At 39.5% G+C, this 234,768-nt stretch overlaps 4 protein-coding genes and 1 non-coding gene across 14 annotated transcripts; 3 read left to right on the forward strand and 2 right to left on the reverse strand.

The window, feature by feature from the left end:
* Positions 1-65,769: 65,769 nt before the first annotated feature.
* Positions 65,770-161,115, reverse strand: FTCDNL1 (formiminotransferase cyclodeaminase N-terminal like). 9 transcript variants are annotated; one of them, XM_069577934.1, is made up of 8 exons: positions 160,940-161,115; positions 156,593-156,661; positions 110,445-110,631; positions 106,137-106,263; positions 103,368-103,463; positions 101,528-101,680; positions 76,640-76,825; positions 65,770-67,108 (listed from the first exon to the last, which is right to left on the reverse strand). In XM_069577934.1, the coding sequence occupies exons 3-8, from the start codon at positions 110,475-110,477 to the stop codon at positions 66,672-66,674; spliced, it is 1,032 nt and encodes a 343-aa protein (XP_069434035.1). In that variant the 5' UTR covers positions 110,478-110,631; positions 156,593-156,661; positions 160,940-161,115; the 3' UTR covers positions 65,770-66,671. The 9 variants fall into 9 exon arrangements, with proteins under 9 accessions (XP_069434035.1, XP_069434043.1, XP_069434040.1 ...); XM_069577942.1 differs by lacking the exon at positions 110,445-110,631 and having other exon boundaries at positions 106,137-106,260; XM_069577939.1 differs by lacking the exon at positions 110,445-110,631.
* Positions 97,153-97,224, forward strand: TRNAW-CCA (transfer RNA tryptophan (anticodon CCA)). The gene has a single exon. It is a non-coding gene; the product is annotated as a tRNA-Trp (tRNA).
* A 126-nt stretch (positions 161,116-161,241) lies between the features above and the next one.
* On the forward strand, positions 161,242-176,222 carry C2H2orf69 (chromosome 2 C2orf69 homolog). Its single transcript, XM_069577943.1, has 2 exons — positions 161,242-161,729; positions 173,219-176,222. Exons 1-2 carry the CDS (start codon positions 161,385-161,387, stop codon positions 174,038-174,040), a joined length of 1,167 nt encoding a protein of 388 aa, XP_069434044.1. The 5' UTR covers positions 161,242-161,384; the 3' UTR covers positions 174,041-176,222.
* Positions 176,223-177,368: 1,146 nt separating this feature from the next.
* On the reverse strand, positions 177,369-200,339 carry TYW5 (tRNA-yW synthesizing protein 5). Its single transcript, XM_069577944.1, has 8 exons — positions 199,688-200,339; positions 194,525-194,679; positions 190,023-190,092; positions 187,427-187,471; positions 186,682-186,819; positions 183,638-183,725; positions 183,124-183,240; positions 177,369-181,092 (listed from the first exon to the last, which is right to left on the reverse strand). Exons 1-8 carry the CDS (start codon positions 199,763-199,765, stop codon positions 180,836-180,838), a joined length of 948 nt encoding a protein of 315 aa, XP_069434045.1. The 5' UTR covers positions 199,766-200,339; the 3' UTR covers positions 177,369-180,835.
* MAIP1 (matrix AAA peptidase interacting protein 1) lies at positions 199,847-212,840 on the forward strand. 2 transcript variants are annotated; one of them, XM_069577946.1, is made up of 5 exons: positions 199,847-200,534; positions 206,656-206,727; positions 207,141-207,267; positions 208,751-208,898; positions 210,633-212,840. In XM_069577946.1, exons 1-5 carry the CDS (start codon positions 200,085-200,087, stop codon positions 210,709-210,711), a joined length of 876 nt encoding a protein of 291 aa, XP_069434047.1. In that variant the 5' UTR covers positions 199,847-200,084; the 3' UTR covers positions 210,712-212,840. The 2 variants fall into 2 exon arrangements, 1 of the variants encoding a protein (XP_069434047.1); XR_011254641.1 differs by having other exon boundaries at positions 199,856-200,534; positions 208,797-208,898.
* Positions 212,841-234,768: the final 21,928 nt, after the last annotated feature.

Below are 234,768 nucleotides of genomic sequence, written 5' to 3' on the forward strand. Positions count from 1 at the left end.
AAAAAACAAGGGTGGAATCTTCTCACTACCCTGTTCATAGACTGGGGGACTCAGGGATCTCATAACTATGCCCTGAAGGTTAGATAAGCAGCAATTTACAAACTGAATCTATATTGTGCTGTACCCACTTCCTTAGCTGTGGTTAATTAAAAATTTAAACACATACGCAACTGAAAAAAAAATTTCCCAGTATTTCTTAAAAAAAAAAAAAAAAAAAAACAGTTTCAACACTTAACAGTAGTAAAAATTTCCAATCAGGCTTTGGAAAATCTCTGCAAAAGACATTCCCACATAGTTGAAACTGTGAAATCCATCATATAGAACATGATATCTGAGTAAAAGACTCTAGTTTTACTACCAGCCCCACAAGTGACATCACAGGCAGCCTGCCTGAGCACTTTAATGCTCTCTACCTCTATTTCACATTTCGGAAAGAGCAGCTGTTCTAAAGAAATATTGTGAGGATTCGCATCCTAGATGCCCGGAGTGAAAGAGGACATCACTGGGCACCTGGTCCAAGCATCCATCCAGTGCCTGTTTCCCTGTCATCACTTCCTTGATAAGAAGACTGCCTTCCAAAATACTCAGTCTGCTTCCAGGTGCTAAGGATCTCATTATTATTCAGCTTAGTATAGTTGAATCATACCGCAGTAAGCATTTGCTAAAAACATCACTTTTAGGAATTCCCTGCGGTTCAGTGGTTAGGACTCAGTGCTTTCACTGCCAGAGCCTGGGTTCAGTCCCTGGTCGGGGAACTAGGATCCCGCAAGCTGCGTGGCATGGCCAAAAATAAAAAATAAAAGCACCATTGTTACTCTGTCACACTGCTTTTTTGTGACAGTGACATGAAAAAGAAAAATCAGCATGGCAAAGTGAAGAGAGGACAGACTCTCAAAGTCAGACGAATCTGGCCTTGAACTCAGGTCTACCATTTATGTGACCTGGGGCAAGTCACTTAATGTCTTTAAGCTTCCAAAGTTATTGTAATGTGTATTTTAGGGACCACAAATGGTGAAATATACAGTGACACATAACTCCTGTACATAGGACTTAGTTAATAATTAACTTGGCTGTTTTGCTATTACTACATTTATCATTGTCAGTCTTATAGTCACTCTGGGAACTGGCCCAGCTTCGCCACTCACCAACTATGTGACCTTGAGTAAGGTTCTTAATTCTTCTGTGCCTCCGTTTCCCCATCGGTAAATGAGGAGTGATGGTAATAAATCACAAGTTTGCTGAGAAGGTTAAATGCGTAAAACAATATAAAACACTTTGAACTTAACTTTAGTGATTGTGTTATATAAATGTCAGCTTCTGTAACTATCAGTCAAACTAAAAATTATTAGGAAAGCTCTCAGCTATAAGGTAAAATGAAGATCATGAATGGGGATATTTTGGAACAGTGCCTAAAAGAAAACCTCTTTTATTTGTCCTTTATAGTTAATTTGCTTCTCTAAATATGCTTTTCATTTTGATAATGTTAAGTGTTCTCAACATGAAGCAGTAAGTAGCACAGGGAACAGGAGACAATCTGGGGTTTAAAGTGGGCAGATGGGAGTCTAATATGTTTAAAGTTCTCAGAAATATTTTAAATAAAATCATAGAAAATGTACAGTTGAGAATCTTCTCTTATCTTATTCCCAATGCTAGCTGAGCTGAAAAGCTCAGAAGAAAGCATGGTTGACAGAGCATGGCAATAGGAGCCTGGTTTCTTTAGGGCTTGGGCCAGGTCTTTCCACCAACCAGCTGGCTGACTTACATTGTATCACTTAACATCTCTGAGCTTCAATTTCCTTATGCAAAGTGAGAGGCTTAATTAGAAGATCTCTAAAATGCCTGGGATTTCTCAGCTTAAGACTCCATGTGATCCTGCTCAGATACGCATTAGCAGGCAAACAGTCCTGCCTAGTTTTAGGGATAACTTTCCAAGGTGACTTATTTCATATCCTACTAAGTAATCTCAAGATGTTAGAGTGCTGTTTGTTTGTTTGTGCTGCTGCTGCTAAGTTGCTAGAGTTGTGTTCAACTCTGTGGGACCCCATAGGCGGCAGCCCACCAGACTCCCCCGTCCCTGGGGTTCTCCAGGCAAGAGTACTGGAGTGGGTTGCCATTTCCTTCTCCAAAGCAGGAAAGTGAAAAGTGAAAGTGAAGTTGCTCAGTCATGTCCGACCCTTCGTGACCCCATGGACTGCAGCCCACCAAGCTCCTCCATCCATGGGATTCTCCAGGCAAGAGTACTGGAGTGGGGTGCCATCACCTTCTCCTTGTTTGTAGAAACCTATAAATGCAATGGTACTGTATCAGTCACAGTAGGTCAGGTTATGCTATGATAACAAATAATGCCAAATACCTCAGTAGCTTTCAATAACTCAGTTTCGTTTTTACTAACACTATATGTCAGCTGTTGCCCTGCTCCACATCTTCATTTCAGGACCTAGGCCGAAGAAGCAGCCTCTATCTGGCAGTTACTGTTCTTCTGGAGAAGGTGGCTCTTAAAACTACGGCATGTAAATTATACACATCACTTCTACCTATATTTTATTGGCTAAAGCAAATCACATGGTTTCTCCTGACTTCAGCAAAGAGGGTATGAGTAATTCATCCACCTGTGGGGAAAAAAAACACAGTTGGTGGAGAAAATAGAGTATTTGGTGAACACCAATACAATCTATGACAGAGGTCAATGGAGAATTTATCTCCTGAATTGGAAAATTACCTGTCCCTAAAAGGAAGGAAAAAGAACTCTCTTTGTTGAAGTATTTGGAACCCAAGAACATAAAGGTAAGGACACTTACTTCTAGGAAAACTACTAGTGGAGGAAGCAGTTGTCTTTTTTGCTACTTTGTGAGAAAAATAAATGCCAAACAAATACGGGGGCGGGCGGAAATAAGGAATAGGTGCCGATAGGGATGCGGAGAGAGAAGAGGAGCTGGGGAAACCCAGTCTTGGAGAGACGACACCATTTTCTGCAGCTCCAGGCGGCTCCAGCTAATGACTGCGCGCAAGCAGAGTGTGAGTGCTAAGGGTGCCAGCAAGTACATAAAAGGCAGAGCAAGAAGGAGCAACATGTTTTGCTGCCATTTCCAGGAAAGGGATGGTGTCCCCAGCAGCCTCCCACAGTAGATGACCAGAAAAAAAAGCAAACACAAATCACACTCATTGAAACTCCGAGTCGTGACTACTGTTTCATAGCACATCCTCCCTCAAATCCTGGCTGCGCACCAGCCCAGCCACTTGAAGCCGCGCTGGCAGCATGCTCTCTCTCTTGGCACTGGGTACACATGGCAGCTGGATGGCTTGTAGTCAGTGCAGTTTTGCAGCTGGTGGTGGTAGCAATTGGCAAAAACTAGCTGTCCAGATGGGCATTAAATTTTCTTTAATGTTTATAATATGTCAAAAGAGAATAATCCTATGTCAAAGTGGCTTACAAGAACTTTGTCTCAGGAGCTTACAGAAATTCCTTTATGACAAGATGGAGGTTGCTTTATTTCGACTACATATGTGAGTCCTATTCCCTTAAATTAGATCCAGGCGCTCCTCCACAATGGAATCTCCTTTAGCTAAGAAGGGCTTTGGTCGGGGGGAGGGGGCTCTCCAACCTATTCTCTTTCTCAGGTTTTCCACAATTCATTGATCATTAGCCAACATGTAGCAGTACAGTCACAGGATTTGAACTGAGGGTCCAAAAGGAAAATAATGTTTGATTCTGGAATTGTTATGTTCCTCAGAGGAACATAACATCCAGGTAATGTTATAAAATTAGGAATAAAATAATAACTGTTGTATAGAAAAAAAAAAGCACGGGGCAAAACATTTTCAGATACATAAAACAGGCAAGGAATGAATATCTGAAACATGTATTTTAAAATCACTATAAATCAGTGAGAAAAACAAAGCAACAGCGACCGGTTTTTAAAATATGCTTATGGTATAGTATGCATCTCATAGAAGAGAAGATTACGATGACTTGTACATTATGCAATGATGATCGGCCTCATTAGTTTTGTGATCAGGGAAGAAAAGCAAGATACCATTCTCACCAAACGCACGGAGAACAAACTAAAGACTGTTTACATCAGAGGTAGTGAGCTTGTGAGTCAAGGTGTACCCTCGTACCACACACACTGCTGGGGAAAACAGCCACAAAGCTGCTGCTGGGGGGAACAGCCACAAAGCAGTGTGACCACTTTGGAGGATAAATTCTCAGTATCCATAAAAGGTCAATGCAAAAGGCCTATCACTCAGAAAATCCTTCTTCACCTCTACTTCCTTCTCCCACCCTCATGCAAGAACATTCACAAGCATGCACAGGAAGGTTATGCATTGATATTCATGACAGCAGTACAACTCAAAGGATGGTCCTTGAGCCACCAGCCTCAGAGTTCCCTGAGAATGCTTACATTAGCATGTCTGACGCTTGTTAAAAATGGGACCGTTATTCTATCCCGGAACTTCTGAATCAGAGTATGTGGGGGTGGGGCCAGGAATCTGTTGTAACAAGCCCCTCTGGTGATTCTGACATCTATGAAGCTTTGAGCAGTACTGTGTCATAGCATCGTTTGTAATGGTGGAAAAATGGAAACAATCTAAGCTCTCATCATACCGGCTTATTTATATTTTAGAAAATCAGCCAGCAGTTTAAAAGAATGAGGTTGATACATGCTGATCTGGAAAAATATCCAAGATAGACAATATTGTAGAATCAGATGCAATGTATATTAGTATTTATGTTTTTTAAAAGCTATAGAACAATATGTATGTGTGTGTGTATATATATATATATATACATACATACATTGTATGTATACATGTAAACATTCAGCAAAGTGTCCATGTACATATCAATTGATAACAGTGGTTATTCTGGAAAGGGTTTGGGATTGGAACAGCAGTCAAGAAAGACTTTAGTTTTGGGGGAACTACATTCACTATATTATTATAACCTACAGTGGAAAAGAATCTAAAAAAGAATATGTACAAACACACACATATATATAGGTATAACTGAATTACTTTGCTGTATCTGAAACTAACACAGCATTCAGTTCAGTTCAGCTCAGTCGCTCAGTCGTGTCCGACTCTTTGCGACCCCATGAATCGCAGCACGCCAGGCTTCCCTGTCCATCACCAACTCCCAGAGTTCACTCAGACTCACATCCATCGAGTCAGTGATGCCATCCAGCCATCTCATCCTCAGTCGTCCCCTTCTCCTCCTGCCCCCAATCCCTCCCAGCATCAGAGTCTTTTCCAGTGAGTCAACTCTTCGCATGAGGTGGCCAAAATGCTGGAGTTTCAGCTTTAGCATCATTCCTTCCAAAGAAATCCCAGGGCTGATCTCCTTCAGAATGGACTAGTTGGATCTCCTTGCAGTCCAAGGGACTCTCAAGAGTCTTCTCCAACACCACAGTTGAAAAGCATCAATTCTTTGGTTCTCAGCCTTCTTCACAGTCCAACTCTCACATCCATACACGACCACTGGAAAAACCATAGCCTTGACTAGACGGACCTTAGTCGGCAAAGTAGTGTCTCTGCTTTTGAATATGCTGTCTAGGTTGGTCATAACTTTTCTTCCAATACAACATTGTAAATCAACTATATTTCGATGAAAAAATTTTAGAAAGACTAACCTTTTGTCATTTGATTTTTTTGTAAGAGTTTATATGTGAATGATTTGTAAAACTATACTTCTAGCTGGAGATCTGGGTTCTAGACCCAACCTGGGCACCGTCTAGTTGCATCATCTTGTGCACATGTCAGCTTCCTCAGGCTTCAGCTTCCTAAACTGCCAAACCAAGACCAGTCAAGTCCAAAGTCATTTTATCCAGCTTTATCTTGCTACAATTTTTGTCAGAGTCATCTGAATATGAAAATTAGGTTGCACAATATATTTGACCAAAAAAATAAAGGGAAGCATGCATACCTATGTCCCTTGAGGAATGAGTTAATAATTGCTTCCACATGTCATCTTAAGACTAATAACTTACATGAGACTTTCTGTGTTTAACTGTCACTCTTGGCTATATGAAGCTTTTTAGTTTTAAAATTAAAGTCTAGAGACTTGATAAAACAAATTGCTCCTTTAATTTTTCCAAGGGCTGGGTATAAGTGAATCTTTAGGACCTTGATTTTAATAGCATCAGTGTGTGAAAAGACATAATGACTAAAATAAATAATACATCCTAGCAGAAGGTATCAGCTCAGGCAATAATCATGCATGTGATGATCATATAATTACTTTGGACACAAAGACGGTGTTAGATTGAAAATCTGCAATGATGGTGCCATGTTTCCATTCAATAAAAGAAAACTAGACACTTCTTTTCTATTTCTTCAATTTTTCATTTGTCGTTGTGGTTCAGTCGTTCAGTGGGGTACATCTCTTTGCGACCCCATGGACTGCAGCATGACAGGCTTCCCTGCCCCTCACCATCTCTCAGAGTTTGCTCAAACTCATGTCCACTGAGTTGGTGATTTCATCCAACCATCCCATCCTATGTTGTCCCCTTCTCCTCCTGCCTTCAGTCTTACCGAGCATCAGGGTCTTTTACAAGGAGTCAGTTCTTCCCATCAGGTGGCCAAAGTACTGGAGCTTCAGCTTCAACATCAGTCCTTCCAATGAATATTCAGGATTGATTTCTTTAGGATTGAGTGGTTTGATCTCCTTGCAGTCCAAGGGACTCTCAAGAGTCTTCTCCAACACCACAGTTCAAAAGCATCAATTCTTCGGTGCTCAGCTTTCTTTATGGTCCAACTCATACATCCATACATGACTACTGGAAAAACCATAGGTTTGACTATGCAGACTTTTGTTGGCAAAGTAATGTCTCTACTTTTTAATATGCTGTCTAAGTTTGTCATAGCTTTACTTCCAAGGAGTAAGTTTCTTTTAATTTCATGGCTACAGTCACCATCTGCAGTGATTTTGGAGCCCAAGAAAATCAAGTTTCTCACTGTTTCCATTGTTTCCCCATCCATTTGCCATGAAGTGATGCGACTGTATGCCATGATCTTAGTTTTTTGAATGTTGAGTTTTAAGGCAGCTTTCACTTTCATCAAGATGCTCTTTAGTTCCTCTTTGCTTTCTGCCATAAGCGTAATGTTATCTGCATAACTGAGGTTATTGATATTCTCCCGGTAATCTTGATTCCAGCTTGTGCTTCATCCAGCCCAGCATTTCACATGATGTACTCTGCATATAAGTTAAATAAGCAGGATGACAATATACAGCCTTGATGTACTCCTTTATTAATTTGGAGCCACTCCATTATTCTATGTCGGTTCTAACGGTTGCTTCTTGACATGCATACAAGTTTCTCAGGAGGCAGGTAAAGTGATCTGGTGTTCCCATCTCTTGAAGAATTTCCACAGTTTGGTGTGATCCACACAGTCAAAGGCTTTAACATAGTCAATGAAGCAGATGTTTTTCTAGAATTCTCTTGCTTTTTCTATGATCTGGTGGATGTCGGCAATTTGATCTCTGGTTCCTCTGCCTTTTCTAAAGCCATTCAGAACATCTGGAAGTTCTCAATTCACATACTGTTGAAGACTGGCTTGGAAAATTTTGAGCATTACTTTGCTAGTGTGTGAGATGAGTGCAATTGTGCAGTAGTTTGTGAGATGAGTGCAATTGTGCAGTAGTTTGAACATTCTTTGGCATTATCCTTCTTTGGGATTGGAATGAAAACTGACCTTTTCCAGTCCTGTGGCCACTGCTGAGTTTTCCAAATTTTCTGGCATATTGAGTGCAGCACTTTCACAGCATCATCTTTCAGGATTTGAAGTAAGTCAGCTGGAATTCCATCACTTCCACTAGCTTTGTTTGTAGTGGTGCTTCCTAAGGCCCAGTTCACTTCACACTCCAGGATGTCTGACTCTAGATGAGTGATCACACCATCGTGGGGATCTGGGTCATGAAGATCTTTTTTGTATAGTTCTTCTGTGTATTCTTGCCACCTCTTCTTAATATCTTCTGCTTCTGTTAGGTCCATACCATTTCTGCCCTTTATTGTGCCCATCTTTGCATGAAATGTTCCCTTGGTATCTCTAACTTTCTTGAAGAGATCTCTAATCTTTCCCATTCTATTGTTTTCCTCTATTTCTTTGCACTGATCACTTTCTTTCTTATCTCTCCTTTCTCTTCTTTAGAATTCTGCATTCAAATGGGTATATCTTTCCTTTTCTCCTTTGCCTTTCACTTCTCTTCTTTTCTCAGCTATTTGTAAGGCCTCCTCAGACAACCATTTTGCCTTTTTGCATTGGATGGTTTTGAGCACTGCCTCTTATACAATGTTAAGAACCTCTGTCCATAGTTCTTCAGGCACTCTGTCTCTCAGATCTAATTCCTTGAATCTATTTGTCACTTCCACTGTGACAATTGTAAGGGATTTGACTTAGTTAATATCTGAATTCCTTAGTGGTTTTCCCTATTTTCTTCAATTAATGTCTGAATTTTGCAATAAGGAGTTCATGATCTGAGCCACAGTCAGCTCCTTGTCTTGTTTTTGCTGACTGTATAGAGCTTCTCCGTCTTCAGCTGCAAAGAATATAATCAACCTCATTTTGGTATTGACCATCTGGTGATGTCCACGTGTAGAGTCTTCTCTTGTGTTGTTGGAAGTGGGTATTTGCTAAGACGAGTGCATTCTCTTGGCAAGACTCTGTTAGTATTTGCCCTGCTTCATTTTGTATTCCAGGGCTAAACTTGCCTGTTACACTAGGTATCTCTTGATTTCCTACTTTTGCATTCCAGTCCTCTATGATGAAAAGGATATCTTTTTTTTTGTTGTTAGTTCTATTAGATCTTGTAGGTCTTCATAGAACCGTTCAACTTTCCTTTCTTCAGCATTAGTGGTTGGGGCATAGACTTGGATTACCGTGATATTGAATGGTTTGCCTTGGAAACAAAGAGAGGTCATTCTATCATTTTTGAGATCGCACTGAAATACTGCATTTTGGACTCTTTTGTTGACTATGAGGGCTACTCCATTTCTTCTGCTTCTACTCCATTACTACCACTGTTGGATTCTTGCCCACAGTAGTGGACATAATGATCATCTGAATTAAATTCACCCATTCCAGTCCATTTTAGTTCACTGATTCCTAAAATGTCGATGTGACTCTTTCCATCTCTTGTTTGACCACTTTTAATTTACCTTGATTCATGGACCTAAATTTTTTATATATAATCTTAAACAATTAAGAAAGAGAAGTAGCTTGTATCATGTATGAATCTAGATTTTCACTAAGATATAGGGAAATCTGAATAAACCAGAATTCCCATGGGGACAGATATAAGAATCTTGGTTAAATAAAAATTTAAAAGAAAACCAAATTTATACTAAAAAGCAAAAAATAAGGCAAATTAATCAATTTGCCCCCAAAGTTCAATCAATTCTGCCCCCTATCCTAAGAGAAAGTCCTGCTTTCTTTCTTTTTTTTCTTTTTTCCTGATCAAACGCAGTATTTAAACATAGAAGTGAACTGGAAAGAAAGTTAGAGACCATTAACAACCCCATTATTTTATAACCAATTAATGCTAAATTTGAGACTAGAATCCAGCCTTTCTGTCTTTTAGTCCCAGGCTTCTTTCTGAGTGTTAATAGAAGAAACACAAATTACTTTAGCACCATGTATACCAGTGGATGAGTTAGCCCAATTTTATAAAGAAATTATTTTTGAAAGTACGGTTAAATGCCTTTCATTATATATCATTAAATTGAATTTAAAGAAGATTTATGGGGGAAGCCTTTCTAAAATGTAAATAAAGTGCACCTTTTATTGCTGCTGTTCAGTTGCTAAGTTGAGTTCAACTCTTTGCAATCCCATGGCCTGCAGCATACCAGGCCTCCCTGTGCTCCACTATCTCCTGGAGTTTGCTCAAGTTCATGTCCATTGAGTTGGTGATACTATCCAACCATCTTATCCTCAGTCGCCCGCTTCTTCTGCTTTCAATCTTTTCCAGCTGCTTTCAATCATTAGAAAGGTCTTTTCTAATAAGTCAACTCTTTGCATCAGGTAGCCAATGTATTGTAGCTTCAGCTTCAGCATCAGTCCTTCCAATGAATATTCAGGGTTGATTTCCTTTAGAATTGACTGGTTTAACCTCCTTGCTGTCCAAGGGAACTCTCAAGAGTCTTCTCCAGCACCACAGTTCGAAAGCATCAATTCTTCAGCACTCAGTCTTTTTTTTTAATAGTCCAACTCACACATTATACCTTTTATTAGAATTTAGCAATTCTGGATATGCAGCCATTTCTACTAATCTTTTTTTTTTTTTAAGAAAGAAATGATAAAAATGGGTTGGTTATTTTCCATGTGCCATCCGAGATCCATTCTCCAGCTTTCCCTGCCCTGCTCTGGCCCTTGGAAGCTAACCTCCACATTGGTATCCTTGCCTCCAGCCTTCTGCTGAGTTCATACACTAGGAAATAAGGCAGAAATTAGAGTTTGGAGGAGACAGTGGGGTTGGGGCATATCCTTCTGCAGCCAGTCTCCATTCCTACCCTGCATCCTCACTGTCTTGTCAGCACTGGTGAGCTGACAAACCCCCTCCCATGGCTTTGAGCTATCTCCAGTCACAGTGGTCCCTGAGTCCCTTGCCACCTTTCATTGGAGTCCTTGACCCAGTCTTAAATCTCTGAAATTAGTCCCTTTACAAAACCCTTTTTGGTTAATCCCATAAGTATACTATCAATTTCTTGCAAGGACTCTTAACTGCTTACTGCTCAAAGCCATCAAAATCCTGTAGGTATCTGTGAATACTGGTATAAAGCCAGTAACTGGTAAATGAAGTCACAAGCCATCCTGGAACAAATCCCGGCCAGGGCCAGACCACGTCCTGCACAACTGAAGTCTGCACAGCTGAATGCTCTGCCCCACTGTTGGGAGAAGCCACCTGCCATAAACCTGAGCATCATGTGAGTTCCCGCTGGGTGTGCTGAGAGTGCAAGGCCCTGACCTCTCTTTACCTGGGTAGTTGGATGAGATGATATCTCTCTCCAGGACAAAAAGCAGTCTTGGTTACCACTTGCTATAAACAAAGCAGGTTGGACACAAACTCACTTAACATGGAGCATCATCCTGGCCCATTGATGTTGCCCTCGTGGATCTCCAGGAGCAAAGGGAACAGACACAAACACAGTGCTTCTGCTGCTTGCTGTGCTGAGTCTGGTCCAGAACTCTCAATGTCTTCTTCATCCATGACACAGGTACAGGCTAACTTATTTGCTTGTGTATGTGGGGTGAAATCTCAGATTCCGACACCTTCATCATCTTCCTCTAGCCACCCTGGCCTCTTCCTACATCAGGCACACAGCTGACCTCTGTTTTTTGGATCTTGCACTTTCTCTTCCCTTCATGTGGAATGCTTGGTCCCGAGATCTTCCTGTAGCTGATTCCAGCTGTTCTCAAGCCTCAGATCACCGTGTATCACCTCCTCAGAGAGGCCTTCCATCACCATCCCAATCAGGAGTCACTCTCCTCCATCTCATTATTTTATTTTCATCTTAAATTTTTTTTTACTATTTCACATTATCTCTCAGTTGTTTTTTTAATGCTTCTTTCGCCCCACTAAAATGTAAGCTCTAGGATGAGTCTTTGGGGTCTTATTCTCTTATCTCCCTATAACTCAGAATAGCTCCTGGTCCAGTGAAGTAGCACAAATGGATATCTGATGAATAAATGAATAACCAAATGAATGAATGAGCTTTTTCAACTCTACCTTTTAGTTTGTGATATATGCTCTTTGAATTTCAGGTGCCTCATCTGTACAATAAAAGTGAAGCAATAATCTGTCCTGTGGAAGTGAAAGTCACTCAGTCATGTCCAGCTCTTTGCGACCCCATGAACTATTTAGTCCATGGAAATGTCCAGGCCAGAATACTGGAGTGGGTAGCCTTTCTCTTCTTCAGCAGATCTTCCCAACCCAGGGATCAAACCCAGGTCTTCCACATTGCAAGTGAATTCTTTCCCAGCTGAGCCACCAGAGAAACCCAAGAATACTGAAGTGGGTAGGCTATCCCTTCTCCAGTGGATCTTCCCAATCCAGGAATCAAACCGTGGTCTCCTGCATTGCAGGCAGATTCTTTACCAACTGAGCTATCAGGGAAGCATATTGTATTTTTATGATATATTTTTATATTGTTTTATAATATATATTTTAATATACTGTATAACTATATTAAATATAATTATAAATTTGATGTTGTTACATTTATTATGTAACAATAAAAGATACTATTTTGAAACTGTATAATATCATTCCTGTAAAATGCAAGGTTAAGTTCTGAAAGTACGCATTTGGAGCCAATCTTAATATTTTCTGCTTTGTAATAATATCATTTAGAGAGGTCACATAATAGTCACTGGATGCATGTCTGATGCATGTCAACTCAAAAAAGGGGTGTTAGGAACATTAAAGAGTGAGAGGCATTTCTCAACACATCTATTCCTAAGTAATAACACATCAGCAACTTCTAACTAAACAGCACTGCTAAGGATCTATCCAGTTCTACGTCACCACAATTATGTAGACCTCATGCAGAGATGACAATACTCAAGTGACTTTCAGGGCTTCACCCTCACTAATTAGGTAGATTCCACCATCCCTACAGAAAAACCAGGCTTGCTGCTGGGTGCTCCAGCTGGGGTTTGGAATGTTCACACTCTCCTCTCCTCCAGCATGACTTGGCTTGCAGTTTGTATTGAATTTTGCAGAGCCTATTGGGATGTTGGTGATTTGCATCCTTATGTTACAAAATAAGACTGATACAATATTACAAGGTGGGAGAGGACTGGGAGGATCCCTGCTCTTTTTATCAGAAGATTCACAGATTTTTACAAAAGAAATAATGGTGCCTTCCTTGGCCTCATTCCAGCTCCTTCCTTATCTTTCCCCAACCCCCAGCTCGTTCACTTCTACTCCGTACTTATTTTTGGTGACCTTACTCAAGGATGCGGCAACCTGTAGTTTTGAACAGAGACCATTCTATAGGAAAGAACCTCATGCAATACTGAGTAGTAATTAGAAAAATCCCAAAATTTCTGACTTTATTTTCTTGGGCTCAAAAAGCACTGTGGAGAGTGACTGCAGCCACGAAATTAAAATAGACTTGCTCCTTTGGAAGAAAAGCTATGACAAACCTAGACAGCATATTAAAAAGCAGAGACATTACGTTGCCAGCAAAGTCCTGTATAGTCAAAGCTATGGCTTTTCCAGTAGTCATGTGTGGATGTGTGAGCTGGACCATAAAGAAGGCTGAGCACTGAAGAATTGATGCTTTTGAAGTGTGGTATTAGAGAAGGCTCTTGAGAGTCCCTTGGACTGCAAGGAGATCAAACCAGTCAGTCCTAAAGGAGATCAGTCCTGAATATCCACTGAAGGACTGATGCTGAAGCTGAAACGCCAGTACTCTGGCCACCTGATACAAAGAGCTGACTCATTGGAAAAGACCCTGATGCTGAGAAAGATAGAAGGCAGGAGAAGACAGGGATGACAGAGGATGAGATGGTTGGATGGCATCACTGACCCAATCGACATGAATTTGAGCAAGCTCTGGGAGATGGTGAAGGACAGGGAAGCCTGGAGTGATGCAGTCCATGGGGTTGCAAAGAGTTGGACATGACTGAGCGACTGAACAACAACAAAACTTCTGATACCAGTGACGTCATGAAAACAAGGTTTTATTCCAGACTAGAGGAAACTCCTCAAAAATTTGAAGTAAATTATGTTTAAGAGAATTTTCTCATGTGAAATGACAAAGTTGGAGTATTTATTATAAATATATATATATATGCCAGCGCACACACTACACGCCAGGCAATGTCCAGTAGGATCGGCACTGCAAAAACACCGCTAAATTACTAAAACATTACTTTGTTTAATCCTCACATTACTTTGTTTAATCCTTATTTAGAATAAGAATAAAAAGAGTGTTTGAGGCAAGCACTCTTTTTATTCTTATTCTATGGATGAAAAAGTTGAGGCAGGGGTAAGTTAAGTGAACTCCCCTCATACTGTATGTATGTGTGCATGCTAAGTTGCTTCAGTCATGTCTGTCTCTGTGTGACCCTGTGGGCAGTAGTTCACCAGGCTCCTCTGTCCATGTCATTCTCCAGGCAAGAATCCTGGAGTAGGTTGCCATGCCCTCCTCCAGAGGATCTTCCTGACCCAGTACTCGAACCCCACATCTCTTCTGCCTCTTGCATTGGCAGGCAGGTTCTTTACCACTTGCTCCACCTGGGAAGGCCTCTTCTACTATGCTAATTCTCATGATTCTTTTCTCTCCAGGACCTAATTTCCAGTGTGTTCTAATGTGTCTAATATTCATATGATAGATTGTTTGGCCAGAATAAGCCATCTTATTCAGGAGAGGCATTCTATTCCCTTTTGGAATTCAGAGGTATTGAAATCTACCTCTCTCCAGGGCTCAGAGAAGACAGCCTGCCATTTATCTTACATAGTAAGCAGAACTTACTATGGATGCCTTAAAGGAAGGGTCTTCAGCGGACCCAGGCATAAGAACCCTAGAGTCCAGATGTGCCTTCTGTTGTGACAGCTCAGCCCTGGACACACAGTTCTGGTGACACTCTCTTGGGTCATCTAAGTATCCTGTGTCGTCTCAGACCATCTAAGTGGGTGGTCTGAGGCGCAACAGTATTCCTCCGTGTCTGTCATAGTTAAAAAGCTCACACCTTGAACCCGAATATATCTAGGTCTTATTTCTCCCGTTTCAACACCCAGATCAGCAAGACTCAGTCCCACAATATTCAATGGTAAAAAGCAGTAAATAGTAACATGAGTGATAAACAGGCAGAGCACAGAGGATTTTTATAAGAGTTAAGCAACTCTGAATAATATGTATAATACCATAAGGGTAGATACATGACCTCACATACTGTCCAAACCCATATGATATATAGCAACAAGAGTAAATCCTAATGTAAAGTACGGACTCTGGGTGATAATGTTACGTGCATGTGGGTGAACTGTCACAAATGTACCATTCTGGTGGGGGATGCTTCAAGTTAAGGAGGCTATGGGTATGCTGGGGCAGAAGGTATATGGAAACTCTGTGCTTTCCACTCAATTTTGCTGTGAAACTAAAACTTCTCTTAAAAAACAAAATTTAGAATAACATGAGTTTTACTTCAGTCTCTTGAAAAGCAGACAAAAAGGAAATCCCATCCTGGAACCACGCCCACGTGGCACCTCTTTTCTGCGTTCCCTGAGACTTCAGTGGCTGCGGTTATGGTTATCCTGCCTTGCTCTTGGTTCTTTCTCATTCTCGATTCCTTCCCATTTGCTTTGCTTCCTGCTTACAGTTTCACACACATAAGCATGCACACACCAGCTTCCCCACCCCACACACGGCAGCCATAGTAGACCTTTTCCCATATGAGTTAAGTTCACTTCCCGTTTTGTCATTCTCCTCCTGCCCTTACCCTCATCAGTTGACAAGGTGCAGACTACCTACCAGGGCCTACACAGAACCCTCTATACATTGTCCAGTAGCTGAAAATACTGTTAATGCAGTAAGGTAGTATTATAAATGCAAATTTTAAATTGCAAGAAGTACAAAATTATGCAATTTTTAAACAGCACAATTTAAACATTAAGAGCTTTATGCACAAATTCTGAAATGTGTTATTTCCCATAAATAAAGCTTTGTGCAGATGACTTAAAGCTGACAAGCTACATAAACTGTAAACAGAATTTAGTCATTGCCATGGCCTTACAGCATTACCCTATGAACAGAAACCCCTGCCATAGTTCATTTGTTATGAACTATGGCCCTGAACTCAGGCAGATTAGAACTCCATGAGGGTGTCAGAGTGTATCTTTTGACTGAATGAGAAGCATTCTTGTTGTACTTTAATAATTTGGCCACTGCTATATGATTTAGGTAAATAAGTAGATAACCACAACATACTAAATTGAGGCTTAGTATGGAATTCAATATTTCATTTTCTACTTACAATGCTAAGCATTTTCCAAAGAAATATAATGTATTCATGCATAAAACAGTGCTTTTTCAGCATATGCAGCCCTGAACTTAAGCATCCACTTGATGGTTAATGATACATCTGCTAAGTGTGCAGATTGTAAAGAAAGTACTTTCTATTGTTCAATAATCTGCCCTATTTAATTGCTCTATTATTGAATAAAAATCCCTAAAGAATTTTCACTTCCAGCAACGGTTTCTGACTTTCTTTTGGTGTCTAGACAATAATGATTTACTGAAATGTGTGGGGAACAACATAAGAAAAGTTCTTAAAATATTAATATTTAATATTTGCAGTTATTAGAGTGGGGGGAGGGGAGAAGAGACAAAGCAATATTACAGGTTGCTACTAAGTTTCCAGATCAGAATAGATTTGGTATAAATATTGAAAAATTTTAATGATCCCAAAATCTCAATGTAAAATAGAAGAGATGAGTGGTGTAAGAGCTTGCCCCTCCAAAAGGAGAAGGTCGGAATGGCTGGGCACGGTGAGCATTCTCACAGAAGCCAGGAAATGCCCATAAGTGTTCCCTGGCTCTTTCACACTTCTCCCCCAGACTGCTGCAGCAGTCCGTGGTGGTCCTGCACTCAAGGAACACTGCTCAGTGGCCACACGTATGCAGTTTCCTTCCTGACTTCCAAAACGTTCAGTGGTGAGTTCTCCACCATTGCTCTTGCTTTCCACTTGTATATCCGTGAGTGCTCAGGGTCTGCCACTCTGCCAGTGTCTCCTATTTGCTTTTCTAGATCCACTCTTCACCCTTTCCCACCTCTGCCCCAGGAGGCTGACCTTCACCAATCTTCAGCTGAATTTAGCCAGGAACAGGCTCCAGAAGGATTCTGAAGGCAGGAGGAGGAAGAGATTTGGGTATCTCTCCCTGCTCCCAACAGCTCCTGCTGGCAGAGTTGCAATGGGCCAGCTGTCATCAGCCCTTCTCCTGAAGGCTTCCCTTCTTCTCAGACATGCAAGCCCTGTTATGATGACCACTCCAATCTCTTGCTTCTCTAGACATAGGGTAGCAATGGCTCCTCTCTTTCGCTAGCCCAGGGCATCATCTCCAGTCATTTACCTAAGCCTCGGCCACACCTGTGTAAATGTCCTTTTATTAAACTCTTCTCAATTACCCAGTTTGATCGAGTCATGTATTTCCTTCCAGGAACATGACTCACCCTCAAACCAGGAATGACCTATTTTTAGCCCTTCTCCACCTCCCCAATCCTACCCATCCTATAAAGCTCAGCTCCCATTTTGGTTCAAATCCCACTCTTTATTTATGCACTCTACATCAATATCTGAAGTGCTCTAGACTTTTCAACCACAGCACACAGTGTGTCACCTGTTTCAGTCTCTTTTTATTGTCTCCTCAGCATCACCAGCACAGCTGTAATATTCTTGGCTTACATCCTAACAACTCAGTACTGTTGGCTGAGTATTAGGCTCTCAGTAAGTCTTTTCTTGGGCTGTAGAGGTCATTCCTTCCTTTGAAGGGGAGCATGTTCATCTGAAATCTTCAGAGCATGTCACAGGATCATAGCTAGAGTAGAAAGGAACTAGGGAGACTCTTTGGCCCAGTCTCCCCATTGTGTTGATGAGAAAACTGAGGCTCAGAAAGGTGACCTAACAGTCCAACATTTCAGTCAGGAGGTGGCAAAGCCAGAGGGGGGCCCAAAGCAAGAATTTTTTCATTATTCTTTGCCACTCTGATACTTAGTGTCTCTGCGTCTTATTACCAAAAATCGCACCTCTTCATACCTGAATGGAGAAGGCAATGGCACCCCACTCCAGTACTCTTGCCTGGAAAATCCCATGGATGGAAGAGCCTGGTAGGCTGCAGTCCACGGGGTCCCTAAGAGTCGGACACGACTGAGCAACTTCACTTTCACTTTTCATTTTCATGCATTGGAGAAGGAAATGGCAACCCACTCCAGTGTTCTTGCCTGGAGAACCCTAGGGACGGGGGAGCCTGGTGGGCTGCCGTCTATGGGGTCGCACAGAGTCAGACACGACTGAAGCAACTTAACAGCAGCAGCAACACACCTGAATACTTCGTTATTCCTTCCCTTTCAAAGACATTCAAAGACAGCATACATTTGTTCCTCCTAGTTAAACACCATTTCTTGAGTCCCCAGAGCTGTTACCTATTTGTGCATTATCCCCTGCCCTGACCACTTTAAAAATTCACCACCCAAAAGCTGGGTTCTACTCTTGCCCGCATATCTGGGAAGGGTAGAATAGAGCCCTTTTGCTCTTTACTTTAATATTCTCAGATAAATTCAGGACAGCACAGAGAGATTCTGGCCATTGTCTGCAGCTTCACTCACAGCTACATGCTGAATAGGAAAGGGATCAACTACCCACATTTAAAATATTCATAATTACAGACTCTGTCCTCTAAGGAGCACCTGGCTGCCTGTGGACGTGCACCCGCACGCACACACACACACATACACACACACACACACACACACAGCACTGCATGGGGTCGGAAGCTCTTACTCTGTCCTGGAATCCAGGCCCTTTAAGGTGGAACGCTGGAGTTCTGAGCTTTCAGATCAAATGCCAAGCTCCTGGGGCTTCCTCTCAGTGCTCTGACAGCTGCCTTGGGGACCCCTGGACATGCAGGGGTGAATTTATTCTCTGGGCTTCCCTGATGGCTTAGATGGTAAAGAATCCTCCTGCAATGCAGGAGACAGGGATTTATCCCTGGGTTGGGAAGATCCCCTGGAGAAGGAAATGGCAACCCACTCCAGTATTCTTGCCTGGAGAATCCCACGGACAGAGGAGTCTGACGAGCTATAGTACATGAAGTCAGAGAGCTGGACATGACTGAGAGACTAACTGATGGAGAATGGCAAGTGTGTGCTTCAATCACTGAAGTTTAACAGGACTCAAATCTCAAGATGGGCGCTTCATGACACCACTCTGCTTAGTCACCCCCCAATCAGCTTCAGAATAGCAAAAGCGGTGAAGATGGCAGGCTGTGGCCCATGTCATGACCTGGAACATCGCGGCGGGATCTCCATGGATTGCCACCCCTCCCGTGTCAGACACGTCACTTAGTGCTATGCTTCTATTACCTTAAAGGAGGCTCCACATAAAAATGTCAGCAGCTTCCAGTTGACTCATGGAATTGAGAACCATGCATTAGCTGCTGATTTAAATTAATTTTGCTTCTTGAACCATGAAAAACAGTTCTTTGAACAAGAATTCATGATAAATACACATGTGTAAAAGGCCTTTAATCATAATTATTTTAAATACATAAAACACGATTTAAGCCTCTCAGCCTCATTAATTTCCTATGGTATAAAAGAACAAAAACAACCGGTAAATGAAAAAACTATAAGTCATAATTTAAGTGTGTTATGCATGGTCATTTAGCTCATTGAATGAAAAGATTCTTTGTAAACTCTGGGCCATGAAACATTTCTGTATTACCCAATGATGGAAGCAATGATTTTCCTTTTGATAGAGAACTAATTTTTTTTTTATCATTTAGCTCTTAAAAGAATGTCACCAACAATTAAAACAGCCAGAATTAGAATAACGAAATTATCTTGTAACACCCTGGATGTCCTCTGTTGGAGTACTTATCTCTTGTCTTACCTGCAGAGTACTAAAGAGCAAGGGTCTCACGGTGTGGCACGTACTTAGTAAATGTCAACTGTTCTGACTCTGGGCTAGGCAGTGTGCTCTGTATTGACACAAGGGGACCCAAATCCTCCCCCACAACCCTATTGTCTGAATAATGGTATGGTCTGTCTTCCATTCTCTGCAGCACACCTGTCTTCCCAAAGATCTCCAATATATCTCCCACTTCTGGTCATTCAATCTGATTGGCTCAGTGGTAAAGGAACCATCTGTCAATGCAGGAGACATGGGTTCAATCCCTGAATTGGGAAGATCTGGAGAATAAAATAGCAACCCACGCTAGTATTCCTGCTTGGGAAATCCCATGAAATAAGAAGCCGGTGGGTTACAGTCCTTAGGGTCACAAATAGTCAGACACAGCTGAGCGACTAAACAACACCATCAGTATAGTGAGCTAATATGATGTTCTTCAGGACATCCAGATGACCCAGGTCCCTTTAGACTACAGTAAGTCCCCTACACACAATGAGTTCTGTTCTGAGAGACCATTCATAAGTCCAATTTGTTCACAAGTCCGAAAAGTTAGCCTAGCTACCCAACTAACACAATTGGCTAGATAGTGCTGCTGCTGCTTAGAAAGTCAGGTCTGATTCTTTTCTATCTACATGGACTATACCTTGCCAGGTTTCCCTGTCCGTGAGATCTCCCAGGCAAGAATACCGGAGTGGGCTGCCATTCCTTCTCCAGGGCATCTTCCTGACCCAGGGATCGAACCCACATCTCCTTCTTGGCAGGAGGATTCTTTGCCACTGTTCTACCTGGAAAACCCAGGCTACACAGTACTGTACTGGAATAGGTTTAGAGCACTTTTCACACAAATGATACATTAAAACAAATGCAAACAATAAAGAAAACATTTTTAATCCTACAGTACCTTGAAAAGTACAGAAGCATAACAGCAATACAGGGGCTAGCATCTACTGAACAGGCAAGGAGAATTCACTGGAGGAGGAATCAGGGGTGGGAGATGGTAGAGTCGAAGGATCATCAGCAGTAGAAGACAGAGGGCAAGCTGCAGTTCCACTCATGCCTGACACTGACGGAATGTACATTCACATATTTGAAGCTTCGCAACTCGGAGGTTCGTATGGAGGACACTTACTATATATTGTGATGGAGGGTGGGACTGTGAACATAGCCTTGATGTGAGACCTTAATGCACACTGTTGTCTGTTCCTCCTGAATGTAAACAGCTTTTGCTTCCCCTTCCTGACAGAGATGGAACAGAACACACGAGCCAAACCTATGACCGCACACCACGTAGTGACTATTGTCGCATCAGTCTGCTAGGGAAAAGACCAACCTGGCTCAGTAACTGCATTTGGGGCTATTACCTGGCTGAGTTTGGAGAAGTCCACTGTCATCCTCTAAGGGACTTAGTTGCAAGCTCTCCATAACCAACGCTTCTCAGCAGCATGGAAACTGAGTGACTTGATTCTGAACCAACCACAGAGTCCTTTATATCCCCATGTTGAAGATAAGAAAACTGAGACAGAATAAAATTCATTTTCCCATAGACATCCAGCCCTTGGGTAATTGAAGTCCAATTATTTGAACGCAGGTGTATATAGTTCTAAATCCCATAGTCCTTCCACTAAGCCATAACTTCTGAAACAGTGCAGCAATGTCTCTGGTTGTTCTCCTACCAATTCTGGGAGAATCTCAGCTTTGCTCACATTCTTCCCAAAGAGTTGCTGGCTGGGGTGGTGGGGGCGGAGAGATTGGAGGTGGTGTCTGCACAGCAGGCAGCTATAGACACCAGTCTTCCTTTTCTGCTCCAGGTAGCCATGCTCATGTCTCCGGTTGCTGCCTGTAATGACAGCACTGAGTAAAATCTCCCCAACCTCCGCTTCTCCCCTACTTCCCATAGCCTACTTTAGAAAAGACAGAAAAGAACTGAAGCAGGAAACGGGGGCAGGAAAGAAGGAAGAGAAAGCAAATGAAACTAATATGCCTTGAGAACCTAATAAGTACCAGGCTCAGTACTAATCTCTTTAGTCTGTTTCCTGATTTGCCTCTTACAACAACCCAATGAAATAAGGATAGCTTCCAGCTTATAAAGAAACCAAGGCTCAGAATAGATTATTACAATAGCAGTTTAGCTTTCCAAGTGGCCATGACTCCTTGGAATTGTGCTATAATGTAGCAAAGTCAGAAGCTAGTCTTGCCCAAAGTACCTTAGATTTTAGGGCTCTATCTGTCACAGACGAGAGCAAAGGTACAAATGTCTGTCACCTAGCTCCAATGCCTATGTCACAAAACATCTCACAATAGACTTCTCAGTTTTAACTATGCTCCTCTACTGCTCACACATTGTCAGCCCCATCATTCTACCAGCCTAGTTCCCATGACAAATGGTAGGGACACTACCTGCTATCCAATGACATATAATCCTGAGCACTGGACGTTTCCCATGCAAGTATGGGGTTTAATTAAACATTTTGGCCTCATAAACATCACTTTGGTCTCTCTCTGTGTTTCACATTATCAAAACTGCACACAACTCAAGAGTCAACTGGGCAAGGTAAGGATAGGAAATAAAAACAAAATATTCTGCCATGAAAGATGTTATGGACACTCTTGTAGATACAAGGTGAACCTCACCCACTATTTGGTTCAGATAGACTTAAAATGTCACACACACTAAAAGTATATGGAAAAAAATTATTACTCACTGTATTAGTCAAAGTTCTCCAGGAAACAGAACCAATAGGATAGACGTGTGTGTGTGTGGGTGTGGTGTATGTGTGTGTGTGTGTAGAGACAGAGATTTATTTTAAGGATCACACAGTTGTGGAATCTGGCAAGTCCAAAATCTGCAAGGTGGGCTGTCAGCCTGGATACCCAGGGAAGAGCTGATACTACGGTTGAAAGTGAAGGTGGGTTGTGGCAGAATTTCATCTTCTTTAAGAGAAGTCAGTCTTTTTCTGTTAAGACCTTCAACTGATTGGATGATGCCAACCCACATATGGACGGTAACCTGCTTTACTCAAAGTCTACTGATTTAAATGTTAATCTCATTTTTAAAAATACCTTCACAGAAACATCTTTAATAATGTTTGACAGAATATCTGGTTACTGTGACCTAGCCATATTGATGAAAAAAAAAAAAAAAGACCATAATACTCACATGATTAGGCTTTCTGGGAAGAGCAGGCTGCTCCAAAACTGGCTCAAGAGAAAAGGGACTGGCTAGGAGTTTTTACTGTAGTGTGTGTGAGGTCAGGGTGAGGGTTCCCAGACACTGGCAGGGGTTTGCATGTTTTGAACTTCCCTCTAGTACCAAAGCATCTAGACTTTCTTATTATGGATGTCTATCTGTGCGGTACAATGGGGGAGGAGGAGGATTGAGTCTCTTCAAAGATGTCAGCAACCACAGATCATAAAATGGGGTCAGACTCCGTTACAAACGGGTATTCAGATTTTAGTCAGTTTAATGGATAAGAAAATAAAATGAGGGACTTTGCCTGGTAGTCCCGTGGCTAAGACTTCACCTTCCAATGCAGGGGATGTGGGTTTGATCCTTGGTTGGGGAACTAAGGTCTCACAGCTTGCAGTCAAAAGACCAAAACATAGAACAGGCAATACTGTAACAAGTTCAATAAAAACTTTAAAAATAGTTCACATTTTTAAAAAATCTTTGAAAAAAAATGATAGAACTAGTGAGCCAGGAAGAAGAAATATTAACCAGAGTAAGTATAAATGCTATTAAATTAAAACTGCAGACAGGAAGTCCACCTGAAGTCATCACCATGCACAATGGACAGTGACCCAGGACATCACAGCCAGCAACGGGAATGTGGCCAGCCGCTACATTTCTAGGTTGAAAGAGGAGTTAGGCTTTATTTCCTAACAAATGAATGATTCTTGTCTCTCCATATTGACAGCACATTTGAAGAAGTTACTACCTAAAAGCCAGTATGTTTCTAGGTGGGGAGGAATAAAAAAAATCAGGAACATAGTAGAAATGCAGAAAAACAGAGACACTCTCCATCCAGTGAGATTACTCAGAAAGTTCCCAGACAGTACAACTTTTCAGAGAACCTTTTTGCACTGCATGCTACTAAGAATGAAATGCCAGTGTCAAAATTCAGCGCCACTCCACTCAGCATATCTAAGGGCACCTGAAAGCACTTTAGGTCCTTTTAAGCCATCACGAGACTTTAATTCCTCCTTCCAGGGAGTTGGGAGGGTGGTGAAATCAACAAGCCTATAAATTAAGTCATGAGTCTTATTTTCCCAGCAAAGCAAGTTCAGAATGTACCATATAATTCTCCAAGCTTGACATATCTCCATTAAAGGGGATGCCCACTGAGTGTGGGATTACAAAAAGAAATTACAGATTTCCTAATAAATGCCTCAAACTGCCAAGAAAATCTGGTTCTCAGGATATTTTTTTTCCTTTGTGGCTGAAAGTAAACATGTTCATTGCTTTATAGTTTCCTGAAATGATGACATTCTAGTGTAATTGCAAATTCCTATGACAGGCAAACAATTTCTACTGACTCCAGTGATCTGCGAAGGGCATTTATAATGGCTCAGGGAAGCCTCTATCGCTGGATACAAGGATCAAGTGATCATCACAAGGACTTTCTGTGCCAAGAAGGAGCACTTGGTCATGTACATTTCCATCAGATTACAACTGAAACTTTCGCTCAGTCTCAAAAGGCACCTCTCCAAGTTCACGAGTGCAAAGATAGGCTGCAAAACAAAGATTTCACCCAGAACTGCTATCCTTTAGGAAAGAGAAAGCCAACCGAAATATCTCCTGCTATTTGCAAATCATAGTTGCACAGAGAGTGAATATTTTTGTAAGTTGGCTAAATCATGTGAGCAAAAGACTTTATTAATGTTTGTTCAGTAAAATTTCAAGACTCAAACTATAAAGCTGAAGCGAAACATATTCTAGAAGAGTTATTTGGTATGCCAAGGAATCTAAACTTCCCAGATTTACTGGAAAATATAAGTGTTCTTGCCAATGATCTAGGCCTGGTGTAATCATTTCATAGAGAAAATCCATCCATTGCCCACATCCGCACTCATATTTCCAATCTCTGTGTCTCCTTGGACCAAACAGATGTTGGAACCCACGGGCTCTGCTACGTGTTAGTGGAACAACTGCCCAAACACATGCAGCACCTTCCAGAGATGATCCCTCTCCTCCCTTAGCAGGTCTAGCCCTTCTCTAGCCAAGTTATATTGTAAGTCACTGTGTCATTGGTGTGTAGACAGGTGGGATTTTCCAGGTGGCGTCAGCAGTAAAGAACCTGCCTGCCAACAAGGGAGACATAAGAGATGCAGTTTTGATCCCTGGGTCAGGAAGATCTCCTGGAGGAGGGCATGGCAACCTACTCCAGTATTCCTGCTGGGAAAAATCCCATGGACAGAGGAGCCTGGCAGGCTATGGTGTATGGTGTTGCAAAGAGTTGGACATGACTAAGGTGATAACCATGCCACTGTTTGGCAGTGAGGACCCCCATCCCTGCCATCAGATGGAGTACCAATAGCCCCTGGCATACAGTTTGGGTGCAGTTCATAAACTTACCTAGTGGTGAGCAGGGACTCACTATGTGAAGACTGGAATGCACTGGTGGAGGAATACTGCAGGCATCTGAGAGTAGGAATTATGAGGACTTTGGAATCAGAGTGCTGAGATGGTTGGATGGCATCACCAACTCAGTGGACATGAGATTGGGTAAACTCTGGGAGCTGATGATGGACAGGGAAGCCTAGAGTGCTGCAGTCCATGGGGTTGCAAAGAGTCAGACACTACTGAGCGACTGAACTGAACTGAAGGTGATAACACACACAGCCTGTAGGCAGGTAGGGTAACATTCTGAGCGAAGTGCTAAAAGGAAGACTTTGCAAACAAGGAAGGATCTTGTTTGACAGGAAGGAGTATGCAGACTCCTGCAGACCTAAAGAGTTTAGATAAATCTAGGGATTCAAGATTTTCAAAGGCATTGTCCCACCTGTCCCCATCTCAAGTTTCAGTGTTCCACTCTTTCCCAATAGGGACCCTAAACTCAGTGTAGCCAAACTCTCAAGGTTGAGAATTAAATCTGTGTTGATGCTCCACTGCCCTTATAATTAGCCTTTTCTGCCTTTCAAAGACTGGAGATGAGAAAATCATTATATGCTACCAAGTAGGCCCACTTGGTGAGAAACTACCCTCAAACTTGCCTTGCTGTATCAATGGTTCTCAGCAACAGCAGTCTGATTTCAAAGTCCTCATAATTCCTACTCTCAGATGCCTGTGATATTCCTCCACCAGCGCATTCCAGTCTACATATATTGAGTTCCTGCTCACCACTGGGTAAGTTTATGAACTGCACCCAAACGACATGCAAGGGCTATTGGTGCATCCCTGATGGCAGGGATGGGGGTCCTCACTGCCAACCAGTGGCATGTGTTCTTGTTGTTCAGTTGCTAAGTCATGTCTGACTCTTTACGACCCCATGGACAGCAACACACCAGGCTTCACTGTCCTTTATCTTCCTGAGCTTGCTCAAACTCATGTCCATTGAATCGATGATGCCATACAGTCATCTCATCCTCTGTCGCCCCTCTTTTCTCTTGCCCTCAATCCTTCCCAGCATCAGTGGTTTTTTTCAATGAGTCAGCACTTTCCATCAGATGGCCAAAGTATTGGAGTTTCAGCTTCAGCATCAGTCCTTCCAAGGAATATTCAGGATTGACTTCTTTTAGCAGCATGTGATTCAGCTCCAAAATCCCTGTTGTAGATTGTACTGCTTGGGAAAGAAACTCGGAGACTCTGGGATTTGCCTGCTAGAAGAGGTTTACTGAGGATACTTAATGGGGGTGAAGGGAGCAACATTAGATAGAGGAAATTTAAAGGCAATGCAGCTGCAGTAGAGGCCTCAGCCAATCCTTCGGGAGCCATTGGAGCTGGGAAGCCCTCTCAGAGTTGCTGAGATTGAGACAAGGAGGTTGGGGCTCTGTACAGTTGTGATGGAGGATCCTTCCAGGGAGGAAGTGTGACTTGAGCAAGGCATCTCTCTTTGTCTGGGGCAATTCCTGGAAGGAATTCATCTGTGATCAGCAGCCAGCTGTGCCAGCAGCTGGCAACAGACGGCTTCTAGAAAGCAGGATCTGAGTTGTGCAAAACAGCATCTACACCATCACTAAAGAAGGACTTGGAGCCAGAGAATAGTTAGGACAAGCAACCAATTAACTATAAATGCTAGAGAAATTTGATATTCATCTGAACAAAAATAAGAATATTTAATGCTATTCATCGGAAGCTAAAAATTAGGATTTCCCAACTTGCCAACATCCACTGGATCCTCGAAAAAGCAAGAGATTTCCAAAAACATCTACTTCTGCTTTATTGACTACACCAAAGCCTTTGACTGTGTGGATCACAAAAAACTGTGGAAAATTCTGAAAGAGATGGGAATACCAGACCACCTGACCTGCCTCTTGAGAAATCTGTATGCAGGTCAAGAAGCAGCAGTTAGAACTGGACATGGAACAGCACACTAGTTTGAAATAGGGAAAGAAGTACGTCAAGGCTGTATATTGTCACCCTGCCTATTTAACTTATATGCAGAGTACATCATGCGAAATGTCAGGTTGGATGAAGCACAAGCTGGAATCAAGATTGCCAGGAGAAACATCAATAACCTCAGACATACATATGACACTACTCTTATGGGAGAAAGCAAAGAGGAACTAAAGAGCCTCTTGATGAAAGTGAAAGAAGAGAGTGAAAAAGCTGGCTTAAAACTCAACATTCAAAAAGCTAAGATCAGGGCATCCAGTCCCGTCACTTCATGGCAAACAGATGGGGAAACAATGGAAACAGTGAGAGACTTTATTTTCCTGGGCTCCAAAATCACTGCAGATGGTGAAATTAAAAGACGCTTGCTCCTTGGAAGAAAAGCTATAACCAACTTAGACAGCATGCTAAAAAACAGAGACATTACTTTGCCAACAAAGGTCCAACAAATATAGTCAAGTCTACGGTTTTTCCAGTAGTCATGTATGGATGTGAGAACTGGACTATAAAGAAAACTGAGTGTCAAAGAATTGATGCTTTTGAACTGTGGTGTTGGAGAAGACTCTTGAGAGTCTCTTGGACTGCAAGGAGATCCAACCAGTCAATCCTAAAGGAAATCAGTCCTGAATATTCATTGGAAGGACTCATGCTGAAGCTGAAGCTCCAATACTTTGGCCACCTGTTGCAAAAAACTGACTCAAGGGAAAAGACCCTGATGCTGGGAAAGACTGAAGGCAGGAGAAGGGGACAACAGAGGATGAGATGGTTGGATGACTCGATGGACATGAGTTTGAATAAGCTCCAGGAGTTGGTGATGGACAGGGAAGCCTGGCATGCTGCAGCCCATGGGGTCACAAAGAGTTGGACATGACTGAGCAACTGAACCGAACTTAACTATATGGTGAAGTGGCAAGATTTATTGCTAACCACTGCTTGTTCTTTCATCTTCCCTAACTTGACATAGGGAAGTTGACTTGTGTTGGATGGCATCATCGACTCAATGCACATGAATCTGAGCAAACTCTGAGAGATAGTGAAGGACAGGGAAGCCTGGTGTGCTGCAGTGCACGGGGTTGCAAAGAGTCGGACACAACTGAGTGACTGAACAGCAATAAACGTGACTTATCTATCCTGCTTCACTCACTGGTTAGAGCATATTCTTAAGTATTTTCACAGATCTTAAATAGGAATGATCTGAATTGTTATATATCATATATATAACACTTTTCCTTCTATAAGGGTCTCTGAAACCTTACAGATTCTTAAATTATAGTGCTTTTTACTCATCAGCCATAGATATTATTTCAAATTACATCTTTATAGAGTTTTAGCAGCAGTTCACAAGACTGGATTTCATGCTGCTTAGCCACCAAAAAGAAATGGGCTTTGCAAGTGGGTGCTAGTGGTAAAGAACCCACCTGCCAATGCAGAAGGTGTAAGCGACCCAGGTTCAATCCGTGGGTCAGGAAGATCCCCTGTAGAAGGGAACGGCAACCCACTCCAGTATTCTTGCTTGGAGAATCCCATGGACAGAGGAGCCTGGTGGGCTACGGTCCATAGGGTTGCAAAGAGTCAGACACAACTGTAGCGACATAGGACACATACATTCACCAGAAGAACAGTAATGTTGTTCTAAAGAATTTTGCGTCATACCCCTGATTATGAGGTAGTGTAATGACCACACACCATTGTCACAATCCTTGTTTGGGACAATGGGCTGCCTCCAGAATCGTTTATAGTATATAATGGGGGTGGGGGAGGGGTCTCCAGAACTTTAAAAGAGGGTTACACTTAGCCCAGGTCCCAGCTGCCACATCAGTTGATTAATTTTATTTTTGGCTCTTAAGGTATTGACATATACTCCCACCTAGCCCTAAAGACCTTTAAACTTGATGGAATCCCACTTCCTTCCATATTTTTTTTTATTAGACAGTGGCACAATTACCTCAGATATTAAAATGATGTCTAACGGGATTTAAGATATCCTATGCTCACCCAAGTCCACAGTCACAGTTTCTAAGATGATTCTTCCTATGACACCTATTTAATATACATATACCCACACTTCATCGATTTCAAGATGCATATCTTTTATACTTCACTGTCTCTGAAATCAGAACATGTCCTCAAAATGCTGCCATTCAGGGGTCAGTCTTGAGAGAATATCATCACTTGCACATTTAATCTTCTATTGCTGCTAGACAAATCCACAAACTTAGTGCCTTAAAACAGTACAATTTTATTATCTTACCACTCTGGGGTAAGAAACTTGAAATGGGTCTCGGTGGGCTACATTCAGGGTGTTGGCAGGGCTTGCATTCCTTTAGGGAGGCTCTGGGGGAAGCTCCTGGCCTTTCCCAGTCTTGAGAGACAACCCTGTTTCCTTGGCTCATGGCCTTCTTTCTCCACCTTCAAGGCCGGTGATGGTGGGTCAAGTTCTCATATTGCACACCCTCCAGCAGCAATAGAAGACTAAAGATATGTATCTATTTTGCCTCCCTCTTTTGCATTTAAGGATCTTTGTGATTAAGTTGGACACACACGATAATCAAGGATAATCTCAGTATTTTTAAGGTTGGCAGATTGGCAAGCTTATTCCTTCTGCAACCCTGATTCACTTTTGCCATGTAATCTATTCACAACTTCCAGAGATTAGGATACAGATATCTTTGGGGGCCATTCTTCTCCCTACCATATGCATTTTTTAAATTGCTATGTAGTTGACATAGGGGCTTCCCCAGTGGCTCAGTGGTAAAGAAGCCGCCTGTCAATGCAGGAGACTTGGGTTTGATCCCCAGGTGGGCAAGATCCCCTGGAGGAGGAAATGACAACCCACTCCAGTATTCTTGCCTGGGAAATTCCATGAACAGAGGAACCTGTTGGACTACAGTCCATAGCATTGCAAATAGTAGGACGCAACTGAGCATGCACACATGCATATGCTCACATAATAGTTTAGCCTCAGATGTCCAACACGATGATTCACTATTTACCACATGTGTGTTTATCAAGACTCGTAAACTGGTCCCAGAGGTTTGGGAGGAAATCTCAGAGACAAGGGTGAAGCATTCTTTTAAAATATTTTGCATCTTAGTATCATAGAGGTTATTTTGTGATAAAAACATATATGACTATCAATCACTATGAATTTAAAGTGACTCAGAAATCCAGTCTCTGAATGGGAAAGGAGTTTGGGGAATACTTCATCTAACTTATTCCACTTACACGTTCAATTTTATCTGTGCAAGAGTAATATTTATATGATTAAAAATCTGTGTCTATCATAGCCAGTGAACTAAGTCAGATAGGGAAAGACAAATATCATATGATAGCACTTATGTGTAGAATTTAAAAACTGATACAAATGAACTTATTTACAAAACAGAAACAAACTCACAGACAGAAAAGAAACTAATGATTACCAAAGAGGACAGTGAAGGGAGGGTCAGGGGAGAGAGAAATTGGGAATTTTGGATTAACAGATACATGCTGCTGCTGCTGCTGCTGCTAAATCGCTTCAGTCGTGTCCGACTCTGTGCAACCCCACAGACAGCAGCCCACCAGGCTCCACCGTCCCTGGGATTCTCCAGGCAAGAACACTGGAGTGGGTTGCTATTTCCTTCTCCAATGCATGAAAGTGAAAAGTGAAAGTAAAGTCGCTCAGTTGTTTCCGACTCTTAGTGACCCCATGGACTGCATGCTATTATATACAAAATGGATAAATAACAAGGATTTACTATATACCACAGAGAACTATATTCAGCATCTTATAATAACCTATAATGGAAAAGAATCTGGCAAAGAATATATATATATATGTATATGTATAACTGAACCACTTCGCTGTATGCCTAAAACTAACATAGTACTGCAAACCAACTATACCACAATTTAAAAAATATATATGTCTAAAGAAGTCTAAAAGCAATCTTGAAGTACAAGATTCTAAGTGCTAAGAAGCATTGAGTCACTGAGCTATCCAACTGGCAGAAATTTTTCTTTCTTAATGGTAAAAAGTAAATAATGACAAAACCTAAAGTCAATGGATCTTAGATTGACTAAAACAAGTACTTATTCAGATAGCCAATTTCAATATTTCCCTATTTAAATAAAAGTAAAAATTATATGAATACATATGTTTTCCAAGGACATAACTATGTTTTGTATCCCTGTGGTGATACTGCCATTACCACTAAGTGTAAAATTGAAATTGTAAGCATTGTGTATTTTTATTCCATGCAAGGAATTTGATTTCTCCATTAGAGAATAATAGCCAAAGCATTATGAATAGGTAATGAGAACAGGAGTGCTGAGGGAAGGGAAAGACAGGAATTCAAGGGAAAAAGGACTTTTTTAAAGTAGAAATTTTAACAGGACATACTCTATGATCATAACATAATAATATTAAAAGTAAAAAATAAAAGGATGAACAAAATCATCTGAGCAACTTGGAAACCTAAAAATATTCTTTTATATTAGCCCCAAAAATGAAGTAAAAAGAGAAATTAAGATACAGCAAGATCTTTGCAGAGGAAAATTTATGGCCTTAAATTATTTGTTTTTATAGATAAAAGGCTAAAAGTTAAAGAATTAAGTGCTCCCTCTCAAAAAACTGGGAAAATAATGACAAAATACACCTAAAGAAACTAGGAGGCAAGAATCAATAATAACAAGAGATAAAAGCAATGAAATAGAACACAAAAGAAATGGAAAGGATAGATACATCATAAACAGTTCATCTTTGAAAAAAATCTATAAAGTCATTTAAAAAAATACTCAACAGCCAGATAGAGATAAAAGTGAAACAGGATGCATTTTAACTACACATATAAAAGAGATTAAAAATTATAAGAATACTATATATAACTTTATAGCAAACAATCTGAAAACCTAGAGGAAATGGATGATTTCCTAACTGAATATAAATCACCTAAAATCAACCTAAAAAGTAAAAACATGATGATTACCACAGTAAGAGCTATTATTTTGAAAAGTCAACAGGGCAATACGGTTTTATCCCATCTTTCAACAATTAGAATTGCAAAAACACTTAAATTATTTCGGACTCTAGCCAAAGATGGAAAGCTCTTGTACTTTTCTTAAGCATAACCTTAATATCGAAACCTATTAAAGATGGCAACACAAAAAAGAAAACAAATAGGCCCACTTCACTATAAATATAGGTAAGATTCTAAACATAATATTAGCAAAAATATAACCAATGTGTCAAAGGCATAGTTAATATAACTAAGGTTTATTTATGGAATGGAAAGTGTTTAATGGTAGAAAATCTATCACATAATTCCTTATATCTACACATTTAAGAAAAAAATCATTGAAAATATTAATAAATGACAAAATGTTATTTGATATGATTCAGCAGTCATCTCCAATTACAAACACTCTAAGAATAATTGCAATAGAAGAAAACAACCTACAGGCGGGTAATTAACTAAAAATCAAGAGGATGTATTATCTTAAATGGGAAAGCATTGCCAAGTATCTTAATTAAGAACTTAGCAGATATGCTCAGTATCTTCATTATTATTTAATTCTGTCTTGGGGATTTTTGAAGAAAATAAAACATCTGGCATAAAAATAAGAAAACAAGACACAAAACTATGTATTTTCTGTTGCTAATATGAATGCATGACCAGGAAGCCTATGAGAAATGCAAGTTTAAAAAAATCTTTAGAATTAACAAAATTAGCAAGAAAGCTGGATATATGGTAAATATCAGCATCTTTTCTCCATTTAGGTCCCTAGAAATGATAAATATTATATTTATAGTAGCAACAATAAAATACTTAGATAAATTTTCCAAGAAAGACAGAGGACCTCTTTGAAGAGGACTGTAACCCCCTGAAAGATGTCAAATAAGGTCTGGCTGGTAGAAGGACATACCAGGTTCTTGACTGAGAAGACTTTACTTGATTTACAATTTTTTTCAAATGTAATGCCATTCCAATTGGAATTTCAACAGGGTTTTGTTTTAGGGAGGTAGGAAAAGAATTAGATAGTTTCATTTTTGGAAAGGGGTATGTAAAAAGAATTTTAAACTTGTATATAGCATAAAACATGTGAAAAGCAAGAAAGAAACAATAGATATAAAAAACATATTTGCATCAGAGATGATATATAAAGGGGTACATTTGTATAATAACATACCTGGGCTTCCCAGGTGGTGCAGTGCTAAAGGATCTGCCTACCAGTGCAGGAGATGCAAGAGACGCAGGTTCCGCCCCTGGGTCAGAGAGATCCCCTGGAGTAGGAAGTGGCAACCTGCTCCAGTATTCTTGCCTGGAAAATTACATGGACAGAGGAGACTGGACGGCTACAGTCCATGGGGTCACATAGAACTGGACACGACTGAGTGACTGAGCACATACACACACACACACACACACACACATACACATTTGTAATATGGGGCTTCCCCAGTGGCTCAGCGGTAAAGTCTGCCTGCCAATGCAGAAGACGTGGGTTCAACCTCTGGGTCAGGAAGATCCTCTGGAGAAGGAAACAGCAACCCACTCCAGTATGCTTGCCTGGAAAATCCCACAGACAGAAGGGCCTGTCAGGCTACAGTCAGTCCATGGGGTCCCAAAAGAGTCAGACAGGACCTCGTGACTGAGCAACAAGGTGTCTGTAATATAGAAAGAGACCTCACAATCTGATTTTTTTTAAAGGTAGACTCTAATAATAGGTGAGGATATGAATAGGTTATTCTTAAATAGACACAAATTTTCAATAAATATATTCTTTAAACTCATCCAAATTTTCAACCAACAAATTCACTTATAGTCAGGAAGATGCAAATTAAAGCAACAAAAAAATTTTGTTTTACACTTATCAGAGTAGTAAAAACTAAAGAGAATTATAACACTTATTGCTGGTAGTTATAAGACTTATTGCTGGTAGGGACATGGGGAAAAGATACTCCCAAATATTGCTAGGTACAAATGTAATGTATTACTGTCCTTTTGGGAAAGTAACATGTAACTTTTATGCAAAATTTAAAATATATAATATGCTCCTTGACCCTACAATTCCAACTTCTTAGAATCTATCCCGTAGAAATCAAAACACCACCGGTGAGGACGATTGTATAATGATGCTTATTGAAGTTTACTCATAGCAGAAAAGTAGAAATGAAGTAGCTAAATAAGTGTGGCTCATTCTCAACATGGAATATTAAGTAGCCATTAAAAGGAATAAATAGGAACTACTATATATCAATTAATTTTGGTGGATTTCCACAAAATAATGTTTTATATTTGTAAATGTATATATAGGCCTGTATATAATTGTATGAAAACAGAGGGGAAAAAATATGGAAGGATAATTACCATTTGTTAACACAGTCTACTGGGATGGGGAAGGAAGAAGAGAAGAGAAATGCGGGAACCCGGAAAAAGAGAAAGAGAAAAAGGAGATTTTTACTTTAAGAGTACGAGCACAATCAAATTATGTATTTATGAAAAGTTTAAACCTATGTGCATGTATACAAAAAAATTTTTTTTGAATAGGGAAATCTAAATGTTATCTATTGGATTGTGATTGAAAAAACACGAAAGTGAATTAAGACTCAGGGGAAGGACAACACCATAAAGCACTACAGTTTAGTCACTATGGCAACCTGCAAAGTATTTTTGCAGAGCTGTTCTCACAGCTCCCACATGTACAATCAAAACAAATATGCTAAACATTAAAATTTAAAGAGAATTGGTCATTTTATTTGTTGTATTAACACATTTAATAGTGTCATTGTACATAATGTGAAATTTATGTTAAATCCATATAATATTATATAGTCAAGGCCATATATTTTTGTTTATTTATGACTGTGGTTTCCAAAGGATGGATAGTACAAAGAAAAAATTCTAATGCTATAATACAAGGTGATGAGAGAGGCTACATGCAAATATAAGGTGTCCTTTTCAAACATATACACATGAAGGTATGCATATATACATATTTGCATACACTGTGTTGTTCAGTCACTAAGTCATGTCCGACTCTTTGTGACCCCATAGACTGTAGCAGGCCAGGCTTCCCTGTCCTATACCATGTTATACCATATTTGTATATGTTATCAGATTTTTAAAAATCGCATCGCTTATGTGAGTTCATTTCCATAGTGGTACTAAAAGAATTAACTATATTATCCCCTTAAGAAGATAAAATTGCAGATGAATAATGCAGAATGCTTTCCATTATGAATTTTATCTTTTTTCTCCTTATAATTTTATGTACTTGCCTGCTAATACAGGAGAGGTAAGAGACACAGGTTCAGTCCCTGGGTCAAGAAGATCCCCTGGAGGAGGAAACAGCAACCCATCCCAGTATTCTTGCCTAGAGGATCCTGCGGACAGAGGAACCTGGTGGGCTACAGCCCATAGGGCCGCAGAGTCGGACACGAGTGAAGCAACTTAGCACACATATTACCCTCTTTATAAGATAAAATTGTAGCTGAATAATGCAGAGTGTTTCCATTATGAATTTTGTATTTTTTCTCTTTATAATTTTATGTATAAAAATAATTCACTGTGAATTTTGTTAAAAAGAAAAAACACAAAAACCCAAAAATGATGGAAGATAAATTTTGGAGAAAGTTAAAACTTTTCTATTGTACTTAGTTTTCACAAGTATGAAGTCCCGAAGCAATTGCACAACAGAGTTTCACAAAATAGTAGGCCTTTCATTAAATTTAGAAATAATTGTTACTAGATAATTAAAGAACATGGAAGAATGTTTCTCATCAGAGATATCACTTCTATCAGTGAAATCTTGGTATTTCTCCTGTTGAATATCCCTGCTCTGTTCTTCAAATTTTACCTCTCTTTCAAGAAGCCTGCCCAGACTCCTCTAGCAGCATAGGATATTTTACTCTTACCATCTGCTCTTACCTACTGATGCTATATTAAGTGGCTGGCATATTCTACTCCCTGCTTGGCTGTGAGCTCCTTGAGGGCAAAAACCAAGGCCTGGGACATTCTAGACCTGCAGTGGTGACTGCATAGATGCATACAAACAGCCCATTTAGGTATCACTTATTTCCCATTTCTGTACTCTTATTTACGGTGTATCATTCTTTAAATATTCTCACCCTTCTCAGTAATTTGTGTCTCCTAAAAAACTGAATGTATTTCCCTTTGATGATTTCTTATTTCTACAGACCATTTATGCCCAGCATAGAGATTTATCTCCTTCTTATGTCCATGCACTGCTTCAAATTGCTCTCTAATTACTCCATATGTTCATACTTCGTATCCAAAGCTAGATCCTAGACAGAAACCATGGGGACTGCTTTTTAAATTTTCAAATATCCTAGTACCAAGCACAAGTAATTTAATCATTAATTATGGTTAAACTAAGGAGCACAAATGTATTTTTCACTCTCTAGAGTCTCATTGTACTCTCAGATATGTTATTAAATTTATAATTCTTTGATTTGTATTTAATGGATGGATTCGGGAGCATACACACCAACACAATGACTTCAAAATGCTGCTAGAATCACACAATGGCCCAAGGAAACCCTGGGAAAGTGATGAAATGAGTCTTTCTTCTTCATATCCCTACAAGATAACTCAAACCTTCCTCCTAAACTAGAGATAGTCCTTGAGCCTAACTGCCATCCTTATACATATGAAATTAACATCTCAAACTGCCTGCAAGTATCTCTCTGTCCAGACTTCCCTTAGAAGCACAATGAGACTGTTGGAAATGTAAAGAAAACATGAGGTTGAAAAATAATAATAAATTAGGTGAGATAGGAATAAAGAACATATAACCCAAAGCATGATTCTTCTCTGGCTTTCCACAGAGACTCTCTGGGGGTTAGTGTGAATTGCCTGGGAATAGAACAAGGAGGCAGGTATTTACTTGAGAAGCAACTGACAAAAATATAAAACCTACATGAATGATCATCATCAACTTAAAAAATAATAAAAGTACCAAAAAATAACTAGAGAATAAAAAGGGATAAAAGTGCTGAAGTTTTAAGTACATTTATACAATCATTTTGCTTTGGTGAATCTTTACTACAAAATCTTATTCACTCTTCAAAACTAACCATGATTTGACTACAAAGACAGTTAAAACTCTAAGCCAATTTTGAGCTAGACCTTTGCATTAAGACAAAAACACAGAATCCAGTATTAAATGCACAGCACGCATGAATGAAGAGAGGGTCTAAATGGCTACTGAAGTGATATTGCCCCCTAAACATATGGCATTGACATCAAGAACTTATAACCACTTGGACCAAGACCTAAAACCAGCTGTAACGTGAAATCTGCTAAAGAAGTAAAGAATATTTCTGTATTGCATTAAACTTTGGTTTCTTTCCAGAGCTATTATTTTAACAGATACTCATTATATGTGCACTGCACTTTGCTATCACTTTTTTCTCTCCAAGGTTAGTTCAAAGTGTAGGACCAAAACCTTACAGAAAGACATAAAGAGGAAGATCTGCCTCTCTAATCATCCCAGCTGAAGATGACTTTTCCATACACTGATGTTCACATGAATCAGTACCCCAGCTGGCATGTCTTAGATGGATAGAAATACCTAAACTTCATCATTGAAAATACAGATGCCCTAAAAAATGTATAATTCCAGATGAATAGTAATGGCTATTAACCTTACTAACATATATTTGAGTACAGACTGGAAAAGGTGGGAGCCAACAAATCTTTAACATATTTTCAAGTATGCATAAAGGAACTGGGTAGTTTTTACACATAATAGTGAACTGTCTATGCTAAGTCGCTTCAGTCGTGTCCAACTCTGTGCAACCCCATAGATGGCAGCCCACCCGGCTCCCCCATCCCTGGGATTCTCCAGGCAAGAACACTGGAGTGGGTTGCCATTTCCTTCTCCAATGCATGAAAGTGCAAAGTGAAAGTGAAGTTGCTCAGTCATGTCCGAATCTTCGCTACCCCATGGACTGCAGCCTACCAGGCTCCTCCGTCCATGGGATTTTCCAGGCAAGAGTACTGGAGTGGGGTGCCATTGCCTTCTCCAGCGCACCACTTAGTTAATAAATATCAATCAAGGATAGACTGGAAACTTAGCAAGAAGCCTTCAAGTTAGTTGCAATAGCAAAAGCCGAAAGCTTGACCTCCCTCCGAAAGCTTCGGCTGAGATTAAGCAAGGATGAGTTCAGCCCTTCCTTGAGAGCAGGCAGGCAGCCGACTAGAGACTTTGACCAAACAAAAGGATTGATAACACGTCCTTACTGACATTTTGGAGTAACACCCATCCCTCCTCGCTCATTCTAAAGATAAGGATTATGAAGCCCAGATAGATGACATAACTTAGTCACCCAACTACTAAATAATAGACTGAGACTACCTCCAAGGTCCAAGGTAAGGAGCAGTGGCTGCGCTTTGCTGGAGTAGCCGTGAAGAGATACCCCACATCCAAGGTAAGAGAAACCCAAGTAAGACGGTAGTTGTTGCAAGAGGGCAGACACACTGAAAACATAACCACAGAAAACTAGTCAATCTAATCACACTAGGACCATAGCCTTGTCTAACTCAATGAAACTAAGCCATGCCCTGTGGGGCCACACAAGACGGGCGGGCATGGTGGAAAGGTCTGATACAATGTGGTCCACTGGAGAAGGGAATGGCAAACCACTTCAGTATTCTTGCCTTGAGAACCCCAAGAACAGTATGAAAAGGCAAAATGATAGGATACTGAAAGAGGAACTCGACAGGTCAGTAGGTGCCCAATATGCTACTGGAGATCAGTGGAGAAATAACTCCAGAAAGAATGAAAGGATGGAGCCAGAGCACAAACACCACCCACTCGTGGATATGACTGGTGATAGAAGCAAGGTCTGATGCTGTAAAGATCAGTATTGCATAGGAACCTGGAATGTCAGGTCCATGAATCAGGGCAAATTGGAAGTGGTCAAACAGGAGATGTCAAGAGTGAATGTCGACATTCTAGGAATCAGCGAACTAAAATGGACTGGAATGGGTGAATTTAACTCAGATGACCATTATATATACTACTGTGGGCAGAAATCCCTTAGAAGAAATGGAGTAGCCATCATGGTCAACAAAAGAGTCCGAAATGCAGTACTTGGATGCAATCTCAAAAACGACAGAATGATCTCTGTTCGTTTCCAAGGCAAACCATTGAATATCACGGTAATCCAAGTCTATGCCCCAACCAGTAACACTGAAGAAGCTGAAGTTGAATGGTTCTATGAAGACCTACAAGACCTTTTAGAACTAACACCTAAAAAAGATGTCCTTTTCATTATAGGGGTCTGGAATGCAAAAGTAGGAAGTCAAGAAACACCTGGAGTAACAGGCAAATTTGGCCTTGGAATATGGAATGAAGCAGGGCAAAGACTAATAGAGTTTTGCCAAGAAAACGCACTGGTCATAGCAAACACCCTCTTGCAACAACACAAGAAAAGACTACACATGGACATCACCAGATGGTCAACACCGAAATCAGATTGATTATATTCTTTGAAGCCAAAGATGGAGAAGCTTTATACAGTCAACAAAAACAAGACCAGGAGCTGACTGTGGCTCAGATCAACAACTGCTAAGTCACTTCTGTCATGTCCGACTCTGGGCGACCCCATAGAGGGCAACCAACCAGGCTCCTCCGTTCCTGGGATTCTCCAGGCAAGAATACTGGAGTGGGTTGCCATTTCCTTCTCCAATGCAAGGAAGTGAAAAGTGAAACTGAAATCGCTCAGTGGTGTTCGACTCTTAGCGACCTCATGGACTGCAGCCTACCAGGCTCCTCTGTCCATGGGATTTTTCAGGCAAGAGTACTGGAGTGGGTTGCCATATTGCCAAATTCAGACTTAAATTGAAGAAAGTAGGGGAAACCACTAGACCATTCAGGTATGACCTAAATCAAATCCCTTATCATTATACAGTGGAAGTAAGAAATAGATTTAAGGGACGAGATCTGATAGATAGAGTGCCTGATGAACCATGGACGGAGGTTCGTGACATTGTACAGGAGACAGGGATCAAGATGATCCCCGTGGAAAAGAAATGCAAAGAAGCAAAATGGCTGTCTGAAGAGGACTTACAAATAGCCGTGAAAAGAAGAGAAGCGACAAGCAAAGGAGAAAAGGAAAGATACAAGCATATGAATGCAGAGTTCCAAAGAAAAGCAAGAAGAGATAAGAAAGCTTTCCTCAGTGATCAATGCAAAGAAATAGAGGAAAAGAACAGAATGGGAAAGACTAGAGATCTCTTCAAGAAAATTAGAGACACCAAGGGAACATTTCATGCAAAGATGGGCTCGATAAAGGACAGAAATGGTATGGACCTAACAGAAGCAGAAGATATTAAGAAGAGGTGGCAAGAATACACAGAAGAACTGTACAAAAAAGATCTTCACGAACCAGATAATCACAATGGTGTGATCACTCATCTAGAGCCAGAATTCCTGAAATGTGAAGTCAAGTGGGCCTCAGAAAGCATCACTACGAACAAAGCTAGTAGAGGTGATGGAATTCCAGTTGAGTTTTTCAAATCCTGAAAGATGATGCTGTGAAAGTGGTGCACTCAATATGCCAGCACATTTGGAAAACTCAGCAATGGCCACAGGACTGGAAAAAGTCACTTTTCCTTCCAATCGCGAAGAAAAGCAATGCCAAAGAATGCTCAAACTACCGCACAATTGCACTCATCTCACATGCTAGTAAAGTAATGCTCAAAATTCTCCAAGCCAGGTTTCAGCAATACGTGAACTGTGAACTTCCTGATGTTCAAGCTGGTTTTAGAAAAGGCAGAGTAACCAGAGATCACATTGCCAACATCTGCTGGATCATGGAAAAAGCAAGAGATTTCCAGAAAAACATCTATTTCTGCTTTGTTGACTATGCGAAAGCCTTTGACTGTGTGGATCACAAGACACTGTGGAAAATTCTGAAAGAGATGGGAATCCCAGACCACCTGACCTGCCTCTTGAGAAATCTGTATGCAAGTCAGGAAGCAGCAGTTAGAACTGGATATGCAACAACAGACTGGTTCCAAATAGGAAAAGGAGTACGTCAAGGCTGTATATTGTCACCCTGCTTATTTAACTTAGATGCAGAGTACATCATGAGAAAACCTGAGGTGGAAGAAGCACAAGCTGGAATCAAGATTGCCGGGAGAAATATCAATAACCTCAGATATGCAGATGACACCACCCTTACGGCAGAAAGTGAAGAGAAACTAAAAAGCCTCTTGATGAAAGTGAAAGAGGAGAGTGAAAAAGTTGGCTTAAAGCTCAACATTCAGAAAACGAAGGTCATGGCATCTGGTCCCATCACTTCATGGGAAATAGATGGGGAAACAGTGGAAACAGCGTCAGACTTTATTTTTCTGGGCTCCAAAATCACTGCAGATGGTGACTGCAGCCATGAAATTAAAAGATGCTTGCTCCTTGCAAGAAAAGTTATGAGCAACCTAGATAGCATATTCAAAAGCAGAGACATTACTTTGCCAACAAAGGTCCGTCTAGTCAAGGCTATGGTTTTTCCTATGGTCATGTATGGATGTGAGAGTTGGACTGTGAAAAAAGCGGAGCACTGAAGAATTTATGCTTTTTGCACTGTGGTGTTGGAGAAGACTCTTGAGAGTCCCTTGGACTGCAAGGAGATCCAACCAGTCCATTCTGAAGGAGATCAGCCCTGGGATTTCTTTGGAAGGACTGATGCTAAAGCTGAAACTCCAGTACTTTGGCCACCTCATGCGAAGAATTGACTCATTGGAAAAGACTCTGATGCTGGGAGGGATTGTGAGCAGGAGGAGAAGAGGACGACAGAGGATGAGATGGCTGGATGGCATCACTGACTCGATGGATGTGAGTCTGAGTGAACCCCGGGAGTTGGTGATGGACAGGGAGGTCTGGCGTGCTGCGGTTCATGGGGTCGCAAAGAGTCGGACATGACTGAGCAACTAAACTGAATTGAACTGACTAGCTCCGGCTTAAGTCACTCCCTTTGGGCCCAAGCCACCTCGGGGTCTCTCCCACTTGGTGATCACTGTCTCCTGGCTCACCTTCCTCTGAAGCCCAGCCTCCCGGCAACCACAGGAACTGCAGTTAAGGTCAGTTCAGTCGCTCAGTTGTGTCCGACTTTTTGCGACCCCATGAATCACAGCATGCCAGGCCTCCCTGTCCATCACCAACTCCCAGAGTTCACTCAGACTCACATCCATCGAGTGAGTGATACCATCCAGCCATCTCATCCTCTGTCGTCCTCTTCTCCTCCTGCCCACAATCCCTCCCAGCATCAGAGTCTTTTCCAATGAGTCAAATCTTCACATGAGGTGGCCAAAGTACTGGAGTTTCCGCTTTAGCATCATTCCTTCCAAAGAAATCCCAGGGCTGATCTCTTTCACAATGGACTGGTTGGATCTCCTTGCAGTCCAAGGGACTCTCAAGAGTCTTCTCCAGCACCACAGTTGAAAAGCATCAATTCTTTGGTTCTCAGCCTTCTTCACAGTCCAACTCTCACATCCATACATGACCACTGGAAAAACCATAGCCTTGACTAGATGGACCTTAGTCGGCAAAGTAATGTCTCTGCTTTTGAATATGCTATCTAGGTTGCTCATAACTTTTCTTGCAAGGAGTAAGCGTCTTTTAATTTCATGGCTGTAGTCACCATCTGCAGTGATTTTGGAGCCCCCCAAAATAAAGTATGACACTGTTTCCACTGTTTCCTCATCTATTTCCCATGAAGTGATGGGACCAGATGCCATGATCTTCGTTTTCTGAATGTTGAGCTTTAGGCCAACTTTTTCACTCTCCTCTTTCACTTTCATCAAGAGGCTCTTTAGTTCCTCTTCACTTTCTGCCATAAGGGTGGTGTCATCTGCATATCTGAGGTTATTGATATTTCTCCCGGCAATCTTGATTCCAGCTTGTGCTTCTTCCACCTCAGGTTTTCTCATGATGTACTCTGCATCTAAGTTAAATAAGCAGGGTGACAATATACAGCCTTGACGTACTCCTTTTCCTATTTGGAACCAGTCTGTTGTTGCATATCCAGTTCTAACTGCTGCTTCCTGACTTGCATACAGATTTCTCAAGAGGCAGGTCAGGTGGTCTGGGATTCCCATCTCTTTCAGAATTTTCCACAGTGTCTTGTGATCCACACAGTCAAAGGCTTTCGCATAGTCAACAAAGCAGAAATAGATGTTTTTCTGGAAATCTCTTGCTTTTTCCATGATCCAGCAGATGTTGGCAATGTGATCTCTGGTTACTCTGCCTTTTCTAAAACCAGCTTGAACATCAGGAAGTTCACAGTTCACGTATTGCTGAAACCTGGCTTGGAGAATTTTGAGCATTACTTTACTAGCATGTGAGATGAGTGCAATTGTGCGGTAGTTTGAGCATTCTTTGGCATTGCCTTTCTTTGGGATTGGAAGGAAACGTGACCTTTTCCAGTCCTATGGCCATTGCTGAGTTTTCCAAATGTGCTGGCATATTGAGTGCACCACTTTCACAGCATCATCTTTCAGGATTTGAAAAACTCAACTGGAATTCCATCACCTCTACTAGCTTTGTTCGTAGTGATGCTTTCTGAGGCCCACTTGACTTCACATTTCAGGAATTCTGGCTCTAGATGAGTGATCACACCATTGTGATTATCTGGTTCGTGAAGATCTTTTTTGTACAGTTCTTCTGTGTATTCTTGCCACCTCTTCTTAATATCTTCTGCTTCTGTTAGGTCCATACCATTTCTGTCCTTTATCGAGCCCATCTTTGCATGAAATGTTCCCTTGGTGTCTCTAATTTTCTTGAAGAGATCTCTAGTCTTTCCCATTCTGTTCTTTTCCTCTATTTCTTTGCATTGATTGCTGAAGAAGGCTTTCTTATCTCTTCTTGCTATTCTCTGGAACATGGGAACTTCAAGCTGCAGTCAGTAAGGAACCTCACGGCAGAATCCGCAGAGGACGAGGCCAGGCGTGCTCTCTTCCTGATCCAGGAGCGCTTAGAGGTCCACACGTGCCCCCGCTTGCCTGCCACGGCCAGTAACGACACCTCCACTGGCCCTGGAATTGGCCCTGAAACCCTTCATCAGCCGAGGTATCCAGGATGAAGACTCGGCCCTCCTCCAGTGCGACACTCAACCTGCGGCTTAGACCTGATCAGTGAATTTTCTATATCTCAGCACAACCATAAGTAGATAAATAAATAACGTTTCTTTTTTAAAAAAGATATAAAAAGATATACAGGTGAATTGTCTATATCTTTTTTAAAAAAGAAACTGTATTTGTTTATTTACTTATGGTTGTGCTGGGTCTTCATTGCCGCACATGGTTTTCTCTAGCTGCTAGGAGCAAGGGCTACTTTTCCTTGCATTGCACACCCTTCTCATTTTGGTGGTTTCTCTTGTGGAACACAGGCCCTGGGGCTGGTGGGTTTCAGTAGCTGCAGTGCCTGGGCTCAATAGCTGCAGTTCTGCAACTCTAGAACACAGGCTCAGTGGTCCTGGTGCACCTGCTTGGTTGCTCTGTGGTATGTGGGATTTTCCCAGATCAGGGATTCAACCCATGTCTCTTGCATTAGCCAGTGGATCCTTTACCACTGAGCTACCAGGGAAATCCCAGTGAGTTGTCTATATCTGTATAGTGAACCAACATACCTAATAAAGTATACAAGTTTAAAGATAAAAAAGCTTTGTGGCCAAAGCAGATATTTCCTATTTGAGAGAAGAAAGAAATCACAGATTATTTGGATCAGTGGTCCAAAAAGTCAAACGTACAAAATAATAGCCATGCTACCACTTCTCTGTGGCTAAAAATCCTGGGGCCTCTGATGAAGCCAAACCAAGGTTGGTAGTCATTTGCTATTGTGACTTTTCCTAGTAGACAATTCAACTTTTCTCACTCAGTTAAGAACATTAACATTTGCCACATTTTGAAGCTATTTTAATAATGCATTCATATGACCATTTTCCCAGGCATTTTACCCTCTGGGTAGGTAAGAACACACAGAAAGGGACTTTGGGGTCAGACTGACACAAGGGCACATGCTGGTTCCACCATTCAAAGCTATGTGGGTCTAAGCAAGTCACTTAACCTTGGTTAAGCATCAGTTTCCTTGTTAGAGAAAAGCATATCATTAACACAGCAGTGGTGGCTGCTTGGCATTGGAGTGGCGGCTGTGTGGCACTTGAGCAACTGTGAGGAGATACCCCACGTCCAAGGGCAGAGAAACCCCAGCAAGATGGTAGGTGCTGGAGCAGTGGCTGTGTGGTTCTGGAGCAACTCTGAGGAGATATCCCACATCCAAGGGCAAAGGAGAAGCCCCAGCAAGATGGTAGGAGGGGTGAAATCACATTTAGAATCAAACTCCATACCTCCCAGAGATGCTCAGAGGGCTCAAACATACCTTGGGCGCACCAGGACCCAGACATCCCACAAAGATTGAGCCAGAACTGTGGAGTGTCTCCTGTGGAGGTACAGGTCAGCAGTGGACTGCTGCAGGGACAGGGGCTCTGGGTGCAGCAGACCTGTGTGTGGCATAAGCCCTCTTGGAGGAGGTCACCACTGACCCACCATAGAGCCACCAGAACTTACAAAAGACTGGGGAAACAGACTCTTGGAGGGCACAAACAGAACCTTGAGGCACCAGGACCCAGAAGAAATAAGAGTGACCCCACAAGAGACTGACCTAGACTTGCCCGTGAGTGCCCACGGTGGAGGCATGGGTTGGCGATGGCCTGCTGCAGAGTTGGGGGGCACTGCATGTAGCAGTGTGTCATGGGACATTTTGAAGGACATTATCTTCATTACCTCCACTGTAGTTTGGCCTCAGGTCAAATAATAGGGAGGGAACACAGCCCTGCCCTTCAACAGAAAATTGGATTAAAGATTTACTGAACATGGCCCTACCCATGAGAACAAGACCCAGTTTCCCTCTCAGTCACTCTCTTCATCAGGAAGCTTCCATAAGCCTCTTATCCTTCTTCATCAGAGGGCAGACAGACTGAAATCACAATCACAGAAAACTAACCAATCTAATCACATGGACCATAGCCTTGTTTAATTCAATGAAACCATGAGCCATTCTGTGTAGGGCTACTGGAGACGGTTGGGTCATGGTGGAGAGTTCTGACAAAACGTGGTCCACTGAAGAAGGGAATGACAAACCACTTCAGTATTCTTGCCTTGAGAACCCCATGAACAGTATGAGAAGGCAAAAAGACAGGATACTAAAAGATGAACTCCCCAGGTTGGCAGGTGCCCAACATGTTACTGGAGATCAGTGGAGAAATAACTCCAGAAAGAATGAAAAGACAGAGCCAAAACAAAAACAACACCCAGTTGTGGATGTGACTGGTGGTGGAAGTAAAGTCCAACGCTGTAAAAAGCAATATTGCATAGGAACCTGGAATGTTAGGTCCATGAATCAAGGCAAATTGGAAGCAGTCAAACAGGAGATGTCAAGAGTCAACACTGGCATTTTAGGAATCAGCACACTAAAATGGATTGGAATAGGTGAATTTAGCTCAGATGACCATTATATCTACTACTGTGGGCAAGAATCCCTTAGAAGAAATGGAGTAGCCATCATAGTCAACAAGAGTCCAAAATGCAGTACTTGATGCAATCTCAAAAATAACAAAATGATCTCTGTTTGTTTCCAAGGCAAACCATTCAATATCACAGTAATCCAACTCTATGCCCTGACCAGTAATGCTGAAGAAGCTGAAGTTGAACAGTTCTATGAAGACCTACAAGATATTCTAGAACTAATACCCAAAAAAGATGTCCTTTTCATTATAGGAGACTGGAACGAAAAAGTAGGAAGTCAAGCGCTACCTGGAATAACAGGCAAATTTGGCCTTGGAGAACAGAATGAAGCAGGGCAAAGGCTAACAAAGTTTTGCCAAGAGAACGAACTTGTCATAGCAAACACTCTATTCCAACAACACAAGAGAGGACTCTACACATGGACATCACCAGATGGTCAAAATCGAAATCAGATTGATTATATTCTTTGCAGCCAAAGATGGAGAAGCTCTATACAGTCAGCAAAAACAGGACTGGGAGCTGACTGTGGCTCTGATCATGAATTCCTTATTGCCAAATTCAGACTTAAATTGAAGAAAGTAGGGAAAACCACTAGACCATTCAGGTATGACCTAAATCAAATCCCTTATCATTATACAGTGGAAGTAAGAAATAGATTTAAGGGACTAGATCTGATAGATAGAGTGCCTGATGAACTATGGACGGAGGTTCGTGACATTGTACAAGAGACAGGGATCAAGATGATCCCCATGGAAAAGAAATGCAAAAAAGCAAAATGGCTGTCTGGGGAAGCCTTACAAACAGCTGTGAAAAGAAGAGAAGCAAAAAGCAAAGGAGAAAAGGAAAGCTATATCCATTTGAATGCAGAGTTCCAAAGAATATCAAGGGGAGATAAGAATGCCTTCCTCAGTAATCAATGCAAAGAAATAGAAGAAAACAATAGAATGGGAAAGACTAGAGATCTCTTCAAGAAAATCAGAGATACCAAGGGAACTTTTCATGCAAAGATGGGTACAATAAAAAACAGAAATGGTACAGACCTAACAGAAGCAGAAGATATTAAGAAGAGGTGGCAAGAATACACAGAATAACTATACAAAAGATCTTCATGACCCAGATAATCACAGTGGTGTGATCACTCACCTAGAGCCAGACATCCTGGAATGCAAAGTCAAGTGGGCCTTAGGAAGCATCACTACGAACAAAGCTAGTAGAGGTGATGGAATTCCAGTTGAGTTTTTCAAATCCTGAAAGATGATGCTGTGAAAGTGGTGCACTCAATATGCCAGCACATTTGGAAAACTCAGCAGTGGCCACAGGACTGGAAAAGGTCAGTTTTCTTTCCAATCCCAAAGAAAGGCAATGCCAAAGAATGCTCAAACTATTAGACAATTGCACTCATCTTACACGCTAGTAAAGTAATGCTCAAAATTCTCCCAGTCAGGCTTCAACAGTACATGAACCGTGAATTTCCAGCTGTTCAAGCTAGATTTTAAAAAGGCAGAGTAACCAGAGATCACATTGCCAACATCCGCTGGATCATCGAAAAAGCAAGAGAGTTTCAGAAAAACACCTACTTCTGCTTTATTGACTATGCCAAAGCCTTTGACTGTGTGGATCACACCAAACTGTGGAAAATTCTGAAAGAGATGGGAATACCAGGTCACCTGACCTGCCTCTTGAGAAAGCTGTATGCAGGTCAGGAAGCAGCAGTTAGAACTGGACACGGAACAACAGACCGGTTCCAAATAGGAAAAGGAGTGCATCAAGGATGTATATTGTCACCCTGCTTGTTTAACTTATATGCAGAGTACATCATGAGAAACGCTGGGCTGGATGAAGCATAAGTTGGAATGAAGATTGCCAGGAGAAACATCAGTAACCTCAGATATGCAGATGACACCACCCTTATGGCCGAAAGCAAAGAACTAAAGAGCCTCTTGATGAAAGTGAAAGGGGAGAGTGAAAAAGTTGGCTTAAAATGCAACGTTCAGAAAACTAAGATCACGGCATCCGGTCCCATCACTTAATGGCAAATAGATGGGAAAACAGTAGAAAAAGTGACAGACTTTATTTTGGGGGGCTCCAAAATCACTGCAGATTGTGACTGCAGCCATGAAATTAAAAGATGCTTACTCCTTGGAAGAAAACTTATGACCAACCTAGACAGCACATTAAAAAGTAGAGACATTACCTTGCCACCAAAGGTCCATCTCGTCAAAGCTATGGTTTTTCCAGTAGTCATGTATGGATGTGAGAGTTGGACTGTGAAGAAAGCTGAGCGCCAAAGAATTGATGCTTTTGAACTGTGGTGTTGGAGAAGACTCTTGAGAGTCCCTTAGACAGCAAGGAGAGCCAAACAGTCCATCCTAAAGAAAATCACTCCTAAATATTCACTGGAAGGACTGATGCTGAAGCTGAAACTCCAATATTTTGGCCTCCTGATGCAAAGAGCTAACTCAGTTGAAAAGACCCTGATGCTGGGAAAGCTGATGGTGGGAGAAGAAGGGGATGACAGAGGATGAGATGGTTGGATGGCATTACCAATTCAATGGACATGAGCTTGAGTAGACTCTCAGAGTTGGTGATGGACAGGGAGGCCTGGTATGCTGTAGTCCATGGGGTCACAAAGAGTTGGACATGACTGAGCAAACAAACTGAACTGAAAATTTGTTCAACTTGGAGACTGCTGCAAAATACCCAACCCAATGCCTGCCACACAACGCATTCAATAAATAGTAGATCTTTTGGTATTTACTGGAGAATCAGGGACCATTTGACTTAAATACTCTTGTAAGTTGTCCCTTCCCAGCTGTGATGCCATGTCAAACACAAACTGAACACAAAGCAGCTAGAGAGGAGGGTTTTGTTTGTTTTTTTCCAGCTGTCTTATTGCCCTGCCTTTCTTTCATACAAGTACTCTTTCTTTCTGCCCTGTCTCAGTTCAAAAGGCATCTTATCAGTGAGGCATTCTCTGACCACCTTACAAAGATGCAAACTGCCCTAGACAACCACATCCTCCTCATTCTGCTTTTATTTTTATGTCACACTTCATCTGACAGTTGTGTTGGGTCTTAGTTGTGGCATGTGGCATCTAGTTCTCTGCTCAAGGATCACACACAGACTCCTGCACTGGGAATGTGGAGTCTTAGCCACTGGACCACCGGCTAGTCCCTTGACCATTTTTTCTATTCACTTATCTATTTGTAGACTATTACTAGAAAGCAGTGGAAACAGTGTCAGATTTCATTTTCTTGAGCTCCAAAATCAATGCAGATGGTGACTGCAGTCATGCAATTAAAAGACACTTGCTCCTTAGAAGAAAAGATATGACAAACCTAGACAGTGTATTAAAAAGCAGAGACAACACTTTGCTGACAAAGGTTCATATAGTCAAAGCTATGGTTTTTCCAGTAGTCATGTATGGATGTGAGAGTTGGACATCAAGAAGGCTGAGCACTAAAGAACTGACGCTTTTGAACTGTGGTGTTGGAGAAGACTCTTGAGAGTCCCTTGGACTGCAAGATCAAACCAGTCAATCCTAAAGGAAATCAACCCTGAATATTCATTGGAAGGACTGATGCTGAAGCTAAAGCTCCTGATGAGAAGAGCTGACTCACTGGAAAAGACCCTAATGTTGGGAAAGATTAAGGGCAAGAGGAGAAGGGGGCAACAGAGGATGAGATGGTTAGATGGCCTCACTGACTCACTGGACATGAGTTTGAGCAAGATCCAAGAGATAGTGAAGGACAGAGAAACCTGGCGTGCTGCAGTTCATGGGGCTGCAAAGAGTCAGACAAGACTAAGTGACTGAACAACAACTAGAAAGCAAGTTCCGTGAGGGCAAGGGCCTTGTCTCATTCACAGCTCTATCTTCCAGAACACTGCCTGACACATATAAGATGTTCTATAAATAGTTATTGAATAAATACTCTTCTGAGAAGAATAAGCTGCCTACTGCCAGGTAATGACCTGAAAGCAACAATAGACAGGCACTTCTTCCAACCCCTTTTTGGGGTCTCCTTCAAGGAGGGGATCTCTGTGCTCACTTTCAGGCTGAAAATGCAGAATTTGGGGAATGCTGGTCGCTCTGATCTATTTATCACATTGTCACTCACCCTTCTTTTACTTATTTAAATGCCATCTCTCTTAATTGCAAACTTTTAGGAAAAAGCACTAGGTCTATATTATTTTCTACCACCAGTAACTTTTAGGTGCTTAGTAAATACTTAGAGGTGAGGATTTTTTGCTCTGTGGAAAACACAAAGCCCCCTGAATTTTAGTTTATTAAAAATAATTTTTATACTCTGGAAATAGTACACAGCATGTTTGATGATATCTCCTATGTCTTTGAGATTTATGTTATAAAAAAAGACACAATAGAACAAGTGGAAATGACTGCAGTTTTAATATTTTACACCAGATTTAAAATAGTTATTTATTTTTTTGCTACTGTCATTTAAGGTTTTGTGTAAGCTCATCATGGTGACAATAAAAACAATGAATATACCAAGTAATTCAGAAAAAGCATAACTTAACTGAATTATTTAGAATGGTTGCTCCAAATTGCTACTTTCCTGTGTATCACATTAAATAATGAACTAAGAAAATATTGATAAACAAAATATACTCATTCAGTGGACTTATTCTCAACTGAAGTATCTTTCTCTAGCAAATAGTATCACCATCAGAGTCAAAACATGTGAACTTTATTTATAAAACTCACAAACTCTATACTTCTTAAAGCCGACTTCACTGGATTGCAATTAAGAGACTATTGACCTTCTGGATGTTGAGTGCACTTGGTTTTAACTTTAAACAATCAACTCCAGGTCAGTCATTTCTTCAAGTTGATGTCTAGATTTAATGGGTAATTGAAGATTTCAGATCACATACTCATAAGCTGATTAATTGTGACTGACACAGTCTCTGCTGCTAAAGTCTGGATCAATGGCAAATTTACTCATATTACAAAATTTTTTCATGCAGTGATTTTTTTTAAAGTGCTATTCTTTAAAAAAAACAAAAGAAAACCAATCTGCTTACCCTCAAATGTCCCTTCTGGCTCAGAAAAATAGTAGTAAATATTTAATAGCCTTTTAAATGTCTAATTCTTTACAAAGTAAGCTGTATTAAATGGCAAACTCAATGCTTTTAGCCGCATGAATCAACTCTACACTGGTGAGATCTAAATGTGACCAGTAATACTCTTTCCTTTTCAGCTTCTCAAGAAACTTAAACTAAATGTCCCAGAAAAAAAGTAAAACATAAACAAATCCTACATTTTATTTTATTAGAATCACAACCACAATTATTGCAATAGAGCATTATTGATAGGTAGTATGTTTGCTCCTAAGCTATAGCAATCATTTCTAATGAGAAATATGATATTGAATAGTGATAAAAGATATACTTTCAATTTCCTTTTCAATCTATGCTCATTAGCAATAGTGGAGGCTAAATCAAGTAGAAATGAATTTCAATATGCAGGATGAATGAATCAATTTATATTGCAGTTGAAATTCCACAAGATAAACATATATTTACTCTAAGTAAGTAAAAAGCTATGTCTTCCACTGTCTGGATAGGAATACCTGAAATTTCATGCTTTGGAGTGCTTTAATTTTTTTTATTTACAAAAAAGTCACACACCCAAAATGCTATTTTAAAATCAAAGAAATCTGTTCTGAATCTCATTTTACTATTTAATAGAGCAGCTGAAAAATGACTTAAAGATGTGGCCATATGGTGTGAAAATCCAGAATCAAGGAAAGAATGAGATACTGTAAACATGTAGAAAGCAATAAGAAGAGGCAACTCTGAGCTCAGTTAATGAAAAGCTGATGATGGAGACTGTCTTTTATTGATGACATTTGAGGACAGTGACTCACTGGTGTTTTCCAAAACATGAATTCTGCATTTCAAGTGTTGGAGAGATTCGGCTAAGTCTCTTTGCCTCAGCCTGCAATTGTTTGCACAGAAAGACTCCATAGAATAAATTACTGAATCTTACAGCACAGCTCAATTAACTGAATGAAACAGAGAGAGAAAATCTCCAATCTGGTACCCGCAGAACAGAAACTGGCATCATTTTTGCTTAAAGAGTGTTCAAGTGGATCTCCAGGACATTTAACAGACAGTCTGAATCTAAGTAATGCCAACAGGAAGATGTGGGAGGCACTCACACGAACACTTTGCCCTCTGCTGACCTTTCTATGGGGAGTTAAGAGTCAGGTGTTTGCATTGGAGTCACTTTCCTGTGTGCCTTCATGAAGCATTTCAGTGCCTCCGCCCTGTTTCTGCAGCCTCATATATACACTCAGCCAGACTTTCTGTTCCCCGCAAGTTCCACATGGTTCCTTCCCTTAAATGTACTTCCTCGGTGTGACTTAACTTCATGGTTTAACTTAACTTAAACCATCTATGCTTAAGAGCTGACTAGTTCTGACATTCTCAGTGCTCTGAATTCAGTTATTCGGACATTAATCCATTTGACAAAGATTTTCTCATGCCAGGCACTGGTATTGCCAAGATGAATGAAATAGTCTCAAAGAGGTCACAGTCTAGCGAGGAAAACATCCTTGCAAACAAAATTAATAACAGAGGAGTTAAATATGCCAGCCAAGGTATGCACAGTTTTCAGAGGGGACTTCCGAATTGGGGAAACACTACAGGTTCTGCTGGGTTATGGTTTACCCAAATCCACAGAGCAATTTTCGATTTAATTTCTTAGGAAACACGTGGATGCTTTGAAGCCATCTGAGACATTTCCCTTGCTTCCTTGAGAGTGAAGTCCTCCCTACCCAGCTCTTCCCCTTAATTCCAGCATGTGGGTGGGTGGCAGAGGGAGATCCGAAGGGGATTGCTCTGAGGCTGACTTGCAGACAAAGAACTTAAGACTCTGCCCCTTGGCTCTCCCAAACCACTTGGTGACAAGACAACAATAAAGGAGGAATAATGCTAACAATCACAGGGTTTTGCTTACACATTAACAACCGACTATTGCCCTCAACCATACATGATCCCACAGTCAAATAAGTCAGTAGCTGTGGAAGCTGCGAAAACCACAACTTAAAGGCTGAAACACCCACATTGTACCAATGGTGTTTCCTTAAAAACAGACGACATCCTAGTCAGTAGCAAGTGCTGAAAACACAAAGAATGACTGAAAGAGAGGAGGGGTGGCCGTGTGAGCAAGCAAAGAGATGTTTGCGAGAGTTGAGAAGAAATCCTGACACACCAACCTGACCCCCTCCCCACAAAATCACTGGGTCTCCTTTCAGCCCAAGGCCCCCCTCCTGCCTGGGGAATCTGGCCTCATTCCAACGGCAGTGCCCTCATGTGCTGCATTGAAAATAAAACAAAGGATGCCATTCATCATATTTTTCAACAACTGGTTTCTTTTCTTAGTTTGGAAGAAAAACTTGGCAATCATAAGGCTCGGTTTTTTATTTTTATATATTTTTTTCTTACTGTCAAAATAAACTGAAAAAGAAAAAAAAAATGCCCAATGTTAAGAAAAGAAAAATACACAAAACCCTTCAGAGCTTAGTCGGCCACACACTGCCATTCGGCTGACACCAAAGCGTGGAATGCAACACTCTTAAGTTCTCCCAACCCAAAGGGCTGGCTGCCTTCTGCTTCTGTAAGATGTGGCTACTTAGGGAAATTCACATAGGCTCCCAGTGTTAACTGTGCTGCATATTTACTTTAATCAAAGTGACATTTCCCAGATGGTGTTATCCAGAAAACCTCGTTTGAAATGAGGAGTATAAGAGAACTCAGTTGTACATTCCAGGGAAAATTGGATACAGGTGTCCCCCCATTTTAAGAAGCCTCAGTTTACAAAACCATAGACGATGAAACAGATACATGTATGGCATGTGGCCAGCACCCTTACCCCTTAGAACTGGGTACCTGGTACCTAGAGTGGGAACCAGGTAGCCATATGAAGGTGAAAATGAAGAAATGATAACATCACTCCTTTACCAAATGCACCACCCTAACATACCCTGGTGTTAACTCGGAGCCTAAAATTGTGTGGTTCCCAGACCCCACCACCACCTCCACTTGGGGTGGGGAAGAGGACAGGTGAGAAAGAAAATGTCTGAAGCAAGAAGCCACTCAAAGGTATCTTGGAAAATTAGTAGACCTAAAGGATCTCAATGGACATGAGTTTGAGCAAGTTCCGGGAGTTGATGATGGAGAGGGAAGCCTGGTGCGCTGCAGTCCATGGGGTCACAAAGAGTAGGGCACGACTGAGTGACTGAACTGAATTGAAAGGATTATACTGATTATACATGCCAAGATCCTATGCTGCAAATGAAATAGAAGGTTTCCTCCATGGAAGGCGAAGCATAATGACGACGTTTACTTTAGTATTTAAACTATTGTGATGTGGGCTCTGAAAGAAACAGCAGGCATTATGGAGCCTATATCCTAACCCGATGGTCTCAGAAGATGTTTCCAAGGAAATGACTCATTGCTCCAGAAACTAGAGAGCAATGGGTAAAAATCACAAACTTGAGAAAGGACAAACCTAAATGGGAATCTGATCTTGCAACTTATCAACTGTATGACCTCAAGGAAGTCACTTAACCTCTTTGAGCCTCAGTTTTTTGTTTTTACTCAGGCATTTCTGGGGCTGCACATCACAGGACGTATTCATTTGTGACAAGCCTCTGGCCCTGTTTTGTGTGTCACAACTGTGGGTGAGCCATCACAGTTGGGGAGGAGGCGGGGGGCGATAATTCCTGGAAGCCATTTCCCTACTGGGAGAGTTGGCAGTAACTTAACTATGAATGGAAGTGACTATGAACCACATATATGTATCACACTAAATCCTAATTATCCCCAACCCAACCTCCCTTTAACCTGGTCCAAGTGCCCATGGCCACTCCCAGAACCAGCTACATAATCTGTGGGGCCCAGTGCAATGAAAACTTATTCAGAATTTCAGTGACAACAGAACCCTGAAACACGCAGAGCGCCCTGGGCTGCTGCGCAGGCTGTAAGCCCATGAGGCTGACCTGGCCGCTCCAGTACCACCTGTCAAGAGGAGATGTTTCATGAAGTATTATTAGGAAGAGACAGCAGTTTCAATAAACTGTGACTAAAGATCTTATGTTTGCAAGTTTTACAAAATCATACAAGCCCAGGAGTTTATGACCACGGCCTGTCCCAGGCCGCACAAGGGCTTCACACAAGCGCGGGCACTTGCAGTTTAAGTTTCCTTTGCACAGTGGTATATTTGCCCTGCTAAAACACAGTAGGTGCTCAATAAATACGTGGGAACAAAGCCTTAACCTCAGAGACTTTACAGTCTAGCCAGCAAGCCAAATAAGAGATCAATAAAGCCCTGCTACAACCCAGCATATCAAGTCCAAAAAACAGAATTGTATGAAGTGTGGGGACATGAATTCAAAGTAGAAAAAACAAAAGACTCTACAGTCGGCCAGGAGCTCTGGGGTGCTGGCTGCACAACTCAGATTCACCCTGGTCCTAGCTGCAGTTTTGGCACCATTTGGTGGCAATTTTCCTCCCTGATTTAAATATTGATGGGGACCACCCTGGGCTTCCTTGATAGCTCAGCTGATAAAGAATCTGCCTGCAACGCAGGAGAGCCATGTTCAATCCCTGGGTCGGGAAGATCCCCTGAAAGAGGGCATGGCAACACACTCCAGTATTCTTGCCTGGAGAATCCCCATGGACAGAGGAGCCTGGCAGGGTGCAGTCCATGGGGTCACAAAGAGTTGGACACGACCATGACTAAGCACAGCACAGCACAGATCCACTCCGGGCCCTATGGCCTATGTGTCCTCTGTGCCCTGGGTCCTATGGCCATCTTGGCTCTTTCAGGACAGTGGGAATGATTCCAGGAATCTCCCCATTAACTGTAGCAAGTTTTGTGGCTCAAGCCATGGAAATTTATCTGGGAAAAACCTGGGAATATGGAGACTCATCCTCGACCTCCTCAGTTGGTGAGGCAGGGTTGTACTTAGCAGCAGCACTGGATCAATCCTACAGAGGAGGCGAAGCCGGTCTAGGGGAGGAAACAATGAAACTAGATGCTGATGGATCTTCCAGGAAGAGGAAGGAATAAATGGGCAAGAACTCCATATGCCCTAATTGTGTAAAACACAGATCTGGAAGAAATTTTAAATGAGAAAAGAGTACAGAGGCACTGGAGAGCAGTCTAAGGTCTAAAAGTTTCAGGATTTTGAGGTGGGCCATCCTATGAAACTGCCAAAGAAGGGGAAGTTCAACCAACTGGATATAGAGTTTCTGAAACTAGAGACAAAAGCTGGCCAGGTCTAGGACGGAGAGGCCTGAAGTCCTGACGATGTGGGTCCCCTGCACTGTTTAGGGTTAGAGTGGGGGTATAAACCTATAGAATAGGGATTATGGTGGGAGGAGGCTCCTGATTGACTGGGTGGGCTAAAAAGAACTTTGGGGATTTTATTTCTTTACAGTTCTCTCCTCCAAAGGGTTGTTGGGAAAAACCACACAATGGTCCTTGATACTTAGTTGGAATTCAGTGAAAGATAGCCACAATTAACCATGTGAAAAGAGTTCACTGAAGACTTCTTTTCTGCATCTTGCTCTTTCATCTTGCTTTTGAAAGTGAAAGTGAAGTCACGTCAGTCGTGTCTGACTCTGTGCCACCCCATAGACGGCAGCCCACCACGCTCCCCTGTCCCTGGGATTCTCCAGGCAAGAACACTGGAGTGGGTTGCCATTTCCTTCTCCAATGCATGAAAGTGAAGTCGCTCAGTCGTATCTGACTCTTAGCGACCCCATGGACTGCAGCCTACCAGGCTCCTCCGTCCATGGAATTCTCCAGGCAAGAGTACTGGAGTGGGGTACCATTGCCTTCTCCGCATCTTGTTTTTATCCATATGAAATAGTGGAGTCTCTACGCAGGAAGCTGAACTATTAAACATAATTTTAGGGTAGACAGAGAGTAACAATTATCAATCAATAAAAATTCTTTATACTTACTAGGAACAATATAGTTTTATAACAGTAGGTCATTTCTAGACTACATCATAGTGATTACTTTCTCCAGAGCAGTTGGTTTCATGAAGACAGAGGTACCTAAGAAGTTAGGAAACAGTGACTAGTTGCATATGGGGTTTCCTAAGAAAAAGTCAGTAGCATGGTGCACAGAAGGTTTGAGAAAGATGTTTGGCTAGGCACCTACCACCAGCTAAAAACCATCATCTACCTGGCAGGTGAAGGAAAGGAAAGACATGCCCTATTAAAAGATTGAAAAGACTTTAATTCTTTAAATTATATTAGTCTACATTTTTAATGGTGCAATAAGCTACTATAAGAAAGACATTCACTGGAAAACTCCATCCAGTGAATTACCATATTTCCCATCCTTCAGTTCAGTTCAGTTCAGTCGCTCATTCTTGTCCGACTCTTCGCAACCCCACAGACTGCAGTACGCCAGGCCTCCCTGTCCATCACCAACTCCCAGAGTTCACTCAGACTCACGTCCATCGAGTCAGTGATGCCATCCAGCCATCTCATCCTCGGTCGTCCCCTTCTCCTCCTGCCCCCAATCCCTCCCAGCATCAGAGTCTTTTCCAATGAGTCAAGTCTTCGCATGAGGTGGCCAAAGTCCTGGAGTTTCAGCTTCAGCATCATTCCTTCCAAAGAAATCCCAGGGCTGATCTCCTTCAGAATGGACTGGTTGGATCTCCTTGCAGTCCAAGGGACTCTCAAGATCTTCTCCAACACCACAGTTCAAAAGCATCAATTCTTCAGTGCTCAGTCTTCTTCACAGTCCAACTCTCACATCCATACATGACCACAGGAAAAACCATAGCCTTGACTAGACAGACCTTAGTCGGCAAAGTAATGTCTCTGCTTTTGAATATGCTATCTAGGTTGGTCATAACTTTTCTTCCAAGGAGTAAGTGTCTTTTAATTTTTGGCTGCAATCACCATCTGCAGTGATTTTGGAGCCCCCCAAAATAAAGTCTGACACTGTTTCTACTGTTTCCCCATCTATTTCCTATGAAGTGATGGGACCAGATGCCATGATCTTAGTTTTCTGAATGTTGAGCTTTAAGCCAACTTTTTCACTCTCCTCTTTCACTTTCATCAAGAGGCTCTTTAGTTCCTCTTCACTTTCTGCCATAAGGGTGGTGTCATCTGCATATCTGAGGTGACTGATATTTCTCCTGGCAATCTTGATTCCAGCTTGTGCTTCTTCCAGCCCAGCGTTTCTCATGATGTACTCTGCATAGAAGTTAAATAAGCAGGGTGACAATATACAGCCTTGACATACTCCTTTTCCTATTTGGAACCAGTCTGTTGTTCCATGTCCAGTTCTAACTGTTGCTTCCTGACCTGCATACAGATTTCTCAAGAGGCAGGTCAGGTGGTCTAGTATTCCCATCTCTTGAAGAATTTTCCAGTTTCTTGTGATCCACACAGTCAAAGGCTTTGGCATAGTCAATGGGCAGAAATCAATGTTTTTCTGGAACTCTCTTGCTTTTTCCATGTTCCAGCATATGTTGGCAATTTGATCTCTGGTTCCTCTGCCTTTTCTAAAACCAGCTTGAACATCTGGAAGTTCACGGTTCACGTATTGCTGAAGCCTGGCTTGGAGAATTTTGAACATTACTTTACTAGCGTGTGAAATGAGTGCAATTGTGTGGTAGTTTGAGCATTCTTTGGCATTGCCTTTCTTTGGGATTGGAAGGAAAAGTGACCTTTTCCAGTCCTGTAGCCACTGCTGAGTTTTCCAAATGTGCTGGCATATTGAGTGCAGCACTTTCACAGCATTATCTTTCAGGATTTGAAATAGCTCAACTGGAATTCCACCACCTCCACTAGCTTTGTTCCTAGTGATGCTTTCTAAGGCCCACTTGACTTCACATTCCAGGATGTCAGGCTCTAGGTGAGTGATCACACCATCATGATTATCTTGGTCTTGAAGATCTTTTTTGTACAGTTCCTCTGTGTATTCTTGCCACGTATTCTTACCCCAATTCAATACTTGGCTTCCCATTAGCCAAAAGAAAAGCAAGACCGTCAGAGGAAACACAGAATGTGACAACAAGAAAATGATGAAATTCAGAGAATACAATGCAAATGAGAAGGCGAGTAATATCAACAAGGTGTTTTCATTAGGAACTACAGATCCACACTGAATATCTTCTGCCTTCTTTCCTTCCGTTTGGTCTGTTGATAGATTGTTTCTGACAAGAGCCAGTCAGGAAGGTGGAAATCACACTAAGTATTTCAAAAGAAAGAACACTGAAATTTTGGGCCACAGTTGTTGGAGAACTGAAAGCTAAGAGAGAACCTGTACCAGAGACCTAAGTAACTGCAGGAAGCACCAGGCCCTGAGGCTGGAGGAACAGTGGGAGGAGGCGGTGTACTTGGAGCCTAGAGGCTTAGAGAGCCCTAGCAGCAGAGCTGGGGCTCAGCCCCTGGTGGTACTTCTGAGGGGCCTGATGAGACCAGTTCCTAAAGCACCAAGAGAAAAAGCTAGAGCCTGGAACCAAGAGCCATTGTATCAGGTCAAGAGCCACTGCTGTGGTGGGGCTGCCAGAAACCTCAAGGAAGCAGCAAGAGCAAGCCCCTATCCTTCTTTAGCCCTGCAGCCTCGCATCTGGCTCCCCCATATAGGCAGAGCCTCTGGGGAACCAGCTAGCAAGGAAGAAAGGCGGTGTGCAGGGTCCTGGCAGCATAAGCAGTGCAGGGAAGGGTTGGTGTGGGCTGAGAGACAACAGCCGAACCGTACACACACCATGCATTTAAAAAGAGAAACTCATCGCGTAGTTAGGTCTCTGATGCATATCTTAACTCACAATAAACTAATTTGCCCCAAAATACTGCAAATATGGCAAAAGGAGTGACAGAGCAATCCAACATCAGACTGAGTTCAACCGGAGCCACGCTCACCAGGACCTTCCCATGTACCTTAGAGGAGCACTCTCAGAGACTGCTGTTAGTATCCTAAACGTTCTTACCTATGAAAAATGGGCTCCTGCGAAGCCATGTGCGGGCCTGCTTAAAACAATAAGCTTTTCTAACCCCCAAGTGCGACACACTCCGGGAGCATGGTCTGGATGCTTATCAAACAAGTTCCTGAGCCATTCTCTGAAGTTTCTGAGCAAGTACAAACAACAGAGTCAAATAAATGCCTTTTAAAAGCGAGGCAGTGGAGCACGTACCCTGTCAGTGGGATCCTCATATCCCCACAAAGTAAACAGTAACATGAGAATATTTATACTAAACAAAACTGTATATCAAGCCTGCTTTGGCTCAGCCAGAGGGAATGATAAATTCCTTGCAGATCTCTCATAGAGTGGTCCTTTGTGGTCCACGGACGCCACTTCCAAGACAGTACAAACCAATTACAGAGCAAGGCTTTTCATTATGTTGAGGAATGAAAATATCACCCCCCCATTTTGCTTTATTTTACAGTTATGTTTCACTTAGCCCACCCCTCCCCCTTATGTTAAAGACATTTTAACATCGTGGAGTCAAGCCCAAATTCAGGACAGAAACAAATGACATTGCCCCTCACCACCACCAACAAAAGCCCTTATCACCCTCATAGACTAGCTTTTTGCTTTCCTTATCCCTCTTCTAACAAACTAAAAGTTGAAGTGGAAAGTGGGGTAGAGCAAAAACACTGAAGAGTTAATAAAACGTAAACTCTATTTGTCCACATCAATTCTCTCCCATTTACAACTGGCACAAGTCATGGGCAAAGTCCTCTGGCAGGAGACGGCAGTTAAATAAGCTATGAAGCCACATTCCATACAATGTCCACTTTAAGGTCCAATGGACAAGACACTGCAGAACATTAGCACAAAGTGTCGGTCTGCTTGTAAGAGAGCAACATGAGAAAAGGTCAATATGAATTAGGGTATTTGTTAGTTTGTGTATCTGTAGTTTGGTCAGATTTTCTCAACCCAGTTTGATAATCCTGATCATTATAGATCCAATCCAGCTGCTTCTGTCAGCTTATACATAGAAAGAGCTGATGATACCACGTCTGTCCCTACGATAAACCTTCAGCAACTTACAACTGTTTCAGATTTTCTGGAGAAACATGGCGGAGCAAGAAAGAAAGGGAAGACAGAAAGACAATAGAAAAAACAGAGAAATTAAAATACGAACGAGAGGTAAGGAGTAAAATTGTCCTGGTTTTGAAAATTATTTATAACAAAAATAGTAGGTTATTGTTTTAAATGGATAGCTGTATTATAGGCCAAATTTAATCAACTCTATTTTAACCAATGAACTAAGCCTCATATGTAGTACTTGAGTTTATCATAATAGATGAAAAAGTGAAAAACAGGTCATATATGCTTGTATACTTTAATGGATATTAGAAATTTGACAAAATTTTATTTATGAAGTGTGGGGTTAGTGAAATTATCTTATTCAGATTTTTTTGTTTTAAACGTTTATGAAATTAATATATAATTTTCAATAATTAATTGTAAAATACATATAACATTTACCATATTTAAGTGTGTAGTTCAGTGGCATTAAGTATTTATATTACTGTACAATCATCACTAGTATCCATCTTCAGAATTTTGCTTTTTTTTTTTTTTTGCCTTCAAGAACTGAAACTCTATACACCCATTAAATGGATGGTTGGTTGTAAATAAGCCTTGCTCAAAACCAGCAGTCTGGACTACAGTGATATGAATCTGGAGAGGTTACGAAGGGAAATGGCAAATGAATCAACTGCTACTATATCCCCAAATGACACAGTGACATCCTGTGTTTTTACTCTCAATCTCCTGCTTAATGAAAGTGTTAGTCGCTCGTCATGTATGACTCTGTGTGACCCTATGGTGTGTGGCCCACCAGGTTCCTCTGTCCATGGAATTCTCCAGGCAGAGGTACTGCAGTAGGTAGCCATTCCCTTCTTTAGGGGATCTTCCCAACCCAGGGATCAGTCCTGGTCTCCTGTATTGTGGGTGGACTCTTTACCATCTGAGCCACCAGGGAAGTCCCACCTGTTTAACGTTGATGACCAAAACAGAAGCAAAGCTTCAGGTGAGATCTAGAAAGAGTGCTGATATTTCATTTTTACATTACAGCTTACAAAGTGCTTCCATTTAATTCCCCAGAACACAATCTGGGTGGAAACTCTTTTCCCTATTTTACAGGCAGAAAGTGAAGAAAAACTAAAAAGCCTCTTGATGAAAGTGAAAGTGGAGAGTGAAAAAGTTGGCTTAAAGCTCAGTTCAGTTCAGTTCAGTTCAGTCACTCAGTCGTGTCCGACTCTTTGCGACCCCATGAATTGCAGCACACCAGGCCTCCCTGTCCATCACCATCTCCCGGAGTTCACTCAGACTCACGTCCATCGAGTCCGTGATGCCATCCAGCCATCTCATCCTGGGTCGTCTCCTTCTCCTCCTGCCCCCAATCCCTCCCAGCATCAGAGTCTTTTCCAATGAGTCAAGTCTTCGCATGAGGTGGCCAAAGTCCTGGAGTTTCAGCTTTAGCATCATTCCTTCCAAAGAAATCCCAGGGCTGATCTCCTTCAGAATGGACTGGTTGGATCTCCTTGCAGTCCAAGGGACCCTCAAGAGTCTTTTCCAACACCATAGTTCAAATGCATTAATTCTTTGGCGCTCAGCCTTCTTCACAGTCCAACTCTCACATCCATACATGACCACAGGAAAAACTATAGCCTTGACTAGGCGGACCTCTATTGGCAAAGCAATGTCTCTGCTTTTGAATATACTATCTAGGTTGGTCATAACTTTTCTTCCAAGGAGTAAGTGTCTTTTAATTTCACGGCTGCAGTCACCATCTGCAGTGATTTTGGAGCCCCCCAAAATAAAGTCTGACACTGTTTCCACTGTTTCCCCATCTATTTCCTATGAAATGATGGGACCAGATACCATGATCTTTGTTTTCTGAATGTTGAGCTTTAAGCCAACTTTTTCACTCTCCTCTTTCACTTTCATCAAGAGGCTTTTGAGTTTCTCTTCACTTTCTGCCATAAGGGTGGTATCATCTGCATATCTGAGGTGACTGATATTTCTCCTGGCAATCTTGATTCCAGCTTGTGCTTCTTCCAGCCCAGCGTTTCTCATGATGTACTCTGCATAGAAGTTAAATAAGCAGGGTGACAATATACAGCCTTGACATACTCCTTTTCCTATTTGGAACCAGTCTGTTGTTCCATGTCCAGTTCTAACTGTTGCTTCCTGATCTGCATACAGATTTCTCAAGAGGCAGGTTAGGTGGTCTGGGATTTCCATCTCTTGAAGAATTATCCACAGTTTCTTGTGATCCACACAGTCAAAGGCTTTGGCATAGTCAATAAAGCAGAGATAGATGTTTTTCTGGAACTCTCTTGCTTTTTTGATGATCCAGCGTATGTTGGCAATTTGATCTCTGGTTCCTCTGTCTTTTCTAAAACCAGCTTGAACATCAGGGAGTTCACAGTTCACATATTACTGAAGCCTGGCTTGGAGAATTTTGAGCATTACTTTACTAGCTCAACATTCAGAAAATGAAGATCATGGCATCTGGTCCCATCACTTCATAGGAAATAGATGGGGAAACAGTGTCAGACTTTATTTTTTTGGGCTCCAAACTCACTACAGATGGTGACTGCAGCCATGAAATTAAAAGATGCTTACTCCTTGGAAGAAAAGTTATGACCAACCTAGATAGTATATTCAAAAGCAGAGACATTACTTTGCCAACAAAGGTCCATCTAGTCAAGGCTATGGTTTTTCCTGTGGTCATGTATGGATGTGAGAGTTGGACTGTGAAGAAAGCTGGGCACCGAAGAGTTGATGCTTTTGAACTGTGGTGTTGGAGTAGACTCTTGAGAGTCCCTTGGACTGCAAGGAGATCCAACCAGTCCATTCTGAAGGAGATCAGCCCTGGGATTTCTTTGGAAGGAATGATGCTAAAGCTGAAACTCCAGTACTTTGGTCACCTCATGTGAAGACTTGACTCATTGGAAAAGACTCTGATGCTGGGAGGGATTGGGGGCAGGAGGAGAAGGGGATGACAGAGGATGAGATGGCTGGATGGCATCACGGACTCGATGGACGTGAGTCTGAGTGAACTCCGGGAGATGGTGATGGACAGGGAGGCCTGGTGTGCTGCAATTCATGGGGTCGCAAAGAGTCAGACACAACTGAGCGACTGAACTGAACTGAACTGAACTGAACTGAAAGTATAGCTCCATGAAAGATAACAAGGGCCAGAACCCAAGCCAGAATCTGCTGTCCAGTGCTTGTCCTACTAGGCCACATGGCCTCGGCCAAAGCAAGAGAAAAGCAAGGCATGACTACCTCGCAGCTCTCCCAGATCCACTGGGTCTAACTGGAGAGCATCTGCTCTTTTCACCACAGCAACTAAACTTCCTTGCATCTGAAAACCACACGTGGTTCATCATTACTCCATCTTTGTTGTATTTATATTGACAGCAAAAAGAAAACACCCAAAAAGTATAATTCTGAAACAAAATCAATGCAATTGCAGTCAAGAGTCAAATTAAGTCAAAAAAGTGTTAGGATACAGACTCTCCTGGTGGTCCACTTGTTTTCGAATCTGCTTTCCAACGCAGGGGACGCAGTTCTGATCTCTAGTTGGGGAACTAAGTCCCTGGGCTGCAACAGGAGAAGCCCACATGCTGCAACTAGAGAAAGCCTGTGCACCGTAATGAAGAGCCCCAATCACAGCTGAAGACCTAGTGCAGCCAATATACAAACTGGATAGATTACCAGAGCCTACGGGCTTCCCAGGTGGCTCAGTGATAAAGAATTTGCCTGCCAATGCAGGAGACACAAGACACCTGGGTTTGATCCCTGGGTCAGGAAGATCCCCTGGAGGAGGAAATGGCAACCCACTCCAGTATTATTGCTTCTAGAATCCCATGGACAGAGGTGTGTGGTGGGCTAGAGTCCCTTGGGTCTCAAAGAACTGGACACAACTGAGAATGCATGCATGCACTGGATCCTATAAAAAGACTGAGTTCAACCTCTTTTATTTTTAATTAATCAAATTCACATTATGTGCTCTTATTAGCCAAAACCACAATTTATTTGCTAAACAAAATCTATGAAAAATTTTATTTCATTGTGTTTTATGGATAGATAAACACCTTGTACTAAAAAACATAAGCACTAAGGATTTACATAAAATTGCCAGAATTAGCAAGCAGCTTCTTTCAGTTCACAAAGAGGCAACATATTTTGATTTCTTTCAAATAAAATTCTTCCACCAATACCCTTCACTTCACTCAAGAGTAATAAATTCCCTAAACCTTCAGACTTACATTTAAATTCCAAAAAGGATAAATATAATCCCTTGAAGTCATGCCCAACACCGCTATTCCACATCCCCACATATACATAAAAAAATTGGACAAATCTGGCTTTTGGAATTATCTCCAGAATGAACAGTAGGTCATCCTAAACAAGACAAGAAATAACAAAAGAACATGATTAGTCTTTTATTTGATAATTTTAGTTTATAATTCTCCCCATTTTTCAGTTACTTAGTACTTGATTTTTAAAAGTACACATTAAAAAAAAATGATTACTCAGAAAATGAGAGTTGAATACAGGACTTTGGAATAAAGAGCTCAGGAACACCAAATAAATGGAGTCTGTTTTTAGTTTAGTTCATGATAATCAAAGATGATTCCGTAACTATGGCCATTTTATCCAGTTCATTCAGGGGGGCTTCTAGCACACCCAAGTGCAAGAACTTGATACAGAGGAAGATTTCACAAAGTTTCAGTGATGACTAGAAATATCATAAGGCAATTACAATCTATAAATACCTATTGCTGTCGTTGGACAGAGAAGGCTTCTAGTTTTCCAATTCACACATGGAACCAAGCTCTTGGGTCTTCTCCTTGTCTTCACAGGCCAATAAGAAAAGTTCACAATGGCTGATATTTTTTTCTTACAATTTCAACGAAACCTTAGATTGGATCACATGAAAACACCTTCCCGTATCTTCCAGAACTCCCCAATACTTTCTTTTATTGCATACTCAGCACAGCTCTTGCACTCTTGGGGTGTAAATCCAATTAATGCTCTCCCTATTGTACCAATTCCTCGATCACTTGCCAATTTTTTCACTTGACCTTCTATGTAATGAGGAGATACATAATAAAAATGGTCCCCAAGGACACTGTAAGCCATGTATTGAGAGCCTTCGGAGGTTTCTGTAACTTCTTGATCTTCAAAACTCTCTACATTGCAAGCTATCTCAATTTTCCCTTCATGAGGAAAAGCCATTGTTTGGACGCCCTTCAGTCCATTCACATTCGAGCCCCGAATGGCACTAGCGATTTCTTTTCCCAGAGCCAAGTCTTGAGAATCTATGGTAACATTGCAGTTCATCACGTATGGGCTAGCGCCGATGCCTAAATCATTAGAAAAGCATATTAGTCAAGCAAAGTAAAAGCGTCATCTTGAAGATTCTATTCTTTACCCAATTCTATTATATTCTATTAACTTTACTTGATTTTATTTTAAAATAATACACAGAAATACTCCTTATTATCAACTCAAGAATTTCCTAAAGGTCATACATATTTTTTTACCAACAGAGTTATTTGAGCTATAAGTAGATATTTTTATCTACTCTAAATGTATCTGGATGTTTACTCTAGAATGGTTAAGAAAAGCTCGGAGTTTTGAAAATATCAACAGATATTTCAAAAGGCACGTTTGAAAATTAAATATCAATAGCAGTAAAATGTATTGGCCTTCCATTCATTTCCAAGGCCATCTCCACAGGGGCTGGAATTTAGTGCCAGGTCTGTGGGTCTGGGAGACAGGAATAAATCACACTCTGAACTCATCTCTTCCTCCGCAAACACAGACATCACTGAGCTAGGTTAAGATCAGATTCGAATGAACCTCGACAGTCTTGGCTAGTAAAGGAGGTCACTAAAAAGTGACAAATAGTCTTGGAATTGGGAAGGACAAAGGGACTCTTGTGTCTCATGACGATGTAGGTTTGGCAGGGCAGGATTTGGGGCACTATGTATACCTTCTTGGTATAACCAGTTGGAGGTATCTCTTTCTTCCATCCTTGGCTTCCCAAGGGACTAGGACTGTCATTGCTATCCCAGAGCCCAGTTACTCTAGAGCATGTTTTACCCTGCCTTGGGGATGATGCAACTCATATTACATAAATATCCCTGCTCTAATTATAGTTTACATTATAAGATGGACAACTTGGTTAAATTAGCATTGGTATAAAAAGCTTAGGTTTGCAGTTTCCTCATTTTGGGGCAACTTCACATTTCTAAAGGCAAAGTTGACTAGGGATTGATGAGGGATAAAAGGCTGACATCATCTTCAGCATAAGACAATTTTTTAGCTACTATTTCAACATCATTTTACTGTCATTGCTTTTTCTTACTACTTTCAAACTTATTGCTCACGATGTCAGTATCCAACGAGAGATCCTGTTGAATTCACTCTCCCCTTGACAGCCGTGGTTTGGGGGCTTTGCTGCCTAGCCTGGGTACTCTCATACTAATAGACGCTTTACAGAAAATCAGCACACGGAAACCACATTTCATCTTTTTCCCACACATGTACATAATGAAACATTTCAACTCCTGAGGCTGGGCCTCTTTCTACTGGGAATTCTGCAGGAATGAATCAAATTACAGTATTTCTCCATAATGCTGATTTCATAAAAATTAAATTTCCTAACAGTCAATACATATCTCTCTCAACCTCATACACCAATCACTTACTCTAAATATCTTTGAGAATTATATCAGTTTTAACATTTCACAGACTACAACTGGAAATTTTTTTTTTTTGGTCACTGCTAATGTCATTCATTAATCGAAAGCATCCAAGCATAGTTTCTCTCTCCTCTATCCCTGAACAGGTAGTGTTACAAACAATCCCATTTTCTCTATCTGACACACATACCCTATTCTGACTCAAGAAGTGGCCTCACCTTTATTACTATTCAAACAAATAGCTAGATCATGCTCAGATTTTGCTGAAAAGTATGTGTGTGTGTATATATAAATATACATATATGGAGTTTCATATCGGGGAGGGGCTTATACTAAGTACTGTTCAAAATATCTATTGGGCTTATTGTGCTCTGCTATTCCAGAACTTTGATATGCCTAGTCAACGTTCAGATATTCATATGTAATTTATCAGCTTGGGGGAGCAAGTCACTTTCAAGGCAAGTCCATTCATATGGACCCAGGGCCTCCTGACAATATGGCAGCATGGACCATTTGATCCCTAAATACATGGGACAGGACTTCTTCTAAATCCTCTAGCAGATTGCAAGGCACCTTTTATCCCCATGTGCCCAATAACTGTCCCTTTTGTCACAGAGCTTCTAAAATTGATCATTCTTGCTAATAAATGAATTCATTACCTAAGATAAAAGATAATGTAAACAACAGTTAACCTAAGATAAATTATTAAATGTATAAGAAATTTAGATGTTAAGTCCAGAGCACAAGAGTGTCACAAAGAATTCACTTGTCCCAACACTGACTTAATCAATTAAAATAAAACTCTACTTAAAAACTTTCTTCAAAAGCATACTTTAAAATTAATCATTTCTTAGAAAAATAAAATTAAACATAAGAAGTAACTTTTATATTCTCTTTTGAATAAAGTAAGAGTAATCACTTATATACAGAATGATACTTTCTGGTATATGTCCTTGTTACGTGTATTTTAAATTCTTCTATTAAGCTTTAGCTATACAATAATTGATTTTGTATTACCACTATATCTTATTCTAGCAGTGAATAAACAGAGACAAGTCAATGAAGTTGATAAGTTTCTGGTCTAAGCAGGTAGTAGTTTTCACCCTGAGGGGTTATAAGGCCATGATCCATTTCTGCCTTAGGAAAAAGAAAGAAAGGAAGAAAAAAAAGACAAGAAGAAAGGAAGGAAGAAAAGAAAGAAAGACGGAAAAAGAGAGAAACTGTTTTCTGCCCAAATGCACACGTTTCTAGTTCTTCCATTTAATCCTTCCCAAGTCCAACACCAATATGGTGATCCAATTCTAATCAATCAAATTCTGCATTTCAATCCAGCAGTCCCACTGGCCTTATTTAAGATGCTGAATTTGACTTTTTATGCTAATTTAAACTTAGTAAAAATTTTTTAAATAAGGGAGGCAATTAATCCCAGCAAATCGTATTTCTAGTTAAATGTCATATAATTAAAGTAATTCCATTTTTTGCTCTAAAATTAGAAACCTGATGTGAAAGTTTGTTTCTCAGTTTGCGGTTTCGCTCGGCTCCTGCCTCCCGCAGATTGGCACTCGGCTGCTCTGGCGGCAGCATGAATCTCACTGCAAAGCTGAAATTCCAATTTTATTCCAAAGCAACTGTCACAACGCCCTGAAGCAAGCTAAAAACAAGGAAAAAAATCTTTGGTATGATTTCACTTTCCATGTGTTCTTTAATGAAAAATTTATCATTCTAAATATTGGTGTTTACTCCTAGTTAAATACTTTTTTTTATCAAAAAGAAACTGAGATTCAGTTGCTATTATTTCACAGGGAAATATAACAGGCCTGATGTTTTCCTGACAATTCTGTTATTTTCCTGTGTGGAAACACTGTATTTATCATATACTGTACGGCTGGTGATTCAGATATTGTAGAGACCTTATGGTGAACTGATATAGATGTAAACTCTTTATGCCAGATTGTTTAAGCATAAAAAAAACAAATGCACTTAATTAACATCTGATGTGTAGTTTTTACAAACACAAATGCAATATTTGTGTTTGAGCACTGGCAGTAATGACTGTGAACTATGCTATTAATGTCTGGTTTAAAGATGCTTGTGGTAGGACCACGTCTGGAATAACACAAATAAAAAACTGCATTCAGACAAAACAATAGTGAAGAGCCCATTAGAAAAAATGGAAAAGCAGCACTCAGAAAAAAACCTTTTTTTTTTCCCTTTAGATCAAAATTATTCTCAAAAATTGTTCCAGGCACCATCACTTTCAATCAATTAATGGTGAAAAGATTTTCAATATTTTCCTCCAATAGAAAAGATTTTGTTTTAGAGGGTCACAAGTTTGCTAAGGGATGTATTTAAAAATTCTTGTTATTATATTAAGCTCCTCTTTGATGGCTTAGCTTTAAAAGATGCGTGAGGAGCGAACCGAGGTAGTATTTTGGAGTATTTGGCATTTTTATGTCTGAAGAGAGAATTTCAAATTTATGGATTGCATTACAGTTTGAATAAATACAGAGATTCTCATGAACTAATGTGTGGCTCTCTTATTAAATATGTTTTTATTGAAGGCTGCTGAGTGCCAGTAACCATGCAGGTTACTGGGTGTACGAACATGAAGGTTAAACAAAGATAAAACCTAGCCTAACTGTGGGCCTTGCTTCAGAGTAACAAACAGAGCAAGACGACAGACTTGGAACTCAGGTTCAAAAATATAAACAGCTGTTATTACACTGAAAGCAATTAGTCATCATTACATATTGGTATTTTACATTTTTTCGAACATGTATTAAAGAGAAACCACAGCTGAAACAGGACATTTGATGACTAAAGCCATAAAACTCAAACATAATTGCTAAGTCCGATACTCCCATGGCGGGAAGAACGCAGGACTCTTGTGCATGTGGCCAAATCCACAGAAGAGAAAGCTAAGTGACACTGTGCGGCACAGGGCTGGGAATGGCTCCCCAGGGGTCTGAGTTCAAGCTCCACTTCTTCAGGGACACTGCCTCTGCTCAGCTGTCTTTCTGCAAAATAGCTATGACATTTTTCCACTCTGTGAGGAACCGTAAGCCTCAATTTCTCAACTCTGAATCTTTCAGAGTAACAGCAATTCAGAGACGAAATCACAGGGATACATGTTAACATCATCATGGAATGAAGCCAGCCCAGGTGAAAGCAACCTCAAGTGACTTCCCTGCTCCCAGGTTTTCTACAGAAAAGTACCTCTCACTAGCTCATGCAGAGACATAGTCCTTCATGTTTCAATTACAGGTGACATACTTAATTACACATTGAGACTTTCATCTTCCATCATCCCAAATAGATTTACAAGCAAACATAGAAAATTACAGATATAGGCTCCTGAAAACAGGACTCATTCTAAGGCTAGAAATTATTTTTCAAAGACTAGGTAAAATTTGGGGTATGCAGTAAATGGCATTATTCAATGTCAAGAAAAGTGCCTGATGCTGCAGCTTCTCATTTACAGAGAGAAAGAAGTAAGCAGGGGCAGCTCTCAGTAACCCACTGAAACAACTAAACAGAAGTCCCTGATTCCAAGATGTGCCAGTTACCTCCATCTATGATTCTTACGGCATCATGTGAAACTACAGTTCAAATAATTGTCCTTCATTTTTAAACAATGATGCATATATGCAGGCCAGTCATACAATATATCAGCCAGCAGTTTAAATTATCCCATAAATGTTTAGGGTTTTAAAATATATATGTATAAAGTATTTATTTATAGATCTAAAAGTATCAACTATTACTGCTTTGTCCTTATTTATGTTCCTCATGAGCTGGCCAACTACAAACTTTTAAAAGGAATTTGGTTTAAAAGATTTTGTGTGTTTGGCACTGACTCTGGGTGTTAATCATTTCTGAGCTCACTTTTTTCTCTTCTGTTTATAATATTCTCAAGGAACTTCAAAACAGAAACCTGTTCCCTTATAGATTCTGCTTCCTTTCGGGTACTGTATAGATTAATTTGTCATTGGAAAGTTAACTTTAAGTGTTCAGTTCATAACACCAATCATTTCTATTTAAATTTTTTAGGAAAAGAAATAAACATAGCAACAATGTGTTGAAGCTTTTCTGTTTTGATGGGAGGAGTGGAAAATTATGTTGAGAAACACTGATGTAAATAAAGAATGTTAGAAAAATATATAAAGCCATTAAATTTAAAAATAAGGAGAGAAATTGCTATGGTTGAGAACTAAGCTTGTTGAAAAATTAGATGAATAATATTTCTACCCTAGTGACAGAGGTGCTAGAAATTCTACTGTAATAGATATTACTTTTAAAAATGAAACCATTTTACTCCTTCTTACATATGAATTTCTTAACAGATAATTTGAGCAAGTAAGGTGACCTAAGATTTCAGTTGATCATGTGATTTAAACTCAAATTACAATCTTGTTCATGAAACCATTTATCTATACTCTATGTTCCTCTCTGAAACATTTTAATTTTCTATTATAATCTGCTTTGGGCCTATTAAATGAGTCCCTCAAGGAGTAATGGTCTACCTAAACTTGGCAACTTATAATTTTCATGTCTTTTGTACAAACTAAAGAGTCTACCACTTGAAAGGAGATATTAGCAAAAAAGACCTGGGAGAAAAGTTGTGCCGCTTTTCCTTTTTTATTTGACTCTTTTGTCAGCAGTATGAATGAATGCACTGAAATCCAGCTTCTACAGACCTGATAAACCTCAATAACTGCCCTTTTGAAAGATGATGGAAATAACAACAAGATCAGTTTAGAGAAATAACAAGATCAGTTTAGAAAATAAGTTGGAAGCTTTAAGAATTTCCTTTCCTTACAAACATATAAGATAAATAAAATAAATAGGTGCATATATATTTTACGATATTGAAATCACACTATACAGCTTTATATTCTTTGGCCTTGATCCTGGATGTTCCTTCTGCCTGAGTCTCCTGCCCACATTTCCACATGGCCAACTGCCTCTCTCCTAGTCTTTACTCCAATGCTGCCTTCACAACGAGGCCTGCTTTGGTTTATCCTCCATAGTTTACTCCCATTCCAGGCACGTGATGTCCACTGTCCTGTCTGATTTTTTTTTTTTTTTTGGCTGTAGCATTTATTTTCTAGGGGCTTCCCCCATGGCTTCCCCCATGGCCCCCCATGGCCAACGCAGGAGACATGGGTTCGATCCCTGCATTGGGAAGATCCCCTGGAGAAGGAAACGGCAACCTACTCCAGTATTCTTGCCTGGAAAATTCCATAGACAGAGGAACCTGGTAGGCTTACAGTCCATGGGGTCACAAAAGAGTAGGACATGATTTAGTGATTAAACAACACCACTTATTTTCTAACATATCATATAATTATTTATTAAGCTTGTAACTTATTGTTTCTCTTTTCACTCTCTTCATCCCTTCCCCACTGGAATATAAATTCTTTGAAGGCAAATAAATTCTGTTTTCCCATTGATAATAGTGCCTGGCACATTTATGTACTTAATAAATATTTGTTGTATTAATTAATAAACTAAAAATTCTCTCTACATTGTACTGTATTTTCCACTTGTCTAAAAATTCCTCCGAACCTTCACACTTAATTACTTGCATAATGGTCTCTCATCAAGGTATTCCATAGTTTATTTAATCACTCTCAAATTCTGAACATTTATATTATTTATAGTATTTATTATTATAAATAGTTCTTTGATAAATATACTGTTATATAAGTACATGTACCTTTTATTGCTTCCTCAGGAATAAATCTATTTATTTAAGATAAATCTAGAACTAGAATTTCTGCAAAGCAGTTACATATATTTTTAGAGCTTTTGATACACATCACCAACTCACTTCCAAAAAGTTTATACCAATTGATACTAATTTATACCATTAGTTGCATGAGTGCCTCTAACTACATCTTTAGCAGTGTCAAATATTACCTTTACAATACCATCTTTAAACATTTCTGTGTCAATCTTGGCATTTTAAAGTAAACTTAGGATTTTCAGATGTTAATGAAATTCTCCATGTAAATTACAGATCTCCATGTGGAGTAAAAAACAGAAAAGGAATCAAAATCCCCAATGGGTTGTCCATTCCAAACAAACAATGTAAAATAGGTAAGATTATCAGACAATCATTAGGTGGGATCACTGTTCACTTTGGTTTAAACAATTACAAACTGAGTCTGTTCTTAGAAGACTGAACATGATTAGTGATAACATGAACATTTAGTTTTTAACTCAGATATGCTTTTTAGAGCAGGTTAAAGTTCTTCTCAAACACCAACCCATTCAGCCCCACAACACTGCAGAAATAAGACTTAAGTTTTCCCAGGGACTGTTTAATCCAACACTAAATCCCGTTCTTCTGTTCTCTAGTACTAGGATTCCTGCTTCTAATTCCCATCCTCTAACTGTAATCTCAGTCACTCGGCACTGTGCTGACTAGGTTTGTGGAATAATCCTTTTGGTCTTCAGTGAGGCTCAAATTAGAAACCAGGAAATAGTTTTCTGAAGACTTAGTCACAAACTTACACTTCTCCATTTGTGAGACAAATCGTGGGAAAATATGTGAGGTTCAAACTGGCAGGGAGCAATCAGCTTCTTCCTTTTTTTCCACAAGTAAAGACTAAAACACATTTATAATCACTTTTTAAATAAATCTTTTCTCTAAACGGAAGGAAAAAATGGTCCCTTGGTACCACATTTGGCACTTAATAGCCATCCTTTCAACTTTACAGTCTCATGAGGGAAAAATAATTAATATGGCCATTTTAAAGATATGGGAACTGAGGCTTATTGAGCTAAAGAACATTCTGAAGTCACATGGCCAATGAAGAGCAAGGTCAGGATTTGAGCATAGCCTCAAAGCCTGCACTCTGAGCTTCTCTGGTGGCTCAGATGGTAAAGAATCAGCCTGTAATGCAGGAGACCCTGGTTCGATCTCTGAGTCAGGAAGATCCCCTAGACAAGGAAATGGCAACTAGTATTCTTGCCTGGAGAATTCCAAAGACAGAGAAACCTGGTGTGCTGCAGTCCACGGGGTGGTCACAAAGAGTGAGACACAACTGAGCGACTTTCACTTTCAAAGCCTGTACTCTTTTCATTGTACTGCTCTAGCTGATGATAGATGTCATTGGTTTGAGAGCAGAATTCTGCACCAGGGATTAGTAACCAAAAGCCTATGTGTAATTGTGCCTTGAGGAAATGTGTTTCTTATGGTTGCCCACCTCTTGCTTCTTGGGACCTAGTATTTTAGTAACAGCTAAGATATTAACTACCAAAATGTGACCTAACATGGTTTAACTTAAGATATTGAAAGTGAAGTCACTCAGTCGTGTCCGACTCTTTGCAACCCCATAGACTATAGCCTACCAGGCTCCTCTGTCCATGGGATTTTCCAGGCAATAGTACTGGAGTGGATTGCCATTTCCTTCTCCAGGGTATCTTGCCAATCCAGGGCTCGAACCCAGGTCTCCCACATTGTAGTCAGACGTTTTACCATCTGAGCCATTAGAGGATAAAAAAATCAAGACTCAAATAAATGGACCTGGGATGGTGAAGTGCAGCAAATGGGGATGGAGTTTCTGACAGGATGCCACTGCCTTTTCTGAAGATATGCTCTAAGCAAGGTGTGGGCAGGAGAGGCAGAGAGAGACAACAGTGGATGAGATCCAGGGCAAGGGAGAATACTGCTCCCTGTGTTTATTCTCTCTGTTCTAGAGCCCGCAGTGTAGAAAAGCCTCTCTCCAGGGTGCCTCCACCACCGGCTGTCAGGTGTAAGCATCAGCCTGGACACTCTGAATGTTTAAGTACTGAAAGCCTTTCTCACCAGCTAAAAGTAAGCTACACCCAGATCCTGAGCCGCCAGGTGTCTCCAGATACAACCTCATGCCTGGCCAACAGGACCCATCATCCCAGTGATAACCATTCTCATCATCAGTGCAGCCACTGATGAACAGGGCTCATTGTCTATCCTGAACATCCCTCTTAGGGGCTCTTATCAAGTATCTGATGAGGGCTTCCAGCCTCCCTGAGCGGCTCATGGAGGCACGAGTAGAAAGAGCTGAGAGGAGACCTTCAAGCAAATCAAGAAAGCTCCAGCTGTAACCCTCCTGCATTATGTGGGAGAGACCAAATGAAGGCAACCTCAGGATTCTCAAGTTTAAAAACCAAAGCAGAAAAAAAATCCACACTGCGAACCTGTCAAACCACATCTTCTGGCAGGTGCAGGTCCCAGGTCAGGTGTAAGAGCGCTGAAATCCCTCCTTGTGAACCAGCCCAGCTGCTTCCTTCTCTGGACAAGGGGGCGCTTCTCAGGCAGATCGGCCTCACCAAAGAGAAACACACTGCAGCCAGGAACACTGAGGATCAGATTCTCAGCGAGGCCTATGGGCAGCAGGAAATTTTAACAAGACTAAATTAAAGTCAGTACTGCTGAAAGAAACAAAACACAGAATTTTCTTATTGTGGTAAAATACGATTAACACAAAATTTACCATTTTAACCATTTCTAAGTGTACAGTTTAGTCGCATTAAGTGCCTTCCCATCACTGTTATAATCATCACGACTAAAGGGTATATAATTCACACAAATTTTCAAACTCAAAGTTTGAGCATAATTAACTTTTCCTTGGTTAGTCTCTTAATAAAATTTATGTACAAGGCTTCCCTGGTGGCTCAGATGGTAAAGAATCTCCGAATCTGCAATTCGGGAGACCTGGGTTCACTCCCTGGGTCAGGAAGATCCCCTGGAAAAGGGCAAAGGAAGATCCCCTAGAAAAGGAAATGGCAACCCTCTCCAGTATCCTTGCCTGGAGAATTCCATGGACAGAGGGGCCTGGTGTGCTACAGTCCATGGGGTTGCAAAGAGTGGAAAACCACTGAGCAACACGTTACACTTTAAAGGAGGCTAGAATTTCTAAGCCATTACAAATCTAATTCCATAGGGAAAACTTATCACCAAGATGAATGAAATCAGTACCTTCAATTTTTGAACAATTTTATAACAGCTCCAAAATGTGTACACTGTTAGGAGAAAGAAAAATTTAAGAATACAAGGGCCAGATCTGCACTGTCCAATATAGCAACTCCTAGCTACACGTGCCATTAAATTTTAATTTTCATTAATTAAAATGCAGTAAGTGGTTTTAGTTGCAGTAGCCACATTTCAAGCGCTCAGTAACCACACGTGGTCTCCCTATCGGACAGCATAGATACAGAACATTGCCGTCATCACAGAAAGTCCTTCTGGACAGCAGCACTGGGACAGATATTCTGTAAGAAGCCTAGCATCTAAATACAATTTTATGGAGGCTACTCTGAATATCAATGCTTTTTCACCTTCTTCTTCCACTTTTATATCTAGATTCTATCTCTGACCTTATCTTCTCAAGGCAGATTACAGAATTGCTTTCCTGTTTTTTTCTAGAGAACTGCTTCAGGGAACTGCTGTTTTCATGTCACTAAGTATAGTCCCCGGTAAGCAAGGATAGAGATAACATAATTTATTTTCCTGATGTTTTATTTTAGGTATTTTATTGTAGGTATTTAGGAAGTTTGGGTGCTGGCCTGGGATGGCAAGAGTGTGGGCCTCCTTGATTTAGAGGTGCATCACGGGACATCCAAGGCTGAGATGGAGCCTTTAGCCACAATAAGCATAGGAAACCTCAAACTGCAATTCTGAAGTCTGGTATTTGCTTCTTTATAATGTAGACTGCCACGTTGACTGGGAGGGGTGAAATGTAGAGGACATTAAAAAAAAGATTTTGTACCTCTGGGTCATACAAAATCTAGGGAAATGTTCTTTCTTCCTCTGGGTCAAGTAGAGATGGCAGCATTAGAAACCCATGATATTGTTGCCACCACAAAGCCAAGAAAATCTCCCAAATTTACTAAGTGATCTCTGCTTCTTTAACACTACTTTAAGACACTAATGGACCACAGGTTTCTGGGAGGTGGTTGGGGCCAGATGCCAGGGACACAAACAGTCAACAGAGCTTTAGGAATTACAGGATGACCTTTAGGCAGTTACCTAAATACTCCCCTCAAATCTGGAATGGCAGAGAGCTAGGGTGGCAGAAGAAAGGGAAAGTGGTTTAGAAGAGCTAGTTAAGACATCTTAACATCTGAGGACTCTCCAAAGTATACCCATCACTGATATTTGGTCCAACCGTAACTTACAGTGACTCACACTTTGGCTGCTGCAGGAGCCTAAAGCACAAACTGTGATGGGAAAACCTCTCCTAAGTAGAGACAATGTGACCTGTCTCCTGGCTTGGCCCAGCTCCTGACCTAGACAGGCCAGCACCTCCATTTGGAGCTACAGCTCTGGAGTACTGTATAAGCGTACAAAGCCCACGGTGCTGTAAAGGACGAGTCTTGAAGCTGGTTCCTGAAGAGGAAAGCAAGGGACAAAGGCAGTTGCAGTAGCAGTTGACAGGGTTGAGGGCAGGGGTACATAGTAGAAATAGCACAAGCTTTTGAGGCCAGAAGATACTGGTTTGAATACCATTTCTGTTCCTTAATAGCTGTTTGAGATCCTGAGCAATTTTTTTTTTTTTTTTTTTTTGCCACCTCTGAGCTTCAAGTTCTCTATCTATAAGACGGAAAAAAAAAAAAAAATCTTCCTCTAACGCACCAAATCCTTATCTAGAAATCTGGTGATTAAAAGGAATAAAAATAAGCATTTACCTTCCCTTTCTTATATAAACTGTATTTCAGTGTAGCAAGATAGCCTGAACTGATGAGGGAAAGATTTTTAACTTAGAAAGAAACTCTTAACTAATAAATGTGGAAGAAAGCATTAGAAGATCACTATTTTGGATCTCCTAAGAAAATAACTGTTTCAGGGCAAAGATCATCAATGTATGAAACCCTCCTGAAAAGTCAATTACGAACAAAGGTAGTTCATCTTTACATCACTAGATGTGAGATAATCAGACACTATGGCTTCCTCATAGTATACATACAAAGCTCACAGCCTACCTCTGAAGAACTTTTGCCAAAAAACAAAAACAAAAAACCCTTCAAGCCAATCAAACCTCTGGGGCTAACCTAAAGTTTGTAGGAAAAAACAGGGATAAAGATACAAATTACATGACACCACCAGGGAGCAAACAGATCCAGAATGTGGGAATTCCATAGGACAACTGACCCAGTTTCTGAAACCAGTGAATCAGAAGGAAAATGGTCGGGGGCGGGTGGGGGGGGGAGGGCGGGGCACGTGCAGGGAACTGGATTATATCAAAAGAGACAGGGATACAACAATCACCTCTATACGTGAATCATGTATAGATCCAGATTCAGACAAGCCAATCACAGAAAGACATTTGCTTGGATTACATAGTGGACAGTAGGGATCAAAAAAAATGATCATTTTGATGGATGTGATAATGGCATTGTAGCGATATAAAAATATGTTCACATTGCTTAGATATTTTAAATAAGACAGGGTGAAAGAATATGACTTCTGAAACCTGCTTTAAAAAACCTTTAATAAAACTAAAAGAAAAAAGAGGGAGATAAAAAGAGAGGAAAGGAAAAAAAAATAAAGGTAGGAAAGAAACAAGAAAGAAAAGAAGCTATCCCACAGAATGGATAGAGAGATTAAGATTAGATCAACTAAGAAAAGCATGACTGAACACAATGGGGGGGTGCTTCCTTTCCCCTCTGCAAGCCTACCCCACTGTTCTGAATTCTGAAAATTCCAAATACCTTCCTGGATCGGTATGTCCCTACGTACTCAAAATTCTCACATATTTAAACAGCACTCCTTTGCCATTATCTCTTCTAAATTCATGATGAAAAGAATTAAACAATTTTTATTCTTATAATGAAATGTTATTCTTATAAATTCTTAATTTATATTCTTATAATTCTAATAATGAATAAGACATTTTATTATTCTCATGCAATGAAAGACAACCAAGGCCAAAATAATATTTAGCATTAGAAATAGTACACTATATTCTTCATACTCAAGGAAGTAACTTTTATGTTTCTAAAGACTAATCCAAAGGCCCATGGAAGGTTAAGCATTTGTAATGTCACTGAAGAGTAAATTAGATTGCCTGAATTTTAGAGAAATGTCTCAAATTTGGTCAGAAGAATACTTGCTAGCAAGGCATTTTACTTGTTATATGAACTGCATTTTAAAAAAGGGTTTTAATTTTATCATTTTATTTTCACAATTAGTCTATGTAAAAATTATCCTCTGTACTAATTACAAATGCTCACATCATGCAAACAAACAGGCCTGTTAAAGAAGATAAAATTATTGAATCTTCAAGCTCAAGTCTCACAGTTTTTAGGTAAGTGGCATTGTTTAAAGGAATAGTTCTGTGTGCATTTCCTGTAAATCGGGTGTTCCCCCAATAGTGGAATCAGGCATTTCCAGAGCAGGGACTTTCCACGTTTTCAATGAGTCCCAAGAAACCAGAACTTCTGAACTTATCCCTGCTTTGTCATTGCACTCCCCCCGTCCTCCACTGATTTCATTTCTCCCTCTCATGTTCATATAGTGGGCTTCCTGGTTGCTCACACGGTAAAAAAAAAAAAAAAAAAAATCCTGCACTGCAGGAGACCTGGATTTGATCCTTGGGTCGGGAAGATCCCTTGGAGAAGGAAATGGCAACCCACGGCAGTATTCTTGCCTGGAGAATACATGTAGTTATCGATAGAACATCAAATCTAATCTACTTGTATTATATAGTTAATCGTGGACTTTTTTCCTCTATCTAGGTTTCAAACTCCCTAAACAATCAACATTTGTTAAGTTGAATGAATTGAATTTGGTTTCTAAGCACTTTGCAGATGTTGGACGCTACAAACCTGAAATAGCAGCATCCATTCCAAACCTACACGGGAGAGTAAGGGGTCGCTATGCTAACAAAATGAGAACAGGGTTTAAGACCAGCAGGCACCCGATGTATCCCTAGTGAGAAACCATGTATGTGATCAGTTTTCCATCATCTGCATCATGTTTTACGAGCTGTCTTCCAGCCCCCAGCTGTCAGAGCCACCTGCAGTTGTGGGCTACCTGAGATAGTCAGTAACGTCAGAGAGGAAAAACATCTGAATCACCTTGTGCCAACAGAGTATGATGTCATCCTGCTGGCTTGAAACAGATAAAGCAAAACTGCAGCTTCCTAAATTGTAGTTTCTCTGCCATTCTTGTCAACTTTTTCCTACCACTATTATTTGTATTTTCTGATCTTTCCATTTTCACTAGTCATATTCTAAAAAGGCTGATTTAATGACAGTATTTGAAAACATAACGCAACCTTTATGGTTAGCTGATCTTCTGTACTTGAAAATGATTTTTAGTCATTTGTACACATGTATAACTGTCATTTACAGCCTTACCTCTAGAGACTTACCTCTAGCCTTACCTCTAGAGACTTCTATTATTATTAGTTTGGTTATTCCTCTTTGCAAAAGGAGGACCAGCACAATGAGACAGGAGCTTCATATCCCTAACACAAATGTTTATTTCTAAGCCTGTAACGGATTTAACTATGGCTGAAATGTAGTATTTTATTGAGAATGTACAATATTTAAGACAGTATTTAAGAATCCATTTTATTAAACGTATTCACCTGCCTTACACTAACATATACTTCATGTCTACAGAAATATCTGACATCATTCTTTCTCTTTCTGCTTTTGTTTCTTTCAGGAGAATTTCAGGACTACTGATGTAAATGGAGTTAAAGTTTAACTGTTAAACAGAAACTGCATTTCAGAAGCTCAAAGAACATAACTGATATGCTTGGTTTTGTTACATTTTTGATAGCAGTCAAAATGCACAGCTAGGAAAAACCTCAAGCCTGTCATTCCCTTTCCACTAGGAATAGATAAATTCTATTTCCTCAGCTCACAGTCTGAAAGTAAGGCTTATTATTATTATTTTTAGACCAGAACTCTAATGATACTCAAAAAAGCCTACTGACACATTCTCATCAGGACATACCCATCAAAAAGTGTATTTTTCAACCCCATCACCTCATACTCAATAAAAAGCAGAGGGAAAAAAAGCACAGAATCTAAAAATTAAACTGAGTGCTAGACTTGAAATCTTATAAGCATCCTCTAGTTTTAGTATAGCTATCTTAATATAGCCAAGTTTCTTGTTTAGTTGATTTTTTTATTTATGTATTTTTTAATGAGAAGGAAAAAAAAAAAGATTCTCTACCAGAAGCCATAAAAATCTCTCAGATGGTAAAACAGATAGCCCTAAAAGTTTTTGCCTAAATCCATACACATACCTAAAATAAAACTGGCCGATTAATCTTGCTACACTACTTTGAAAAAGAAGACATTTGAAAATACAGTGTAGTTGTGATGCTTCACTCTCTCTAATTAAGTGCAGACTAGGAAAAATTATTCTTAGTTTAGTCTATGGAAGGGGGGTAGTGGTAATTTCTCTCTTTGCAATTCAAAATTATTTTAAAGATGGAGTGTTTCTTTTCCAATGTCTTCATTAAACAGAGCTGTTAAGAATTGTCTCCTAACCATCCCCAAAGAGCACAAAGCTACCCAGTATTCGCCCCATATGCTCGGCTTTGAAGTGTGAAGCTGTGACCATCCCACCAGACTCTTACGCCACCATCAAAGCCATCTCATTATGCCCAGCGCTGAGAGTTAAAGCAGGGGGCCGTAACCACTCCAACACAAACACTGCATTAACAAAGCAACCACAATATTCCTCCCCCACATGTCTAGAACGTGAAGAAATTTTTACCATATGTACACATGCACGAGATACGAAAATTTATTGTGCTAGAACATCATTGAGAAGTACATTAAACATGCTGACTAGAACTGGATGTTATTCTAAGGGACTGGAAAAAAATAAAATGCAGCTGATCTTTATGATGAAAGAACAGAAACATTATGCTGAAAAACAAGATCAAGTGCAATTCCTAAACTGCATTTCTACTGACACATTCTGTGGCCTGTTCTTTCTTGAGGGAGCAGAAAACAATTTAGCCAGGTTGGGGGCGGGGAGTGCAAAACTCTGCTGCATGTCACTGGATGCTACTGTTTACCCTATCGCATTTCCTTTCTAAAGGACAAATAAGCTTACAAATAATGCTATGCTGACAACAGTGTCTGTAATTCAAAATGAATAGTACTTGCTAAAAGAACATCATTTCACTTGTGTCTCTGAGCTGTCAATTTACCTTTGGCATGGCAGTAAAAAATAAAATGCAAAGAAAAAAACTTGTTATGTACTAATGGAAACAAGGTCAGAATAAGCACTTGATTTTCATATAAAAATTAATCTATGAAAATATTTTGAAACATTTGTACCTAAAGATTACATTCTTCTTTCTTTCTTTTTTGCTCTAAAGAAATCCTTACATTTGTATACAGGAAAGTATATTCAAGAATGTTCACTGCTACATTATTTGTATTGAAAAAAATGAGAAACAACCTGAATGTCTATAAATAGAATAGAAAAAAATGTGATATATGCATATTATGATAACTATACAGCAGTTACAGGGAATGAACTAGATAGATAGATTTCCATGATATCTTGCTGAATATAAAAGTTAAGAATCTTCAATATTATACGTATATATATTATATATACACTATAAATATATAAAACACAATCGCTTTGTTATATACCTCAAACTAACAACTGTAAATCAGCTACACTTCAATTAAAAAATAAAATAAAAAAATTTTAAGTGATAGCACAATAGCATTTAGACTACAAATACATACAACAAATACTATATTGGACTTATGAGTAGATAAATAGGTAGAAATATAAGTATGGGGGAAATTCTTGACTGAATGTGAGCATACTATGCCATAACTCGGCAGGGATGTAGCTGATGGACAGAGGTGAACTTTAACCACATCTGTAATGTTGAAATTTTGAAAAAGAGAACAAAAAGTTCTAGGCAAGGTCGAGTAAATAAACAGCTGTGAGGATCCTCTGTTCTGTTGCTGCCTTGATGGAAAACTATGAGTAAGTTTCTTAATATTTCTAGGTCTGTTTCCCAGCTATAGAATGAAAAAATTGGACCTATCCTCACGTGCCCCCAAAACCTTAGCAAATCATACAATTTCATGGCAATATAGGTATCCATAAAAATACATGAACCGCCTGCCAATGCAGGTAGACATAAGAGATGTGGGTTCGATCCCTGGGTCAGGAAGATCCTCTAGAGGAGGGCACGGCAACCCACTCCAATATTCTTGCCTGAAGAATCCCATGGGCAGAGAAGCCTGACACGCTATAGTCCATAGGGCAACACAGAGTCAGACAGGACTGAAGCGACATAGCACGCATGCATATGGTGTAACAGTAGTCTAGGACACGTTTTACACATGTGCATTTACTTTTCATTTCTTGGTTGTGCCACATGGCTTGTTGGATCTCAGTTCCCTGACCAGGGACTGAACCTGGGCCATGGCAGTGACAGCCCGGAATCCCAACCGCTAGGCCACCAGGGAACTCCCCCACACATAGATCTTTATATCCAAGAATCTTACTGTTTCCTTGCATATAACATACACTTTCATGGAGATGTGTATACAGAGAGCTTGTTATTCCTCTGTAGGAAATATGCTGCAGATTTCGTTCAGACATGATACTCTTTCTTTAAAGAATTACACTTCCTTGAGTGACCTAACATATGGAACTTACACTGCATTCAGTCACTTGCTTTATTGTGTCCCATGTAAACAGCAACAACAAATGGTGTTCTCTCCTATCTCAGGTGCAGGTTTCATGGCCCAGCTTTCTTGTGAGGAGGAGCTCTATTATGCTTCTCCTATCGTCCCATAGCCTGTCCTATGGTAAATGGAAACATAACAGGCACTCCAGCACTGCTTGGATGCTCACAAATACCTCTTCATTTACCTGCATAGCAGTTCTCTGAAATGGGAGCTGAATACCATTCTGCAAGATAAGAACTGACATGGAAGAAGCTGTCTGCTATAGGACTTAGAATTTTAGAGTTGAAAGCACTTCACAGATCTTCTGCCTGAGAGGTCTGCAAACATCTTGTCGTGCAATCCCTTTCTCAAGAGGTACTTTATTTAGAATCTCAATAACACAAAACAGAGAAGAGGAATCCACTCTTTTTACGGTGGAGGGGGATCACCTAGGCCCCCACTGCTCAGCAACCCCCTCCATAAGGCCACAGAGAATCACTAAAAATAGTGACAGCTCTTTCCTGGTGCAAGGCAGGGGACCAGGGGCTTTACTTATGGGCATTATTTTTCATAACCATCCTGACAGGACGATATTATTCCCCATTTTTCATAACCATCCTGACAGGATGATATTATTCCCCATGGTATAGATATAAGACCAAAAAAGACTATAAAAGAGACTAGACAATTTTCCTTAAGTCAGTTGGCAAGTAAGTAGAATATCTAGGTTTGAGCTCAGGTTTATTCAGCTCCAAAAACCTTATTTTGTCCACTTACCATCTGGCTTCCCTGTCTAGCCATTCAATGTGATGTAACTGTTTAGGTCACACTGATCAAAAGCTCATGGGCACATGTATATTGTAAAGGGTGGGTGGGATTGAAATTGGCCTGAGGCTTCCTCATAGTGCATCCATTTCATAAGGACTTCTTATTCTCTTTCAGTGAGGATGTTAAGAAGCTGGGACTCCCCAAGAGTAGTTCAGCTGAGACCTGGCTAAATTTGGGGGATGGCCAGGAAGCCTTCTGCTGGCCAGTGGATCAGCAATGCATAAACAGCCTTCAGTATGAAGTCAACTCCCCACAGCAAGGGACAGTAAAGGTGGCTCTTCCACACAACCAGAGATACCCAAATGCCAAACAAATAGTTTGCATGAGGCAGTTTGCATGCTCCTCGTGCATGTCTGGCTCTCATACCTCTTCCATCTTCCTGGCCACTGGCCAGTGTCAACACTCAACAACCTCTTAGAGGTCTCATGTCTAGCCTGAACTCTCACCACTTGCCCCCCAAACTGGGCAAGTCCTCCCATCCCCCATCCACAATCTGTCTCCTTTTTATCACCTCTCAGGGGATGCCCATTTCCAGGCACCCATGCCCACCACTTTAAATCTCCTTCTGAAAGTCTACAAACAATAAATGCTGGAGAGGGTGTGGAGAAAAGGGAACCCTCTTACACTGTTGGTGGGAATGCAAATTAGTACAGCCACTATGGAGAACAGTGTGGAGATTCCTTAAAAAACTGGAAACAGAACTGCCGTACAACCCAGCAACCCCACTGCTGGGCATACACAGCAAGGAAACCAGAATTGAAGGAGACACGTGTAACTCAATGTTCACTGCAGCACTGTTTACAATAGCTAGGCCATAGAAGCAACCTAGATGTCCATCAGCAGATGAATGGATAAGGAAGTTGTGCTACATATACACAATGGAGTATTACTCAGCTATAAAAAAGAATGCATTTGATGTATTATATGCATATATAAAAAATGTATTATATGCATATAATGCATATATATGGAATTTAGAAAGACAGTAATGATGACCCTATATGCAAGATAGCAAAAGAGACACAGATATAAAGAACGGACTTTTGGACTCTGCGGGAGAAGGCAAGAGTGGGATAATTTGAGAGAATAGCATCGAAACATGTATATCACCATATGTAAAACAGATGACAAGAGCAAGTTCGATGCATGAAGCACGGCACTCAAAGCTGGTGCTCTGGGACAACCCAGAGGGATGGGTTGGGGAGGGAGGTGGGAGGAGGGTTCAGGATGGGGGACATATGTACACCCGTGGTTGATTCATGTTGACGTATGGCAAAAACCACCACAGTGTTGTAGAGTAATTAGCCTCCAATTAAAATAAATTAATTAAAAAAATAATAAAATATCTCTAACAAGTAAAAATAAATATTTCATAGACTCAGTAAAAACAATATTTTATCTACCATCAATAACATGTGTCAGAACTTTGTGCTGTTTAAACTCAATAAAGTGTACCGTGTGTGGGATAAATAAATAAATAAATAAATAAATCTCCTTTTGAAGGAAAATGCTTCTTGCTCACTACTGATGTTTATTTCCACATGTAGAGAGTACTACTGGTCTTACTGGCTGTTATGAATTAAACTGTGCCCCTGCCAAATTCATCTGTAGAAGTCATAGCCCCCAAGATATGAGAACATGACCTTATTTGGAAGTAGGGTCATTGAGATATAATTAGTTAACATGATGTCACATACTGGATTAGAGCAGGGCCCTAATCCAACATGACTGGTATCCTCATAAAAAAGGGAAATTTGTACACAGACTATATACAAGAAGGATGCCATGTGAACACGAAGAGAGCCATCCACAAGCCAAAATGGAACAGATCCTTCCTTCCCTCCCAGTGCTCAGAAGGAACCAGCTCTGACGACACCCTGAGCTTGGACTTCTAGCCCCAAGAACTGTGAGATGATAAATTCCTGAGGTTTATATCACCTAGTCTGCGGCACTTTTGTTACTACAGCCTTTAGGAAATTACAACACTTGGCCTTGCTCCCTCCCAACATCCATTCCCTGATGCAGAGTTTGGGAGAGAAGTGGGGTGTGCAGAGGCCTGCTCCACCCTCCTCTCTTCCTTTTTCGGAGCTAGCCGTCAGCAGGAAACGTCCATTCCACTCCATCTCCTCCTTGCCATTAGCTTGCCAGGGTCAGGCCTGTGTTGTCTAGTGCTGCCTGTAACTGGTTGGATGTCTAATTCTCCAGGTGGGTAAGCTGAGCTGTCACATTAGTTTCATCAGTAATAAAGTTAGTATTTCCACTTCTCATCTGCCTTTCTCTACTGTTGAATTGATTCAAGATTTGGGAAAGGAAGACAAGTACTATTTGTAATGCTCTCCTCCCAAAGCCCAACCCCAGTCCTCATCTTCCTGGGAGCAAACAGTGAGGTGGCCTTCCTTTTTTCTCGACTATATTGCTATGGAATACACTTTGTAAGCTGTTTTCACAAGTCCTATCTTTTTGGTTGTCAAAAATTCACACACAAGTTAATGTTTTCCAGTTTATCCATCTCTTCTTTTTTTTTTAAATTTTCTTTCTTATGCCTTTATCAAAAGGCTTATATCAAAAGGCCTGTATCAAAACCTTTTGTATACATATATATAAATACTATATATATTATCTACATTTTAAAACACTTACTAATTTTTGCCTAACTAAAAAGTTTCTGATACTCTGGTTCAAGATGGCAGAGTAGGACATGTGCTCATCTCCTCCTGCAAGAGCACCAAAACTGCAACTAGCTGTCAAACAACCATCAAGAGAAGGGTGCTGGAGCCCACTATAAAAAGATACCCCAGTCCAAAGACAAGGAAGAAACCACAGCAAGATGACAGGAAGGGCACAGTCACAATAAAATCAAATCCCATAACCACCAGGTGGGTGGCTCACAAACCGGAGAACAATAATCCCAAAGAAGTTCTCCCATTGTTGTGAAGATTGTGAACCTCACGTCAGGCTTCCCAGCCCAGGGATCTGATAAAGAGACTCCGAATCAACAGGGAATCTGACTTTGAAGGCCAGTGGGATTTGATTATAGGACTTCCACAGGACTGGGGGAAACAGAGACTCCAGTCTTAGAGAGCACAAACAAAATCTTGTGCATACCATGACCCAGAGAAAAGGAGAAGTGACCCCACAGGAGACTGAACCAAAACTACCTGCTAGTGTTGGAGGGTCTTCTGTGGAGGTGTGGGTCAGCAGGGGCTCACCACAGGGATAGGGACACTGGCAGCAGCAATACTGGAAGGTGCTCTTTGGTGTAAGTCCTCTTGGAGGTCACCATCAACCCTACTATACAGCCCACAGACCCCAGAGCTGGGTCACCAGAGGCCAAACACTCAACAAGGTGGAAGTCTAACCCCACCCATCAGTAGATAATTGGATTAAAATTTTATTAAGCCAGGCCCTGCCCACCAGGGTAAGACCCAGTTTTTCCCACTGCCAGTCCCTCCCATCAGGAAGCTTACATAAGCCTCTTAGCCACCTCCACCAGAGGGTAGACAGAAGAAGCAAGAAGAATTGCAATCCCACAGCTAGAACAAAAACCACATTACAGAAAGTTAATCAGGGTGAAAAAGCAGAAAGTTATGTCCGAGATGAAGGGATAAGATAAAATCCCAGAAAAAAAACTAAATAATATGGATACAGGCACCTTCCAGAAAAAGAATTCAGAATAATGATAGTGAAGAGGATCCAGGATCTCAGGAAAACAATGGAGAAGATGCCAGAAATGTTTACTAAAGACCTAGAAGAACCAAAGAACAAACAAACAGAGATGAATAATATACTATACTAGGAATCCATAGTAGAATAACTGAGGCAGAAGCAGGGATAAATGACCTGGAAGACAGATTGGTGGAAATTACTACCAAGGAACAGAATATAGAAAAAAAGAATGAAAAAAAATGAAGACAGCCTAAGAGACCTCTGGGACAACATTAAACACATCAACATTTACATTAGCGAGGTCCAAGAAGCAGAAGAGAAACAGAAAGGACCCGAGAAAATATTTGAAGAGATAATAGCTGAAAATTTACCTAACATGGGAAAGGAAATAGTCAACCAAGTCCAGGAAGCACAGAGTCTCAGGAAGGACAAACCCAAGGAAGAACACCACCGAGACACATAGTAATTAAACTGATAAAAACCAAAGACAAAGATAAAATATTAAAAGCGACAAGGGAAAAATGACAAAAAACTTGCAAGGAAATGCCCATCAGGTTATCAGCTGATTTCTCAACAGAAACTCTACATGCCAGAAGGGAATGGCAAGATATATTTAAGGTGATGAAAGCAAAGAAGCTACAACAAAGAATACTCTACCTGGCAAGACTCTCCTTCAGATCTGATGGAGATATCAAAAGCTTTTCAGACAAGCAAAAGAGAATTCAGCGCCACCAAACCAGCTTTAAATCAAATGCTAAAGGAACTTCTCTAGGCAGGAAACAGAAGAGAAAGACCTACAGAAAATAAACTCAAGACAAATAAGAAAATGGTAACAGGATCAGACATCTCAATAATTACTTTAAATGTAAATGGATTAAATGCACCAACCAAAAAACACAGACTGGCTTGGTGGATGAAAATGTGCTTGTATGTACTTCCACTTATCACATCATACAGCTTGACCCCCCAAAACTGTATGTAATTATTTTATATTGTTAGGTTAATCGTGTTCCCATTGTGGCTTGCAATTGCAATTATCTTTTTTTCTGTCCTGCTGTTGACTATAAAAACTGATTAACATCTTTTACTATTGTGATAATATAATTATTACTCACTTAATACCACTGTATCATGATTGGTCAACAGAAAAATAATAGAATTACATAGCACCAAAACTATCATTTAATAGAAAAACCTGTGATCACTTTTAACATCCAGATGAAAATCAGAGTTATCTTGGAATTTTTTGAAAAATACAAAGGCCCAGATACTACTTTTTTTCTCCAAAGCTCCAGATATATTTCTAATGAGTACTCACGTTGAAAAACAACTGGACTATATGATGATCTTTTACTTTTTTGTTTCACTTTTTCTATTTTATATTCAGTGCTCCCATTTCATTTAGTTTATGTTTTCCAATTTCTCCATCTCTCCTTTACTTTTCTGATGTTTTTTCCAAGCTTTTATCAATCATACTAGAAAAGCTTTTGTATATACATATATAAATTTTATGAATAATATGTATCTTAGAAAACTTATGAATGTTTGCCTAACTAAAAAATTTATATTATTTTGACTCACATGTTCGAGTTAGTGTGAAAAAAATGCTAGATTTCTAATTAAAAAAATAGATATGCAATAAGCAACAAAGATTTACTGTATAGCACAGGGAGCTATAATCAATATCTTCAGTTCAGTTCACTCACTCAGTCATGTCCGACTCTTTGCAACCCCATGAATTGCAGCACGCCAGGCCTCCCTGTCCATCACCAACTCCCAGAGTTCACTCAGACTCACATCCATCAAGTCGGTGATGCCATCTAGCCATCTCATTCTCTGTCGTCCCCTTCTCCTCCGGCCCCCAATCCCTCCCGGCATCAGAGTCTTCCAATGAGTCAAGTCTTCACATGAGGTGGCCAAAGTACTGGAATTTCAGCTTTAGCATCATTCCTTCCAAAGAAATCCCAGGGCTGATCTCCTTCAGAATGAACTGGTTGGATCTCCTTGCAGTCCAAGGGACTCTCAAGAGTTTTCTCCAACACCACAGTTCAAACGCATCAATTCTTCAGCACTCAGCCTTCTTCACAGTCCAACTCTCACATCCATACGTGACCACAGGAAAAACCATAGCCTTGACTAGATGGACCTTAGTTGGCAAAGTAATATCTCAGCTTTTGAATATGCTATCTAGGTTGGTCATAACTTTTCTTCCAAGGAGTAAGCATCTTTTAATTTCATGGCTGCAGTCACTATCTGCAGTGATTTTAGAGCCCCAAAAAATAGAGTCTGACACTGTTTCCACTGTTTCCCCATCTATTTCCCATGAAGTGATGGGACCGGATGCCATGATCGTTTTCTGAATGTTGAGCTTTAAGCCAACTTTCTCACTCTCCTCTTTCACTTTCATCAAGAGGCTTTTTAGTTCCTCTTCACTTTCTGCCATAAGGGTGGTGTCATCTGCATATCTGAGGTTATTGATATTTCTCCCGGCAATCTTGATTCCAGCTTGTGCTTCTTCCAGTCCAGCATTTCTCATGATGTACTCTGCATGTAAGTTAAATAAGCAGGGTGACAATATACAGCCTTGACGTACTCCTTTTCCTGTTTGAAACCAGTCTGTTGTTCCATGTCCAGTTCTGTTGCTTCCTGACCTGCATAATAACCTATAATGGGAAATAATCTGAAAAATAATATATGTGTATAGGTATAACTGAATCACTCTGCTGTGCACCTGAAACATTGTAAGTCAACTATACTTCAATGAAATGTATATATTAAGAAAAAATTTAAGAATTGAATGGCTCCTAAAAATTCACACACAATGACCGCTACTTCCTCACTCACATTATAAGAATTCTATTTCCCTCAAAGTAGCAGATAACTTAGACTATCCAGGACACTGTCATGTATAGACTATGAGGGTAAGAGAGGCACAACAATTTTTATCTTGAGATATTACCTGATGATATATTTTGGTTAATTAAAATTGGAGTGTGAGTTATTTAATACATGCCATTTTGAATCACACAATAAATGAAAATCTAATAAATAATGCTATAATTATTATAAAAGCATTTCACGATGACCAGTGTTGTCATCATTACTATTATCACATGCTCTGGGTCTCCTGAGAAGCACACCCTCACTTGCCAAGTGGAGACCAGTGGACAGGCTGGTGGACACATGGGGTGTACAGAGACTTGTGCTGATGCACCTAATTCTACAGGCCCATCAATGCCACTAGCATCACTACATTATTTCTTCAGAATGTCTGAATCCTAGTGGCCTGGAAATCACTCCATACACTAGGAAGGACAGATGGAAAGGAACTCAGGAAAAGCAAAGCCAAGGTTAGAGGTCTAGGCTCAAAAAGTTGGCATCATATCAATCATCTGCTATAAATCCTCTGTTAAGTCAATATTCTCTAAAATAACATTAGCAATAACATAAATGTAATTTCTGGGTGCCACACACACACACACACACACACACACACACACGCACATATATATATACTGAAAATCAGAAAACTTAGAACCTCTAAACTTTGAGACCCCAGACCTGCCTATGCTAGTTAAAGGGTGAGTATTAATCTCTCCCACAGTGACCCATGACTAATCCTGAGTATTCTAGGAGACCCCTTCCCTTGGTGAAGTGGTGGGGGGATAGGGGTCTCCCAATTTTAAACTATAGACTTTTAGACTAGGGAAGAATTATGAGAAGTATAAAGTCAGGCAGCAAAGATTTCATGAACTCCAGCTACTCATCCCAATTAGAAGATTCTTATAATACACATGTGTGCTGTGCTAAGTCACTTCAGATATGTCTGACTCTGTGCGACCCTATGGACTATAGTCCACCAGGCTGCTCTGTCCATGGGATTCTCCAGGCAAGAATACTAGAGTGGATTGCCATTTCCTTCTCCAGAGGATCTTCTCAACTCAGGGATCTAACCTGTGTCTCTTATGTCTCCTGCATTGGCAGGTGGGTTCTTTACCACTAGCACCAACTGGGAAGCATAACAATTATTTTATTAATTAAATAAAATAATAATACACTTATTCCTGTCAAAATTTTCAATAAAGTCTATTCAGTACACACCACGAGTGAAACAGGGAAGAAAGAAAAGCCAATACAAGGGTGTGTTATCACACCAGTCATTGCTGTGAGCAACTGGGGCTTGGTCTTGCTGGAATGGGCCTTAGAATCGTCCATCCCCAGGCTCAGCTACCCCACTGGCCAAGGGGTGCCCACGGAGTGTTTGTTAATTTACTTGGACTTCAGGCTGCTGCAGAGCCAAAGTGACAGAAAGAGAGCAGCTTTTGCAAGCATGACTGTGTGCGTCGCTAACTGCCTGTCACAGTGGAACAACCTAGTTCATCCCAGTCCTCTCATTTGGCCTTTTTCTTCCTTATGAGTAGCTCTGTTTGACAGTGGTGGATATAATCTTGTTGCATTTATTAAGCCTGTAGCAGTGTACATTTATGAACAACCTAGTAACTCTTCTTTGTAGTTAAAATATACTCAAGTTTCTGGAAATCAATTTGGATATTTTAGGTACTTTCCCAATGCATAATCCCTTTTTTTTTTTTTCCCAGCTTTTTGTCTGACGGCAGTATCCTGTAAATCTCAAAGTAAATGCTATGTCCTAAAACTATGTTAACATATGCTTGTAAAATCAACCATTGTTTTTATGCTATGGCAATGAGGGTAGTGTTAATGGTAGAGAGAACAATATCAGAACTCAACATCTAAACTCACGAATCGCAATGAAATCCAAGGCTGTTTTATGAGACAATCTCCATAGCAACTGGAGAAACAGAGTAGGAAATTCTTGAAGTGAAAAGTTGTTCCTGCTTTGCCAGATCAGCCCATGTTTTGACAATCTGTAATAAGGTAATCGAAGGGTCTTAAGACTACCACACAAGTGTTGATGTCGTGTGAATCTGTCATGGCACATGTTCTCCAAGGCATAAAAACACTTGAAACATCACCTAACAAGGCTGACAAATCGAATCAAATTCATTAATGGTCATATATTTTAAGGTAAATTTAAAAAAAAACCAATCACGTAAGTGCTAAATCTTTATTTATGTAACTTATTTAACTAGCATTTTATCTTTCCAATCTTCTAAATAATGTCAATTCACAAAGCATTATATAAATGTCATTTCATTTGATTAATGACAGAACACAAAAAGCAAGTTTCCATATGATTTACAATATTCATAACTATGGTTTAGACTTTCAAAGCAGAATATTATGAAATCACAGGTTAGTTAAGCCCACTTTCACTGGCAAATCATTGGGGGGATTTGTCTGAGCACCTCCTGCTCTGACCCCGCCCCTCCATCTTCATTTAGTCCTTCTTAGGAAGGTTTGAGTGTGAGTGAGAAACGAGGTCACATTTCAGAGACACTGTCTCTGGCACATGAAACACTGAGCAAGGAACAAGTGGAAAACATACACGCAGCGCAATGGCCCCCAGTGATCAGTCTATAAAAAAATAACCAAAGTCTAGAAATTGAGATTAAATACCTGTGATTATGAGGTAGAAGTCAGAAAAAAGAGTAATGTTCCTGTAAATTTATCTTTGGTTCCAATTAGGTGAATTCATTGCACTCTTGAAGGATCCAGGATAATCAAAATCACCAAGAGGAATCAGAGAAGTAGGGACTTCCAAGTAAAGATGAGAGTGTAGATCCATCCCTATGTTTACTTTTACTTCTTCCAAAAATCCCAGAAAAAAGATGTAAAAGAGATCTATTTGCAAAGCATTGATTCCCTCAAACAAACAGAAACGGAAGAGGAAGCGATGGCACTGAACTTGGAGAACAGATATAAGAGGAGCAGGAGACCCTGGACAGCAGAGAAGCGGCCTGACTTACAGCACAGGCACCTGGAAACAGTCACAACTGGTGACCTCACTCTGGGATAGAGGCTAAAGGCACAGCTCCAAACAGGGAGACTGGTGGAAAGTCTGTTTAAGCAGCAGTTAGATCCCACCCCCTCCACACAGACGGGGAACTGGCAGAAGACATAAGAGGTAAACACTATGTGTGTCTGGACTAGGGGATACAGCTGAGGGCAGTGGGGATTCATGAAAAGAGGAGAATGAAGGGAATATTTGCATACTAACTGCTGAGACTCTTCTAGCCTCTTCTGCAACTCAGTTCCTAAATCATGGACAGCTGAATACTCCAGGCTGAAGACTGGTGGATTCTTCTTTAGGAAACCGGAAAAACCCAAGAAGAAAGACCCCAAAGATATTGAAATAGGAATTCTCCAAAGAAACAACCTGGCCACAAACCTCACCTACATCCTCAGATTATCCACTCAGTCTTTCAGTGTCCACTCTTGGAGTAAGCAGCCAACCAATGATCATCCGACATCTGAGGAAGGTTTTAAAACAAAACAGGAGAAAGCAACCTGGGGGTGTAAATGGTGGTAGGGAACAGACAACATGCAGAAAGAAGAAACTGTCAAAAATTATACATTGCTACTATATTCATGAGATGTGACCAGGATGTTATTTAGAAAAATGAACACTCAGAGAGTACATAAAAGCAACTGGAAACTAATATAGAAGAAATGAAAACTTACTGAAGGCTTTTGATATAAAGTAGAGGACATTTACAAGTAATTATTGTAAAAATATAAAGTGATTTTAAAAAGAGAGAGAGAGAGAAAGTAAGTATAGAGAACCAGTACAGAGTTCCAGTAACCAATAATGGGGCATCCAGAAAGAACTGAGAAAACAGAAGTCATCAATGGAATAACTCAAGAGAATTTCCAGCAATGAAGGATGAGTTTCAAGGGCTCAAAGGACCTACCGTGTGTCCAGCATAATGGATGAAAACAGACGCATGCAAAGGCACATCATAGAAATTCGAGAACGCTAGAAACAAAGTGAAGATCTTACAAGCTTCCAGAGAGAAGGGACAGATCATATACAAAGATCAGGAATCATAATGGCTTCAGAAGTCTCAACAGCAACGTGGAAATAAGAATTGATACAATGTCTTCAAAATAAAGGAAAATCATTTCTAACAGATAATTCTATACCTAGGCAAACTAAAAATTAAGTATGAAGGTAAAATAATGGCATTTTCAGACATGTTAAGTTCTCAAAAATTTATTCTCCTCCTCCCCTCCCCCCTTTTTTAATAAAGCCAGAAGAGGATACATTCCACTAAAACAAGGGCATAAAATAAGGCGGCAGGGGGTGGGGGGGGGGTGGTGGGGAGAGAACATGTGGGATTCAGGAACCAGGATATCCAAAATGTAGAAAAGAGGAAGGGAAAACCTAGGAAAATAGTAATAGGAAATGCTATGATGTCAGTTATCCTCAACAAATTTAGAGTAACTGGTTCTAATTGGATCAGATCAAAGAGTTCTAGAAGATAGTTGTTTAAGAAGACAAAATTTATAGAACAGTCAATACATGATGTGTTTTATCTGAATGCATGGATAAATGTTATTATTGACAGAGTCTGGGGTTAAATCAGTGGTAAGTATATAAAGCCCAGGGAAGTTGGGCTTCCCTGGTGGCTTAGAGGTTAAAGCGTCTGCCTCCAAGGCAGAAGACCCAGGTTCGATCCCTGGGTCGGGAAGATCCCCTGGAGAAGGAAATGGTAACCCACTCCAGTATCCTTGACTGGAGAATCCCATCGACGGAGAAGCCTGGTAGGCTACAGTCCAGGGGGTCACAAAGAGTCAGACACAACTGAGCGACTTCACTTTCAAGGATATAAAAAACTTAAGGAAACAATCAAAAAGATAACAATCCATTTTAGCAAAAAGAAAAGGTTTTACAGAAAGGGTAAAATAATAAAAGTCTAAATGCTTCACTGTGAATAATGTTTACATAGTGATAATAATGTGACCACTGAATACTAACCAAAAAATGTAAGTGTGTGTGTGTGTGTGTGTGTGTGTCTGCACACACACTGGGGCTGAGGGATGTCGTGAAAGGAAGCTAAATTCTCATCGTCTGCAGTGAGAAGTCAATAGACAATACCTAACCAGCCCATTCTAAAGAAGATAAGTCCTGGGTGTTCTTTGGATGGACTGATGCTAAAGCTGAAACTCCAATACCTTGGCCACCTCATTCGAAGAGTTGACTCATTGGAAAAGACCCTGATGCTGGGAGGGATTGGGGGCAGGAGGAGAAGGGGACAACAGGATGAGATGGCTGGATGGCATCACTGACTCGATAGACATGAGTTTGGGTGAACTCTGGGAGTTGGTGATGGACAGGGAGGCCTGGCGTGCTGCAATTCATGGGGTTGCAAAGAGTCGGACATGACTGAGCGACTAAACTGAACTGAACTGATGCCTAGGGAACATTTCACGCAAAGATGGGCTCGATAAAGGACAGAAATGTTATGGATCTCAAAGAAGCAGAAAATATTAAGAAGAGGTGGCAAGAATACACAGAAGAACTTTACAAAAAAGATCTTCACGACCCAGATAATCACGATAGTATAATCACTTACCTAGAGCCAGACATCCTGGAATGTGAAGTCAAGTTGGCCTTAGAAAGCATCACTACGAACAAAGCTAGTGGAGATGATGGAATTCCAGTTGAGCTGTTTCAAATCCTGAAAGATGATGCTGTGAAAGTGCTACACTCAATATGCCAGCACATTTGGAAAACTCAGCAGTGGCCATAGGACTGGAAAAGGTCAGTTTTCCTTCCAATCCCAAAGAAAGGCAATGCCAAAGAATGCTCAAACTACCGCACAATTGCACTCATCTCACATGCTAGTAAAGTAATGCTGAAAATTCTCCAAGCCAGGCTTCAGCAATACGTGAACCGTGAACTTCCAGATGTTCAAGCTGGATTTAGAAAAGGCAGAGGAACAAGAGATCAAATTGCCAACATCTGCTGGATCATGGAAAAAGCAAGAGAGTTCCAGAAAAACATCTATTTCTTCTTTATTGACTATGCCAAAGCCTTTGACTGAGTGGATCATAATAAACTGTGGAAAATTCTGAAAGAGATGTGAATATCAGACCACCTGACCTGCCTCTTTAGAAATCTGTATGCAGGTCAGGAAGCAACAGTTAGAACTGGACATGGAACAAGAGACTGGTTCCAAATAGGAAAAGGGGTACGTCAAGGCTGTATATTGTCACCCTGCTTGTTTAACTTATATGCAGAGTACATCATGAGAAACTCTGGGCTAGAGGAAGCACAAGCTGGAATCAAGATTGCCAGGAGAAATATCAATAACCTCAGATATGCAGATGACACCAACCTTATGGCAGAAAGTGAAGAGGAACTAAAGAGCCTCTTGATGAAAATGAAAGAGGAGAGGGTAAAAGTTGGCTTAAAGCTCAACATTCAGAAAACAAAGATCATGGCATCTGGTCCCATCACTTCATGGGAAATAGAAGGGGAAACAGTGGAAACAGTAGCTGACTTTATTTTGGGGGGCTCCAAAATCACTGCAGATGGTGACTGCAGCCATGAAATTAAAAGACGCTTACTCCTGGAAGGAAAGTTATAACCAACCTAGACAGAATATTAAGAAGCAGAGAAATTACTTTTCCAACAAAGGTCCGTCTAATTAAGGCTATGGTTTTTCCAGTGGTCATGTATGGATGTGAGAGATGGACTATAAAGAAAGCTGAGCACTGAAGAATTGATGCTTTTGAACTGTGGTGTTGGAGAAGGCTCTTGAGAGTCCCTTGGACTGCAAGGAGATCCAACCAGTCCATCCTAAAGGAGATCAGTCCTGGGTGTTCATTGGTAGGACTGATGTTGAAGCTGAAACTGCAATACTTTGGCCATCTGATGCGAAGAGCCGGCTCATTTGAAAAGACCCTGATACTGGGAAAGATTGAGGGCAGGAGAAGGGGACGACAGAGGATGAAATGGTTGGATGGCATCACCGACTCAACGGACATGGCTTTGGGTGGACTCTGGGGTTGGTGATGGACAGGGAGGCCTGGCGTGCTGCAGTTTGTGGGTTCACAAAGCATCGGACACGACTGAGCAACTGAACTGAACTGAACTGAGAGGTAGAAGTTCTTAAACTAAAATTATATGCAAAATTATGTGTGTGTGTAGCTATGTATGTATACACAAATGCACATCATAAAAAACTGCAAGTGACTCTAACATTATTTATAAGTTCCCTGAACACCAATTTTGGACCCTACTTTAAGAACCCCTTCCTTAAGGAATAAGCAAGCTTCCAACTGTTATCAAAACGTTTGAAATATATTATTCAGGATTTCTGCACATAAAGCATACATGAACAGACATATTAACTATATTCTACATCACTAGAATATTCTCCATTGCCCTTCTTCCCATAGAAAGTTAGTTAAATTATTATTTTAATGTAGTTTCCGTGAGAAGCAGTTACCCTAGTAGAAAACATCCTGTCTCTGTTTTGAGAACGGTGAGATCCTAGAATATGAACACTTCTTCCTCATAAGAATGCCTGAGCATGCTGTTACCAAAAAAATTTTAAAAACTTAAAAAAACTGGATGATATTAGATGAACAGCTGTGTAGGAAGGAGAATGTAGGAACAAAAACTGCATGTTGGAGCATCAAAATAGTAACCATGTACAGTATATGACTGTTTTTAATCAGATGAAGATTGAAGCTATTACATTTCAAATTGAATGTTATAAATTAGTTCAAGAATGCAGCTGAGCTCACATTTAATTAGAAATGTCCATGTTTAAATCATGAGGTACAGTAGCTGCCAATGAAGTAAAAGGGCAAAGGAAGGGAGACGTACTCTGTCCAGACCCTCCTGTTGTCAACTGTCTCCTATGCTGGCTGAGCATCTGGGGTGGACCAGTCCTGATGTAATGAAGAACTTCTTGTACTAGCTAATTTGAGATTTAATATAACTGAACATAATTGTTTTGAAGACAATTAAAACCATTATTCTGGTCTGAACAATTCTGAACTCTTCATTTTCGTGTGAAATGTATATTCCCCTATGCTGAGTTTTAACTCTTAGAGGAAAAGGAAACCAAATTTTGGGCTGAGATTTCCCCAGAGAAATAATCCACAGATTGTCAGGTCATGTTAAAAACGCAGCACAAGCAGTGAGGTACACCTTTGGAAACAGGCCTCCTTTCCTATTTCTAGGGCTTGACGTAGCTCAGCTAGAGTCCAAATCGACATCCCAAATGTTACACACCTCCCTGTTACCTAAAAATGAGGCAACACCGCAGAGGATTTCTGAGGTCATAGAGAGAAGTCTGCAATCATCCTACAGCGGACTTTCCCCCAAAGCTTATGGGCCTCTGAATCTCATAATTAACCAGCGAGACAGTCCAGGCAAAAGGTCTTTCTTTTCTCCCAATTTGCTTAATTCAAAAACACCTCAAGTGACATAGCTCAAATTTTCCAAATTAAACTTACCCCTGGGGCTGAAATCAAGCATGTGACAGTTCAGTTCTAAAGAAAATCTTAAAGAGAGTTGTACACAAGGAAAAAAGAGAAGAAAAAAAAATCAGAGGAAAAAGGGGTAGGAGTTAACATTTAAGTGGGTTTTCAACCTCATCATTACCCCTGCTCAAGAAAATAGAACACAGATGGGCGAAACACACCATCGTTCTGCCCTGAAGAGTCTAAGGAACTCATTAAAAACTAGTGTTGTTTCCTCATGGTCTATCGTGGATTTGTAAGGGGACACAGTGATTGATTGGCTGCATCCCACAGCATTGAGTGTTCCACAGCGTCGTGGGATGGAAAGTGGAAGGATGAGTCACAAAGACACCGTGTGTGCCACTGCAACCCATGAAAGCTTATTGTTGACACAATTTTTCAAGGTCGATTTTTCCTAGGGAACTGAGGAGTGATTATATTGTCACAAGCTGTTCTGATTTGTAAAAATGGTTTCCATTAAGGAATAACACACTTCCCCAAACTTTCTCTTACTTCTGGCCACAGCTCCACACTCTTCCACTCCGACACCAGAAAGAGGGTAAATGGGAATCAGGTCCACTGCTCCCAGGCAAGGATGGATCCCCTCCTGAATCTCCATATCGATAGACTGGAAGGCTTCCAGGCAGGCAGCCAGAACGGAATTGCCTTAAAAATGTAAAATTAAAATAAAATAAAATCATTAAACTCTCAATTGCATTTAAAGAAGCAGCCATAATTATTACTGTCCTTTTGTTTTCCTTTCATAAAATGTACAGAAGATTGTTTTTCCATCCAAAATAAAGAAAAATGTAAGATCCAACATTTCCCCTCTCCCAGCCTCCGAAGTGTCATAAAGTTTCACATTTCTTCCAACTCTTTACTTCCCAAACTGGAAGAAGAAAGCAAAATTTATTAGCCTTAAAAAAACTTTGTATCATTTTTTTACAATTGGTTATTTCAATTGTTTCAACCTTATCAAATTAATCTGATGAAATTCTTTGTCATCTTCAGAATAATTTATGAATTTATATTAAAATAGACAAACATAGCGTAGCATCACCAATTCAATGAACATGAACTTGGGCAAACTCCAGGAGATAGTGAGAGACAGGCTGGACATGACTTAGTGACTGAACAACAAAGACAAAAATACAATTTAAAAGTATACCATAAGTATTTTAGTTTTGCTCTTATAACTAGATTTTCATTAAATTTTGTGTGTGTATTAAGTCGTTTGAATCTTGTCCAACTCTTTGTAATGCCATGGACTGTAGCCTGCCAGGCTCTTCTGTCCATGGAATTATCCTGGCATGAATGTTGGAGTGGGTTGCTTCTCCAGGTTCATTAATTATTCTATCTAAATACATATACACACCTCAGAGTGTTATTACTCTTGAGTTTTCATTAGCAGTGCAGTACGACCATTTTCGGAGAAGGCAATGGCACCCCACTCCAGTACTCTTGCCTGGAAAATCCCATTGATGGAGGAGCCTGGTGCGCTGCAGTCCATGGGGTTGCTAAGAGTCGAACATGACTGAGCGACTTCACTTTCACTTTTCACTTTCATGCACTGGAGGAGGAAATGGCAACCCACTCCAGTGTTCTTGCCTGGAGAATCCCAGGGACAGGGGAGCCTGGTGGGCTGCCATCTGCGGGGTCACACAGAGTTGGACACAACTGAAGTGACTTAGCAGCAGCATGACCATAACTGGTCCTGCATTTGCTGAGAATCATCCATCAGCTCTTTGCTTTCCAAACAAACATACCTTTTGAGAAAAGACAATCTGCTTAGCTGAAACCAAGTTTATCTGAAAATAATTTAAATTCTTTACCAAGCAATGCTAAAGATAATACATATTTTTGTTTAATCAAGTATGATCCTTCAAATTCAAGCTGTCCCACTAAATCTTACAGCAGGACACATGAAATCCATTTCATTTCACCCAAGGGACCATCTCAAGATTTCAGGCTCCTGACTCAAAACACAACTGCTTAGCATGTTTAATTTCAAGTCAACTTATCAGTGAAATCAAATTCAACACTACGACTTCACAGGTTAAAATCTGAAGATATTTTTCTTAACCACAAAAAATATGTGATCATCTTCAAGGAAAGAATGTTATTAAATACTGGACCCCAAGATTGATTTTAGTGAAGAGGAAGTAGGAAATGCATATCTCAAAGATGTACCTGTTCAGAAAAACGAAGAAATGCAATTTTGAGGTAGACTTCTTATGTATGGCAAATAGTATTCAGATTAACACAGGAAATCAATGATTAAGGAGCATTTGGGTCTACTGGAAGCCCACCCTTCACCAAAAGACATATATAGAAAAAGAAACTGAAATCTTACCTAACTCATCAATAGAAGCTGCTATTGTAATGACTGATCTATTGTACTCTGGATCAGAAAATATATTGAGCACTGATACTTCAGGATGTCTCTGTCCTATAAAAAAAAAAACACATAAATGAAAGAATCTTTTTCCTCTGGTGAAATCTTAATACTTTATTTTTCTTGATACAACAAAATTTAGCTTAACAGAAAAATTTGGGGGAAGGAGTGACCTCTGAAGTGACACTGACTAGTCAGGAAATTCATAGACAGTAATGTCCACTTCCTACATTGTCTTCCTTTACAGTCGGATGGCTCAGCTCAGATACTAGGCTTTGGTGTCTATCAGAGACCTTCTCTTGCACTTGCTTCTGAATTTGTCAAAGTTCTCTTAACTCAGTCCAAGACGATAGCCTCTTCTATTACCAAATCGTATCACACTAAATTCTGTTCCCTTTCAATCTCATCTTCTGCGCCTTGTCAATTTTTCCTTCCAAACCCAGAGATCAAACCAGATCAAAAAATAACATCTGGAAAAACTAGGATAGGCCAATTAGTGCCCAGAGCAGAGGTTCCTGGGATACATGCACCTGCCTATTAGAAACTGTTCTGACTCCAGCATCTCCTTTTCAAAGGCCACCAACAGCCTTCAGATGTTAACAACTTCCAGCCTTCAGCCACGTGTGACTCACTGAAACGTGTAACCTGGAGGAGAAAGCTGCCATACCCTTATATGGTGGCCACCCATAACCCCGTAGTTATTTTTGAAGTTTACAAGCCTTGCTCAAGCTCCTTAAAAGTTCCTCGTGTGCCTACAAAAGCAAATTCAAAGTGAAGGACAAAAGTTTTCAGGAGGTAATTAAGCCTTTCACTATGCCATTATACCTTTGTCGCCCTGTCCCCTGGCAGCTTAACAATTAATCTTTTCAAGGAGAGGGAAAATAAGTTACATACGGAACTACAGAGCTTATAGCAGCCCTATGCTATTAATTTTAATAATGTGAAAAGATAAACTTATGTCACTCACTCATAGCCAAATGAGCATCTACAGAGACCTACCCTGGTGTAGGTCTAAAATTTATAACTCAGCTTTCTTTACATAAGACCTTTCAGACCATTTAAATGTTTTCACATTGCTTAATTGGAAAAAATATAGGTGATATAGTTTGATTCCACTCACTTAAAAGTAAATGCCTTTAAATTATCTGTAAAACAGCAGGTCATTTTCTTAACTAGTGCTACCTTCCCTGCATTTTAAAAACTATGAAAGACAGAGCAGGAACGAGATCATACAACCTCCTTTTTATGTGTGTTTTTTTTTTTCAACATACTTTAGCTTTTAGAAGAAAAGAGATAATTTTATTTTTTTCATCCAAAATCTTCTTCTGAAAAGCTTTTATTCTCAGTTTCATATGATTCAATTGATTCAAATGCTGAAAGAATGAAACACTCTCCTGCAATTTCTTAAGCATGCATATAGAAAAAAAAATTACTTCTGGCAGGAGGAGCTGTCAGTATGAATCTCAGCAGAAGTAAATTGTTTGGTATTTGTAACAGAGTATAATAGCTATAATTCCATTTGAGCTGCTGCCACTAATAAGCTGATAAAAACTGAGTTGAGACCCAGGTGTCCATCAGTGTGTGACTTCCACAAATGTCTCTGCCCAGTCACTTAATCACAGAATGTGTCTCTGCACATTCACCCAGTCCCATTAGATGTACTGTCTACCAATGTGGGGCCCAAACTGGCTCTTCCCACAAAGAGAATGCAAAAGCACAGCTGCATGCTGACTCCAGAGGAGTTTTCCTATCAGCAGTTATCAGGAATTTTCACAGACATTCCTAGCCCTTCAAAGTTGCTAGATGGTAATTTAAATGTGCTCAGTGTTAGAAACAGGCCTAGGAAAAGCACCTCTCTCTCATGAAAAGCAATAACCAAATAAAAAACGACAACCAGAAATTAAAATAGACTGTTTCAAATGCTTCAGGGCTATGACCCTAATACTCACCTGTTGCCAAAAAGCTGTTGATTTAATAACAAAGCTTTTGTATTTAAGTGATGGTAAACCTGTAAATACACTGTGTTTTGTGTATGTGTGAAAGTAAAAACAAATAATATTTAGAACTATATGTCATCACATGAACATTTTAACAAAGGTTAAGAAAAAAGAGAACGAGTAGCATCTCTAATAGTAAATATTGGCCCAGGGGGTAAAGAAGACTTGAGTTTCAGTCTTCTGAATCTGAATGGCTGAATGATCTTACACACATCTCTTAAACGCCTAAGAGTCTTTATTTGGAGAAAATGGAGTAGAAATATTAATGCTGTAATGACAGCCTGGGCTTTGCTGGCAGGAGTGCTTTTGAAAAGTACTTGGTATTCGACAAGTTTATTTTGTATTTAACCTGCTGAATAAAAAGCATAATGAATTATGCTCATTCTATTAATGAGCATACACATGGCCCATGAGGGAAACATTAAACCTGTACGTAAATATATCCTCTTCAGGAGTCTGTCAATATCCTGAACAACGTGCATTTCAGACACACTCCCCAATGTGAATATGCTTGTGGATGGTATGCAGGCATTTGGAAGAGTGTATGTGCACATCTGAGTAAGTGATCTATCTCAGCATCCTGGAGCCAAGCTATGATAGCCCAAAAACAAGGGAGAAAATTCAGGAAGAAAGCAGAAGTGTGTTCTACAGACACTGTCAGCAGAATAAAAAAAAATTCTTCTTATTATCAAAACACTACATATTCACATCTATTGCCTGTTGTTCCTACCATTTCTTTCAAGAAGAGCAGCTTTTGCTATGTTCTCAACAACGTACTTTTTTCTGGCTTCTGAAATGTTTAATAAACAGGCAGCCAAACGGAGCCCCACTCGGCAAGAAGACATGGTGATTTCCTTCTAGGAAAGGAGAAAAACGAGTCTTCATTTTGGTTTCTACAGTTTATTCATATTTTCACACTCATTAAACATTTAAAAAGTCATAGCTGTTTGGAAACCAGGTAGCCATAACATGAATACTTTACTATTTCATTCGTAGGTAACACCTAAAGGATAATATCTCACATTGACTCAGCCAAAAAACCATGCACATGAGGTCATGCACATGTGAGTATGTGAAGACAGTAACACACTAGAAAATAGCCATCAAGCACTCAGTCTGAATTCTGTCATGGGAAACTTTTTCATTAAAGTTATGTCACTCTCTTTTAAATACTGCCTTCTATAGTTTAATCCTGTTTTTGAAGAAGCATGATACTTTTGCTAAATAAGATTATTGGGGAAATACAGAAAAGAGAAACAAGAGATTACTTAATATGCTGATTCTTACAAAAACTATCCTGACAGAAAGGGTACCTCCACCAGCCATGCCATGGATGAACAAATAAAGGAGATTCACTTGGAGGTTTTAAATGACAACTATTTGACTAAGTTCCTCTTGTACTTTGATCTCCATAGTCCCTAAACCAGTTTAAAATCTTTCACAGGACTTTGTATGTTGAACTGAAAGGTGACATGGAGTACTCCGATATGTTACTCAATAATCAGCCAAAAATGTGACTGATTTCTTTGAAAATGTAATCATCATACAAGTTTTGGAGGTTGCTTTGACTTTCTTCAGTATCCCAGAATGGTATTTTCAACTAGTTATCTTTCCAAACTTCAAATGATATTATGAACTTAAGTTTAAATATTGCAACAACAAAAAAAAAATTCCCCTTTTTAAAGATCAGGTCATCGTATTTCCACCTCTTTTAAATAGAGCTAAAAGTGAACGTGGCCCTCATGAACTAGTTCAGTAAAGTTTCCTGTGGAACATTTTGTGACAGGTAAAGTCCTCCCTGTGAGGGATACTGCAGAGAATGGTGTACAACTCTGAGACACACATTAAGCTCCTAAGTTAAAGCTAACATGCTGCGGTGTAATTAAGTGTTCTCCGTGTATAAATCCAATGGCTTCTGTTCACTAGGGCTGTTCGTTGGCCTGATCATTTTAACCGAAGAGGAGATAACAGGGCTTCACTGTTAGTTCCAAATTTTCACATTGTGACCATCATCTCACAATTGAAAATTCAGAAAAAATAGGGTCATTAGGATTCTGTAGACATTAATAACACTTGCAATAGAGCAGCTCAGACCTCTTTCGTTTTTATGTAAACAAAAAATTGCTTTACACAAGGGGTGTGGGCGTCTTCTGGCTTTCATTTGTTTTCAGTGTGTTTATGTAGCTTAATTGTCTCATCAGGCACTTTCCCAACATAATTATGCTTTTTAACAAATGGTGTTTATGGCAACCCCTAACAGTGCAAAAGAAAGGATTAGTTTCATCCTCTCATTCCACAGTTTGATTCCCTGTGGACAGCTAAATCACACAAAGATGGTGTTAGAAAAATCTACCTTCATTGCAAAAGCTGAAATTAGTGGCAATATCAGGCTTTTGGCAAGCACTCAGGCTTATTAGTAGAAAGGGCAAGTCATTCTCTTCTTCCTCCTCCTCCTCCTCTAAGAATTTGACCCCGAGCAAGACCCCAAACACTTGTGGTTTGAGAGGATGATCGTAATTCGCCCACCCCTTCCATCACCTTTGGTATTACTTCCGGCTAGAGACCCAAAACCTGCCTCCCTCGGAGGAACTGAGTGGACCTGTACAGGGCAGAGCAGTCCCCAACGCTCTGCCACATCACCTGCGTCCGGCGCACGCACCACCGTTAGCACTTTTAGGGCCGCAGAGGCTCGTCCAGGAGGCACAGCGCAGTGTGGGGCAGGCGCCGCCACTGGCACTCCCTGTGAGGTTCCGCGCGGGTTCTAGCGTGGAGTGGCCCAGAGCCACGTGAGACGAGGGGGTGGGCCGAGGGGTGAAACCGAGGGACTCGCTGTGGGCCCCCGGGGGAAAACAGCAAGGGGATCAGGGTCCGCGGGAGGCGGGGCCGGGAGCCAGGGGCGGCCGGCGGCGGCGCTACCCGGGGCCCGCCTCGAGCTTGCAGCCACCTCGGCCGCTCGGCGGTTTGCGCGGAAGCCACCTGCGCGCGCGGATGGCGGCGGGGTAGGACGGCGCCGAGCCTCAGTCGCCGCGCGTGACCAGTGCGCCGCTTCCGCCGCCGGCCCCGCCTCCCCGGCGCGCTCCAGCCCCGCCGCCCGCTGGCTGGGCTCTGAGCTTCCTTCCTGACTCTACGCGACCCGACCCGACCGCGTGCTGCGTCCGGGAGAGCTTAACCCTTCTTCTAGAAGTGCCTTCCCACCCCGCCTGCTTTAACTTGGAACTCTCCACGGTTCTCTTGTAAATGAATGACTTTTTAAAAGGGAATTAGAATCTAATGATGAGGTCATTACTTATTGATCGTACACCAGCAGGGGGCTCTTTTCTCTATTTACGCAGAAACACATATTCCCGCCCCACCCCCACCCCCTCCCGCCCCGGCCCGGCACGCACACACCCCTTTGATAAATTCCCTCCTGAGAAACACTGTACGCGAGCGACTGTCAATATGATCTGGACCAAGACAAAAGCATATATCCATTTAGTCAAAATTACAACGAGTAGGAACCAGGCATTAAGCATTACCCTTTTTTCTAGGCCAGTGAACCTTGAGAATACATTTCTCTTCCAAAAAATAAAAAAAAAAAAATCAGGACCTGCTTTTTTTTCTTTTTAATGTAACAAGGATTAAATGTCACCATTTTGATCCAATTTTGTTCCTGAAGTGAAATAATCACTAAATAACTACTTGGGCGGAATACATTAATTTTTAAATCTATTTTTTATTTTCTAATTATACTTTTTAAACACAGATTTGAGGAAATTAACATTTATGTGGACATTTGGTTTCTAGCCTAATGTGGCATAAAAATAAGTAACATAATGAGTGTTAAAAAAAATCAGGTTCATGATGCTTCTCACATCATCATCATTGTACTTAGATGTCACAACAGTATTATGTGCGATTGTGTCAGATCCAGCCTTCTCCATCTCAGAGTGTTGGCAGGTAGGAGGGTTGTTGGCAAGAGGAGGGGTGTTAACCTCAGGATCCTGGATCCTTTCCAAGGCTGGTAATTACATTCTGCCAGCCAAAATTCATCCCATAATTTTAATTGGATAAATCCTTTCTGGCCTAAGCTACTGCTATGCCTGTCAAACTGTTGCCACATTTCACCCCAGAGGTGTCTGTATTTTAGTTGCAAGAATCAGTCCCTTTGAGGTTGGTTTATCAGTTTAAATCCTCAAAGTGCTTTGGGACCCTAAGGAATTAAATAGATATTTGAGGGTTTTTTTCCTATTGAATCTGCATAAAAAATGTATAAAATAGATTTATATGCATGTTAATATCTGTTATCTAATGTCAGCAGATAATTTTGAGAGCTCTGTAACCAGATCAACATCCCTACCTTTCTCTTCTTTCCAGAAATTCTTATTGCCCATAGCTTTAACTTCCAGTTTCAAAAAAGTACCTAAGTATCCAAAGTTTCTTTCCATGGTGGACAATAGAAGTGAAGCCCTTATTTTTCACCTTTCCAACAATCCCATGAGATAACTTGCTAAAACAAAAGACAGAGTAGTAACATTACACCTAGTCTTCTCATATCCCTCCAGAGAAGACAGGGGCTTCGTGATTATAGCTGGACTAAATCTTCCTCGCCATATCTCCTAATCCTCTTTGTGAGAATCACTCTTGCTTCCAGGACTCCTGGGGCATCAAGTAAGATAAGGCCTCTCAAAGCATCAACAGAGGAGTTACTTAGTAAACCTTGTCCTTTTCTCCACTCTAGTCATGTCAAACACAATGGAGAGAAAGCAGGGCCCAGGGTTCTTTTAGAAGGGGGGCAGCCTCTGCCCCTGCCTGAGGACTGAGAGCACATCTTTTTGAAAAAGACAAGGAGACGGAGAACGGCAAGGCTAATGAGAAGTTTAGCATTGAGATTGAAAGTCTTTTGCTGTCTTCAGGAATGGAAAAGTACCCTTGGTGTTAGTTATTCACATATAATTCTGCCCTGTTTTAAAAAAGTGTACGTCACATTTACAATTACATATTATTAAACATCTCATTTTTGTTTAACTTAGCATGCTTCGGAGGGACATTTTCATACTTTTTGGGTGAATGTGTTACTTTGATTCCTCATTTCTCCTGCTGTAAATCCACATTCTGGGCATTAGTTGTTTTGCTCATCGTGGATTCTGTCCAGAAACAAGTAAGTACTGGAAAGAGAGAACAGCTCAAAGTCCCAGGGTCACTTCCATCAAAGACAGCTGCTTCCGAACACTCCCATAGCTTCCCTGTGAGACAAAAGGACACTTTTCTATATTCTTCATTTTCATTTTTGCAAGCAGAGAGAAAACAGTTCTTGTTCTTGGCCCATCAGAGTTGAGGCGGGTCAAAGGGGGAGGCTGCGTTCAGGCAGGGCTCCGCAGATCCACTTGAATCCAGAGCCCAGTGCTGCTTGAGTGGGGCTGGGACTAGGGTGAGTGAGGGAGCCATTCAGCTCAGGCACAAAATACAAGTGGTGCCAAAAACTTCAGTAATGCAATACTTTAAGAAGCCAATACAAAACAATAAATCAGTGCTGAGCAAAATATCAAAATTTTAAGTAACATCAGGAGTCTGTTTTGCACTTGTCGGCTCAGTCACACTCACCTCACCCTGTGGTTGTATTCCCCTTCGTGTCAGCCCATTTCTGATTGTAGGGTTGAGAACAAACTACGCCACTCTGCCTTACCTACATCCTCTCTTCGGCCCCTGAAATGGGCAACAAAACCAAAACTATCAAGGGTAGAAATTTCCAGGCCAGCAGATACATATAATTTATAGTTTGTTCAAGAGTTTCATTATTCTTGCCTGGAGAATTCCATGGACAGAGAAGCCTGACGGGCTATAGTCCAAGGGGTCGCAGGGGGTCAGACACGACTGAGCAACTCACATAACACACACACAAAAGTTTCATGTATAGGAGACTTGGCCAATTTGAAGACAAATCCTTATTAGGACAAGCAAAAGAACCAACACTACTAACAATCCATTTCACTACCTACTTACCTGATGCATTTCAGAATATGATAATCAGAAAGCTTCTTACTGTGCTGTGGAATTTTGAAATAATGTTTTAAAGAACATTTTAATTAATACAATGAATCATTTTCTCTTTTCATATTCTAGCATCTATCTGTGTTCAGGGAAATAGGAGTAGAAATTTTCTCTTGGAAAGATAGACAGTCCAGTGGTTACAACTCTGAGCTTCCACAGCAGGGAGCACAGTTCGATTCTTGGAGTTGGTATCCCCAAACAGTGTAGAAAAAAAAAAGAGGAGAAAAGAAGTCTAATTCCTTGTGCAATTTTTCTAAGATTACACTTTCACCATATTTTTGCACTATGTCAGATTTCATACTGCCTTCTTCCCTCCTCTGGGAACTTGAGAAGAATTTTGTTTCTTCTTTCATATAAATGTGGTTTGACAAATGAAGAATTAAAAAAGAGCGACTTTAGTTGTCACTCTGGGACAAGTTAAGTGCAGAAGCGGATTTACTTGTTTGGATTAAATTATTTGAATTATGTGATATTATGAAAAATGTGTTCTATTAGTCATTTTCTAAATAGCAAATAGGCTTCAGTGCTGCCTTATTTAGCATGGGGAAACTGTGCTATTCATTTATTTTAAACAAAGAAAAGGAGCTTGATATCCGGAAAGAAGTTACAATAAGCAAGAGAAATAATTCCATTGGCCTTACATTTTTACCTTTAATTATGGGAAATGGATCTCTGGCCATTTTTGTCTTAATGAAGGGGGGGAAGAAAAACAGAAATTGCCAGAATTAGCAAGTTTTCATCTTTATTAATATTTAGGAAATATCTTTCCCTTTACACAACATGGACTGGATTCTTCCTCTTTAGTTGACTGATCTCTTTATCATGAAAGACCGGTAGAGTACAATGTAAGCAAAGGTATTAGCTTAAGTTGGAATCCCTTGTTATGCATTCTATTCCTTCATAGCTGGAATATCTCCTGTAACTAGCCAAAAAAAAGTAAGTCTATGATCTATTCATCCTTTAATTAATTCCTTTCCTTTCCTGCTTCCACATGGTCATTTCTTTATCCATTCCTTCATTATGCAGCCTAGGTGTCAAATGGAAAGAAGTGTCTCCCAAAGCTGTTGTTTTGTTTAAAAAAACAAAAAACAAAAAACAACCTATTGTTTATACTGCATAGGAAGAGCAATCCCTAAACTGACTTTGAGTTTTTGCTGAAAATTTGTCTATATTAATTCATAAAATGTATCTTATTTTATCCACAAAAATGCTGAGAATGTTTAGAAACATTTCCTCAAAAAACATGAATTTTTGGTGCATTATGAGGTTTACTCGGTATCTACTTAAGAAATCCAACTAGTAGGTGATCACTGCCAACTTTATTAAGAAAAATGACACGTCTTGTGACAGACAGTCCAGTAGTGTTCAGTCATGCTCTGTGCACTTGTAGGCACTTTTGTGTTATTGTTGTTTAATGTCCTAGGTACATGCAAGTGAATGCCAGCTCTTATTGACAACAACAGGATAACCTCTCCCATGCACAGGAATCTGAGACCCTGAGCAGAAGCATCCTGTGACGTCTGCAGGCCCTAATTCCCACTTGTGTTCAGAGCCATCCCTTGCTCTGAAAAGGACAGAACCAGTTCTCCTGTTCTTAGGCAGATCTGCAAGGTCTGTCTCTGCAGGGAATTCATACGGAAGGTTCAAGGGATTTTGAACCTTCTGGATTTGTACTGCTGATTTGTTTGTCTTTTACTGTCTGGTTCAGTGTTTGAAAGGATTTAACTTTTTAAAATCATGCCTTTTCATTACATTTAAATAGAAAATGTCTAATTTCAGAGGAAGAAGTGGAAAAGTTAAAATTTTTTGGTAGTTATTTTTAATATTTTCTTTATCCTACTTATGCCTCTCAATTATTATTGAAATCTTACTTGAAGTTCTGTGTTTTTAAAAAAGATTTGAAAATAAAAACTCATAGAATCTAAGGTCAGAAGGGACCTTAGAAATTCTTGTAATGTTTGTTTAAACAATGTTGGACCTGGAACAAATAGGCAGTAGGGTTGGAAGCACAGTTTGTGATAAGGTAGGGTTAGGCTATGCAGTGAGGGTGTCCCTGCAGTCCTGCATTTTAACCCCCTAACTGCTGCTTCCATGGGCCCTCTGAACTCTAAGGTGGCTTTGAAAACAACTGACTAGTTCAACTACTTTTCTGGGATTTGAAACCCTTTTTGTAACATCATACAAAGTTCTCATCTTTTTAATATTAACCTTCTATATTGAATCGAACCCATGATACTGCCTCAAAACACAAGCACTGTAGAAAGTCCACACTACTTTTTAAAATTATTGGATTGGTTTTAATAGTATTTTTCTATGGAGGAAAATAAATACAAGTGGATATTCAAATCTGAAATGATCCATCAAGGGTTTTAATTAATACTTGTGGAAATGTGGTACAGAAACCAGAAGGATAAAGATACGGGGGAAGAAGAAAAAAAAGACTCAAAAAGATACAATCAAATAGAGTAGACAGTTAAGAGTCAGACAACAGGCAAGGATGAAAGTGGTTTAGATACTGTATCACTAATGGGTTCAGGAGACTGTGATACCACCCAGCCCTTCTTGGTGCCTCTGTCACTTTTGACATCAGTATTTTCATTTCCCTATTTGGGGCAAAAGAATGGCAGTGTTCCTTATAGGAGATTTCTGTATTTTATTTATATATGGAGCCCATTTTTCTTTTCTGAAAACCCCCTTTCAATTTTTTTTCTTTCATGTTATGCCATTTGATCAATAGGCTTATATTCTGAATGACAACAGAACTGGTCTGTAGCAGCAGTTTCAGCTACTCATATTTTAAAGGTGAATTTAAATTACAAATGTTAAAATAATAAGTGAAAAATATATAATGAAAATACATTTTGTAAATCAAGATCATGGATATTTATTCTAATTTACTACTAATTTACTACTAATTTACTCAAGTGAAATTCAAATAATTCTTAATCTTTGAGTTTTCTTCACTTATTAATGTAAGACATAGAAAAGAGCCCAGTGTTTTTTATGCCAACATGAATGGACCTAGAGATTATCATACTAATTGAAGTAAGCCAGACAGAGAAAGGCGAATATCATATGATATCATTCTATGTGGAATCCAAAAAAATTGACACAAATAAACTTATTTACAGAACAGAAACAGACTCACAGACATAGAAAACAAACTTATGGTTACCAAAGGGGAAAGGTGGGAAGAAGAGAGAAATTAGAAATTTGAGGGGAACATATACATACTACTATATATAAAACAGGTAAACAACAGGGGTCTACAGTATAGCATGGGGAACTATACTCAATATTTTGTAATTACCTATATGGGAAAGAAATCTGAAAAAGAATGTAAATATTCTTTTATATATATCATATATAAAACTGAATCACTTTGCTATACACCTGAAACTAATACATTGCAAATCAACTATATACTTCAATGAAAAGCATTTTTAAAAGACCCCAATGTTTCATTTTCCTAAAACATTTTTGAAGTAATTAGTCAAAGTATAAAGCATATGTTAACTATTCCAATCTAATTAGATTGTTTAAAACATTGACAAAAGTACAAATAGAGAAGACTGTGTGCAGAAAAGATGTTTGAAAAATTTATCCTGGGTCAACCGACAGTAGTTACTGATATAGGAATAAACGAATCAGAAGACTGCATATTCTGCAAGATAACTTGATCTTCTCAAATATGTCCAGCCTTAAACACCAAATACATTAATAGGAATATATTATACTTTGTTCATTATAATGAAGTTAAAATATCTATAATACAAATTTTATAGATGAAAAGTAGTATTTTCTTTACAGATACTGACTTTGATGGTTGTAATATAAATCAAAGAATATATGGCATTTAATATATCTAATGGATTGACTTTATAAAACAGTGTTAAAGCCAAAAATAAACCTGAAATATATCTCATCAAACACTTTAAGGATGTGAAACCCAGACCTTAAAAAGTTAAGTTATTGCCATATGTCTAGTGTGTGTGTGTGTGTGTGTGTGTGTGTGTGTGTGTGTGTGTGTGTGTTAGTTGCTCAGTCATGTCTGACTCTTTGCGACCTCATGGACTGTAGTCCACGGTAGGTTCTTCTGTCCATGGAATTCTCCAGGCTAGAATATTGGAGTGGGTAGCCATTCTCTTCACTAGGGGAACTTCCTAATTCAGGGATTTAACCCAGGTCTCCTGCATTGCAGGCAGATTCTTTACTGTCTGAGGCACCAAAGAAGCCCATGTCTAGTATCAGTCTTCTATTTTAAAAATTCGGTGTTTGGAAGATAGAATACAAGACCCTTCTCAGTGGGGTCCCATCTATATACTTTTAACGGATTTTCTCCTTTCCTTTTCCTAATCCTCCTCTAATCTCATAGCACAACAGTATACTATTCACCAAAACACACTTTGAACTACTGTATGTCTTTAGCTTTGCTTGTGCTTTGTTCAAAATTTTATTCTATGACCACCCTCTCCCCACTTAGTAAACAATCTCCAACCTCTAGGATGCCTTGCTGAATTCTGCCATCTTCTCCAAAATTCATCATACTCTTCTGTGTTCTCAGAACATCTTACCACTGAAATATTTATCATATATTATTGTTATATTATTTCATAAGTGTCTCTCTTCTTCTGTTAGACTCAACAGGAATAAGGTAATTTTTGTCTTTTTAACCCCTAGAGTTTAGTGCAGTCTTGAATTGTAGACACTTTGTAAGAATTTGTTGAAGAGTGAATTAATGGACTGATTTATCCATTTATGCATAAACATATATATGAACTATTTGATGAATGAACTGACAAACCAACAAAGGAGTGAACAAATAGGTCATTTTTTTAATCTTAGCACAGGGCTTCCCTGGTGGCTCAGAGGTTAAAGCGTCTGCCTCCAATACAAGAGACATGGGTTCGATCCCTGGGTCGGGAAGATCCCCTGGAGAAGGAAATGGCAACCCACTCCAATACTCTTGCCTGGAGAATCCCATGGATGGAGGAGCCTGGTAGGCTACAGTTCATGGGATCGCAAAGAGTAGGACACGACTGAGTGACTTCACCTTCACTATCAATATTTAGGGGAGGATAATTCTTTGTTGTGGAGGTTGTTCTGTGCATTGTAGAGTGTCTAGCAGCATCCTTGACCTCTCTCCACTAGATGCCAGCAGCAGCAAACCCCTCAGGTTGTGACAATCAAAAATGCCTCTAGTCTTTGCCAAAGGTTAAAGTGCCCTTGGTTAGGAACAGCGGGAGTAGATGGAATGATGACTGGAGGTGGCAATTCAAGTCGAAGGTAGAGATTAAACCTCTGGTCTCTGTTTCATTCCAGTACTTCTCCTATTAAGACTTCTCCCTGCTGTGATCCAAGTTCAATTCTTAGTCCTCTCCAAAATATTATTAAAACCTGAGATCAATAACAGGGTTAACAGAAGTATAATCTATGGGATAAATTATTAAAAAGCAATAAGTATGGCTTTCTTATATCAATGGATCTGGTTTTGCTTTTTATAAAAACAGTATATTATCTCTAGTGGATGTTATTAAATAGTACTTATTTGGCCTTGCCTACAAATTGCTCCTAGAAGGCATATGGTTTTTAAAATTTTTCTAAATGCCGCTTCATAGCACCATCTTGTGGATTTTAGAGGAATTCATTGATTTCAGTTTGAAATGTCTAATTATAAATATTTCTGTAGGTAAGGAGAAAAATAAAATAGAGAAACTATTTTTAAAATTTTGGACATTCTTTGCTTATTGAAATGCTCTACTGAACTCTGGATTAGGGACTTAGTTGAAATTTGACTTCAACTTTTGATATTTGGCCAAAATTTCTATTTGGCTTCAATTACATCCTGCCCTTTGGCTGTTAGAAAGTCAAATAGCCATATACCTACGTCATCATCGTCATATCTGCATCTGTACAGTCAGCAAAGGAGCTCATAAGGCCAACAAGGTAGGACATTCTAACACACTGGTTAATATTTGAATATTAACTTTGAATGTACAGCTACAACTGGAATTTAAAGTTCCTTGTATGCTGGAAGTACTGGAAGAGCAAAGTGTTACAAAATTTGGGAAGATTGTGGAAGCAGATGATCTTGTTAAAAAAAAAACTTTTAAGTTGTTAAATGGAGAAATGGGGACTAGATTGATGATAATATGAATATTTATTCCTGTATCATGATATCAAATTTATAAAATTTTATTACTGAGATTTTTTTTATTGTAAAAGGGTAATTGCAAGTATACTTCACATTTCTTCTTCTATCCAAGAAGTTTATTCTATGATGATATCCAGCTTCAGCCTCTGAAAATTGTTGATATAATACTAAGTCATTGGGCATTTGACCTAAATATGTATTTATATGCCTCTATTCTAAATCTAAAAGGAGAGCAAAATTGAAAGATGACACAATAGACTTAAAGTTTCTTCCTCTTTTTCAAACATGTGAATTTTTCTCCTCTGACTTGAAAAAAAAAATTCAAGCACAAACTATGAACAGCATCAAATGCTAAGGGCACTACTGGGAACCTAATGGGATTATTGATGTAGAAAAAGCATTTTTACTAACAGATGTAATTAAAATCTAATTTTATAGACAAAATGTTTAATTGGCTATAATTCTTATTCGTTTTTCCCGTCCCAATACACAATCGTCTTCTCTTCTCCATGAGACAAACTTAGAATAGCCATATACTAAAAGATTCCGTTACTTGATCATCTCCTTTGTTCATCTCTTCATATGTAAGAATTGTCAGTGGGGTTCAGCCCAGGACAATTGGATACCCAAGCTCCTTTCTTCCTAAGAGAAGGTGTTATTACTTTGGGAAATGGGAAAAGGAAAGGTGTTAAAAAGGGAAGAAATTTTCCTGCAGGAAATTTCACATAATTGTTTTGATCCCAAAGTAATTATTTTATCGTTCAGGACAGTGGACTGCTTTGCCTATCTGTGTAGCTTAAAATAGAGCCCCAGCAGGTGGATCAGGAAGTGAAATCTAACAACCACAATAATTGCAATGGCATTTAGCTCTCTTTAACCCACATTATCTCTGTAAGTAGGGAGCGAATGCTATGAATAACACGTTTTTGGCTTTGAGTAGATACAGAGATTAGTCAGTATTGCATAATGGAACAAACCGCAGACCAGAGATCAAGTAGCCATAGTTTTGTTCCCTCCTGTCACCAATGGTATGAATTAGACAAATGACTCAGAGTTTCTGCACCTGGGTTTCCATATCTGTAAGTTGAAAGAGCTAGACAAGGTGTTCTGTAATGTCATTCCAGCCTAACAGGTTAAGATTCTATGAATTATCCTGTTGGGTAGGAGTACAACCTCACCTCCATATTCTCTTTCTGGGAAAGGTATTGAGGGATGATTTGAATAGTGTTGCCTGGCACCGTTTAGGGATCTAACAAGACCATCTCTAACTTCTCCTTCTAGTCACCAAAGGGAGAAAATGTTATATTTAAGGCTTAATACTATTTATTTTTGATATATAACACATCTCCATAGGAAGAATTCATTTTACTTGTAAATATTTTCTTCAAATTTCGTAGGATAGCACCTACTTCTAACTATTTAAAAATCTAGGTTTCAAATTTCGGAACCTTTCTATAGATCACATATTTTTTAAACAGTCTTTTCCTGAAGAGGACCTACAGAATATATCTTCCTTGAGATGCTAAGTTTTCCACAAAGAAAATGAGTTTGGATCTCACCACATGGTATATTGTTTTCTGGGATATTCACCATGCTCATTATAATTTTAATGATTATGAAATCCACTTCTATCTTTATTTTCTGCTTGTTATTTAGTTTATTTTGGTTTGGTTAATCTGGCAGAACTTTTGGGGGAGCTGGGGAAAGCTATTGTTGAGGGAAATGGCTTTATCTTTCTAAACCTACTTCAGCCTGATCCAACACAGAAGCCATTCCTGGTAAGACATGATGCTTCTAGATAGGTTTTCCAGTTGTTGTTTTTTTTTTTTTAATTATTTCTTTCTAGAAACAAGAACTCCTGAACTTTCTCTTTAACATGAGGATGACCGTTTGGTAGAGTACATGAACTACTTAAGTCCAATATTTAGGTACTGTCAAAGATTCTGATATCTCCTGCTTACTGAAACTATCCCTGCAGGTAATTCAGAACTAAGGTAATACAGGTAACTAACAACATGCATGTGTGTGTGTGTTCAGTCAGTAAATTGTGTCCAACTCTCTGCAACCCTGTGGGCTGTAGCCCACCAGGCTCCTCTGTCTGTGGGATTTCCCAGGCAAGAATACTGGACTGGGTTGCCATTTTCTCCCCCAGGGGATCTTCTTGACCCAGGGATTGAATCTGAGTCTCCTGCATTGGCAGGTGAATGTTTTACCACTGAGCCACCTGAGAAGCCCAAACTAAGAATATCTGAAACATATTTGGTGGGTTCCATTGTGCTACCTTGTTCAAACATGGTTTTGGTAATGAAAATCCATGTCTGATATTCACTGGCATAAAAAGTACTTGGAGTGTGAGAATTTTTAAAGAATATACATACATACATACAGAAAAGTTACATATTTACGAGAACTGAGATCAGTTAAGGACTTGGAACTTGCCACAACAAGAAGTAAGAAGGGATAACATTTTTATTTAATGCTAATTTCCTACCCTAAACCCTCACCTACTGAAATAATGTACTAACTCGGTGAAACCAGAATCCTGACCTGATTTATGTTGAACATTAGGCAACAGTTGTAGCAAAGGTGATAAGTGAGTCAGTTAATCTCAAAGTCAGGCATGGTTTTAAATTTAACCTATAGACACATGATGATAAGCAGTGTTGGGGAAACTAACATTATTTACTGTCATTGTACATGATGTTATATTATCAAATATTTTGATTAAAATAACTAGTCAAAATGTTTTTGGTAAATGAATTTCATACCATTTCTATATCTTAATTAATGCCATAATATGGTCCCACATACTTTAGTTTCTTATGACAATTGTCATTGTGCTTATCATTAGTATCAAATCATTACTAATGATAATTTTGCTTCTATTTAATACTTCAAGAAAAGATTTTTATAATGTTTTTATCTTAAAGTTATACACATTCATATTATTTTTACCTTATTTACAAATTAAGCACATTTAAATTACTAATCTACTTATAATTTTAAATGAGAAATGCTTTTTTAAAAAAGTAACAGGAATTAGAGTGCCCAAAATATTGAAAACATAATCCCTTTAAAAATATCCACCATCTCGCTCCTCTTTCTCTTTCTAATTCAAACTAGTTTCCTTTGAAGACGTCTTTTGCCAACGTTTCTGCAAACTATTTTTGTTTGAAAATTTCAGGGTGGAATAGTTTTTTAAGATGAAGGAAACTGTATTTGCAATTACAGCTTATAAAGAAAACCATAAACTCCTTTTGGCATCAATTTGACTGAAGGTCAAAATTAGATTTCCTCTTCCTATACTATTTGAATTATAAACCTCTCTTCTTATAAGGAGATTTGAGGGATCAGCTGGAAACTGCAATATATCGTGTGAATACTAGAGTTAAGGTACCATTTAAAGGGAACAGCTCACTTAATTTTGACCTTGTTCTGTTAGAGTAATGATTTTTCACTTTTAGTATAGATGACATTGTGTGTGCATGCTAAGTCACTTCAGTCATGTCTGATTCTTTGCAACCCTGTAGACTTGTAGCCTACAAGGCTCCTCTGTCCATGGGATTCTCAGGGCAAGAATACTGGAGTGGATTGCCATTCCCTCCTCCAGGGGATCTTCCCAACCCAGAGACTGAACCTACATCTCTTTAGTCTCCTGCATTGGCAGGCAAATTCTTTACCACTAGTGCCAGCTGGGAAGCCCATGCCATTGTATATTTTCTTAATTCAATAACAAGACTGGCTTTTAAAATTTCAGGTTAATACTATTAAAGATTGGAATAATTTCATGTCAGGCTATATGTTGATAGTGTTGGTGATAATTGCAAAGAAAGTTGTTGGGGTCTACCATTTAGCAAATTATTTATTAGGTGCTATGAGAAAATGACGGAGAAGGCAATGGCATCCCACTCCAGTACTCTTGCCTGGAAAACCCCATGGACAGAGGAGCCTAGTAGGCTGCAGTCCGTGGGGTCGCTAGGAGTTGGACACGACTGAGTGACTTCACTTTCACTTTTCACTTTCATGCATTGGAGAAGGAAATGGCAACCCATTCCAGCGTTCTTGCCTGGAGAATCCCAGGGACAGGGGAGCCTGGTGGGCTGCCGTTTCTGAGGTTGCACAGAGTCGGACATGACTGAAGCGACTTAGCAGCAGCAGCAGCAGCATGAGAAAATGAAAAAGGTACTTATGGAGAGATAATTCTTGCCCCTAGGAGTATGTAATATATAGCTGGGTTGTTTTTTCTTTTTTAACTTCTATGCCAAACACTTCAAATCAATCTTAGTGAAAAGACTGAGTAGGAAAAAAAGTCACCTAATTTCCTCTCATCAACTCTTATCTGAATGCATCACCTCACTTGTGATGGTGCCGAAAGATAAACTGAAAATTCAAACTTATTTTACCTTAATTACTTAATATCTATTAGGCTGTTTATTTATGAAGTCCTAAATCATTGAGGTGAACAGACATGAAAAAATCCTTTGAAGAGGCAGGAATATGCATGTGTCACTTGTTAAGGAGTTAGATTTTAAAATAAATGGTAAATCACTGAAGGGTTTACTGTGGTCTGAATATTTGTGTCCCCCTAAAATTCACATGTTGAAAACCTAGTGCCCAAGCTAATAGTATTAGGACCTTTCAGAGGTATGGGGCCTTTCAGAGTATGGGGCCTTTCAGAGGTGATTGGGTCTTGAGGATGGAGGCCTCCTGAATAGGATTAGTGCTTTTATAAGAGGATACAGAGAGCAATCTGCAGTCTGCAGCCTGGAAGAGGACCTTTCCTAGAATCCAAACATGCAGGCACTCTGATGTCAGACTTCCAGTCTCCAGAACGGTGAGAAATAAATTTCTGTTCTGTATAAGCTACCCACGCTATGGTATTTTGTTGCAATAGCCTCAACGGCTTAAGACTGAGTCCAGCACCTGATTCTCTTAGGTCACACCTGTCTTTTCTGCAGATGGCCAACAGCAGATGGGTTATCAAGGTTACCGTTATTTACTTTTCCAAAAACTTAAGTTATTGGACTTCCTCAGCCCTCATCTAAGTGAATGTGAAGATGTGCTGAGGATGACTTGAAATTTGTGTAAAATAAGCCTATACATAGCTCTTTAACTTTCCCCCAAGATTATTAAAAATCTGGTATTAGCAATATAGTAACAATTAATGGGGCTTCCCTGGTGGCTCAGATAGTAAACAATCTGCCGGAGACACTGGTCCGATCCCCGGGTTGGGAGGATCCCCTGGAGAAGGGAATGGCTACCCACTCCAGTATTCTAGACTGGAGAATCCCATGGACAGAGGAGCTTGGTGGACTACAGTACATGGGGTCACAAAGAGTCAGACACGACTAAGCCACTAACACACACATCTTTGCCTGTGCAGTGGAAGCATGGAATCCTTACACCTGGACCACCAGAGAATTCCCTTATCTATAATTTTAAGAGGAGGTTTTTAATATCAGTAGATCACTGGTCTTTCCATGACTTATACCTGCTTTTCCCTCAAGAATCCCTGATCCCATTCATGGTTCTGTTCTCTCAAATATTTTCAGTGTCTGTACTTTCTATCCCACTCACCGATCAATGGGATTACCTTCAATTTACCCATGACTATTAATGTTAATTTGGTAATTTGACTTAAAGACGTCCAAAGGGCATCTTCTATTCATCCACTCATTTACTCTTGTTCATTCAACAAATATTTGTTCTTCCAAACACCTGAATGGAAATGGCTACTCACTCTGATAGTCTTGCCTGGAGAATCCCATGGACAGAGGAGCCTGGTGGGCTACAGTCCATGGGGTTGCAAAAAGTCAGGCACAACTAAGCCACTTAGTGGAGTGGTACAGTACTGAGCAAATTAGACAAAGAACTGCTCTCTGAACTTATTTTCTGGAGTTTTGACAAAGAGGCAACCACTACTTGGAAGACTACCCCTTTGTATGGGCATTGGTGTTCCTTATTCTACTTTCTTTTTCCTCTGGGAAACTCTTTATACCCTCACAACAAGCCCACGCCTTTCACATACAGGTTAACAAGCTTTACATGTGTTTATTGCCACCCATCCCCCAACTCCCACCCCTTGCCCTGCATATTGCTCCAGGAAGATCTGGAAAAAAATGTAAATGGTCACATTTTCATCTCAAGATAAAGTATTAATAGAAAAAAAATAAAATAACCTGTGTCCAAAACTCATGGTTTTGAGAATACAGTTTCTAAATAATTATATGACAGAACTCAAAAAAAGTATGTCTTTACATAAAACTAGTATATAATTTAGTAACTATAATGTATTATTTTAAAATGAGTGATTATGCAAAATTAGTTCCCTTATATATCAATCTCTAATTTAAAACTTGTGTTTAAAGCTATAAAAGTTATCATAGCTTTTTGCAACATTGAATACTATCTAATTTGAATCCCTTTAGAAAGCCATCTGTAGTATTTTGAGTTTTGGCTGTTTCAAAATGGACTTTCTTTCTCGACAGGTACTTGATAGAGAAAAACTCAATATTTAAGCACACAATCTATGTCTGTTGTGAAAAGAAGTAAAGTAATAAACTGTCCCATAAAAGTTTTCTCCCTTTTAAAATTTAAATTAAACTGGCTTCAGCTATTTATTTTTATTTCCTCAATCAAAAAAATTAAATTGTAATATGTTATAGTATAAGGTACTTTCTATTGTTGCTTTTTTGAAGAATGAGAATAGAAATGATTTTTAATTTTAAAGATTGAAAAGATTTAATAACTAAATGAATTATATTTTTAAATCCCCATTAATTTATTTTCAAATGAGGAAAACCCATAACTTTGAGAAACTGATTATTATGGGGAAAAAACCTTGATTTGCAATTGTACCCAAATACGAAAGCCTACATTTTGTAAGCATAAAGATTACATTCTCTTCAAAAGATTTGCAATTCTCATAGGCCCATAACTTAGAGAATGAGAGGATTGTAATTTGAAAAATTACAGATTTCATTGTTTTTTTGATGTGTGAAACCTATAAACAAATATCAAGAGATTGTATTGCAAGACTGAAAATCCCTTGTTTAGTTTTATAAGGGACAGTGCCCTGTGTGGCTTATAACCCTGACTTAAAAGAAAAATGCAGAGTAATGCAAAAGACACTCTAATCACTGCATCTAATTACAAAGAAGAATAACTCTGTAAAAAATGTAAGTATCCTTGGGCAGGCATGTGGTCTGGTGGTCAGAGCATGGGATTTCAAGTCAGTAGTCTAAATTTCTATTTTAAACACCAGTTCTAAATTTCTCCATGATTTTGGGAATGACATTAACTTTATTTTTAAATACAAATTTGAGATTTGTGCTTGATAATTACAAAGTAGCTTTTAATCCTCTATCAGAGGTATAAGTCTAATCCTGTAGAAAAATTGACAGGTGTTTTCTTGACTTCTTGGTGGTAAAAAACTTATTTGACAAAAAGAAAGGTCAGGTAAATATAAATGAATTCAGAATTTTTTTTTTTTTTTTTTTTACCATTTGCCAGTAGCATTGCTATACCCATGTGCTATTTCAAAGTTAGCTCAGGTCATTATTTAACAATCAACCTACTGATAATGGGAATATTTTGTATAGTTTTCCTCCAAATTGCTCCTTTGTTTTTGAGGAAATGGTAGTCCTCAGTGGAGCCAACACTGCTCTTTTTATACTAATTGTTATTGTCACTCTAAGGAACTTGTACTCCACAGTGAGGAGTCTGCTTTGTATTTTTGTTTATGTGTAGTGTTTTTTAAGTGTTCCTCCAAGTGCAATAACTACAGATAAATTACCATGTAAGTTTTATTTAAATTACTGATAGATTTCTAGGGATAAATGTAGGTAAGTAATTCAAATTCTAACACACCTCTATAAATCAATTACCACAGTAATTTTCACTGGGAATAATTAACATGTGAATTCAAGGAATGTGACCTGACTTACAGGGTTGTTCTATTTCTTTCTGTTTTAAAGAGTTTGAGTACTCTGTGGATTTTTTTGAGTATGATAATATTCTTCTATGCTTTTTAGTCCTTAGTTTAGCTAAAGATTATGCTTAATTGTTCAGAGAATCCACTCAGTCTAATTTGCTAATAGTCAATGTACAAATTAGAAACAAAGAGCCAAATCAGATATATGGTGGAGTATTGCTACAGCAGGCAGGGAGGCTGCAAAACATGTGGCCAAAATCTCAACCCCAACAAGAACCTTCAGTGCCTGATCTATTGCACACTTTCCGGGCAAATGGTGATCTTTAAAAACAGCAATTTATCAAGATAATGCCTCATGAAAGGAAATGGAAACCATTATAAGGCAAAGTAAAACAGCTTAAGGACAGATCTTGTTTTATGTTTCTCTGATTAGAAATGCAGTGTAAGAATGCCTTGCTAAAGTACTTAAAGCACTATTAAATGATCCAAATCTCAGGTAAGAAATCATGGAGTCAAAGGATCAAATCCCAACAGGGTCAGTTTGGTCTCCTGGTATTATACAGGAGGAAAATTAGAATTGAGCTTTCCTTAAATTTGTCCTCTAGGGGAGATCTCAGAATGGAATCCTTGTGTGGTGGTTTGCAGTAGCTCTAATAGCTTCATGGAGCGCCTGTAGGTTCCAACTGAACTTATGTTAAATAAAAAAGGGAGAAATCCAACTTAAGTTCATAAAATTAAAGTTATACCTATTAAAAAAAAAAAAACTCGAACAAGTAGGGAAAAAATAGTCGTATCTATGCAAAATACCAAAATTTAGTCCTGTATTAAGTCCACTAAAGTCTACTTCTCAATTCCCTACTTGGGTTGTTCAATGCATCTTACATTCAAAAATAATAGCAAGAAAGCGAAGATTCTTTGAAATTTGTTACTTTAGTTATAAAATACTAAATTTCCCCTTTTTAAATCAAACTCTGAGTCTATGGGCTCCCAAATCAACCCCACTTTACTTCCCCATCACCTAAAGATACAGTGGAAATAAGTTGAAAACAACATTTCCTATACATAGGTGGTGATGCATCTCTGAAAAGGGAAAAAAGAAAAAAACAAAAAAAAACCCCAATATTTAAAACATTGGATAAAAGTCTAGCATAACAGAGTTAGATACAATAGGTCAATTTCTTGTATTGAAAATACAGGACTTTGACCTTCATTCCTCAAATATCCTTCATATCCAAAAAATAATGTTGGGAAGACATTTTTCTAAGTACCAATTATAATGATAAACTGTAATTCTTGACTAGTTTAGCTGACACTTGAACTTTCTCCAAGAGTTCAGATTTCCTCCCATTAGCACATTTTACCCAGTATTACAATGTAATTTTTGCATTCCAATCCTAAATCTGCTAGAGTACTTTATATGGATACGGGACATTTGGCTTGGTGTAACAGAGCCAGAAACCTGGTTGGAAACTTTGAAAAAAGAGAGAGTCCCTCTGTTATCCCAATGTATAACTCATCCTATAAAACTCAAATTTTATTTCTGACATAGCAAAGCTGTCTCTAAAAGGTTACCATGGAATCAGAAATAATCATTTAACAATGGATTTATATCACTTTCATCTTGAGTTTATTTTAAACTGAAGTGTGCTATGAACAATTCTTATGTTGGATTGCTAATTACAAAATAGACTTTTAATGATTGTAACTGCTGCTGCTGCTGCTAAGTCGCGTCAGTCGTGTCCAACTCTGTGCAACCCCATAGACAGCAGCCCATCAGGCTCCGCCGTCCCCGTGATTCTCCAGGCAAGAGTACTGGAGTGGGTTGCCATTTCCTTCTCCAAATGATTGTTTACTGGGAACCTATAAAAATGGCAATGTGTACTAATCACCATTAAAATACCACATTCTTATTGTTGGGTTAGACTTTCGAAATGGCATCAAATACAGCTTTACTGACTTTTGCAATCATTATTTATCATGATAATATAACTAACAGTTTTTCATGACAGAATTTTATAACAGAAGTAATTACTATTTAGGATTAGGTTCAACTGTGAGACACAGAAACCCCAAATTACCAAGTTTAAGTAAGAGAAAAGTTTCTATCTCTTATAAAATCCAGAAAGCAGTTCAGGGCTGGCATTATGAATACACATTCAGATTCAGGCGCTTCTTACCATCCCCAATATTCACTTTCCAAGTGATTCAAGGCGATTACTCTACCTCATTATTACGTTCATCGTCCAGGTAGTAGGAGACAAAAAGGGAGCATGTTCTACCCAGAACACTGCATTGTAATTTTTATGACTAGCACATGATTCTATAGTGTATCAGGTATGACTAGCACAGATCCTATATTATAATTAGCAACTTCATAATTTTCAATTCTTTCATCGTTATGTTTAATTATACATTCTTATGTTAGATGATAATTTTTAGGAAAAGCTAAAATAATGACTCACAGCAAAGCAATCTTGAGAAAGAAGAACAAGTTGGAGGCATCATGTGTCCTTATTTCAAACTATATTACAAAGCTATAGTAATAAAAACAATATGATATTGGCATAAAAACAGACACATAGATCCATGGAACAGAACAACAAGCTCAGAAATAAATCCATGCATCAGTTAATTAATGATGAAGAAGCCAACAATATACAATGGGGAAATAATGGTCTTTTCAACAAATGATGTTGGGGAAACTGAATAGTCACACTCGAAAGAATGAAAACGGACCACTATCTTACACCATACACGAAAACCAACTCAAAATGTATTAAAGACTTGAACATAAGACCTGAACCATAAAGCTCCTAAAGAAAACACAGGCAGTAAGTTCCTTAACATCAGTCTTTATGATATTTGGTTTGGTTTTGACAGTAAAAGCAAAGGCAACAAAAGCAAATACAAATAAGTGGGACTATATCAAACTAAAAAGCTTCTGCTCAGCAAAGGACACCATCAACAAAATCAAAAGGCAACCTACTGTCTGGGAGAAAATATTTGCAAAACATTTTTCTGACAAGGGCTCAAAAGACAAAATATATAAAGAACTCACACAACTCAATAGCAAATAAATTCATTTGAAAAGTGGATCTGAATAGACATTTTTCCAAAGAAGACAAACAGATGGCCAACTGGAACATAAAAACATGCTTAACATGATGAATGATCAGGGAAATGGAAATGAAAACCACAATGAGATATCACACTTGTTAGAATAACTATCATCAAAAAGATAAGAAATAATAAGTGTTGGGGAGGATATGGAGAAAAGAGAACCCTTGTGTACTGCTGGTAGGAATGTAAATTAGTGCAGCCATTATGGAAAGCAGTATAGCAGTGCCTAAAAAAACTAAAAACAGAACTACCATATGATCTAGCAACTCCACTTCTGTGTATTTATCTTAAGGAAATGAAAACACTAACTCAAGAAAGATACACACACCTCCATATTCATTGCAGCATTATTTACAACAGCCAAGATATATGGAAGCAACCTAAATATTCATCGATAGATGAATACATAAAAAATGTGATATATGTAATATTCTATTATACAAATACATATGTATGAATATTATTCAACCATAAAAAAGAAAGTCTGCCATTTATAGCAACATGAATGAACCTTGAGGTCATTATGCTAAGTGAAGTAAGCAGACAGAGAAAAACTAATATCTCAATTGTATGTAGAATCTAGAAAAAAAATGTTAAACTCGTAGCTACAGGGAACAGATTGGTGATTGCCAGAGGTGGGGGGATGTGGATGGGTGAAATGAGTGAAAGTGGTCAAAGGTACAAAATTCTCATTATAAAGTAAATAAGTCCTGGGAATGTAATATATAGCATGGTGACTATATATTACATTATAGCTAAGAATATAGTAATGAGTATTACTCATTACTCATTCTTATAGTTAATATTATATAGCTATAGTTAATATAATTAACTATAGTGACTTATAGTTAATATAGTGACTATGTATTACATTATAGTTAAGAATATAGTAACGTATATCTGAAAGCTGCTAAGAGAGTAGAATTTAAAAGTTTTCATTATGAGAAAAAAAATTTTTTAACTATGTGGTGATAGATGTTAACTAAACTTATTGCGGTGATCATTTATAATATATACAAATTGCTTTCCTGGTGGCTCAGATAGTTAACAATCTGGCTGCAATGTGGGAGACCTGAGTTCAGTCCCTGGGTTGGGAAGATCCCCTGGAGGAGGGCATGGCAACCCACTCCAGTGTTCTTTTGCCTGGAGAACCCCCATGGACAGAAGAGCCTGGCAGGTTACAGTTCATGGGGTTGAAAACAGTCTATGACTGAGCGACCAAGCACACACAAATATTGAATCATTATGTTGTATACCTGAAACTAATAAAGTTATATATCAACTATGTCTTAATGGAAAAACAAATTTGAATGTGCTTAATCAATTTGTCTGTTTTATTGTTTGCTGAATACTGAGATTAATATAATCCTATATACATATGGTAACATTTATTATATCTAATAGCTATTTATGCTAAATTTAAAACATGTGTCATGTCATTGCTCCTAAAATCCAGGGTAATGAAGTCAGATGTGGACTCTTCTAGACTGCCTCTTCCAGTTACCAGCTAAGTAGCCGTGGGCAGTTTTCCAACTCAAATCTCAGTTTCTCTCCTATAAAGTAGATATTAGAAAACCTACCTCAAAGGGTTTTTATAAGAGTAAATCAACTAATGGCATGTGTATGTAAAATTAGAGCATAACATCAGACACATAGTTTGTTCACAAAAATGATTGATTCCCTCACTACTTTTAGGAAGCAGAGCCAGAGGTATGGCTTTTTAAAATTTTACCTTGCCTAGAAGGACCTTGGGAGTTGTTAAAATGGAGATTCCTGGGCCATGTCTCCTCAGTCTGTGAATCCTCAGTTTGGAGAAGAAAAGCAACAAGAGTGCAGATGGTTCTTAGATCCCCTCTTGAAAAAAATATAAAGGTTCAGATGATAAGGGCACCAGGTGGTGGTAGATGTGGGGACAATTGGTCTCTAATCTAGTTTGGCTTTCTAACAGACTTAACACATGGTTTAAGGCAAGATATTTTCCTTTCTCTCCTTCTTTTAGTCATTTGTAAAATGTGGATAATAACTACTTCATGACAAAATACTAAATGAGAACTTTGAGATCAAATCTATTGCTTTTATCCCAGGTGAAGCCTTTGTAAATAGTGACTAAGAAAAGGAGAATTAAAGTTTAAAAAGGAATAAAACCAGAAGAAAATGTGTTTGGTAAAGGGCATAAAATTATGTTTGGAATGAGGCAGGAGATGCAGAAACAAACTGAAAAGGGACTAGAGACAAGCGGCAGAAACATGGGGCAAATCAGCAATAAATACTAAGTCTTGTATGTTTCTTTTGGGAATTGGGAAATGAATAGTTACACTCTCAGAAAAGGGAAGGAGTTAAGAGGAAAAGTGACAAAAGGTACAGAGAGAAAAGGAATGAATACACAGGGGAGGAAAACTGAAGGTCCAATGCAAGAAAAGGCAGGCAAAGTGGTTCTGGAATTTATATCTTGCCTAATTGTTCCCTTAAGATCCATGAGAAAAGAGAATTCTGCTGAAGGGAAAGAACTAAGCAGAATTTCTGAAGGGAAGAGCACAGATCCCATAACCTAAAGGCCAATTTGTAGTTTGGAGATTTTTCTTTTAAGCCAGCAAATACCCACACAAGGATTTCATTGAAGGAAATTTGATTATGAATCCACTAGGGACGATTTAAGGCTTTTTCATTGACTCAGATGCCAGGATGGAAGACTGAATTTCAGGAATAGACCAATTTGAAATAAACTTTAAAAACGTATTTGGGAGGGGAAAAAAAAACTTCTGGCTATTATTGCTGTTTAAATAGGATATAGAGTTTTTAAATGAATATTATTTATAATAAACTGATGGGAAGGAATCAGTATGGTTAAATATTCTGAAAAACATTGAATATGGAAAGACAAATTATACGAAAGTGTAATAGAACATCTATAACAAGGTAATTTGAGTTGTTAGTTTATGCTTGTCTTCTTCATATTTCCCTATATTATTCTCTCCCTCTATTTCAAGCAGACAGCTATGCTTTAGATTCCCTTTGTCAGGGGAGTTTTGTAGCTGGTTTAGTTTAAAACCAAAAGTTGCTCTTTCCATCTTTTGTAAAAGCCAAGATTTATCAAGATATTACGTTAGGAATGCCACTGGAGAGGGGAGAAAGGGCAGCCAGAAAGAGAGGTTATCAACTATACCAGCTGAGTTTTGAAATGTTCTAAAGGACTCTGATGGTTGAAAAGGAGTGCAGCACTTAACATGTGTTGCACTTTCAATAGCATCCAATGTATTCAAGTCGTAAGTATAAAACTAGTTTTTCTTAAGACTTTGAAACACAACTTAGAAATCTAATAAATTCACTTTATTTTAATCTGTGGATTTTTAAAAATTATAAATTATCTCATGTTTATAAAAGAATGTGTGCATATATGTGTGTATACATACATACAGTGAGACATAATATAATATACATGGCTCAGAGAATAATAAAATACATATCCATGGAGCCACAACCCAGCTCAAGGAAAAGATGATCACCCTTGAAGCTTTTTGAACCTCTTCCTGATCAAATCCTCTTCCCCTACCATCTCTTCCAGAAACAACTACCTATTTTGTGTTTATAATCCCCTCATTTTCCATAATAGTTTTATCTACAAACGAGTGTGTATATGCTGAAATCATATTGTTTCGTTTTATATGTTTTTGAACATAGATGACAGCATGCTTTGTCTGTGATTTGCTTTTTTTCTTTATTTCAATTAATTTATTTTTAAATTGAAGAATAATTGCTTTATAGAATTGTGTTGGTATGATTTGCTTTTTTACTCAACACTATATTTCTGAGATTTATTTTAGTTATTCCCACTCATTTTCACTGCTGTATAATATTCCATAATTTGAAAAACCAATAATTTACATATCCATTTACTGTCAATGGACATTGGGTTGTTTTCTGTTGTTCTTCTGTTTTATTTTAATATTATGATCAAGGCTATTATGAACAGTCTTGAAACATATCTCTTAGTGTATACATGTAAGAACCTTTCTAGGATAAACACCTAGCAATAGAATCATTGAGTTGTGAGGTCTGTCAAATTATGTCTCAAAGGATTCCATCACTTTGCATTCCCTCAAGCAAAGAGATTTTCATCTTTCCAATACTTGATATGGTCAGACGTTTTCATCATTATCAATACTGTGGGATGTAAAAATACATTATAAATCACTTTTATTCATTCTTTGCTGAATGTTCAAATAATTCACAAGTTCAACAGATTAAGATACCTTAAAAAGATAACTCCCCATTTACAAAAAAATTAAGTCTTTTAAACCATATTGACACATTTAAGATATCTGATTATCTGACTTTACCCAACTGACAAGTCAATTCAACAGGCAAAATCTGAGATTTATAACTATTAAAAATCTAATGAATTAATAACAAGACAGACTCTATAGCCCAGGGAACTATACTCAATATTTTGTGATAACCTATAAGGGAAAAGAATCTGAAAAAAAAAAATATATATATATATATATGAATCACTTTGCTGTACATCTGAAACTAAAACAACATTGTAAATCAACTATACTTCAATAAAAATAAATCTATCAAAAAATCTAATGAATTAAACTCATATGTGTTAAATTAGGGCTCTCAAACATTCAAGCACAATTCTTATTCTTTTTACAGTTCAAATTAACACGTTAGGTCTAACATCTAACCTTCTTAACTTTTCTGATTTAAATTACAAGCTAATATATTAACTTCTCTTTACTTTTTCAAATACTTAAATATAACAGTAATAACTACAAACTTGATTCCCAACTTATTATTATTATTACTGTGAGTTTGATTTACTCTATCATTACAACTGACTTACCTAACTATATAGTATATATTTACACTCACAGGCAGACCAGATAAGAGATTCCAAACTGCTATATGGATCAGTGCATTGGGATACTCCAGTGTTCCAATGTTCACTCCAGTGCTCACTGCAGCACTATTTATAATAGCCAAGACAGAAGCAATCGGAACGTCCATCAACAAATGAATGGATAAAGATGTGGTATAAATAGTTGAATATTATTCAGCCATAACAAAAAATGAAATAATGTCATTTGCAGTAACATGAATGGACCTAGAGATGACCACACTAAGTGAAGCAAGTCCAACCGAGAAAGACAAATATCATAAGATGTTAATCATATGTGTAATCTAAAACAATGATACAAATGAATTCATTTACAAAACAGAAACAGAATCACAGACATAGAAAACAAACTTATTTTTACCAAAGGAGATGGGGAGGGGGAGTTAAACTAGAGGTTTGGAATTAACATATACACACTACTATATGGTCAACACCGAAATCAGATTAATTATATTCTCTGCAGCAAAAGATGGAGGAGCTCTATACAGTCAACAAAAACAAGACCAGGAGCTGACTGTGGCTCAGATTATGAACTCCTTATTACCAAATTCAGACTTAAATTGAAGAAAGCAGGGAAAACCACTACACCATTAAGGTATGACCTAAATCAAATCCCTTATGATTATACAGTGGAAGTGAGAAATAGATTTAAGGGACTAGATCTGATAGACAGAGTGCCTGATGAACTATGGAATGAGGTTTGTGACACTGTACAGGAGACAGGGATCAAGATCATCCCCATGGAAAAGAAATGCAAAAAAGCAAAATGGCCGTCTGGGGAAGCCTTACAAATAGCTGTGAAAAGAAGAGAAGCAAAAAGCCAAGGAGAAAATGAAAGATATAAGCATCTGAATGCAGAGTTCCAAAGAATAGCAAGAAGAGATAAGAAAGCCTTCAGCGATCGATGCAAAGAAATAGAGGAAAAGAACAGAATGGGAAAGACTAGAGATCTCTTCAAGGAAATTAGAGATAGCAAGGGAACAGAAGCAGAAGATATTAAGAAGAAGTGACAAGAATACACAGAAGAACTGTACAAAAAAGATCTTCATGACCCGGATAATCACGATGGTGTGATCACTCATCTAGAGCCAGACATCTTGGAATGTGAAGTCAAGTGGGCCTTAGAAAGCATCACTATGAACAAAGCTAGTGGAGGTGCTGGCATTCCAGTTGAGCTATTTCAAATCCTGAAAGATGATGCTGTGAAAGTGCTGCACTCAATATGCCAGCACATTTGGAAAACTCAGCAGTGGCCACAGGACTGGAAAAGGTCAGTTTTCCTTCCAATCCCAAAGAAAGGCAATGCCAAAGAATGCTCAAACTACCGCACAGCTGCACTCATCTCACACACTAGCAAGTAATGCTGAAAATTCTCCAAGCCAGGCTTCAGCAATACGTGAACCGTGAACTTCCAGATGTTCAAGCTGGTTTTAGAAAAGGCAGAGGAACCAGAGATCAAATTGCCAACATCCGCTGGATCATCGAAAAAGCAAGAGAATTCCAGAAAAACATCTATTTCTGCTTTATTGACTATGCGAAAGCCTTTGACTGTGTGGATCACAATAAACTGTGGAAGACTCTGAGAGAGATGGGAATACCAGACCACCTGACCTGCCTCTTGAGAAACCTGTATGCAGGCCAGGAAGCAACAGTTAGAACTGGACATGGAACAACAGACTGGTTCCAAATAGGAAAAGGAGTGCGTCGAGGCTGTATATTGTCACCCTGCTTGTTTAACTTATATGCAGAGTACATCATGAGAAATGCTGGACTGGAAGAAATACAGGCTGGAATCAAGACTGCCGGGAGAAATATCAATACCTCAGATATGCAGATGACACCACCCTTATGGCAGAAGGTGAAGAGAAGCTAAAAAGCCTCTTGATGAAAGTGAAAGAGGAGAGCGAAAAAGTTGGCTTAAAGCTCAACATTCAGAAAACGAAGATCATGGCATCCGGTCCCATCACTTCATGGCAAATAGATGGGGAAACAGTGGAAACAGTGTCAGACTTAGGGCTCTAAAATCACTGCAGATGTGACTGCAGCCATGAAATTAAAAGACGCTTACTCCTTGGAAGAAAAGTTATGAGCAACCTAGATAGCATATTCAAAAGCAGAGACACTACTTTGCCGACTAAGGTCCATCTAGTCAAGGCTATGGTTTTTCCAGTGGTCATGTACGGATGTGAGAGTTGGACTGTGAAGAAGGCTGAGCGCCAAAGAATTGATGCTTTTGAACTATGTTGTTGGAGAAGACTCTTGAGAGTCCCTTGGACTGCAAGGAGATCCAACCAGTCCATTCTGAAGGAGATCAACCCTGGGATTTCTTTGGAAGGAATGATGCTAAAGCTGAAACTCCAGTACTTTGGCCACCTCATGTGAGGACTTGACTCATTGGAAAAGACTCCGATGCTGGGAGGGATTGAGGGCAGGAGAAGAAGGGGACCGCAGAGGATGAGATGGCTGGATGGCATCACTGACTCGATGGATGCGAGTCTGAGTGAACTCTGGGCGTTGGTGATGGACAGGGAGGCCTGGTGTGCTGCGCTTCATGGGGTCGCAAAGAGTTGGACACGACTGAGCGACTGAACTGATATATAAAATATGTCAGCAACAAGGACCTGCTGTATAGCACATGGAACTATATTCAGTACCTTCAAATAAACTATAATGGAAAAGAATATGAAAAAGAATATATATATTATATATATATACATATACATATATCTGAATCACTTTATTGTATGCCAGAAACTAATACAACATTGTAAATAAACTTATAAGTCAATAAATAAATAAATAAAACCCTTAAGGAGAAAAGGAAACATTCCTAACTTTCCACAATTTACTGCACAAAAGCCAAGTCAAATTTTAGAAATTACTGCTTGTTTTGGCCAACATAAAATTTTAAATAAAGGCCACCTTCCTTCTCAGGCTGTTACAGGTGGGCAGCGTCTTTGTTCGTCCAGTCACATACATAAAGTCCAGAAGGATGGAGTTAGTTTATAATTTTTGAATGACAGAAAATTTGAGAAACTGATGAAGGTATTTATACCTTCACCCCAGAGAAATGCAGATCGTTGTGTTTTTTTTTTTGCTTTGTTTCAGAGATTCACAGATCCCCTGAAGTCCAACCATGGGCCCAGCTTTAAAATCCCAGTTTGAAATAGCAGTTATTAGAGATGGTTTAAAAGTTTCCTTTCTGTTCACCTTTGTATTTTCCAAAATGAAAATGGATTATTTGTGTAAAACACACAAATGTTTTCTAGAAAAATCACTTCATGTCATATGATAGTTAAGAGATCTTGCAAAATCAATGCATTTTATGGTAAACTTGTCAAAGATGACAGACTTTGAATTAGAAATGTTTGTCATATAAGGCACTCAGTTTTCTCACCTGGAAAATGGAGTAATTAATATTAATTAGTCATCATGTTATATGTTAATACTTGCAAAATTCTGACAATTGTGATTTATCTCTGCTCCATCGGAAAAGTCTCTTTTATTTAGGTTGCTGTTCCCTTTCCTCTTGAAGCAGATAGAATGCCACAGCTGTTTCTTCAGCTATTCTGTCTTCTGTGAAGGAACACCTGCTTAGAATGTACCTAAGGAGTTATTTCTTTGTTTTTTGATAATTAAAGCACTGCTGTGGTGATGACTGACATCTGGATTTGCTTTTAAAGACTTCACTGTGTTTTTCTGGCTCCTGGGAGATTCATGAACCATAATGCATTAGATGTAAATTCGTTGATGTGCTTCATTTTGCAACAGCAATTTTACTCTTGCTTTGTTACTTCCCCACTGCAATGAGTGAGAGCTGCCACTCTGTTACTGCTGCTAAGAGATTAAGGGAAATAAGCTGAGCTCCAGAAATTTAATATGCCATATAATGCCTGATTTATTTTGATTCTGGCTTTGACATGAATTGATGAACTCACCTGAGACTGCTTTGCAGAATCAATATCCAGGGATTAAATTTTCTTTATAAACTGGTTCTGAAAGAATTTCTTTGGGGGACATGAAAGCCTAAGTTCTGTTAACTATTTCCAAGAGCTACAGAGAAAAGCATTTGACAAAAGTATTCTAATATTATATGTAATTTCCTCAAAAGCTATATTCCTCAATCTCCAATTATAGCTCACCAAACTTTTCTGGGGTATACTTTCTAGAATTATGTATTTTTATTTAAGGTGATCATAAATTACACTACTGCCTCTACCTTGACATTCTGCTTAGCCTGCTACTCAAAGGAAGCAATACTAATGATCAAATATATATCAGTTAAGGCTCACTGTGGCCAGTAACATATGCTAATTCTTACTGAATGAGCAGAAAGGAAGTTTAACTGGCCCAGTGAGGAAGTCAGAGTACTACATACTTCTGTCCCAACAAACACTAAAAGCAACTGCTGCCACTCCCACTCCCACCAAAGTGACTTCTGCCCTAGGAATTTAGCCTAAGAAGCACTGCCACCCCCAAATGTCAGATGCCTTTATCTGCAAATTGATTTCCAAGCACAATCTTGGCTTCCTCAAAGCTGCTGCTGCTGCTGCTGCTGCTGCTGCTGCTAAGTCGTTTCAGTCGTGTCCGACTCTGTACGATCCCATAGACAGCAGCCCACCAGGCTCCCCCATCCCCAGGATTCTCCAGGCAAGAACACTGGAATGGGTTGCCATTTCCTTCTCCAATGCATGAAAATGAAAAGGAAAAGTGAAGTCGCTCAGTCATGTCCGACTCTTCGCGACCCCATGGACTGCAGCCTACCAGGCTCCTCCATCCATAGGGTTTTCCAGGCAAGAGTACTGGAGTGGGGTGCCAGTGCCTTCTCCTCGAAGCTACTAACTTCCAAATCAAAGTCTATGAAGGTGTGCTGAATGTTGAAGCCTAGGTCACATATCTATCCCTTTACTATGAGAGTCTGGAAATTTCGCTTTCAGAGCTTACCTTGGGGAAGCAGCACTTTAACATTAAGATTGGGAATTCCTTAAGAAATATATTCAAAATATCTTGGGAAGCTATAAAATATAAAAATAGGAGAGAATTAATATCTGTTGAGAATATTTGCTAAGTGTTAGATACTTTAAATACATTATTCCCCCAGTGGCTCAGCTATAAAGAAGCTGCCAGCAATACAGGAGACCCAGGTTTGATTCCTGGGTTGGGAAGATCCCGAGGAGGAGGAAATGGCAATCTACTCCAGTAGTCTTGCTGGGAAAATCCCATGGAAAGAGGAGTCTGGTGGAGTACAGTCCATAGGGTTGCAAAGAGTCAGACACAACTGAGCACAGAAAGTTTACATTATTTAATCCACAACAAAATAGGTATTTTAACCCTGTTTTAATAATGGGAAAACTGAAGCTCAGAGAAGTTGTTATCAGCCCAGATCGTTTTGTTGGTGAAATGGAGAACATAAATTTATGTCCAAGTTTCTTTCCTTCAGAAATTTTCCCTGTCTCACAATGTATCTCTGATTTCCATTTCACAACTTCTACCTCAGACGTAGGCAGTGGTGTACTAACTGGGGCAGAGGGGAGAGAGGAAACTATCAGCTCTGAGAGCATGTAACATGGGATTCATTAGCTGCAAGAAAAATTTAAAGACAATGATAAAACCAACAAAAAATAGGTCTAGTTTTTTATTACCACTGTCATTATGTGATAGCAGTTCTCAAGATTGTCAGCAATAAAATGTTACTTCTTGCTGAGGTGAACCATTTCCTACTCCGTTATTCATCAGTATGTATCAGAAGACTTCAACCAAATTTGAAGTTTTTTAAAAAGAGAAAGAAGTTTAGAACTTGTCACCGAAGTGGCATAAACAGTTTTATGTTCCTAGAGTAGACCATAAAAGGGATATTTAACACATGATATATCTAAGTACCTATCTTTCAACATTATTTCAAAAAAAGATAAGTTCTAATTTTCATTTTCGGAGTACATCTCGCTCAAGTTTGGCAATGTGAGCGGGAGCTCTTTTATCTACTAGAAGCAGGCTCTGGTAATAAGGCAGAACCTCCTCAGCAAGTTCCTTTGGCAATAGAGGCTCTTTTGGCCAGGAGGCTGTTGGTGATGAGGAGGGAGATGGAATCTAGTAATTTATTCAGTAGACTAGGAAGGAGTATCTCTTCAAAGTATCAGGACAAAGATACTGTTTAGATGAATCCTCAGGTATAGAGAACTTGAGATTTTAAAGAATTACACTACCCCATCATCAAGTCTTATACATTCCACACTTGATCTTAGCCAAAAGGCCAAGAAGCAATATAAATTCTATCTCCTAAACATCTCTCAAATTAAGTCCTCTTTTCTCCTTGGACTACTCAGATCCACATACTATACAGCCTAGATTACTGTAACATTCTGCTAGCTGGTCTTCCTTCCTGTCATCAGTCTCAGCCAATTCCAATTTATTATCCACGTAACTGTCAGCATGATCCATCTGCATGAACGAGATCATGACAGTTCCTTGTTTGAAACCTTATACTGAATTTCATGTCTTTCATGCTTCCTCTTTTGCAAGACGCAGACATTTCCTTAGCATGTAGCCCTTCTCTGCTTCTTTGGTGTCATTCTCTGCCATTCTTTAACTCAATCACTATGGTATAGCTAATCTGAACTATAGCACACCAAATGTGTTATGATCTCTTAGGCCTTTCTGCTATTCCATATATTGATAGTCAGGACCCTAACTCTTATCTGTTGTCCTCTGATAAGTCTTCTCTCCTTCCCAAACTCAAACTGTATTAAGTACTCCACATTCCATACTCCGTCCCACAGTATGAGAGGTTTACTTTCATAACAGAACTTAAATTACAGAAAAGTAATTGCTGCCCTGGTGGCTCAGCTGGTAAAGAATCCACCTGCAATGCGGGAGACCTGGGTTTGATCCCTGGGTTGGGAAGATCCCCTGGAGAAGGGAAAGGCTAGGCACTCCAGTATTCTGGCCTGGAGAATTCCATGGGCTATAGTCTGTGGGGTCACGAAGAGTCGGAAACAACTGAGCGACTTTCACTTTCAACAGCCTTCTGATCTGGCTTCTACTATTCTGCACCTTTTTTTTTTTTTTTAAGGCAGTGGCCGTGTCTTTTATCTTTGCCACTCCAGCATTCAGTGCAGTTCTTGGTAAAGATACTATATATTCAATGAATTTTTTTAAATGAATGCCAGGTTCTATATACCCAACAAGCTGTTGAGGAGGTGGTGGTCTAGTAATAACAATAAATTAAATTCACATAACTAAACACAAGGCATATAAATGTGCCACAAGTGAGGTTTAAATGAAATGCTTTGGTTATTTTAAGGAGAAAGTTCTCAATTCCAATTTTAGTGTGAAGTTGGGATACAAAATGGAGAAGGGTCAAGGGAGAAGAGGCATTTGAGATGAATTTTGACAAAAGGAATTTTAATACTTGGAGATGTAGCAAGTATAGGAATAGGTTAGGTCACATACTGACATATTAAAGCAGAGAGGGTAATATAAAATCATAGAGCAGTCCAACTGAGCAAGTGAGAATACTGGGGAAAAAAAGCTGGAGAAGTAGGTCAGGCTTTAAATGCTGGCTGAGAACTCAGTATTTAATTTAGAAGACAACTATAGTATAATTGGGCTTCCCAGTTAAAGGCAGTAATTAGCAGAAGAGAGACTATTAGAGCAATTGTAATAGTCTGAGTAAGGAGTAACAAGGTCCTCTTTGACAGATAATACAATATAGACAGGCAGACAGAGTCTGGATCACTTATAAGTGGTATGATTTTGAACATGTTACTTAAACTGGCAAACCCCAAGTTTCCTCGTTTATTTCAAAAGACTGCTGTGGTTAAATTTATGTAAAGAGATTAGCACAGTGCTTGGCATGTACCAAGTGTTTGAATTAATCAGTGATATTTCAGCAGGAACTGATAAAAATTCAACTCAAATCAGCATAAGAAATTAAGGGAAATTATTAAAAAGCTATTGACAAGCTCAATAGAGTGGAACGAAGAGCCCAGAAATAGAACAACACAAATATAGTCAAAATATTCTTTGACAAAGGATCAAGGCAATACAATGGAGAAAAGATAATCTTTTCAACAAATGGTGCTGGCACAACTGTATATCCATATATTAAAAAACAATGAATTTACACACAGATCTTATATCCGACACAAAAATTAACTCAAAAGATATTATAGTCATAAACGTAAAATGTAAAACAGTAAAATTCCTCAATGATAACATACAAGAAAGTCTAGGTGACCTTGGGTTTGGCAATGACTTTTAAGAAACAGTTCATGAAAGAAAAAATTGATAAGCTGGATTTCACTAAAATTTAAAACTTCTTCATTGTGAAAGACACTATTAAGAGAATGAAAGACAATCCACAGGCTGGGAGAAAATGTTTGCCAAATACATATCTGGTAAAGGACTTGTATCCAAAATGTATTTAGAACTCTTACAACTCAGCAATAAGAAAAAAAAAAAAAAAAAAAGGCAAGTAAGCACATGGAAAGACACTCAACATATGTCATCAGAGAATTGCAAAATGAAACAATGAGATGCCATTACACGTCTATTAGAATAGCTAAAACCCAAAACACCTACGATATCAAATGCTGGTGAGAATGTTGAGCAACAGGAATTCTCATTCACTGCTAGTAGGAATGAAAAACAGTAGTCATTTTGGAAGACAGTTGGCAGTTTCTTACAAAACTAAACATACTCTTAGCATATGATCCATCAACCCTATATGCTTTGGTATTTACAGAAATGACTTGGAAAATTGATGTCCATACAAAAACCTCTGCACAAGTATTTATTCATAATTGCCAAAACTTGGAAGCAACCAAGATGTTTTTCAATAGGTGAGTGGATAAAGAAACTGTGGTACAGCGATACAATGGATTAGTCAGCAATAAAAAGAAATGAGCTATTGCTGCTGCTGCTGCTGCTAAGTCGCTTCAATTAAGCCACAAAAAAACACGGAGGAAACTTGATGCATATTGCTAAGTGAACGAAGTTAATCTGAAAAGCCTCCATACTAGATGATTTCAACTACATGACATACTGGAAAGGGCAAAACCATGGAGACAACAGAAAGAACAGAGATTTCCAATAGTTCTGGGGGAGGGAGGAAAGGAAGGATAAAATAACTGGAGTACAGGAGATATCTAGAGTAGTGAAACTATACAGTTTGTTACTATAATGGTGGACACATGCCATTATATATTTGACAAAATCCACAAAATATGAGAGACAAAAGTTGAACCATACCAAAACTGCAAACTTAAGTAATTAACACTATTGGCTCATCAATTGTAACAAATGTACCATAGTAATGGAAGATGTACTCTCTACACTTTCCATTCAGTTTTTCTGCAAATATAAAACTTTTCTAAAAATTAAGTTATAAATTTAAAAATTCACTAAGCAGGGGCTTTTTTTGGCAAGACTTCACTCTCCTAATGTAGGGGGCAAGGGTTTGAGATCCCTGGATGGGGAAGATCCTGCATGTCATGCAGTAAAAAAAAAAAAAAAATTCACTAAATAATATATATATAATTCATGCATTTTAATAAAATATGAAAAAGTTGTTCTTAAAAAAAGGTTAGTGAGGGAATTTCCAGAAAGAAAGGTGGCCCAGGACCTCAGGGACTAAAACTAAGATGTGATTCTCTTTGCTTTCTTTTGCTTTGATTCTCTGGTAAGTAAGGTCTTTCTTCACATAATAGAATAATGACATTTCCTTTCCTCTGCAAAAAAATGCCTAGATGGATTTCAGAGGCTGGTGGCAGTGTGGGGAATCCAGAATATTAATTCAATTACAATTATATTGAACCCTTGAAATATGGTGACTTATGTTATGTGATAGCAAACAACTGGCAAAACTGTTGCCTGCAGTAAGATGAAAAATAAGCCCAATGAAATTTTTTTAAAATTGAACTTATATCCAAGCAGTTGTAGAAGTAATAACAAAGAAATCCCATGAATCATTTGCTCAGGTTCCCCTAAAGATAACTAAAGGTAACATCTTACAGAACTATTCTTTGTTCTGAAGTCTATCTTACTTGACATTCAAATTGCCTTTATTGCTTTAACACCCAAAAACGATGTCTTTTTCTATAAGATAGTCATTTCCTAGGCAGGTTGTAAGAAGTCTAGGGGTCCCCAAAGAGAGAGGGGTCTGGAATTCTCAAGGAAGAAGAAAGGACAAACTTTTTTCCCTCCACATTGCTTAGGACTATATAACAATAATATATCCTGCCTGAGGACAGTCTCTGGATTAACCTTCTGCCTAATCCTGTTAACTTAAAATGTAAATTATGGAGGTAGCTGTGGTGAGGTCTTTCAGTCACTTCAGTTCAGTTCAGTCCCTGAGTCCTGTCCGACTCTTTGCGACCCCATGGATCACAGCACACCAGTCCTCCCTGTCCATCACACACTCCCAGAGTTCACTCAAACTCATGTCCATCGAGTCGGTGATGACATCAAGCCATCTCATCCTCTGTCGTCCCCTTCTCCTCCTGCCCCCAATCCCTCCCAGCATCAGGGTCTTTTCCAATGAGTCAACTCTTTGCATGAGGTGGCCAAACTATTGGAGTCTCAGCTTCAGCATCAGTCCTTCCAATGAACACCCAGGACTGATCTCCTTTAGAATGGACTGGTTGGATCTCCTTGCAGTCCAAGGGACTCTCAAGAGTCTTCTCCAACACCACAGTCCAAAAGCATCAATTCTCCAGCACTCAGCTTTCTTCACAGTCCAACTCTCACATTCATACATGACTACTGGAAAAACCATAGCCTTGACTAGACGGACATTTTTAGAAAAGTAATGTCTCTGTTTTTGAATATGCTATCTAGGTTGCTCATAACTTTCCTTCCAAGGAGTATGAGTCTTAATTTCATGGCTGCATGAAATTTCATCACTGCATCTGCAGTGATTTTGGAGCCCCAAAAATTAGAGTCTGACACTGTTTCCACCGTTTCCCCTCTATTTCCCATGAAGTAATGGGGCCAGATGCCATGATCTTCGTTTTCTGAATGTTGAGCTTTAAGCCAACTTTTTCATTCTCCTCTTTCACTTTCATCAAGAGGCTTTTTAGTTCCTCTTCACTTTCTGCCATAAGGGTGGTGTCGTCTGCATATCTGAGGTTATTGATATTTCTCCCGGCAATCTTGATTCCACCTTATGCTTCTTCCAGTCCAGCGTTTCTCATGATGTACTCTGCATAGAAGTTAAATAAGCAGGGTGACAGTATACAGCCTTGACGTACCCCTTTTCCTATTTGGAACCAGTCTGTTCTTCCACGTCCAGTTCTAACTGTTGCTTCCTGACCTGCATATAGGTTTTTCAAGAGGCAGGTCAGGTGGTCTGGGATTCCCATCTCTTGAAGAATTTTCCACAGTTTATTGTGATCCACACAGTCAAAGGCTTTGGCATAGTCAATAAAGCAGAAATCGATGTTTTTCTGGAACTCTCTTGCTTTTTCGATGATCCAGCAGATGTTGGCAATTTGATCTCTGGTTCCTCTGCCTTTTGGCATAGTCAATAAAGCAGAAATAGATGTTTTTCTGGAACTATCTTGCTTTTTCGATGATCCAGCGGATGTTGGCAATTTGATTTCTGGTTCCTCTGCCTTTTCTAAAACCAGCTTAAACATCTGGAAGTTCATGGTTCACATATTGCTGAAGCCTGGCTTGGAGAATTTTGAGCATTACTTTTCTAGTGTGTGAGATGAGTGCAGTTGTGCAGTATTTTGAGTATTCTTTGGCATTGCCTTTTTTGGGGATTGGAATGAAGACTGACCTTTTCCAGTCCTGTGGCTACTGCTGAGTTTTCCAAATTTGCTGGCATATTGAGTGCAGCACTTTCACAGAGTCATCTTTCAGGATTTGAAACAGATCAACTGGAATTCCATCACCTCCACTAGCTTTGTTCGTAGTGATGCTTTCTAAGGCCCACTTGACTTCACATTCCAGGATGTCTGGCTCTAGGTGAGTGATCACACCATCGTGGTTATCTGGGTCATGAAGCTCTTTTCTGAACAGTTCTTCTGTGTATTCTTGCCACCTCTTCTTAATATCTTCTGCTTCTGTTAGGTCCATACCATTTCTGTCCTTTATCGAGCCCATCTTTGCATGAAATGTTCCCTTGGTATCTCTAATTTTCTTGAAGAGATATCTAGTCTTTCCCATTCGTTGTTTTCCTCTATTTCTTTGCACTGATCACTGAGGAAGGCTTTCTTATCTCTTGCTATTCTTTGGAACTCTACATTCAGATGCTTATATCTTTTCTTCTCTCCTTTGCTTTTCGCTTCTCTTCTTTTCACAGCTATTTTTAAGGCCTCCTCAGAGAGCCATTTTGCTTTTTTGCATTTCTTTTCCGTGGGGATGGTCTTGATCCCTGTCTCCTGTAGAATGTCATGAACCTCCATCTATAGTTCATCAGGCACTCTATCTATCAGATCTAGTCCCTTAAATCTATTTCTCACTTCTACTGTATAATCATAAGAGATTTGATTTAGGTCATACCTGAATAGTCTAGTGGTTTTCCCTGCTTTCTTCAATTTAAGTCTGAATTCAGCAATAAGGAGTTTATGATCTGAGCCACAATATGCTCCCGGTCTTGTTTTTGCTGACTATATAGAGCTTCTCCATCTTTGGTTGCAAAGAATATAATCAATCTGATTTCAGTGTTGACCATCTGGTGATGTCCATGTGTAGAGTCTTCACTTGTGTTCTTGGAATAGGGTGTTTGCTATGACCAGTGTGTTCTCTTGGCAAAACTCTATTAGCCTTTGCCCTGCTTCATTCCATACTCAAAGGCCAAATTTGCCTGTGTTTCTTGACTTCCTACTATTAAGTATTATATAACAGTGTATCCTGCCTGGGGACAAGTCTCTGGATTAAACCTTCTGGCTAATCCTGTTACGTAAATGATGGGAGGAGGTCTGGTGAGGTCTTTACAACCTCCAGACATTCTTTTGATTCATTGGAGAGTATATAATTCCCCTGTTAACACTAGCAAGGGGGTATTCTTTCTGCCCCCCTTCTGATGCCTATGTCAGAAGTTTTCTTTATCACCTTTACACTTTAATAAAAATTATTACACAAAAGCTCTGAGCGATCAAGCCTCGTCTCTGGCCCCGAATTGAATTCTTCTCCTCCAGAGGCCAAGAATCCTGGCATCTTTTCGTGGATCAGCAACAACCTTTCAATTATAGGGGACTGGAATGCAAAAGCAGGAAATCAAGAAATACCTAAATAACAGGAAAATCAAAATCAGTATTTGCCTGTTACTCCAGGTGTTTCTTGACTTCCTACTTTTGCATTCCAGTCCCCTATAATGAAAAGGACATCTTTTTTAGGTGTTAGTTATAAACGGTTTTGTAGGTCTTCATAGAACCGTTCAACTTCAGCTACTTCAGCATTACTGGACTTGGATTACTGTGTGTATTGAATGGTTTGCCTTGGAAACGAACAGAGATCATTCTGTCGTTTTTGAGACTGCATCCCAGTACTGCATTTCGGACTCTTTTGTTGACCATGATGGCTACTCCATTTCTTCTAAGGGATTCCTGCCCACAGGAGTAGATATAATGGTCATCTAAGTTAAATTCACCCATTCCAGTCCATTTTAGTTTGCTGATTCCTAGAATGTCGACGTTCACTCTTGCCATCTCCTGTTTAACCACTTCCAATTTGCCTTGATTCATTGACCTAACATTCCAGGTTCCTATAGCAATGGCACCCCACTCCAGTACTCTTGCCTGGAAAATCCTATGGATGGAGGAGCCTGGTAGGCTGCAGTCCATGGGGTCACTAAGAGTCAGACACGACTGAGCGACTTCACTTTCACTTTTCACTTTCATGCATTGGAAAAGAAAATGGCAACCCACTCCAGTGTTCTTACCTGGAGAATCCCAGGGACAGGGGAGCCTGGTGGGCTGCCGTCTATGGGATCGTACAGAGTCAGACACGACTGAAGTGACTTAGCAGCAGTAGTAGCAGCATGCGATATTGCTCTTTACAGCATTGGACCTTGCTTCTATCACCAGTCACATCCACAAATGGGTATTGTTTTTGCTTTGGCTCCATCCCTTCAATCTTTCTGGAGTCATTTCTCCACTGATCTCCAGTAGCATATTGGGCACTGACCTGGGGAGTTCCTCTTTCAGTATCCTATCATTTTGCCTTTTCATACTGTTCATAGGGTTCTCAAGGCAAGAATACTGAAGTGGTTTGCTGTTCCCTTCTCCAGTGGACCACATTTTGTCAGACCTCTCCTCCATGACCCCTCCGTCTTGGGTGGCCCCACACAGCATGGCTTAGTTTCATTGAATTAGACACAGCTGTGTCCATGTGATCAGATTGAATAGTTTTCTGTGATTATGGTTTCAGTGTGTTTGCCCTCTGATGCCTTCTAGCACCACCTACCATCTTACTTGGGTTTCTCTTACCTTGGACATTGCTCCAGCAAAGCACAACCACTGTTCCTTACCTTGGACGAGGAGCTTGTGAGACCATCACAAAACACCTAACATTCATGTCATTAGACTTTTGGAGATGAGGAGAAAAGAGCAAGGTTGAAAAAGTATTAAAGAAATAATGGGTGAAAAGTACCCAAATTTAGCAAGAGACTTAAATAACCAATGGATTTAAGATTCTGAGTGAATCTCAAACAGGATAAACCTAAAGAAATCTATACCAATATCCATCATAGTTAAACTAAACACAAAAATACCTTAAAAGCATCCAGAGAAAACTGACATCTTTCCTGTAGGAGGAGAACAGTCCAAATGATAGCAAATTTCTTATCAGAAATTGTGGAGGCGTAAAAATATTTTTCGAGTGCTGACAAAAAAGGAACTGTAAACCCAGAATTCTATACCTTAGTGGAAATACCCTTAGAAATGACAGGAAAATGAAGATATTTTCAGATGAAAGAAAACTAAGAATATTTTTAACAAGCATACTTATCCTAAAAGAATAACTGAAGAAAATTCTCTAAACTGGAAGGGAACAACAAAAGACAGAACTTTATAATATCAGGAAAAAAGAAAGAACACAGCAAAAATATGAGTAAATACAACAGGCTTTCATTTTCCTCTTGAGTTTTCTAAATAATGTTTAATAACTGAAGCAAACAATTATAACACTGTTTGATGCTGTAATTTTCCTTTTACATACATATATAAATATATAGAAGAAATATTTAAGACAGTTTTAATATAAATGGGGAAGGGCAAAGGAAGGTATGGTATCTACAGTTAACTCAAACTACTAAGATGATGACACCAGTAAACTGATAAGTGATGGAGATACAATATCTAGACCCAAAGACTTGAAAATGTATACAAATATGTACACATAAAAAACACTATAGATAAATCAAACTAGAATTCTCCTAATGCTCAAGTAACTCAGGAAGGGAGGAAAAATGAGACAACTTGGGGAAGAGGTGGTGCTGGAGAACAAAGCTAACAAAACAAGATTTAAAATGACAGATTGAAGCCTAAACATGTAAATAATTATGTTAAAGTAAATGGTTTGAGTACACTAATTCAATGACAGAGATTGACAGAAGTGGCTAAAAAACACAGCTTTGTTGTCCACAAGCAAGTAACTTCAAATATAATCATATAGTCAAGTAAAAAGTTAGAAGATAGAAAAAGATATAATATGTAAACATTCAGTTCAGTTCAGTCGCTCAGTCGTGTCTGACTCTTTGTGGCCCCATGAACCGCAGCACACCAGGCCTCCCTGTCCATCACCAACTCTCGGAGTTTACTCAAACTCAACTCCATTGAGTCGATGATGCCATCTAACCATCTCATCTTCTGTCATCCCCTTCTCCTCCTGCCTTTAATCTTTCTGAAATTCAGGGTCTTTTCAAATGAGTCAGCTCTTCGCATCAGGTGGCCAAAATATTGGAGTTTCAGCTCCATTAGTCCTTCCGATGAACACCCAGGACTGATCTGCTTTAGGATGGACTGGTTGGATCTCCTTGCAGTCCAAGGGACTCTCAAGAGTCTTCTCCTATACCACAGTTCAAAAGCATCAATTCGTAGGTACTCAGCTATCTTTACAGTCAAACTCTGGCATCCATACATGACCACTGGAAAAACCATAGCTTTGACTAGACAGATTTTGTTGACAAAGTAATATCTCTGCTTTTAAATATGCTGTCTAGGATGGTCATAACCTTCCTTCCAAGGCATAAGTGTCTTAATTTCATGGCTGCAATCACCATCTGCAGTGATTTTGGAGCCCCCAAAAATAAAGTTAGCCACCGTTTCCACTGTTTCCCCATCTATTTTTCATGAAGTGATTGGACCGGATGCCATGATCTTAGTTTTTTGAATGTTGAATTTTAAGTCAACTTTTTCACTCTCCTCTTTCACTTTCATCAAGAGGCTCTTTAGTTCTTCACTTTGTGCCATAAGGGTGGTGTCATCTGCATATCTGAGGTTATTGATATTTCTCACAGCAATCTTGATTCCAGCTTGTGCTTCATCCAGCCCAGCATTTCTCATGATGTACTCTGCATGTAAGTTAAATAAGCAGGGTGACAATATACAGCCTTGACGTACTCCTTTTCCTATTTGGAACCAGTCTGTTGTTCCATGTCCAGTTCTAACTGTTGCTTCTTGACCTGCATACAGGTTTGAGAAGTTTCTCAAGAGGCTGGTCAGGTGGTCTGGTATTCCCATCTCTTCCAGAATTTTCCACAGTTTCTTGTGATCCACACAGTCAAAGGCTTTCGCATAGTCAATAAAGCAGAAATAGATGTTTTTCTGGAACTCTCTTGCTTTTTCCATGATCCATCAGATGTTGGCAATTTGATCTCTGGTTCTAAAACCAGCTTGAACATCTGGAAGTTCACAGTTCATGTACTGTTGAAGCCTGGCTTGGAGAATTTTGAGTATTACTTTACTAGCATGTGAGATGAATGCAATTGTGTGGTAGTTTGAGCATTCTTTGGCATTGTCTTTCTTTGGGATTGAAATGAAAATTGACTTGTTCCAGTCCTGTGGCCACTGCTGAGTTTTCCAAATTTGCTGGCATATTGAGTGCAGCACTTTCACAGCATCATCTTTCAGGATTTGAAATAGGTCACCTGGAATTCTATCACCTCCATTAGCTTTGTTCGTAGTGATGCTTCCTAAGGCCCACTTGACTTCACATTCCAGGATGTCTGGCTCTAGGTGAGTGATCAGACTATCGTGATTATCTGGGTTGTGAAGGTCTTTTTTGTATAGTTCTTCTGTGTATTCTTGCCACCTCTTCTTAATATCTTCTGCTTCTGTTAGGTCCATACCATTTCTGTCCTTTATCGAGCCCATCTTTGCATGAAATGTTCCCTTGGTATCTCTAATTTTCTTGAAGAGATCTTTAGTCTTTCCTATTCTATTGTTTTCCTCTATTTCTTTGCATTGATCACTGAGGAAGGCTTTCTTATCTCTCCTTGCTATTCTTTGGAACTCTGTATTCAAATGGGTATATCTTTCTGTCTCTCCTTTGCGTTACTCTTCTCTTCTTTTCTCAGATATTTTTAAGGCCTCCTCAGACAGCCATTTTGCTTTTTTGCATTTCTTTTCCGTGGGGATGGTCTTGATCCCTGTCTCCTGTAGAATGTCACGAACTTCCGTCCATAGCTCATCAGGCACTCTGTCTATCAGGTCGAGTCCCTTAAGTATTTGTCACATCCACTGTATAATGATAAGGGATTTGATTTAGGTCATACCTGAATAGTCTAGTGGTTTTCCCCACTTTCTTCAATTTAAGTATAAATTTGGGATTCCCTTGTAGCTCAGTTGGTACAGAAGCTGCCCACAGTGCAGGAGACTCAGGTTTGATTCCTGGTTCAGAAGATCCCCTGGAGGAGGAAATGGCAACCCATTCCAGTATCCTTGCCTGGAAAATCTCATGGACAGAGGAGCCTGGTGGGCTGCAGTCCATGGGGTTGCAGAGTTGGGCATGACTGAGTGACTAACACTGTGGCAATAAGGAGTTCATGATCTGAGCCACAGTCAGCTCCTGGTCTTTTTTTGCTGACTGTATAGAGCTTCTCCATCTTTGGCTGCAAAGAATATAATCAATCTGATTTTGGTATCAAAAGTATTGCTACCTTATTACTACCAGATGAAGAGAGAAGTCCAGATGCCACACGTGGCCTGTCTTGACACTGGATAGGAGGGGACGGTTTCTCATTACTACTGGATATAGATGTTCTGGCTCCACACATGGCCTATGATGACACTGTGGCTAGAGGAGGTCTCATTAATGCTGGGTGATGGTGAAAGTCCTGACTCCCCACAAAGTAGCCACTGCACTGGGGTAGGGGGATGGTAGAGAATGCTCATTACTAGTGATGGAGTCCAGGCTCTTTACTTAGCCTTCTCTGACACTACCCTGGCAAGAGTATTAGGGCACCTTATTTTAGGAAATTGAGGCTCCTTCCTTAGCCTTTGCTTGTTGGGTATTGCCACAGTTTGTTTTTTTTTTTTTTTCTGTGATATTTGGCTTGGGTAGAGAATTTGGTTTCTATAAGTTTTCTATCTTGCAAGGCTTCCCCTTTCCTACAGCTGTGTCTAGAGAGAGGCTTTTCTTGAGACTTCAAGACACAGCTGTCTGTGTCTACTGATGTTTCTGAAATCTTTAGCATCAGTTCTGTAATATATAAGCCAAAAATAAAACCTATTCACCACTTTGATACTCCTTAAGTCTCAAGGTCCCCAGCCTGTCTGATTTCTTTTTCTACCAATCAAGGTCATCTTATGTCTGTTTGATAAGAAATAGCTTTGCCAAATCTACTTGATATATTATTTCCCCTGTACTTGATCTCTGAATTCTAACAATCTGGAGTGGAGCCTCAGATTGTTTTAAAACATATCCACAAAAGTGTTGGCCATCTTCCCTTTAAGAAGTCTGATCTGTTTCATTTGTTATTGTTTCAAGGTTTTTTCCTCATTCTTTTTTTTTTTTTCTCTTATCTTTATTTATTTTTTTATTTTAGTTTTTTATTTTTTAAATTTTAAAATCTTTAATTCTTACATGCATTCCCAAACATGAACCCCCCTCCCACCTCCCTCCCATCCTCATTCTTTTGTTTGGAAAAAATTCTAGTCTTCTCATTTTGCTTAACTTCTCTGTCTCTGTAACATTAGGTAAAACAGTTATCTATCCCAGTCTTAAAGGGGTTTGGGAGCATCAGTTCAGTTCAGTTCAGTCACTCAGTCGTGTCTGCATGAACAACCCCATGCAACCCCATGAACCACAGCACACCAGGCCTCCCTGTCCATCACCAACTCCCAGAGTCCACCCAAACCCATGTCCATCGAGTCGGTGATGCCATCCAACCATCTTATCCTCTGTCATCCCCTTCTCCTCCTGCCTTCAATCTTTCCCAGCATCAGGGTCTTTTCAAATGAGTCAGCTCTCCACATCAGGTGGCCTAAGTATTGGAGTTTCAGCTTCAACATCAGTCCTTCCAATGAACACCCAGGACTGATGTCCTTTAGGATGGACTGGTTAGATCTCCTTGCAGTCCAAGGGACTCTCAAGCGTCTTCTCCAACACCACAGTTCAAAAGCATCAATTCTTCAGCACTCAGCTTTCTTTATAGTTCAACTCTCACATCCATACATGACTACTAGCAAAACCATCACCTTGACTAGATGGACCTTTTTTGGCAAAGTAATATCTCTGCTTTTTAATATGCTGTCTAGGTTGGTCATAACTTTCCTTCCAAGGAGCAAGTGTCTTTTAATTTCAAGGCTGCAGCATCTCATCTCTGTTCGGTATATGTATGCCTGGCGGCTTTGGTGAGATAGCTGGACCTGAAGTGAGCACTGATCACATCTCCTAGGGCGTGCTGGTGATAGCTTATGATGTTGGATTTGTGATCTCCAAAGAAGAAAATTTAGCTTTGGGACCAGGCAGCAGGCTTGATCACTGAGTTTTTATGTGGCAGAAGTTTTACAGTAAGAAAAAACAGAGAAAGCTTTGGACATAGACATCAGAAGGGGGACAGAGAGTGCCCCCCTCGCCAGTCTTATCAAGGCCTTATGGACTTCTTACCAGACCCACTCCCACAACATATGTCTTAAAATAACAAGGTTAGTCAGAAGGTACTTGCGAAGGAAAAACATGTCCTCAAGCAAGAAACATTGTTGTTATATAATTGTTAGTACAGAGCTTAAGGAAAAACAAAGACTAAAGCATTTGCTTACAATGCTGGAGACCAGGGTTCAATCCCTGGGTCGGGAAGATACTCTGGAGAAGGAAATGGTAACCCACTCCAGTACTCTTGCCTGGAAAATCCCATGAACAGAGAAGCCTGGTAGGCTACAGTCCATGGGGTAACAAAGAGTCCAACACGACTGAGCGACTTCACTTCACTTAAGGAAAAACATACCCTTGAGCAAAATGAGCTGTTGTGTTGTATAATCATTAGCTACAGTGTCAGACTTTATTTTTTGGGGCTCCAAAATCACTGCAGATGGTGATTGCAGCCATGAAATTAAAAGATGCTTACTCCCTGGAAAGAAAGTTATGACCAATCTAGATAGTATATTCAAAAGCAGAGACATTACTTTGCTGACTAAGGTCCGTCTAGTCAAGGCTATGGTTTTTTCTGTGGTCATGTATGGATGTGAGAGTTGGACTGTGAAGAAGGCTGAGCGCCAAAGAATTGATGCTTTTGAACTGTGGTGTTGGAGAAGACTCTTGAGAGTCCGTTGGACTGCAAGGAGGTCCAAGCAGTTCATTCTGAAGGAGATCAGCCCTGGGATTTCTTTGGAAGGAATGATGTTAAAGCTGAAGCTCCAGTACTTTGGCCACCTCATGCGAAGAGTTGACTCATTGGAAAAGACTCTGATGCTGGGAGGGATTGGGGGCAGGAGGAGAAGGGGACGACTGAGGATGAGATGGCTGGATGGCATCACGGACTCAACGGACGTGAGTCTGAGTGAACTCAGGGAGATGGTGATAGACAGGGAGGCCTGGCATGCTGCGATTCATGGGGTCGCAAAGAGTCGAACACAACTGAGCGACTGAACTGAACTGAACTGAACTGGGCTTAAAGAAAGTTAGTCTTAAAGATGGTTGTCAGAACAACTCAGAGTTTAAGAAAAAACGTCTGATGTTAATAAGCTAGGACAAGCAATATAGAAAAAATATTTGTCCCTTTTACCTTGAAAACCGTGGACCCCTTTTTCTTCTCCTCGAGGGCCCTGGACTCCTTATCAACCTACCTAAGAATTAGCTCTCTCAATGGTAGCTATCACTTTTCTGGGGCTGGAGATGGAGAGGCTAGAGACAGAGCCATGTGTAAGTTGGGGATTCTCCTATGCTCAGTGGGTGTCACTACCTATCAGGGCAGTATAGGATCCCAATACGTAGAAGCCCTGAGAATTAGGTCTGAGCTGATTTTGTTCCTTCTAAGCATGAGATCTCTCCCCTCCCAGTAACAGCATCTTCGTCTCAGAGGGAAGCAGAGCTGAAGCAAGAGGGGCCAGAGTGAATACCTAGTGCTATATAAGTCTTTCATTTCTTTCAGCAATGTTTTATAGCTTTCAGTATACAAGTTCTTTACTTTATTTATTAAGTTCAGTTCAGTTTAGTCACTCAGTCGTGTCTGACTCTTTGCAACCCCATGAATTGCAGCCCACCAGGCTTCCCTGTCCATCACAACTCCCGGAATTCACTCAAACTCACGTCCGTCAAGTCGGTGATGCCATCCAGCCATTTCATCCTCTGTTGTCCCCTTCTCCTCCTGCCCCCAACCCCTAAATATTTTATTCTTTTTGATGCTATTATAAGAGGAATTATTTTTTAAATTTAATTTTTAGATTATTTATTGCTGCTGCTGCTAAGCCACTTCAGTCATGTCCGACTCTGTGCAACCCCATAGATGGCAGCCCACCAGGCTCCACCGTCCCTGGGATTCTCCAGGCAAGAACACTGGAGTGGGTAGTGTAAAGCAATACAATTACTTGTTGTATATTGATCTTATATCATGCAACCTTGCTGAACTTTATTATTTCTATTATTTTTTAGTGTATTCCTTAGAACTTTTGATATACAAGATCACGTCATCTACATGGTATTACTTCTTCCCTTCTAATCTGGATGTCTTTTACTTCTTTTTCTTATCTGTCTCAGCTTAAGCCCCTAGTACTATGTTGATTCTTGTGTGTTAGTACCTCAGTCATGTCCAACTCTTTGCAATCTCATGGTCTGTAGCCCACCAGGCTTCTCTGTCCATGGAATTCTCCAGGTAAGAATACTGGAATGAGTAGGCATTTCCTTCTCCAGGGGATCTCCCTGACCCAGGGATGAAACCCAGGTCTCCTACACTGCAGGCAGATTCTTTGCCGTCTGACCCACCAGGAAAGCACAATGTCACTTAGAAATGGTAAAAGACATCTTCACCATGCTTGTGTTCTTAGGGGCAAATATTCAGTCTCTCCATTAAACATGATGTTAGTTATGGGTTTTTCACAGACGTCCTTTATCAGGTGGAAGAACCTATTGAGGTTCTATTTTGTTGAGTTCTTTCAAATGCTGTCTCTGGGTCTATTAATATGATCAAGTAATTTTTGCTTTTTATTCTATTGATATGGATTATAATGTTAATTGAACGTCAAATGTGAAATCAATCTTGCATTCCTGGGACAAATTCTACTTTGTCAAGGTGTTTAATTCTTTATTGTATCTTGCTGGATTTGGCTTCCAAGTATTTTGTGGAGGATTTATTATGTTTCTAACTGATATTTCCTATCCTTTTCATAGGGGGTAAAGTACAATGCATGCAAATATGGTCAGCCAAATCATTGCATTTGAGAGTTCACTGAGTGTTAAAGATAATTCTTAAGGTCCTATGTAGCAATTTGTATTTTGCTAAAGCTTATTTTGCCATGCACATGTTTAAATCATAGGCTACAAGTGTCACTTAACTAGCGAGATTAGTCAAAAAATAAGCTTTCAAATTCCCAAATAGCTTTATCCTCTAATCTTGTTTTATCGGGCATTTGGGGGGCAAAATTATATGCTAGAATTCCATACCTCATGTGAAGTTCATTCCTCTCAATGTCCAGTTTTGGTAGAAGCTTATTAAAACACACCAAAAAACACCTGTCCAAAATCAAGAAAAATTGAAAAGAATTAAAACATTTATTGGAATCTCTCAAAAAATATCAGATGGGATCCAATTCAAATTCCAACAATAAAAAAAGTTCTTAAAATCATCACCCCTTTCCCATTCCTTTCCATTAAATTCCTCACAGGAACCAATTTTAAGATTTCCAGTATCCATTCATTTTACCTTTTAGTAGAGAAATAGCATATATGTGGCTCACAGGCCAAATTTGGCCTATGCATACATTTAATTCGATACATGTTTTTAAAATAAATTTAATTTGTTGTCAACATTGGTAAATTGAGAAATGATACATAAAAATCTGATGTATCTGATGTCCCTTGAAAAATCTGAAAGTTTGGCTAAATGTTGCCTTCATTTTATAACTGGCTAGTGGTAAACAGTGACTGCCTCCTTCAAATATGACATGTCCTTTCAATCTGCTACTGTCTTTACCACTCCCTATTATATTACAGAGGATCAATTTTATTATTTATGATGTAGGCCTATCCTCTGTAGACACTGGAGTTTGTGACCTTTTCATGCTATCATTTTCAATGTAAATTAGTCTTTCTAGGATTCCTTTCAATTTTGCAACTTTTTCTATTTATTATATTAAATTGTAAAACAAAAGTTCTGAGAGCCCCAAGGACCGTTTGAGAACTGTCAAGAGTCCAGAGATGAGCTATCGCCTTCTGGGCACTATAAGCATAATAAAATCCTTGTAGAGATCTCTATCTGTTAGAAAGGAGGGGTAAACTCAAAAGCTGGTTACAGTAGCTTTGTATATGTAAGACATCTAGTGAAAAAGCAAAGCGCAGCTCTCAGAAAGAATAAAGAGAAAGCAGGGCTGTCTGTGCCCATGATTGTTAGAAAAGTTGTTGCTGTTTAGTCGCTAAGTTGTGGCCAACTCTTTTGAGATCCCATGGACTGCTGCCTGCCAGGGTCCTCTGTGCCATAGGATTTCCTAGGCAAGAATACTGGAATGGGTTGCCATTTCCCTCTCCAGGGGATCTTCCCAACCCAGAGATTGAACCACATCTCCTGCATTGGTAGATTCTTGACTACCAAGCCACCTGGGAAGCCCCTGTTAGAAAAGTACATGTGTGCTAAGTCACTTCAACTGTGTCCAACTCTTTGCGACCCCAGGGACTGTAGCCTGCCAGGCTCCTCTGTCCATGGGATTTTCAAGGCAAGAGTCCTGGAGTGGGTTCCCATTTCCTAGACCCAGGGATCCCAGGGATCAACTCAAGACTCTAATGTCTCCTGCAACGGCAGACAGGTTCTTTACCACTAATGCCACCTGGTTAGAGAAGTAGTGATTTACAAAATAGGAAAAAAGAAGAGGGGATGGAGAAAGAAAATAGGTATTACAGTAATATTAATGGGACCTATGTGAAGGAATTATAATGTTAATGACTTACCATAAATGACACAATTCATACAGACATATGAATTGAGAGATACTACTTTTTCCAAAAGTGGCTCCTATAGGGTTGTGTAAATTTTTGACTGTGGGGGGAAAACCTTGTGCTTACTTCAGTCTGTTTCTTTACTCTGCCCTTTAAATTTTTATTTATATTTCTCATAGACTTTAATTACCTTAGAGTTACTGAAACAACTGTATATTTAATGGTTACTACAATTAATATTCTTTCTAAAACATAAAAACTCCCCATCCCTATCAAGAGTGACAGATAATTAAAAGGTCAATCTAAAAATAAGAGCACAAAAGTCAAAATCTGCATTTAGAGTACATGAACATGTTTGGGCTTTTGGATTACATTTCAGTAAACTTCTACCCAACAAGAGACAGTAACGTGATTCACAGAATAAGATGGATGCTGATGGTTCATTTCAGTTGCTCAGTCCTGTCCGACTCTTTGTGACCCCATGAATTGCAGCACGCCAGGCCTCCCTGTCCATCACCAACTCCCGGAGTTCACTCAAACTCATGTCTAACAAGTCAGTGATGTCATCCAGCCATCTCATCCTCAGTCGTCCCCTTCTCCTCCTGCCCCCAATCCCTCCCAGCATCAGAGTCTTTTCCAATGAGTCAACTCTTTGCATGAGGTGGCCAAAGTATTGGAGTTTCAGCTTCAGCATCAGTCCTTCCAAAGAAATCCCAGGGCTGAATTCCTTTAGGATGGACCGGTTGGATCTCCTTGCAGTTCAAGGGACTCTCAAGAGTCTTCTCCAATACCACAGTTCAAAAGCATCAATTCTTCGGTGCTCAGCTTTCTTCACAGTCCAACTCTCACATGCATACATGACCACAGGAAACACCATAGCCTTGACTAGACGGACCTTTGTTAGAAAAGTAATATCTCTGCTTTTGAATATGCTGTCTAGGTTGGTCATAACTTTCTTTCCAAGGAGTAAGCATCTTTTAATTTCATGGCTGCAATCACCATCTGCAGTGATTTTTGAGCCCAAAAAAATAAAGTCTGACACTGTTTCCACTGTTTCCCCATCTAATTCCCATGAAGTGATGGGGCCGGATGCCATGATCTTCGTTTTCTGAATGTTGAGCTTTAAGCCAACTTTTTCACTCTCCACTTTCACAGAGGCTTCTGAGTTCCTCTTCACTTTCTGCCATAAGGGTAGTGTCATCTGCATATCTGAGATTATTGGTATTTCTCCCGGCAATCTTGATTCTAGCTTGTGCTTCTTCCAGCCTGGCATTCTGCATGATGTACTCTGCATGTAAGTTAAATAAGCAGGGTGACAATGTACAGCCTTGATGTTCTCCTTTTCCTATTTGGAACCAGTCTGTTGTTCCATGTCCAGTTCTAACTGTTGCTTCCTGACCTGCTTATAGGTTTCTCAAGAGGCAGGTCAGGTAGTCTGGTATTCCCATCTCTTCCAGAATTTTCCACAGTTTATTGTGATCCACACAGTCAAAGGCTTTGGCATAGTCAATAGGGCAGAAATCGATGTTTTTCTGGAACTCTCTTGCTTTTTCGATGATCCAGCAGATGTTGGCAATTTGATCTCTGGTTCCTCTGCCTTTTCTAAAACTAGCCTGAAATATGGTTATATACTCATTATTATATAATTAGCCTCTGCTTCTGTTTAACAAGCAGTAGATAGATTTATTTAGTAATAATAAATAATTTTGATTGGTCACACTATGATGTCTTGTGGAACTCAGTAATTTAGAGTAGGCTAGCATATTACACTGCTATGAAGTCACTTACATATGGAAGTATATATAAGGAAATTACATTTTATCATTTGCTTATTTGTGCTATTTCCAGGCTATTAGTACTTGATATATGGAGCAAAGAAAACAGTATGTGTGCTGAAGCACACACATATATAGACTCAGAACAGTTAATATATGAAGTGACTAGTTCAATCCCTGGCCTATAGTATGCCTCAATAAGTGTTTGCCATAATATTTTAAATTCTCGATAATATTCTCTCCCAGAAGATTCTTTAGAGTTCCTTGCCTCACAAACACTTGAGTTTAGAATACTGGACTCTCCCTTCTCTTCTCTGTCTTTAGCATACATTTGGCCAAATCTTACTCATACATAGAGCTTTCCTGGTGGCTCAGTGGTAAAGAATCCACCTGCCAATGCAAGATACACTGGTTTGATCCCTAAATCAGGAAGATCACCTGGAGAAGAAAATGCAAACCACCCCAGGATTCTTGTCTGGAAAATCCCATGAGCAGAGGAGGCTGGTGGGTTACAGTCCATGGTGTCCCAAAGAGTTGGACACAACTTAGTGACTAAACAACAATAGCAATGTATTTATACACAACTGGCCACAGATTGTTGTGAACATCTACCACATTCCTATTGTTCAAGCTAGTTTTTGAAAATCCTAAATAGCAAATCTCGTTGGCGGCAAACACCAATGACAGGAAATATGTAACAACTAACGCCTTTCCTGTGTCCTGCTCCTTGATGTCAATCAGAGATGCATTAGACTTCATATCTAAATTCCCAAGAACCTAGAAATCTTTGTGTACCTACAAAGAAACTCGAGGGTGTGAGAAAAGGGCATGTAGAAGGGGATGACAGAAGATGAGCTGATTGCATGGCATTATCAACTCAATCAACATGAGTTTGAGTAAACCCCAGCCGACGTTGAAGGATGGGAAAACCTGGAGTGCTGCAGTCCATGGGGTCACAAAGAGTGGACACGACTGACCGACTGAACAACAACAAGACTTCCCACAGATTTCTCTAAGAGGACAGAATTACTCTAATATCTTTGGGGTTGTGTCTCTTTTAAGGTTTAAAGGACTGGAAAAACCTCACCTGAAAGTTGAGCCTAGCGAAATGGGAACACGGTTTACTTCAATCTCTCTACCCCATTACTGGAAGCGACCCCCTGCTGCAGCTCTGGTATCACAGCTGTTACCATTTTTGCCGGGGGTTCTGGGCTGATTTCCTCTCCTTTGCTCTTCTCAGGCCTTATCCCCAGACTTCCGTTCAAACTTCCCGGCCAGGGCAGAACCCACCAATCACAAACGTTCTTCCTCAGACCACGCCCCCTCATGGCCCCCTCCAGGAACCCGAGTCGTATTTCGCTCACACCCCTCCTTCCCTTACGCACGCAGCGCGCGGACGTCGGCCTCTGACGCAGTCGTTGCCCCTGGGCCGGCTCCCGCCCAGGCCGCGCTCGCCGACCGTTGGCGCCAGCCTGAAGTTCCTCCCTCAGGCCCACCCCCCACCCTCCGAACCGCTACGGCGGCGGCGACCCATGTGGGGGTTCAGGCTCCTGCGGTCGCCGCCGCTGCTTCTTCTGCTGCCGCAGCTCGGAATCGGAATCGCCGCGTCCAGCTCTCACGCCGGAACCATGAACCTGGGCAGCAGCAGCAGCGGCGGCGCGCCCTGCTCCCCCTCGGCCGAGCGGCGCCGGCAGCAGTGCGTGCAGCTGTCCACGGTGCCTGGAGCCGACCCTCAGCGCTGCAACGAGTTGCTCCTGCTGGCGGCGGCGACGGCCGGGGAGGGACTAGGACGGCGGGACCTCTCTGGGGACCCGGCGAAGGAGGAGGTGCAACCGCCGCCCCAGCATCACGTTCTCTATTTCCCGGGGGATGTGCAGGTAACCCGCGGCTTGCCTGGGCACCTGTTCCTTCCTTTTGTGCATATGCGAATTCTCTAGATTCTTCCCTCGTAGCTGGTGCCCGGTTCCTTGCCTCTCCTGAACAGACCCACACATATGCTTCCCGGTCTGGCTCCACGCAATCCAAAACCGCCTCCTCCACGCCCCGACCCCCTCCTCAAAGAGCCCTAGAGGGTAGGTGTCCTTGGAGGGCCGCGACCTCGGAAGAGCCAGCTAGCTGTCAGTCCAGGTTTCGAGGTAGTGGTATTCAAGACATAGATATGAGACAGTGTATATTTATTCTATTACTTGGTTTCTCAGAGGGTGTTGGGTGAGCAGGAGACAGAAATGGCTTTTAAATTAGTATGTAGTGTTCAAAAAACGCTGGCAGTTATTAAAAAGCAAACAGAAAAACTAGTACTATGGTGTGACACTCTTAGTAACACTAAGGGAGAGTGGGTGGCAGAAAAGGGACAGTAATTGCTAAGCATGTCAATACTTTGATGCTCACCTAAATTATGTGCTTTTGTTTTTGTGTGTGATTCTGTTTTTATTATTAATTTTGCGGCTGCAGGTAAATATTCATGGATATGTTGTGTCTTAATCTAGATCTTTATCTAGAACTGCTTTGTCTTGAGTGGGTAGCCATTATATGTGACTGACTATATGCACTTCAAGATTTCTAATTTGAACAACTAAGTAGGAAGAGCTTCCATTAGTTAGAGAGACAAGATGATGAAGACTACAGGAAGAGCAAGTTTAGTGGCAAAGATCCAGAGATTTTAGGTTTGCGGTATCTATTAAATGTTGAAAAGGAAATGCATATGTGTAACCAGCAAGTCTAATGTTGCAGGAATAAGTGTTGAAGGTTGTCAGAATGTCGGTAGTATGTAAAGCCAAGAGACCAAGAGAGAGATCACAAAGGGAGTAAAAGTAGTCAGGAAAAGTCTAAGAACTGAGTGCTACCTACTCCCCAGTCATTAAGTTTATCAGAAAGATAAGAAAGGAGTGTAACTCAGTGGGTATTCACATATTTAATCTTCATTGATATTATACATCATTATTCCCATTTTGTAGTTGAGCTGGCTGCAACACAGATTTAACAACTGGCCAGATATTTAATAGCTAAAATGTGCAGAATCAGGGATTAAACCTAGGCCACCTGGCCTCAGAACTTTTGATGCATTATTCTTTATTTCTTCTCTAAGAGAGCTGTGTTTTTGGAGGACTTCATACTCTGCATAACAACAGTATATCACTGTCCAAAAAGCTAATGGAATCTCAGGCTATGTAAAGAAATGGATGAGGTCAAAATGAAAGGAGGTATTAGTCTAACTATATTTAGCACTTTATAGACTTCATCTGAAGATATGTGCTGTATTCTGATTGGCACTCTTTAAAAACATTTAGTGGGTATGCAGTGAAGGTTAGTTACCATTGTTCTCATCATCATTATTATTATAGATGCACGCTGCAGCTGGCCCACAAAACTCTGGAAGTCACTGTCAGCAATGCCATGCTGATTTCCCAAACTGAGTAAAAGGTCATCAACTGAGTAAATTAAGTTCCTTCTCTTAAACTGAAATACTCGTGTTTTTTTTTAATTTTCATAGTTTTGATCAGCAGCCAACTAGACCAGTCAATTATTTGGAGGGCAAGAGGAAAAACTATATATACCTTCATCATCATCTGACTCCGGGAATAGTTTGTTGGCATATTGTTTTAAAGCATTGATTTCAAAAACAATAAACTAATTGTTTCACGGTTTAAGAAACACATCTAGCCTTATTTTAGCTTTACCTGTGTATACTAGCACTACCCAAGAGAACTTTCTGTGATAGTGGGAATGTTCCATGGAAATACTCTGTATTTGCACCATGACAGCATACAAAAACCTTCGGGGCTACTGGGGACTTGAAATGCAGCTAGTGCAATTCAAACACTGGACTTTTTAATTCTAATTTTAATTAAATAGCCACATATAATTATCCTTTTGTCCACTCAATACATCACCATATAAAGTGTCTTTACCTTCTAAATGTATATCTTAAGTCAAATCATACCACACCTCTGCTGAAAACTCTCCACAGCTTCCCATGGCACTTAGAGTAAAAGCCAGAGTCCTCTTAATGGCCTGCAAGGTACTTCACTATATTTACCTTTCCCACCCTGTAGCTTCTGTTTTTTTAGGCGCCTCACTTAGATCTGAGTTCCTTGACCAGAGCTCCAACCTGTGGGACCCCTGCAGTGGAAACGCTAAGTCCTAACCACTGAACTGCCAGGGGATTCCCATCCCGTTGCTTTTTTGACTGTCTCCCCAGAAGGCTCCGCCACACTGACCTTATTGCTCATGTTAGGCACACTTGACCCCAAATGCTTTGTCCATACTGCCTGGAACACTCTTTCTGCAGATGTCTGTAAGGATTCATTACTTCCCCTTTCAGTTGCTCAAAAGCTGCTTCCCAATGAGGCCTTTTCTGACCATCCTATTTAATAATCATACATGTGCACAGGATCTCTGTCAACTTTCTCTTCTGTTTTTATCCATTTCATTTACTATATTAGTTATTCATCTTGTTTTTCGTCTGTCTTCCTCTAGTATGATGAAAGCTTCATATATGTTTTCTTCACTGTTATATCTGTGATGCTTAGAGAGTGTCATGAAGTAGGTGTTCAGTAGATAGCTTCCTGAATGAATAAATGTATATAAGTTCCTTTGAGCAATGCCTTAAGTGCTACAACCAAGTAGTCTCAGATTTCCTTATCTGTGCACTTGATTCTTTTAAGTCTAATGTTTATCCTTATGAAATTTACCCTGTTCATACAGCTCATCTTTTTAGTGTATGGATCCTTTCAGAACTCTTATTCCCATTTATATCATATATAGATTAAGTAAGCATCCTTTCTATGTCTTTATTTTTAATTTGGATAAATATTGAACAGAAGAGAGCCAAATAGAACTTTGTAGGATACCTTTAGAAGGTTTGCCTTATCTTAACACAAGATTCATAATTTGGTGTTAATTGGATCTGGTTGACAGTGTAATTTAAAATCCTAATTACTATTACCTTTTTGATGTTCTTCTTGTAGTCATCTTTTATTGTATATCCTTTTTTATGCCATACTTGTCCTTTTATCATTTGAATTACAGGAAAGTTGAGGCCATAGTAATTAATCAAGGTACTTCTTGATGTGTTTCTTATCACTAATGATTTTGGAGGGGGATCAGAATTTTTCTAAGTAGGTATTTTCCAATTTTCTTGGGTTTCTTGCTTTTTAAATCCTCAGGATATAGAATTGTACTTATCTCTTTTTTTAAGTTTACAATTTGATGAATTTTGACAAGTACAGTTATGTAACCATCAAAACAAACATGTAACCCAACATCTCCATTACTCCTAAAGAGACCCCTGCGCCCTACTTCAATCAGTTTTCTAAGCCACAGGCAATCACTGATCTGGTTTCTTTCACTATAGTTTTGCCTTTCTAGATTTTCATTACTAGGAATCATGTAGTATGTAGTCTTGTCTTTCTGGCTTCTTTCACTTAGTCTAATGCTTCTGAAATTCATTCTCTGTTGTCTCTATCAGGAGATTATTTCTTTTTAATGCCAAGTAGTTTTCTGTGTATGGGCATATGATATAGCTACCCATTCAGTAGTTCATAAACATTTGGGTCATTTCCAATTTTAGCTTTTCAAAACTTTTGCTTTCCTAAACAGTAGGATATATAGATGAGCATGTCCTAAGTGTGTGTCCTGGTGGGTAGGAAAAGACTCACTTCTCCTGTGTGACTCTCATTTACTTCTTACAGTGTTTACCACACTCAGAACATTTCTAACAACAGACCCCCCACTCCAAACAATTCTCTACAACACCAGTTAGGTATCCTAGAATTCAGTTCAGTTCTGGAGTTATCCAGTCTCCACTATCTACCTGCAATTAATGTCAGATTCCACATCTTAAGGCCTCAGTCCCACAGGTCTGTTCCCCTCCCCACTTCATATGCCAGTCACAAGTCCCAGGTTGTCACCTGAACTCATGACTGACCAGCTACAGATTGGGGTTTAAACAATCCCCTCCTTGGGTTCAGTTAGTTGCTAGAATGGCTCACAGAACTTTGGAAAACAGTTTACACACTGTTTTCTGGAAGGATAGGATAAAGGATACAGGTGAACATTCAGGTGGAAGAGGTGCATAGGGAAAGGTGTGTGAGAAGAGGTGCAGAGCTTCCATGCTCTCCGAGTGCACCGCTCTCCTGGCACCTTCATGTGTCACCAGCCTGGAAGCTTCCCGAACCTGTACTTTGGAGATTTTTATGGAGGCTTCACTGCATATGTATGACCAGTCATTAACTTTATTTCCAGCCCTTCTTGGGAGAATGGGAAGTGGAGTTGAAAGTTTCAAACTTCTGATCATGTCTTGGTCTTTCTGGTGACCATCTTCTGTCACCCATGAAGTTTCAAGGGTTTTAGGAGCTCTGTGCCAGGAACCATGGGCAGACACACATACACGTGCATTCTGCTATTTCTCATGTGATTGATGAGAAACCCTGGGGTTTCATGTGCTTGTCAAGCAGCCTTCTCAAGCTGGTTCCTGTTAATGGTCCTTCTAGCTTGCTTGAACACGGGATGTCCACTTCATGCTCAGTGAAGATTACCCCTTGACCCATTATTTTATGCAAATACAGCTTGTAGCTTATATAGCTTTCCTCACCCTGGTATAAGAGTAGTCCACCTAGATTAAGTCTTTATCATGGCGATACATGTCAAGTTTTCCTGAAAATCCTTGGTACCAATACTTCAGTAGCACTATCGGGTGGGCCTTTACATTTTTGCAGGTCAGCCAGCATCATTCTTTGGAGTAAGCACCCTGTAGTCTCTCCAGGAGATTCTCTGGCCACCTGCCTCACTGGGGATGAAGAGAATCAAGCTGCCTAACATTTAACCCCTACAAGGAGAGTAAGTGCATTCTATTCCCAACTGGGATGAAAGCTCTCTCAGAAGAATCTTCCTGCATTCTTCCACCTCTTCTGTAGATTAACCTTGGGTAGGAGCCTGGGTTGCAGAACTGGTTTTGACAACCTGTTAGCAAGTCCTGAGGGACTGTCTGGTCTGTCTTTTTAGAGATGCTTATCCATTGTTCTGGGCTTCTTAGATACAAGAGTAACAATTTTATTTTTACATTTTAGTACACAGAGTTACTAAGTATGAGCATTTTCCTCCTCTGATCATGCAATGTGGGGCTACTCAAAGAAAACACGGAGTTTTAGGTTTACCATCTCCTATGTGGTAGAGACTAAAAAAGTCATAGACTCTTGTTCATTTTAGCTCATTTACTAAATAACTATATGTAATCAAAACAGCTGTGTGGTTGGTAGGGCCTCATTTTCCTTAACTGTAAAAAGAATTTAGGTATTTGTGCTTTCTTTTGTATTTGACATTTATATCTATTTAGGAATCCACAGAATCCAGTTTTGGCTCTGTTCTTCCCAACTAATATTTGGGTATCTTTATGAAGACTTGACTAACAACTAATATTCCTCCTACTTCAGACATAATAGGAATTCCACTTCATAATTCTGGAATTTCTAACTAATGCTGCAAAACTGAACTCAGATATTTATGAAGCTTTCCCTAATTTCCCAGAGCATGGTTAGTCTCCCTTCCTCTATGTCCTCTCACAGATATCCCTGTTTTACAGCAATAACTATATTACCTTGTAATTGTCTATGTGTCTCTCCCTCTGGATTTTGTTCTTGAGGGACTATGCCTTACTCATCTTTGCATTCCCAGAACTGTGCTTAGTGCCCCCCAAATGTCTGTTAATGAATATATGAAGAAATGGAGATCAAAGTTTAATAGGCAAAGTTTTTAGTTTGTGTTGGAAACATGTTCCTTCCCTTTCTGATGATACCCATGTGTGTGCATGCATGCCCACCTACGCTCCTCCCCTAGGGATATTTCATGTCCATCCCTCTTTTCTTTACATTGGTGCCTGAATTGCAAATTGTTTAATTCTTTGGAAGATAGGGTTCTGTATAGAAAAAGAGTGTAGATTTCTTATAGGTAGGGACAAGGGAAAGGGCCCAAACTTGCTTTCTCACTGAAATAAAATAAGAAGTATTTATCCAAAAAACAGGATTTAGATGAGCCCTTTCAGATCTAAGCTCCTATGATAATTTTATATCTCACAAATCTGGATGTGCAGAAGGCAGTAGCAGAATCCACAAAAAATGATAGCCTTCTGGAAATAGATTTTTTTTAACATATATAACAAGCTTAATATTAATGAGATACAAACTGTTAAGAAGAATTTGAGCATCCTGTTGGGAAAGTTATTAAAGAATATGAACAGAATTAACAAAAAATGAAAATTGCCAGCAAGCATAGAAAAATATTCAACCTAATTAGGAATGAAAATATGCAAATTAAATCAAAAGACAGACACCATTTTATCTTAGTAGCAGAGATTTTTTTTTTTTAATTACTGCTAATAGCCAGCGTAGGTAAGGCTATGAGAAAATAAGCTCTTGTATACTTCTAGGGGAGTAGAAATTGGTATTAATCTTCTTGACAGGAAGTCTAAAAATTATACAAATCTATACTTATTGATGAGGAATTGTGCCTATAACATTTTAAAGTGAAAACTATATGTATAATCTTGTTGAGGGAAGAAATAAACTCATATACATTCTTGTATATGTATATGTATACTAAAGAACACTGGAATTCTAGACACCAAAATTGTAATAGTGATTGTTTCTAATGATGGTTTTATGGATCAGTGGTTTTTCTGTCTTCCTTATACTTTTATATATAGACTAAATTTTTGTAGTATTACTTTTATTAGTCTTAATTTTTTAACGGAAAAATGTGCATATTGCTAAAAATTCAGTTTATTCAAGATTATACATTGAAAAGTAAGTCTCCTTTTCATCCCTTTGAATGACTGAAGGCAGTTTCTGATTTTCCATTCCTATGGCTAACCATTGTTGGGGAATTCCCTGGTGGTCCAGTGGTTAGGACTGTATGCTTTCACAGCCAGGGGCCTTTGTTCTATATCTGGTCATGGAACTAAGATCCCACAAGACTTCCCAGGTGGCGCTAGTGGTAAAGAACCTGCCTGCCAATGCAGGAGATATAAGAGACATGGATTTGATCCCTCGGTTGGAAAGATCCCCTGGAGGAGGAAATGGCAGTCTACTCCAGTAATTCTTGGCTGGAGAATCCCATGGACAGAGGAGCCTTGCAGACTGCGGTCCATGGGGTCACAAAGAGCCGTACATGACTGAAGTGGAGGGCTGACCATTGTTACTGATTTGTATGTCCTTCCAGAGACATATAAATGTCTGTGCTGATGCAAACTTTTTTTCTTTAAACTCAAATGATAGCTGATCAATACAGGGGTTTTTTAGCCTTTATGTTACAATACATATGAGTACTCATAGAGCTGCCTCATTCTTCTGGAGCAGGAGTAAATGTCCTTATACAGATTTATTTATGCATATATGCAAGTATAGCCCTGAGATAAATTCCTAGAAGTAGAATAACTAGGTCAAAAGAAAAGTACAATTAAAAATGTTTGGTGTATGATTGATTGTTATAAATAAGGAAAAGTTAGAGTTCTCTTTCTCTTTCTTACACCCCATATCCAGTCCATTAGCAAATGCTGTTGCTGACTTAAAAAAATGCACAATATGAGTTGTGAGTTAAGTTTTATTAGGGGCAAAATGAGGACTACAGCCCAGGAAACAGCATTTCAGATAGCTCCAAAGGGAAGGTCAGTATATATGTGGTTTTGGTGAAACATGCAATCAATCACATATTTTCTGCAGGTTTCTGCTAGTCACTAGGATCAGTCATCACCATGAAGGATTTTAGTGCTTTTGTAGATATGGGGAGATGCAAGAATTAGGCTCATAAAATCAGCTCCTAAAAATACCTATCTGAAGACCCATTCTGCCAGTTTTTCCCAAAGCACAGAGTGTCTCATTTCTGCTTTCCACCCTGAACTCTTTCCAGGGAGTGTTAAAGTCAGCAGCTGCAGTGGCACCTGAGTCAGTCCTTATAGAGGTAGATGGCAAGTGCCAGTTTGTAGTTGACACTGTTGATTCTGCCTTCGATATATGTTCAGAATCTGACTGGTTCTTGCCACCTTTTACTTCTAATAACACTCTGGTTCAAGCCACATTCTCCGGGGTTATACTTCAGTAGCCACCCATTGCTCTCCCTGCCTCAAACTGTTGCCCCTTCGCACATAGGAGTCAGAGTATTCCTTGCAAGGCAGATTATATCAGCCATTTACCTCACACCCTCTCAGACCAAAGACCTCAGGGTATCTTACAAGGCATGATTAGCATCTCCCCTCTTCCCCAACAGGGGCTTTCCTGATAGCTTAGTTGGTAAAGAATCCACCTGCAATGCAGGAGACTACAGTTCGATTCCTGGGTTGGGAAGATCTGCTGGAGAAGGGATAGGCTACCCACCCCCATATTCTGGGGCTTCCCTTGTGGCTCATCTGGTAAAGAATCTGCCTGCAATGCAGGAGACCTGGGTTCAATCCCTGGGTTGGGAAGATACCCTGGAGAAGGGCAAGGCTACCCACTCCAGTATTCTGGCCTGGAGAATCCCATGGTCCATATAGTCCATTGGGTCACAAAGAGTCAGACACGACTGAGCGACTTTCTCTTCTTCCCCAGCAATCTCTGTGACTCTCGTGATCACTTTTGCACCTTCACTTCACTGGCGGAACACTGGTTTCACTGCTCTATCTTGGTTATGTCAACCATGGTTCCACTTCAGGTCATTAGGTCCTTTTGCAGTTCCTTTTGCCTGAAATAATCATGACTCACTCCCTCAGCTCCTACAGGTCCTTCTCAACTGTTGGCCTTAGTGGAGACTACCCTGTATTTTAAATAATAATCTTTTACCCTCTCCAACTATGCAGTCCTTTTCCTGTACTTCCGTTACATTCCATTGCACTTACCTCTGTAAAACACCTTGTGCTGTCTAGCTAGTAACTACTTGCAGCTGTTGTCCATTTAAAATTTAGTCTAATCAAAGAAATATATTTTAAATTGCATTTAACTTTAAATTTAAATCTAGAAACTATTAGTTCAGTTCCCAGAAAACTTTTTTAAGTGTATTTGAGCAACTTGGGTATGTGAATCTACATTTGCAGCTGTAAATCTTATGAAATCTAAATTCAGATCAAGTATTTCTGATGAAAATTTAGCACCCAAATTGAGATGTGTTATAAGTGTAAAATATACACTAGATTTCAGAAACTTAGAAAAAGAAATGTAATAATTTCAGTATTTTTTATGTTGGTTACATGTGGAAATAATGTTACACGTGGATGTATGGGGCTCGATAAAATATATTATTTAAAAATAATTTGGGATTTTCCTAGTGGTCCAGAGGTTAAGACTGCACACTTCCACTGCAGGGAGTATGGATTTAATCCCTGGCTGGAAACTAAGATCCCGAGTGCCGGAGGGCACAGTGCCCCCCAAAAAGAAAAATATTTATCTGTTAACTTTTTACTTTTTAATGTAGCTACTAGAAAATTTTATGTGTGGCTCACTGTATTTCCGTTGGAGGGTGCTGCTCTGCTGATTTACAGAGTTGTTTATTAAGTATCTCTGTATTAGAATGTGTACTGTCTGTGGGCAGGGGTTTTATCTGTTCTGATCCATGACTGTCCAGGAGATTTCCAGTACATTTTATAGAATAAATGAATTTGAATGAATTTCCCTGTTTTTAAGGATATTATGAATAAAAAAGAAAACCAAATTTACATGCATGTCCTAGAATGTAAGCAAAAAGTTATTAATATATCAAGAGTTTAGTTCAGTCGCTCAGTCGTGTCCGACTCTCTGCGACCCCATGAATCGCAGCACGCCAGGCCTCCCTGTCCATCACCAACTCCCGGAGTTCACTCAAACTCACGTCCATTGAGTCGGTGATGCCATCTAGCCATCTCATCGTCTGCCGTCCCCTTCTCCTCTTGCCCCCAATCCCTCCCAGCATCAGAGTCTTTTCCAGTGAGTCAACTCTTCACATGAGGTGGCCAAAGTACTGGAGTTTCAGCTTTAGCATCATTGCTTCCAAACAACACCCAGGACTGATCTCCTTTAGGATGGACTGGTTGGATCTTCTTGCAGTCCAAGGGACTCTCAAGAGTCTTCTCCAACACCACAGTTCAAAAGCATCAATTCTTTGGACATTTGTTGGCAAAGTAACGTCTCTGCTTTTGAATAGGCTATCTAGGTTGGTCATAACTTTTCTTCCAAGGAGTAAGCATCTTTTAATTTCATGGCTGCGGTCACCATCTGCAGTGATTTTGGAGCCCAAAAAAATAAAGTCTGACACTGTGTCCACTGTTCCCCATTTATTTCCCATGAAGTGATGGAACCAGATGCCATGATCTTCATTTTCTGAATGTTGAGCTTTAAGCTAACCTTTTCACTCTCTTTCATCAAGAGGCTTTTTAGCTCCTCTTCACCTTCTGCCATAAGGGTGGTGTTATCTGCATATCTGAGATTATTGATATTTCTCCCAGCAATCTTGATTCCAGCTTGTGCTTCTTCCAGTCCAGCGTTTCTCATGATGTACTCTGCATAGAAATTAAATAAGCAGGGAGACAGTATACAGCCCTGACGTACTCCTTTTCCTATTTGGAACCAGTCTGTTGTTCCATGTCCAGTTCTAACTGTTGCTTCCTGACCTGCATACAGGTTTCTCAAGAGGCAGGTCAGGTGGTCTGGTATTCCCATCTCTTTCAGAATTTTCCACAGTTTATTGTGATCCACAGAGTCAAAGCCTTTGGCCTAGTCAACAAAGCAGAAATAGATGTTTTTCTGGAACTCTCTTGCTTTTTCAATGATCCAGCAGATGTTGGCAATTTGATCTCTGGTTCCTCTGCCTTTTCTAAAACCACCTTGAACATCTGGAAGTTCACGGTTTCCGTAAATAGGATGCAAATTTAAAAAGGCAAAAGATATGAACAGGCACAGTAGAAATCCAGATAACTAATATATGAACAAAATTTCAACTTTATTTAATTTTTAAATTAAATTTTAAAATAAATTTAAAATAAATTTAATTAATTTTTAATAAATTCAAATTAGAATAAGTTATCCTGTGCCAATGAAATTTAACAAATATGAAAAAAAACTATACATATTTCTCTGGAAGACAGTATTGTAGTCTATATAATCAGTCTTAAGCTATGAATATTCTTGAACCTAGTTTTTCCACATCTAGGAATTTAAGGATGTAATCACAGTAATGTTCACTGTAGCTCTGTAATACTAAAATCTTACAACCAGAAAGTAATAAATAGATTTATAGTTTTCGAGTACATTAACCATAGGTCATTATAACGTACCAACTTTCTCCACAATAAAAATGGGAAACTAATTTTGTGGAAATAATTTTATATAAATGTGTATTTAATGCTTGTTTTATCTTTTTTACCTTTCAGAATTACCATGAAATTATGACTCGTCATCCTGAGAATTATCAGTGGGAAAACTGGAGTCTAGAAAATGTTGCCACCATCTTAGCCCACCGGTTCCCCAGCAGTTATATTTGGGTGATAAAGTGTTCCCGAATGCATTTGCACAAATTCAGCTGCTATGACAATTTTGTGAAAAGCAATATGTTTGGTGCTCCAGAACACAGTACTGACTTTGGAGCTTTTAAGCACCTTTACATGTTATTAGTTAATGCTTTTAACTTAAGTCAGAAGAGTTTGCTATCGAAGAATGTGAAAGATTTGAATAAGGACTCCAAAGCATCTAACTGTCGATCCACTTCTCATACTACCAATGGTTGCCAGGGAGAAAAAGAGAGGACCTGTGAAAAATTTGATGAGTCTGCTATGAGTTTTTATCCACCATCATTAAATGGTGCTTCTTTTACTTTGATTGGATTCAGTAAAGGTTGTGTTGTTTTGAATCAGTTGCTTTTTGAGTTGAAAGAAGCCAAGAAAGACAAGAACATCGATGCTTTTATCAAAAACATAAAAACAATGTACTGGTTGGATGGTGGTCATTCTGGAGGAAGCAACACTTGGATTACTTATCCAGAAGTCTTGAAAGAATTTGCACAAACAGGGATAATTGTTCACACCCATGTTACACCTTACCAAGTACATGATCCAATGAGATCTTGGATTGGAAAGGAGCACAAGAAATTTGTTCAGATACTTGGAGATTTTGGCATGCAGGTGACTAGCCAAATTCATTTTGCAAACGATGCTCCTTCCATAGAGAATCACTTCAGGGTTCATGAAGTATTTTAGACTATAACATTATTAATGTAGAAGAGCAGAAGCACTTTCAGAAAGTGTTAGGAATTCAGATAATGAGGATATAAATTCATAGAGGCAGTGTCAGGGTTTTTTTTCCTGGGCATGGGGGAAGGAAGCACACATTCCTAAAATATGGGTGTAATGTGCAATAATGTTCCTTGTTTGTGAATGTGGATAGTTTTTAATTGGGACTGGGTTGGAATTATTTCATTTCAGATTTAAAAGGTGGTTTGGGGGAATCCTACAAGGAGATATTAAGACCCTTAAAAATGAAAAGTTTCAATACAGTACTTATAAAAGGCAGTTAAGATTGTTATTGTTGGAAGTAGTTCTATTTTCTGAGTAATGTTTGAAACTAATTTTGGTGATACTTTAACAGTAAATAGCTATTTTGGACTCAAAACTTTTGAGTGGAAATACTATCTCTTCAAACAAAGTGAAGGCACACTGATGTTTTCCATCATTTTGCAATAACTATACCCTGCCTCCTATGTTTATAATCTCAAGAAGTTATTCTTCAGTGTGCCATCAAGTGTTTTTTTTCTTAAGAGTCAAAATGTATTTGTTTCCGCATATCCAAGAATGTGCAATAGTACAGAGTTGGTTTTAAAAATATTACACTTAAGCACTGTGGCTTAATTTTTAATTGACAACTTTTGGATAAGACATTTTGGAGTTTCTTATATTTTGGCAAGAAAACAGTTCTTTTAGAAAACTGTTTCAGATTGAACATAATTGTGTATATTGGGTAAAAATACAGTACAGATTTTAAATCATTTCATCCTATCAGTCTTTTGAAAGAGATCAACTTAGGTGAAATATAATCCTCTACTTGGTACAGCTCTATTAAAAAGGAGACATATTTTATAGATTGAAGTCACTGTTTCTCCTGCAGCATGATTTTGTCTGCCAAAAGAAAGCAGTTCTCCTTGGCCAAAATGCAAAATTATATTGCTATAAGAAAAGTTAAAAGGGAAAGTTTGAAGATACAAATGATTTTGTTTTGGCTCAAAAACTGAATTTGCTTAACACTGCTACATAAATTGGGTGAGGTTTCCTTCTGCCCATTTTTCTTGACCTAGATAAATACATTTTGAGAAACCAAGATCTAATAAATGTCAACGAACACTGAAACATAGCTGTGTGATTACAATAAAAGGTTAATGGTCTTTTAAAAATTATTAATAATTAGCTTTTATGGGTCGTGAAATAATTAAGCAGGGAAGTAACATGCTGCTTTTAGATTTAAAAAACAGACTGAAGCTTAATATCGTAATAACCCAGAGGGTCTCAATATATAAAACAGTAATTAAAATGTTAATTTCTTGGTTTCTTCCCAGAGTTATATTTTAATGACTTTTGTAAGTACATTCCAAATATTTAGAGACTTATAAGAAAGGACTTTTACTTACTTAACAAATACTTAAAAGTAATATCTCCTAATTCTATGAATTGCAGAATAGTATCTTTCAATGGTTTTCTAAACAGATAAAGTACAATAGTTTTATGTTGCTTTGGTTTCTTTTAAATACCTGCTGTTTGAGACCAAAAATTCCCAGCAAGGAAACAAGTCAGTCTGATTCTAGCACTTTATTTATTACCTTGTCTTAAAACACCATTATTGATTGGATAGTTCCTTTCAATATATTTTAATAATCCTTGGTTAAATTTATGTGTATCTAATGTAAATAGCTAAGTTACAAAGTATTTTAATGCAGGAGGAAGGAAAGGCATGTCTTTTTACAGAAATAACTAAAATGGAAAAGTATGACTTTTAGCAGGAGGATTCATTTAAAAATCTGAGGTATTTAAAGATCTGGTCCTTGTAGCTATCCCATCTTAACTATAATTGTTATATGTTGAATGGATATTAAGAATTATTCTCTGGGACACCTGGAATTGCCATTGCATCAAAATGAGAAGTGAAAAGTAGAATTATTTTCTTGAATGAAAATATATTTAAGTTGATCCATACTCAAATATTTTAATACTTAAAAATTTGTTCTTTTTCCACATTTGTTTAAAACTGTTACAAATGTTAGTGTTTCCTTTTGGATTGTGCTTTTGTGTTTGTGTCATGAGTCAATTGAGAAAAGTAGTCAAATAATGTTAAAGTTGTTACCGCCACAGCATGAATGTACAATTGTATTAAATATAATCCACAGAAGTCTTATTTGGATGTGTGCTGTATGTTAACTAGATTTGTTTAAAACTTTAGATTGTTATTTAGAAAGAAGCTGTTTCTGTCCACTTTGCCAGTTTGGATTTGTTAATGTTTTCATTAATGTCCCTAACTTCTCATACAAGCAACTTTGAAACCTTTCCTATATATCTTTCCTTTAAATTACTCTTCAAAAATTAGCATTATTTCCTTCTGTTGGATTTCCCAGAGAACAAAATCTCTCAAAAATAAGTACTTCCTTTCCTGAGCTAATCACCCCAGGTATCTGTATTTCTTTAGCTGTCATTGAAGGACCTGGTTAAAATATGGTGTGATCTGTTCTTCATTTCATTCGTGCAATATCTAAGCCCCATCAAGGGTAAAGAAGGTTTAGGCACAGGATACAGTATAGACAAAACAGTCCCAGCATGTGAGTATGGAAATATATATTAAGATTATTATACAAACAAAAGATACTGTTCTTAAAAGAGCTATTATTCTGTTACACTTCATTTAAAGGCTTTTAAGAGAAACCTGCTTTAGAGGATAAGACCTCTGTGAATCCAGGTTACTCTTTATAAAAGCATGGAGGCCAAGGATCGCTTAGTGGTAGAGACAGCCAGAGTCACTTAGGATGGCCATTTTAGTATTCCATTTAATGGAACTTGAAAAAATAGAATGTAACTTCAGTGTATTTAAGACACCAAAATAACCATGGCCTGTGTCAAAAAAGACTTAGGTAACCCTGGCAGAGACATGTATGAGTGCCCATCTGTGTTAGTTCCTCCTGCCTCTCTTTTTCAGTACAGGGGGCAGGGGTCAGAACAGCACAGTTCCAACTCCATCTAGACGTGCATCCCTGCTTCCTGCATTTTGGGGGGTGGTCAGCTTGTAGACAGATTCAACCTTGATGTCTGTTGATGAATTTAGATGGGTGAGGAAAGCCTCATTACTAAGGTTCTTTTCAAATGTTCACATAGCTGCGGTTCATAAGGAAGGAAAGATAGAAAAAGCCGTGTTGACCTATAGTTTCCCTTGTTCGGATATTTCATCAGTGATATGTTTGAAGTTACTGAATAATTAGAATTCAAATGTAATTATGTGCCAAGACAAATACTATTGTTTGTGAGAAGATAATAATTACAATCTTCACCTGGGGTATTTTTAAGTTTTATTTTGAAATAGTAATATACACCAGGGCAAAAAAAAAAAAATTCTGATAATAAATAACTGCAAATTCCAGTCTGCCCATCTACTTATATAACCTCAGAGGTGATCACTGGTTTCCTATGTATCCTTGCAGACTTGGGGCTTCCCAGGTGGCTCAGCGGTAAAGAACCTGTCTGCTAATGCAGGAAACACAAGTTCCATCCCCCCGGAGGAGGAAATAGCAACCCAACTCCAGTATTCTTGCCTGGGAAATCCCATGAACAGAGGAGGCTGGCTGTTATAGTCCATGGGGTTGAAAACGAGTTGGACTTGATTTAGCAACTAAACACACACACAATGTTTACTTACAGCATACATTTCTTTTATACAAATGGTATACTGTACCCATCGTTTCAAGCTTTCTCATTTAATTACCTTGGGAAAATACCTTGCCAGTACATACATATACCTGTCATTCTTTGCATAATATTTCACTTAGTCTTTCTTTTGTCTTCCTTGCCTATGCAGCAAGCAATGCAGTGAGAAGTTTCGCTAGCAGAGGAAAACATTCCTATGTGACCCTTGAACTGTAACCAAAGAACAACTATATAATGTATTCCTAAATATTTGAGATGAGCTGCACCTAAGGGAGAAAGAATGGAGAATTACTAATCTGGTTGCCACAACTGTAATTTCAGTTTCTATTACCCAGATGTGTGAGCCAGAAAATGATTCATGCAGTCTGCATCAGCCGGATGATTTCTAAGATCCCTTTCAGCAACAAAATTCTGAGATTTGGAATTCCTGAGAAATTGTAACATACTGTGTAATAGTTTACATATTAAAAACATCTCATTTGGTCTCAACCGGGTAAGCAAAAAAGATTAAAATACTTTGCATTTAAAATAAAAGACATTAAAAATTATGACCAGAAAAATAATTTTAAAGCATCCTAAAGGATTCATCTCTAGATATTACAATTTAATGTTACAATAGGAACCACCTCAAATCTCTCAGCAAAGGAATATAAATAAATGGGAGCCAGCACCAGCCATCAACTATGTGCCTGCCCTTGAACTATCTATCCCCTTTATTTTTGTAGCAACCCTATAAAGTTCAAGTTTTACTTTAAAGATGAGGAAAGCTTCTTAAAGGATTATATAATTTGCCTAAGGTCATCCAGTTTACTTTCCAAGTAAAGTGAATTAAAATGAATATTCATTAGGCAAATTGTAATCTCACATTTCCTAGTTTTCCACATGATTCTGGACATAGGTATTTTGTTCTGATTCTCTTATTGGCTAACAAAAAAGGAGGGGATGGTTATTAAAGAGTGGACATAAATACTGTTCAAACTAAATCGGTTTTTCTTCTTCCCCAGGGAAAAGAGTTCTTTGCTTATCCTAAGAAATAACCAAAGATCAAAATCTAGTAATTAGCTATAATACAATTTCTTTTCTGACAGACTAGCGCTGTTGACCTGAGTAACTTCCATCTTTCTTCCCAAAGATGCCTAGGAAGTTTAGAATAATTTTCTTTATCCTTTTCCTTTCTTATTTGTCAAAATTTACTGTTTATAGGCTTCCTGGTGGCTCAGACTTCCAATTGGAAGAATCGGCTTCTGATGCAGGAGACCTGGGTTCATTCCCTGGGTCTGGAAGATTCCCTAAAAAAGGGAATGGCTACCCACTCTAGTATTCTTGCCTGGAGAACTCCTCGGACAGAGGAACCTGACAGACTAGATAGCCCATGGGGTCATAGAGTTAGACACAACTGAGTGACAAACACTTTTACTTTTTAAACCTGAAATTAATTCATTCCAAATACAGGGTATAAGTGAATGTATAATTTTTATTACAGAAAATTTTCTCCATACTTGAAATGCACTAAATCAATGTAATAAGATTGCTTTCTATGAGCACATTTGTGTTCAGTAAATACATCTGGTCTCTCTTCAATGACACTGCAATATAATTACTAGGTGCAAAACAAAGAATGCCATAGATCCACTTACAAACGCTCATTGTCTTCAGTGATGACAACATTATTGAGATCTCTCATGTATTCGTTCTTTTTCATTTTTTTTTAAAAGAAACTTTTTCTTTGAAAAGGGGATAGGCAGAAAACATCTCATGGGGAAAACCTGAATTAGGTAAAAGTTTAGCCATAAGTATAAATTAAAACAGATTTGAGTATTCAAAAACTGAAAAAAAGGGCAGGCATGACTTTTACTGGGTACCAAGAAAACCATGATCAGGCCCGCAATCAGATTAAATGGTTGCTTTGGACAAATCACAAAACTAAGTCCAAATTACTATTATGTAATCCAGGTGTTCTCAATCCTAATTACACATTAAAAAAAAACAAAACCCACAAATCTTTTAGATACCTATGCCAAACTCCCAAAACACTGCTCTACAAAAATGAGGCCTACGTATCTGTATGTTATAAAAAGCTCAAAAGATTAATGTAGTACACATATTGTTGGTTGCCCACGTTTTTTTTCCTTATCTAAACGTATTCTAAAAATGACCCATTCTGCCCTCATAAATACCTCTGTGTCTCAGAGATGAATTCCACTTCCAGCTACAGTAGACCCAACTGACCTAAGAGTTATTCCATATCCTTTACGAGTGACTGGCCTGTGGGTGGACAGGTCTAAGCCACTTTAGATCAATGAGACCCAAGCATCTGGTGGCAAATTCTGGGAAAGCTTTTTGCATGTTAAGAGAGGGCCCCTGAAATCCTCCCCAATTCCTGCACTGCATGTAAATGAAGATGCACATAGTCCCAACTGCTACTGGCAAACATCCCGTGACCACGAGGGTAGCCAGCACTAGATGATGCCAAGGCTGCAGTTGAAAACAGCAGGGAGAAAAAAGCCCAGAGGTTCTTGGTGACCTTCCTACGGAATCAATGGAATAGAAATACTGAAGCCCTTTTTATCAGCTAACTTCATGTATAATGATTCAATAGATTTTCTAATTGTTTAGGTCATTTTAAGTTGGCTTTTTTAGTTATTTGCATCTGAAAGCTAAAGGGTTATCCCACTGCAGCACCTTTTCAACCATGTGTGCTGTGCTTAGACACTCAGTCGTGTCTAACTCTTTGTGACCCCATGGACTGTAGCCCACCAGGCTCCTCTATCAATGGAGGTTCTCCAGGCAAGAATACTGGAGTGGGTTGCCATGCCCTCCTCCAGGGGATCTTTCCAACCCAAGAATCAAAGCCAGGTCTTTTGGATTGCAGGCAGATTCTTTACCATATGAGCCAGCAGGGAAGCCCTAACAATCTGTATTAAGTAGAAACCACACAAACATGCCTTCATACTAAATCTGTAAATCCCAGATTGATTTATCTTTCCTACTGAACAAAGATTAAATCTTTAAAAAACTAATTTACATCTTGTTACACTTTTCCAATATTTGGGCTGAACTGTATTTAAAAGTTTATGCTCACTGCATTCATTTCATTATTCATTCAAAGTTTTTGCTATAGGCTTTGTCTTGAATGTGCAAGACCATTCGCCGTGCATAGAAGTCCCTGTATTCCTCTGGTAATTCAGCCAGTGTTTTTAAGGCTCTGTCCAAAATTTGTACAGCTCTTGATGCTGCCGTCAGATCTTTGTTTCCATAGGTATCCGTTTTATCATAGCATTCAGATGGAAGGTGCTTCCAAAAGACATTCACTCCCACTCCAAACTCTTCAGAAATTACATTATGGAACCATAAAGCTGAAGAAGTATTTAAAAAAAAAAAAGTTAAAAATAAAAGCTACAGTTAAAAAAAAAACAAAATGTCAGTGAAATATCACAAATTGCATATAGCCAATTCAAGAAATAAATCTTATAACTAGATCCCTTCGTTAGCACACTCCTAGCTTTTAACAGAATCATTTTAACTTTTATGAACTGCCAACCAATTTAAAGTGTCAATAGCACAACCCTATGTTTAAAACTTCTGAAAGTAGCAATTTTTCCTTTTAACTTGAAAGACACAATAAAGTTGTTTGTTTTTTTATAAAGTTCTATTTGTTTTTTATAAAGTTCTATTTGTTTTTTAGATCTGTAATTTGGGGCTGTGTTTTTTGTTACTTGTTTACACTTCCTGAGTCACACACCACATCAAAAGTGTTTATTTTTTATACTCAGAACATTTCAATTATTTGAGGAGTATCTTTGACCTTTTCTGACTCAGTACAGTACTTTTGTTCTCAAAGACTTCCTGTTAAAGCTGCATTTGGTTTTCTAAATTGCTTAAAATCTGCATTCATTGTAGCCTCCCCAGTTTTATATTTCTAAGGCAGTTACAAGCATCCTATGTTAACATTCCTTTAAATATATATATAGAAGTAAAGCAAATATTTTGGTTGTGGAAAAGACAACTAAACTTCGTATAGCTAATTAATATTTTACTTCCACTAGAAAGTTTACTTCTTTGTTTTCAATTGAGAATAAATATTTTCAAAGCATAGGTGCTAAAGAAATACTAAACCAACACTACACAAAGATGAAATCCTAGTCACATCCAAAAAGTGTTTAATCTTGTGACAGAAAGGAAGATTTATAAGATGCTAAATTTTAGAAATAAACTCATTCTAAGAGTGCTCTAGAAAAAACAAAAGCTTAAAATATTTTGATTTACAAAACTAGGTTCCAACCATGGTTTTAATCTTAACTACTCTTTCTTTCAGAACCTTGTTTTCCTTATTCAGTGTTAACAGGGAAAAAAGCTAACCATTCTGTTAAATTTAAATCCAAAGATGGGACTTCTGCTCCTATTTCAAAATATCTGCAAATGTTAGTATTTTTTTCTCCTTTAAAGTTGTATACAGAATAACGCAGAACTGCATCACCCTTAATCATGCTCTCGATATAAAAACCCCAAATTTAAGTAATAGCAATGGATTTAAAACACAGTGTGCTGTGACTGTTTTCAATGAAGACTGAGAAGTCAAGGTATTAAACCTTTATACACAATTATGTAAAGTTAACTAAACAGGACAACACAAAGATTAACAAACTATGGTTCCCTGTCCTCAAGGAATTTATAACCTAGTCTCAAATAAGATCATATTATTATTAATACTTTTAACTTAATTTTATCACTCAAGAGGTATTATTATAAACATATTAACATATATGAAAGGTAAAACTATAAGCCAATTTGTTAATGTACCCCTTAATATTATGATTTTTATAATTTTCAGGTATTCAGTTTTGTATAATTACAGATGTTAACTGTAACACTAGTTACTAATAACTAATGCCTATATACTGTTCAAAGAAATTAAGTGACACTAATTCAGACTGTAGAAAAATAATGCACAATAGTGTATATCATACGTATTGCATTATAACATTTGATATTTATAATATTATTTTTGGCTTTGAAATATATTTACAATTTCTTCATAATTACTTAAGTGACAGTTCTAAAACACATAAATATTTCAGAAACAAAATGATTTTAAAAGTACCACGAGGTATAATTTTTTGCAGAGGTAAAGTATCTTGCTTAGTATCCTTTAGTAAGAGAACTTAAGAGTATAATAATATATTTATAGGTTGTCTTTGAAAAACAAGACTTAATACTGTAAAAATCTGTCTTAGCATACTTTAAACACACATACATCTGTATATAAAAAATCATCTTGTATACGATAGGATACAGTTAACAAACTTTTGTATTAAAAAAAAATCGCATAATGGTCAGGTGAGTATTAATATTATAAAAAGCAAATTATTGAAGTCTAGAAATCTTACCAGGAATGAATAACACATCTCCAGCTTTAAGGGAACATTCATACCTTCTAGCCTTGGAAAACAGTGGATATTTAGCTAAGTCTGGGTTATCTATGTTCAGTACTTGTGATTTAGAACCTGAAAAGTTCCAAAACAGGATGATATAGATTGAATAGTTAGCATTTTTTTTATGACCACAAAAATAAATTTGAAATTTTATTTTTTTCCTTAACAACTACTTTACCGTATCACACCGTGAGAACAATTACTCTTCTCCCGAAGACAATTTTCAGTGACCTACCCTTTATTTATAAACATTGACATTCACGTAATATAATCAAGATAATCTAAAAATTTCGTTCTTCATATAACCTATCATCTCATGTATAGACATACACAACGAAGAACACAATACAGAACACAAATACAACACAAGAATCATAATTAGGAAGAAGCCCTACAAAGTTTTTCTTTGAGAATGAAGACATTAAAAAAAAAAACTTGAGAAATTTATTCTTTAAAAAAAAAATAGTACCTGATAAATATAAATATTGGGCATCTCGAGGACTGAACAGAACAACACGCTTTTTTCCTGTCACTTGTATTAAGAAGTTATCCATTACCTGAAGGCAAATAAGAACTTCTGAAAAAGCATAAAATTCTAATACACAGACTCAATGGTATTCCAAACAGTTAACCATAAATCCTATCTTTTAATAAAACCTGACTCAGATTACCTAAAACTCTTATAGTAATATTCTAATTTAACAGTGAAAACAGATGTGTTACACAACTGCATCATTATTTCTCCAACACTACCTTAAAAGGGGAAGGATTGGCAGGCCATTAGAAAATCTGCTCAGAACACTATTTGCCTTTGCTTCACCATTATGACAGCAAGTGCAGTATCATCTATTTGAGGCTCCCTTTGGTAAGTATGACCAACTCCCCTGGTGGCTCAGATGGTAAAGCGTCTGCCTACAATGTGGGAGACCTGGGTTCAATCCCTGGGTCAGGAAGATCCCCTGGAGAAGGAAATGGCAACCCACTCCAGTATTCTTGCCTGGAAAATCCCATGGACAGAGGAGCCTGGTAGGCTACAGTCCATGGGGTCACAAACAGTCGGACACAGCTGAGTGACTTTACTTTCACTTTGGTAAGTATGGGTTTCCCAGATGGTACCAGTGGCAAAGAACCTGCCTGCCAGAACAGGACATGTAAGAAATGCTGGTTCTATCCACGGGTCTGGAAGATCCTCTGGAGGAGGGCATGAAGCCCACTTCAGTATTCTTGCCTGGAGAATCCCATAGCCAGAGGAGCCTGGAGGGCTACAGTCCATAGGGTCGCAAAAAGTTGGACCCAACTGAAGTGACTTAGCACGCACACATGCATGTTGGTAAGTGTTTTAATTATCTATCAAGAAATACTGTAAGGCCAACGTTAGAGGACAGGATGAAAGCACTTAGAAAAACCAGGTGCTGAGGAAACACAAGGTAGTGCTGCAACCACTGACACTCTTACTAGATAGCCAACCAGAATTTGGTTACAGGAAAATATACTGAATTTCCAAATTATTTCGAGAGGACCATAACTTAGCAAATAATTTTGATGAACTTAGTAATAGTGGAGCAATGTTGACTTTTATCATGTTTGTAAGGGCACACTGCATTAGTACAAATTTTGAAAAATCCTAAAAGCGGAGCTACAAGGACTTCCCTGGCAATCCAGTTATCAAGACTACATGTTTCCAATGTAGGGGGAGCAGGTTCAATCCCTGGTTGGGGAACTAAGATCCCAAATGCCTTACAGTGCAGCCAAAAATAGAAAAAGGAAAAAAAAAGGCAGAGCTACATTAATTCTCAGCTAAGGAATTAAAATATATACTAAGCAAGACATATTCATGATTCTTTACATATTACTTCAATCTAAGCATTTCTCCCTTAACAATGACTTATGTAAGCTTTAACTATGTAACTAGCATTCCTTTGACTTATTTTTAAGAAAAACTTCGTAATATTTAAGATAAAATGGATACTACACAAAATTTATGAATACAGTTAAAAGTATGAGTTATCATTTTCTCACCATACTATTCATGTAACTAAAACCTTAAACTGTCGTGTTGGAGAAGACTCTTGAGAGTCCCTTGGACTGGAAGGAGATCCAACCAGTCCATTCTAAAGATCAGTCTTGGGTGTTCTTTGGAAGGAATGATGCTAAAGCTGAAACTCCAGTACTTTGGCCACCTCATGAAAAGAGCTGACTCATTGGAAAAGATTCTGATGCTGGGAGGGATTGGGGGCAGGAGGAGAAGGGGACAATAAAGGATGAGATGGCTGGATGGCATCACTGACTCGATGGACGTGAGTCTGAGTGAACTCCGGGAGATGGTGATGGACAGGGAGGCCTGGCGTGCTGTGATTCATGGGGTCGCAGAGAGTCGGACACCACTGAGCAACTGAACTGAACTGAAAACCTTAAAAAATGTTAAGATCTTATATCTATCTCATTTAATTATACTATATCAAAATCCTCCCAAGAGGTCCTCAGCTATAAAACACTATAAAATATACCTCTAAAACTTTATTATAAAGTCTTATATTTAGAACTTTTCAAAATCTTCTTTTATCTTTGGAAACCCATCAAGGGGTCGCAGAGTCAGACACAACTGTGCAACTAATGTACACACAAGATATTGCTTTAAATTTTCTAAATTTCGCTACCCAATACCAAACTAAACACAAACCTAGACTTTTAATGTTTTTAGCTATTTATTTGCATGTGTTTGCACGTGTGTGTGCATGCTCAGTTGTGTCCCACTCTGTGACCCCATGGACTGTAGCCCACCAGGCTCCGCTGTATATGGAATTTTCCAGGCAAGAATACTGGAGTGGGTTGCCATTTCCTACTCCAGGAGATCCTCCCAAGGGTTGAGCCCACATCATTTGTGTCTCCTGCATTAGCAGGTGGATTATTTACTGCTGTGACACCTAGGAAGCTCATGCATGTGTTTAAGCAAATAAAACTGTATCACCATAGAATAAATAGTCAAGATCAATATCTGCGCATCTCACTGCTCAATAAATACAGTAGACACTTGACATTCTCAAGGGATATATACCCTAAGACCTCCAGGCATCTCCAAATTTTTACAGTTGGAAACGGCTCTCCACAAACTTCTGCCTTTCTCCCAAACAACGGTTCCATCTAGTCACATGTATAACTTCAACTTTAACATTTTTTCCACTTTCAGTTTCCCCCCTCATCTGGTGTCCATTTTCCACATGTTAAAAAAACAAAAAACACTTGAAAAAACTCAGTATATATATTTATAATGATGAATCAAGAACAAGACCACAGAGAAATGCCAATTTAAGAAACTAACTAGGCTCTAGCATTAACTAAATAATTTACTCCCATACCATTGCCTGGCAAAGCACCTGTTTTAAACCTCATGTTTCAGCAAATTACATGTCAGAGATCTTCAGGGTAGCCTCCCAAAAGTTAACACTGTGAATATTCAGTCTATAAATTCTAAACGCTACTGTAGTTTTAGATTTCTCATTTTATGTAGCATACATCATAGTGTGTCCAAAGTTGTAACCCTGGTGAGCTGATTCGAAAAACACTGGAAAAGAACTGCTCTTCTTTGAAGAATTTTGGAAACTTAATATCGCCTTCCAATAAAGGAAACTGCTTTCTGATATCTGCAACATCCTGCATTGAGAGAAATACAATGAGAATTTTATTCCACAATACTGGAGTAATGCTTATTTTATCTAAGCCTGTCATCAGAGCCCATGAAATCACGGAAGAATGGTGCAAAATTCTGCTCACTGTTTTAAAATACTAGGATGTGACCATAGCCAACACATGATCTTTTAAGTGAAGGAATGGCAGACTGTGTAATTATACATTCAACGATATCACTATTGTTAACCTTTATATGCTTCCTTAATAGGAAAGTTAATCTTACTCTAAGCAAGAATCATACAATTGCCACCTACTTAAATGTAAGTGTCATTAACTTGAATGTTATCAACTATGTAAAACCTGTGGCTTCTGCTAAGAGAGAAGACTAAAAGAAGGTAAAGAAATAACATGCCATAAAGAGAAAAGATAGAATCTGACTTGATCATTTTAGGGACTGCTCCTTAACTGTGTCCATATTAATTTGACTCTGAATACATATATATGAATTATCCAGGTTTTTTATATCATCTTAGATTACATTTTATTAGCTGAATGGCCATCTGCAAAATAAGTAGAATAGATTCCTTAATTGTGGAAAGATTAGTTAACTTTTTACATTCAGAATTCTTACCTTTCTAGGGTCTTCTCCAAGTGATCGGAGGTAGTACTTCTCATCCTTAAACATGCCAAAGAAAAATAACATCAGTATTCACTTAAAAATATTAGAAAGTAAAAACAAAAGGAAATAAATTTGAAAATCTAACTCAATTAAGCCATTTTCAAAAAAAGTTCCACTTTCTTCCCTTTCTACTAATGCACCCTGGTGGCCATATGAAGAAATGTCTCTATATGTACTTGTAATAATGACAGGATCCATAAAACATCAGGTAAAATAAATTCTTTATACAGGCAATACATGCATACCACATCTAAAGCCACAAAGCTTAATTTAGACTTTAGCATCTTAAGACATTAAAGAAATCCCATTTTTATAACACACATGATCTCAAGAGTATCATTGAGGGCCAACAACAAACTTCGTGAATATAATGCAAATATAGAAGATAATATATTTTATACTTTTAAAACTAATTTTTTAAAAAAATCTGAAACACTGTATTTTATAAAGCTAAGCTTATCCCTAATCATAATTCTCAACCCAAATCATTAAGAGTCAGCTCAGGTATGAATCAGAACTATGTCATCGTACAGTAATAAACTTAAGTTGATGCTTTAAAAAACTGTCAATTACAACTTCATTAAGTAGCTCTAATAGGGAACTATTTGAATTACAAAGTATACATTGCCTGTATTTTCTGTAATTAGTAAACTGAGCCACAACAGGTCAAACACAGGGGCAACCCAACACAAGAATTCTGCATCTTTTATACTTACATTGACCATTATAGCACAAACTTCAAAATATATCTCATTTATCGTAACAATATATTGTACATCTATGTTCACAGATTTTACTTAAATACAAGATTTACTGATTTTAAATTTTTAACTAGTACCGTATCAGGTAAGTTTCATAAATTTATTACTAGCTAAACAGGTTCAGGGCTTGCCTGGTGGCTCAGACAGCAAAGAATCTGCCTGCAATTTGAGAGATCCAGGTTCGATCCCTGGGTTGGGAAGATCCTCTGAAGAAGGGAATGGCAACCCACTCCAGTATTCTTGCTTGGAGAATTCTGTGGACAGAGGCTAAGTCCATGGGGTTGCAAAGAGTGGGACAAGACTAAGCGACTAACACTTTCACTTTCAAACTCGTTTCAAAGTCTATTCTTCAAAATTCTAAGAGTTATCCACCAGTTCTAATGTTTCAGGATATAAAATATAAATTTATGTGGCAGATACAGAGATGCACCACAGAACCCTCTTCAAGAAAAGATTCATTAATTGCAAGGTGTGTGATAAACTTACAGCTGCCAGCTGTTAACTCCTTCAGGTCTACCTCACCCTTTGAACTGAAGGTCGTACTCTTTCTAGGGTAGCCTCAACCAGTGACTAAGCAAGATGGTAAAAGGCCTAGACACTGCCACCCTGGACAGGATTCCTCTAGGAAGTAGTCTTTGCTCAGGAGTTCCACATGGAGCTGGCAGAGTTGGTCAGCTCTGGATCACTGCCTGATGGCACCCTCTATCCAAATCTTCTCCTTTTCTTTCACAGGTATTTTCCCCAATAAGTCTTTTGTAGTCCTAATTTCATTGCAGCATGTGTTTCCCAGAGAACTGAACTGACAGTCCAATTCATCTTACACATCACCCTAACTTTTAGACTTTAATACCATTACCTTATCCCTATTTCCTTTATTTCACTTGACATATCATGGCTATTTAAATCTGTGCCACTCATTACCCTTGGACAGGAAAGTACCAAAGTGCAGCTGAACATACATGTTAAAGCATGACTGTAAAGCTAAAACACATTTTTCAGATATAGCTAATGGAATCAGTTTTGTATATATTCTAGTCATACAGTTAGAATCAGACATCTGGGATTTGTAGGGATAAAACATCACGTGATGAAAGAACAGAGAAAATGTAATAGCTTTTACCACCAAACTGACCATCAGCCCAGCTGGCTCAGATGCAGACAACAGCTTTCTTCAAAGCTTAAAAAGCAGTTTATTTTTCAAATGTGCTTTTGAGATAACACAGTAAACTTTTTTAAAAATGTATTTATAAAAGCCTCAATGTCTCAAGATATTTAAATTCTATTTTGCATTATTTTAAGCTAGATTATTATGTAAATAAGTAGAATTCTTCTGCATATAATCCTGAACAAATGTTACAGCAAATATACACAACAGAAATCACATTAATAACAATAAAAAAATACAGAAATAGTCTTATAGATATGAAAACAAAGTTCTCCTTTTTAGCATCTGAACTTGGCATATCAGACCAAAGCATTTTCAGAGGAGGTAGTATTAATGACTAACATTTAGTGAGTGATTCCTACCTATCAGACACTGTACTGAGTGCAGATTTTATTGAGTTAACTGTCACATAAAACTTATGAAATAAGTACTATTACTGTTCCTATTTTACAGATGAGAATGCCGAAGCACAGAAAGGTAATGAGGACAAGGTTTGAGATCTAATTAACAGCATAGCTAGGATATACGGAAAGCTATAGTTCTCATATATCTAACATTCTTTTATAAGAAAATAATTTCATGATTATAATGTTTTCTTAAGAAAATGTGTAAAAACAATTACCTCTGAAATAAAGAATTCCGTATGCTTTTCTTCAGCTGCCCTTTGTACCAACTTGTCAAAAGGTAAAGTTCTGAAATAAACACAAAAGAATCCTTAGACTTAGTAAAAATAAACTAGTAATACTCTAACCACTACACACACACACACACACACACACATACACACACATACTGCTTGCTAGAGTTTGATATAATCTTCTGTTTTATAACACAGTATCCATAATTTTTATTATAACCTATTATGTGGAATTCTAAGTTTTCAAACTTCATTTAGAGTTGAGCTTATTTGACTTAGGTTGTCTGAAATTTTGCTTTCAAAAATTAAAGATTTTTAGATCTACAGTATAGATGGATCCTTCTCATATGTCAATATACTCCTATTCCAAGTTGTTGTTAGAAAAATGTTTCTGGTTTTATGGTATATATGGAAATATACAAACTTGCAAGCTTTTACTGCTACTAACTTTCAAGTTTCATGGCAAAACAAGTCTCCGGATGAACGAGGCAAACTACTAGTGCTACTGTAGAAGAGATAACAAGCAAACGGTCCCATGAAGACAAAGCCCCTCCCCTTCTCACCAACCTGCCTGCCTTCCAGCAGGACTAAACAAAACTGCTCTCACCCTTCTATACCACATTCTATCATTTCAGGCTTCTGAGTAATAGCTCAAGAATTCCAGTGAAATGATCAAATTTTATTCTTAAATATTTCTGCCCAAAGGCCCATCTCCTTCCATCCTGGTAAACAGGACTGAACACTGTAGAAGAAAAGTTTGTTTTCTTTACCTCCCTCTTTTGAGTGTGAGGGTCACCTTCTCTGAGTCATATCCTATCTGTTCAATCTTCTAGAATCAAAAGTACTGCCCACTACCTGAAGATCATACCTTATCAGAAACATCAAACACAGACAATGACATCACCAAAGGCATCTGGGTCACTACACTCTAGCCTCCACACCTCTGATTAGGAGTTGTAATCTTTCGCTCTTACTAACAAATATCTTTCCACTTGAACTCTATAACAGGGAGGTAAGATTTCCTTGTAAGAAGATGACCATGCAATGCTTTCCAAGAAACATAGTGGGTTAACATAAATGTGGAATGTCAGCTATTAGAACAGATAACACTGTTTACTGAAAAGAAAAAGACCTTCTGGGAATCCCCTGGAGGTCTAGTGGTTAAGACTATGCTCCCAATGCATGGGGCATAGGTTTGATCCTTGGTCAGGGAACTAAGATTCCACATGCCACGCACCTCGGCAAAGTGAAAGTGAAAGTAAGTCGCTCCATCGTGTCCAACTCTTTGTGACCCCATGGACTATATAGCCCATGGAATTCTCCAGGCCAGAATACTAGAGTGGGTAGCCTTTTCCTTCTCCAGGGGATCTCCCCAACCCAGGGACTGAACCCATGTCTCCCGCATTGCAGGCAGATTCTTTACAAGCTGAGCCACAAAGGAAGCAAATCTCAGCAAAAAAAAACAATTATTTATTATGTCTGGACTGGAAGGATGGTGACTGAACTCTTAATTGTTGGGAAGCAGAGGACGTGGCTTCCCTGTGTGCAGTATAACTCAGTAACTGAGCACATCCCTTGGAGGAACTGAGAAACTAAGGTCATAGTCATCTTATGCTACAGGTTGCTGTGGACTATGCAGCTTAACTAAACTAGGGTACCTCTGTATCTACCTCTAGTCTTGTTTCCTCACAAGGAAGTTATCACTTAGTGAGCCAAAAATGGCTTCTGAATTGGTATAAGGACTCTACTGATACTATCCTGCTAGGATGCTGTTTCCTGCCTTGTACCCCTTTGCAAAGCTAAGATAATCTGATGCCAGATTCTGGACTAGCAGGTGTCAATCTGAATTTGAGGACACTACTGATAATTATGTAGAGTGGACATTGCAGGAGAGAAGAAAGAAGGCTGTCATCTACTCAGACCAATCTACTTCTAAGGTTTCTGGCTAATAATATCAACAAATTTATTTGTTTAATGTTTTCCATCTCTGATCTCACTGTACACCCTTCATTTCTACCAAAGCATCTTTTGAAGAGTTTGGAAATAATACAGAAGCCTCTGCAGGCCAGAGCTACCTCTGTAATTGGTGCAGGTGCTAAGGTCTTCGAGAGAACCTAAGACCTTTACAAGAAGAGGCCAGGTAGAGTAGTTCAGTCCAAAGCAGAACTTGGGTGGCCTCAGCAACCTTCTCCTTTAGTAGTACCATCCAAGCTGAGAGAAGGGGGAAACAGGCATATCAATTGGGAAATTCTTTGGCCTTAAGGTCTCATCTACCCTATGCATGTTTCAGTAAGAAAAGCACCTGCTATACAATGCTCCACTTGTCTGGACTGACATACAGACCAGCAAGTGAGGTAGTATCCAAGAAGGATTAGAACTGTTAGGACTCTGTGGAGTCAGGTAAATTTGGGAATAAGTCTTGGTTCCATCATTTCAAGCTACATTTACAATCTTGAGTAAATTATTTAACATTTTTAAGCTTCCGTTTTCTCATCTGTGTAATTATCAGTTAAAAAAATATACCTCGTAGACATTTAAATGAGTAATATAATTTAGGACGCACAGTACATGATATATAAGAAATGTTCGATGATAGATGGTGGCGTTAACAATAATGGCAACGCAGCAGCAAGCAGTTAACAACATTCAGAAAAAGAAAAAAAGAAATCCTTACTGTTCTGTTCCCCATTTTGGAAAGGTTTCTTTCCAAGATCAGGAATGATGAAAGTGTAACAAACAATAAGAGCAGGATGACAGGAGTTAGACAATATGGATGTGATAGGCAGAAGCAGCAAAGCAAAGCTCATGTAAGACTCAGACTTGAAAAAAAAAACCTATGGACAGAATACCAACAGCATCCTTTCAAGGCTCTTCATTTTTATGTATACGGATTCTGGAAGAACAGGAAGAGCTACCATGAGGAAAGAAGTAAAAGCCAAGACTTGGGAACATATTTATCTTCAAGTGTTTAAAAAGCAGAAATGAAACCTTAATCTAAAGTGTTAATAATGAGATACGTGCGTAGGTTCTCTTACTTTCCAGCCTCTCTCTGTGGCCTAGATGCCTCCCTTCTTTCCTGTTCCCCAATAACTGCAAAAATGACTACATCTGTTTTCCTTCTGTCTCTAGGCAAATAATCTTGCAACTCTTTAGCAGCTCTAGTGAAAGGCTCAGAGGAGCTGGAATAGGAACTATTACATAATATACGTGCTTCAAAAACATGTTTTGAAGTTTATAGGACATGACATAACATTAAGGCAATTCAAGACGAAGTTTCAATACCCATTTGTTACAGCACTGGGCTTCCCTGGAAAATAAACATCATTAGCTGCAGGCTGAGAAACACTCATCATTCCAGCACTTTCTTCCACTTTCTTGTTTAATAAAAAATGAAAAGTTCTTACACTTGGAAAAATTCATAGCAATTAAATTCAGTTTATGGCCTATTAAAAACCAAAACTGTAACAGCAAATATTCAAAGAATCAAATACCAAGAAATGGTTTGGCAAGCTGCTATACAAACCTGGAAAACTCTAATGAGAAAAGTATGACCCTGGACACTGGAAGCTCTGTTTAGCTCATCTCTTAACTCTGGAAGGAACAGTGAGAGCCACCTTTCTCTAAAAAATCAGTCTTTTGTGAACATGGTTTTCAATAGACTGGATTTGCTAGAAACTACACATGCTCAGAATTTGAAAACTGTTTTTAAATTTAACATTTTTAGTGAAACTCAAGGGAATAAACTCATGGGAATAAACAGCATAGTAAAACTATACGATTACAGCATTTAAAGCTTTCAAGTTCAGATATACCACAGCTTTCAACTATCTTTTAAGATACCCCAAAACATAAAACGACAACCATGAGGGAAATTTAACATATTTAAGATTATTTTGTCAAAAAAGAAAATTAAGTCATATTTATCCAAGTTGACAAAAGATTATATATACCAAACATAGCAACCACCTGTCTTATATTTCTGGAGAGAGCAGAAAAAGAAAAAAACAAAAACAGGAGCTTATACTTAACTAAAAACAATCTGGAAGTAGAAAATCTTCCAAAAATAGGGCATTTAAAATTAAAACAGGTTATGGAGGAAAAGTTTAGAATTTACAACTCTAGATAACAATTACTGATGTGGGAAGATCAACTAATCAATGAAACGCTAAATGAATACTGCACATCCAGCTTTAGATGTAATCTAACTCTAGTTACAGAAATTCTCTGCTCTTTCCATAACTCCAGAGGGTATTGGGTATACACTCTATTTTTAAAAGAGTCTTTGGAAATGTCTTTGTATAATTATGTAAGCTGAGAATTCTTGTCTTTTAAAAGCCATTCTTTAAAAATTAGTAAGCTATTCTATAATTATATCAAACAAGCCAAGAGAGAAAATGCCATATGGTCTTTGTATAATAATACAAAAATATTTTACAGGTTTAAAAAAAGTTACGTATATCCCCAGAGTAAACCTCAGAAGAAAATACCTATATACAAAGTTTTTACTAATGAAGTCCATCTGGGCAACTGCAGCAACATGAATTTTCACCTCTTTCCTCCCTCCGATTTGGCTGAGGTAATCCACTGTCCATTTGCTTGTACATGCTCCCAAATCAATTCCTTCCAACACTAGAGGTTTTCTCTGTGTGGGAAAAATCAACAAAAATTAGGGAAAACCAACAATATATCAAGGGTAATAAAGGGATAAAAACAAATAAAAAATGACTATTGACCCCAAGATGCTCAAAATCAGATCTTCTGACAATTCATGCTGTAACTAAAACAGGAAGAGGAAACTATGTAATATACTTAGAATAAAATTTTAACATTAGGAAAACAAAACCAAACCAAATAGCAATACTATCATAAGCTCAGAAACAAGAGAAGTCCGAATACTATTCAAAGCATTTTTATGTGTTATATATATAACAAAAAATACAACTGATTAAAATTTGTACTTTATAGTCAAATATGGTTTGAAACTTTTTATTTTGATAACCATTCTAAACTTATGGAAAAGTTACAAGAACATTACAAAGAACTCCCATATACCATTTACTCTGAGTCACGAGTTGCTAATTTAACACTTTGCCCCACTTACTTTACCATCTGCTCTCACTCTTGCAAAGTGTGTATAGAAACATATTAAAAGTAATTTAATTTTTTCTAAACTATTTCAGGATAGTTTTCCAAACTGTCTCTATCATGCTCCTTTATCTCTAAAACTTGAGCATATTTTCTGAGAACAAAGACATTCTTTTGTATAACCACAGAATAATTATCAAAATTATATTTAACAGCTATAGTACTTTTATCTAATCCAGCTTGTATCCAAATTTTGCTAATTGTCTCTGTATTTTTCCCCTACTTCTGAGATACCACACTGCATTTAATTCCTGCTGCTAAGTCGTTTCAGTCGTGTCCGACTCTGTGTGATCCCACGTGTGATCCCACAGACGGCAGCCCACCAGGCTCCCCCGTCCCTGGGATTCTCCAGGCAAGAACACTGGAGTGGGTTGCCATTTCCTTCTCCAATGCATGGAAGTGAAAAGTGAAAGTGAAGGTGCTCAGTCGTGTCTGACTCTTCGCGACCCCATGGACTGCAGCCTACCAGGCTCCTCTCCCCATGGGATTTTCCAGGCAAGAGTACTGGAGTGGGGTGCCATTGCCTTCTCCGACACCTCTTTTAATCTGGAACAGCTCCTCAGACTCGTTCTTCTATGCCCTGGACATTTTCTGAAGAGTACAGGCTAGTTATCTTATAGAATGTCCTTCAATAGGCATTTACATGATGCTTCTCCATGATGAGATTCAGCTGATGCGTTTCTGCAAAGAATGTACCACTCAGTATTGCTGAGTGCAAACATTGTGATTTTTAAAAAAAATCACCTTCTATAGGTACTAGTTGGTATTCTGATGTAAGAATTACCTCTAACTTCTCCATTTTTTTTTTATTGAGTTATAATCTACCAATATAATTTTGAAGCTCAAGTTATCCCAGATTTGGCCAGTAAGAATACCTTCAAGCTGGCTCTTGTGACTTTCTGCCTGAGCACATCTTACTTTATGGCAAAATAACATAATCCAGTATTCTTTTACCTCTCTGTCCCAGCCCTATAATTATTTCTTCAAGTAGCTCTGGTTTCTTCTAGTGGGGAATTCTGTTTAGGAACAATGATCTGGGTGCTAAACGTGTTCATGACTACTGATGTGTCATTACATACAGGCCTTCTCAGGAGAAGGAGCGAGGAAACACATCAAGGTATGTATATACTCCCTCCCTCCCCCCACCCACAATATACACCCATACACACACACTACATATGCATACGGTTGTTTTTCTCTCTCTCAATATGTACTATACACACACACACACAGAGTCTTAATGGATGTATCATGAATCATGATACTTCCAATATGGTTACCTAAGTCCAAACTTATACCACAACATTTATTTCAATATTTCTTGTTCATACATTTGTAAACTACCTGCTCTCTTCCTGAGAAACCTGGTTCCAATCATCCTCAATGTTTCATCAGTTGCACAATCCCAGAATTCACAGTAAGTACTTCTACAATTGCTAAGTTATACCACTGTAAAAAAGTATACAAACTAGAATTCAGCATTTTTTATAGTTCTTTTTGTTTTTAGACTGCCATAGAATCAAAGTATGGGCTTCCCTGGTGGTTCAGATGATAAAGTGTCTACCTGCAATGCAAGAGACCCATGTTTGATCCCTGGGTCAGGAAGATCCCCTGGAGAAGGAAATGGCAATCCACTCCAGTATTCTTGCCTGGGAAATTCCACACAGGAGCCTGGCAGGCTCCAGTCCCTGGGGTTGCAGAATTGGACATGACTGAGCAACTAACACATTCCAAATTCATAATCAAAGTACTGTGTTCAAAAGTGACTTAGGTTACTTCTCTCTCCCTTAATTAGGTTCACTTGTTTATATTCTATACTAGAGTTTGTTTTTTTTAAATTATTCCTTATCCATGTTAATTTTATTATTACTATTACTTCAGAATATAAAACATTAATGCGATCTCCAAAGTCAAAATTAGGTCAAAAAAGGTCACCGCATCTATACTCACCATGTTGTAATCACTCAACCCCTATAGATAACCAGTCTCATTAATGTCTGGCTTATCATCCCCATGTTTCTTCTTTGCAAAGTGATCAAAAACCATATAAATTTCCTTATTTTTTATACAAAATTATACATTGTCTTTTGTAATTTTTTCTTTTTAAAATTATATCCTGAAAATCACTGTTATCAGTTCAGATTTTCTCTCATTGTTCTTTTACAGCTTAGCACACTATAGTGCAAATGGACAATTTAATCAGTCTCCTATAGTAGGTTTTTTAGGTTATTTGTAATCATTCTCAAACATAATAAATATTAGATATTTTCATACTGTTTAAGTACATTCCCAGAGTAAACTCCTGAAGAAGAACTACTATGTCATAAACACATCAACAGCTTTGTTAGATATGCCAAATTCCCCTCCATTAGGCTTGTACTGCTTCTGCTGCTGCTAAGTCCCTTCAGTTGTGTCTGACTTTGTGGGACCCAATAGACAGCAGCCCACCAGGCTCCGCTGCCCCTGGGATTCTCCAAGCAAGAACACTGGAGTGGGTTGCCATTTCCTTCTCCAATGCCATGAAAGGACTTGGCATAAAATGTGAGTGCCAGCTTCCTCAGAGACTCACAAAGAGTGTATTATTAAAGCCTTTTGATTTTTGCCAATATGATACATAAATGGTATCTATTCTTTAAATTCTCTTATGAGTAAAGCTGAATGTCTTTTCATGTTTAGAGACCATTTTTATCTTTTTGTCAACTGTTCACTTTTTAATCAGATTTTTGCCTGCTTCCCCATTAATTTTTAAAAGTTCTTTACATACATGTGCTTTTGCTGACCTTTAATGAAATATATATTGTAATATTTTCCTTCCAGTTTGAACTTGATGTACTCATATTTTAATCTTTTATTACACTTGAGTCATAATAAGGAAACCCTTCCATAGACCTAGATTACAAAGAAATTTATCCATGTTTTCTTCTAGTACTTATATAATTTCTTTTTTTATTTAGATCTCTAATCCTTTCGGAGATTACTTTTGTGTATGGTGTCAGATATAAATCTAATTTTATCATTTTATAAATGACTGTGACTATCCAGTTGTCCAAGCACCATTTATGTTAAAGTTCATCTTTGCCCTAGTGATTTAATGTCATATTCATCACATGCTAAATTTCTGTATGAATGGAAATTTATCCAGACTCTGGAAATACATACATAAAGTCACTCAGACTTTCTTCTCTATTCATCTGGTCTATCCATGCAACTGTACCACATTGTTGGTTATTAAAACATTTTAAGGACTATATCCCTTCTCAGCTTTTCTTAAGAGTTTCTGAAGTAGAAAAGTCTTGTTTTGCAAATTAGTTACTGATTTCTAGTTTTATTACACTGTGATCAGTGTTATTTGCAATTTTCCACTTTACAGTGTTTAGTGATGCTTTCTTTGTAACATATTATGTCTTGTCTTGGAAGGCTAAATTACAAAACACTTTTTGCTAGCCATCTTACAAAGCATTTACACATTCATATATCATCTGATGGTCACAATTCTGTCCTGAAGGCATCTATACACTAATGTGTCCCGTGGTGGGGAAGGACAACCACCCATCTAGCCTCGCCTCCCAAATAAATTAAGACTTGAATCCTCCCCGTAGGTTTCTAACCCCTAAAAGAAAACTTCATCCCTGACTTTTGTAACACTCCGAATTGTAGCTCTAGAACCATCCTCAGAGATGTAAATATCAAGTAAAATTACTGGGGTAGGGGGTTCTTTATCATGAGCAGGCTAATTGTAATCTTATGGTTTGTTTGTTTTTTTAAATATCTGCTCGTCTCTTTATTCTCAGTTTTTCTGATGCCTAGATTCCCTTGCAAAAGCACTGCAAGTAAAAACACTTTCTCCCCCATTAAGATTTTTCTGAGTTTTGTTTTAAAGAACTAAGGTTCGAATTACAGATACAAAAGAAGGTCTTATCTACAACCCACGTTAGTTAGAATCCAGTGGAAGTTTCTCGTGGGATTCCCATTGCTTCCCCTTTTGGATCAGTGCAGTGAAAAACTGCTCCTTCAAATCCAGTAATTAGTGTAGACTAACAGGCGCCATTCAAGCTATTGGGGGGTAGGGGTCGGAGGTGGGGCGCGAAACTGCCCCTAGACTTTAAGAAATTCGACCAAAAACTTAAAGACCTGGGGGAGGCGGGGGAGGGGAGTTGGGGGTGGGTGAATATTTCCCTAGGGTGCCATGGTAGTGGTATTAGACTCCTTGATCGAACCCCCGCAAGGCAGCTAGCGGGGCTTATTAGGCAAAATATTTCTCGTAGTCAGCGCTCTGACGTCCAACTGCTTCCCAGAAACGTGGAACGGTGCTGGCCGAAAAATTTAATAGATGAGACCGTCAACATCCCCCAGGTGCTCCCTTGGCCGCAGAGCCAACTAGCCACTTTAAACTGACAACCTTCTAGCCACAACCTGGATCCCAAGAAACCAGTTCGGAGCCGCTCGAGTGGTAGGAACAGGTATCCACCGACATCCCGTGGTTCCGCCCCGGGAGAGGGCCTCACCTGCGGATACAGGTGCTCTATGAACTGCTCCTGCGAAACGCCCTCGAATCGGGGTACTGAGAAGCGGTGTCCGGCCATGGTTGTTCACGCCAATCCTCTTCCAAGTCCTGGGACCCTCTGCACTAATACGTTCCTCAGCGCGCGATCCGCCCGGAAACAAGACCCGGAGAGAAAAGGCCCGGGAGGCAGGCTGAGTCGCGAGAACTGCCGGTTCCTAGAGTGGGGCTCGGGGCCGACAGACTTATGATGGAGAGCAGAGAAGGAGCGAATTCACCAGAGGTGGCAGCAACAGGCCAGCTCGACACTCAAGTCTCTTTCTCCGAACCTCGCTCGGGTGGTTTCACACGACTTACTTTCCAAGATGCACAGGCAAGCACAGGGGTGAAAGGTCACAAAAATGGCGCTGGCCGTCCGTCTTTTACCCCGCTTGCTACTTTCTCGGCCTCTACCGGGCTGCGCTGCCCGGCTCCGGACTCTCGGTTCAGCCGAGGTGAAGCGCCCATTGTCTGGACTTTGCTGCTTCTGCCGCCGCCGCCTCGGCTCGGGAGCAGCCCCATTTCCTCGAGTCTCTTGGGCCTCCGCGGCCTTGGCCCTATCTGCTCGGTATCCTCAGCGTCCCTTGCTCAGCCCCCTAGAAGTCGCCGCAACCCTCCCCACTTTCCCTTCTTGCCCCCGGCGAACCTACAGCACCGAGGAGCAACCCCAGCAGCGTCAGAAAACCAAAATGATCATTCTGGGGTTCTCCAACCCCATCAACTGGGTTCGGACTCGAATTTACTCCTTCCTTATCTGGGCCTATTTCGACCAAGAGTTCAGCATCACAGAGTTCTCAGAAGGAGCGAAGCAGGTTGGTTTATATCTCTAGGAGTAACCTATCCACCTCTCATGAATTCAGCAGTTGAGATACGCAAACGTGTTTAGCGATGAGGTTTCAACTGGGTCTCAAATGATCAAATGTGGGTAGAAACTCAAATACAGAGCCCTCCGGCCACTTGCTGTAAATTAAGCTGCTGCTTCTGTTTGCACGGTCTCCGAGGGATAGGGGATTGATGGAGACACCAATTTGAAGTCCCTTACTTACTTTTTCTGCCCTCTGCAGGTTTTGAATCAGATAGAAATGGATTCAAAGCCTATTTTTGTCACTTAAAAGCTCCATGGCTTTATTTCTTCTGAAATGTGATTTTTCTGCAGAATGAAAAAGACGATACTGATTATATGCTGGCACTGATATTTTTACTTATAGTTTTTTTCAGTTTATTTATATAAACAGCCGTTTATACTTATTTATGTGATCTGTCAGTTATAAATTGAATGTTTTCAACTTTATATAATCAGTGTCAATATTAATTCTTGCTTTTTGCTTCCCTGAGTCAATTCTTGACTAATCTGTGTTTTTACAAAAAAATTTAAAAGCAAAGAGCAAGCATAGTTAATAGCATTATAAGGGATAAACCTCAGTTCCTGTCGGTTCTCAAAATCTTTTGTTTGTGCAGAGGTAAATGACCATGATGCTACTGTCCTTCAGGATTCCTGCAGATGACTTGTGAGCTTGTCTACCTCCTGCTCATTTATGTGTCAATAAGGAATGGAAGTCATCCCCCCATGGATGGGACAGGAATCAAGCCTAACTCCCTACTTCCTTTGACCACAAAGTAGCATGGAACACTTTTTAGTCACTCTTTGATCCTAAAGGTCCTCCAGCTGTGAGCTATTTTAGCCCCCATCCTTGCTATTAAGTAGTATTGTACCCATTCATCAGCCAGTCTGTATGCAGTCTTGCCTCATCTAAGTCAATTTTTGTGCATTTAGCCATTCTGATTTCCAAAAACAATGTTAGGTCATCCATGGCAAATATTTAGAGATTCCATTAAACCAGTGGTTGCTTAACATAACCTTTAAGATCAAACAAACCAGTTTTTAACACCTACAGTTTAAAAGGACATGGCTGAAAAGTCTTCCTACCTAGATCTCATAAGGCAACTCTTCCTTCTTTTGCATAGATGTAATTCTAGGGCTTGGGAATAATCTGTTGCATAAACATTGGCTAGATTCTCTGCTCTCATGAGCTCAACTTGCCCTTTAACCTCCCAACTATAGAATATTATCTTGGGATGTGAATATCAAGCTGTCAGTTAGATCATGTTCATTAACATTTTTCTTTTTCAGTCAAGGAACATGAAAGCCATATTCATGCTCATTAGTCTAATTCTCTTTTACAGATGATAAAAATCAAGTCTAAAAAGGTCAAATGATTAACTCAAGAATGCATAGCTAGCAACTGCTCAGGTACATTGTTCTGTGACCCATTCTACAAGCATTCTTGGTTCTCCAGAGTTACTAGAAATTGACATGGTTGAGTATAACTGAGGCAAGCTTTTTAAAAACATTTTATAATTTAAAGTTTTTTTCTCAAACTATAATTGTAATACTGTTACAGATATACAATGTAGTGATTCACAAGTTTTAAAGATTACACTCCATTTATAGTTAAAAATATTGGCTATATTCCCTGTGTTATACAGTATAGCCTGTAGCTTATTTTAAACCAATCTAACTACCGCACAGTTGCACTCATCTCACATACTAGTAAAGTAATGCTCAAAATTCTCCAAGCCGGGCTTCAGCAATACATGAACCGTGAACTTCCTGATGTTCAAGCTGGTTTTAGAAAAGGCAGAGGAACGAGAGATCAAATTGCCAACCTCCACTGGGTCACTGAAAAAGCAAGAGAGTTCCAGAAAAATATCTATTTCTGCTTTGTTGACTATGCCAAAGCCTTTGACTGTGTGGACCACAATAAACTGGAAAATTCTGAGAGAGATGGGAATACCAGACCACCTGACCTGCCTCTTGAGAAATCTATATGCAGGTCAGGAAGCAACAGAACTGGACATGGAACAACAGACTGGTTCCAAGTAGGAAAAGGAGTACGTCAAGGCTGTATATTGTCACCCTGCTTATTTAACTTCTATGCAGAGTACATCATGAAGAATACTGGACTGGAAGAAACACAAGCTGGAATCAAGATTGCCAGGAGAAATATCAATAACCTCGGATATGCAGATGACATCATCCTTATGGCAGAAAGTGAAGAGGAACTAGAAAGCCTCTTGATGAAAGTGAAAGTGGAGAGTGGAAAACGTTGGCTTAAAGCTCAACTTTCAGAAAATGAAGATCATGGCCTCTGGTCCCATCACTTCATGGGAAAGAGATGGGGAAACAGTGGAAACAGTGTCAGACTCTATTTTGGGGGCTCCAAAATCACTGCAGATGGTGATTCAGCCATGAAATTAAAAGACGCTTACTCCTTGGAAGAAAAGTTATGACCAACCTAGATAGCATATTCAAAAGCAGAGACATTACTTTGCCGACTAAGGTCCGTCTAGTCAAGGCTATGGTTTTTCCTGTGGTCATGTATGGATGTGAGAGTTGGACTGTGAAGAAGGCTAAGTGCCGAAGAATTGATGCTTTTGAACTGCGGTGTTGGAGAAGACTCTTGAGAGTCCCTTGGACTGCAAGGAGATCCAACCAGTCCATTCTAAAGATCAGTCCTGGGTGTTCTTTGGAAGGAATGATGCTAAAGCTGAAACTCCAGTACTTTGGTCACCTCATGTGAAGAGTTGACTCACTGGAAAAGACTCAGATGCTGGGAGGGATTGGGGGCAGGAGGAGAAGGGGATGACAGGATGAGATGACTGGATGGCATCACTGGCTCGATGGACGTGAGTCTGAGTGAACTCCGGGAGTTGGTGATGGACAGGGAGGCCTGGCGTGCTGTGATTCATGGGGTCGCAGAGAGTTGGACAGGACTGAGTGACTGAACTGAACTGAACTGAGGCAAGCTTTTATTCATCATGAGAGCCAGAGGAATAGGTGGTCCAATGATAGACAGTCCTTAAACAGCTTTATTAGCCCCACAAACTTTATTTCCATTGATAAGTACATATGATATTATCCCTGTTACTGCCATCAAACCACATTAACCACTTACTGTTTGTTTTCTAATATCTTTATATATTTTGGCCTTTTCTATGAAAGAAAAAGCTATTTCCCAGAAGCCTGTTGATGTTGCATGTATGCGTGCTAAGTCACTTCAGTTGTGTGTGACTCTTTGTGACCCTATGAACTGTAACTCTCCAGGCTTCTCTGTCCATGGGGATTTTACAGGCAAGATTACTGGAGTGGGTTGCCTTGCCCTACTCCAGGAATCTTCCCAACCCAGGGATCAAACCCATACCTCTTGTGGCTCCTGCATTACAGGTGGATTCTTTACCACTAAGCCAGCAGGGAAGCCCCTTGTTAGGTTAAGAAATCTTCTATCTTCTATCTTTATCTTTATATCTTAATCTTATATCTTTATCAGGGCAGCCTCCTAATGGGACATTATTACCTTACAGGATAATTTGCTCAGGTTTGATCATTCGCCACAGAAACTAGAGTATCATGGCTGGGTTTCAACATGATTGTGATGTCTGTTCAGCTCAGTTCAGTCACTCAGGCGTGTCCAACTCTTTGTGACCCCATGAATCACAACACGCCAGGCCTCCCTGTCCATCACCAACTCCCAGAGTTCACTCAAACTCATGTCCATCGAGTCAGTGATGCCATCCAGCCATCTCATACTCTGTCGTCCCCTTCTCCTCCTATCCTCATTCCCTCCCAGCATCAGGGTCTTTTCCAATGATCAACTCTTTGCATGAGGTTGCCAAAGTATTGGAGTTTCAGCTTCAGCATCAGTCCTTCCAATGAACACCCAGGACTGATGTCCTTTAGGATGGACTGGTTGGATCTCCTTGCAGTCCAAGGGACTCTCAAGAGACTTCTCCAACACCACAGTTCAAAAGCATCAATTCTTTGGTGCTCAGCTTTCTTTATAGTCCAACTCTCACATCCATACATGACTAATGGAAAAACCATAGCTTTGACTAGATGGACCTTTGTTGACAGAGGAATGTCTCTGCTTTTTAATGTGCTGTCTAGGTTGATCATAACTTTATTTCTGAGGAGCAAGCCTTTTAATTTCATGGCTGCAGTCACCATCTGCAGTGATTTTGGAGCCCCCTCAAAGTAAAGTCTCACTGTTTTCATTGTTTCCCCATCTATTTGCCATGAAGTGATGGGACCAGTTGCCATGATCTTAGTTTTCTGAATGTTGAATTTTAAGCCAACTTTTTCACTCTCCTCCTTCACTTTCATTGAGAGGCTCTTTAGTTCTTCTTCACTTTCTGCTATAAGTGTAGTGTCATCTGCATATCTGAGGCTATTGAAATTTCTCTGGGCAGTCTTAGCTCCAGCTTGTGCTTCATCTGGCCCAGCATTTTGCATGATGTACTCTGCATATAAATTGAATAATTTATGTGGGTGACAGTATACAGCCTTGACGTGTTCCTTTTCCTATTTGGAAACAGTCTGTTGTTCCATGTCCAGTTCTAACTGTTGCTTCCTGACCATTGTTGTTAGGGCTGCCATAACAAAATACCTCAGTCTAGGTTGCTTAAACCATAAAACTATTTTCTTGCATTTCTGGAAGCTGAAAGTCCAAGAACAAGGTGTTGGCAAGTTTGGCTTCTTCTGTGGCCTCTGTCCTTTGCTTGTAGATGATCATTTTCTTTCTGTGTCCTCACATGTTTGTTTTTTCCCCCTCTGTGCTTGTTTTATCCCTGGTATCTCCATGTGTGTCCGCATTTCCTCTTGTAAGCGCACCAGTCAAATTGGACTAGGGCCCACCCTCATTTGACGTTATCACCTCTTTAAAAGCCCTGTCTCCAAATATAGTTACCTTCTGAGGTACTGGGAGTTAGGGCTTCAGTGTATGAACTTGGAAAACCCAATCCAGCCCATAACAGTTATGAGAGTTGTCTGTTTTACACGCCTTTGCATCCTCTTTCTCTCGCTAGTTCTTCAAATTTCTTCTTAGATGGTTCTTCCTTTAGGAAGCCCCCTTATTGTCCGCCCAGATAGTGTAAGTTCTCACCTGTATTCTCCCAAAATCATCTTGTTCTTATTCCTATCATAATTCTTGGATTTGTCCATTTTTAAAGCTCTCTCCTCAGGTAGACAGGAAGCTCCTTGAAAACAGGTAGAGTCTTAATGCACAGCTCCATTCCTCATTGCTAGTAGTGTGGAGGATTGCAGTTGACTGTCTCCCACTTTAAAGTGGGATCTTGTACTTCAAAGTTGAGGTCTCCATTAGACTGTGCAAACTCACACTTTTCTCCCACTTTACCAATGCCATATCTGTCTTAGACCTGTCTGAAGAGTTAGCTCAAACTGTAAAGAATCTGCCCACAATGTGGGAGACCCACATTCAATCCCTGAGTCAGGATGATCCCCTGGAGAAGGGAATGGCAGTCCACTCCAGTATTCTTGCCTGGAGAATTCTACGGACAGAGGAGCCTGGCGGTCTACAGTCCATGAAATCACAAAGAGTTGGATAGGACTGAGTGGCTAACACTTTCACTTTCACTGTTCTACCTCATTGAGGTTCAACTGCAGCCCAGATCTCCAGAGTCCCAGTACTTAGATTGTACTGCTTAGTACTTAGATACAGACTTAGGTTGTGCTGCTATGTATTCAGGATTCAGAGGAGGATCAAATGACAGTCAGGATGGCTGATTACTTCATTGTTATTTTAAAAGGAACTATATAGAAGATTTTTTTATTGAGAACCTAGTATGTACACCACACACTATCTTTTCTCAGGTCCTTGGAGTGGATACATCATTAGCAATCTGCCCACTTACTACTGTGCGTGTGGAAAGGCCATATAAGAAAAGTCAACCAACTTTGAAGGAGTCATGCCTAACCATCAGTATCTTAGTGTTGACAATGTTTATTGCCTTTATCATAAAATAGTCTTTGTTATACTTAGCCATTGAAGTATGAGGATTGTACATTGTATGGTATTTCGCATCATATCTTAAAATAATAATCACCACCCTTCCCCTTCCCCCACTTTTCTTTTTAAGGCTTTTGCTCATGTGTCCAAATTGCTGTCACAGTGTAAGTTTGATCTATTGGAAGAACTTGTGGCCAAAGAGGTAAAGTATACTTTAATTTTCCTTATAAAAAATAAATATTAACGTGTATTCTTTTCTTTCATTAGAATGATATGCATTGTTCTTATTTATGCTTTAAAATAACATGTACCGTCACCCAAAGTAGAGTCCCTCTATCTTGCCTTTGGAGTACTCGGGGTCTTAAAAAGCATAGAATGACTTGCTACTTAAGGCATAAGTGAATATGGTGTCTTTTAATTCTTACATAGAATGTTCTATTAGGGGTTATCTAACTAAAGAATCAGATGCCTCTCAGCCTTGCTTTTGAAAGTGAATATGTACGGCTGTAAATTTAAAAATAGTTTTACAAAATACATTCCATGAAGAATTCACTCTGCTTTTTGAAAAGCTTTTGACAATACGAGTGAACTCTGGTTTGCTTTTTCCATACTTAGACTCTGCGTGTATTGAAAGAAAAGGTTACTTCACTACCTGACAACCATAAACATGCGCTTGCTGCTGACATAGATGAAATTGTGTACACATCAACAGGAGACATCTCCATTTACTATGATGAGAAAGGTAAGCCTGGAGCATAGTCAATTTTAAGTGGCCCACAGTTGTCCAGATAAGCTAAACTAGTGAAAGATCATGGAATAGTGGCATTTTGTTGGTACAAGTGGATATTTATAGAACTACAGAGAAAATAATTTATTCATTCTTTAAAGACCTTGCTCTGGAAGACTTGGGGTATGGTAATAGTTTTGAATGCCTTTCTGTCTAGAAGTTTGGGATGGTCATGAACACATTGCTGTTTTTAAAATGGGATAACCAGCAACGTCCTACTGTATAGCACCTGGAACTCTACTCAGTGTTATGTGGCAGCCTGAATGGGAGGAGTGTTTGGGGGAGAATGGATATATGTATATGTGTGGGTGAGTCCCTTTGCTGTTCACCTGAAACTGTCACAACATTGTTTGTTAATCAGCTATACCCCATTACAAAATAAAAAGATTAATTTTAAAAAAAGAACTTTTCCCTAATGCTATTTAATTCATAGAAGAGAACATTGTCACTTGTTAATGAAAATTGCCCAAGACAAGCTGCTCCTATGTCAAAATGAAAATATTTGTGTTTCAGATTTCCTAACTTAAAGGAAACAATTCAGTATTTTAAGTGTCCAGCTGTATGTTAAGTAGAAGTAAAAAGTAAAAGAAAAAGTAAATACTGTTAGCTAAAGACTGTTTTAAGAGTAACAGTAACTCAGAACTCCCAATTGGATTTATTTGGAAATGATAAAAATAATTGAAAGGAACTTTGGCGTTTATCGTGTTCTTTTCCTTGTCCTGTTTTCGCAATAGCATTCCTGAAAACTCAGTGACTTACTTATTCCTTCTACAGATATACACATATGTATTATGTTCTAGGCATATAGGAAATCTAGCCTTTGCTCACACAGTTGCCAACGCAGTTCTGCTTGAGAACTCTTTTAATAGTGAAGATATTTTCACATACGTGTTAATTTGAAACATTCAGAAAGGTACTTTTGGTGATAAACATTTTCTTCTCCCTAGTATGTCAAATTGCGTCTCAGCATCATGGTCACTGCCTGGTTTTTGCACAGGACACTCAATCACTGGGCATAGAAAGTGAATTAGAGTAGAACAGAAGTGTTTTTTCTTTCTGGCAGTTGAGGTTAAGTTAGCACCAAAAAAATGTGTTTATCCCTCTACTGTTTTTTGTCTTGACAATAGATACCTGTTATCATAATTTTAGAAAATCCCACAAATGGAAAAGAATCCACATAGTATGCTTGGGAAATAAGTACCTGCTCAGTAAATAGTAGCTCTTATACTGGGTTACAGAGAGGGAGGCAAATACGTCGTAAACCCCAAGAGAATTTTCTAAAAATAAAAGGTGTCAATACAGGTACCTTAAGTTAAAATGAGCACAAAATTTGATCTGTAATGACTATAATTACTGCCAATTGCTAATTTCATTTTGGATATAAGGATGATAGATTATTGTGATTTGTATCTGTATGTGTGTATGTTTTTTCTCTAAGGAAGGAAGTTTGTTAACATCCTGATGTGCTTTTGGTATCTAACCAGTGCCAACATCCCCAGTGAAGCCATAAGTGGAGCCCGTGTGTTCCAGGTTAAGTTGGGGGATCAGAATGTGGAAACTAAACAACTTCTTAGTGCAAGCTATGAGTAAGTCTAATTACATTTTATTGTTTCCTTTCTTTAGGAAATGGAAGGTAGTATGCAGATATGAAAACTAAAGGGAGCTTTAGGAAGAAAAAATTGAAATTTGACAAGTATCTGTGAAGAGAGATAGTTATAAAGACACACTGGCCACGAAACAGGAGTGTTCAGAAATTAGGAAGCGGTAATATTCCTGAACTTAATTGAACAGTGTTTCAGCTGTCTATTGCTACATTACAAACCATTCCAAAACTCGGTGACAACAAACAGCCATTCATTTTGCCTGCTTTTCTACTGCTCTGGAATTTTGGAAAGGCTCAGCTGTGGGGTTTTCTCTGCTTTACCTGCCATCAACTGGGATGGCAGGAGCCAGGGATTCATTTCCACAACGGGCTTCCTCACTCACAGGGCAGCACTAGGATGCTCCTTGGCTTCTCCATATAATGTCTCATTCTCCAAGTCCTCTCTTTGTAGCTTGGGCTTGTGGAGGTATTAAGATAGTCATGTGTTTTACATGGTGGTTGGCTTCCAAAAGACAGAAGATGCTAGACATAGCCCTCTAGTAAAGGGCTATGTCCAGGATTGGAAGCATCACTTCTGCATGGTTTTTGGTCCAAACAGTCACAGGATCTGCACAGTGAAGGACATGGAGATACTCCACCTCTTCATGGGGCAGCAGCAAGGTCACATTGCAGAAGAGCATGTGAAATGTGGTTATGACCGTCTTTGGAGAATAAAATATGCTGTAATTGGCACATGGACCATCCACTCACTAGATAATTATTGACCATCTCCTCTTTACCAGGTAGTCTGGTGGGAGTTTAGACACAGAAGGGTTCCTGCCCTTAAGGAGGTACTGTCTAATGGGAGGTTAGCAACCTATTTAAATGAGACACTGTAGTGTATTATTGTGTGAATAAAATTCGGAACAGTGAACAGTTCAAGAGAGTTAGTGGAGATATACTTTAATATCTGTTTAAAAGAATACTTTTATGTCATCAAAGTTATAGAAATTAGCTTTAAAACAATGAACAAAACCCCCAAATGACCTAAGAAAGAAAATGTATCCTGTTTCACTAAGGTAAAGAGAATTATATCTTCATTTGTTCACTTCTTGAAGGAAATGTGCTTTTTTTTTTTTTTCATTTCTTTTTCCTGTGTGGAATTTTGCTTTATTTCTAATTGCCCAAAATATTCTATATATTTAAATACTTATTTAATTTAAATCTACTGAATTGTCTCTTTTTAAAGACATCATTTAGAACACTATAATCAACACTAACCTTTGGTTGTTCTGATAGTCCCTACTAAGATCACAGGCAGGTCATAAAGACTGCTGTTTTCAAGAATGAACTTAGTGCCAGCTGTGAGTAAATCTAATCACATAACCAGCTTCCATGGAAGTGCTGTTTTATCACCGTAGTCCAGTTTTTTTCTCCTCATATTAGGTGTATATTATAGCTAGTACTTAGCAGAATAACACGTTTCTCTCACGGACTGGCAGATACTGGAGTGTATATAGGTCTGTCTATTAAAAATACTCAGTTGAGAATGCACTTCTAATTTTTGGGGGGATATTTTTTGTGATCAAATTGGTAGATTAAACTTTTGATTTTTATTTACCATTGTCTGTTAGCTTTTTGCTAAAAACTGCCTCAACTATGTACTTGCAAATTACATAGTGATCCAGGAAGTGTTTGAACTAATACAGGATACACATTGTTTATAATGTTTCCTTAGATTTCAGAGAGAGTTTACACAAGGAGTAAAGCCTGACTGGACCATTACACGGATTGAACACCCAAAGTTATTAGAATAATTGTTCTTGGAAAAATCAGCTTATTGAACTTTTGGCAATTACTGTGAAAGACTAAGGAAGAAAAAATTTTCAGATCAATTGATCTTCACTTAATCAAGTTTGTGGATTACTTTTGTATTATTATAAAATGTTCCTTGTAGTAAATAAGCATGATACAATAAAGCATGTTCCATAGATTGTCATCACTTTCTGTAAAAGTCAAAGTAAAAAAAATTACAACAGCCTGTCACTGGTATCATATTCAGTGTCATTTCTCATGTTACATGTATATGTATATATACACAAACTAATTTTACAGGCAGTAAAGAAAATATTGAAAAAACTACACATTTCTAAATTCATAGTCCTGAAATATTTTATTTGTGGTTAATACACTTATACCAATAATTCAAGTATGTGGAAGATTTATTTTTAAAAAATCACTGCTACTATTAGATTACCTCTTTGTTCACTAGCTAGGTGAGAAAGGACAGATGGAATTACAGCAGATGGGTCACTGCAGAACTAAAAATCAGTGAACCTTACTAAAGCACAAAGAGAAAAGAGAAATAGAACAGTGCCTTAGTCCCCTATGAAATAAACATCAAGTCTTTCTAACATACTTGTATTTGGACTCCTAGAAGATGGGATAAGGGAGACAAAAACAATGTAAACAACAATGTCTGAAAGTTTTCCTAATTATGAAAATTATAAACCCAGAGATCCAAGAAATTCAACCATCAGGGACACACATGAAGAAAACTAAAGTACATCATAAAGTGTTGAAAACTAGAGAAAATTAGAAAAGCAGCTGGAGAAGAAAAAAACAACCACATTCCATACAGAGAGTGACTGTATTTCTTTCCTTAAACTCTGCAAGTTAGAGGCCTTGGCATGGTATCTTTGAAAGAAAGAAATATACCTGTTGACCTGGAATTCCATATTCAGGAAATATATCCTTCAGAAAAGGTGAGAAAAGACTTTCAGACAAGGAAAAGATGATAGAATTTGTCGCCGGAAGACCTGTTTTAAAAGAAATGTTAGGGGCTAGTGGACAGAATAGATTTGAAAATGGACCCATGCATATTGCACAATTGATTTTAACAAAGGCGCCATGGTTGTTTAATGAGAAGAGTCTTAACATAGAATGAAAATATATTCAAATAGTAAGTAACCTCATCTTTTGCCTTACACGATACATAATTTTAGTACAAAATTTGGATTGTGAAATGGATCATAGATTAACAAAAGCTAATACTCTAGAAATTCTGGAAAGAAACATAAATTACTGTCTTGGGATAGAGAAATATTTTAGACCGTGAATTGTGAAAGAAAATTATTAATTGAAATTAATTAATACTTCTGCTCTTTGAAAGACAGCAGCAAGGAAATGAAAAGTCAAGTCACAGATTGGGGAAAACTATTTTTAATACATATTATTTGACAGAGGGCCTGTATTTGGAATATATAAATAATGCTTATAGCTCAATAATGGAAAATTAGCTTTATACAGCTATCATGACTCATCAAACTGTGGACTTAAAATGGGTACATTTTATTATATGTAAATTATATATTTTAATGCAAATTATACTTAAAGCTTGCTAAAATAGCAAGAGTAATTTGCAGAAAAATAAACTCAAATGATTAAATTTTTATAAGGTATAAAGCAGCTTATCTATGTTTAATGTTAGGTGAAATAGAAAATAAGATCAATAAGGCACATAATTGGCAGCCTGGATGGGAGAGGAGTTTGTGGGAGAATGGATACATGTGTTTGTATGACTGAGTCCCTTTGCTATTCTCCTGAAACAATCATAACATTATTAATCAGCTATATCCCAATGCAAAATAAAAAAATTTTTAAAGGCACATATTACTAAAAAAAATGCAACCAGTTACAGTATCACTTGCCAGTTACACTATCTGTTGTAAGATACATCTCCAATGGTTTTAAAAATGTTTGACTTAGGATCAATGAAGTACAGTGTTACTTATATTTGTGAAAATATATATAAATTGTAAAACTTTTCTAAAATGCAAGAGATTAATAAGGCACTAAATGCATGATAGTGGCAACTGTCTGGGGAGGAAGGGAGTAAAATGTGACTGTAATGTTTCATTTCTTCAAAAAAATCTTGATACTTAAACTATGGTCTTTGTGTATGTTTTCTCAATAAAAGGAGCCAGGCGTTGGGGGCACTGCCAATTATATACAGAAGACAAGAGTAGCCTGAAACATTCTTGGGGCAGAATGCAAGGACACTCTCAAAGCTGACTGAAATAATGCTAAAAGTTATTTATTACCATTTAACAAACCCAAAATTGAGTCACTTAAAAATAACAGCAGTTACTTTACTCATACACTTGGGCAGGGTTTGGCTTGGTTTGTCTGCTCCATGTAGTGTTGACTGAAGTTAGTTGGGGATATTTAACTGAAGGCCAAGTTGATGCAACATTGCTTTACTTGTGTGCCTGGCTTCTTGGAGATGTTTGGAAGGCTGGATGCACTGGGTCACTTTTGGTCTGAGCAATCTTTAAATTTTTCATTACAATCTATGTTAGATACAGATGAAGTAAATTGGCAGATCTGCTATCCCAGTAAATGCTCCTGTCAGTGTTATTGAATATAGCTGATCTATCCCTATTGTGTTGGGTTGTTTAATCAAAGATTTTGGTCATTTAAGGTTGTACGGTAGGGATTCTAAGGTTTTTGTCTTGATCTTACTAGCTTTTATCCTTTCAGATGCTACAATCCAGGTGTTCCCGGTGAGTTCAACGTGTTTTTGTTTGGGGGTGGGGAGCGGGGTAGGTGTGATGGAATTCTACATATCACTGATAGAAGTATTTGTCTTTCTTTGGCTTATTTTTCATAGCATAATATTTATTCAGGTTGTAGCACATGACAGGATTTCCTTCTCTTTTTAAGGCTGAACAATATTCCATTATATAAATATACTACACACACGTATATATACACACCATATCTTCATTCATCTATTAACAGACATTTAATTCGTTTCCATATCTTGATTACTTACTGTGAATAATGCTGCAATGAACATGGAAGTACAGATATCATTTTGAATAAGGATTTCATTTTCATCTTCCTTGGATATATGTATCCAGAGGTGGATTGCTCCATCATATGTTAGTTCTATTTTTAATTTCTTGAGGAACCTCTATTTTCCATAATGGCTGTACCAATTTATATTCCCACCAGCAGTACACAAGAGTTCTCTTTTCTTCACATTCTCGCCAGTTTGTTTACCTTTTGACTTTCTGGTGATAAACATCCTCACAGGTGTCAGGCTTTTATTTTTGAGTTTACCTGATTAGTGACATTGAGCACTTTTTCTAGTACGTGTTGGCCGTTTATGTATCTTTTCTTGAAAAAATGTCTATTCAGATCCTTTGCCCAGTTTTAAATTGAGTTATTTGGGTTTGTTTTGTTTTCAGTGTTGAGCTGTATGGATTCTGTATATTTTGAATATTAAACCCCTGTCAGATGTGTGGTTGACAAATATTTTCTCCCATTCCACAAGTTGCACTTTGGTGATTGTTTCCTTTACTGCACAGAAGGATTTTTGTTGTAGTCCCACTTAATTTTTGCTTTTGTTGCCTTTGCTTTAGTGTCAAATCCAAAAAAATCTTTCCCAAGACCAATGTCAAGGAGATTACCCCCTATGGTTTCCCTAGGAGTTTATGATACACAGCTATATACTTTTGCCTTAGATTAATCAAATGTTAACATCTTGTCATCTCTTTTTCCTTTTCTCTCTTTTACACACACACATACACAGTTTTTATCTAAACCATTTGAAAGTAAATTTTGGACTTCAAACACTTTACTCCTAAATATTTCAATATGCATTCCCCCCTAAATAAGAACATTAGCAATAATTCCATATCATCTAATATTTAAAACAAAATTTAAAATTCTACCAATTGTCTAAAATTATCTTTTTGAACTGAGAGTCAATCAAGATTCACACATTGTATTTGGTTATTATGTCTTTTAAGTCTATTTAAAATTTTCAGGAAATCACCCTTTTTATGACATTTCAATTTTGAGGAGTCTAGGATTGTAAACATATACCATATGCCATATCCTGAATGTGTTTGATTAATTTATTATAGTGTCATTTCTATAACTTGGAATTAGGGCTAAAGACTTAGATTCTTATGTCTATAAGTGATCATATATATTATAAGTGATTGTACTTCATAATATAACACATATAATATATATATATTGGAAAACAGCAGTGGCCACAGGACTGGAAAAGGTCAACTTTCATTCTAATCCAAAAGAAAGGCAATGCCAAAGAATGTATAATGTACTGCACAATTGCACTCATCTCACATGCTAGCAAAGTAATGCTCAAAATTCTCCAAACCAGGCTTCAACAGTACATGAACAGTGAACTTTCCAGACGTTGAATCTGGTTTTAGAAAAGGCAGAGGAACCAGAGATTAAATTGCCAACATCCGTTGGATCATCAAAAAAGCAAGACAGTTCCAGAAAAACATCTGCTTTATTGACTGTGCCAAAGCCATTGACTATGTGGATCACAATAAACTATGGAAAATTCTGAAAGAGATGGGAATACCAGACCACCTGACCTGCCTCCTGAGAAACCTATATGCAGGTCAGGAAGCAACAGTTAGAACTGGACATGGAACAACAGACTGGTTCCAAGTAGGAAAAGGAGTACGTCAAGGCTGTATATTGTCACCCTGCTTAACTTATATGCAGAGTACATCATGAGAAACGCTGGGCTGGAAGAAGCACAAGCTGGAATCAAGATTGCCAGGAGAAATATCAATAACCTCAGATATGCAGATGACACCATCCTTATAGCAGAAAGTGAAGAACTAAAGAGCCTCTTGATGAAAGTGAAAGAGAGTGAAAAAGTTGGCTTAAAATTCAACATTCAGAAAACTAAGATCATGGCATCTGCTCTGATCCTTTCATGGCAAATAGTTGGGGAAACAATGAAAACGGTGAGAGACTTTATTTTGGGGGGCTCCAAAATCACTGCAGATGGTGACAGCAGCCATGAAATTAAAAGACGATTGCTCCTTGGAAGAAAAGCTATGACCAACCTAGATAGCATATTCAAAAGCAGAGCCATTACTTTGCCAACAAAGGTCCATCTAGTCAAAGCTATGGTTTTTCCAGTGGTCATGTATGGATGTGAGAGTTGGGCTATAAAGAAAGCTGAGCGCTGAAGTGTAATGCTTTTGAACTGTAATGTTGGAGAAGACTCTTGAGAATCCCTTGGACTGTAAAGAGATCCAACCAGTCAATCCTGAAGGAAATCAGTCCTGAATATTCATTGGAAGGACTGATGCTGAAAGCTCAAACTCCAATACTTCGGCCACTTGATGAGAAGAACTGACTCATGGGAAAAGACCCTGATGCTGGGAGGGATTGGGGGCAGGAGGAGAAAGGGACGACAGAGGATGAGATGGTTGTATGGCATCACCGACTCGATGGACATGAGTTTGAGTAAGCTCTGGGAGTTGGTGATGAACAGGGAAGCCTGCCATGCTGTAGTCCATGGGGTCACAAAGAGTCAGACACAACTGAGTGACTGAAATGGTCTAAATGAACTTTGGGAGAGCTAAATGTGAATTGTTTGTCTTTATTTCTGTCAACCTTATTTAAAAGAACCCCTCAGCATCACTTTCTATGCCCTAACTCAGATTTACTTTAGTTTATAGCACTTATCACATCCAACATTGTGGTAAATATTACTTTGTTGACTTGTTCCCTTGTCTGCCTTTCCAACTAAGGCAGTGACTTCTATCTTGTCCACCGCTATATCCCCGGTGCCCATAATAAATTATGGTACATAGTAGAGCTCAGTAAATATTATTTGCATAATTGAATAACAAATGATCAAGCCTTACTCCCTACTACTGCATTTCCGGCTTCATGTGACAGAAACATTTTCCCTCTTACTTTTGGTTTAATGCCCTAGTAAGCTAGATGTAATTTTTTTTATCATGTGCAGTCCCCACTCAAGGCATATATGGTATTATTGGATACATGACTTTGCTGTTACAGTCCTGTAATGTTATTTCTTCCGAACACCACACGGTGGAGCCAGATATGTGGGGAATGTAAATGCAGAACTTGCAGTAAGTTTGATAGGGCCTGAAGTCACTGAAAAATAGGATTGCTCGGGTTCAGTTCAGTTCAGTTCAGTCGCTCAGTTGTGTCCGACTCTTTTCGACTCCGTGGACCGCAGCATTCCAGGCCTCCCTGTCCATCACCAACTCCCAGAGTCTACCCAAACTCATGTCCATCGAGTTGGTGATGCCATCAACCATCTCATCCTCTGTCATCCCCTTCTCCTCCTACCTTCAACCTTTCCCAGCATCAGGGGCTTTTCAAATGAGTTAGCTTTTCGCAGTAGGTGGCCAAAGTATTGGAGTTTCAGCTTAAATATCAGTCCTTCCAGTGAACACCCAGCACTGATCTCTTTTAGGATGGACTGGTTGGATCTCCTTGCAGTCCAGGGGACTCTCAAAAGTCTTCTCCAACAGCACAGTTCAAAAGCATCAATTCTTCGGTGCTCAGCTTTCTTTATAGTCCAACTCTCACATCCATACATGAATACTGGAAAAAACATAGCCTTGACTAGACGGACCTTTCTTGGCAAAGTAATGTCTCTACTTTTCAATATGCTGTCCAGGTTGGTCATAACTTTCCTTCCAAGGAGTAAGCCTCTTTTAATTTCATGGTTGCAGTTACCATCTGCAGTGATTTTGAAACCCCAAAAAATAAAGTCAGCCACTGTTTCCCCATCTATTTGCCATGAAGTGATGGAACCAGATGCCATGATCTTAAGTTTTCTGTATGTTGAGCTTTAAGCCAAATTTCTCACTCTCCTCTTTCACTTTTATCAAGAGGCTCTTTAGTTTTTCTTCACTTTCTGCCATAAGGATGTTATCATCTACATATCTGAGGTTACTGAAATTTCTCCAGGCAATCTTAATTCCAGCCTATGCTTCATCCAGCCCAGCGTTTCTCATGTACTCTGCATGTAAGCTAAATAAGCAGGGTGACAATATACAGCCTTGCTGCTGCTGCTGCTGCTGCTAAGTCACTTCAGTCGTGTCTGACTCTGTGCAACCCCATAGACGGCAGCCCACCAGGCTCCGCCATCCCTGGGATTATCCAGGCAAGAACACTGAAGTGGGTTGCCATTTCCTTCTCCAATGCATGAAACTGATAAATGAAAGTGAAGTCACTCAGTCATGTCAGACTCTTTGTGACCCCATGGACTGCAGCCTACCAGGCATCTCCATCCATGGGATTTTCCAGGCAAGAGTACTGGAGTGGGTTGCCATTGCCTTCTCCGATACAGCCTTGACATACTCCTTTTCCTATTTGGAACCAGTCTGTTGTTCCATGTCCAGTTCTAACTGTTGCTTCCTGACCTGCATACAGGTTTCTCAAGAGGCAGGGTCAGGTGGTCTGGTATTCCCACCTCTTTCAGAATTTTCCACAGTTTATTGTGATCCACACAGTCAAAGGTTTTGGCATAGTCAATAAAGCAGAAATAGATGTTTTTCTGGAACTTTCTTGCTTTTTCAGCAATCCAGCAGATGTTGGCAATTTGATCTCTGGTTCCTCTGCCTTTTATAAAACCAGCCTGAACCTTTGGAAGTTCACGGTTCACGTACTGCTGAAGCCTAGCTTGGAGAATTTTGAGCATTACTTTACTTGCATGTGAGATGAGTGCAATTGTGCAGTAGTTTGAGCACTCTTTGGCACTGCCTTTCTTTGGGATTGCTTGGTTTTGATGGATTTTTGTAGCTAGATATGTTAAGGCAACTTCTCAACAAAAAAGTTTTTTGAACTTGTTAAAAGGGTTAAATGTATGAGTCAACTCAGAGGAACTGTTGCTCATATGTCTTCTCTGATGGCTGGAACCATAGATAATATCATTCAGTTCCTCTGTGATTACTGCCAGCCTCAGAATCTTTTTCTGGATGGCGTAATGCATTAATCAGAATAAAGATTATGCTGCAGAAACAATCTTCAGATCTCAGTGGATTGAAACAAAAAGGGTATATTTCTTGTTCAAACTACATGTGCAACAAGAGACACTTGGGGACACTGCTCAGCGGTTGGCATTACCTGTCCTCCTTGACACAGCTGATGGGCAGCCCCTACCTGATACTATGGCAAGTGAAAAATACAACTGTGAAGGGTCTCACATGAGCAGTATATGCCAAACTTGGAAGTGATACAATTCACTGGCCAGAACTCAGACATACTCAACCACAGAGAGCCAGGAAGTACAACTCTATCACATGGCTGGAAGGAAGAGTGTGAGAAGTATTTGGTGAGAAGCAATAACAATTACCATTGTCTTTGAGGATCTACTCTTGTTTTAGCCCCAGGGAGGGCTACTGTAAAGCCATCAGCACACACTGTTACATCAGAGAGATCAGGAGGCTCAAGAGATAGAGAGACATCCCAGATGTTTTGATGATATAAACTGAGAATCAGTGATATGCTGCTATAGGACCCATAAGGTGAGGTACTCTCTCTGTTACTGTGCACCAATGATTTCAGATGTCTTAGACCAGTTTTAAATGAAAAAAAGCCACCAACACCTGAATTCAGTTCTCTTCATTTGATGAGATCTGCTAAGGTGAATTAAAATACCCCTTAGATTAAATCAAAATTGGTCAGCTAAGAGTTTATATAATGTCGATCCCATTATATATTGCTTATCGTTTCAAAATGATAATTTTAATTAATGCTTAGATAAAATACAACTTTATGAAAGTATTAATCTTGTTCATGCAGTCTCACAATGTGGGTACATTATGCAAATATTGGTGGGCCATTTAGGATTAATTCTGACTGCATTAAATGAAAACTTTAAAGTCATATAAAAAAATAAGTAATATAGAAGCAGCTTTCTCTTACACATAACAGAAGTCCAGAGACAGAATATTTTGGGCTAGTATGCCAACCCCACAAAGTCCTTGGGGATTTAGTCTCTTTCTAGTCACCATGCTTTCCTTAGAGTATGACTCTGTCCTTATAGCACACAATGGCTGGTAGAGCTCCAACCATCATATCCACATTCCAGGTGGCAGAATGGGGGGAAAGACTGAGCAAAGTGTATACATCATCTGTCTTTTAAGATGCTTTCCAAGAGGTTACACAAAACACTGCCACTTCATTTCATTGGCTAGGAGTTAACCATATGGCCATACAGAAATCATATGGCTTCTGGGAAATACAGTCTTTTAGCTGGGTATCATTTATTGCCCTGAATAAAACTAGGGTTCCTAAGATTAAGGAAGAGGAAAAGACAATCAGAAATTTGTCCAAATTGGGTTACTTGAGTCATAAACTAGTGCAGACTCTGGTAAATAGCTGACTGGCTTGCTTTGCCAGCTTCACTGAGAACCAACTTTAAGAGCCCGTGTGCTTTCTAACTGGGGTCTGGTAAAAAATCCTAACAAGGCCAGCAAGTTGTGAAACTAAATGTAACAGAGCACAGAAAAAGACTTTTGAGTCCAGAGCTGTTTAAGGATGCTCCAAACAATAAGTCCAGACCTCGGGGGGTTCAATCCCTGCTTTTTACACCAAACACACACATTCCTGCCCTGAGGATCCCGGGTATAGTTTATCCCATCTTCAAAAATAGAAAGCTCCTCCTGTCTACTCCTCCCCCTTCCTTTTTATAAACCAATCAGTCTATTAGACATTCTATCAAACTTTACTTCCTTTACTTGCTTAATAAACCACAACTGTGGCTCAGCAATACATGAGAAATCCACCAGAACCAGAAGAAGAATTAGATAATTGACTCCTTTTACAGGCCTTTCCTTAGCCTCTGATATTGTGCGGGTAGAAGAGCTATGGACAGGCTGGCAAGATGGCTAGCCCTTCTCCCTGCCTCCTCTCCTGGCCTAATTGATTCTCAAACTATGCTTTGCAGTATTGCATTCTACTCGGGGCCCCTGACAAGCTCCAACGGAGCAGAATGGAACTGTGTCCTGGTCTCCCTCCTCTGAAACTTCCTCTTAAGGCATTGCATCTGAACAAGCCCCGAGCGACAAGCCCCGAGCGACAGAGAACAGGAAGACACAACATGGTTTCTCTCAAACCGGAAGTAACCAAATCCAGTAACTGACCTTGTTAACTACTTTGTTGCTAGGGAAGAGACTCCCCATTATTGCTTCCTAAAAGAAAGAACAACAGTTTCAAAACCTACTTAAAATTTATATCTCATAGCAAATCACATATTTTAGTTACTGTCACATACTTTGAGGCAATATTTTTTCCTAGGCAGTAAGGATATCAGAATGTAGGACTATCCAAAGGAAATAATCTGTGGTCTCTTATTGGAATTCCCTCCCCACCGCTACTCTCTGACTTCCCATTCTTTCTGTCCTCAGTCACATCACGGTTGTCGCTGCCTTGATAACTTTGCAAGAACTGTCCCTTTGCCAGCCAGGCTCTTTGCTTAGATCTTCGATGTCTGGTCACTTCCTGTCATTCAAGTCCAGTTTAAATGCCACCGCCTCTAAGAAAACGTTCTTCTCATCCACTTTAAGGAGCTCAACCCCATCACTCTCTGCCACTGTTTTACTTCTATCACAGCATTTATTGTCATCTAATAGTTTCCTGTTTATGTACTTGGTTATTGCCTGGCCCTCCTCCAGCAGCATGGGGGCTTCCAGTTTCCACCTAGCACCTCATCATACCTGGCAAACTATTCTTCACCTCCCTGGTGTTCAGAGTAGGGCAGAGTTTCTCAGCCTTGACAATATTAACATTTGAGGCCACTTGATTTTTTGTTGAGGGACCTGTCCTGTGCATTGTAGGATGTTTAACAATATTGCCGGCCTCTATCCATTAGATGGTCCCTAGTTGTAAGAACTAAAAATGTCTACACACTTGGCCAAAACTTCCTTGGGGAACAAAATTGCCTTTAATTGAGGAATGATGGTTTAGGCTGCTGGCTGTGTTGTTGCTTTAGTATTCAGGAGGCAACATTTACTCAGAGGAATAATAGCTGTCATTTATTGAATATCTACAGATATCGGGCACTGTTCTATGGGTTTTACATTTGATCTTTACAACAACTCTTGTAATAGGTACTGTTACTATCCTCCTTTCCCAGATAGGGAAAATGAGGCACAGATGATTGATAAAATGGTCTAAGTTCATGCTGCTAGTGTGAAGTCCAGGACTCAAACCTAACACGAGGCTCCAGAACTCTGTGCTAACTGTAGTGGGTACCCCGGGGCGGGACTCTCCTTGCCTCCGGCTGCAGAAACTGGGCGTCAGAGGGGCTACCCATCCCCCCCAAACCACATAGCCATTCAATCATTCATTCAAATAATACTAGTAAGTTCATGCAGGATTGCTTTAGGAATTGACAGTAATAGCACACGTGAAAATTCTTATCCTGGTTTCTGGCACATCCTAAGTCCTGCATTCATATCTCCTCTCCTTCCTTTGCCCTTAGCTCCAAGCACTGAAACCAGGCTTTAAATACCCTGGTCAGACAAGCCCCTGGGGAAATCTAGCCTTTAAGCAATCTGCAGTGTTTGTTGTTGACCGGGAGAGGAGAAAGACGCCGCCTTAGAAACAGCGGTCCAGCCTGGCATCTCCACTTCTGCTAATGACCAACAGCATAAACCATCAGCACTTTCCCATTAAGCCAGATGGGACTTTTAAATCTGTACTGATTAGATACCCCGGGGCCTGGCTGACAAGTAGCCTTGCGCGCTGCATTTCTTGATGTGAGTCAGTGAATTAATTGACTGACCTATTGTTTTCTAACACGGCCAATTGAGTTTTAGGATGGATGGCAGCTGCGTTTTGGCCAGCAGGGGGCCTCCTTTGCTAAGGTAACAGAATTGGTGCTGGTGCTTGCTGGCAGAGCCCCACCACAATTTGGGTACCTTTGAATTCTGTTTGCTCAGAATAGAGGTTCGAAATATGGGGTCCACCAACTCCTAGGAAGAGAATTCTGTGAACTTGGATAAGGGAAAAAAAAAACTATGTGTATATTTCCCCTTAACCCCAACTGAGCGTTAGCATTTCTTCAATTATGAACGTAGACAATAAACCACTAAAATTTGTCAAACTCTCTATAGTTGCTGCAGAGATCTTGAAATATTGGTTAGATTCCTCCTAACTTCAAAAAATTACAGTAGCTATAAGACCTGTTTCTAGAACTTGTGATTAACTCATTGAGAAAAAAGCACATTTCATGAATTGATTGCTTTGTTGGTATTTTAATAACTATCTTTTGATATCATTGTTTGCTTGGTACTTTTTTATTATTTTATTGAAAACATTATTCTGAGAAGTAGCCCATGGACTCAGATCATCAAAGTGTTCATGCTACAAAAAAGCAAACACCTGGCGGACAGTCTATAAGGCTTGTCTCTGGAGGGAAGAAGTTAATCTCCAAGAGAATCTTTACACTTAATAATTTTTTGGTCCTGACTCACCTCTTGCCCTTCGATCTCTTCCAGTGACATAAACATGTACCACAGTTCTAGCAAAACTATTAGCTACAGTGCTTGGTGGTGGTTTAGTCACTCAGTCGTGTCCAACTTTTGCAACCCCATGGATGGTAGCCCGCCAGGCTCCTCTGTTCATGGAATTCTCCAGGCAAGAATACGGAGTGGGTCACCATTTCCTCCTCCAGGGGATCTTCCTGACCCAGGAATCTGACCCAAGCTGCAGTACTTGGCAGTGTATAATTTATATCAGGGTGAGACTTTGGTGTCTTCAGAATTGCATTGACTAAATTTTAGAGCATCCAGGATGCCCATCATTCTGGCCTTGGGGAGGAAGGGGCCTAGCTTTTCCAACTGCCTTTGAATTCATGTGTTTGTTATGCTTGGTTCATTTCCAGGGCTCAGGAATCTTCTGAAATAACAGGAGTTTCTCTCCATACTCAGCACTGAGATCCACTTACGTTTCAGGAAGGAGGCCTCTACGCTTCATGAGTCTTGCTTCCAGAGTCAATTCTTCTACTCCCATTGGAAAAATTTTGAAGTACCTGAGCCAGAGGGGCTTCCCAGGTGGCTCAGTGGTAAAGAATAATCTGCCTGCCAATTCAGGAGACACAGGAGATGAGGGTTCATTCCTTGGGTCAGGAAGATCCCCTGGAGTAGGAAATGGCTAACCTGCTCCAGTATTCTTGCCTAGAAAATTCCATGGACAGAGGACCCTGATGGGCTATAGTCCATGGGTTCACAAGAGTGAGACATATCTGAATAAGCAGGCATCTGTACCAGAAGGAGAAAAAGAAGTGAGCATGTAGAGAATTTTTTCCCCCAGATTCTCCAGTTTCTTTTCCCTCCGAGCAGTGAGACCACAATGGGGAGATGGCCAGGCTGGGTCAGGCTCGGGTGTCCAATTTTCCCGCCTCACGCCCAGTGTATCCAGGCCCTGGCCGTAGAGTGAGTGAGTGAAAGTTGCCCAGTAGTATCTGATTCTTTGCAATCCCGTGGACTATACAGACCATAGAATTCTCCAGGCCAGAATACTGGAGTGGGTAGCCTTTCCCTTCTCCAGGGAGTCTTCCCAACCCAGGGATCGAACCCTGGTCTCCCACACTGCAGGTGGATTCTTTACCAGCTGAGCCACAAGGGAAGCTCTGCGGGCACTGGAACAAACCAGGTAATGAGTGTCCCTTCAGCACTTTCTCCTCCCACTTTACAAACCTACTTTTTCTCTGCTGCCCCTTTCCTTGCTGCTCCTCAGATCTGTCCTTTCATTCCCAAATCAATCCTTTTTCTTTATTGCCTAGAAGGCAATGATAAGACCAGCTGCAGCAGTAATAACAAAAAATAAAAATCATCCCTGTACTTATTGAAGACCTATAACGTGCACATATTAAATGAGGTGCTTTAACTGCACCCTTCTCATTCAATCCCCTTAACAGTTATCATGGGTTGGTAGTGCCCCCACAAGAATTTAAGTCCATCTGGCCTTCAGAATTTGATCTTACTTGGTAATAGGGTCTTTTGCGGATGTAATTAGTTAAGGATCAAGATGAGATCATCCCAGGTTAGCCTTGACCCTAAATCTAATGACTCATGTCCTTATAGGAAGAGGGGAGAACAGAGACACGGAGAGATGTGAGGAGATGGCAGGGGTTGGAGTGATCCTTCCATCACCAAGAAATGTCAGGGGCTGAGGCAAGGAAGGATTCTTCCCTAGATGCTTCAGAGAGAACTTAACCTCTTTGATATCTTGATTTCAGTCTCCTGGCCTCCAGAACTATGAGAGAAAAAGTATCTGTTATTCTGAGCCCCGTAGTTTGTGGTACTTGTTATGAAAGCTGTTGAAAACTGACACACCAGCCAATGAAATGGGTATTGTTACCCTGATTGGTCAAATGAAGAAACTTAAGCTCAAAAATACTTGCATAGATTTGCAGTCAGTGGAGGACTTGGGATTTGAACCCCAGGTAACAAAGCGCTGAAGCCTCCCAACCTCCCTCCAGTAGCGTTGGATTCGATCAGCTGTTGACCTTGATGGTTGACTGCAGTCATTCATTTTCAGTTTGGAGGCAGCCCTGGGGCACCAGCTGTGGGAGGTGTGCTGTAACCAGGAGTAGAGGATTCCCAGGGAACTTCTGCCCCACCTGGGGAGGGAAGGCGAGAAGCAGGAGTGGCTCTCCATCCTCTTTTTGCTTAACTATTCTTGGAGTAAACCACATGGAACCTGCATTCCAGGACCATCCCTCAAGGAGGTTTTCTCTCCTCCAATCATTTTCATTTCTATCTAAACTATTTTAGGGGGTTCTACAGATGTTTAAATAAGGAATCAAATCTCTCTCTGTGGCAGACCTCTTCTTATGACAGGAAACCCTCATTTCCCAGATTAGGGTCCAAAAGACTATTAGGAATTTTTTTTTTTTTTAAATGATAAAAGTGGCACCATACAAGGGTTGGCTAAAGTCATCTGTTGGTGAGCAGAGGGGGCTTGATTTTGCCCACATGCACAACTTTTTTCATAGGAACATTTCTAAGAAGATAGGTATCTTCCCTTATTAAAAAAAAATCACTGAATTCCTAAGGTTCTTAAAGATCTTGCCATATTCTACATACCAGGCTCTGTAGTGTGGTGTGAAGTTCCTAGGGACATTAGATACCTGTGGACCCTGGATGGTGTCAGCATGGTACGTGGCTAGTCTGTGACTTGCTACAGTGATGCTGACAGGGATTCACTAAGGTCAGGTCACTCAGCTGACTCAGCTGGGAGTTTATCAATGTCTATCCCTTGGCTTGTTATATACACTGACAGGAAAGTTTTTATTTAAAAAAAAATAGGATTTTGAAGACAAGGTCAATTTCAGTCTTAACAGTCCTGATACTGTCACTTTAGGTAAAACTCATCACAAGTTCAAATCCCAGTTCAGTTCTAACCAGGTAGGTGTCCTCAGGCAAGCTTCCCTGGGTTTTGAACCTTTCTGCTGTGACAATACTAACCTTTCTCAAAGGCTTGTGGTGGACTGAAAGTCTAAAAGTCAAACAGAATATTTTAAAAAATGAAGAAAAGAAAAGTAATAAAAAGTGTGTGTCATCCCTTTCCCAATTTAACACAGTTAATATGGATATGATTTTGGAGCTAATTGCTGAAACCAAGCAATGTGTTACCCTAAATGATTTTTGATTCCCTTCCTTTTATTTCCCATCTAATTCCTAGAGAATAGATGATGGAGAATAATAAGCTGTGTTGAGTTGGCAATTTTTGTACTTCTGTATGTACATGAGTGGGCTATTATTAAACTTGTGAGATCAGGGGGTCTGCAAATGTGAAAAATGAGTTTTTCTAGTTGGGTTTTAGCCAGAACCCTTGAGCTCTTTAATTACAGAATCCCAGTGTCTGCAGAAACTGGGATCAATGTCCCTAATCAATCCAACCTACCCATTTGACAGACAGAGAAATGGAGGCCAGAGAGCCCCCTGGATTCATTATTCTCATATGTAAATTGAGGGTGACAGTCCTTACTTCAGAAGGTTTTTCTCTATTTTAAGAATGTAGAGTTGTGTCTGGCATGTAATATGAATGTTTGAGAGGCAGCAATGCTTGGTAATAAAGAGAAAATTTGTATATCAGGCTGCTGGGTTCAATCTCTGGTCTTTTCCTCACTATTTTGTGCCCTTGGGTGAAGTAACTAAAGTCCCTTTTCTCATAGAATTGTTGCAAGGATTAAATTAATTAATATACATAAAACACTTAGTGCCTGACACATGGTGAGCACCATTCAGGAATTAATTTTTATTATTGTTATTTTTAAAGAGATTATGTGGTTTATATAAGACTGCCCACTCAGTAGCAGAGCCAAAAAAAGAATTTAAAAAATGTTGGCTCCTAGCTGTGTGTGCTCTACCAAACTAATGTTCCTCTCCAAGGAAACTGGTTTTGTGTAAGCAGAGGGTCCACTTATAACCTCTTTGAGGCCATTTCTGATTCCTATGATTATGATAGAGCTGAATTGTTTATTTCATCCCCCAGGATCAGAGTTTGCAGCACAGCTTAATCGATAAACTGTAAATAGGTTCATTAATAAGCTAGGCACATGCCCTGAGACCGAGAAACAATCTCAGCCACTTGTCTCCATGAGGGGGCGCCAAAGGGAGACAGAAAGGTGGAAGGAAGAGGAAGAACTAGCTGCTTCCTGTTTGCCTCCTGTTCCTGCGGGTGTTGCCCAGCAGTGGCCCTTCACCGGAACCCCTCCCCAGAGGCGGTTGATTCCAGTTTGCACTTTTCCCAATCTTTGCAGATACCCACTTGTCAGAGATCTGACTTTGTCTTCTGCGGTCCTGAGGCAGTAGCACCAGCTAAACTCCCTTCCAAACTCTTAAAACCTAACAATCCCAACCTCCTCTCCGTTCCCCAGCCCTAGGTGCTGGCTGCTTTGTACAACTATTACTCCTGTGATATTTCAGAGTCCCTCTTTTAGTTTTTCCATTCTTTAATACCTAGTTTAATTCTTTATATGAAAGTCTCACTGTTAGGATAATTGGGGTGATTTAGTTCTTCTGACTGAGACTCTGGCTGATACACATATGAATATGCATATTCATATTCATGAATATGAATATAAAAATAATCCACAAATAGAGTCAAGTCAAACGTCCTTAAACATCTCCTCTCTTTCTCTTTTCACACCCCATTCTGGATGTGGTGGCATAAATTAGATCTACTTCAGATTTACTCAATCACTTAGTTACTTCATTCCCTAGACGAAAATAGAATTATTAACAGGTGTCTGTCGCCCTAGAACTTTAAAAAATGCATTTACATATATATATATACACACATGCTCATCTATTGTAGAGTATGATCACTTAATGAAAGCATAATGAAATAATATAGCATAACTATAACCATATATTAACATTTAAAAGTCCTTTCTTTTCTAAGAAAATCAATCTCTTCCATTTTAAAATCTTAATTAGGATTAGATCTCAATTCTCTAATTTTAATCTGTTCGTGCTTCTTTTCATCACTCAAAATTACATACTTATCTTTTAGTTCTTTCATTTTTTTCTTTGCTCTTGACATAACTTATGCTAAGTATACAGTAATGGGACAGTAGATGAATGTGAAAGACATGGTGGAAGAGTTCAGAACAGGAAGAAATCACTTTAAATGAAGAAGCCAGCAAAGGCTTTCCAGAGAAGATGGAATTTGGGCTGAATCTTGGCGGAGCACTTGGACTTGAAATAACAAAAGCAAAAAGCCAGAAAGGACGTTGAGAGGTCTGAGCTGTGTGACCCAGATTCTCTATTACAGTTAAACAAGTTGCTTTCTACATCGAAGAGCAAGATTATACAAAATTCACTTATGAGGTAGGTCCATGAGGGGAAGTTTAAAACTAAGGGTGGACTCAAGGAGAAAAATGTTTGTTTCTCTAGTTTATATTGTCATTTACAAGATGCTGTAAAATGCATACTCTTCTTTCTTTATCCTTTCCACAGCTCTGACAATTTCTCTTTCCCATTCAATATTCCTCAAGACTCCTCTTCCCTCCTCAAAAACCCCGAACCCTCCCCCAACAAACAAACAAGAAAAATATTTTTAATTTCTTTTTTTTATTGACCTGAATTTGCAGACCCTGGTCTTACAAAGTTAAGCAGCCCTGTTGCATTATCATTGGTAATCCCTTTAGATTTTCCCTTAACATCTCAATGAAATTCTCTCATAAATCCCCTTCTTTGCTGACCAAGTGCTGTGCAGTTGCTGATTTTGCAAGATACGTGCTAATGTAAAGAATGCCTCCTTTGAGTCTCTTTATCATTTGGTTGCTCCCTGCTCCACCTTCTCCATATTTATGTCCTTATCAGAGCTGCACACAGTATTTCAATGAGCCTCAGTGTTCTCCCTACCATGCCAAAATATTGACTGTAATCCGATAGTTGATTTCAAAATTGGTTTGGGAGCTTCTTTTTCTCCTTGTGGTCAAAATAGCTTGCCTTGTAAATGCCAGAATATATTTTTTGTAGATTAGGATTTTTTTTTTTTTAAACAAGGAACGACGTTGAATGCTTTCCGGAAAGGTGTTTGAATTCTTTGGATAGCCTGCTTCAGCCATTAACATTTTCCTTTGCAGTTTAACCTCACAGATTTGCAGGACAGTTTCCCTGCTGAAAATTTCTGCTGATTTCTTTGTAATTAAACATAACTTTCTTAGCAATTCTTACATTCAAGCTATGGCTTAGAGCTTCAAAACACTTTTCCCTCGCTGTTGAAATCATGAAGTCTGTGGTCTCCCACATCTTTTCTAAAAGCCTCTCTTAACAGAGAAGAAGCCTTCACAGCTTCTATCCTATTCAGCTGTTGCCACTGATAATTTCAAAGACATATTCACAGACTCGGCTCTGCATCAGGCAGCTGTTATGTGGTTACTGCGTGTTTGTGTGAGAACTGGTGGCTCCGTATCTCCTTTCAAGTTTCCACTTGCATGTAGAATTGTCTGTTTGAGAAAGGGTTTCTGCTTTCTCTCCAGCACAGCATGTTTCCTGTTTTCCTTGGGAGGGCTCTGTACTGTAATCATTTTTCCATTCTAGCTCCTTCTAGGCTGATTTACTTAACTGTTTTGCTGCCTTCTCTGTGTCAAAATTTGCATTTCTGCAGTAAGACTTGGGGTGTTTACTTCAAGTAAGTGTAGCATGTTTCACTTCTGTCTCATTCCTATCATTTCTCTGTACTCCATTTATCTCTACACATGCCACATCCTTCCAGACCTAAGACCTGAAACCTTAGTTCTGCTTTTCTAAGTACTCGGATTGACTTCAAGATGATTTATAAAGTACTCTCATCCCAGTACCACGGGCCAGTGATACCATCAGGTTGGCAGCTTCTGAACTGTTTACCTGGACCTGCCTATTGATGAAGGCCACTGTCCGATGCTGCTCATTCCCTGTGTGCCATCCAGGAAGCTCTGGTTTATAAGCCAGTCATTTATGATGAGCATCATTTCAGTCATCATTGCCTGATATGCCTTTGGCACATTTTGGATTCACATTCATAGACTGCAGTCACCCGTAATTAAATCCTACCTCTGTTGCATGAATTATTTTATCTAGTCATATTTAATTCACCTCCTTCTTCTTTTGGAAATCTCTGGTGAGCTTCAGGCTTCATCCTGTGGATCTTTTGTCTATTTCTGAAGCTGAAGCTAGATTGATTACCGATTGTAGCTTTTGAATACTTTGTGCTAGTCTTCATACTAGGAATAAAAAGCAAACTACTACCAGTCTTCTTCAGTTTCTGTCTTTTGTGGTACCTAAGATTTGATGGGAATTCTCTTGAAGATGGCTAACTGTTCCTCTAGACTGGTTGTTCTCAACCAGGATGATTTTGCTCCCTGGGGACATTTAGCAATTTCTGGAGACATTTTTTTGTTGTTTATCACTGATGATGGGGTGATATTAATATCTAATGTGTAGAAGCCACGGATGCTACTAAATGTCCAACAAAATACATGACAGCTCCTCATGACCATGGCTGTTCAGCCCCAAATTTCAATAGTATGGAGGCTGAGAAACACTGCACTAGACCATGTGATTCTAGATGTATTTAAAATGTGGTGGTGATATATCTTGACACGTCCCTTCCTAAACCCCTGATACCTGTTCTCTGGGTTCAGGCACCATCAGGCTGTCCTTTGATAACACATGTATGTGTTCAACTCCAGATAAAATTTGGATTATGCACCTGAATGATTGAGGTTACATGTGCAGAGCCCAGATTTGCTATTAATCATTGCTACTTTCTTAATTTAGGTACACATGATTCTTTTAACTGGAAGAGAAATGATACAGTCAGCCAGTGTAAATTTCATTCATTCATTCCCAAATATTTTGGGGGTGACTATGATGACAAGCACTGTGCTAGGTGCTGGGGAATAGCAATGAACAACAGTTGCAGCAAGCAGAATCTTTGTTACTGCGTGTGGGATCTTTTTTTTTTTTCAAGTTGCTGTATATAACAACTATTAGTTGTTGTTGTGTAGCCGCTAAGTCTACTTTGTGACTCCATGGACTGCAGCATGCCAGGCTTCTCTGTCCTTCACTATCTCCCAAAGTTTGCTCAAACTCATGTCCATTGATGCCATCCAGTCATCTCATCCTCTGTCACCCTCTTCTTTCGTCTTCAATCTTTCCCAGCATCAGGGTCTAATCTAATGAGCCAGCTTTTCACATCAGGTGGCCAGAGTATTGAAGCTTCAGCTTCAGCATCAGTCCTTCCAATGAATACTCGTAGTTGTGGCATGTGGGATCTAGTTCCCTGCCCAGAGATTGAACCTGGGCTCCCTGCATTGGGAGAACCAGTGGACTGGACCGCCAGGGAAGTTCCTGGGAGCTGGCTAGAGAGGGAGGCCAGAGAAGGCCTCTCCATTGAGGTGACATGCTGGCTTTGGAGGAGCCAGTCCTGCTGAAGCAGAGGTGGAGGGGAGGACCTGTGGGAAAGACAGAGCAGGGTTAGAGCTAGCTGGATTTGTGGGAAAGACTGTCAAGCAGAGGGACAATGGGACCACCTGAGGGCAGAAAGAAAGAAAAGAGCTATCCCATGCAAGCCCTTGAATGCCACTGAATAGAGTGGATTTTATTCAGAGTGGTTTGGCATCCCCTCAAACCATGCTTGGTAATCCCCATCAACCCTTCCTGCCCTTATTCTTTAATTGCTGTTTCCACAATACTAGTTAAATGACACACAACCTATAATAGACATTCTGAAGCTGCCTTCACACTGGAGACCTTTAGAAGGGCAGTGATATCATCTGACCAGCATTTTGAAACATCATTCCATCTGGTGTGTGGAGAACAGGAAGAGAAGAGAATAAGGTAAAGGAAGAGGCTGAAACTGGCTGATGCAAAAGTCTAGGTCTGGGTGAGGCTGATGGTGGTGGAGGTGGAAGGAAGGAGCAGGTTTTGAGCCATGTACTGACAAGTCTACAAATCTGTTGGGTTGAATTTGGAGGGAGTTGAGGAAAGGGAGGAGCCGTAGCAATGCTAGGACCACAGAACTACTCAGTAAAGGGGATACAAGGACTCTGGGTCCTCTACTGGCCACAAACAGTGGCCAAAAAGACCCCTCCCTCATCTTCACTCTGAGTTATGCCTGAAGGTGAGGAGAAGGGGAGCAGTTCATTCATTCAGTCATTAGCTCTGACTCACCTGGCCTAGTGAGGTGGTGCTAGAGAAGGCCAGAGGCGGAGAAGAGGGAGAAGAATAGTGGGCAGGAGAAGTCATTCAGAGAGCGAGAGTGTGGTACACGTGGGAGGCACTATGTCTGGTCCCAACACGTGGGCCATAGCTTCCTTCAAAGACAAAGACTCCATCTCTGTGTCTCTCACTTTTTCAGACAATTGCCAAAGGGGATAGGTTGGGGGAAGACAGTGACTGGAGGTGAGAACTGGCCTGATCTGCCCTCCCTGGGGAAGAAGAGAGCATGCAATAGGAACAACAGAACTACCGCTCTTTCTCCCCCTTGCTGGGGATGGTGGGAAAGTCCTGCTTCCATCCTCTTTAGATTATTTGGCATGTATGTCACTCAGTAACCCACACGAAAATGAATGCAAATCATTTCATTTATGGCCCCATTCCCCATAATTTACTTCCCTAGTAGCTCAGACGGTGAACAGTCTGCTTTCAATGCAGGAGACCCAGGTTCGACCCCTGGGTTGGGAAGATCCCCTGGAGAAGGAAATGGCAACCCAATCCAATATTCTTGCCTGAAGAATCCCATGGACAGAGGAGCCTGGCGGGCAGTAGTCCACGGGGTCAAGAAGAGTCGGACACAACTGAGCGACTAACACTTTCACTTTCCCCTTAATTTAAGGAAGCTAGCAGTGGGTCAGAGGTATCCCTAAAAGTATAAATTATTCTGTATTCAGAGACCAAGTTTGAAGGGCCTGAATGGTTTAGAATATATCAACTTGAACTTAGAACAAAAGGTAATGTACTTCAATCACAGGCTGAAGTCTGAGAGTATCCTTGACTCTGGCTCTGGGGAGTCAGCTATCATGTTTCTTGGGTAATCTATACATGACCTTTTCAGTTGTTTTCATCTAGAGAAAATGGTTTCAATCTCTTTCACCAGAGGAACATAGTCTTTTTATTATTTTCTTTATTGTTTCTGAGATGTGTGAGATTTCCTATGTGCTCAGAGTGGTTCTTTGGAAATCAAGTGAGACCATTCCCATCAATGTTCCACACTTTACATCCAAATGAGGATTTTACTCTTCCTCAGCCCTGATCTTAACTGGAGCCTTTCCCCAGACTACTCTACCAGCTCAGTTAGTTTGTCAACCTGAGTCAAGGTGTAACGGGTATCAGTATGAAGGGGTGGAGGTGAGATAACTATAGATCCAGTCAAGGGGAATCATTGCCGAGATTCCAAAGCCATGACTGTTAGAGAGTCAAGTTCACTGAATTCTGGCCTGTCTACAAGACTTCTTTGGAAAACAACCCAAAAAATTGCCCCAAAGCTCTCTCGCTGTCTCTGTCTCTCTTTCTCTGTCTCTGTCTCTGTCTCTATCTATGCATGCGTGCGTGTGTACTGTCACTTTAGTCGTGTCCAACTCTTTGTGACCCTGTGGACCATAGCCCACCAGGCTCCTCTGTCCATGGGATTCTCTGGGCAAGAATACTGGAGTGGGTTGCATGTCCTCCTTCAGGAGACCTTCCCGACCTAGGGATCAAACTTACGTCTCTTGAATCTCCTGCATTGGCAGGCAGGTTCTTTACCACTGTTGCCACCTGGGAAGGACCCCTGTCTCCATATGTATAACTATTATATCACTATTATATTATATCTATCAATCTACATATCACTATTAAGGTAGGCACATATGGCAATAAATATGCTTCTCTTAATCAGTGCGCAGAATGTGTAGGTAAAGTAGTTTTTTTTTTTTTTAAGGTGCTTTTTAAAACCACAGTTACCTAAAGCCAATGTTTATAAGAGACTGAACTATTTCTCTGAAGTAGATTGCCCTCTGTTTATCTGGAAGACAAGTGTCCCTTTTTCTCGTCCCATCCTGCCCCCTCTCGCCTCTGGTCTGAAAGAACAGGAAAAGAGCATGAAGCCACTTTCCAAAAGCAATGAGGTGAAGAGCAAAGGCGAGAAGAGGGACTGAGAAAGGGCCCAAGTGAAAGGTCAGCGACGGCAGGGTGGCGGCAGCGGTGGTGATGCTGGCACGGTTGTGCTGAGGACAGAGGGGCTCTTGAGGGCGGGGAAATCTGACAGTGCAGCGTAAAGCCTTTGTCTTCAGGTGCTGCGCGGTGAACACTCCGCTGCTTTCCTGGCTGGCTCTTCCATCCTGACCTGAGCTCCAACACATCAACAAAGTCTGCTCTGTCCTCAGACGCCTGGTCATGTGGTGTTTGAGGCCAATGAGGACGAGGAAGCTGAGTTTCTCATATGGGTCGCGTTGGAGCAGAAAGCTAAGAACAGCTGCATGGGACTGAGAATTAATAGGAGCAGAGAATTTAAAGCAGAAGTGCTCTTAAGAACCTAAGGAATTCAGAAAACCATCAGGA

This window comes from Ovis canadensis, chromosome 2, assembly GCF_042477335.2.
Source record: "Ovis canadensis isolate MfBH-ARS-UI-01 breed Bighorn chromosome 2, ARS-UI_OviCan_v2, whole genome shotgun sequence".
Lineage (NCBI taxonomy): Eukaryota > Metazoa > Chordata > Mammalia > Artiodactyla > Bovidae > Ovis > Ovis canadensis.

Coding starts and splice junctions, on each gene's coding strand:
- FTCDNL1 (XM_069577934.1), bottom strand. CDS start 110,477: ATGAGGAATCAAAGTAACACATTCACCCAAAAA. Junction 103,464..106,136: donor TGCTCTTCTTGAAAGAAATG/GTAGGAACAACA, acceptor TTTTTTTTATAG/GACAGAGACATCCTGAAGTA. Junction 67,109..76,639: donor CAGAAGATGTGGTTTGACAG/GTTCGCAGTGTG, acceptor CTAATGATTTAG/GCATCGGCGCTAGCCCATAC.
- C2H2orf69 (XM_069577943.1), top strand. CDS start 161,385: ATGTGGGGGTTCAGGCTCCTGCGGTCGCCGCCGCTGCTTCTTCTGCTG. Junction 161,730..173,218: donor ATTTCCCGGGGGATGTGCAG/GTAACCCGCGGC, acceptor TTTACCTTTCAG/AATTACCATGAAATTATGAC.
- TYW5 (XM_069577944.1), bottom strand. CDS start 199,765: ATGGCCGGACACCGCTTCTCAGTACCCCGATTCGAGGGCGTTTCGCAG. Junction 190,093..194,524: donor AGTAAAAACTTTGTATATAG/GTATTTTCTTCT, acceptor TGTTTATTTCAG/AACTTTACCTTTTGACAAGT. Junction 183,241..183,637: donor CCAATATTTATATTTATCAG/GTACTATTTTTT, acceptor GGAACTTTTCAG/GTTCTAAATCACAAGTACTG.
- MAIP1 (XM_069577946.1), top strand. CDS start 200,085: ATGGCGCTGGCCGTCCGTCTTTTACCCCGCTTGCTACTTTCTCGGCCT. Junction 200,535..206,655: donor TCTCAGAAGGAGCGAAGCAG/GTTGGTTTATAT, acceptor TTTCTTTTTAAG/GCTTTTGCTCATGTGTCCAA. Junction 208,899..210,632: donor CTTCTTAGTGCAAGCTATGA/GTAAGTCTAATT, acceptor ATGTTTCCTTAG/ATTTCAGAGAGAGTTTACAC.